The sequence below is a fragment of the Scleropages formosus genome, chromosome 9 (genome assembly GCF_900964775.1).
Source record: "Scleropages formosus chromosome 9, fSclFor1.1, whole genome shotgun sequence".
NCBI lineage: Eukaryota > Metazoa > Chordata > Actinopteri > Osteoglossiformes > Osteoglossidae > Scleropages > Scleropages formosus.
In genome coordinates, this window is record NC_041814.1 from 18,825,251 (window position 1) to 19,113,608 (window position 288,358).

General features: G+C 40.5%; 2 protein-coding genes and 1 pseudogene across 3 annotated transcripts; 1 reads left to right on the forward strand and 2 right to left on the reverse strand.

The window, feature by feature from the left end:
• Positions 1 to 39,813: 39,813 nt before the first annotated feature.
• On the forward strand, positions 39,814 to 163,890 carry dpyda (dihydropyrimidine dehydrogenase a). 2 transcript variants are annotated; one of them, XM_018754086.2, is made up of 23 exons: positions 39,814 to 40,464; positions 51,973 to 52,083; positions 58,643 to 58,725; positions 74,077 to 74,164; positions 76,922 to 77,083; positions 81,879 to 82,075; positions 84,545 to 84,626; positions 85,212 to 85,299; positions 89,075 to 89,182; positions 90,061 to 90,230; positions 92,153 to 92,363; positions 99,503 to 99,687; positions 101,878 to 102,093; positions 116,518 to 116,682; positions 120,940 to 121,008; positions 125,124 to 125,207; positions 131,213 to 131,333; positions 132,338 to 132,457; positions 142,731 to 142,873; positions 147,107 to 147,286; positions 161,082 to 161,231; positions 161,875 to 162,015; positions 163,047 to 163,890. In XM_018754086.2, the coding sequence occupies exons 1-23, from the start codon at positions 40,426 to 40,428 to the stop codon at positions 163,215 to 163,217; spliced, it is 3,084 nt and encodes a 1,027-aa protein (XP_018609602.2). In that variant the 5' UTR covers positions 39,814 to 40,425; the 3' UTR covers positions 163,218 to 163,890. The 2 variants fall into 2 exon arrangements, 1 of the variants encoding a protein (XP_018609602.2); XR_001966205.2 differs by lacking the exons at positions 132,338 to 132,457; positions 142,731 to 142,873; positions 147,107 to 147,286; ... (1 more) ...; positions 161,875 to 162,015; positions 163,047 to 163,890 and having other exon boundaries at positions 125,124 to 126,087; positions 131,213 to 131,265.
• On the reverse strand, positions 125,258 to 127,243 carry LOC108935472 (histone H4-like; annotated as a pseudogene).
• A 32,565-nt stretch (positions 163,891 to 196,455) lies between the features above and the next one.
• On the reverse strand, positions 196,456 to 209,485 carry ptbp2a (polypyrimidine tract binding protein 2a). Its single transcript, XM_018754236.2, has 15 exons — positions 209,413 to 209,485; positions 207,629 to 207,659; positions 205,011 to 205,083; positions 203,862 to 204,034; positions 203,558 to 203,701; positions 203,230 to 203,394; positions 202,890 to 203,000; positions 202,578 to 202,776; positions 202,067 to 202,144; positions 201,302 to 201,417; positions 199,794 to 199,827; positions 199,267 to 199,359; positions 198,332 to 198,548; positions 198,168 to 198,245; positions 196,456 to 197,944 (listed from the first exon to the last, which is right to left on the reverse strand). Exons 1-15 carry the CDS (start codon positions 209,469 to 209,471, stop codon positions 197,815 to 197,817), a joined length of 1,701 nt encoding a protein of 566 aa, XP_018609752.1. The 5' UTR covers positions 209,472 to 209,485; the 3' UTR covers positions 196,456 to 197,814.
• Positions 209,486 to 288,358: the final 78,873 nt, after the last annotated feature.

A 288,358-nucleotide genomic window follows, 5' to 3' on the forward strand; every position in this document is an offset into this window, starting at 1 on the left:
ATTCTACCCTATTCCCCTTATGCCTTCATTTTAAAATAAATAAAGTAATGAGAGTTTGTGATAATAAATGTGTATTTCTGCAAATAACATCAATAAGAGCTTTTTCTGATCAGTTATTGAGATACAGTTTTAAACATTCTGACACATTGAGACACATATGTCATGAAATCAGATTAAGTGTGTTTGCCATAAATAACACCATGGGAGGCAAAGGAATTGCCTACTTATCTGGTGGCATCTTAAGGTGATGAGTACTTTATTTGAATGTTTTTCTCATTTTGACATGACTGCAAAAGTGACTTCGGTCGTGTAGATCCATTCATCCAACACACAAAATGTGTAAAGCTGCAATAGCGCTAAAACAAAACTATTGTATAAACGTTCAACCCCGGAACAAATCGCAAGCAAGCGCTGAAACGGAGCTGTAAGATTATACACCTGTTTTGGGTGAATCACGGAACAGCAGTGGGAAAATATTCACAAAAAAGCTTTCAAACACTGTAGCAGGAACAAATGAAGCAGGGCTGTAAGATTATATATTGTGGAGAACGGTAGCAGGAGGAACGGTGGGAGAGTCGGCACAGTCTTTCTGTGGAGGAAGGACGTCAGCGGAGCTCCAGTAAGCGATGATCAGAGCCCCGTCCCCGGGGTGCCATGTTTCTGTCACCCCCCCATTCGAATGAGTCACGGCCAAGTTCCAGTAAAAGGCCACAGCATCATTGTCACCGCAATGCTTCAGAGCGTCAATTAGGAGCTTCCGACACAGCCAACGACCAGACATGAATGAGGATTTAGGGAGATGGGTCCATTAATGCTGAAATGCATTCATTAAAAAAAACTATACAATCTCTCTTCCAGTTAAAATTTTCATTTGATTCAGCAGCTTTCCTGAAATTTTAAGAGATGGTTTATAATGATAAAAGACAATTCTTACTGGAATATTAACTTCAATTACTTAGTTATTTTAAAGGCATCAGAGGTGTAACAGACAAGTTTATAAAGTCACATACAAGCGCAGCTCTGCAGTCCCTTCATTGACTTTTAAAGCAGTAAGTCCATTTTCGGCCAATGCACTTATAAATTCAGAAGACTGGTCAAATGTAACACACACACACACACACACACACACACACACACATTGACTGAAGCTGCTTGTCCTGAGCAGGGTTGCAGCGAGCCAGAGCCTAACCTGGCAACACAGGGTGCAACGCTGGAGGAGAAGGGGACACACCCAGGATGGGACGCCAGTCCATCACAGGGCACCTCAAGTGGGACTCGAACCCCAGACCCACCAGAGAGCGGGACCCAGCCAAACCCGCTGCACCATTGCACCCCCTCATGTAACATGCAGAATTTCAATTTTTTCAGATGCACAACAAATAATACAAGGGTTTAAAATATGTTCCATTAATTACTGCAGTAGCAGAGAGGGATTTTTCAAACACAGATGAGTCTTGAGCTAGAGCAGATCAACAGGCTGATAGAAGCTCCGAGTCGATAACCTCTTTTCATGTCCAAAATAGCTTTTTACTTTTTGGTATTTTTTGACATTCCCTACTTTGATTCCACTAACCCAAGTTCACATCCATCCAGCATTGACTGGACGGCCAATCTCATCGATGACACCAGAAAACAGAAGGATTATATCAGGTTTCCCAGGTCTGCCTTTCTGCATCTGAACCTGATTTCTGTGCCAAGGAAACATATCTGTAACCCAGCCAAACACATTAAGTGGAGGTGTTCGCTGATTCAGTCCCTGCACAATGTGGCTTTATGTAGGAACACCTCTCATCTGTACAGAGAATTAGTAAGTAGTCAGTACTCGTGTACTCTCCATAGAAAGAAATGATTTCATCCCACTGATACATACTGTGTTTGTCACTGGAGTGTGATATGTCACGTATTGAAAGTATTTGTCCCAGAAGAATGATGTTTGTCCAAATTGCATGCACCATTAGCAGTGAAAGGAAAGACAACAAAAATTACATCTTAATTTGAGATTAAGGATTATGTTGCCTATTTTCCCATCAGAATGCGCCTACATCATGACACATACAGAATTCAACAGCCCGGCCCGATGAAAGGGAAACAATAGCACACAAAGGGAATTTGAGTGCTGCTAACATGACGCACCGATGGGATGTATACAGGATGTTACCAGACATATTTTCCAGCAATTTTCACTTTTGAAAGCATCCCGAGCGGTGTACAATGCTTCAGCAGAATGTTTCTTCGGTGCATTTCTTAAAGCAATAGTATGCATGGGGATGACCATTTCTGTTCATTTCACCCATACCTCACCCCAAAAAGGAAAAGCACATTGTGTTTTAATGTAGCCCATGCAGTCACAGTCCAGTGATAATGGCACTAATGACATACATCAGTGAAACCACCAGAATATAAAAAAAAAAGTAGCATATAATTGGTTATGCATCCTTTCACTCTTGTGAATAAGATACAGATGTGCTTATACGAGGGCAAATCTTTATCGGTGTATCGGAAAACAGCAGTATAATTTGGCCAGAAATTACCCTATAAGTTTTAATGTGAGGAAAGGTTAAATGCGTACAGTGTCGGAAATGTAATCAATAAATGTGTCTCGCATTTCCTTGATTTCACAGATTCCTACATTTATTATTTGACATTAAAGTTGTCATTTCCCACACTGCAGAGTGACACCCATCACCCTGCTGTTTATGTCATGATTCAAAGTGTACAGTAGCACATTTACAGAAGACAGTTTAACATTTAACATCTGGTTGCACAACCCTAAATGTCACTCTTGTTTCCTTGCAGAAAGAACATGATGAGTGACATCTGAAAATTATGTAAGCTCACGGTCTGCAAAAAAGTAATAAACATCAGTAAACATAAATGCAAATTTATGCAAAGGCAATGTTATCACTAAAACTACACTAGATGATATTTATCTGTTCTTATATTAAAAAAGGCTGCTTTCTTAACTATAATGAAAATAGAATGAAGACAATATTTTCGTTTACAGGCGTCGTAACCCGTGCAGCAATGTCTAAATTGGTACTGAAGAAGTTATGCGTTATCGCGACGTTCTGGTATGTAATAGTGTATATAAAGCTTGCTACTGCTTAAATAATTAATGACAGCAGTTTTGAGGGAAGATGTTTTATGTATGGCAGATTAGTGCATAGACAGCAGAGAAGACAGAAAGAAAAGGTAATTTAAGGGCGAGGTAGAAACAAGTCGGGAAAGAAAGGTACAAAAGTAGATATTGACGTGGTTGAGAAACAAGTTAAACTTCAAGCAGACACTAAGCAATTACTAAAATCAGAGGGCCTTTGAAAAATCCCCAAAGTCAGAGTAATCTAACAAGCAAAATTCATGACAGGGACCCAAGGGGGAAAATAATAGAACAACATCTTCAAACCCAAATGTGTGATTCAACCTGGAAATGTGTGGAAAGGAATGAAAACGCAGTTGCCTTTCTGCTTTTTAAGTTTGTCAGTTAACTGATAATTCATTCTCCTTGCTATTATCAGCTAAATCCCTCATTAAATCACAGGTCCCAGATTCTTGGTAAAAGGAGCATTTTTATACACGCATTTAAAATGATAATGCTTTCTTAAGGCATTGTGGTAATCAGTTGCACAGAAAACACAATAAATTCTAAATAAAAACTGAATCGGAAACTCCACTTTAAGGTGCTAGTTTAATAGTAAGGTAAGTAAGTCAAGTAAGAGAGCAAAGTATTCTGTACAGATGCTCCTGCTGTGTGTACATGTTTTCCCAGGTTTAGGAATGTATTATTTACTTTAAGGGTATTAAAGATGTATGTCGCTTCGGAGAAAAGCGTCCGCCAAATGAAAAAATGTAAACGTAAATGTTTTTGCCTTATTTACGGGTGCTTTGCATCAGGAATTAAGGCAGTGTGCAGGGTTCAGCCATGAGGTCAGTTTAGGGACATGGATACTAAGGGTCACGTTGCATACGTTTGATGACATGCCGTGTTTTCGCTTTGTCGGTAAAGAGAGACCGGTGGAAACTGGAAAACAGCCTGATGCCTCGCAGCCGCTCGCAGTGACGATAGGTGAAAGTGCAGAAGGAAGGAGCGGAAGCTTCTGGAAAACTGCTTCGTTACTAGACTTACCCGCAGTTCACATTTAATTAACTGTGTGTTTCCATCAGAAGTTGACACGTCTTGCTCTCGGTTAAGGAGCGGTTATTTTTTCCTCCTCGCACGCATTAATGGCACCGGCAATTGTGTCTTGCCATAGGTCACCCAAAGGCACCGCGCTCCGAGCTCAGAAATGGACGCTTTTTATCTCTCCGTCTGATCTTGGTAGCAAGGCTGAAGGATATTTTTGTTTTATCAGTTTGAGCTTTTAATGTGTTTACCCATTAAAGCTACTCATGTCCAAAGCAACTGATATATAATTGGAAAGGCAGAACCTTTCGTTCAGTCTCAACACAAATTACAAGCATTTTAATAACTTGCAAATAATTTGCATGAGAGAACAACCAATTTACACTGCTAAGCTGCAAAATTGAAAAAAGGGGGAAGCGATTTCCATTCCCCGTGGTTTTCTCTTATCTGGCAATATTTGCTGGGGCAGCGTTGTACCTCAACCACTTGTTCTACATGGCCGTTTATCCTGCCGGAAGCCATAAAGTCCAGGCAGATACAGGATCCTTTAGGTGCAGCAGTCTAGGAATATAGGCTGCTGTATATTCTTCAAATGCATGCATCGCTGATACATTTTTCAGCCATATCCAAAAAAAAAAAAAAAAATCATCAGTCTCAACATGAAACGAGTTTATCGTATATGTTCAAGATTAAAATGAACTTCTTTTAACTGGGGAAAAATGACAGGTTCTTATATAAGAGTCTATTATAATTTATACATTTATAAATGTATCTCTCGCAGATTCTTTTATTTTTTTAATTTATTTAACTTAGCTTCCCAAAACATAAACTCAAACCCGCCCCCTTTTTTGGTGTAAATTTTTTTTGTTCCGTTCATAAACAAGTATTCGCAGCGGGCCCAATCTGGTATGAAGGAACACGGGATTGTCACAGGAGAACAATCTCTGTTTTCGGGGAAAAAATCTGCAAGTGCTGAGAATCCTGAACAATATGAATCTTCATTAACATGCTGATAGAAGAAAAAAATACAATGTTAGTGTGTAAATTCCTTTATTGTCCTGTAGCAGCCTGGGTCTGGTCACTTGATGGTTAAATAAGTAAAAGTCATTAACAATTGCGAAACAACTTCAGTGACATTTCTCTACTGGTGTTGTTCAACGCGAGGATGAGAGGCAGTGGATGAGTCACATAAACAACGTGCCGTCCCTTTCGTACGAATATTGACACCGGAGCCTTGGATGAAAGGCACGGTTCCTCCGTAACGTCAGCCTGTCTCAAAAGAATTGTTGTTCGGCCGGTAATCGTACTAATGACACTAATTGTGGTGCACATGCTTCTTCTTGAGGAAGTGCGGTACGAGAGGAGCCGTCTGTTGATGTGCAGGTCAGAAGTCCCTGCTGGACAATTTGATCGCCGGGCCCGCTGTCAGTCTACCCTCGGCCTCATAAATAACACTTGCACAGATAGGGACACACACACACGCGCACACACACACACACACACACACACACAGGCACAAACACACTGACGAACTCGGGGGCGCGCGCCATAGTGAATCGTGCCTTACTCATTTTATCCATGCCCATTTCAGTCACCTTTCTTTAATTCTGTTGTCAGTTATACCACTAACCATCCGCATACATCTTGCAGGTTGTACATCCTTTCTATTATTTTGAAAAATGGTCGCAAGGAACAAAACAACTGTAAATCAGTCTGAGTTTTGTTTTGTAATTTCTAGCAATTTGCTTTCTCCTGTAATGAAAGATTTTAAATGCTCTTAAACGAGCCTGTGCATATTGCATCGTTGTACAGCAAAAAGTGCGAGTGACTAAAATGCTCATATTTGCTTTATACAGGTAGGTATGTGTTGGGGAAGTTGTAAGCAATTCGTGACACATAAATAACATTTTTTAAGTCTATACATTTGATTTGCTGAAAAAAGGAAAAGAAAGTGAAAACCAAAAACAAAAAAAAAGTCAACAAGTCCCTGTTTTTAATAAACCAGTCTGTTATGTTGCTTATATGTAATAAAATATAAATATGAAAAGCAATCCTAAGTATCTTTCTAAATGTGGACATTGCATGCAAAGTTTTTTTTTGTTTCGTGTTAAGACCACGTTTTTCTCTATGTTCGTGTATGTGTTTGTAATTGAAATTGTGGGGCTACTGCTATATTACATGTATGTCTTGCGTACAGCAGCGCACTGATATACACATCCACGTACAGTAACAATCACAGGCTATCGTATACATGAACATAAAAACATGTTTGCACATAAACATAGAAATATGTTTACAGTTCTCCTACAATCTGCAAAACCATGTGGCGAATATACGGAGCATCAAATTTTAATAAACGAGTTTTCCTCATGTTCCAATGTCAGGAAACTATTTTAGCAGAAGGGAAGGTGCGAAGGAAATAGATGACTTGGCTTAAAAAAAACTGGCACGTTAACATCACAAACGAATAAATAAATACAGTTCACACACGGACCTGCTAATATTGTGTGTTTTTTTTTTTTTTAAAAAAAAGAAATACTGGAAGTTGTGCTGTGATCCTTACTAATAGAATTTATTAGTAATTTACATACCTCCGACAAGTGCAGTGTAACAACTGGTATTTACGTGAAATTTACTTGTCCCCCTCAACACTTTCATCCTTTCTTATTTTCTCAAGTATCTATCAAAAATTTTTGCATGGGTCCACAAACTGAAGCGATTCTGAACAGCTATTCAGCATTTACCACATACTTGATTTTTTTTTTTTTTGTAACCGATTAATCAAAAAGTACAAGACAACCGTATAGGCCGCCCACATGGCAAATGCTCTATTATATTACTTATTTTTTTTTTCCCTTGGACCATCATCACCCATAAAGACCAATTAATACTTCACAGCTACTGGCCTTCTGACAGTCAATTCCAATTACTTCACCAAGAACAAACAAAGAGTGTCAACAAAGGAATGTGATTTAACCTTATGCAATCCTGGAGCCACTGAGAGCACACTTGTATTAATTGGCACTTTGTGTCAAAAAAAAAAAAAAAAAAAAAAAAGTGGTGTATAGATTTTCTGGGATACAGCCTTATTGTGTGAAGAAAAATGTGTCCTTGCCGTATTGAAAAACCGAATGTACGAGGCTTTTGTGAAAATAGTTCGCTCCACCTTGAAACATCTGAAACATCCATGTACATCCCTGCTTCAGCCTAAACCGCTGATTTTTTTTTTTTTTTTTTTTTGGAAATTATTTTTTCCTAGGTCCTGGTTGCACGTTTCTCTTCGGCTGCGGAGGCAGGGCTGCCGAACCTTATTGGTCTGCTTTGTCGTCACAATTGTTTGTTTGTCGCTTCAACGGCCACATGGAATAAATCAGTTTGTATTAGTAATGCAAATGTCATTATTCCAAAATGCCGTCAAAATGAGGCCTATGTTTTTAGAACAATAAAGCCGTCGGTTTCGCGCTTAAGGACAGAGAACAGGCAGTGTCAACAGGGGGCAGTATATCGCTATATATTGGGAGAGCGACGACGCGCACACACACACACACACACACACACACACACACTCACACACACACACACACTCACACACTCACACACACTCTCCCTTTGTCTGCTCTCCACTACAGGGCCATGGGGAGGAACAGCTCAATCTATCATCTTCGGCGTTCAGATAGTACCATAAAAAAGGACCCGGCTTAAATGTTTAAACGCGTTTCTTTGACTGAGCATATATTTTTGCTGAAGCCTTTATGCAAATTTAAAATCAAATTGTTGTTATTTTTAGAATGTTACTTTAGAAAGACATTCGTGTTTTATTAATCCGCAAGGCATCATAAACACAAAACATAGCTAAATAGCCTCTTAAGGTTCTTTAAATACAGATAAACACGTGAAACCTCGACTCCTTAAATTTAACGTTGCACGGTACGGTTTTCATTAAAAATGGCTAAACGTTCCACGGTAAAGGTCTCGATAGAATTAAAGGATTATGAAATCTCGAGGTCTGTCAGTAATATATGATAACCATATTTTTTGTAAGGCTGCTCAGCCAACGACGTGACGTGTTACATTTTTGACCTCTCCATTGACATCGAGACTTGGACTTTAAGAAGAGTTCATAATATGCCTTTAATTGCAAACACGGCTGTATGACAATTTATTTCAAATATTGCATTTATGTTTTTGTGTTTTTTCTTGAAAAGGGTCTCCCTGTGATTGCAGGCCATTATTCGAGTAAAGAACAACTCTTTTCTTAAATAATTTTAGGCCTTTGTAATTGAAAATGTCATCCCTAAAAGCCATTCCTGTGGGAGAACATTAAAATGGATGCTGGCATAAAAACAACCTTGCATTAGCCAGAGAAAAATTAAGAGCGTTGGGGGTTATTCGGGAAATTCTCCTTTCACGGAGGAATTTTCACCACAGCTCTGTCTAATGCAAATCACGTTGATTCCCAAATTGTGTTAAACTGCACAGCCCAGTTTCTGAACGCACCTTGGGCCAATTTTTTTTTTTTTTTTTTTCCATAATGAAGGTAACGAGGGTTTTTAGGATTCCTGGAGAAAACTGGATTTAAAAAAAAAAAAAAAAAAAAAAAAAGGAAAAAAAAAAGAACTATCCAGTGCTGGCTGATGATCTGGGATGTTCTAAACACGTTGTGGGAAGACAGCCACCGACAGACCATGTTTGAATGGTGGTCTCACAGGTCGTTGGCCTTCCCTGCTGCGGGGGGTGGTAAATGGAGGCACACGAGGTGCCTCGAACCCACAGCTCAGTGCCTCTGGAAACACTATTCTTCTCAAATCAAGTACCTCTGTCTCTCTCGCTTTCTCTCTCACTCTTTGTCTCTGTCTTTCTGTGTCTCTCCTTCTGTCTCTTCCTCTATCTATCCTGCCTGTCTCACTCTCTCCCCATCTCTCACTCTTTCCCTCGGTTGTTCTCTCGCTCTTTTAGTCCGTCTCTTTGTCTCTGCCTCTCTCCTTCGTTCTCGATTCAGCGTTCGGTTCAGTTTGGTCTGTTTGTCTCATTGTGTCTCTCTTACGCTGTCTCTCTCCCCCTGTGTATCAGCCTCTCTCCGTTTCCCCCCCATCTCTCTCGTGTGCTCTGTCTTTCTGCCTTTCCATGTTTTGCTGTCTCTATCTCATTGCGTCTCTACATTTTTCTGCCTCTTTCTGCCCGTCTTTCTCCCTTTGCTGTCTCTCTGTCTCATTCCGTGTCTCTCCCTTACACTCTTCTCGCCCCCCTCTGTATCTGTCTTTCTCTCTCTCTCTCTCTCTCTGTCTCTGTTTTGCCATCTCTGTCTCATTCTGTCTCTCTTTTGCTGTCTCTATCTCTTTCTGTCTCTCTCTTATGTTCCTTTGCTCCCTCTCTCTCCCTTTCTCTCTCTCTCTCTGTCTCCCTCCCTCCCTCACCCACTCCCACTCCCACTCTCTCTCTCTCTCTCTCTCTCTCTCTCTCTCCTCCAAGTTTCATTTGATGTGGCGAGAGCAACAACTGCTTCAGAGAGCGGACTGTTTTCCATCCGTGTCGGGCGCCTCTGCCTCCACCTGTCCGGCCGGGAGGCTCCGCAGAACGACCGCTTTTGGGGCCGACGCCGCCCACTGCCCGCCGCTGCCCACCGCCCGCGCGCACCTGCACCCTTATCCGCGCGCGCACGCGGCGGGGAGCGGAGCGCCGGAGGGGGTTTTGGGGGGTGGGGGGGGGGGACGCGCTGGGAGGAGTCGGCGGCTCCTGCGCTCCGGTGGACGTGCAGCGAGCGGGTAAGCAGCGCCTCTCCGGTCGGGTGTCCTCCCCTACCGGCCCCTCCGTGCGCTGTGCGCCGAGGGAAGAGGAGGAAGCGGCAACAAAAGCGCAGTTGCTGTGCGTTCGTGTGCGTTTTGTGTGCGTCGGTCGGGGCGGCAGCGCAGCGCGGCGGAGTTTCCTTCTTCTGTCCTTGTCGTGTGTGTTGTGTGGGGGCTTCTCTTTTTTTTTTTTTTTTTTTTGTTCTTTTCCACACCATTGCCTTTTTTTTTTTTTTTTTTTTTTTTTTTTGTCCTCTCCGGATCTGTATGCGTTCTTGTCATACTAGTCATCGGACTGCTTCTGTTCAGCCGCGGCGGCCGGTGCTGCAAGTCGGGCGCGGGGATGAGCGGGGGATGAGCGGGGGATGCGGAGGGATGAGCGGGGAGCAGCTGAGCTGCGCGAGCCACAGAATACAGATTCAGCCAGAAAGGAAAAAGAAGAAACGACAGGAGCAGGAGAGAAAAGAAAAGAAAAGAAAGAGGGGAAAAAAAAAAAAGAAAAGATTTTGCACTTCTCCTACCTTTCTTAAATCTTCAGTTTATTCATTCATTCGTTTATTTATTGTGTGTTTTATGAACTGGCGCACACATGATTTAAAATGGTAAAATTAAAAAAAAAAAAAAAAAAAAAGAGACCGAGGAATGGAAACTGAGCATGAGCGCATCCTTGAGGAACTTTGTCTCCCTCGAGCCCCAGTCAAGACGCATGCAGACACAGTGATTCAATGCACTCCAGCAGGAGGAAGGTAAAAACTACACTTTTCCCTGAGATGCAGGATTGAATTGATCTCCCCTAGTCATCTCTGGTGGAGGATGCTGGTGGGGGGTGGAGGTGGGGGCTGGGGGATGGGGGGGGTGGGGTGGGGGGAGAGGCAGTGGTCTCATAGGAAATGGTGTTATAGAGAGGGGCTCCGTGTGGCCCGGCACTGATCCTCCAGAGCTTTTGTTGTACAGCTGCTGGATGGGGCAGGAGCGGAGCAGGAGCCTCTGAGGGTCGGACCCACACCCTGTGTGGACGGGGGGCCGAGCGAGCCCTGACTTTGGGTGATCCTCTCACCCCGCCCCCCCCCTCCCCACGCTTAATGACCTGATGCTTTTTCTGCAAAATCATGCAAACAGTTTGGAATTGTTTGCTCGCCGCAGACGTGCTCATTTTGCCACACGTTGCTTTTCGTGAGAGAGAAGAAGGGATTTTGCGGAATTCCGCCTGCTGCTGATGGTAAGCTGTGTGTCCACAGCAGCACCGCTTCTGCATCCCTTTGACTTGTGTCACTTCTTCTTTTGGCTGTTCTGGGTTGCCGGAGTGTGTTGTGCGAGTGTGAGTGTGCGAGTGTGCGTTGTACGCACAGCGCACACAGATGATTGAACCTGTGTTGTTTCCCTCTCATTGTCATGTGTGAGTTCAGGCTATTTGTTCAAACTGCGATGCGTTTTGCCCGATTGTCATCCAGTGTTCGTCTGTTCGAGACATTCTCTCTGTTTCGCATTGTTGCCTCAGCAGTATTTCCTAGACATTAACTGTTGAGCCTGCTAAGACATGTGGTCTTTACCCTGCGGAGATTTCGATTCAAAATTTCACACATTTTGAACAGAAACACGTGGGGAAAAGCTTATATAGTGATGATGAAAATGGGGAGAAGGCAGATAGTTTTGGATGTGTATATTTATAGATTTATTTAGAGTTGAATGTTGCATAGTTCAGGAAATAATAAATAATTTCCTGGACTAATGTGTATAAATGAAATAGGATGATTAATTTGCTTGCCCGGTATTTTAACATTCTGCTATGTTTTGGCCATTAAATATTGTAAGTGTTTAAAGTAGCTCCCATAGCCTATTTTGTAATTTATTTATTTTTGATTATTGTGTGGCAATTGATATTTGTAATGTTCAATGAATCCCTGTTTGACCGTACGGTGCTTAGATCACGTTGCTAACATGAATGTAACATGTTATTTACCTTGAAACAGTTTTTATTAATGTAGCTTTTTTCTGTGCAGTTAGGATGCTTGGGTGTGTAACTCAATGTTATCATACAGGTACAGACATTAAGAGGTAGCTATGAAGCTGAAATCCACGTTTCATTTCTAGATTCGTTTTGATAAAATTGATGCACCTATGAGAAAGAGAACTGAATGAAAAAAAAACGGACGGGCACAAATTGCTCCTCTGTTCTGACAGGCATCATTCCAATTATTTTTCATATTATCTATAATTTTCCTCCTGCAGCTGCAGGATTCTACATATGACATTTGTCAGGGCCGGTTGGCTATTAGTGGGGTAAACAATAGTAATGTTAGGACAGGCTTGAAAGGCCGTGATTTTCGCAGTGAACCCTAACCATTGGCCACTTTTCCAGGAACACTCATTATTCTTGGATATGTGCCAGTGAAACAGGAGACACTCTGCCACCGAGGACTGGAGTGATGGAAATCATAAGGATAGAGATCTGGGGACCATAGCAAGAAGTGGGCAGTTTGCTGATGGTTTCAGGTAAGTGTTTTATATGGGGGTGGGCTAGTGATGGGGTGGGAGGGGGCATTGCCACTCCACGTTTCCCCTTTTCATTTTGCCTGATTTAATAATAGAGAGTGAATCAGAGAGAGGGAGGGATCGGCAGAGGAAATGCAGTGATATTAGGAAGCATATTACCGCATTTTAGCCTCACTTCAAAATGCACTGTCTTAACTTCTGTTTGCAGAAAAGCCATTGATGGGGCCTTGCCTTGCGCTACAAGGCATCTTCAATCAATCATTTCAAAGCCTTTGCTGTTGCCAAATGGTTGAGGATCATGCAATATCTTTTCGATTCAAATTGCTTTCTTCTCTAAAGACTCTCTTCGGTGACGGGTATTCTTGGGTGGATAATACGGATCACGTTGTTATTGCTTAAGAATACGCGTAGTCGAGGAGAGTCATTTCTTCAGCGACTTCAAGGAACTTAAGTCACATGATCCTAAGGTGCCTGGCTGCCTCGTTCCTTTACATAGAGGGCTGTTATGTGCAAAAAAAGAGATAAACAATCATCTAACTGTGGTGCCAGCTCATCATTTCCTCCTTATGCTTGTGATGACTGCTGCTTAATCTTACAGTATCATACTGGCTGGAGCAGCACTGACCATTACAGCTTTATTTTCACTGTTATTTTGTTTATGCACATAACATTTTTTGCTATGTTTTTGTAATTTTAATATAATTTGGTTTAATAATTTGGCTGTGTCAGTTCTGATATTTCATTTTGCCACATTTTTGTATATATTCACAGCCTGGATGGGACCATTTCATCAACTGTGAATAGTATTATTATGTATTCCAAGGAATTATGAGAAAGGAGGACTGTAATGTACACAGAGATGGCTGTAGCTCTTGAGAGAAATGCTTATGCAATTATTTATATGTGTAATCCATGAATCCATACTGTCTGTGTATGACACGGGCACTCAGCCCTTTCATGCAAAGTGATTTCCAAATAAATATCCTCAAGAATTTCCCCAAGAAAAGCTGCAGCACCACTTGCAAAAAATAACCTTCACCTACCACTGACAGCTATTTTGTAGCATAAGTGTATATGAAGGAATTACACACACTAGGCAGATCCAAAGCCCGAGTGCAATTTTCTCAAATTGTGCGATATAGTGATCTAATAATTTGACTTAAAGCGCAGTTTAAAATGCGTTTTTTTTACTTTGCTGCTTTCAGACTCGATTGGAGGAAATATCAGTACTGCAGTTAGGTTTAAATAATACGTGTGCATCACAGCAATTTCTATGTACAGCTAGTTTTCTGTGAAAATGAATAAACTATTTACATTTATAGTGCAACAATTCACAGACTCCAAGTGTTTTTGTATATTCTTACTATATCAAGGTTTTTCTGAGAGTTATTTAAAATGTAACAATTGATAAAATATAAATTGTTATTGAATAACAAGTCCCTATACTTATAAGGAGGCATGAATGAATTTTAATCAGGATTCTGAGTTTATGTCTTCATTAAAATAAAACATGGAATCAAAATTTATAGAAGTACCTTTTTGTTGCATGTGCTTTTTAATGAAGGGAGAGAGGGATAAGCAGGGAATATGAATATGAATTGTGTTTCACCACTAGGGGACCCATGAATTCCATCAACATGTCAGATAACATGCTTGCCTAACCTCAGCATCATTTCTAGAAGAAACGCTTAAGATGAACTATACATATGCTACAGTCACACACAACATAGGCCAAATAGAGCACACGCAGAGGCATTGCAATCAAACGACAAAAAAAAATAAATGTAAACCATAGTTATTTTATTATTTTATATCAAATCTGTATCAAAAAACCTTTTTACTGAATGCTGTCCATGACTTAGAAATTTGAACCCATTTCTTTGCTTAACTTCAAAAATTAGTCATAAATTGCTTGTGTGAAAAGATATTAATAAATAGGAAATGTGATGATTTGGATCCATAATTGACAGAGTCTGTGAGAATGCAAAAGAGATAAATGCTGTTCTAACGTAAACTTCATGGTGATCGTGACTATTGCAAAAAAAAAAAAAAAAAACAAACATCAATGTGCAGCCAAAGGCATTACACTCTCCATTCACAAGTTAATAGCACAGTTTCTAGTAGGCTTTGTAATAATTGATAATAACTACTTTATTTAGCCATTCTGCTTCATACTCTTAAAGTTACAAATGAAAGAATATAGATGGTTTAATGACTATTTTTTGGCAACTTGCTAAAACGAAAAAGAGTAATATAATGATCTGCTGAATAAATAAATAATGTCAGCAAAGTTTTTTTATTAGATTATTTTTGGTCATGATGAAATATGATGGAAACACAGATGTAAGTCGTTGAACTGAGTAATTTGTCTTCTGTTTGTTTGAATTCTTTCGGAGTCATAATCTTCCGCAATGTGTCCATACACCCTAGAATTTGGACACGGGGAAAAACCATTTTGGTGTCTTCCTCAAATGACCAGAATGTGGACCGAAATCTTAGCTTCTGTCCTGTTTCTCACTTTTCACTTATTGACCGGTGGCAACATGAGGGCCTCAGGTCTGAAAATCCGCAGTGAAAACCACAGTCCTGAAATGATTACCCACAAGGAATATGACTACTCGTTTTGTATTGTCATTCGTTTATAATTGTATGTCGTTTGCTGCCACGGCGACACTGCACTGGACAAGCAGTCATTGCTTATGGTTGGGTGGATGGGTGTGCTCTAAGATTTCATACATATTCCAAGCATATTTCCCTTAAATGTTTAAATATGTGCATGACGTGGTCAAAGGCATGGGAGTGTGTTCACTCTTTAAGCAAGAAATATCACACTAAGTGATCTGATAGCACTGAATGTTTGGAAAAAAGCGTTTTCTTCTCGTGCTTCGTGATGTTTGAGAAAAGAGTTTTACAGGCCTTTCCAATGATATGCAACAAAAGATGTGGCTTCCAGATGGGCATTGCTCTCAGTTACAGAGTTACTCTTATTCTGCTGACAGCCAGAGCGCGTATTTGTGGCTCTATTCTTCTCATTTTTACAGCTCATTCCCCACTACCCTTCTACTGCATCATTTTAATGTGTATTTTTCTTATTTTATTTTCTAATAATTCCTCACTTTACGTTTCAGTATTTCTGTTCTACATACAGCACAGAGTAAAATTACATGTTTCACATAGCGCATAGTTTCCCCTAATTTTTCTAATGTAAAATCATATACAGATTAAGATACTAGTCAAGAAAATACCTAGTACTAGTGAAGAGAATTGATTCCTCTGAGTTTCTCATAAACGGGCCACACTCAGAGTTAAACAGCTAGGTAACGGCACCTCCAGAAGGTATATAACTAGTATGTTTATTGACGTTTTGAGTTTTATACTTACCTTTAATTTAGTGTTTGTTGTTGCTTATAATTGGGCTACACTATCTGGTGAGTAACGGTTGACGCTGATGAGGATCTTTCATATTGCTTTTCAAAAATGAGTGTTTTTAGGGCATGATATGGGGTATGGGTGGGCTAGGCTTCCCATACCATAGGTACTACACAGAAGGATAAGCTCATTAAAGCTGTGACATGCAAAAATGGAAATTATTCAGCTTTCAATTTCCAGTTAATATGATGTGTCATACACAAACGATACATTTACTGTAATTTTAAACACATATTGCATGCTCTGTCAAGAAATGTAAAATTTAACAAAGAATTATTCCAAATAAATGGAGTTATGTGATCTCTTTCATGACACTTTCAGCGCTGATATTTATATAAGAGAGAAACTTAGGGCACTCATTATTTATTTATGGCACTATTAGGATAATGGAACCCAATATGAGGAATGCAATGGATCAATTAGAACAATATGGCTATCCCTTATTAAATATTTACACATATTTACTGTAAATCTATGTTTTGAAGCTTAATGATATACAGTCTGAATCCTTCATTGAATAAAATTATATCTAAAATGTCTAACTAAAATAGCATTTTTTAATCCTGGAACACCAGTCAGGATAGTATACATTTTACACATTTCTGATATTCTCCTGATCACATGGTGAACGTTGATTTAAATTAATTTGAATATAAGTCTTGCCAGCTTTGCCATTCTGCTCCCTAAATAATGGTCACAAATGGCAGCTGCTGGTCTCTGCAAACACAAATTTTCCAAAATACACAAACAATGTACTGTCCAATATAGTAATCTCTCTCAAACTCTGAGTCTCATGGCCAGTTCTGTATCTGAAAATCCAGCGAATCCTATACGTTACAACCAGATTACATTGAGGTATGAGCTGTATAGAGATATATGTGGTCTGGAAAGAATTACATAACTGTTTTGATTTATGTTCAGATAATGTAAAATTAAATAGATTAAAGTACAATTGTAGTAAGACCTCAAGAAAGCTTGAATTTTTCTTTTTATTCATTTAAATGGTACAACCTCTTAAAATTTAAGTTTGAGTTGAGAACAAATCAAATTACAGCCACCTTCGTCACACTAATAGTAATGAGGCAGAGGCATTGTCAACAAATTAATGTTTCATAAACCTGCGGATGCACTGGTGGAAATTATGCACAATATTAAGTATTTTAAATGCTTTTGTAATGCTTTGTTTTAATAACCGTCCTCAGGCTACCCTCGGCTTCTTCTCAGAGCATAATGTGGTTTCTGCAAATAAGAGTTTAAGCATTAATCAACAGGAAATTTGCTGGTTTTGCAGGGAGTGTCTCAGCTTGCCGTTGACTCTGAAAGGCTTAGGGAGACATTAGGCCTGCGTCTTTGGGTGTATTGAGCCTCCAAAAAGGAGGAGAAGCGTAATGAAAGCTGGTGCAATTGTTTCTATGTACAATTATTGGTTTATTTCCTTTCCCTTCCAGAATGCATCTGTGTGTACAAAGTGTTTGCTTTTACTGTACATCTATTTTTTGAGTTTTATGTACTAGCCAGGGTAGCATCAAGAATGTTACAGGTGTATTTATTAACACAAATCAAATAGATTGCAGGTCTTCCAAATGCCCCTCTGTGGAAGGTATCTACGTCTGGCAGTGTGAGGCCAAGCCATCTATCAAAAAGACAATTTATTTTCGGCATACCACAGTTCGCAGAGTGAACTGGAAAGTCACATATTTCATTATTTCAAATTTTAAATGGAATCCCCTAATCCCATTCAGACAGAATTATATATTCTTCCCTTCCCAAAAGTGGCCAACTTCACAGATTATTCTAAATTACATTTCTTATGTATTTCTGATTACACTTTTGCAGTCCATGCATTTAAAATATACTGTAATTATCATGAGTCATCTACTGTAAATATACTGTTTTATGCATATAGCGTACACATGTCTTTGTCTGTTTTATTCATGCAGGGGCATAACAACTTTGCAGTTAGAGGGAGAACTAAAAATATTAGAAATACTATTCAACAGAGTTGTACACAAATACTAGTGTGGCACATTAGACTTGTATATTGAGGGGACAAGTTCCCCCCTCCTTGTTAGGCCTATAAATAGTATATAATAAAGGGTTGTACCTAACCTCTGGTGCAAGTTCTAAGTTCTGCTGACGTTCACGCTTTCATAATATAATCATTCATTTTTCTTAATTGATTTGAGAATATCATTTGTTCTTTTTGCACTTTGCTGGAAAGCACGAACAATGGGGAAAATAAAATAGGGAGATCAATGAATCTGTGAACGTTCGCCAGCTATGGTAGATGTCCTTCCTCTCTTCATCTTGTGCCACCTAACTGTTGATTTGTCTGCTTGGCTCCGGGCAGAGGGTGGATGGTGGTGAAGGTGGATGAGATCACATCCCTTCGATTTCATCTCTTGCTGAGTTGTCAGAGCGGAGGAGTATGATCCCTCAGAAGCATTGTCTCTTCCTCACGCAAGGAGGAGGACAGGCAGCAGGTGATTAATCTAACTCCTAAATGGTCCCTGTCCTTGATGGAAACCCCCATGTGAGGAGATCCAAGCTCCTCTTCTGACTAACGGATGATAGTCCATCTTGATAAAAAAGCAGCTCTGTCAAAAGCACAAGTGCCAGGGAACAACAGAGGACCCTCGGTAAACAGGCCCCGTACGCTTCGCAAACAAAAAGGCGACTGATGCCCCTCGTCTCCTCGCTGCGTGAAAACAGACTTTTTTTGTCGTCTGCGCTCATGCGTTACACTGTAAATGAGTAACAGATCTGGATTTAATAATGTGACCCCAAAAATGTGCCTTTCCGAAATACATTATTGGTTTTTCAGCTATTTGAATGGGCACGTGGCCTGTCAATGGGAGTCGATGATTCACCGGTGTCATTCAAGAGCTCACATGTGGAACGAGCAATTTATCTGTCGTGCTGATTGTACCTGCTGTGCTGAAAAAGTAGTTTAGTCTCTTGCTGTTCTGATAGATAACTGCATGTATTGCTAGCCTTAAATACCTACATTGAATTTACAAATCTTTTTTAACGTGAAATGAACGTCGTTCTGTGAATCCTCTTCCGTTCACTGTTAGTTTATTTTTGTATGTAATTTAGCTACATTTTGTTTTATGGAGTGTAAAAAACTTTTTTTAACCCTAAAAGGAGAAGTAATGGGGAAAATACTGAGTCATTAATTCCTACTTTTGAGCCAGAGGCTACAATGAGACATGGCTTTGTGTTCTTAACATTGCTAACATTTAGTTGCGGATATCATAATGGTGAGGTTGGTATTTTATGCTTTATAGTTTTGCTTGTAAAAAAATTACATATTTGATATCTAGCCAGCTATACCTGTCCTTGCTGCTTCAGAGAGAATGGTCTATGTACAAGAAATAGCACTAATAGGTAACTACCTATAGTGTAATAGGTACAACTACATGGCTATTTTTTTATTTTGTCATTATTTCATTTACATCTGACAGTGTTACACTATTATTAGACTGTTAATAATTATGCTGTAACAAATACCATTGTTAGATAAATTCTTTTTAATTTCATAAATAGTTTATTCTGTATGAAACTGATGTGCTGTGTATTAATTCTCATGCTTTCGCAACTACGTACAGAGATACTCGAATGTATTTTGCTTTAAATTTCTTTTAGTATTATGCTTTTTAATCAATCGTGCTTAACCTAAAAGTACTTTTAAAGCTTGATTTAATCTTTTCCCTACCTTAATTTAACAAAAGGATTGAATTTTTGCCCTAACTTCCTAGCAATTTATTGTAATTTCATTCAACACTATCTGGAGGGAGTTAACAGTGCCTTCATTTTGCAATTTGTTTAAGTTCAATTATTTAAATTTTATTCACACAGCTTGCAGGGCCAATGAGCAAATTATGTTCTAGCTTATCTGCCATTACCTAATTTTAGTCATTTTAATTTCCATTTTTTATGTAAAAAGTTCTTTCTTAGAACAGAAAACACTGTGACATAAATTAGGCAGATCTGGCATTAAGGTTCAATATTTGAATGGAAAATGCATTTTATTGTACTACTGTAGCTTATTTAAGGACTAAATTTTTGTTTAAATACTCAAAACAAAAATACTAATTTTTAATATTATTTTTGCGTTGAACACCTTATATTTTTGCAAAGGTAATAATATAATATAATATAGTGTAATATAACAAAAGTTATCAGTACTATAGTTAGTACTATATGGTATAGTTTATACTCATAATTTATAGTTATTGTCTATAAAAGTATTTAAGATTAAGTATAATCAGTTAAACTGAATTCTTTATAGGTTACTTTCCATGAATAAATTTACGTATAGTTTCAGAAAGTAATTTATATTACATATTTAACTTTTACATGGTTAAATAATTTTTGTTTTATTTAACATACTGAATTGCTGCTACAGCTGTACACAAAATGTATAAAACTGTATAAAACTAACATTATAAATGCAAGATGAATTGATATGCTAAATCTAAGTGGCATTGCTTTTATTGCAGGTTGTAAATGACTATTTAGTTCTCCAGAAACAAAACAGAAACACAAGCTAGCAAAAAGTGTTCTCAAAGGGTAAAAAATTATAAAAAATATGCTTCATGTAATAAACTGCTGCCTGGCAGATAGTGATTGGAAACTGAAACATTCTAAAGTGAATGACTTTAAGTTGTTGTAGTCCTGCCAACAACTTGTGTTCCCTCCATGAGCAGTGTCTGATGTCTTAGAGAAGCTGAAAGCACAGAACAGCAATACAAGACAGATAGCAAGACAGATAGACAGGACATGCTGGCATGGAAGACGCTTTACAGGCTATATCATTCATGATATATGTTCATCATAATTGACAAACTACTAGACGCAAGAGTTTGAGTTGTGCCTGTACCAGTCTACCAGTAGTGGGGGCCAAGACTCCACTGAAAGTTCTCGTGCTTGGCTGATGCAGACATCAACTGTACCTCTTATTTAAATTTTAAAGAATCGTCTTTAAAAAAATTCTAAATTTTAAAAGAAGCTTATATGTCTTTTAAATTAATTTAGAATATACAAGGATTGTGTATTTTTTACATCATGTATTTTAATTTCTGCTTATGGCATCACATTAAAGGCGTTCCACAAGGTTCAGACTTAGGAACTATTTGTTTTATAAAAATATCTGCAGTATAAATCCCACTTAGACTTTTGCTTCCATGCAACATGTTATTTTAAAAGAAATCTGTTTTAATGAATACATAGCATCACATTCATATTTATAAAATGAGATAGTAAAACTCACAATGAGACAGATATCCTTGAAGGGTAAAACCATTTACTTGGTTAAATGACCTCTAAATGCCTCCATTTACACTCTTAGGTACACATCATTCTTCTTCTTTAAACAGGCACATGGCATTTTCTCAGGTCCCTTCTAAATCTTGTTATGAATTTCAAATTCTTCTAGACACAGGATATAATGGAGAGGTAAAAGTGTTACAAATTCAAAACGGCCTTTTCATTATGTGATATATCAGAATGTGAACCTTTTTGGCAGGATTTCTCTACAAAGACATTTAAAGTAAGTCTACTGCTGTACCCCTGACTTTGCACGTTGGTAGGAATTAACTTCAATAACTAATTTAGTTCTTTTGTAAGATTTTAAGACTTGGAATAAAATTGTCAAAAGAGCTTTTGATCATTGGGCTCAATAGGCAATGAACACTTTTCAAAGCAACTACAATTCAGTGTTAGCAGCATTCTGTGTATGTTTCATATTTTTTTTTAAATAAATATTACAACACAGCTAGTTTATTCATATTTTATGTCAGAGGTAACAGAGTTTGATTAAACTCATGAATAAAAGTCGCTATACTTGAAAATTTGTTTGTTGGTCTCTTGAAAAGTACTCATCGTTGCTTCTACTTAGCAGCAGACATTGCTCTTGTCGTGAGATGCAAGATTTTGGCACATTATATACTTATTAGGCTTTATTTCACAGTAAGCTTTGTCCAAGGTAATTTACAATACTAGATAAGCAGTATTGCAATGATTTGCCTATTTATTCAACAGGGTATATTCTTACCTGAGTGACTGAGGGTAAGTACCTTGCTCCAGGTCACTACAGCATAAGTGGGACTGAAATTGGAGACCTTCTGATTACAAGGTGACAGCTCTGAATGCTTTGGCACCTGCTGCTTTATGCAGAAGAATCAAATATTATCCACAGTACAGAAAGAAAAAAGTATTTTTTTTTCTCTAGAGACTGAAAGATGACAGATACCTCATGATAGAATCATGGTAGAGAGGGTCATGAAAAATCAGTAACTTCATATTTCATCCAAATGACCCTGGGACAACATGCATCTGTTGTGGATTTGGGATTTGTAATTTTCTCATAAGGAATGAAATCGTATAACATACATCACAGATGATCACTCAGGGTGGTAAGAATTTGTCTTGCTTTTGCACTGCCTTGCAACGGAGGTTCATGTTTGTGTTGCATCTGTTTTTAGGTGTTATGGGTGATGTGCTGTAATACTCATGGTATCCAACATGTGTTGTTTCATTTGGTCTTTTACGTTGATTCAAAATCACAGCAGTATCAAACTCTATACATTACTCTGAAGTCCTTTGGCTTTAGGAACAAGAATACCCATTTAATGTTGCTGTTAACATCTTATGTTTATTCATGCAGCTGCCACTTATAACGCAAAGCAACTTACACTGTTAAGATACCTACAATCACTTACACAGCTTAACAATTTTTCTGGAGCAATTCAGGGTAAATACCTTGCTTAGGGGTACTACTTTAGGTTCAAAGACAACACTGCTAGCCACTATGCCACCAGCTGCATTATGAGTCAGACTGACATCACCTAGCCTGGCAATCACTTGTGGCAGCTGAATGTGCACAATATCTGTTATGATTTGCCTTTCAAAACCATACGAATTATTACAACCAGCTCAAAGTCACTCAGAAAACCAGAATCTGTTTAGTTATATATACTCCTTCACTGAGGGGGGTGCGGTGGCGCAGTGGGTTGGACCACAGTCCTGCTCTCCAGTGGGTCTGGGGTTCGAGTCCCGCTTGGGGTGCCTTGCGGCGGACTGGCGTCCCGTCCTGGGTATGTCCCCTTCCCCCTCCGGCCTTACGCCCTGTGTTGCCGGGTAGGCTCCGGTTCCCCGTGACCCCGTATGGGACAAGCGGTTCTGAAAATGTGTGTGTGTGTGTGTACTCCTTCACTGTTACAACATACTTTGCATACATGCTGTTCAGGACATTATATATATATCAAGGTGGTCATAAATGAGCTGATGAGTCATAATTTTCCCAACCTTTCCCTTTCACCTTCCTCCATGACTCAGTACAAGTATGAGTGATTATAGTCCTGACTACTCATGGGTTTTCTTTAAATAGTCCGATTGCTGGTTTGTTGAACATGAAAGTGATCCATCCTTCCATCTTGTGCATAAGGACAGTACAGTCATCATGTCTTAATCAGTGGATTATTTCTCAGTGATGCACCTGTCCACCATATGCTTTAGGTTTGTAAAAGAGCATGTTTAAAAATGTCTGAAGAAAAAACAGGATAACATTTTTCCATTATTCACTGCAAGTTTGTTGTTATTATAGTTAGTTATTAGCTGCAAAATCCTTAATGTTGCTGACACTATATTTTCTCATGTTACAGACCTTTTCCTACAACCCAAACAATGGAACTGCTTTATCCATGAAACCTTTGAAAGCCCACTAATGCAACAATACAAATATAAATGGTATATAGACAGCAATTGTCAGGCAGCCTTTAGAATGCAACTAATTTTAATGTTCTCCACAAGCAGTTGAATATTTGTCATGACAGCCTACTGGCATGAGTACAAAAAGTTTTATTTCACTTGTTCCACGCAAAAGTTATAATTATGCCAAACTTTTTTTCATAATGAGACCATGACAAACAACCGATCGCTGTTCATGTAGGTTAAACACAAACAGATGGAGGGTGTTACAAACTATGCTTTAGAACTGAATTAATTAGCAGGTCTGGCAGCTGACACATCAGTTTCTCACTGACCCGCAATTATGAATAACACTTAATTTTGTAGCGTTTGCATGGGGTGCTCTTCTTCTTGGCGGCAGTGAAAGTGTTGGAATTATAATTAATGTTTTAGTCTGAGTAAAATTAAGGAACACAATAGGAAGTTCAGTAAAGAAGGTGTAGCAATACAATCCAATAAAATTAATTGTTCTCAGATCGTTGTTAAAGTGTTTATAGATTCTCAAAAGTTGACAGACAAATAAAATTTTTAAATGGAATATTTTTGAATAAGGCTCCGGTTCCCCGTGACCCCGTAAGGGACAAGCGGTTCTGAAAATGTGTGTGTGTGTGTGTGTATTTTTGAATATTTTCAATGTGCCACTAGTGGTATAACTTGAAAGAAACATAACACTAAACTGCTGCATTAAACTAGTGACATACAGTAACAGTCAAAAGTCCGTGAAAGCAGATTTTTTTTTTTTTCCACAAAGCATTTGATGAAGAACTTTCGTCATGAAATGAGCTGGTGTGTTTTCCCAGCACCTCTGCAGCAGTTCCCAGAGATATAGGACACTTGCATGTTGTTTTGCTTTCACTCTTCTGTCCAGGGCCTCTGAGAGTTCAGATGAGGCCTGGGCCATTTCACATTCTGAGTCCCGTAATTGTTTGGGAAGAATTGTAAAAAAATATTTTAATCCAAATAATGACATATCTAAAAAATGTAAAACGCGTGACAATATCATTTTGTTTAGGTTTACTTTTTAGACATAACCTAGATAGAGTGTGCAGACTGTGCTCAAATAAATCGAAATATCCCCAAAAATATTGTTTATGGAGGGCTTAAAAACAAAAAGACCCTTCTTAAGAATTATGCTTATATCACTGATGTTTATGTTTTTATCGTACTGTGATGAAGCAAAAATAATAAAAAAAAAAAAAAAATCAGATGCTTGTACATTATTCTAAAGTTGGAAAATGCAGGTTCCTCCATGCCATGCGAAACCTATACAACGTACCATTTAGACCTTACCTAAAACACTAAATTCTGAATACCACACTTGCTTCATTTCAGTGAATTCAATAACAAGCAAAAAAGGATAGCACTGAACCTGTATGTTAAAAGCACAAAATCTATTTAGCACCACTAAAGGGTACGTGATCCAGACATCATTAAGGCATCAATAAATAATAAATGATACGGGTAACACCTGAGGGAAAATAAAATGTCCTGAGTGGCACAGACGAACGGAACCCTGAAAAGTATAAATTAGTCTTAATAGTGTTGGAAGATGAAACATTCACATTTGTTTCTTTCACTGAAATTCAACTATGTAAAGTGATATGTTATAATGTTGCATGAGTGACACCTGCAAAATGAGGGGGATGACAAAAAGAAAGACAATGAGCAAGAGTGTTCAAGTGTCCTTGCCTTCCATGTTTACCTGGTGGCATTAGCAAAACTTAACAATCACTCCGAAATTTTCCAAAGACATAAACGACGAATCGTTACTAAATTGAAAGTAGATGTATTTTTGTAAGAATGGTCCTATAACAGTCAGTGACCTGAAACATCAATCAAATTTCTTTAATTTTCCACACTTTTATAAACTGTTATGGATTTTTAAAGGTTGCTGTCCCTTTGGAATTAAAAAAGGTCAAATTTGCCAGTGTGGTAAGAGATGGAATATTCCATGATCAGTAAATGGTTTGAATTGTTAGGAGGACTGGCACCGTCCCACCCCAATGTGACCTGTGTCTGCAACAGGAAATGACAAAAAGGTGACAGCAGAACAATTTTCATGCTATGTCAAATATTTTTTAACCTAGCTTTGCAGCTTAATTGTCCGACAAGTTTGGTCCCCGTTGAGTAAATGAGAGAGAAAAAAAGCAATTTTTTTCTATTTTTGGAATTTCAAAGAGCCAGCACCCTGTGAACAAAACTATGGAGAGTAGATGAGTAATGGAGAGTGAAGAAGGTAGGCAGGTCATGCTGGGCATTTTTATGTCCTGAGCACTTGACAGGTAGCCAGTGCAATACATTCACATTTCTTCGTTTTGGTAAGAATCCTTGCAGACACATTTGAACTAGCTGAAATGAATTGAGCAAGGCTTTAATGCTGCCTTACAGTACCGCATTAAAGTAATCAAACCTTGATTGAATTCCCCTGCATCCGTGAATGATGGAAAATGCCTTGGATATATTTCTTAGGTGTCTGAATAGAGTGTTTGAGATATTTTTCATGTTGCATTCAAAGGAAAGATCAAGATCAATGATAACTCAAAGGTTTTCTACAATCTGGTTAGCCCAAACTGTAATAATGTGTCTCTTGCCTTTCTGGGCCTAGAAATATTTAGTCTGTTTTGGGTTTGGGAGAAAAATGTTAGCATTATTACAGTATGTATAGTATTTATTTACATCTTTGAGACAAGATTTCAGTCTAGACATTATGGAAAGTTTTTCTGGCTTCATGGAAACGGAATTGGGTTTCAGTTGCATAGCAATGTAAGCTCATCATATCTTATGGAATAAAATTTCCAAAAATGTTCATGAACTAAGAGAAAAGTAAAGGACCTAAGATACAACCTTGAAGGACTCCATAATTAACTCTGGCCAGGGTGAGGTCAGTGTAACCACGGAAAAAGCATCTCAGTATATGCTAAACCACATCCTGAGCTTTGGCCGAGCAGAGCAAGTATGGAAAGATCATTATGATCTAACAGTCTATGATTTACCACCTTATCAAGTGCTGCTGCATTTCTGTGATAGTTACCTTAACAACTGATGTTTTCCAATTATTTTGTTTGTGTTCAGAAAAGATGCAAACTGATAGCTAATGTTCACTATAGTCTTTGAGAGAAAAATGAGTTTCATATAGGCCTGAAATCTCTGAGGTTATCAAATATAAATTCGTACATACATGTAGTTTCTATCTTAAAAGCACAGGTTTATAATTTTTGGACTGTGCTGTCATAGCACAGGAAGGAGATCCATTTTGTTGGTTTGGGAAATAGGCAAACTGGCATATTAGAAGAAAAATTCACCTATTTACTTGAGTCATCTAGTACTAAAGTCTCTGGTGTGCACACAGCTTCAGGAAAGAAAACACTCAAAATACTGTTAAAGAAATTTACAAGCATGAAGTTCAATTTCTGTTCTTTTTTTCAAATTCTATTAATCCATTCCCTGATGCAGGAAGTTTTAAATAAACATTTTGTACTGCCAAACCTATGAACAAATGTTGTGGCCAGTTATTTTCTTCTCATCTTTTACAGGTTGTCACATGGATAGATGTCATATTTGTAGCTCAGAAAGTTGTAGCACTCCACCGGACTGAACTCAGGGGTGAGAGAGTGAGCCTCGATAGTTTCATTGCACCAATTTCATTTGAGGGCTGTATAGAAAGCAACAGCCGACGGCATTTGTCAACACATCGGGTCTCAGAAGAGATTCCACTGGTCGAGTTGGAATTTGCAGTTTACGAGTGCAAGAAATCAAAACGTAGAATTCAGCCATAGCTTACAGTTTTGCGGTCAAATTTAAGAGACGTTTGAACAATTTTTTCTAAACTTAACGTTTTTAAGCTTATTGGTTACTTAATTTTAATTAAGTTTAATTGAATCTACAGCTAATGATGTGTAAATTTTAAAAAGAATTTCCTTCATCTTCAAACTGCACGTCACATTTTAGAAAAGTCAACACATGCTTATAGCTTTTACTGAACTTGTTCAATAATACCTTAATTATCAGTTGCAGATGAACTGTCTCCTTGGTCACACTAAGTTAGTCACTCTGACTGGCACATAACTATTTCACTAAATTATATCAAGTTATGCCCGCTTTTCTAAGACTTGAATTCATATGCAATATTTTGATTTAATGTAATATTTCACACATAAAAATGAGACGGGCAAGTAACTTCATGTTGTTAAAACAAATTATCATCAAGGGTACATTAATGGACAGTAAATACTGATATTATGTCATATTATGACATACTGACATATGTATATAGTGTAATTTATAGTTTGTATATTAATGCATATCATAATTTTAATGTATAAGTGTCTTTTTTCAAAACTGACCCCTTTCTTGTTTATTGTGTATTAAGTACAGACTCTTTTTCATAGTGCAGCAGTAGTGACACATTTGTACTGTATTTTCTTTGGCAAATTTAAGATTATTGGCTTTCTAATTAATATAATCATAAAAATGTATAATTCACACGTAACTGCCCACATCTAGAATTTTTATTACATGTACTTTCTTCTAATCTTATCTGGTTGATATTTACAAAGCCACCAACTGAACAACCCAAAACTGTGATAAGAACATTTTAATATGTAATTAAAACATTTAAAGACTCATCTTTTGTTGTTTGCCATGTAAAAAAGAGTATTTAGGAATATATTTAGCCAAGATGTTACTGTGTTTCAAAATATATTTCAGTGAAAATATATATTTTTATGTTAAAAAAATTATTCAATATTTTTATTAAGAGTACTTTACATCTATAGTGCTATAGTGCTACATCTAGAACCAAAAGCTGCCATGGAGACATGCAGTCTGCCTTTAATATAGTTTTGGATAAATACTTTTTCTTTCTAAAGGCAGCAAACTGATTTTTTTTTTTCTGTAAAAGTAATAATTTGGAGATTATCTTACTGTTACATCATATTACAATTCTAAAAGGTTTTTTGTGTCTGATTATCTTAAGTATTCTCAAATACATTTACATTTATTAATTTAGCTGACACTTTTCTCCAAAGCAACTTACAATGTTAAGGTTACATTTATTACATGCTTACAATCATTCACCCATTTATACATCTGGGTAATTTTAGGGTAAGTACCTTGCTCAAGGGTACTACAGCCAGAGGTGGGGATCAAACCTGCGACCTGTGGGCCCAAAAGCAATAGCTCTAATTGCTCCGCTACAGCTGTCCCAACAGAGTTGGCAGACAAAATCTAATGCAAAAGAAAAAAAAGTTAAACAACCTCAACACCAATATATTTTTTGGCTTTGCACACTACCACTATGGAAAAGTACAAATGAAAGGAGTCCATTAGTGAGAAACAGGCAAAAGTCCACAGCATTAGTCAAACGCCACATAATATACCGATTGTAAGTAGGATGTATCTGTTTATTGAAACTGGTCTGGAAAACAATCATCAGCTGTTTTAATTTTGTTTGTGGAATACACAAACATCTGTGGCACAACTAATTCATTGCTATATGAAATCTTGAAACTTTCCCTACTACATTAAATTGCTACATTTTATTGCATTAAATGTTGAATTTAATGATTGAGTTCATCTAACCAAGCTATAGTGAAATTAACAACATGCCAGGATAAAAGGAAAACAAATTTGATTATATGACATCATACAGTTGCATGTATTTAGTGTTTCCATGGGACTCATTTATTCGCCTATTATCAGTAATAGCTTGCCCTAATGCAGGGTCACTGTGAGAGCTTGTCCCAGAAGCATGGTGCCTGAGGCAAGGTACACCCTGGACAGGATATTAGCCTACCATAGGGCAATCTCTCTCTCTCTCTCACACACACACACACACACACACACACACATTGGCTAAAGCTGCTTGTCCCAAGTGGGGTCACGGTGAACTGGAGCCTAACCCGGCAGCACAGGGAACAAGGCTGGAGGGGGAGGGGACACACCAAGGACGGGATGCCAGTCCATCACAAGGCACCCCAAGCATGACTCAAACCCCAGACCCACCAGAGAGCAGAACCTGGCCAAACCAACTGTGCCACCACACCACCTCGCCCCTCCCTTCCATTATGATACAGTTTCACTAAATAAAAACATACAAGTAAATCAAATATGTTAAAGTGGGCCAAAAATGCTGCTTTACCATTTACTTGGCTAAAAATGTCTTTTTCCAACAACTTTTACTGCTCACAAGGCTCTTATAGTGATGCAGTCTTTAGGTCTTGGAGTTTTTAATGGGCTAAAGATAAAATAAATTGATTTCTCTAATTCAGATCACCGAAGAATGATTCCACACCAGTACCACTATAAGAACACGAAAACCTGAGAACATGATGCCTATTTTCTTTTGGAATGTATCTTGAACTATTTTTAGATCACCCCCTGTCCTCTTTGTTTACGTTGGGATGAAGAAACCAACACTATGTTTGTGATTAGAGTGAGAACTGTGGTACAGTGAGAAAGATGCAAGCAATCCTAAGGCTTATGTGTATCAGTTGATTGATTATGGTCATTTCTGAATATGTGGATTCCTGATGCCTAGCAACCATGTAGCCTATGGCCTGCCAATGAAGGTGCGTATTGATCCAGCCCCAAATAGCTTGTGTGCTGACAAAAGTAATCAGGACCACACAAATCACAACAGTTGCAATTGATCTGAGCAGCTTGGATGGCTGATTAAACCTTAGAAACACAACATCTGGTACACATCAGCGAAGAATTTAGTAAAGATTTACAAGATCACTTTGTTTATGAGTCAGTTGCTTGAGAAAACAGGCTGTATTTAACTGGATTATAATAGCTCATGTACTAGTAAACAACAGAACTTTGATCCATAGTCTCTGCAGCACAGTTGTACAATAGGATAAACTCAGTGAAATATCACAAATTAAAACTTAGATTTGCAAAATTTTTAAAGAAAAAGTGTTATAACAGGAATTTCAGACACAATATTGATGAGTATATTTCATCCAACAGAGAGAAAAACAAAAACAATAATGGACAAATTAGTATACAGAAATACTGAACATATTCCACGGTCTCCTCCCAGTGGGATGTGCCTAGTGTAGGGTTGACCGAGGGCATTCTTCAACATACCTGAACCACCCTTACTGACTCCTCTTGAACAGAGGAGCAGCAACTCTACTCCAAGGCTCTCCCAGATTGCCTGCTCCTCAACCTGTCAATGAGCCTAAACAATGAGCCCAACCACTCTGTGGAGAAACTTAATTGCACTGCTTGTATCCACAGTTTAATTTTTACTGTAATTACCCAAATTTCATGACCATACATGTGGATGGGGACATAGACTGAGGAGTAAACTGAAAACTTTGTCCAAAGCCTTAGCTGCTACTTCACCTCCGTAAATCATTACAGTGTCCGCAAAACTGCAGATGCAGCATCAGTTCACCTTTCAGTGTTCTTTCTGCCTTTTCAGTCACTCATATATGAAACCCTGACATACCAGAACTCTGCTAGGGTCAGTTGCTCCACCCTCACCTGGAGAGAGCGACCCACTCTTTCTAAGGACAGGAACATGACTTTAGAGTTGGAGATTCTGATTTTCAGACCAGCTGCTTCATACTTAATAGCAAATCATTTGAATCTGTGGTGAAGGCTACAGTATGATTAGGCCAAAATGTCAGTATCATTTGCAAACAGCAGAGGTGCCACCCTGAGCATATGTGCCTTTCATGCAAAACTAAAGAGGCACTCAAGCCACCCTTCCCCGACACTGCCCAGTGCTTTATATATCTCCAGCTGATTCTCATCCACTACTCTATGGGTTTTAATCCACCAAGACCCAAATGGTCTCCAGCCTCCCCCATGACCAAGCTGACACTTCAGCAGCTCCCTTTGCTACCACAATCCCAGTCTGCCAGTATTGCTGAGCCAGTTCAATACCATCCCCCAAAAGAACTTCTGGGAAGAGCTTCTGCTTGACAATTTTGCTCAGCTCTTCTGTCCACCAACTGGTATTAATTTTGACACCGTTGGAGGCACCTTCAAATCACAGTTTTTAACAGCTGTGATACTGACTCAGTGTCCCTGGCTCCACTGAGATAAAGGGAGTTCTCTTGGATGTGGGAGTTAAATTGATATCACAGAGAAACTTTGGTTCTCCAAAGTCTATCCAGGCAGCACCCCATATGGTGAATCCAAATCACCACCAAATGGTGATCAGTTGACAGCCCTGCCCCTCGCTTCACCCAAGTGTCCAGAACACATGTTCTCAAGTCTGATGATACAACCACAAAGCTGATGATTAATTTATGGCATAAGGTGCTCTGATACCAGGTGTACTTACAAACATCTATTTTGGAATATGGTGCTTGTTATGGACCCTCTGTGATTGACATAAAAGTCTAGTAACAATTCACCACTCATGCGGCCTTCTCGCCACACCCTTCCAAGCATCTCAGTCATTCCCAGCATAAGCTGTGAAGCCCCTTAACAGGACTACAAGGTCAGTGAGCTGCACATGCTCTACTATATTGTGATTCTTCTCTAAGAAGGCTGAATACTTTGAACAGCTATTTCATATATATGTATTTTATACATTTGCAGCCACATTGAGCTATAGCCCACTTTAACTCCAACTGCATAGCCCTCATTTAGAGGCTTGTAAATATTTGCACAATTGCATGTGGATTTTCATGAGGAGGACCTCCAAACCACCTAATACACCACTCCTGATCAAGAAGTTTGGTTCTACAGCCCACACTTTGCAAAGAAGTGAGACCGGTCACACCTAGCTGGTACTTTTGCACCTCTTGTACCGACTCAAGCTCTTTCCCCTGCCACTTGGCTGGCATTCAACCCCAGTTCCACCATTCACTTTGCAGATGGGGAGTCCGCATGATGGCTTAACAAAACCATTTTGGGCTTGGTTACGTTGGCCACCTGGCAAACAGGTGGTGGCAGGCATACAGCACATGAGGACTGGCTCCAGGAGTGGGCCCCAGTAACTCTTTTGTGGGCAGGGTACACTTAGGTATTTTATGCACATTCATAGGGGTCTTCATGAACCATCCTTTGTATAGTTTCCCCCCTCAGATGTGTTTCTTGGAGACTCTATGAGAAGCACGAGGCTCTACATAACATAGTGCTGAGGTTCATAAAGGTGCACAAGCCGCAGTCTCATATCAAAATGATGGTCGCTTGGAGGACTGATCAAATTACTATTTGGCTGTTTTTTTCAAAATGCTGAAGAACTTCATAATCCAAAGGGCTATTTTCACTTCTTAATTTACTGATTTCTTTTGTATTATCTCACAAGAATCATCTAATCTCAATCACACTCTCTTTGACACACAGCACACAGACTTTTATGAAAATAACATTTGCTTATCCTGTTTAAAATGTAGGGTTGCTAACATGTAACAAACTCTAAAAAGAAGGGCTATGACAAAGCTTGTTTAACTTAAGGATAATTCAGCAAACTAAATAAGCTTCATTAGCATGCCAAATAAAAAGCAACAAATTGCTTCTTCATATGAATGCAAGAGCTCCATTTTGGCCTGCTTCGAGTTAATTTAACTAAATATATCAATCAGCCTGACCTTACTTCCTAATGGACGGAAAAGTATTTTCCATATATATTGCGCCTATACTCTATTCTGCTGCTTGACACTGTAATGAGCTCTGGCAGTTTGGATCACTAAAGAAAGCATAGCACCATCAACATAGATGAAAAGGGTAAATTCATTTCTAATCTAATGGTTATGCTGCTTCTGACACCAATACAAATACAGATCATCAGAGAATCCTTAAAGAAAAAAGTACATTAGAAGAAATACCTTTTAGGTCTTTGATACTTGAAACCATTCAGTCAAGTTTATATTTAATTAAATTTGTTTTTTTTTTTTTTCCATTATTTCAAACACATATCGTCTATCTACACACTTGCCATAAGAAATGTTAAATCTATTTTAAATGCAGAAATCTATTTAGTGCACTAATTAAATCCCAATTACGCTTTTCTTTCCATTAGAAACCTGTTATTTTACAGTACCATAACTTTAATCAAAAAATGATGTTTCAAAAGAGAATAATAATCCTTACCAAAGCATTTCTTATTTAATTCATGAGTCATTTTTCAATAAGAGAGAAGATGTACATTCGTCGTGCCAGCTGTAATGTGGAACCAAAGCATTATATAAATATTCCACAGTATCTGGATTAATGACTCAATTAGTCTGGTGAAATCATGAAATATGCAAGTAATGTAATTTATATGGTCTTATTAGAAATGTATCAATTGAAAGATTAAGGGGGATTATGAAATATGCAGGCAATTTGCAGTTCTCAACTAAATGGAATCTCAAAACAGAATTATCAAAATAAATTGAAGAATAATATTTCTTTTTTGCTCAGACATTGAGTATTTCAGTTTGGTTTCACATTCCTAGCACACGGCTGAACATAAATGAATACGTTAAAAATTAGATTTGACATATGATTTTATCCCCCTAAGGTATAACAGAGCGATGAAAGATACTGTTTTTGCACTCGATTTCTGTACTGTGTGTGAATACTTAATCTGCACATCAGCAGTCTGTTAGTCTTTTCTATTTGTATCTATAGCGCTTTCTTGGAATTTTCACTGCACTTTCCCTGTTCTTGTTGACCTTTTGCAAACCTTTTTACTGATACAGTTAATTTTTTGTTTGTATTGTTGTAATACATTAACTCTTGGTTCATCTTTAGACCATATGCTCTTTTCAAGTTTCATGTAACATCTCTTGATTCTCCCCCAACCCCCAATTTACGCTGTATATGTATCTATGCCAAAAAAAGTTAGGTTTTTAATAATCATACTTTCATTATCAGTACAATAACAAACAGGAATAATACAGAGTATGTTTAGAATTAATTTTTATATTAAGTGCTTGAACAACAGAACAACTGAGTCACGATGCTCTCGTACTTAAAGCTATTTGCTTCTACAAGCCAGGATGTACTTGCTATAAGAGCCAAATGTGCACAGATATTCAGCCTTTTTCATTTCCTGCCTGCCTAAACTCTTCTCCTCTGTGACCTTTCTGCAACCTGCACATGGGAGAGACCCCATCATGAAGGAATTTATGCTGTGTTCACAAAGCAGGAGCTTCTGTCAGGTAAGTGGGAGCGAGAGTGTGTTTAACTGTGCATTAATCAATGTCTGACCTGTTCTTTAACCTTGAGCTGGGAAAACAGGCTGCTGCTGTGGAATGCCAAGTCACTGTATTCATGCACACTGCTGTGAGGGACCCCTTCCAACTGGTGCGAACTTTACAGCATCAGCTCCTGTGCACTTTGCCCGTACTCAAAATGAGGAGCTTGAAGTGCAGTTTTGTTATACAGGTACACTGGATAAACCACATCATGCAAACATTGTAGGACAGTGTAGTACAGTGTAACAGCGAACATGACAGCTATAACAATGAACAAGTAAAGGTTAATCAGAAGTATGAAAAATCAGAACCTTGCCATTAATCCTAACATAGTACATAACATACTTAACATTTCTAATTTTTTTGCTTTTTTCCTTATACTTATTTCAGAAGTCAAAAGGCTATAATGAAAGGGTTTATGTTGACAACACTGAACAACTAAAATAAAATTAATTTTTGCTTAATTAGGTAAGAAGAAAAAATATGTCATTTATATTCCGATATTTTAGCTCTATAGCAAAATTCTGGGCAGTATAATGAACTCTGGAAGCCAACAGGCAATAACATATCCCAAAGACAACAAAGAGACAGTCTAAAAGCACACTGACCGCCCTCAAGAAATTCTAAAACAAAATGCTATTAAATACGTTCGCAATAATGTGGTGCTAGTGTGAAAGTAAATGTAAATCAATGGGTCCTTAACTTACAAAAACGGCTGGAATCAGAAGTCTGTTTGTGACTCAATTTATTTGTAACTCCAAAATCACTTTTGCCACTAAGTTGCAATTAATAAAAGAAGATTTGTACACACATACTTTCAATCATTTCAACAGTTAGGTTCAAGAAAAGCTTAAGGTAAAGCTGCAGTAAACAAAAAATACTCTGTAATATTTCCATCCATCCATCATCAATAATTGCTTGTCCACTGCAGGATTACAGTGGTCTGCTCTATCCTGGGAACAAGCTGCAATTCAGAGTTCATTCTGCCACTCCAATGTGGCGTATCATTTTGATTATTTGATTATTTGATTATTTATTATTAACAACTATTAAATTAAAATTGGCTTAAAATTGACAAAAGAAGTATATGTCATTTCCACAATCTCCCATTAAGTGCTGAAAACTGATTCACAACATAAGCGTATCCAGTGTTCATCAGCTTCAGGCCACTTCCAATACCTGTACTGTACATAAAACCAGTTTAAATACATTTATCTGATGTGTTTCTCCAAAGCAACTTACAATGTTAAGGTCACATTTATTACATATTTACAGTCATTTACGCAGCTGGGTAATTTTTTAGTGGAGCAATTCAGGGTGAGCACCTTGCTCAAGGGTACTACAGCCAGAGGTGGGGAGCGAACCTGTGATCTTTGGGTCTAAAGGCAGTAGCTCTAATCCTTGCAGTACCAGCTGTCCCATGCAAATACACAAAACCAATTAAAAATGACTGATAATTAAAAAAAAAAAAAAAAAACTCCACAAACAGTGGAGCTCTTGATTGATTCATCCTATAAATATTTGTAGAATTTTTCATCTTGTTACTGACCACTGAAACTCAGATACACCAGACACAAGCTGTAAATACTGTACAAGCAAGCCAGATCTAGACATTCCACACTCCTACTGTACTCATACTGCTCAGTATACTATAGATGTGGATGCAATTAGTAGCATGTAGGTGGTAAGCAACAGTTTGTGTTGCTCGGATTTAATGATCCTTCAGACGAATGAATTCGCTTGCGTGTCCGACTTGGTTCTGTTATTAAATAATCAATAAGCCATATATTTGGACTGCTTGCCTATACAGACACTGACATGTTTACCTAACGCCTGTTTTAAACATCTGTGAGTCAAGAAATAAATCAATATTTTACATATTTTCCCTTTATTGTCTACAGTAAAATATTTTGATGCAGTATGACACTGGGAAACATGCAGTCAGTGGGAAGTGACTGAATCATTTTCTATGCATTTTACTTGGGTTTGCCTTAGTATTAAACTACTATTGAAATTTTGTTTTACTGGGTTTCTATACACAATTTGGCCAGCCTTGACTGGAATTTGACATAAGTGCAATCATCCTTTATTGCTTTGTAGATTCATTTTACAATGTTCAATAGTACAGAAGCTGTACTTTTGGGTGTTCTCAAAAAATGTGTCCTGGTAGTGTAGCAGTTAGAGCTGCTGGCTGTACACCCAAAGGTCACAGGTTTGAATCTAAGCTGTAGTACTCTTGAGCAAGGTACTTACCCTAAATTACTCCAGTAAAATTTCCCAGTTGTATAAATGGGTAAATAATAGTAAGTTGCTTTGGAGAAGAGTGTCAGCTAAATGTAAAATCACTGTATATTCTATTCTGCTGCATGTTCTTTCCACTGCAGTCTCCAACCCCTAATAATTTTTAATTGTTCCTCTTTGAAAGAGTTGCCATCTGCACCCATCTTCTGCATCACATGCAGAGGGAAGACATCAACCCTCCATCACCAACATCTCTTCTTAAATTGACTATGAAATTTCTCACCCTCTCTTACAACACCATATTATACCATCTTCTACCATATTAAATCCATGACTGTGTGACCAGTTCTTACCACATTTACTTCACCCTTTCAAGCTCAGCATGCTGTGTTGCTTTGGCGATTACCGTGCGATCATCACACAATCAACAAGAACACCTGTCCTCAAGAGTCACAACATCTCATGAAGTTATCATAGTTTATTTTCGAAACCTTTGAAATAGTATGCATGTGTTGTTTATCTGGGGGGCGTGGTGGCGCAGTGGGTTGAACCGGGTCCTGCTCTCCGGTGGGTCTGGGGCTTGAGTCCTGCTTGGGATGCCTTGTGGCGGACTGGCGTCCCGTCCTGGGTGTGTCCCCTCCCCCTCCGGCCTTACGTTCTGTGTTGCCAGGTTAGGCTCTGGCTCCCTGCGGCCCCATATGGGACAAGCAGTTCAGACTGTGTGTGTGTTGTTTATCTTTCAGCTTTCAGCCACTACATGTCATGAGAATCACAGGCACTGTTTACATAGGAATGTGTTCTTCCATGCTAAACAACTGTGGTTTCCTGTTGAGACTCATCCTCTGCTAAGTCCCATGGCTCTGCAACTTTGATCACAGTTCCTTTTGTCATTGCTACACTGACAACACTGCGCTTGCTCTGCTTTTCCTTCTCCTTTGCTTCTCACAGGTTTTCTCTCATATCACTGCTGTCCATTTTAACTATGTAACTCCTTGCTCCAATTGTGAATTACTCTGATGTACTGCTATATAGAGGGGATACGGTGGTGCAGTGGGTTGGACTGGGTCCTGCTATCTGGCAGGTCTGGGGTTTGAGTCCTGCTTGGGGTACCTTGTGATGGACTGGTGTCCCATCCGGGGTGTGCCCCCTGCCCCTCTGGCCTTATGCCATGTTGCCGGGTTAGGCTCCAGCTTGCCATGACCCCGCTTGGGACAAGCGGCTTCAGCCAGCCAGTGTGTGCGTATCCTGATATACTGTATGTAACATTTAAGACATTATTCTTCCACCATGTAGTGTCACAGAGTACGTTGTCTACATTCCCTCAAGCTATTTCAACAATTTCCATGCCTTTTCTCAAAACACATAACAAAAAAAATACCAACCAGTCTTTCGCTCGTTGAGATTATTGCTGCTCTTTGCTCGTATGCCCCCACCCAGCAATGAATCTACTGCAAAGATGTAGTCCACATCTCGTCTTCAGCCTTCTCACATATGGCCACATAAACCTTCTCATTTGTGCCTGCAATGGACTGTATGTCTGGAACTTCTACGCAGGACTACACTTTTTCAGACTACTTCTCTGCTCAGCAGAATAATCTACTACTATCTGACATTGTAATAGTCTTAATGCTCATTTAAAATGATATCTAAGTATACACACACACTGTGCCCCTACGGTGTAAGTGACTGTGTAAGGCTACCCTGTGCTTGAGTGACGTACACTGCCTAGCCTAGTGTTCTGTTTCCAGAATAGGCTCCAGACTGTGGTGACCCTCTAGTGGGACAAGTGGTTTACAGAATGAGTGAAGGATTAATTTCTCATGCTTAATTAGCCTTTTCTTGCAGTGCCTTCCTCAAGTTCACATGATGTTCAAGCCTGAGATAATCAGTTCAGTAGCGAAGACCGAAAAATCTAACCTTTTCATTGTGAATATTAATGACAGGAACACTTTTTCGCAAACGGATTCAAAACACATCACATCATTATTGGAACAGCAACTTAATGCCAAATAAATATTCAGCCCGGTAGCGACACAATATTTTAGAGCACCGCCTTTCTGATCATTTTCTGAATGTTCCCAGTCCCGTTAAACTCCCACGTGCATTTAATTAAAATAATAATAATAATAAATTGTGATGAATTTCTAATGAATTCTATGTGCAACACCTTAATTCACCACATTTACATTATTTAAAGCCACTGAAAAAAGTCACTTGTATATCCTGTGCAAAACTGACAAATTCTGTAAACATGAAAATGATTTTAATGCAGTTCATTTTAAATGAAAGAAGGAAAACATGAGAGCTGACACTCCTTCTGGCACAGATCCAGTTGGGGACAATGAACATTTTTTGCTCTCGAGTAGTTTGAGTGAATGTCAGAGATCGAAAAAAATGAGATTTACAACTTAATGAATCATCACCTCTCCATATATTATATAATACCCGTGTAACCAGGAGTGTTTTGTTCATTCCACAGAGGAAAACTCAGACAGTAAATATTGCCGTAAACCGGGTTTTTCTTATAGGAGAGAAGAGCGCGCCGTTATCTTAAAGCGATACCTACTTTTTTAAAAAACATTCTAAAAAAAAAAAAAGAAAAAAATCCATGAAAACACAGTTTTTAGAGGTATCAAGGATTATTTTATGTGGTTGCTGTGGCATCTCACACGGTGATTTTGAATTTGATCGAACTACTACACATCAAAGTTTTTTAGGAGACTGAAGCGAAACCACAACAAATCTCCTCCCAGGCTGTAAAAAAGCTGTCGCTCCTTAAGGTGGAATTGTAGTTCCTCCCGCCCCTCCTCCTCCTCCTCCCAACATCTTTTCCACATCTTGCAGCCTGGGTGGGAACACACACTGAATGGTTTGTTTTATTTGTTATTTTCGGCTGGACGCTCGTCTCCCTCAGCCGGGAAAACTAAGCGCGCGGTGGAAGTGAGTCCACGCGCTGCGGACGCGTCACCCCCAGCGGAGCAGAAAGTACCGCGCAGTCCCGCCGCTCAAAACTTTTTTTTTCACTGCCTGGCAGCAGCGTCCGCTTCTCGCTGGAATGTACCACTGCAGCCAGATAACCGTCCACACGCCAGCGGCCACTGAAAGGCGGATTCCTGCTGAAAAGCGCCGGACTGTCAGCGTTTCCCTCGCGGCGGGACGCCGGCCGCGGAAGCCGCACTGTGTGTGACACCTCGGCGAGCGCGCGCAGCTCAGTTCGCACCCAGCGCGGCCCCGCGAGCGCGCAGCACCCGGGCTCCGAATGGACGAGTCCCGTTTTTTTTTTTTTTTCTCCCCCCTCCTCTCTCTCTCTCTCTTGCGCTCTACTCTTGTCCTTATTCTAAGTGCTCTTACACATTTCACAACACCAAAGCAAAGCCAGCAGCAGTCCTTTTTCAGTGCTCTTCCGGGTCTCTTTCACTTCTAACGTAAACGAGTCATCATCATCTTCATCTTCATCATGATGGCCACGCTGAGCAAGGACCTTCCGGACATCGAGGTACAAACATAATCATCATCTTCTCTTCGTCCTGTCTTTTTCCGTATGATCTCCGCGTAACTCCTCGGGCACGGTGACAGCACAGTTACGTACGCTATTTTCCCACGCTGCGGGGGGACCCACTGGGCAAAGCGGCTTCTAGACTAAGCTGGAGGGACGCGCCGCTACTCACGGCGCTGCGCAACATTTCCTACGTTCCACAGGAAACAGGTGTTACACTTTTACCTGCGTCCCCTGTGCCGTGCATTTCAATCTATATGTACTCTGCTGCACGTGAGTGTTGCCGGCACTTGTTGTTGAACTTCGAAGTTCAACAAGTGGCGGCGGCGGCAACACTCACTCACTCACCCACTCACCTGCCGCAACTACATGATTCGATCGCCGATCGCGACTTAGCAGTTTCAATATGTAAAGTGACGTCATCATGCTAGTTAGATCCCGACGATGTACAGTATGCGGTTCAAGTGATGACCGAGAAAGACGCGTGCTCATGTACTGTATTGAAAACTGAGTGCATGCTTATGACTGCTATATTATACAACAACATGATAATGATTTCATGGGAGCACAACAAGCTGTTGCATTTATTTTGTGAAGAAGTGTTCCTATCATTCGTAGGAAATATATTTTTCCAATACGTGAACTAACTGCACATGCGATTCTCGCAGCGGAAAGATGAGCGAGGCAGCAGGTTTCTGGGTTTGGGAGGAACGGACGGTTACGTTTGCTTTGCGTGCCGCCATTCTGAACTTGAGTCACTTTCAAGAACGCGATATCAAGGTGTCACGTGCCGCCGCCGCCCCCCCCCAACCCCAGTTCAAAGTTCTGTGCCGTTTAGAGCACTTCTTGTCCGACATATTTCAACATAGCGTCAACCATAGGAGTACCTGGTTTTCTTCAACTCTCTGGAGTCCTACAGATATAAAACATCAGTAAAAACTGGATTTGAAAAATGACTTCATGAACATAAAGTTTGTAAGATTAATATTCCATGATTGAATGTCTGTGCAGTAAGGGTTTTTTTTATATTAAAGTTTCAGTTCTGCAAGTAATAAAAGTCACTAAAAGGATCAAGTATTGGAATCTCACTCAACAATGAAACCCCCTTGACTTAAAAAAAAAAAAAAAAAAAAAAAAAAAAAGAGAGGACAATATGATAAAGAGCAGTTTTTAATGGAGAAGTTGCAACTCTCAGGGCTTCCTGCAGTAGGACTGCTGAGCAGGGTAACTACACTAAATAGTTGTGGTAAAATATCTCCCTGTAAGTTGCCTTGAATGAGATCATCAGCTCCTCAAAAAAAGAAGTCATGCAGTGGGACGCACAATATTGCACGTTTACTGAATGTCCGTTACGACACACTAGTGAACTTACCAGCTGTAAACTTTCAAATTTACTTGGATGCACTTCACACAGGAATGTATTTTCTGCTTTACTTTAAGGTGTGTGGTTAGGAAGCTTGAGTGGGGCAACTGATGGGTAATCTGGGGTTTTAGATGTTGTCAGTATAGGGCGTCAGCGCCCTCCAAATGACATCAATATCATTTACAATATGATTGTCACACTTATTAGACATAACATATTTAGCTGACACTGGAAATGTTTTTTTTTTTTCCCAATTTATACTTTAGCAGACTTTTTTTTCAAATGTTAATCTTGCGCTGCAAGACTAACAAGGTTTCCCCAAATGTTTAACACTTAGTTGTAACTCATTCCTTAGATGAGTTATATGCGTTTAACTATTTTCCAAAAAAATTCAGAAAAACACTGACATTTACGCAGGCTAATGTATAATGAGCTTTGGATCGTGGGGGTGTGGTGGCGCAGCGGGTTTGGCTGGAGCCTTCTCTCTGGGGTCTGGGGTTCGAGTCTCACTTGGGATGCTTGCGATGGACTGGCATCCCGTCCTGGTTGTCCCCCCTCCCCTTCCAGCCTTGCATCCTGTGTTGCTGGGCTATGCTTCGGCTCGCCACGACCCTGCTTGGGACAAGCGGTGTGTGTGTGTGTGAGAGAGAGAGACCTTTGTATCTTATATTGCAAGTACTGAACATGGTTAGTCTACAGTTATTAATTAGCTAGCTTGTTTACTTTACTGTACCAGAAATGGGTGTTACAGGACAAATTTCTTCATCCAGGTATAAAGATTAATGCATAAGGACACAGTTTAGCAACATGTGCACTGTTTTTGGCTGAATATGATGTAAAAATCATATTTACCCTTTCCATACTGTATAGAATTGTAACAATCACATTTTTATGTCTTTTTTTTCCTGCCATAGGAATAAGGTGTACATTTTACTCTAATGCATTTGGCTATTGAATTAAAAAAATCCACATTTTGCTTGAGTGGCACAAAATAACTTGAGCTGGAAAACCTAGTGGGCTGTATGTAGAATTATGCGAATAGTTAATAATTACACAACATATAATTGATTTCCTATGTAGCTATCCCAGGAAACATCGTTCATAATATGTAAGTTATTCAGGAAAGTGGCGGGCGAGGGGATGTTTTTCGATAAATACGTTGCTATGATTTCAGTATTTAAATACTATATATTTTTTAAGCCAAACATTTATATTCATGCGTTTCTTTAATAATGGTTTTTCAGTGGAAAGTATAGCGTCTCCTTATAAAATATGTGTGGTTTAAAAAATACTCAGTTGAATTTATTGCTATTAAAATAAACAATTGTATCGTGCATCATTAATTTTCAAGGGTTTATTTTTAAGATGACAGAAATACAATCTTTTACGTTTTATGGGCACCTTTAATATAAATGCTGGCTGCAGTCCTGTCCCAAGAACTGTTAAGCTGTCAAGAACTCTGTTGTAATTTACTCTGGTTAATACAGACCTTTGGTTTGGTGCCTTTCTCGAGGAAAGTGAGAGCAAGAAGCAGCTCAGTAGGTTCTTTATTAACCAAGAAGTGACAACAATGACATGACCTTGGTGTTCCTAGTGCTCTTAAAATGTGGTCTAAGTGACTCCTTGGTGCCATTGAAATGCCTTTCTAAATGTCATAATAATTGCCATCTCTGGAGCAATTAAATCCTCAATTTTTCTACAGTCCTGTCAGATTTCTTATTTGAGTATCCTTGCTTGGGGAAGTACTAGATGTGAGCCTTTTGTGTAAGTGTGTGTGAAGAGTCATTAAAATTGCCCCAAATTGCCATTAGAGTTAATTAGGAGCTAGAGCAAGCCCAAATTCCAACAAAAAAGTATGACTTTTATGACAATCCTTTAGATGGCTTCTTGTTCCCATGCAACAGCAGAACATAACAAATTACACATTTTAGCAAAATAGTTTCTGTAGAGGCCTCCATCGTAGTGTGAATAATGGTATTTTGTAACTGCCTCATGTTTGGGAATGCGCATGGAAAGAAAAGCATGGATCTCAGAAAATGTGCTTGAGTTGGTTTTAGAATATTTTTTTTCTGGTCACTCAACCCAGATGGCCTAAAAATTGTGTAATGTTCATTATTTGCATTGCCTATTCATTAAGAGATGAAGAGAGGGTGGTGAGTTCTTTGTGAGACTGGACTTGTGACTTTAAGGTTGCTGGTCCAAATCCTTTGTGTTTTTGTATGAAAGGGTGAAAAAAATAGCATTTTTTGTGATTACTTATGTTGAAGTAGATCCTATATATTGTAAGTGCACATTGTCTTTTTGTATACACACAAGAGATGCACAATATTTTGGATACATCAAAAAACATCTCAAACTTTCTGAACATCTTTGTTGCTCTTAGAAATACTGTTATGAACATCTTGAACTGGGTGACATGCAACAGTAAACCATTCTGCTCTTTGGAGTCTTCCATAATGGTTTGGTAATCTTTAGATCTGGAGACAGGAGAGGTTGTACTTTGTGCTGTACTTTGTCACAATATTTATAGAACCACACCTGAATCTCTTACCAACAGCAAGTCAGCATTAGAAAGACCAAAGTCATGGTAGTGGACCCCAGGAGATTTTGATGACCATTGATGGAGAGGAAGTACCAGGTGACTTATGCAGGTAATGTTAGCAAACTGAATAAACCAATGAGGAAGGCTTGCTCGGTCCTGGAAGTTAGGCTAGACCATCTAGAGGAAGTACTACAGTGAAAGACTCTAAATAAACCCTTAGCCAACATGGACAATGACTGTAACCATCAGCAGTTCCAAGGAGAGACATTCAGGTTGTTATAATGGTTCTGATCTGACAATCACACCTTTTACTTCTTTTCATCTGTCTATCCATCTCTGTTGGTCTGTATGGAATAGTTTTGTCTTGAACAATGGTAAAATCATGCAGAAAATGTGTCTACGTTGTAGGTTGCACCTCAGATTCTAAAATCCTTCATATACTGTACATCGGCTTTTAAGATCAGTGAGTAGAGCAGTGACTGGATCCCCTACCTTTACATGCTTCCTGCGGGTGTGCTGTCCAGTTTAGCACTCGACAGAACAACATGGTTTGGCTTTCTCTATCTGGGTGTACGACACGGAATGGAAGACTACTCATCAGGCTGTGTCACATTTCTAGTTTTGGTCTCATAACTCCAGGCTATATGTTTTGGTGCAGTGGCCTTGTATACAAGCAGTTTCCAAACAGCAATTTGACCGTAATCACCCACCCACTGAAACTTATAATGTCATTTTTGTTGAGGCTGGGCCATGGATGTGTTGATTGCAATTGTGTAATCGTATTCAAAGTTGATCTTCTGTGATTTTTAGTAGCTGTATTACTCCCCGTGAGCTTTGAATTGCCAACACCGTTCCTCTATTTCAACTTTACCTTGTTTTGGCAAATTTTGTTACGATCATTACTGTTCCCCTTACCACATTAAATAATCTAACAGTTTTTGTAGCCGAAGGATCAGAAAGTTGCCCTTTGTAGTTATGTTATCTAGTCAGTCTTATTTTTTTTGTGTCATCTTCAATTCACGCATATTAGACCTCTTTTAAAACTAGTATTTTGTGTTTAATATGACTCATATGTAGCTGCCTTTTTAATTATGACTTGGTTACTTTAAAGTCGAGCACTTTCTTTGACAATGTTTCCTTTATTTTCACTTTTGCAAGGGTAAGTAAAAAGCAGCTGAAATAGCTTTTCTAAAGATATACTTTTTGACTTACCATACACGGTAGTAATTTTGTCCTGCTGCAAAGCAGGATTCCACTCTTAATAATGCCAGCGACCCACCAAGTGTCGATGTCACACCGCTTCTCACGTTGCTTCCTGAATGCTTTGATCCAATACAACTCATTTCATTTATACTGATGAATATTTTATCATTACTATTACTTTGCTTTTATTGGGGAGGTAGGATTCAATCCTGGGTCCTTTGAGCTCAAGGCAGTAGCTCTTACCCATTCTCAGGGGTGCTGCAGCAGGACCACTCCTAGGTGCTACAGCAACAACAATCAGGTTACAAGGACCACTTCTTATGGTGAATTTGGGTATCATCTCATAGGCAGAACGGTGGCACAGCAAGTACCGCTGCTGTCTCACAGCATCTGGGTGATGTGAAAGGACGAGGGTTCGATCCCTGCTCAGTCTGTGTGGAATTTACATGTTCTTCCCAAGTTTGCGTGGGTTTCCTCCGGGTGCTCCGGTTTCCTCCCACAGTCCAGAGACATGCTGTTCAGGTTCCCCCATAGTGTGTGAGTGACAGAGAGAGAGAGTGTGTTCCACTGATGTATAGATGAGTGACCCAGTGTAAGTAGTGTATCCAGCAGTGTAATTTGCCTTGGTAAATGAGGTGTGTGGGCTGGTAACACTACATAGAGTTTGTTGGAAGTTGCTTTGGAGAAAAGTGTCCGCTGAATAAATAAATATATATGTCATTTCACAAGGGACCTGTGCCACTGGCCAGTTTAAATTACTTAATTGGAATAGTTTGAGATACTATTTCTTTTACACAGACATTAATTTTGTTGTTTAGTCATGGTACAGCACAAGCATACTATTTCAAAGTTAATAAAACACTATTTATAAAGCAGATTTTTATACAATCAGGATGGAGCCCAAGATGTGTTACAATGACTTGATAAGATGAAATATAAGTGGTGAAGAAATAAAAGTTTAAAGAAAGAATTTAAATCATAAATGCACATATGTTAAAAGAACAAAGAAATTAACTTTGACAATTAAATAAATGCATTAATACTGTATAAGCAGCAATTATTTTGTTACTTCACTTATTACTACTTTTAATATGTTCGTATGATTTTCTTCTTTTAAGTTGCATCAGTTTGCTGACAAATAAAACAAACATTTTCTACAACCTTAAATTAAAATTTAACACTTGGCCGTAGAAGTGCTCACTCACTCACTCGCCAAGTTATGCTTAGGGTTAGGGTTGTCCAGAGCTTGTTCTGGAAGAATAGGTTGCAAAACCAAGTGGGGTGCATCCTGGACAGGATGCCAGCCCATGGCAGAGTAGCCATATGTTCTCAGTCTCTTACGCATGCACAATTTAGAATCAACAATTAACCTGATAGGCGTCTCTATGGGAGGAAACCAGAGCAACTGAGCGAACACGCACAGTCAGACTGAGTTAAATTTGAACCTATGCCCGATCAGCCCAGGCATTGTGAGGTGGCAGCGATGCCCGTTGTACCACGGAGATGCCCCATCACACAAGTCCTGTTTTGTCGAATTATGCCGAAGGCTGAATAATATTTTGATACTACAGTGTATTGAATACTGCTGACTGAAGGGCTGTTGCTTTTTTCACTAACATCAGATCAATATGTGGAAATTCTTCTATTGATTTCAGCAGAAGACTAAGCGCATGCCAAAGAATTGCCTGCTATTTACCACCTCAAAGAAGTAAATAATATTGTATTTAAGAACTGCTGTCTGAATGGTGTCCTCTTTGTGCATTTTTGCGTGCAGTACCTGTATTTTAAGTGCTCGGAAAATTCACTGTACCGCAACTATTTATGACACAAAGCAGTCCCTGCTGATGACGCTATGAATGTTTTTACAGCTCTATTTCTGAAATGAATTAAAAAAAACATACCAAAATATGACACACTGATTTCAATATGTATATTCACATTCATTGTCAGCACTGTTATCTACAGCATAGAGGAAAAATTGACATAAGTAGCATTCTTTAGATTATAGAGAAAAAAAAAAACCTTGATCCTTCGTGCATTCCTTTTATTTTGCTTGTTCATAAGACAAAAAGAGTATTTTGGCAGTGGCAGAGAAGATATTGATCTCCCATCTGTTTGGAGCTGTGTGATCAGTGGAGAATGATAAACATGTTCCCTGTGGAATGGTACAATGCTGCACAGATGCACCCCGTTTAAAATGCTGTCTGCAGATCTCTTCCGGAAATATTTTTTGTCTCCGAATAAAAATACAAGGAAAATTAAGGAAGATGCATGTAATGGGGGATCGCACTAAACTGCTTAATGCCACATGGGTGAAGAACATCTCCAGCGGCACTAGTACTGTGTAATTAATTTGACTGATAACACTGTGATCTCTGCAATCAGTTAAGATATGTCTGACAAACACTAGTGCTCTTTTTTCGGTGTAATCTTTTCCATTTTTTTGTACGATGGGGTATTAGTCCTTTACGCGGCTACGTCTCGTAATTTAGTAAACCATACTTTCCTTAAACGTTAAGAACACGTCAGCGGTGGGCTGTTCAAAATTATCAGAAGGCTGAGCCACATAGGAATTATCGATTCAGACCATATGGGTGCTCACCATCTCTTCTGCACACCGCTGATCATACTGATCAAAATGCATAATGTTTGGCGTCACTGACGGAATACTGCATTCCCACTACTGCAGTTAATTCTGGTTACAATAGCTGTTTTAGCTATGTATGTGTGTCTGGATATATTTTTTAATTTTAACCATGTTGTATTCGTCATGATATTCCGTTAAAAAAAGATTTCAGTAAAAATGTTTAAAAAAAAAGAAAAATCAGTTTAATATTGCATATTGAAACGTAATGCAGTGTCTAAAAGTCCATGGGTTTTGCCTTTGTGCTTGGGTGCTAATATAACTATTCATGCCATGTATTATTTCCAGTTGCACTATGCCCTCAACTACACCATAGCCTATGTCTGTTCCTACTACATATTAACAACAGTATGAATAATAGATCATAATCCATAATGCATAAAGAAATTGCAGCTTTTTAAATAGTTTATATGTCTTCTTGTCAGCAGGTAGAAATTTGTCTTCTGAAGATCTAAATATGTTGTAATAAACGTAGACATTTTCTGCCTATAGTAGATTGTAAACTTTGTTTTTCTTTAGATTAAGTCTGACATGGATTTATTTATTATGTACATTTTCCACTTGAGAAAAGAAAGTCGATACAGGTCCGCAAGTCAATACAGTCCTCTTTGTTGAAGATTTAAAAAAAAAAAAAAGTGATAGAAATATAAAATTTTTTGCTGGTACTTAAATTTCAAGCCACTCATTACTTACACCTTGTTCAGCTGTGTTAAAACAATTTAACACCTGGTTAATTTTGAATCGCCATTTAAAAAGAGAATTGTAAAAACATTTGTTTTGAAATGGGTACAGAAGTGGAAGTGCAGCGTACCCATTTAGCTCCTGCTCAACAGTGAGAGGTGGGAAGTCTGGGGGGGGGGGGGCGTTAGCGTACGGGTATGAAGTAACACGTTTCGCTCAGGAAACAAATCCCCGTGAGAGAAGGACAGGCCTTTCGACGCATCATCTCGAAACGTAGCGACGCAAACCAAAGTCAAAATAGCAGGAAACCCTCGCATCATCATTGCGACGTCATAACTGTGATCTCCATTATTATTGTCGTTGATATCATATTCGCCATATTCATCCTCCTCCTCCCAATTGTCCTGCTTGCTGCAGTGAAACTAGTTATACCCATTTGCTAAGGATTTGTACAAACGAGAGGCGGCTGGATATCTGGATGTGAGAATGCACAGGGCTGGAAGTGCAGTGAGGACCCAGTTAATCACATTAGGGCCAGACCGCCCTTGTGGCCTGTATATGGGTTCCTTTCCTTGCCTTTATTGGTGTAATATTTTCGATACCGGTACATCAAGCTGACTACTTGATAAGTTAGCCGGTATTTACGTTTGCATTTATTCGTTTAGCAGACGCTTTTGTCCAAAGCGACGTACATCTCGGCAAAAGTACAATTTATGCATCACGTTGAGAGAAGGACACATGATTATAGCTGCAGACATGAAAGTCTCAAGCGAACCTAGTTTGTTCCCTACAGCTTGCTGCACCGAGGTTCATAGTTACTCATTGCTTACTATTTTAGGTTGTAAATTCCCACCTGGAAATCGTGCACCTTAAGGCAAAAGTTTTAAAGGTGCCTGCTGTAACCGGACATGGAAATAAATCGGCTGAAAACGATGCCACGTTGTTAAAAGTCTGATCGGAATTCGGTTAATGGCAACATCGAGAAATCGGCAGAAATTGAAATGAGAGCAGATTGTAAACGACAGCGCTTTACCTCAGCTGACAAGTTTTCACCCGAGAAGTTCACGTTACCGCGGCACGACCCGACATCTGACGCGGCCTCGGGGAATCCGTCTGCGGCCGCATCGTCTCCGCAGGAAGCTCGGAGGACTAAATGAACGCAGGCATCTGCTCCACGTAGTCGCTCTGAACCAGTAGTTATTTACAAAATGATGATTGACGGATAGCTTGAGCGAAAGGGAAGCGGTTCATCTTTTAAACGTTCGTGCTGATCAGGAAACGCGCGAAAACATTTTGCCACTGTTAAGGGATTTGGCAGTGTGCTCAAATTGAAAATACTAACAACTGGTGGTTAAGGAGCTGCCTAGGAAGTGCTGACAACAGTTTGATTCCTTACCTTTTGGCTGGGTCTCACAATAGCAGGGTTAAAAGGTACGACTCGCTAAATAGCTACTAAAGCACCAGGTGCGAACGGTGACGGCTCAACAATTGTTACTCCACGGACCGTTAATTTCCCAGTAAATCTCTTGTGAAACGACCTTAAGTCATTGGTCACTGAATGTTTTCTGCAAATCCTTTCTCGTTCTTTTTTCTTTTTTTGTCTGTAATTTGTAGAATGATTTTTTTTCTTTTTTTTTTTTTTTTTTTTTTATTCCATTGGGTTTTGTTTTAATCTGGGCATCTGCTAATAAGGTCTCAGAATGTGAATTTTCTTAAACTGAATTCCATGTTGTTTTTCTGAAAACAGTCCCGATTAATTTTACATGTTAGCTTGTTAACGAAGTCCAGGAATATAACTGATTTCAAGCGAGCTCTTTCAGTTGGATACTGCAGTCCATGATGCGAAAGTGTGTTGAACAGAATGTTTGGAACATCTTCCCTTTTATTCTTCTATCTTTCCCTGTTATCCTTAAAAAAGAAAAAAAGAAAAAAAAGAAGTATTCTCCAATTTGTGAAAAAGGGATGTGAATAGTTTCTCGTTTTGTGAATGATAGTAAAATAAAAGCAGAAACGGAAACACACAGACACACACATTGGCTGAAGCCGCTTATCCCAAGCAGAGTCGCGGCGAAACGGAGCCTAACCCGGCAACACAGGGCGCAAGGCTGGAGGGGGAGGGGGGACGCCCTGGATGGGACGCCAGTCTGTCACAAGGCACCCCAAGCTGGACTTGAAGCCCAGAGCCACCAGAGAGCAGGACCTGGCCAAACCCACTGCGCCACTGTGCCCCCCTAAGCTGAAAAATGCATACATTTTCAGAACCACTTGTCCCAGATGGGGTCACGGGGAACCGGAGCCTACCCGGCAACACAGGGCGTAAGGCCGGAGGGGGAAGGGGGCACACCCAGGACGGGACGCCATTCCGTCGCAAGGCACCCCAAGCCGGACTTGAACCCCAGACCCACCGGAGAGCAGGACTGTGGTCCAACCCACTGTGCCACCGCGCCCCCCCTAAGCCAAAACAATATAATAATAATAAGATTAATATTATTACTTTTAAACAGAATTTCAGAAATTATCCTGTCCCTCTTGGCAGTTTACATCAATCTTATATCTACAGTATATCTTATACATGTAATTGTAAGTCTGAAAACCTGCCAATAAATGAAATTTATTTACATGAATAAAGGCTCAGCTGTTAAGATGCCACTCACATAGCTTATATTTTAAAATGCTCAGTCATTTATACTTATGGATGTTTAACTGAAGTATTTAAATGAAGTGCCACTCAGGAGTACAGGCACAAGGCCTTTCTGAGTTGTGAACCTGCAACCTTTTGGCGTGCTGTTCCTTAGCCTCTTTTACCTGCTTACCCACAAAGCAATTTCTCATTATCTTTCAGTGACATTTGAGTGGAGGTTTTCAGAGGCAGTCCAGGCTGTTTTGAAAAAATATGGGAAATATTGATTGAGTTTAGAAGGTTGCTTTAAAATCTTGTGAGCACGCATCTGCATTCTCACTAGGGAAACACTTGACATTCCTAAATGTAGTTCAGCAAACTTCTGAACGTTTCAACCCTCAGCTTTGCTTTACGCTATGTTTTAGTTACTAATGATGTTTATACTTCTTTATCAGAATATCCTGGCTTTGAATCCCAGAGTAAAGAACCATGCCTTGATGTCCTCCACGGCCAGTAAAAAACTGGAGAAGAAGCACTGGAAGCGAAATCCCGAGAAAAACTGCGAGGTGAGTGCCCTCGGTACGCTCCCATTTGTTCGACCCACTCGGAGCTTCGTGTCGCACCCCTTAAACATGCACAGTCTTAAATGATCTGAAAAAGTAATAACACATTTTCCATTTATCAAACTGCCTGGTAATTTTAGGTTGTATTGATTATGTTTCATTTCTGCTTTTATACCTTCTTTGAATAGTTTACAAATTTTAGGCTCCTTTGTTTATGACCTAGAGGCTATTAGCATTAACAGGAAGTATCACACACACACACACACACACACGCACGCACGCACGCGCACGCACACACTGGCTGAAGCTGCTTGTCCCGAGCGGGGTCGAGGCGAGCCGGAGCCTAACTCCGCAACACAGGGCGTAAGGCTGTAGGGGGAGGGGACACACCCAGGAGGACGGGACGCCAGTCCGTTGCAGGACAACCCAAAAGGGACTCGAACCCCTAACCCAACCCACTGTGCCACCGCACCCCCCTCAGGAAGTATCTCTTTAGTTAATCCAGTTCATACATTGTTTGTTACATTTCTTTGTATCACTTCTGTCATTTATTTATTTATTTAGTCAGTCAATATTGAAGGAGAGCAGCTCAGGAGACGGTGATTCTCCAGGCATGATTTCAGATTCATCCTCCTGTGGGCAGTTTGCATGTTCTTTCCGTGATTTTTGAGTTTTCCCTCCACTTTTCTTCCAATTTTGTCACATCAAACAAATATGTCAGCTGGTAGGTAACTCATATTGGGCTTTTATGAATGAAGACATTGTATCCGTACCTAGATATGGCTTGCGGTCCCATCGAGGGCATGCCCGGTGTCATTGTGTAGGCTTTTCAAAAGCTGTTTGACCTGAAATATACAGTATAAGTAGTCACTGACAATTCAGTGTTTTCAGCATATTTTTACGATGACTTTTTTAACTGTTTATCGCACAGCTCAGCTACAGACTGAGACTACAGTCCATATCTAGACACTCATATAGTACCTTCAGTCATAAGGTACAAATTCAGCTACTACTGGAGATGCCTATATGCCTCAGTGAGAGGTTGAGGTAGACTGAATATAGTCACAGCCCATCGTTGTTATTATGCACCAACAGCTGTAGAGCACTAAGATGAAAATATATTTTTGTAACCATGGTTAAAAGATGTTTGTATGCCATTCCAATGGAGCAATATTGTGCCATGGATGAGACCCCTTTCTTGAGTGTGCCAGGCATACTGTCACCGCTGAAAAGATATTGATCAAGTAGAATGAGGAACAAATGATCCATTCAGTCAATTTGATATTAAAGTAAATGATTCATTAGGGGCTCTAGCATTGGGAAGACAGATTGCTCATTAAAGGTTTTACATGTTGAGAAAGAGCAGTGTCTTCTGTGTTTAAAATGTTGTGAGATAAAAAATAAAGTGATCTAAATGGGTTCATCAGAGTGTGCAAATAGGGCAAGTTTTTATCTTCCCACATTGCATCAAGCACTTTAATAGTTTTGTAGGAACCACAAGAAACCGTTTAATGAATGTACCTGATTGGATTGTAGGCTGTGTATTGATGTCATTATCTGGAAGGCACCAGCTACATTTCTAGGTTGGAAGTGATGAAGGCTTATGTATGGATCATAGCAATGGATCTGGTTATACTTCTTAGGCTAGCATAATTACAAAAATTGGACAGATGAAGGCTGGGAAATAATCAAACTGCACAGATAAATTGGCTAATCTGGCCGGATGGAAACGAGGAGATCAGATGGTGGCACCCCAGTCTGAGGAGGAGGAGGGTACCAAATAATATCAGTCACCCTGTGATCTGGTAACAAATACAAACCCACATTTTAATATGTCACGGTTGGTGAGAATAGGTACAGACAGCTCGCAGTTTTTTGGGCGGCTTTCGGTCCATTGTCATGAGGAAACAATTTTTAAAATGTTGTACACGTTGGAATGAGTAGTGGACCAGTTAAAGATAAATCTTCTAAGCTACCTGCCCATGTGTTGGTTTGAATCCAGCTCAGGATGTGTGGACTTTGCATGTTCGCCCTATGTTTGCTACCCAAAGACATGCGTGGAAGAAGGCAGCGGTGAAGTGTTTACAAACCCTTCCTCCCCAAAAGACCCATGCCAGTTGTCATTATGAGTCAAATTCAGTCTAAGGTCGCTTATTCTTCCACATTAATATAGAATTAAATAAACTTTGCCTGCTCACAGTGGACCTCTTTATTTGACATTCCAATAATTATTGTGATATACAGGGAACATGGCGGTATATCAAGTAAAGATGGTGCCTCACAGTTCCTCAGCTGCTTGGTGGATATAGGTTTGAGTCCAGCTTGGTGTATGAAGGTTTGCATGTTTCTTCCCATGTTTGCACCTCCCACAGACATGCAGAGAAGAAGGCACTGGAAAACCACTTTTGTTCCTCCCTTGCATCAGAAACATTTACATTTATTCATTTAGCTGACACTTTTCTCCAAAAAGAGACTTACAATGTTAAGGGTGTAATTCTTTACCCATTAATACAGCTGGGTAATTTAAGGTAAGTACTTTGCTCAAGGGTCCTACACGTGGGGATTGAACCAGCAACCTTTGGATCCAAAGGCAGCAGCTCTCCTGTGAAACCTTACCAGTTGCCACAAGAGTTACATTTGACTGGCTGGCACTTCTACAGCCAAAATAGTTCAATTAAATAATGTGTAAGCTGACAGAGGGGGGCATGGTGGCACAGTGGTGCAGTGGTGCAGCAGGCTTGGCAGGGTCCCGCTCTCTGTTGGGTCTGGCGTTCAAGTCCTGCTTGGGGTGCCTTGTGACGCACTGGCGTCCCGTCCTAGGTGTGTCCCCCCCCAGCCCTGCAGCCTGTGTTGCCGGGTTAGGTTCCGGCTCGCCTCGACCCCACTTGGGACGAGCGGTTTCAGCCATCATGTGTGTGAACTGACAGTGTTCTGTGTTATACGCTTTCCTATCTGTGTGTCTGCCTGTAAGAAATGTATTTCAGTCATACATTCATTCATGCCCTCATGCACTTCTGCTTGGCTTGGATCTATTAATGGATAAATTATTATATGTTGTATGTGGTACAGAACTAACACTGAAAGTCACCTTGGACAACGGTACCTATTAAATAAATGAAAAATTGTGTAAATTTGTACATAGTGTAAAGTGTTGAAGTGCATTGAGAGTGAGGAGAGAGACAAAGCTGCTATGATGATGATACCTGTGGTAATCTACCACAAACGCGCTGCAGCACACACACGCGTCGGCAATAACTGTTTATCCCTAGCGAGCGTTGCGGCGAACCGAAGCCTAACCCGGCAACACAGGCTGCATGGTTGAGGGAGGAGGGGACGCACTTACATTTACATTTATTCATGTAGAAGACTCTTTTCTCCAAAGTGACGTACATCTGAGCAAAAATACAATTTGTGCATTACATTAAGAGAAAGAGACATAGTTGCAGACATGCGATTCTTAAGTAAACCTAGTTTGTTACTTTCCACTTGATACACCCATGTTCATCGCTCAAGTAGGTGCATAAAACGCAGGATAGATAAATCCTGATAACCTTCCTGCAAAATATTTAAAAAAAAAAAAAGATTTATATAAAGGTACACAAAAATTTACATACAATGCAGGAGTAGCGGCTGTGTAAATGATTATCTGGGCATGATCATAAAGTTACGGTGCATGAACATTTACACCATACGTGAGCTGGAGAGATGTGAGTCAGGAAAAGGTGAGTTTTCAGAATGTAGACAGGGTTTCAGCAGTTCTGAGTGAGAGGGGGAGGTCATTCCACCGCAACGGAGCCAGAACCGAGAACCTCCGCGCTTTACTTTTTGTGCGCGGGACCACCAAGCGAGCAGAAGCAGACGACCATGAATGTCCATAACCCACCACTTGAGTCACATCAAGCTGCACCTTGTGAAACTTAATAATGAGGCAATTTTGTTGCTAAGTAAGACCATGTTTTGGAAGCCTATAAGAAGTTATTAATGGTTTTGTACATTTTAAGTCACTTTTTTCTGACTGGGAATGAATTAAAGTTTTTTTCCCCCTTAAGAAATAATGGGAGTAGCTTCTTTGGCATCAGGACTCCCATTCTTGTAGATATTCTGGAAAGTGGAAAAGGTGGTGGTTGGCTGGGAGAAGGGGGTGATTGTAATTAATGGAATTAATTTATTGCAAATAATTCAATTTAGATATCTGGAGTTTTTATTGGAGTGTCTCTGTGTTTGTGCATTCCCTTGGGATGAACTTTCCGCGACACCTTTTTGATGGGAGTATTTTCAGAGAACGCAGAGGGTGCGAAATGCCATAAAAAGATTGCATTGTTTCATGCAGTTGTTCCTGCTCTTAACGTGTGTTTTTACTAGCCCTGTTTAATATTCTGACATGATTACTTAGGTACTTAGAGGCCTGCGAGTCAGACTTGCATAAACTCATTCTGTGATCTCTCGACTAACATGAGATCATGGCTTGCCTATTAAAAATGGTATCCGTGTTCTCAGTCATTATCTACAAAAATATCAAGGTAGTGAAAAACACTCAGCTACACTGGCTGATCATTAAAAACTAGAGGTAGAAATGAATACAAATTTACCTTTGAAAATATAAATAATTTATTTTGCAGAGTGCTCAGAAACCATAAATAGTGTACACTTCCCCTCATGGCATCAGGCTGGTGGAAGCAGTGTTTACTATAATATTGGGTCCAGGGTATGCAGATTAAGAAATATAGATATGCATCACAACTCAGGCTACTGTCCAGCCAAATAGCTGTGCCTTCCAACGTAAAGGTGTGTATATATGTGCGACGTGTGTAACATCGGTGCGTTTATATCCTGAATGTCTGGGTAAATCTGTCTTACGCGGACATTAATTCTGTCCGTCATTTCAGCGAGCAGATCATTGCAAAGTGTGTCTAGTGCTAAATTGTATTAGTTGGCGAAGGTGGGAGAAATACTTTAAACCCTTCTCCTAAGAAGGTATTGCTATGACACTGTTCAAAATGGTTTATGTTAAACCCACTTCTTTAAACGAAAATTCTTAAATCTCATAAGAAGTGTTAATCGTGAGGTTTTACTGTCATTTATCTCTCGGGATTTAAATGAATATGATAAAAATTGCTGTGTGCAGCAGAATTTCTTTTTTTTTTTTTTTTTTTTTTTTGTCCTGCTGGTTGGGAATATGTCAGAAGGTGTCTGTAGCAGCTTTGTTTTCAAGAAGTCAGAGCAACTTTAGTGAAACCATCATGGAGAGAAGTATACATCTCCAAACCATCTTTTCTGCTCTAAAATAATAATGAAAACAAAGGATGGGACATGTGGATCACATAGCACAACAATTACACATGCACATTGTGGTGTTTTTATTCATACCGGCAAATGCTTATGCGAGGAACATCATCATAGTTAAAGTAGCAATATCTTCATTTGTTGACCTTATCTTTTGGCATTTCTTTCTTTAGATATTTCTTCTGTTTGCCAAAATCTATGGATATAACTGAACTGTTTATCAAAATTACAATGCATTTATAATCAATTAGGGGAAAAAAAGATGATTTTATGGAGATAATATTGAGATAATTTCCCCTTGTTTTTAATTAGTTTGGAATAATGTTGGGCTTAAAGCTTTTAGACTTGTTATGATGTAATTCTACTGTAATTTTCATGACATCATGTCGTGGAAAGGAGTAATGAGCAACATGGTGGTGCAGTGGGTTTGATGCCTGTTCAGATTTCCTCTGGGTGCTCTAGTTTCCTAGCACAGTCTAAAGACACAGGGTCTAGATGAACTCGTGACTCTGCCTGTAGTGTGTGCGTGGCTACATCTACTGTACTTTTCCATTTATGTGTTTCTCCCAAGCAACTTATGAGTTACCCATTTGAACAGCTGGGAAATTTCTTCTGGAGCAATTTTTTATTTTTAATTTTTTTTTTTTTTTTTTAAGGGTAAGTACCTTGCTCTGTGATCACTGTGGGTGGGTATTGCAGGTAGGTGGGATTCAAACCTGTGACCTTTGAATCTAGACGTAGCACCTGTAACCACTATGCCACTTGCCGCCTGCTTGTGTGGAAGATTCAGAATATAGTCTGGATCATTTTCTTGTAACCGTGTGCTTTTAAGTGACAAGAAAGGGACTGTAAGTTCTTCCCATGTTACAGGAAGCTGTTAACCTGAGATGACTTCTTGGTGCATATAGATATTTCAGGCCTGCGAGTACAGAGTCTGCATCTGTTGAGTGGAGGGTAGAGAGACCTTGCACACTAATTATGAGCGTGTCAGTAACTACCGACATCTGTCCAATTGGTCACTTACCATGGAGTTGGGGGATTGATAACAGCATTACCATGACAACAGCATCCCAGACAAAGGAAGAACTTCTTTTTAATCACAAGCTGTGTGGGGGTGTTTAATTTGCATGAAGATAAAATATCCACTGTTTTCTACATGAAAGACGTAGGCTAATAAAGACCTATGGAACCTGATTGGTGAAGTGCTTAAGTGTGAAAAAAGGGAGGGGGAGTCCTTTCCGCTTGATCAGCTTTTACTGTTCTTTTTTTTTAATGTCAGAGCTGCATGAAACTGGAGAACAATTTTGACGACATCAAACACACGACTTTGAGCGAACGTGGAGCACTTCGAGAAGCAATGAGGTATGGCTGGGTCACCATGGAAACAGTCACACATAGGGCAAAGGAAAAAGTAATTCTTCATTTTTGGGGGAACAAATGAGTTTATTGCCATCATTCAGCTTCCCCTCTTGGTGGCATTAATTTGTCAGTGGCAAAGTGTCCCCTGAGACCTCGCTTCCGAGGCTTTGGATACTGCGCGGTAAAACATGTCGACGCTCACTCCACTGGTTCGTATTTCACATCAATTTAATACCAAATTCAAACAAACAAACAAACACAGAAATCATATAATGTTTAATATTTTGTGTGCACGGTTTTATTTCACAAGAGATTTTCGAAAATTTTCATCTTTGGGGATGTGCACTTAACATGCATGCAAAGGGATACAATATTTGAGCCATCCAAGTGGTGGCGTTTGAAAAATAATGTTATAAAGAACTAATACTATGTATTTCATCTATGTGTACTTTTTATATACGCTGTTAGAGCAGACATTTCTGATTACGTTTTTGACTGGCATTTTTTGCCTGAGATTGATTTAATAAGTTTTAACATATCAGTGTAGTAGATGAAGATAGGATAGGTTAACATTTTATTAAACCCTTCAGGGAAATTCGAAATTGTCTCAAAAAAAATGCTAAAAACAGAAACTATATAAAGTATTTTATGTTTTTTTTTTTTTATAAACATAATTGCTTCAGTAAAAACATGCAGTAACAAAATACACTCTGAATTTATTACAAATAATAATTGAAGAAATTTTAGAAGTGACTGATTTTAATAATTCATTGTTGAATGTGGTAAGGGTTGACTGTTTTAGGGTCAATATGTGAAACAGAATTGGTTCATAAATAATTCACCCTTTACCATTTGCAACATTAACGTTATGCATTGCATAAAAATGTCAAAATGGGAAGTCACACTGGGATGTTTTGTGGCTTCTAGTGATTCAACAAAAACAGGAAAAAAAACAAAAACTCAAATACTTGGTAAATGTGCTTGAAGAATGAGTTTTTGAACCATTAAAATTTAAACCAATTTCATGTGAGCACATTACATGGCCAAAGCCTTCCTCTACAAGAAGGTTATTAATTCAGATTAGTTGATATAGTTTGTATGATCATACACATGATATCAAAGTTATTTCTTGCAACTTGTGATCACTTAATGGACATTACATAACCTAAAGTGCATAACATGATCACTTACGCTAAGGTCTAACAGCAGGAGATACAAAGTTGATTGGCTCTTAGAGGAATTTGGCTGATGGGGGGATGATTTGGGGATTCTTGAGCAATTTTTCTAACTATGTTTATAAAATATTTCATAGAGTTTTGGTTGACAGTAAAAATTGTGACACATTTTGGGCTAGCTCTGTCAATTACATTTTTAAAATGTGATAACTTTATAAATCCACACATATTTGTTTTATCTCAACATCAGAGAGAAGGATGCACTGTGTTTTGCAAAGCGTAATACAAATGTAATTAAAAAATTAAGGCATTCTCTTCTTCAGATACAATTATATGACATAAACTCTCTAAAACATTCCATTTAAGAGCTGTATTTATGTTACATGTGGATTTATCTTTGGCATCTGCATTACAAAGTACCACTTGTAGTTCCAGTTATAGTGCAACAGACTGTTCACACAACCTCTTTGTTTTCTATTGTCACCTGTGCTGCCGTATATCATTGACTAATGTCAAAAGTCACGTTGAGTGCCATAAAGAACTAGCTATTGTTAATATTTCAATATATTTATATAAATCCAGCCCTCATATTACAGGATATGTACAATGAAACGCTTCCATAATGGCTTATGAAAATACACAGTGAGACCTCAATTTAAAAAAATGCAACTGGGACCGGAAATGTAGTTGTTCCTCTGTTTGTGTGTTCAACCACTACATCACAATCAATAAAAATTTAATAATACAATAGCCCCTTAGTGTAGCCACAGATTAGGTTCTATAAAAGACCTCAGATGAAGATTTTATTTATTTAATGTATACAGTTTATACGAGTTCAGGGTCACTGTGTTCTACAGTCTATCTTGGGGACATAAGACATGAGGCTGGCTTATCTGTCCCACATTCTTTCTTAGTTTGGGCATGCTTTGTTGCTAACTAATTAATTTATCAATTATATTTAAGTTTGTAACCTTTTTCTCTGGAAACCAGTTACGTTTTCCGCAAGTAGTAACAGTAGTTTTTCCCATGGTGAATGGAAGTTTACAGAAAAGAAAAACCTAAATGCATTTACTTTTTGGTATCAAGCTGTTAAAATCAAGCTTTTTGAGTTGCATAATGCAATTCTGCTTCATCTCAGCTGCGCTGTTACGCCACATGTATTTATATTTTCAATAAGGGAAATTGATGGTGGGACCTTCACTTGGCTTCAAGCATACAGTGAAGAACAGTCTTAGTATGAGTGCTTGCAGTCAGATTGCAGTTTTGATTTAAAACTTGATTAATCTACATTTGATCTAATTTCTCTCACAGTTGGCAAGTCATGTTTCATGTATATTTCTTCTTGTGTAAGCAGATTTACAGTGGGTGAAGTCGGATTGGATGTTGAAGCGCTGCACGTTGGAAGACACGACAACAAACGTACAATGCCTTCTACTAGGGTAGCTGGCTTGGAGAAACATCTTGAAAAAGTTGTTTGTGCTGAAAGGCATGAAGCCATCAAGTGCCTGATGACTGCATTTTCATTTTTTTAAAATGTCACTAATTTTTATTGTCTCGTGTGCAGCAGCACTCAGAAAAGTCAGAAAAAAGTTGAAATTATGGCTAATTTAGTCATGACTTATTTGCGACTTTCCTTCAGTTTTGTATTGAAAACTTTTTGTTAGGCAAAAACAAAAAAAGTGACACACTTTTGGCACAATGCTGTTTAATCTTAATTTTTTTTAGTAGAAAAGGATTACGGCAATGGCATGCTAATGAGCATAATCTTTAACTGAAATCTAGACAGCTTAAAGATAAATACGTCACAAGGGAGAGACAAACATAACCATAATAGTAATTAGCTGAATAACCATTATAAATAATTGTGTGCTGTTGGCCAGAATTGGATAGACTTGTGAGAATACACACATTCTAACAGTTGTTAATTTTTTTTTTTTTTTTTTTTTTTTTGCCTAAATGAGAGTGCCAACCAATTTCCTCCCAAACAGAACACACAAACATCCAGCATCAGAAAATACGCACAGCAAAAGCAGAGAACCGAAAATCCATTAACATTCAACGGCGTTAATTCCCTTGTAGACGACCTCCCGCTGAGATGTGCAACAAATTTGATGAAAGGATCAGGTTTTCAAAAAACTAATAATGTAAGACATCAAAGTGGAAACGTCGAGCCTTTATCTGCAAATGCTCATAAGAAAGCCAAAGCTTATGCGGTCTAGTGCTCGGGAACTAAAGAAATGGTGGGGCTCTGACACTCACATTCGTTATTCGGAATGGAGGTATCAGTACTAATTTATGAGCAAATAATTATGTAATACACCTGGTGGCACATTGGTGGCACATCAGACGGAAATACTCATATTTCAGTTTTTCCCTGACCACGCAAAATCTTCTACAATGAAACATTTCTGCTTATATGAAATACGGCTTTTTGGTAGATATGGAGTCGGGTAAATAAAAGTTCCACTCAGAGGAAATATATTGCAACCGCAACACATAAATATCATCAGAGGTTTTTGGCAAACGTCGGGTTTATGAAACCTGAGGGACACGCTTCGCTTATTCATCGAGTACTTTTTGAGAACAAGAGAGCAAACTCAGCTGCCTTTTAACATCTTGGGGAGGTCCTGTCCGTTACAATACGAGAGTAACAAGGCAAAGAAGGGGTATTTCCACCTTTTTTTTTTTTTTTTTTTTTTTTTTTTTTTTTTTTTCCTCTCCCCCTCAGTTATATTTTCCGATTGAATTCTGTTCTGATTCCAGGCTTAAGCACAGTAAGCTATTTTTCACATCTTTTGTGCAGAACAATAATCTGGACCGTGAACACCTATAGATCTTGCTTGACGTACAACTGTTGATGCATGAATCAAAGAGATAATGTTTCTCTGTGGCAGAATTGTAAGTAATGTCCTTGAGCACGAGGTGGTAAATCAGCTGTGTTTGAGTTCCCTTGAGTAATCTCTGATGTATATAGAAGGGGTATATAATCGAAATTCGCCTACACAGGTTTTAAAAATTAATTAATGCACTTTTTCTTCTGAATTGTCTGGGCATGGAAAGCTTTTTTGGTGATGAACTGGTGATGTGGTTCTCGGAGCTCAAAGCACTTTATTATCAGTATGTAAGGAATTGGTTGCTGTTGGGCGCCAACCATGAAAACACTGCACAATGACAATATACAATACAGCCACCGTGTGCAAGCAATGAATTGCAAGACTTTCTCATAAGATGTCCACTTAGATGCTAGCGACAAATTGTTTTTAATAAATAAGCAGTATAATTTGGAGATCCAGCGAAGTGCGTTTTCCATATTTCTTAAGATTTAGCCTTGTGTGTTCTGTACACATTACAAAAATTCTTCATTATGAACCATGCGGCTTGCTCATCATATCTCAAGTCAAGTAGTAATGCGGTATGGGGCGTGTGAGATGCAGTGGACCGTATGATTAAAACCGCCGAGAAGGACCAGTCCTGCGTTAGTGTACAAGGTAGCATTCACAGCAAGTTTTTTACTCTCTGTCATCAGGAGACGGCGACCCACCTGTTGACATTACGAGGCTGCAGCCTTTTCGTACCGTTCATCGCTGGCTAATGCTGTATAAAAACGGACGGCGAAGAAATGAATGTTTAATCATTGGCTAGCGAGAAACGCTGACCCAGACTTGACAGGGGCGGCTCGTGGCGGTGTCGGTTGCGGTGGGGGCGGGGGGGGGGTGGTTGGCGTCTGTGCGGCGAGACGGTGCGGAGAGCCTTTCGGAGGAAAGGTCGTCAATCTGGGAGTGCTAATGAATGCTGCCGCATGCCCGCGTGACACGGAGAGACGTTGCGCGTTCGCATCTCTGCTCCAATCAGCCAGGCCAACTGTCAACACGAGCGCAGGGTGAGGACGGCCCGTCGGCCCCGTAGAGATGGACGCAGCTCATTCCTGAAAGGGAACGCGTGCGGTTCTTGAATGCGGGTACATTACGTTCCCGTCGTGATCTGCCGTCACAGTACCAAGTCTTGAATTTTTCCCCACGTCCCTAAATGTATTGAGTCTTGTTACGGAGCATCGCATTTAGTACATGGAGTGATAAAATAAACCAATAAAATGAAATGTTATATTTTGATGCATGGGTGAGTAACCCATTGTAGGTAGTGTATCTAGCGGTGTAAGTCACCTTGGTGATTAAGGTGTTTGGGCTGATAACACTACGTAGTGTTCATCGGAAGTCGCTTTGGAGAAAAGTGTCTGCTAAATAAATAAATATAAATATTGATGAAGACAGTTGATGAAAATAGTCAGATTTGGAGCATTACATTTATACCTCAACTGGTACAAGTGGGACTGGAAGTCTGGTTGTGAGCTCAAATTGTTTTTAAGTCCGTGTGCTGCATCACAAGTGACAATCAGTAACATCTGAATAATAAAGCTTAATCCCTCAAAAATAGAACTTTGAGGACAATCTAATTAAAATAAGTGAATAAACATGCTCGTTGAAATCTTTTAAAATTCACGACTCGGGCGTTTGTAACACAGGGTACTAGTGTATTGTTTAATGTTACCAGTTGTGGGTTTTATTTATTTTTAAACAATTTTCCATTTCCCAGTAACTTCAGGTTTTGCCCTTTCCTATCCTTTACGGGTAACTACAGTATACAGTACAATCATTAGTAATTACGTACTTATCTAATACGTGTGTGTATATTATATATACACATCTGAGTATTATATACATGAGTATACATATGAGTTTATGTACACATGAAAGAACGAGTATTTTCTGACAAACAGAAATGTGTACGTAATTTCTTCATGCACATGGCTCTATATATTTTTGCTTTTCGTAATGACAGGTCCTTGGCTTTCTTAAGTCAGAGTATTCAGCAGTACCAATGTTACGTTGAAGAAGCTATATTTTCGCCAAGTCTTTCCGGAAACCATTCTGTGATGTTAGCATGTTTAATTGGTCGTGACCAAGTCACTTTGTGCAATTAAGATGACAGTTGAACCTATAAAAGACCTTCATTAGGAGAGCTACCTGTCTTTTCTTTCTCTCTGGTGCCTGGAGTCATCAGGAGAGCGCTTTCCATCTGCTTCACTTCACAACCAATCTCCAAGCTGAATGGTATAAATGCTGGCTTGCCACATTTTCTAAATGTAGATTTTTCAATATGCAGGCTCAACAGGGCAAAATTAAAGCTGTTGATCTTTCTTATCTCGTATATCTCCCTGGGTGTAATAACATATACGCTTAGCCACATTTTAATCGTAAACGTTGAAATGGGTCTGCTGAGTCAGATATGAAAAGTGAATTTAAGGCAAGCATGGGCAGTTTCGAGACACTGTTATCCATCAGTGCCACTTGAACTCTAACTTCCTTTCAAACTGGGAATTTTAGAAATGTACTTCTAGCCCCACTACTTATTGTGGAGCTTTTCTTAAGCTTTATAATGGAGTTTATCAGTGCTGCTGTTTTTTGTATTTCATCTTATTTATTTAGCAGACGCTTTTCTCCAAAGCGACTTCCGATGAACTCTACGGAGTGTTACGAGCCCACACACCTTATTCGCCGCGGTGACTTACACTGCTAGATACACTACTTACACTGGCTCACTCATCCATACATCAGTGAAACACACTCTCTCTCACTCACACACTATGGGTGAAACTTAACAGCATGTCTTTTGGACTGTGGGAGGAAACCAGAGCACCCGGAGGAAACCGACGCAGAGAACGTGCAAACTCCGCACAGACTGAGCGGGAATCGAACCCATACCCTCCCAGGCGCTGTGAGACAGCAGCGCTACTCGCTGTGCCAGCATGCCGCCTTATTTATTCAAGAAGCCAATGTTTGTCTCCAACATGGCTTACAGAGTTATCTTTGAGTACTGAGCTGCGCTACTTACAGTAATTTGCCCACTTATACAGGTGGGTAATTTCTGCTGTATCAATTCAGGGTAAGTACCTAGTTCAGCGTTTCTGCAGTCTTTTGATTACAAGGTGATGCCTATAACTGCTGCTGTACCTGCGTGGTGTTTCTTGGTCTTTTTGGGCTTGAATGTGATCCTGGCTGAGTGCAAGTTTAATGAAATCTGTGTGACATAACAGTGTCAGTTTGCCGCTGGCGACGAAAATTTTGGTGGGTCTTAAGAAGAAGTGTGTTGCAGGAGCATGTTCTGTCTATGGCTTGGCTGGCTCTTCTACAGGAGTGACATCCATGTTTATGGTGTGAGCTGCAGCCAATTATGCACGTGTTTGGTTCAACAAAATAAAAGTAAAGAGGTGTTTTTATTGGTATAGTGACAGTTCAATTTTGAATTCATATGGATGCTTTGTCACTTTTTATTTATTTATCTATTTACTGTAATTAATTAATTTATAGGCCCTTTTCTGAACGATTAGTTACTTGTATGGTTTGTGAGGGTGGCTGTGGTGTGGCTCCTCTCCGACCTTTGCTTCTGCCCCCGGTGACCTGGTTCTTCCATGTTCGTGTGCAGCTCTTTGATGGCCTTACTGGAGCCTCCACAGGCCTCCACAGTTCTCTGCACAAATTTGACAGCTCCCGTGGTTCCCGTGGAAACCCTTGAATATGCCGTAATCTCTTTTCACCTTGCTTTTATTCCCTGCTGGATCTCTCCCGCCTCTCTGCTGGCATTATTAAATAATATGTGGCGGACGGCTGCGGAGAGCATTGTGTCCCTGTCAGGCCATTGCTGTTGATTCGTGTAGTTGTGCTTCATATGTGTAATATATGGCCAAGCAGCGCGTGTACTGTTTTGTACAGTTTTGTGAATTAAGTTTGTTTTTTCGTAAGTCTGGCACATATATGGCAATTAGAACCGAGCGTCAAACTTGCAGTGCTCCGGAAACTCTCCTGGAACCATAGGGTGAGAGGCACGGTACACCCTTGGATGGGAGATCAGTCTTTCACAGGGTGGGTAATCACATAGTTATCCTCTCATACATGCAGACTCTAATGGCAATTTAGAGTCAACCAGTTCACCCAAAACATTCCTCTTTGGACTGTGAGGAAACCAGAGCTGGGGAACCACATGAGCATGTTGAAAACATGCAGATCTATGTGGACGGACCCACTTTCGAGCTCAGAGCCTAGTCTGAACCTACAGCCCAGGAGTTGTTGGGCATCAGCATTACCTGCTGTGTTACAGTGTCTTTATAATTTTCATGTCATTGCTGAGCTTTGCCTTGATGTGAACCTGACATTGAACCTATGGGCAACTAAATGATTTGGTGTGATTTTTTTCTTCAGGAACGTGCCGCTGACACTTTTTCTCACGCTAGGCGTGTGTGAAACGAGGGTACGATGGCCAATAGGCCAGAAAAGTAATGCACAGAAGGACACGTATTCTTGCCTTGGCAGTAATAAAATTCATAAGTAGTGCGAGGAAAGAAAAAAAAAAGTGGCAGTGGAGTAGATCTGAAATCACTTTGACCTGATGGCAGCAAGTGTGGGGGGGGAAAAAAGCAGAATTTGCTGATAATGAACAACTAGCCTGCAGCTTTTAACAACTACTCTTAAAATACTTCTTACGTGACTTGTTTTTTTCAGTCGAGTTGTGCCGATCATCATCCGATTTCCCCGAAAGGTAGAGCTGAATTTGATTTGCATAGCGGTGGGAAAGGTCCCAGAGTGACAGCAGCAAAAAAGTAGAAGCCCTGCAACTGAACCCTTTATAAGACAGACTTTGTCTTTATTTATTTGCACAAAGTCTTGTCTGTTATTTCTTTTCCTTTCTTTCTTTTCTCTATTCTGTTACGCTTTTTAGATTAGTATGACCTGATCCTGGAGGCAGCGGCACCTTCGGGTTGCTTTGAAAGGACCTGCTGAACTGTGGCATGAAAGACAGCATTCAGGTCAAAGAGAACTTGTAGAGAGAGAAAACTGTCAGGAGGTAGCGAGATGTCACTAACAACCTTAACAAGTGCTGTTTCTGTGCCATAACTGGGTCGTAAAACCTGACTGATATGTCTGTATCCTGAGGCCAGGAGCTTTTGAGCAACATTTTTTTTTTTTTTATTGTTGGAATATTTCCGGTTGGCAGTAACGTTTGAATAACGGTTTTATTAAATAATGGCTCTGAGATGCAAATTTGGAAATTAATTGACGTGGGGAAACGAGAGCGGAGGTTCCCCACTTCGAGTAAAGATATGTAGCTATGGTGACAAAACAACATAGCAACACCTCCAGTGAAGCCTACAGCTCCTGTTGAGGCTGCAGAATCTTCTTGCTGCTCTTAATTTCGAAGGGTTACATGTATACGTTCTGTTCGGCGATATGAAAAGTACGATAAGAACGTTAAGTAGCGCGAAAAATGTCGCTCGTTCTTTTGCACGGTGTCACGGAGAATTGAGGCTTTTGAAATGCACACAGAAACACTGAGTAGGCGCACTTCCCTTTGGGGGAAACTTGTCTTATTTCCCACCGATGCTACATGATGGATGCGGCAATGCTCTTGCGCGTCATATGAAAAAGGGGAGGTCAGATTTATGCAGGTCGTTGAGTTTTTTTTTTTTTTTTTGTCGTTATATGCTAAAATAGAGTTTGTCCTGCAAAATGTATTTCTAGAAGCAGAATTTTTGTTTTAGGTAAGTTAATTTAGTTAATTTAATGCGTTAATTTTCCAAGTTAATTTATTTTGTCTATTTTCCCTTTGGGAGACCGTTTGAAAATGTGCAGTTTGTTACTTCTCAATATATTGTAATGTTTGATTATCAAAACTTGTGTCCATAGTTATACCTAGTTTCTGTTGCATCGCATAATTTCTTGAAAGCCTTTGGGTGTGAAAGTCATAGTTGAAAGGTTGTGGGTGTTCAGTTTGATAGAAAGAATAAAGCTTCTTAAGTTTTTCACGTGGGTCTTCTTTCATTGTTAAATCTGGCTGTATGTATTAATTCCTTTAATTTTATGTAATCAGTTGATAGTCTTCGTGCTTTTTTTTTCGGTGAGAAGTTCACATGTGACATTATAAATCTAATTTACCAGTATGTGTTAATTGTTGATTTAAATTGTAATTCCCTTCCCCCTCATGCTGGCAATGACAATGAAAATTATATATTAGCAATTCTGATTAAGGAATGACCTTTACGGCTAATTTGTTGTTCTCATCAAAAGTCAATGGTTTCTTTTAAATTACATTGCCTTTGCATGTTAGGACGCGTATTACAAATACAACAGTGTTTCACCAGTTCATCGCAGGAGAGACAGCGACTGCAGCAAATTGTGGTTCCAGAATGAACTGTGCGTTAAGGAAAGCAGCACCGGCAACTTGGGTGATTTAATATCTATAGTTTTCTATGGTTTCCTTTGGCACAGTGTCAGTGTCAGACTGTGAAGGATGTACCTAATATCCCTCATATGAGTGGATGTCGAAGGAGACTAAGTTTTTGCTTATATTTATGAAAAATATTTGCTCCGTGGCCTATGGTGCTTTTTTTTCACCCTTCGGGTTAGTCAGGGTGAGATTTTGAGGATGATAGGGTGTGAATCGAACATGCTGCTCAACAGCAGTATGTGTTTGTGTGTGAGAGAGAGAGTGCATTTCTATTTTAAGGGATAAAATATATATATATAAACATCGCTGCTTGAAAGTATGTGAACCCCTTAGGGATGTTCGTTATTCTAAAATATTAAAACAAACTTATAAAATCTAAATCTTAAAATGAATTAACGATTATGATTTTACTCACCTAATTCTACTTACTTACTTGGCTTAACCAGTGGTTCACTTATTTTTGCATCTACACCACTTGCGTTTTTCTACTGCATGCATGATTTCCTCTAAATCAACATATGGAATTGGTAATTACATCTGTTATGTCAGAAGAGAAAGACTGCTTCGGATTAAATAACGAGTTCGCATATTTTTAAGCAGCGCTGTATATGCGCTGAACTGGCGTGTGGTCATTTTAATAAAATAATACTGTATACATTCAGTGTGCTGTCTCTGGAATGTGCAAGTTAATAGATAAATCAGTGCAGTACTGTTGATGTGTGTTCATAATTGGTATTAAAAAAAAGAAAAAAAAACACGATTACAATGTAATGACTAAGAGAAATGTGTGATGTAGGTAGTGGGGGATCCCTAGAACAGAACAATGGGGTCATGTTCACTTCTGCGGAACACATATCATTGAATTATTATTATTGCATGTTTAGAGAAGTGGGAGACTGAAAACCTGCCACGGTGCTAGAGGAGCCATTAGGCCTGATTAGCCTTGGACGCAGTTATTCTCTCTCTCACGACACCCAACTCCATACGGGGACAGAGGCACAGGTCACCACTGATGACTTGATCCATAGTTAACTGATTCGTATCCCTGTATCTGAGAATTATCATTACGTTAATTAGACTCCATGAATAAAAATGCGGTTGGGGCTTAGAGGTACCGTATACCATTCATCCTTTTTCAGTAACCGCTTGCATGATGCAGGGTGGCGGTGGTCCAGAGTCTAACCTGAAAACACAGGATGCAAGGCAGGCACATCTTGGGCAGGATGTCATTTACAGGGCAATTGGAGGCAGCATGATTAAAAATTTATTTACACTGACATTTCTGTAGTAGCACACACTTTTCTGGAAGATTACGTAGTCAGAATAGACTGTGGGTTACAAAGTTACTGTTTGGGGAAAAAAAAAACAAAAATTAAGACCTTTAAATTAAATTACTGTTGGAATTACTGTTACTAATTACTAAATTACTTTTTTTTTTTTTTTTTTTTTTTAAATCTATAGGCTCAAGTTTAAGAGCCGAAAAAATGTGCTGCAGCTTCATGCATGTATGCGTACATATGCAAAAAAACTGTATGGGTGTTTGTTTATGAATGACGTGATTTAGTATAAAACCAACATAAATAAATGGGGGAAAACAACATATCTGTTAGAGTAAGTTGCCAGTCTTCATGAAGATTCTGTATTATTGAATTCTTTGTGGCTTTTGCTGCTGCATGACTAATTGAAAGAATGAATTACACAATTTGTTAGGCACACACACACACAAAAGATTCATATTGCCTTGGAACGTGCTCATCAAACAAAGAATTCAAAGGTCTCATTCGGGTGCAGAGGAGAGGGGGGAAAAAAAAAAACGCCCCTGCTGTATGTGAACACTCAGCTGTTCCTTCAATTTTGACAATGTTTCGCTGATGTGTTTGGATGGGAAATACGCCGTACAGCAACTTGATTTTATTATATCCCGGAAACCACAGTCGCTGCACCTTGTGTGTGCGGCTCGGAAACATTCCTTTGTGAGCGGTGCTCCGTGCGCCTGCCTGAATTGCTGTGACCTAGAGCAATTCTCGAACAAATAAGACTGCCTTTGTGTCTGCATTATTTTCTGTTGACATTTGCCATGCACTTGGGCGCCTGGCCGGGGAGATGAATGAGGGCCTAAAATGTAGCTGTATCATCCTTGTGTCTTTAATGTTACCTTGGGAGGAAAAAGAGAAAGATTTGTTCCCATAGAAATGCACCGTTGGTCTGACAGCACATTGAAAAGGTTCATTTATTTCTTTATTTATTCCTCCCCCCTTTGATTATTTTGTGATTCGCCCACTCAAATAAAGGGATTACCTATTATTTCCTTTCCAGTGTAATTAAAAGTCATTGTTATGTTATGGCATTGTATATGTGACAGATCTTACCTTTATACAGTACACCACTGAGGTTGCATGCATCTTATGTTATTAAAGTTGTAAGCCCGTTATTACTGATTATTAATCCATCGAGTTTTTTAATTTGCTTTCTGTTTGACATCTCAAATATGTCTTCCTTAATTAACTCTTTTAATTAAATTCCAACTTAAATTACCAAATTACCTCCTGTATTTTACATTGCATTTCCTGTTTCATCTGTGGAGCTAATTATTAATTTTAATTGGCTTAGTCCGATATAAGCCACTTAGTCATGTACTGTACTATGCACTTCAGAAATATACATGTTAGCAAAAACATCTATTGCACTGTAAACTATGATATTATGCACTTATCCCAAGAACAGTAGCGAAGATCAAAAATCAAATCATGAAAGTACGTTCAACCAAGTGTTTGTCTTATTGCAGCAGGGGTGCCATAATGTGTGTCCTTATGGCGAGGGGTGGGTTGTTTTGTTTACCGAGGTCTGTTAGCGTTTACACAGTGACACGTTGCGCTGATTAATGAGAAGGTACAATTAACTTGCCATCCCCGTGTCTTCTTTCGTACGGTATGTACATTGTCCCTGGCACAGCAGAACTCGCCTCGGTGCTTGCATGTGTTCTTCAGCATATAAAACATATTTTTTTTCTTTTATGCATCACTTTGAATTGTGCAAGTTTAATGGCAAGTCCAGATGACCTCGATTAAACGTTCTTCTTCCCTGTTACGGTTATTCTTTTTTTTTTTTCCTGAATGCAACATACCATCTGAGCAATAATTCACAGGCAGAAAACTCATGTCAGGCCAACCATTACGTTTATTTTGCTTGACAAATGGCCCTAAATGTGGAGTGCAGTGATTTTGCAGTCCCATTATGACGGCGTAATTCACCCAGAACAATACTATGCTGCACACTAAAAATATAGCTGCAGGTGACCTGAGAGTTAAGATATCAGATTGTAACTCAGAGGTTGCAGGTTGTTGGTTATAGGAATGGTCCAATGTAGTAGTTTTGTGCATGAAACTTTACCGTAACGGCTGCAGCATCCACAGAATGTTGCCAAGCCATCTTACCGTTTGTCTTTAAATTGAATGTTTGATGTTCTTTCTTGGGATATATGGTACGTGCGTGCAGATAAACCACGTTTAACAAGTCCCGTTTCATACATGTCAGATCTCCTGTTGATCTCCTGTAAATGAGATAGGAAATTAGTGTCTAGCACAGAAGCCAGGGTGGTACTCCAGTGGAGGAGGACAGCGTGTTTGTGCTGCCTACAATTTTTTTTTTTATTTATTAGGTGCACTGGGAGTTGAAGGGTTATGCTTCTGAAGCTGTCTGATTTAAATTTTTTTAATCATGCCACAATATTAATCATACTGAGACATGGAAGAGGAAGGATCATAGTTAATATCTCAGGAGCATTTAGCTTAACTTGTGCATTGTATTCCCCCAGCATTGCGACGCAGCAGCACCTTTTCTCTAGGTACGACTCTGGCGCAATATCCATTATGCTTCGGGCAAAGGATAATTTATTGTCAAATAAAAAATGGGTCAACGCTAATGTCACTTGATGATCAACCACCCAGATTTAATAAAACATCTTGCCGCTGCGTATTCCGGTGCGGCGCCTGGTGTTTCAGCCGTACCAGCTCACTGCCGCACTCCTGTAATTACCCCGCTGTCAGGGTGATAAGTAGTATTAATGGGAGCCTTGTGCACTTTAGTCTGCCGTGAGCTTAGAGAATTGCAAGATGGGATTATTATAGGAGACTGGCTATAGTGGGCCCCTCTCTTTCTCCTCCTCTTTTCCTTTTTCTCTCCATGCTATAAAAAAAAAAAAAAAAAGACTGAGATACAGTCTGTTTTACCCTTTTTCATCAGCGTCCACCGTTTCAAAAACAGCAATTTATTTGCGCGTGTGTTCGGTGAGAGAAGTGAGCTGGCTGCCTGATGACCACCCCTCCCTCTCCCTCAGGGGGCCTCCCACATGTCCATCACATGGACTAACAAATCAGGTCACGTCCATTGTGGTTCTGCATGAATGTTTAATTGACCCCTGCTTAATTATTCCATTTATTATTTACAATGTGTATGTCATTGCCTGCCAATACGATGTTTTCTAACTGTTATGTTGTCACTGGAATTTATAACGATGTTACTCTTCGCAAACATGACAAAGGTACACTTTTCCTCCCACCTCTGGTAGTTCCAGCTATTTCATTTTATTTTTTCATTTTATTTTTATTACTTAGCTAGCTCTCTTATCCTGAGTGACTTACAAATTTTACCCATAGAGCAGGGTTTGTCCTTTCAGGAAACGTACCCTGATCAAAGGTATTACACCTGTGACATTCAGATTTGCAGCCATGCAGTAATATTACATTCACAGGAGACAGCTGTTTACTTTTATTAATTTTCTCTCTCAAGTGTTTGTGCGCTAACGCAATCTTGCTGAATTTGCCGACACGCAGAAGTCAAACAGTTTATTTGTGGTCAGTGTTGCTGTTTGTATATTAAAGTAACATATTTTTTTTCTCAATAGGTGCCTAAAATGTGCAGATGCCCCATGCCAGAAAAGTTGCCCAACCAATTTGGATGTTAAATCCTTCATCACCAGCATTGCAAACAAGGTAATGCCTTTATATGGTTTTTGATATAGTCCACAGTTATTTCTGTTTACTTTTGTGCATGTACACACACACACACACACAATCTTTCCCGCTGCAATGAACCCGACTTTCCTATTCAATAACACCATGTTTACTTTACTAGCTACTGTAGTGCAGAATACAGTGTTTTGCCTTGTAGAGCCTTGCATGAGAGCCACAGGCAGTTCAAAGCACAGCATCTAAGAGAGCCCACTGGCACCAACTTAAAGAGAGCTGGGCCCTTTTGTTAACAGCGACCTACCATCATCTCTGTAACAATGTTAATCTCAAGCCAGAGTGATCATTTACAAGTCGTGCAATGTGTAAGCAAGGGGTATGTCTGAGGAAGATCCTAAATAATCTTGCAGAGATCATTCCCTGCAATAGTATTTACTGGTCAGCACAGTCCCACACTTTTCAAAAGAAGGTGTCAGAAACTCCTTGGAGAGCTTCTCCTTGGAGGGAATAAAACCCGAGGAGGTAGTTCTAATGAGAAATTTATATTTCTGATGGCTTGAATCAGTTTACATTTGTAAAATACATTTTCTCAAATTCTTTTCATGTAGTGTGTTTTAAATAAAATGTTGACACTCTCTTGCGGAAATGCCATTTGATTACTAACGTTTCTTTAAAAAACGAGCTGACTTCAAGGATTTAAAAATGAATATTAAACTGTCCTTTTGAAGTGCTGGGACTGAATACAGGGCTGATCATTTCTCAAAGCGCCAAAAAAAAAAAAAAAAAAAATCGCAATAATATAAAACCCAGCAAGAATCTTTCATTCTTTTTTCAAACTGTAAACGGATTACCATGTAGATTTGAATTAAAAATTCAATTATGTTTATTTTAAGATGAAAAAAGTCAGTTTCTTCTAAACAGTGGAAAATAAAAGAGAAGGAAGACTACAGTAATGTTGTCTAATCTTTCTGTCTCCACTGAAGTCCATTTTCATGTTGCTTTGTTTTGACAGGATAATCAGAGTAGACGTTGCAACAGTTATATAGACTTTCTAATTAAATGGCAAGAAGGGCTTAATGGTTTTACTTTAATGAAGTACGACACAACTAATGGGGAGCTGAAACTCTGAAACGAGTCTGATCTGTTTAAATAGTCAATGCAACCTTTTCTATTTAAAGGTCATGTCAATTAAAGCACACTTTATATTTTAGGCAAAACTCTGAACTTACACCTTGCACGTCAAGCGCCCAGTCTGAGCAAGTAAATCTCCAAGTTTATGTATTTTTAAAGATGGCTTTAGTATTTCAAACCAGCCTTAGTAGCTTCCCTACCCGCTAGTACATTTATTGACGCATCTTTGGGTTCTTAATGTTAACTCTGGTGACGAACTTAAAACGTAAATGTCTCTGTGGTGTTCTGGAAAGAAAGGCAACTCGCACTTTTTCGATGAGTTCACACACGACTGTCAGCGTGACCCTGATGGTGCTCTTTGCCGCACGCTCTACCCGTGGTTAGGGGCTAAATTGAAAACTCAACCACCAGTCTGCTCTGGATTCAGCCAGCTTCTTTCATGCACTTCTCTGTGAAAGACAGTCTATAGTAATGCAGCAAGAAAATACGTAGGGGTTGAAATCTTTCTAAATTGTAGGTGGGTGCCATTCCTTGGTCCTTTAATAAGTGCAAGATTGCCCTTTTCAGGCAGATTCCAGAGATCAGGAAACAAACGCTGCCTTTTGGCTCAACATTTGTTCTCTTATGGAACACGTTTCCTTGTGCCCCTTCTGACCACCGGTAGGACACTCTCTCGTGCTTGTAATGTGGATAACATCATTCTGCGTGAGATTTTTTCAGAGAAGATGAAACCGAAGGTGTTGTCAAGGGAACACAGTAACTGGAAACACTTACCTTCCCAACTTATGGCAAAACCATCTGCAGAATTCTGAAAATATTTACAGCTTTTTTTTTGTTACGTTGGAAGAAATGCTGGCAGCTTCGGTAAAGGGATGTGAAGCAGGGTGTCGATATATGAACGCTTGCCTTGGGAGTTATCCAGTACAGGTCGACAGGAATTAGCAAAGCATTTTTATTTCATGTATTGTGATTGCCAAAATCATTCTGAAGAAGTTCAGCTTTTTTGGTGTTAACAACGGGTGTATAACTACCAGTTCCCAGCACTTTGCCTTCAGCATCTCGGGGCTTCAGCAGCGCCTTGCCCAGACAGCATTGTCAGTTAGAGTGCCAGTGTTATTGGACAGATGGTGTTGAATCGAGAGAAATAGCTGCCAAATGTCAAAAGCCACCATTCCATCAGAAATAGTTCGCAATTCCACTCAATGCCACCTCTTAGGGAAGAAGTGGAATTAGATTAACTCGTCAGAGTAAGATATACTTAGGCACTGCTTGCAGCTGCCACTTTGTAACTTGGATGGCAAAGTGCATGACTATGCCCGAAAAAGCCTTCCTCTATCTCTGTTCCTCTGTGCTCGGATTGGGGCCGGGTAGAAATTGAATGAAGCAGATTTAGGCGAACTTTCATTGCCCTGCAAATACAAGAATTGTGGAAAAATACATATTAATTAAATGGCTGCCTTTGTTACACAGCGACCTGTTTTATCTTCTCAGAGAGATTACTTTATCAACACGTTCTCTTACGTGTAGACTTGGCACCCCATTTGTGTCATCAATTACAGTTCCACAACTTTAGGAATTCCTGTTGAACCCTTGCGTGTCCGTGTGTTTGAGCTCCTTTCTTATACAGTGGACTTCTGCACCTTGGTTTAGAATTACTATGGAGCGGCGAAGGCCATCCTGTCGGACAACCCGCTGGGACTCACGTGCGGTATGGTGTGTCCCACGTCTGACCTCTGCGTGGGAGGCTGCAATCTCTACGCCTCGGAGGAAGGACCCATTAACATCGGGGGACTGCAGCACTTTGCTACCGAGGTAGGAGCTACAAGGCCACCCGGGCTCTTTTTCCTCCGACAGAATTGGTTGTTTGTCCCCATCTGTTCATTTAATACCGCAGCATACTGCAACAGATTTTAATGTTCTTAACTTTCTTTTGGATACAGTTGATGTATTGCAATGGAGCTGTTCTGCCATGGAGAGCTACAGAATCCGCAGGTTTTCGTTGTGTCACAGCTTCCGTTGATTAATTGAAGTTATCGTTTTAAACGTAGTAAAAGTCATTTCGCAGCAGCGAATCGGGTTCAGATTTGGGCCAGCTTTATCGTTCGTTTTCTCTTTCTTTGTCGTGTGTGAATGAGCAGAGCGGATAGCGTAAGAATTGTTGAACTGAATTTGTAACGTTGTAAGTCACCTTGGAGACAGGTGTCGGCTAAATGGATACTAAAAATAATGATAATGAATGCCCAGCAGTCAACATTGCAATATTAGGAAGCTTTTGACAAGTAATTTTAGAGGAAAGGCTTGGGTAAGCAACTAAAATAATAGGAATTTCCAGCTGAAGTTTAATCACAGAGGAGTAAACATCTGATGCGAAACGTATGAAAAAAACTGGAAAATGAATAACGTTATTTCATTAGAAGTATTACGTGTCAATGTTTAATTGTTCGGTTAGTTTTTCTGTTTCTCGGCTATGGGAGGACCTCCTCGTGTCAGCGTGTAGCTTCTGATCTTACTGCAGACTCAAGGTGTTTGATTGTCTGTTTAACCTTTGCGTTTGAATGTCTTGTCGCACTGCGCACCCGTATTTCTGCTTGGTTTGGCAGCGATAACTTCTCTCATCTCTGTTAAGTTAGCGTAAGTCGTGATGGAGTGCCACTCCTTCGTATCAGAATCGTATTAATGGTGTCTCCAAACTCTTTGTTACGGCAGCTCCCCCCATCCTCCTTGCAGACGCATGGCATCTGTCACACTGTACCATTAAAGTCATAATTCTCCCTTATTTTATCGCACAGCCCGTCTCCCGCCATGATAAATGTCAGATTTACCATTAGAAATACAAGCTTACACAAAATGAGGGAAAAGAGAGAGAGAGAAATGCCAGATGTCAAAGTCGCCACACATCAGAGAAGTAAATGTGAGTGTTTGTAAACCAAACAAAAAAGTCTTTTATGTCAAAAACACAAGATTTAATGTCAAATGAAATTCCCTTTCTGTTAGTAAAGGAAAGCAAAGGAAAGAGGAAATGCAACACGGCGTCGAAAAATCCTTGTAGGATGATCCTCGAAGTCATAGCCTTTAGTGGGTTCGTAGATTACGAGAGCGGTGTCGACCCTTTCTTTGCGTCCCGTGACTTTTATCGGAAACGAACGAGATTTTAAGTGAGAGAAGATTTCTCCTGAGTTGTGTACCGTGAATTGTTTGAACCATTTCTTTATTTACCACGTGTAGTTTATGTGGTGAATAGTGGCTTAGAGTACAGGTGTTTATAGTGTTCGAGTGAATGCGGGCATCTGTCACTGTCACTGTCATCGCTCTCTTTGGTTCTGCGCTAACTGCTAATTAAACGGAAATGTCAAACGTTGCGCGCCGGTTCGCGTTGTCACCTTTGGCCCCGTCCTTTTGTGGCTGCTGTTCAGGTTGCGTTTTTTTTTCCTGGCCTGACGAACTCACAGGGCCTTTTGTCCTTTTAAAGTGCACGTAGAGAATATGGTGGACATAATCAGCGGGCGCTGTGCGAACAGATGTTTTACATTCTTGCGTCAACAAATGCGAATGAGCGGCTGGCGCGGTCGAGCATGCGGTCAAAAGTCCTCACAGATGAGAACAGATGTGATTAAGCTCTGTTTCCGCGGTGTGTAATTCCCAATCCACTAGCACCAAGTCCACAGAGGAAAAAATAAATTAACTTAAACAATTGTTTTACCCAATTTTTACATTAATTCTTACAGTGCCAAGCACCAAGACAGTGTCGCAGAGTTAATGGAGATCATACGCTGCTCTGGATATTGAGCATGCTAAGTATCCAATTTTAGTGTGTGCGTCTCCAATTTTAGTAGGTACATGCAATGTGCAATTTTAGCTCTTGAAGTATTGCAATTTGTGTTTAATTATTAGCTACCAAAATAAGGCTTTATCTTTTACAACTTGGGCGAGAGGGAAATGTATATTCCTGCAGCTGCCGCCGGCTTCAACGTCCCACCATTTTACCAACCCGTCTGAGACGTTTTACCACATGAGCAATTACGAGCGGTGAGGGCTGTCTTATGAAAGTCGTTACACGTCCGTTAGTGGTAGCTCGAGCTCCGCTTGGCGTCTTTTAGAACACGTGCAAGCTTCCCTTCGTTGTGTTGTCTTTTTTTTTTTTTCTGTCAGTTCATTTCCACACATTTCTGACACAACTGCATGAGGCCAACATATAAATATTTAGGAAACACTATAATCCATGTATTCACCCAAAAAGTAGTCGAACTGTGCCAATATGTGAAGTATACCCATATACGGACCATACCACATTGTATTAAGATCTTGACATTTTTGTGATATTTCTTTTTTATTTTTATTTATTTTTACAACCAAACTGTGCATCAAATGTTCCAGCTTTAGAATGTAAACTAATAAGGAGTACTAAAGTTTAGTGCTGAAAAAGTGTGTCCGAAGGCATTTTGAAAGCATGAATTAGTCAGATGTGTGTTTATATCAAATACGAACCATTTTTTAATTTGAAGAGTGATCATTAATCAGTATTTGAAAAAAGCTTCATTTCTACTTAAATTGTTCTGTAGGCCTTTAAAAGTCAGTTGATGTATAAGCTGCATAATATATTTTTTTAGTAAAACAGTTGTTATGATAGCAGTTGACAATGATGATGTAAAGTACCACTAACACTGCATTTCAATACCTCTGATTTATATATTACCATACACTGCATGGAACTTCATTTCCTAATGCTACCATTATCCCGTCGTATTTTTTTTTTCTTTCTCTAATATAACGTTCCGCAGACAGAAGGCTCAGTGTAAAGTTTCATTACCTGTTACAGGATAAAAAGGAGCAATTATGAAGTGGCCATCCTCTCCAACCACCTACCACCACTGTGACTTATTATATGTCTCTGTCTTGGTGGCAGCTCCTCCTTTCTTAAATGTGAAAGGTCACAGTGGTTATCTGGCCGATAATTAGATAACCTCGGGAGGAGACTATCACAGTCCGGCTCTGTTCCCTTGTGCTCCTGTGGTCTGATAAAGTCACTGCCCCTCTTGAGGTAAGTGAGAAGTATGGTATTTCTGGCAGAATCATATATGAAGGCTGATGGACGCTGCAGGTAAATTGTGTGGCAGGGCTGCCCCAGTGGGGTGGCCACTTAGGCTTTTGTGGTATAGGACCCACTGCGCTCTTCATATGCTGTTTCACCCTAAATACAGTGCATTTATGTGCAGCAGATTGTGTAGTTCTTAGTGACGTTTGTAATGACTCGGGTTCGAGTCCCTAAGCCTCCAACTGTGTCAGCTTAATACAGGCGTTCAGGTCTTTACATATATACATAAATATCGGTTTTTAATTGCTTTAAAATAGTTTAATCTGTGAAGCTAGACTTACTCGAGTTACCAATGCTACAATTTAGATAAAGCTAAATACTTTATATTATGGGCCTTAAAATGCTCAGATGCATTTTCCCTCCAATTTTTTTTTTTAACGATGGTGGAATTTCTCGCCTCCCCCTTTTTTTTTAACTGTTAAATCTGTTTTTCATTCTCAGATCTGCCGTTAACATAAATTCAAGTCGGTTCTCTTACCAGTTTCCCACGCGCCTTTTGCGGATCATCGTTTGTGCTGCGTTTGCCGCTTCATTGTGCAGGCCCGTTGAGAAACTGGCCGTTGCCCTCCGATTCAGGACTTGCTCGAGGGCGAGAAAGGAAGTCTGCTTGATTAAGGTTTTGGAAGCAAGCGGCGGCTGTCCTCCCAGCGATGGGAGATTATTTCTATGGGCCCGGTTCACTGAGAGAGTTTGTGCGAACAGATTACGCTTTTAGACAACCCTCTGCCGCAAAGTCAGCTCGGCGTTCGATGCAGCCGTTTCGTTTGATCCAAAGTGGATCGGTGTCACAGGCCCTTCACGTCAGGTGAAGTCCTTTCCTTTGTGTGGGGGAAAAAGTTCCCTCGTCTCTGTGAAATTTTCTGGAGGCCAGTGCTGGTCATTAGCTTGTTTTATGATCATTTTATGACAAATACTCTACATACTTTGGCGTAGTTAATGAATAATTGAACACGGAACATGCAAGTAACTGCTAAATTGAATTCAGTTGAATTTATTTTTTATAGCGCCCTTCTCAGCATGTTGGCTTACAACACTCAACATAGCACAAGTGCCAAAATAACAAATGACATCTAACAAGTATCACAAGTAATAACACTGGTAGAGAGATTTAAAAAAAAAAAAAAAATGCAGGAAAGGCAGAAAAGAGGAAACTGAACTTCTAAGGTTGGTACAAGACATTAAAACTCTTAAAACCTCCGGAGACTGAGGTCAGACAAACCCTCTTGAGATCTCTTATATTACACAGTTAATGGCAGCAAAAATACTTGTGTTGATCTCCATCATTTATTTAATTTTTATTATTATTTCATTATTTCAGTGATTTGTAACATGAAGGTTGGCTTAAGTCCCCAGAAAATCATGTACGAGCAGGTGAACATGGAAGCTGCTTTGCATAAAGGGATGACTAACCTTGTGGCTTTGGATAAAAGTGTTGGCTAACTTACAAAGCGCTTGGTGAATTTACTGAAAATGAAAGTTGATCATGGTAAAGCTGTTTGCTGCTTTTATCTCAAGGTTTTCAGCAAAATGGGGATTCCTCAGGTTCGAAACCCTGACCTGCCACCTCCGGATCAGATGCCTGAAAGCTTCCACTCTAAGATCGCCCTGATTGGCTGCGGCCCCGCCAGCATCAGCTGTGCCTCGTTTTTGGCTCGCCTGGGTTACGACAACATCGCAATTTTCGAGAAAGAGAAGTACATTGGAGGACTGAGGTAAAGGGCTTTGGTTTTTGTTGTTCAGAACACATTTATTCAAGGATCTGTGTTACTTCCTAATTAGGTACATCGCTTTTATTGTAGGGATTTGTGAGGTCAGCATGGAAAAGGCAGTGCAAACTTATATGTGAGCAGCTTTAACAGTCATACACCAAGGCTTTAACTAGCCAGACAAAAATGAACATGAAAATATGTGTTTGCAGAAACAATACAGTAGCATTTAAGCAGGGATCAGGAGCAATAGTCTTTGTGGGCATGCTCAATATAACATCATGCCTCATAATTAGCTTTGATTTATTCAGAACTGTCACTTGATTTTGATAGAATGCATGATTTAAATCTCATTAAACTGAATGCTTTCAGAACTTGCTATCTTGATTTTGATAGAATGTTATTTTTGATCGAATGCACAATTTAAATTACATTAAAATGAATCCTTTGAGAACTTACTATAATTTTTCAATCATGTTAAAACCAAATTAGACTAAGGAGTAACTGTGGCCTTATGGAGAAATATAAATAAAGATATTTTTATTTTTATCCCTGAATGTTATTCTGTTTTTTTTTTTTTTTTTTTGTCAATTGGTGATCTCTTAATTGTTCTTGCCTCAGGAAGAATTAAATGCTAAAGGACCGAGAAACTGAAAGTGCAACAACATGCTTTTTGTTATGTTCTGTTGCCATTGAACAATTGAAACTGAAATGCAATTATAGCGGTGTTCTAAAATTTCCTGTGGTTTAAGACAATTACTTGACATTTGTTCATTTAGCGAGTGCTTTTTTCCAAAGCAATGTACCGTGTAATTTGGTGACACCTTTATCCTAAATGACTTACACTTTTAGACAAACTACACCAACCTTCATATAATCATTCACACATTTAGACAGCAGGACAATATAACTCACTCTCTCACTCACACGTTCACACAAACACCACCAGTATTTAGCGTGACCGATTCACTTGAAACACACGTCACTGGAAATCTACATGCCTGCGGGGAAAACATGCCAACTCTACGCGGTTTCTGAACCGGGACTGAGCCGAACCCAGTGCGGTCGGGTGAGACCCCAACGCTATCTGCTGTGGCGCCGTACAGCCCGGTTCAGAAACAGCTGTAAATGCTCTGAGTAAATGTTATACTTAAATCGACTTAAATCTTGCACTGTATTAAATTAAAGTCTCAATCAAGACTGAGTAATCAAGAGCTCAGCTGGAGTAAAAGCCTGAATAAGCTGCAGCCTGGAAGGACCAGGGTTGGCTCTACCTGACCTAAGCTTTTTAATCTTCTCTGCATCATACAGTTCTTCAAATTAATGTTAATAGGCATCTTCACATTCAAATTTACAGTTATTTAATTAGTAGTGGCGTTGCTCTGATTGCACTGATTCCAGATATTTTGGAATCGAAGTAATTCACTCGAGAGAAGGTGGCACCCTGGACTGTTGGGTAGACAGCATACTGTAGAATAAGATCCTTCACATCCATCACGTTTCTTCAGACATGATGCCGCTCATCTTGATGTGAAAATGCGTGCGATACGGCCTGTTCGTGTTGCGCATGTATGGCTGCGCAGTATCCTGGAATAAAATTTATTTACATTTTCATGAGTGAAAGAAATGACTGGTGACCTGTCCTGAAGAGCCATCGTCCCTAGGCAGTGAAGAGAAGCCATAGAAAAGCACTTTAAAGAATACAGTAGCACAATGCAGCAGACACTGTAGTAAACATTGCACCAGATTACAAAATGATCGTTTTTCATGTAGTTTTACTGGATTTTGGAAACAGTAAATTAAGTTTTTATCTGCAGCCCTGTTAAAATACCAGAGACACCAGCATTATCGCATGAACTGGTTTCAGTTTTGTTGAATTATCATCTTAGCCCCGCTATTTATTTAAGATTTTTCAGAAAATCAGAATATTGTTTATTGGGCATGTATCTTTAAATCCTGTGAAATTTCAATGTCCAGGTTGTTGTGATAGAGAGATATTTTACAATAAGTAGAATTACATAAGCATTTCAGTCAATTTCTGTCAGCAATATGATGCATATATTTAGTGTTGATCTATAAATATTTGAATTCTTGTGACATGCTGTAAATTCAAGCTCTATTTATAACAGGTCCTCTGAAGGACGGTGGGGATATTGATGCTAGAGATCAATGTAAAATGTTGTAGAAGGTCAACAGTACTAATGAAAATAATTATTCATCGTCATTATTTAAGGCAATAGCCCTGTAAATGTTCTCACGTATGAAACTGCGTGTTTGCGGTCCACCGTTGTGTTGACCTTGACTCGTGGAATGAAAACAAGAATATTGTATTTGTTTAAAAAAATGAATGATGAAATGGTTTGAAAGAGAAGAATGAGTGCAGGACTAACAGATAAGATTTTTTAAGTACTTGTGTTGTTTGACTTTGTATAACTTTGAGGTTCTTCTCTCCATCCCCCGCTGTCCTCTGAGCAGCTCTTCAGAGATCCCCCAGTTCCGGCTGCCCTATGAGGTGGTGCAGTGGGAGATAGACCTGATGAGGGACCTGGGTGTGCAGGTAATGACCGACTATGCACCCCCCCAGCCCCCCCGTGCGGCCGATGCATCGGGGGCTTGGGAAGAATCGGCCGCCAAATGTCAGCTGCATTAATAAAGAATAATTAAAAGCTGCGTCGGGGAAGCGAGTGACAGGGAGACGCTTCCTCCAGCTTTGAGCGTCCGCTTGCCTGTTGTCTGAATGCCACTGCAGTGAGAAAGGGCAATCGATAGTCTCCATCTAGCACACCTGCTCGTGATTAATTTTTGTAGAAGAAGAAACAAATTCCCCCGGTTGCCCGGGGTAGATGAGCGGTAATAAATTCACATTTTTTGTGATGCATTCTTGAATTTTCTGCTCCCCTCGCCATTTGTCCTTTTTAATAGCTCCCCTGCATTAGTGGCTGCATTTATCCTGCAAAATAAATGACGTGTTGTTATGTTGTGAAATTACTCTGGTTGTTTTAATTGGTAGATAGAGAAGGGAAATGAAGATGCATGGAGGTGAGGTGTACCAGGTGAACAAAAGGGCAGTACAGTGGCTTTGCGGTCTTTCTTAAAAGGGGATTCTCCGCTCCCACTCATACAAGGTTATGCTTTCTTGCAGATCGTATGTGAGAAAGCACTCGGCCAGGATGGGATGACTCTGAGCAGTTTGAAAGAAGACGGGTACAAAGCAGTTTTCATTGGAATCGGTTGGTTTCATTTATAAGTGTGCTTTCTTACTGTACATGTTTTACAATTACTGCTTGCTGCCTACAGAAGTCTTACGTGTCATCTAATACAGGAATGAGGTGCCTAGGAAAGAAAAAAGTGTAGTTCAAAGGCACAAAGCTCACATGGTCATGTGGATCGTATCGTTTAATGGATCCTTTGAAAATATTTTCTGAAATCTCTTTATCCCCACTCATGGCAAAATACCATTAGTCACATTTTTTTCCAAGCTTATTCTAAACTTTTACATTTGCTCCCAGGGAGCTCTTATGTTACATGTCATTTCACAGTATACTTTGAAAAATATTTCCAGTCACTTATATACTGACTTACGCCAAAGTGATTAACTCTGTATGAGTTTCATACGGTAATGATCATTGTACTAGACCTGTTGCTAAGTAGTGGTACTGTAACGTCATTCCTTATTGCATTTCAAGTGCGATTTTCTTCTTTGAAACCCCACTGTTTTCAGATAAGTTCTGAACATTAAAGAATTGTGTGCAGCAGTGAGTACTACGCCAATATGTTTGAAACACTGATTTTTGAAAGACTTTTATACTTCCTGGATTTCCTTCAGATCTAACTTTTTAAGCTAACAAAAAAGTGTAATTATTACTATTGTTAGTATAAAAATGTAGTAGCACATAGCTACGGTTAGATAGATACACTTAGTTCTGAACATGTGATTCCTTAAATAATGTTGACATGCTCTTCTCACTGTTATATTTTGGTATTTACTGGTATATCCTGGAGTTTGAAGGCAAGGTAGAAAAATTCTTATTTCTTCTGGTCTAGAAATGTAGGAATCAGCCTCATGTTCAAATGCTTTGGGAAGTGGATGTTTAGCTCTGCAGTCTCATTTCATAAAACACCGTAATTCCTGTTTTTTTTTTAATACTTCCCCGTTCACAGATGTCAAATTTCTGTCTGCACCATAATCCATAACTGAACGTCAAATAACATTTTTTCCAATGCAAGCACATTGACAAAAGATTAGATCTATTTATGTATGTATGTCCGTCCGTCCATCCATCCATCCATCCATCCATCCATCCATCCAGTATATAACAAATACATTTGTTTAGAGCAGATGACTCTACAAGGCACAGCTGTTGCTACAGCACAGTACTATTTAGGGATGTATTAGTGTTTAATCAGGTTCCTTTTATTTATTTATACTGTCGTGTCAGCAAATGTGTCTGTATGCTTGGAAATGAATGTTCTTACACGTGTTTATCTACAGTCCTATAACCCTACGTCGTGCATAATAAGGCTGAAAACATTTGTAGAGCGTCTCCATAATGGAGAACACACGCAGTCAACATGATGGGGAAAAAGGACAGTGTTTTGTAATATTCCACTTCAGGTTCTGGATTTAGGACAAGGTTAATGAATACCTTGTGAAAAGGGCATTTATTGCTTCTCAGGTCTTTATTTATGTTAAATCTTAATGTACTTAGTGTGCTTCTGCATAATTTATCACCGTGACCTTGGTGCTTGTTCATCTTTGTGCAATTCATAGGGTTCAAAGGGGTCAGGGGCTGTGCATCGAGTGAAAGTCAGAACTCCAAATGGAGTGCTTTTCGCTCTCAGCACCGGGCGCCAGTAGCTCCTGATAATGTGTGATTAACGAGTGCTGACCCAGCAGAGAATGAAAGCATTTGCAAAATATGATTTATTATTGTCAAAGTTATTGCCGGCCCACTGTATCATTCTGCAGCTTAAGCGTGTGAATTAGGACAAAGTAAAAGACATGCAATATGTGAAAAATGATGGCACATTACTTATAAAGGAGGTGTCAGAAATGCTGTGTTATTCTTAAATGTAAATGTCTATGCATAGTGGTGGGACCAGCAGTGTGAACTTACTGCATCTATTGGAAGAGAACAGGAAGAGAGCAGACTTTGCACATAGAAACCCTAGCCTCAGACCTCCATCCATACAGCAAATGAATCATATATACATAAATAAAGATTTATTTTTTTTCAGTCACTGAATTTTCAGCAAGAAGTCTGGATTTGCACGAGGTATTTAGGTATTTACTCTTTTAGCTGATGCTTTTCTCCCACGCAACTTAAAAAGTTAAGCTATTACATTTATTCAAATGTTATACTGCATTACACAGTATAAGCGGGCAAATTTTTTGTGAAGCAACTCAAAATAAATGCTTTTGCTGCTGTAACCATTACATATTTTTAAATAAATAGTGTCTCCATTATGCCACAATTAAATGGGGCTGTATAGCACAGGATGGGTGAGCCAGTTTAAGGGATTTCGCAGCTCACATGACACTATTTATTAAGGTCTGATAACATTTTCTTGTTTGATGTGTAGCACATGTGAATTATATGCGACTTATGGATATTTCATTGAATACTGAGCATGGCAGTTCGCCAGAATATGTTTAGCCTAAACCCAGATGACAGTTTCCTAATGAGATTGTGATTGATAAGCATTTCTCTCTCTCAACAGTGGCTTAGAGAATGTTTATATGTGGGCGGTTTGTGATGGCTGTTTGTGTTGCTAAATGTTTTTTATTTTTATTATTATTGATTAAGATCAGAGGTTGGTTTGTCAACCAGTTTGATACTGTTTTAAGCAACTGTTCCTGTACAACCTAACACATCTAAGGATGGTTCTCACATAAATCAGTACAATAGTAAGTTAAATGAAATACAGGCAAATTACATTAAAAATTACACTCAGACCTTTGACATTTCCAGCTGTTTCTAAGGTCATAAAGGCCAATTAAACTGAACAGATTTGCAGGGGGTAAGAAAATTGGGTGGTGGTGTTGTAGGAGATTCTGGTATAGAATAATTAATGTCTTTGCAAAGGTTTCTGTTCTCAAAATAAGTATCTGGGGACTTAATTTGAGAAAATTAAGGAAAAATTCATGCCAAAAATACTTTCTTGCTAAATGCTTGAAATGTTTTATCGTTGTATTAATTCAGAAACACTATATATATTATGGTTTACAGGAAACCCTTTAATGTTCTAATGTCTTAAATATAGTAGTGATGTTTGCATTATATTCAGCTGTGGTAACATGAAATGTGACTGATGAAAAAGGTGACAGGTTGATTTTATAGACTGCTCATATTAATAATGGAGTTTGGGTGACTTATACTACGTGCATTTAAAATTAATGAAAAATCTTTATTGGCAACATCCCGGGAGCTTTGAATCTGCCAATAATTGACGTAAAGTGTATACCGAAGAACTGGTGTTCCATATCTTGTTAGGGGATGGGAACCGATCAGTAGGAGACATTGGTAAAAGGGTCTGTGGGTATCAGAGATCCTGTGGTTAACAAGCATGGAGCACTCAGTGAGCTTCCCTCTCAACTGAACACATGCAAGTCACACTAGTTATAGAGTGCATGGGGCTCAGCGGCCTTATTTGACACTTCCTGAGTGGGTTCCCATTAGAGATGGGCAGGCTGTCACAGGTCTGTATAACCATGGGCAACAGACCTGCATAACCAGGAGCAGAAATGACCGAGCGGAAATTGCACCAGTATCCAGTGGCTTCATAGGCTACTGGCTGCTTGCACGCTCAGTCAATCAACCTTTCTTGTAATTGCATGCAGAGCTGCTTAACTGTGATGGTCGTGAACATCTGATGATGTCCTTTTCCCATGTAGCGAAAAGGTGACATGCAATTGTGTGAAATTATAGTTTCGTGCTCAGAATGGTGTGAACACAACATAAATGCACGGATCCTTCACGATTTGCTCTCGTTCCATTAAAACAGGTCTACCGCAAGCAAACAAGCACAAGATCTTTGAAGGTCTTTCTGTGGAGATGGGTTTTTATACATCAAAGGACTTTCTGCCTTTGGTTGCCAAGGCCAGTAAACCAGGTAAACATTCAAGTGAATGAAGGGGACTGTGCATGTCAAAAAAAGGATAATGCTGCCTTTTTTGATTTGCAGCAGACAACATTTTTGATGTTTTTCCTCACATTCCTCTCCAAAATACAGTTTATGAATCCAAGGGAACAATCACAAATTTTCAGTATTTCCAGTTTAATGTATTGCGGAGAAAAAAAAAGAAAAACACATCAAATCCTCATTACCACTACAGAAGCCACAACAAATTCTGGTTGAATGATGATAACTCATACTTTTCCCATCCATTTTCTCCTCTATCAAATAGAAATGGATATTGGGGGGGGGGAACTGTTTCGGGGAAGAAAAATAATGTTGCCTTTAGTTGATTGCACCACATGTAAATATGTTTGGGTTAGAAAAATTATATACAAAAATGGATAGTAACATTTTATGAAACAAATTATAGTAGAAATTAACACAGAAAATATTACGCATGCTTGAATGTGTGCTTTAATTGTATTAGTAATAGTACAATGGCAATTACTACTGTCCTTTCAAATGTTATGTATGTTCACACTTGTTAACAAACCATAACCATTAATAATAAAGTATTAAAAGTTGTGGTGTTGATGCTCACATGAATATTAAATTGAAACATGAATTTTTTTTCCACGGTGAAAACATGGGCTGTTACAGATTTTTTTTGGTGAATTAGATTGTGCTTACAACTTATTGGCTATTTGTAGTAACTTCTTATTTCGTCTGTTTCGCTCTGTTCCGGGGCCTAACCCAAGAACCGAAGGACGTAAAGGGCAGCGTATATGGGGCCAGACCTCTAGACCTCTAGACCACTAGAAACCCAGTTCCTTAGAAAGCCTTTCTGATCCCTCTTTCCTTGTGTCACACAGGCATGTGTCTTTGCAGCTCCCGTCTGCCTCAACTGCACGGCACGGTGATCGTTCTCGGTGCGGGTGACACCGCCTTCGACTGCGCCACCTCCGCCTTGCGCTGCGGTGCCAAACGTGTCTTCGTTGTCTTCCGCAAAGGCTTCACAAACATGCGGGCTGTTCCCGAAGAGGTGCAGTGTAAACATCATCTCTTTGTGCACACACTGCGTAGTGTCAATCAGTTAAAAAAAAAAAAAAAAAAAAAGCTTCAAGCATTCGGACTGAGGCCAGAATTAAGCTGCTTCAACTGATGCCCCTGATGTATTTTAAAAGCTTAAAATTAATAATTAAATACAGATTTCAACTGTGTGATCAGCCGGACATGCCAGTGGTTTCTGTTTTCCCTTTCCGATTAAATGCGTCTACAAAGAGGAGATAGTCAAAGTTAAATTCTCCACACGAATAATTAGGCAACCAACATGGCTGCGCGCGTGCCAAGCTGTCGGTCCGTTAGATCACTTTGTGCAGCCGGAGGAAAGCTGGAAATGTATAGAAGTTTTGCTGCTTTTTAGCTATTATCATTCTGATTTTGCACTCTTACTTTTATCATTCTGAATGATAGACAAATTTTCACCTGCAGGTTTAGTTTAGACTGTGTTAGTACTGACTGACCTCTTATACCAAACACACAGTAAGTAATTCAAAGGAATTTAAAGTCACTTTGTTAGACGAACTTACGAACACACACATTGTCTGAGCCGCTTGTCCCGTATGGGGTCGTGGGGAGCCGGAGCCTAACCCGGCAATACCGGGCGTGAGGCTGAGGGGACACACCTAGGATGCGACGCCAGTCCGTCGCAAGGCACCCCAAGTGGGACTTGAACCTCAGACCTACCAGAGAGCAGGACCCGGTCCAACCCACTGCGCCACTGCACCCCCCTTGTAAGAAGATCTAGCTGAACTACCTACCAGCCAACCACCCAACCAATGTCAACAACTGCTTATCCCGAGCTGGGTTGCAGCGAACCGGAGCTTATCCTGAAAACACAGGGCGCAAGGCTGAAGGGGGGGGGGGATACACCCTGGACAGGACGCCAGTTCATTGCAAGGGACCCTCAGCAGGATTTGAACCCCAAACCTGCCACACAGCGGTCATCCAGATGAACAAGAGATGGGTTGAATGTTTCAGCAATTAGAGTTTAAATATTCCCCCTATTTAGTGTGGTAATATGCGGTACATCTGGACTATATTCTGGTAAAAAAGTATTACAAGTTGTCTTGGAGAATTTCCTGCTTTCTATCTAAAAGAATAATACTTTGTAAAAATCATGCTCTCCGATGTTTGTCAAGTAATGTTTCTCAAAATAATACATCAAACAAGATCAAACATACATCATTTTATTTACCACTTGGTAAGTGTTAAGCAGCGTATTACAAGGCATATCTGAGTGCATGAAATGGACAGTATAAGCAGTTGTATAACAATGTAATCTTGTCCACAGGTGAAGAACTTAATAGTGCTACAGCTCACTTAATGAAATTCTCTTCCTTTCCCTAGCATACTAAAAATGATATATATTGTGCTTCCTTCCAAAGTATGTTTTCACCATGGTACCATGGCAACAGCTAGTGCCATGGAAACAACTAATATTACCAAGAGAAATTAGAAAATAAGGTAGCTATTCATATCTCTTTACTTAAGGAAGCATAAACTTAGGCCTCCGCTGCCTTGTACCAATTAAGTTTATTTATACACTATATTACATTTTAGATTCCCGTAGGCAAGAGTAACCTTCACAAAAGAGAAAATGTAACTTTATATTGCATGTCACAGCAAGTTAGAGTTGCAACAATCTGGAAAAAACTTGCCGATGGTTTATTTTTAAGCTCCAGAACTGGATGTTTTTATTCCAATGTAGCATAGTACAAAACTTCATAATTTACTTATTGATATAACTTTCATATTTCTTTAAATAAATGATCCTTGAGTTCCATAATTCTGTTCTGTTTTTCTTTAATGTTATTCATTTGAGGCAAAATAATCTTAATAAAAGTGTAATGTTATTGCGCCATTGTCCTGACTTCTTAAAGATGTCTCGTTCAATATATACAGTTTGAACTTGCCAAGGAGGAGAAGTGCGAGTTTCTGCCCTTCCTGTCCCCGCGTGCGGTAATCGCGAAGGCGGGCCGTGTCTCTGCCGTCGAGTTTTGCCGGACTGAATTGACGGATGCCGGAGAATGGGTCGAGGACCAGGACCAGACGGTGCGCCTGAAAGCGGACTACATCATCAGCGCTTTTGGCTCTTTGCTCAATGACCCTAAAGGTAAGCGTTTCGTCTCGGACGGCGATGCTTCTCTGCCTGATGTTGACCGTGCTGAAAATGTCTTCCACCTGGCCAGGCAAATATGAGAAAAGGCATTCTTTTCATATTCTATTGTGTTTGCTTTCTTTTTACATTTACCTTTAATCCCAAGAGTGTTTTTTTTACCGCCCACTTTATTTAAATGAAACACAATCCAATCACACCATTGAAAATGATCAAAGACAGATGTTTCAGGTTAATTGGTGACCCTAAATTGCCTTTAGTGGGTGTGTGTTTACGATTGACCTGCAAAGGATCGGTGTCCTGTCTGGGGTCCTCGGGATAGGTTTACAGTACACGCACACACACTGTCGGGGGGGGGCAGTGGGTTGGGCTGGGTCCTGCTCTCCAGTGGGTCTGGGGTTCAAGTCCCTCTTGGGGTACTTTGTGATGGACTGGCGTCCCGTCCTGGGCGTGTTCCCTCTTCCTCCAGCCCCTCGTCCTGTGTTGCTGGGTTAGGCTCCGGCTCCCCGCGACCCCGTATGGGACAAGTGGCTTCAGATGATGTGTGTGACACACTGTCTGAAACCGCTTGTCCTGAGTGAGGTTGTTGTGAACCAGAACCTAACCTGGCAACACAGGGCATAAGGCTGGGGGGGGGAAGGGGGGGACACACACCCAGGACAGGACGCCAGTTCATCACGAGGCACCCCAAGCAGGACTCAAATTATTGTATTGTATTGTATTGCAAAACCACTGTGTTATCTGAGTTCTTTCCTCTCAATTACTTCCAACCTTTGCCCCCTTTGTGTCCTTGATTGAACATCTTGCTGGCATTTTGAGAGTTTTTCTCACCGATTTCAGAAAATAATCACTGGCAGCTGTATGTTATAATGGTGAAGAATCCTAAATTGTATTGGTCTTGAATCAAATAAGGCTGTAGCCTCTGAATTCAAATGTTTTGTTTTTGATGATAATAATTGATATCATGCAATGCAATTATTGTGCTAAAAAAACTTTTTTGGCATACTTTGGCACTGTAATACAACATTTACCTAACTCTTTTCTGAAAAGCAACTTAAAGCATTTGACTCCCCACCAATTTCCATAGTGCAGTCATTTTTACTAGAACAATTCAGGGTAAGTACCTTGCTCAAGGGTTTTACAGCTGGAGGTGAGATTCAAACCTGTGACCTTTGGGTCCAAAGGCAGCAGCTCTAACCACTACCCTACCAGCTGCTCTTTACTCTTGTAATCAACTACAATCCTTGGTAAAAGAATCCAAGTGATTCTGAACAATTGAACCAACTGTTCTGTTATGTTAATAAATTCTGATAATTCTCAGTTGTATTGAACTGAATATTTTATTTCACGGAGTGCATTTTAAAACAAAGTTGCCGAGAATGATTTTTGGGGAATTTTCCATTGGGAATCTAAAAACAGAAACAAAACCTTTTCTGAAACGCAGAAAAAAAAAATCTGAAAGTATTCCCGGACACCTTGCTGGAAGGCAGTTGAGCAAAACTCTGGGACCTGGTGAATCTCGGGTTCGTCCGGATGCTGACACTGGAGCTCAATACTTCGAGGGGGATGCCCCGCAGCAAAGGAACTAGAAAAAGAGAAGCAGCGAGCAAGAAAGAGAGAGGGAGAAGCAGGATAGAGTACTGACATTAACAAAAATGGATAAAGACTCGCAGCAGAAAAAATATTTTCCTGCTTCTACCATCGGCAGAGATAAAAATATGGGAGTATAACAGTCAGATGTGATGTTGACAGTCATCTAGTTGCATAGCGCCGTGAGGTTTTGCTGAGACAGGTCTCGATATACTGGGATGTGTGTGTGTCTGGCTTTAGAGCTGCTGGCAGTGATGCGAGAACAGGGACACTCGTAATAATCTACCCTCACAGTCAGAGCCTGGACCCTAGGTCTTTTGAGGAAGTGCATTCAAAATTCTTGTTGTCTTCAATGACATTATGTAGGGTTATGTAGGAGGAGTTACAGTGGGTCACAAGGCATAAAAAGCTTTCTTAAATTAGCACCAACACACATGTTTGATACCAAAAGCACTTCTGTTCATTCATTATCAATGATCGCTTGTCCAGTGCAAGCTCTTGGTGTTCTGGCGCCTACCTCAGAGGCATAGGTGAGAGTCCATCACAGGACACTCATGCACGTACTCATTTATTGCATATACACACCTTGAGGGAATTTAGAGACACCAGTTCCTTTTAAATACATGTCTTTGAACTGTGGGAAGAAACCAGAGCAGACTGAGGATGCTTCAGAAACACAGTGACACAAAATCAGGCAGGCAAACATAGCGTACATCAGCAAACGTGAGAATGTGGCACGCTGGCACAGCGAGTAGCGCTGCTGTCTCACAGCGCTGCCTGGGTGGTGCGAGAGGGTGTGGGTTCGATCCCCGCTCGGTCTGTGTGGAGTTTGCATGTTCTCTGTGTGAGTTTCTTCCAGGTGCTCTGGTTTCCTCCCCCACTCTAAAGACATGCTGCTCAGGTTCCCCCATAGTGTGTGAGTGACAGAAAGAGTGTGTTCCATTGATGTATAGATGAATGACCCAGTGTAAGTAGTGTATCTAGCAGTGTAAGTCACCATGGTGAATAAGGTGTGTGGGCTGATAACATTGCATAGAGTTCACTGGAAGCATCTGCTAAATAAATAAATGTAATTTTCAAGCTCCTCACTGACTATATTCAAACATAAATCTGGGAGTAAGTTATTTTTAAAATCAACCCAGCGTTTCTTTAGGTAACTGGTAATGTGTCACTAGCATGAGAATAATACGAAAATGTTTGCATCTTTTTCATGAACATCACTAAGTAGAGGGGTATTTAATGAAGCCCCACAGCAGCCAAAATACAATTATTTCATAAAAAGAACATCTCTTGGCTCATTTTTCTGGGCTCATAGGGACAGACACTCATAATTTTTGTAATTTTTCTGAGGTGACTTCACATTAGTATTTTGAAGGTTGTTTTTAAAGTGCAATGAAAGAGATCGAGATTAGCTGGAACTTCAAGGATTTTACAGAAGATTTTGAGTACAAAGCGCACAGTTAAGCAGCAGGAGATTAGACAGCTTCCCAGTTTTTTGGTATCTGAGGCTGTTCTTCAGGCTTTGTGTGTATGAAATGAACACCTTGTTCCTGTCTATGTGTTTTGCCCTTGGTTAGATCGTGTTACCTAGGTAATCTCGGGAATCATTTTAAAGGTGAGTTCAGTGCTCTTACGCGGTGTTGTGTTGAAGGCAACGCTTACGTCTAAGTTTACTACTGTAAAGGTCTGATCGCTATCAGGAAAAGAGGAATTCACTGAGAATTTGTAGCACGATATGAGCTACAAGAGGATGCCTCGAGAAGGAGGTGCCTGGGAAAGCAACGCTAAATGGACAGATGTGCACCTCTCCGTTATCAAGCGTGTTTCTTATGGTAGCTGCTATAGATTTAGGGAAAGTTGGCAGTCATTGCTCTCTGCAGTTTCTGGCCAAAACATACTGGTATATTCTTACATATTGCACTACATATTGAATAATATCATTTTATTACTTTACATTTATGTCAGTTACCTGGCTGTCTTTATTAGCCTACAAGGTAATTTTAGATAAGGCAAGACTTTGTAGGTGATCAGCGTATGTTGAGATCCTTCCTTCACCGGTTTGGTTAAAATTGTTATGCAGTTCCTTTAGCTGAACACCCTGCTTTCTGCGAATATCCTGGTGGGAATATGTGTGCATAGGAGGGCGAGAGCGAGAGTCGAAGGCAAGATGGCATGTATATGGACTGCTTCCAGAGCATCTCACCTCAGAGGTGAGCGTGGCACCTTACAGCCTGAGCACTGCCTACATGCCTACAGTCAGTTGTCCATTTAGAACACAGGCAGATGGCCGCTGATAAATAGCCGTGGTTTGTGGCAGCATGTGTGGTCTGACTAAAAGGTTTTTAAAAGATTATCAGATGCTTTAAAAAAACTCAAAGTGCTGCTTCATCCATATTTTTGCCAGTAAATTTATCTTTTACATTCTTGGGCAATTTTTTGGTTGCTCAAATCTGAATTAATTTTGATTATCCCAAAATATAAAAAAAGATCTTTCTAAAAGTTGGTCCCTGCTTCATCTGTGATGAGGAGGTAAACGCACGGAGGTCATGTTGATTTTTGAACAACCCATATTACATACTTGTATACGGTTCAGAGTTTCAAACCAGCTCCACTGTTGGAATGTCAGATTATCATGTGGATGATATGTCCTTTTATTATCTTATTTGTGACCGGTGTGTTTAAGGCAAATTATCAAGGCAGAACAGTCAAGATTTGTATGAGAAACTGCTTTTGGTGAGATCCAGAAGTGTAAAGAGGATTGCGCAGCGTTTCATTTAATACCTCTACCAGATGATCGACAGAGGTAGAACCGCTCCCATCATCATAATGAAGCAGGGATTTGGGGAGCTCATCAATAAAGTCCTGAGCTGTAATAAAATTAAGAGAACGGCTATAGTGGCAGGAAGGCTCCGGCTTGATGGAAGAAAAGATTTAGATTTCAAAAGTAATAGGAAAATTCTCTAATAGAACTGGGGTGTGGGGCGGGACAATTGCATAACATACATCCCGTAGGACATTCCATAGGACATTGGTTTAAGGTTTGATTGCAACAGTGAGAAGGTTTATTGTGGTAATCTGTGCTCAAAGTAAGTCATCAGTGGTCATACAGGCAGTCCAGTCAATATCAATATCATTTTGCTTATTGAAAGAAGTTCAATCAGCGCAATCCAAACTTGCTAGCACTGTGTGAAAAAAATGTGTTGGAAGTCCTTGTATGGTCTTGTGAGGCAGTATAAGCCTTATGCAGTTTGATAGATATGTTCTTTATTCTACATATAGGTATATACAGGAACTATTATGATGGGCGACGATTCATTACAGATTTTGAATCTGAAGAAACTGATCTTGAAACTTGATCTTGAGCTGAGAAATGGCCTCTCTAATTTTTGAGTATTGGAGACATGGCCTGGATTAAAAACAGTGATGTAAAGAGTCTGTGAAGTAATCAATTCATTTATAAGGAAAGCAGTTCTTACTGATTATTTTTGCTAATACAAATTGGGTCCTGTCAGACTGATCCTACAATAAAAAAAGTTAACCAGTTTCATTTTATTACTCCCTGACTGCTTCATCCAAAGTTACTTAAAGTGTACAACAAGCAACTTTCCAATTTTTTGTCCATTTATGCAGCAGGTTATTCATCATGGCACATTTAGAATAAGTAACCTGCTCAAGGGTAGAACAAGAGGAAGGGGATTTGATTCTGCTCAAATATTGTACTTACTGTATTTAGTTTATTTCTTAAACAGAAACTACAAATAATAATACACACACATTTTCTGAACCGCTTGTCCCATACGGGGTCGCGGGGAACCGGAGCGTACCCGGCAACACAGGGCGTAAGGTCGGAGGGGGAGGGGACACACCCAGGACGGGACGCCAGTCCGTCACAAGGCACCCCAAGCAGGACTAGAACCCCAGACCCACCGGAGAGCAGGACCCGGTCCAACCCACTGCGCCACCGCATCCCCCTTTTTTGTAAGTTCAATATTAAAATGTTTAATATTGCCCTATAAAAAGTGATTAACTGTTATAGTCTGTATGAGGTGCGTTGTGAACTGGGTCCAACAGAGTATTTTGACCTGAAGTGAGTTTTCTCAAAGGCCCGTGTGGCATTTAATTAATTTAGGAAGCTAGCAATTAACAAGCAAATGAAAATAGTATTATTCCCATAAGCAACGTTAGGATTTTTTTGCCTCTTTTCCTACGTTAAAACATTAAAAGCGGCACCAACATTTCAACATAAAAAAAATCAAATAAAATAAATAACTAAACACTTTAAATAAAATAAACATATACGTTAGTAGAATAAAAAGTATTTCAGTTGTAAATGCATATCACAGCAAGGTTTGCGCCTGCTTCCGTTACTCCTTACAAAGCGCATAACTCCGGTTTATACCTCGCTGCGCGGTCCAACAGCATGGATTCCTCTGCTTAATGGAGCTTGGCAATCAACATCTTCCAGCAAAGTTCCCTCCGGAGTGTGTTAGTGGGCTGCCTGCGAGCCCCTTTTCTATTCAAAAATAATCTCTCTCCGAGTCCCGGAGCATGCTGTCACACTCGGTAGCCGCTCCGCAGCAGATGAGGGGAAGAAGAAGAAGCGCGCTGCTGCACGGAGAGGTTTTCTTGAAAGCGATGATGCCGACCATCTCGCTGTCTTCGTCTCTAGATTGTGGGGGGGGTGTAGCTGTGGTGGCTGGAGAGACCCACCCCCCCCCACTGCCTTCTCCCCGCAGTGTGACACAGGTAATCAGCTTAACATCACCAGTCTTCGGGACGTAGCCACTGGGGGCCGGCCAGATCGTTCATTTCGCTTTCTCGTTCAATTGTGTCTCTTTGATGTCCATTAAGCTACTCAGATGTGGGTCTACACTCAGTCTAATTAGGCCAAGTTGGATAGCAAATACCCTGTTCAGGTTAATGTTCGAACCCTCCAGAGCCAAAGGTTTCTAAAGCATAAATACAAGAGTGACTTTTAATATTTATGTAATGGAGCTTTCGGCTCCGATCACTATAATACGTTTTTCCTCTAAGTGCAGCCATTCATCAAAAGAAAGTGTGTGTGTGTGTGTGTGTGTGTATTTATAGACAGTATAGCGTTGTTAGTGTGTTCATATGTCTGATATTTTTCTCTTTCTCACATGTTACCACGTGGCTCGTCTCTCTTCTAAGTTTTCGTCTACCTTGGAAAGGGATGGCAAATATTATATGTTGCTTCACATCCTGCATGTTCTTAGATTGTAAAGCTATTTAAGGTTTTTTTTATTACAATATTTTGCAGTTCAGCCAATAATTTATAATATATCTTTCGTACATTGCGCATGTATGCGTATGCGTCTTTGCTGCTAATTACAGGCTTTATTTAATGTATAAAAAAAAAAAAAAAAAAACAGATTTGCCCCACCGATGAATTGTGTAAAACGTAAGATAATGTTTTTCGCCATTTTATGGCGTCGCACAGGCTAACGGAGCGTGTCCGTACGTTTCGCTGCAGATGCGTGTCGCCCGCACTGTCATTCACCGCACCGTCATTGTCATCCCTCCAGTGAAGGAAGCCATGGCTCCCATCAGGTTCAACAGATGGGGTCTCCCCGACGTGCACCCCGAGACCATGCGGACGAGCGAGCCCTGGGTGTTTGCCGGCGGTGACGTGGTGGGCCTGGCCAACACCACCGTGGAGTCGGTCAATGATGGCAAGCAGGCCTCCTGGCACATGCACAAGTACATCCAGGTGCCCTGTGCCTGTCCGCCGTGCGACGCTCCTCCTGCGTGCCAGCTTGCTGGCGCGTCTCTGCTCATTCTGACTGACTCCAGCAGATGTTGAGAATTAAGCCCCGTGTTAAGACTAGAAAACACTGTAACAAGGGAGGCTTTGAAAAACTGATTAATTATGGAAACGGTTTTGCATACATATTAGGCACCAATCTTTTTTTTTTTTTTTTCTTTTTTTTTCTTTTGCATGCCGTGCTCAGTTAAATAGGTAGCGCAAAGCTTTAAGTTAGTAATGTGCTAGTCCACTGGTACATACCGTGTAGAAGCTGAATTGCAAAGAGAAATATGACTTTTGTTGCAGTTTCATTTCTGTAGAACATTCAGGTGAAATTTTCTATTGAGTAATATGATATGAACATCTCTGCTGGGATCATTTTTAAAAAAAAGAAAAAAAAATTCCACAATTTGCAGGATACTGTTATTACACTACTGAGCTTCAATGAGTGACAGAGAATATTTTGAGAAGGTGTTCTGTTTGCTGGCTGGCCACTATATTTACATTTACACCAAAAACATTTCACATAAAATAATGGTTCAGGCTAAGATCACACATCTTTTATTATAGGTTTTCTTAGCATAATTTATATTTATATTCAACATTTAGTCATTTAGCGGGCGCTTTCCTCCGAGCTCACGTACATTTCAGAAAAATGACGCAGAAGTGCATTACACCAACGGATGGAATTTGTAATAGTTTATATAATACTGTTGCACCACTCAACCATTTTAATCCACTCTGTTGATAATAAAAAAAAACTTGCCCAGTTTATTTATTTATTTGTGTAATTGAAATGTGCATATATACCAACCAATGGCTTGTCCTTACTCCATAATCTCCCGCTGTCTTATATCTTTGCTTTCTGTGCCCTCACCAAAGTCTTGTTCATTATGCTTTAGTGACATCACCACAGAAGCAATTATAGCTTCTTGATAAACGCTCTGCTAATTAAAGTGAGTACTGGTGTATGACTGTTTTTGCGTTTTTATCCCAAGAGCTGTAGCAAGTGGGCGAGTGATTACAAAACAAATTTTAAAGCGCTTTACACACAGTTCATAGCGCTGCGTATCGCTCCGACAGCCACACGAGCATAGAAAAAGTTATTGATTCAATTTTCATTTGTAGATTAGCCGTAAAATATGTACATATGGTTCTTTTTAAATCACTGAAAGTTTTTGCCGTTGAAACGTTAATGGCATTGATGAATTTGCAGAAAGTGGTATTGCTATGTGCTAATTTTATTGTTTGTGCAATTAAATGTTTTCAGAAACTTGCCTGAGTCTTTATGCAGACGTACGCGTTGCCGTTAGTCGAAAAGTTTTCGCAATATTCAAAAATGCGGTCAAAAGCCAATTATCGCAGATACCTTTTGACTTTCCTTGTGTGTGTGTTTGTGTGTGTAAGATTAGTTTTATTTTGTTCTACAAATTGTTGTCATTCCAGCGATTAATATGCTACACCTTAATTAACCTTTGTCAAAGCAGCATCTGCTCCCCACATTGGATTTATATATGTAACCTTTTATTCGAAAGCTCACTTTAATGCCTGCATTATAAACACAGTATCAGTCTACCACCTTTACAGTTTATATGAAATAAAATGTGACTATTCCTTGCTTCGTTAATCACTGATTATTTTAATAGTCAGTCCTTTGCAGTCCTTTACAGAGCCACTCCTGCAATGTAACTTAAATGTTTATATGTACAGTATCTCCAAAAAAAAAGCAAAAACTAGGAAGGTGGTTAGGAATCGGCGATATTCTGGTAAAGTTTTATGTAGCTACTCGGGAGCTGAATGTCGGTGCATGTGGTGAAAGAAACAAACTAACTGTACTTAAGAGTCACACATCTGCAGCTATGTCTTTCTCCTAAGGTAATCCGCAAATTGTATTTTCTACGAGATGTACGTCGCTTTGGAGAAAAGCATCTGCTTTGTGGATAAAAAAATTAATGAATGTGAATGTATAAATGTACGTATATTTTTGTTAATTTTTTTCTCTTAAAAATTTTGTTCTAGTATAATGCATATAAGAAAATCTCTTAAGGTTCAAGAAAATATACATTATATTTTCTTTAGCTGTGTTTGCCCTTGCAAGTGTAAAGTATTATGAACTAGTACTGATGTAGATTTTGCGTATGCCTTTCCTTTCAGGCGTGTTACGGCCAGGCCGTGGATAGCCAGCCCCGTCTTCCCCTCTTCTACACAGCCATTGACGCGGTTGACATCAGTGTGGAGGTAGCCGGAATCCGGTTCCCCAACCCCTTTGGACTGGCCAGCGCCCCTCCCACAACGAGTGCCGCCATGATCCGCAGGGGCTTCCAGCAAGGCTGGGCCTTCGCGCTCACCAAGACCTTCGCCTTGGACAAGGTAAAACAGCAGAAAGCCTACCTGTTTGGTGCTATAAGAAGAGCTTACACTTACTGCATGTTCCGTATGTGTAATGGTCTCCCCATGTTATTTTTGGAAGAAGGCTCCATAGTCCTAAGATTGACTTGGAAATAACAGGTTGCTCTATATTGTACAAGGGTTGGGTATCCTAATATTGTTATGTCTGAAAATGTGCTTTAACTCACTACTTTTTTTGGTCGGTGTTGCAAACAACGGTCACGGGCGTGATATAGAGTTTTTGCAGTGGATTTCTACATTATAAGAGTCTAAAATGGAATTCGCCCCAAGACGTGTTTAGCTATGGTGCTGTGCGTCATTTGTGTGATATGTGACCCGCTGTAATCCTCAGAACCTCCCAAAGACTCAAGGCTTAATTCAGCCTCGGAGTTATCCCTGCTTTTCACTAGTACCCGTTCTTTACATTTGTGTTTAATTAACTGCCTCCCTGTAGTTCGACATACGCTGCTGCTGTTTGTCTCATTGTGAGCCAGTGATCTGGTTAATGTTTAACCAAGCAAATTTGTGTTGGCATTCAGTAGCAGCGGAACTTATTCAAACATACATGATATACATTTAATTAGCAGTGCTAATTTAAAGCGAAATATAGTTTTCTTGTTTTCATTACAGTAGTACTCGGAAGAAACAGGCTAAAATTAAACATGATTATTGGCTTTCAGAATTTATGTTTCACATTAGAATGTGTCTAAAGATGCAAGCAAAAAAACTGAAGGGAGAAAGAATGGTAGCCTGCGGGATATTAACATTTCAGAGTGTAGTTTTGATTAAGCGCAAGTTACCTTTTCTGCCTTACCTGAAGAGTGCAATGAGAATTAATAACATGTGTGAACAACCGCTTTAAATTGTATTATCCCATCTGAGTGGCATCGTTGCTCCCAGGTGGAGCACCAAGATTGACAGCTAAATATTGTACTGATTTCGTCTCAAATATGTTTATGTGAACTTTGTTTCTTTTTATGAATATTGCATCTAGCATGCTGCCCACTCCCCGCCCCCACCTACCTTCCCTTTACTCTTGACATTTGTAGATGCCAGATTGAGGTCTAATATACTGTTGCATCTATTGGCTGTCAGCATGCAGCGAAATACCAGCTGATATCTCAGTAAACAGAAGTTGCATTATTCTTTATTGTGTGCTCTGTGTGAAAGATTGCATTGTGCTTTCTTTGGGGAGAGAGATAAAGAAGTTCTTAATGTCAATATGAATGAATAGGCGGCACTGTGAATCATTAAACTTAAACATGAGGGACTTCTTTTTTAATATCCTGCTCCTTGGTATTGCTCTCCTATCGTTGCATTACCATAGTGTGGCATTGATAGTATTCAAGATGTACCAAGAGGCGGCAGAGGGGAGTGTGCACAGAATGCCTCATTAGCTTTTAGCTGGGACAGACATCTCAAAGCTTGAACATGCTAGAAATATCATTATTAATTAGAATGAATGGACGGTGTCGCATATGTAAATATGATCCCCCCCCCCATTCCCTTCTGTCCAGCCCAGGAAAAAAGTGTGTTGCATTTCCACTCACATCACACCAAAATATTGGAAAGCTGCATCTCTGATTGATACATTTAGACCATCCCCGGTTAATTATAAGCCCTAAAGATCTATTTTACTGTGGCATGTGGAGGCTGGAGAGGCAGCCCGTATTTGATGGATAGACCACAGGGGCCCAATTAGCCCTTTAACTGATCAGAGTGAGATAAATCACTGGACCATGCCGCTACCTACAGAGATGCTGTAGCTCACAATAAGGGAGTCCAGGTTTCGGAGATTACACCTGTAATTCTTAATATCCAATTTAAGGCAATGAGAATTTAGCCCAGAAGTGCTCAGTAGTTATCCTTCTTAGATACCTGTCTCGGTAGAACCGGCCCTTGACAGGTCAACCGATATAAAAACAGTACATAAGATATCGAAACGTTGGCCAGATTGTTTTCCTCCATCATTCATCTTTTGCTGACTTGCGGCAAAGTGTTCAGAGGTACCTTTAAGGTGTCATCTTACCGAGGACGTGTTTACTACATTACTGCCTAATCTAGCTACTTGTAACATGTACAGTACTGCATCTCTGCGTGCTTTTAATGCTTCTGGTAGTGTGGGTTTCATCTCTACTATTTCATGTGCTGAAAATGTTGGCAGAAATACCCCCACACGTCCCCAACGAGATTCTCTGAAATTCTGTGAACTTTTCCGCAGGAAACGTTGCCTCGTGTAACTTTTCTCACAGCATGCACTTTCCAAGGAAGTATTGAGAGGGCAAGACAGTGCAAGACTGCGAATGCTACTGTGATTAATGGTATCACAGCTTCATGGAGTGAGGAGCTAAAGATGACAATGGTAACAGGCCATCTACTTCTGACACCGTTCGTATTGTTCAATGAGGTAATCTCCAGTAAATTACAGTGTGCTGTGGTTGATGTTGCTCACGAAAATTATAGTGCATATATAAAGCTGCATACTTTAAAGCCATTCTCTCCACAGTAATGTATTATAATAAGCTTTGCATTACCAGTGTGATGTGAGGTTTAAATGGTACAGGATCACAGTTTTTCTGTAGGTGGCGGAAGCAATCGGAGCAGGCGTCGAATAACAGACACCAATAGCACTAACGGGGATTTGATGCCAAATATTTTTATACTGCCCCCTCTGAACTTCTCCTTCGGTAAAACACCGGCTGTGCCTTGTTCTCGAGAACACGTCTCTGGTTTATTTTTTTGCAATTTGAAACTTGTCTTTGAAGATAAACTGGCGAAATTAACGAGGACATCGGTTTCAACAATTGCCTGCATCTCCTGGGTCCCGTGGGAGGAAGGGTTGAGTACCCTGCTGTACAGCTTCATTGGTTGCCAGCTTCAGATATCACAAACTGCAACATCATCTCTCAAGGATGGAGTTTCAGAAAAGGTGACGTTAAACTTGCTTAACTGAGAACTTTGCATGTTCAAATGTGATTCGCTAAGGCATTGGGAACCGATCATTACTTATAACAGCACGGCAGCAGTTCCTCGTGGAATGGTTTTTGCATCGTAAAGCCTCACCTTTAAGGAACCTTCGCCGTTCTCCAGGCGTGCTGCATGTTTAATAATTATTCGCTGTGTTTAACAGCTGCTTTTACACTTTGAAATTTAACAAATATCATTACAGGTGATATTTTTCAACTCCCAAATCCATGAAGAAAACAGGGCTGTCAAAGCAGTCAGTGGGATCTGAGAGGTGTTGACTAATTGCCTCCTAATTAAACAGTAAATTGTCTAATTAAGCCGATGGTTAATTAGGGTAAGCTTGCACAGCGGTCCTGTGGAATTTTCGCTGGGTGCCGGCAAAGCAGCTTGTGTAATTGGCAAGCCGGCACTGACTGGCAGAGAACATGACACGAGGAAGTCGCCAGACAGAGTGTGACAGTTTCGGGATGTGTCGCAAACAAAGAACGTGTCATGTGTGTACAGGAGGCTCCCTCGGACACCAGTCATAAACGAGCAAAATGACCGGCTTCATCATTTTTTTCCCTGTTTGTACAGCGGATTTGCAGTTTGCAGTGCCGTTGTTTCAACTCGTCTTTGATAGTTATGTCCGAAATGAATTACAGCTTTCCTTTTTCAGAAACCACTTGCAGTGCAAGTGCAAGGCTTCCAGCGCAGGGTCACGGTGGTCCAGAACCTCTTCTAAGCGTACGGAGTGAGGCAAGGTACACTGCAGACAGGATGCTGCTACAGTCCTATTGACACGCTAAGTGCAATTTATAGTCACCGATTCACCTGAAACACACGTCCTAGGACTGCGAGGTGAAACTTGAGTACCCGGAGGAAAGCCACACGAACACGAACGGAACTTGCAAGCACCGCATGTAGTGAGCTGCCTTCGCACCCACATCTGAACCATAGCCCAGGACAATTGACGCATTACTGCTAGCTGCTGCACCTGTGTTGGACAAATTAAATTTCACTTCTATCCTGCATATTTTCCTGGACAAATTTATCCTAAGGGTCCAGTCCTGTTGTACTAAATCAAGGCTGGGGGTGGTGCTTGGCCAGTGCATGCTGTGTGGCAGGTCTTTGGTTCGAGCCCTGCTTGGGGTGCCTTGCGGCGGACTGGCGTCCCATCCTGGGTGTGTCCTCTCCCTTGCACCTTGTGTTGCCGGGTAAGGCTCCGGTTTGCCGCGACCCTGTTTGGTACAGGCGGTCGTTGACAACGGTTAGTTGGTTGGTTGGTTGGTTGGGAAAATAATGGCTCCAGGTCAAACTTAAACCAGCCACCTACAAGTCTGAGTCTCTAACTCCAAAACTGCTTGAAACCCCATGAGGTTATCAGGTTGCTTTATTCCAATTTCTTAACTTATTGTGCAACTAGCAGAGCCCTCGATGTGTCTGGACGGTGTCTGTTGCAGCCTCTATGCCCTCACTTATGCTGAAATGACTTCACTTTAGAATGGAGCCACACCGCTATTGGTGATGGGCATCATTTATGGTTAGCATCGACTGTTTATAGCTTGAGAGTGTAGCGTACAGTGGTTGGAGAGCCAGTTCATGGACTGTCACATATGGTGCTCCTTGACATTATTAGTGCAGTTAATTCAAGAGAAATTTCATTCGTGAAATATTTTCGTTATAGTCACCCAGGATAGCTGTACAAGTCTACCTTAGTTTTAGAAAATAATATTTCTCAAAAAATTCTTTTTCATTCAGAACTAAAATATTTTCTGTCATCTTAAATTCACCCTACCTATACCCCTTCTACAGAAGGCATTACTTATCTATTCCTATTTGATCCCACTGGATGCATTATAGATTCAAAGCTTTTTTATAAACTTTTGCACAATAATAATAAAATTCTGAAATTCCATATATAGCTTCACTCTCCACAAGGAAGAAAATATGAGTTTAATTCTAGGATACATATAGCTACTCAGTCTGAAATCTTTGAGTTAATGAAACATGATAGGAGAAATTTTACAAGTTGCTCTGCTGAGTAATATTAAAAAGAAATATTATTTTCTCTTTGAAAGCATCAGCACATCTATTAATATGTGAAATATGTATTGAAAAGTTTATTGATAAATTATGTATATGTTCATTATGCATATATACTTCAGTATATTCAGGACTGAGATAAAGCTGGAAATATACCCTGAGACCACATTACTCTCTTAATACTTGGTACTTCATCTGAGCTCCAGGAGGTCACTGAAATCACTGAACGGTGGGGATCACGCTGACATTGATCATATGGCACAGAGACTCAGATTCATTCTGCCATTTGCCAAATCCAGCAAGCTGATGTCAGAGAGAGTTTGATATTCTGAGTTTCTAAATGGAGGTGGTCTACTAAGTAGAGGGATATGAACATGTAGTAGAAAAAGAACAAAGTCAATTGGTGCTTTGGCCACCCATGTACAATGAATACTTTGTACATTAAGAAGCACAATGCCACATAAGAAGCCCTCAATATCAATGCAGTAATATCAGTGAAAAATGATGGCCTGACAATATGGAGGCATGACCCATGAAAGGGAGATCTGTTAGCTATAGCCTGTCAAGCAATCAATAGAGAAAGTAAGTGCATAGAAGAGAGACAATCACTGTTTGAACTGTGGTCCACCATCCAGAAAGAATGAAAGAGGAGAAGGACAAGAAATTACATTAAATCAGTCAGATATAAAAAGGCTGGAGATGAAAAGATTATTTGGCCAATGACAGTATAGCACTGGTTGAAAAAGATGGGACTGGATGTGTCCCTTGTATGAGTTACTACAACAGAGGGTGCAGATGCTTGGAGAGCTGTGCAGCCAAGTTTGGATGAGATCAGTGGTCTGCTGTACATATGCAACATTACATACTGTGTGTATTGCCAGCTTGTTTCTAAGTCTCGGAGCATTTTTACCTGACTGAGATCGGAGAATTTCATGAAACCCAGTAGCCCTACTGTCATCTGTAATAAACTAATAACAGGCTTTAAAACATTATTTAATTGTATAAGCTGGAATGCTGGGCCTATCATTTTACTTTTTTTTTTTTTTTTTTTTTCTTTCTGTGCTAAAGAAAATTCTGTATTTATTTTCCAGATGACCTGTACGCTGTGATCTATGAAAAGTCTTAACTGATTTAGCATGTTAAGTACCTGCCATGGTCCACTGGTTTTGTTTATTTAACAAGCAAATTAGTCAAAATAAAGTGTGCCATCAGATGAAAGTTCGCTATTGTAACTTAATTTGCTTCTGTTACATGTTTACAGGAAATTAACATATTTGTGATATCAAAGAAGGACCAAGAAATTACGGTGTAAAATCATTTTATTGTTTTTGCTTTGCTTTGGTCAAAAGTCGTTTCTTAATTCTGTAACCTGCAGGTAACAAATGGAAGAATAAACAAAACTGACAACTTAAAAATAGTTCCAGAAAACAATGCAAGTCCTGTAAAAAAAATTCTGCTTTTGAATTTTTCAAAAACCAAAAGGACTGGAATGCGTTCTGTTCAAAAACACAAAGGAGCTTAAATCTAGCAGCTTGGCAAAAACATAGAATTGCAAAGTTCTTTAAAGCGGTTGATGAAAATATTTAGTAATATTTTAATATTAGTACATTTATATTTGTCATGTTTAATGGTTTTGTCTGAAGAGCAGAAGTCCCAAGTCTCTTAGCTGTATTGTATACAGTATATTACTGTATGGTTACTGTGAGTATCATTATTTCAGTATTTACAGAATATATGAAATTTGCACAGTATCAATCATGTGACAGATCAAATAGCAATTTCTCAACTGTACTAGGATAGGAGCAATTTCAGTAGGTGTTTTGCTTTTTTTTCCTAAAACTAAATTTCTGTGCTTCTGTTTATCAGTATCAATTTTAAGATTTAGCTGTGGTTAAAAAAAAAAAAAAAAAAAAAAAAAAAAAAAAAAATCTCTTACAGGACAGCTGGTAGCGCAATGGTTAGAGCTACTGCCTTTGGACCTAAAGATCGCAGGTTTGAGCCTCACCTGTGGCTGTAGTACCCTTGAGCAATGTACTTACCCTAAATGGCTCCAGTAAAATTGCTCAGCTGTATAAATGGTTAAATAATGGCAACCCCAACACTCTAAGTTGCTTTGGCGAAAAGCATCAGGTAAATGTGTTATTCTTGGAAACAAGGCTAAAATATCTTGAGAAAAGAGATGTGAATCTAAAGACAACAAACTTTTCTTGATCCACTGAAATCAAAGATGAAGATATGCAGTGTTTGGGAAGGATTTGATAGTGTTAAAGGGAGTTGTCAACTGATTTATCAAGCCAGCTTCTTGGGTGCAGATTTGATCATTCGATATGGTTTGTGGATTAAAGGTTGCAAGGTGTAACTGACAGCTACGGAGTAAGAATTAAGGGAGCTCAGGTTATCTTTTTCAGAAGTCTGCACTAGCATCAGTCAAGGTAAATCCACCGATATATCCTGGTACATACATTTTATGCAGAGCGCATTCAATTTCCAGTAGAGACAGATTTAAAGAGGTAAAAAAGAAAAAAGAATTGCTTAGAAATATGAGCCTATAGTTGTTCATTTATTTACTTGTGTGTTTTATAGAAATGGGAATTTTAAATATTTATAATTTTATAGCTCTGTCAAACTTAAATGCGGTGTGATGTTATCAGTTTTAATTTGTGCCTCATTCAGCCTTTAGACTTTTAAACATTTTGTACACCTTGTTTTGTATGAGAAAACTACCGTAATTTTATAATTACGGTTATCTAGCTTTCTTGTACTATCAGTTCCATGTTTACCAAACAGAACAAAATAATCTTACATTTCAAAAGAAAGGATGTGAAATGATGAAGACAATTAAAAAACCCTGGAAATAATTTTCGGATTCAACAAGTTTGAAAGTTGTGATCAGGTGTCAAATCATAACTGTCAGTTTGTATCAAGGTATTCAGGTGTGACTAAAGTAAAAGTAGGTGTGTGTAGCAGAAAGAAGAAGGGGATGGAGGGTTCAGGCTTTAGGGAGCAGTTGAATAAAACAGTAGGTTGCGGTTTCATCATTAAGTCATGTAGTCCCATTAAATCAATTTCCAGACGAGGTCAAAGGCCTTCCTGTGTTTGCAACGGCAGAAAGCCCTGCATGCTGACAAAACCTTTCCCCCGCATTTATCAACAGCCGTGTCAGTGTGACGTCGCTGTCCGTGCAGCTGATCATAGCCTCAACCCCATCAAAAATGTGACCTGTGATTTAAGCAATAAATGGCGAGTAGCAGTTGCCAAGTGTTGGAGCTGCACTTTAAGGACAAAGATGAATGATCTTCGGGAGGCCTGAGCTGCAACAGCACCTTTTTAAGACGTTTCAGAAGCATTGCTCTGGACGTCCCCGGCCGCATAGGAGAACTAACACAGCCGTTCTTTGATTTTCCTGTCATGGCTATTTGTAATGATTAATGCCTCGTCTTGGGCTACTCAGTGCAATTATGGTACCTCAAGATTTCCTCCTAACCGGACTAGTTGCCAGGCACCAGAGGGCTGAGAGTTTCATTTATACTTGCAGATGTGCTTTATTGCCAGTGCAACACTGCATGAGCCTTCTCATTGACACTCCCATCAGCTTCTTCCATTTATATCTTTGTATTGTTTTCACTTGTAGTACTTGGCTGCGCATGATATTCCTTATAGAAAGCATGCATTAGAAGATCTGACAACTCTGAATAATGTCGGTATGTTGTGCTCACAATATAGGTGGCTCTCTGTTATAAAAAAAAAAAAAAAGAAAAAAACGTATCCCAGCTAATGCATAAGAAGCACATGGCCTCGCCGTTAGCGCTTGTGCAATATTATACTCAATAAACAATATTACAGGATACTAATATGGGGTCAAGGTATGCAGTAATGAGTACTTGTGCTTTTTTACCTTTCGAGAAGATGGAGGAAAACAGAGATGACACATTTAGTGCACTTAGTTCTCAGTTTGAAATGGTTCATAGCTTAGAGACATGTGGAGAAATGATAGTTACAAGCAACACTGCCCACTGCCTTTAAACATATCTGTGAGTATACAAGAATATTTGTGTTAGCATAAGAGTACTTTGAAATGTAATGCAGGAGAAGCAATCTACCTGATATGTGCAGGTTGTAAAGCTGGCGGTAGAAGGCGAATAGCTTCAGTAATGACTGAGACATGCCCATCTACCTCCAGAGTGTTATTTTTTGATTGAACGGAAAAATGGAAAGAGCTCAGCCTGCAGCAACTATTTAAAAGCGATGCAAGATTGTGAGCATGCATGATTTGCTTCTTAATGCACACAGTAACTCACATGAAAGCGTTTATAAAAAATGAAATACTGCAATTAACTTCAGTGTCCTGAATCTTTTACCATAATAAAAATATGTGCAATTGGTTTCAGTGCACCTCGTGAAATATTCCCTTATAAACGTATTATCTTTAATGGCAAAACAGAAATGGAATAAAATGAAATAAAATAAAATAAAAAGAATGCCTAATTTTCCACATGCATTCCTCCCTGTGAGTGAATTAAGTGAAGGGTTTCAGTCAGGGCCTGATGAGGGTAGCGCTGTGCATCTGCCTTAGACTAGCACAATTTTTGATGCGGCACTATTGGTATCCCGGGTTTTACGTGTAGGATTATCTTGTCATCATCTGCATGTGCCATACTTGACCTTGCCACCAAGACAGACACGGGGGTAGCTGGGCCAGCTGCATAAGAAACAAGGGGATTTCCTGAGGGCAACAAAGCGTTTTTTAACAGTTTAATCTGCCCATGCTAGAGAGGAGGAGGAGGAGGAGGAGGAGGAGGAGAAGAAAAAAAAAAATCACTTTAAATTCATCGCCATTAACCTCAGCTCCCAAGATAATGACAGTTAAAGTCTCCGAGATAATTGTAGTTGAATGATTTTCTGTGTCAGACTAAAAATAGCAGCCTTTCAGTGGAATTCCAAGTATTGTCAAATTTGAATAAGGATTTGTCATGATAAGGTCAATGAAGCAAATGGCCTTGTAACTGCTATGAAACAATTACTTTCGTACAAACAAGACTTAAAATTCGACCAATCATAAATGGCTTCTCTAGGTGGCATTGTGCAGCGCACAACATTTGATTACTATTTATCTTCTCTTGCCGTTTTAAATGGCTGTTTGCTGGGTACGGGGATTAGGAGCCTGCGCTGACATGATAAACCCGGTTAGCTTAAAAACATACAACAAGTAGCGGCTAGCAAATCTTAGCACGCGTGAAAGGCGCGGAGCCAGATTACTCTTCAACAGGTTACAGAGGGATATTGTTGCGACCCGTCTACTTTTCGTTATATAGGCATTACGCCGAAAAGGATTGGGAGGGTTTGCAACATGGGACTTTGTAAGGGTTAAAAATGCTTTATCTGCGCTGCGAGCGTTTCGGTCAGTCTTCTGCTTTCCAAGAACATTTCTGTCCTTAAAAATGCTCAAAGATGCTGATGTGCGTAGATATGCGGCCTTCTATGAGGCGCATGTCTACAAAGATAAATTTTCCTGAATCCAATTTACTTGGGATGCATAGTACAAAAAGAGAGAGGGGGGGGGGGCGGGGGAATGTAAACCTTATCTCCTGCTACTGTATGCGCCACCTCTGTTTTTGTAATGTGCCATTTCTCTTCCTTCAGGCGCTTTCACACTTTCCAGTTGGTTAATATTAAATCTCTTGTTCCAGAATGTCCTGATAATAAATAACGCCAAAAGCTAAATGTTCCTGGGTCACAGCTTCATTAAATACAGTCTTGCAGCATTGCCCCCGAGCCCCTGGAATGCCTGTTTCAATTCTCCTCTGTGGTTTTACTGGAGGGCACTGCACTTCTATTAAAAACAAGCTATGTCTTCATTCACCGTTCCGGACTGCGTTCCGAATCGTCATTCAAGAAAAGTGGGGGCGGGGGAGTCTCGCAAGGTGTTCGTATAACTTATTTAAAGGGTTTCCTGTGAGAGGTGCTTGCTAATGACGTTGGTCCAGCTCTAAGAACCAGTAAGAAAAGTGTTTTCCCGCCATGGTGAACACCTGTTGTTTTCGTAGGAGCATTTGCAGTTAAATATTTACGCGTAGCATAATAGTATAAAAGATGTAAATAGCGTAGATGTGCCGAATGAATACGTATATTAATAAATAACGTTACGGGAGTTACTTTAATAAAAATGTGCCTGAAAGTACCGCGAGTGTGAGTGTGTGAGACTGTTTAAATGCAAACCCCCAGATGCGATGAAAGCAAATCTGGGTGGATTCAGAAATAAATTGTAGCATCTGCACAGTATTTGCCAGAATCTGACTGGGGGGAGTGGTTGGGGGGGTTGACCCAGTTGTGGTAATCTAATTTTTATTCATTTTGTGTTCTACAAAATTGCTTGTTACATGGTATAAAAACAGGCATGTAGGAAAAAAAACGGCCGTATGCCAATTAGTCTAGTAGCAGGTTTGGGAAAAGTAAAGCGAGAATTTTAAATTCACTTATTAATTAGCTGGTGTTCTGGTGTTTTACTTTTAATTATGGACAAGTTTATCAGATGGTGACTCCTGATCTCTGTGAGCGAGTGAGAGAGGGAGAGAGAGAGAGAGAGAGAGAGAGAGAGAGAGCGAGAGCAAGAGTGGTAATTAGTTTTTCAGTGTTTTTTTTCCGTGTATGTCATCATTAGCCATGCACGCGTCTAATCAGATAGCCCACTCATTCTATAAGACTCCAGGTTCGGAATCACATGATCTTCCGAGATGATGTGGCAAAGTTTTTAAAAAAAAAAAAAAAAAAAAAAACGAGAAAATTGAAGCCTTAATGACAAGTGTCCTACACATAAGTTCAGGGCAGGAGTCAACGTTACAGAGAGGACCTGGCAGGATGACTTGCTTGTTCATTACGGCCAACAAGTCGAGGAGCGTTCGGCTGCGCAGCAGTTTAACTGCCTGTGGTTTACTGGTACTTAATAGAAGACACTGGAAAATAACATTAAAGAGCTGTGTTTGAATGTTTTTTTCGGGTTTTTATGTAACAATTTATTTGCTCTGTAAAAAGTTGCATTGGAACAAATTATTAACTTAGAGTAGAACAGAATAGAATAGAATATTCTTTATTGTCCCATTTCTGGGAAATTTGTCTTGGACAACCATGACACAGCCAGTGCGCAACATTGGACTCACATAAAACAACACATACCATAACATACAATAAATAAGAAATAAAGCAACAATCGAAATAGTATATTTAAAAACCTACTGTATACCAGTCTAAAATCTCAGTTTTGGAATTCTCTATTCAATAATGACTTCATGAGAATTATTCAATGTTGCTTAGTAGACGTAGTTTCACAAGCCTTTTCTTAACTGTATCCTTAACCAAGGTACTTACCCTGAATTGATACAGTAAGAACAACTTGCTGTGTAAATGGGTGGACCATTGTAAAGTTGCGTGTGTAGAATTGTAAGCTACTTTAGCCAACGGTGTCAGCTAAATATAAATTAATTATGATTTTTAACAGTTCTTTAATGAAGTATAAGGGGAGGAAGGTGTTTTTCCTCTCTGTTATCTTTTATCTGGTGGGTACATTATTATTACTGAAACAAAACCTTGTAAGGTAGTTCATCTAATAACAGTATTAACAAACTATATTTTGTATGGTGGCTTTAAAAGCAGTTTCTTGAAGTGGTTTTAGGGGTACAGCAGGAGAAATCCCTTTCTCCCATAAAATGTAGGTAAGCTTGGGGGACACGTAAAAGGCCAGACGGCAGATAGATACAGAGGTGCCATAGCATAACTGCCCACCCTACCCCACACTCAGAGGGAAAATGCTGTCAAGACTCAACCCTTGTATGATGTTTTGCCACGTGGCCATAATTGCTTGAAGCCTTATTAGTTGTATCTACTGTTCATTGTGTTTTTACAACACTGCAAAATCACGGTTCATTCTGTTGTGAGTTTAAAGTCAAAGTATTAGTTGTGACAATGGTCTCTAATGCCACACTGAATATTCTTTGTGTGAACCTCTATTTTTTTTTTTTTTAACAACATTTGGCAGATAAAAACATACATACAGTAGGCTTGTATTGTCACTATGGTCTGATTTATGAAACATGCAAATAAGGTGTAATTATTGCTAATTAAGTTTTTTTTGTGTGTGTCTAAAGAATGTCCAAATGTTATGAAATAAAGTTAGTGTGCCATTATCTTAATTGTTTTGTGCGCCATAGTTTCTGATTAAAATATGTAGATTTTCTGTAATTGCTATATACTAATGGACCACGGTTTTATGTTATCGGTATATCTTTACTTATGATCTTGTTGAAAGTGTAAAGACTGCTTTGTTAGTTTTAACTGCAAGTTTTTTTTTTTTTATCCTCATTAATTTTTTTTTTTGTATTGTACTACTGGGAAAAAGGACGTTTACTTTTATCACATCAATATCCTGCAAAGCATTAGATCTACACTGTAGAATTAAGTAAAAATGCTGTAGTTATGTGCTGCTCAATTACAACTTTTTTTTTCTTCTTTTTAAATAAATATACGTAAATAGGTGTCCAGATTTTTATTTTTATTTTTTTTTTGAACAAATGACCCTATTTTTTTCTCTTTGTGGCTGTGCGCTGTGCCAATGGCATTAGCGGGTTGTTCGGTGTGCTATCCCAGGCTCTCTGGCAGCTGCCTGTACTGTTTATGTTGTGTGTGCACAGTAGACTGATCACAGCTGCAGTGAGAGGCTTCAAAACTGTTACACTTCACAAGAATCTAATTGGCGTCGGACGCCGCAGCCGTTTGGCGGCATTTCCATTGAGAAAACGTTCGCCAGCCACTGATGTGTGATGTATGTTTTCGGTACCAGGGGAGCGATCCATCACAGAATGAAACATCGGTGGGTGCGAGAAACCCCTGTTTTCTCAGGTGAAGAGATTCTCATTCAGCGACTAAAAGCCTTATGCTACGGAAGGAGCAGAAGAATATTTCATTGACTATAAAATTTGAATACCATTTTCATCATCATTTCCTTTTGAGCAGTTTGTCTTTTTTTTTTTTTCCTCTTTCTTCTCTGTGATTATATTTCAAATGACTCGCAACTGTATGTGATTAAGCATGAACTCGGTTCAGCTCCAGTGCGTTATTGAGTTTATGCCATGTATTGGAGTGAAATATAACCATTATAGTCTTTTTACATTGTTTTTCAGATAAATAATGAACTAAGAACATATGCCCGGTTAGAGGCTTCCATTACCTCTGCTGAGATCTTCGTTTAATAACCACGGCAGCAGAGCCATTTGTGCGGTCTGCTTTTAGACACACTAGGTGCGCATAATTAGATACGTTCAGTACAATGACTTGGAGATTTGTGTTAAAAAGAATGGGTTCAACACTTGGTTAACGCCGCTGAACGGACGAGTCCCAATTCGAACCAAGGTTCGTATTTTGCAGGATTTGGTCATCAACGTATCTCCGAGGATCATCCGCGGGACCACTTCGGGTGAAGTGTTTGGGCCGGGCCAAGGTTCCTTCCTCAACATCGAGCTCATCAGCGAGAAGACGGCTGCGTACTGGTGCCAGAGTGTGGCAGAGCTCAAAGCTGACTTCCCTAATAATGTAAGTCATTCTGTTGCACCAGCCGTGTCTCGATTGGGAGACTTCAGCAGCCTGTTAACCCGCTGCCTCTCGGTTCGCATTTTTGCTGAGCGAAAAAAAAACCCAAATTTTGTGTGATGAAATCTGGTAACATCATGTTTTTTTTTCGACTGAAAAATCTGTGCCAGAAGTAAGGTGTTGACATTGAGGGTGCCGACGGACAACCGCAAAACAAAAAGCACAAAGCCTTTCAAAAGAAGCAGCCCTTTTCTTCTAAAGAACAAGTGTATGACTTGCAAAGCTAGATGCATTACATGAATTTACCTTCAGTGATTCACCTGTGGGGGGTGCAGTGGCACAGTGGGTTGGACCGGGTCCTGCTCTCCGGTGGGTCTGGGGTTCGAGTCCCGCTTGGGGTGCCTTGCGACAGAGTGGCGTCCCGTCCTGTGTGTGTCCCCTCCCCCTCCGGCCTTACGCCCTGTGTTGCCGGGTTAGGCTCCGGCTCCCCGCGACCCCAAATGGGACAAGCGGTTCAGAAAATGTGTGTGTGTGTGTGTGTGTGTGTGTGTGTGTGTGTGTGTGTAATTATTTTAATACAATAATCCCAAAATTCAGTTTCCTCAATCCATATCAATTTACGATTTGTGTATAAGCCAAAACAAACAGTTTTTTCTTTTTTTTATAAAAGTGCTATTCTAGCTTCAGTAAAAAAAAAAAAGTTCTCTGTGTTTCTCATTCCTCTCATTTATGCACCTAACCCTATGATAGGGCCTGGCACCAGTCACCGAAAGCATTAATAACAATGATTTCCAGTATTTGCGCAGAAACAAAGGGGGGAAAAAAAACAACCAACAGTGATTGTCATAGCTGGAATGCAGCAGAACGGTGCACTGAGACACAGATTGAACTTTAATAGCACATACAGTTCTCGAATCGGTGTGTGAGCGAGCCGTTCTTCGGCCTATTTCCTTTGAGCTCAAAAATAGCGTGACGCTGGGCCAGGCGGTCCTCGCTTCGTTTTGTTGCCGCGTGGCACGAGCAGGGTCAGCGTGCCCCGTGTCGTTCGAAGCCCCCCTCGCGGCGCCCCCCCCCCCCCCCCCCCCCCCTCCGCGGCACCTACCGGGACACAAAGACAAGATCATTTCAAACGCGACTACACATGAAACCTGCGAGGCCAGAGGCCGCTTTTGCTTTTGCCCACAGAAATACAGCAATTATTATGTCTTAGACGCATATTGCAAGTGTCATTTCAGCTTGCTGTTTAGCCTTGCGTTTTATTGATTTCTTTACTTACCTGCAGATAGCGTATGCGATGTTGAATTTTTAATACTGATCTATCTGTGATGATTGACGCTTATCAGCTGGTTGACGTCTTACAAACATGACGTTTCGCAGCTGGAGGGGAATGGATCCCCAAACGTCAGCTCTCTTACCGAATCAGCGCTTTTATACCGAAGTGGTTGACTTGGTCTCACGTTCTTGAGTTTATTCACCCATGAATGACGTGAGAGGTTGCCCCAAATCAAGAGTTTAGATTCCGTGTTATTTAAATGTACCGACTAATTTGATCCTCTGCAACCATAAAGGAAACAGTAGAGGCAGTGTTAGTGTTAAGTAATTAAATAATCAAAAATAATGTTGACAAGGTAAGGTAGAACAGCGCCGAAAGATTAGATCAGCCAAATAGGCCCAGCTGCTGACTGGCTTTGTAAAACTAGCTTTTGGGCAATTCAGACAGTGAAAGAAAACGTGCTTGATGTGTTACCATATCCAACCATCTGGGAGTGTGGATTTTAATTTTTTTTTTTTTTTTTTTTTTTAAATTCTCTTTTGCTCATTTTGACGTGCTAATTGTCATTTCCATTGTCATCGTCATGATTGTCATCCTCTTAATTGCTGTTTTTAGTCCATGGTCACAGGAATGCCACGTCACACAGTGTACATCTGAACTTGGGTAAACCTAGAAGCACACAGATGGACGCTCTGCGTGCGGTGACAGATGGCACTCTCTGGTAGCACCATTTGGGCTATTCGGAATCTGTGCAACTTAACAGTGGTAGAATATATGTAAACGCCGACAGAATACTGATATATTGCAGTTACTTTCAGTCTTTTGGTTTTCAATTCCATGTAAATGACCCTTTTAAATTTTAAGGGGACAGAGCTGGCAGTGATTTTCCCTGTTCTGCCATTTTTCTGTTTTGAATCATTGTCATCTTTGCTATTCAGGTGTTGTAAAATACAGGGTTCTTTAAAGTTACAAGAACCGTGTTTATTTTGCTTTACTGATACTGTAATTGCACACAGAGGGGGTGTGGTGGTGCAGTGGGTTGGACCGCAGTCCTGCTCTTCGGTGGGTCTGGGGTTCGAGTCCTGCTTGGGGTGCCTTGCGACGGACTGGCGTCCCGTCCTGGGTGTGTCCCCTCCCCCCTCTGGCCTTACGCCCTGTGTTGCCGGGTAGGCTCCGGTTCCCCGTGACCCCGTATGGGACAAGTGGTTCTGAAAATGTGTGTGTGTGTAATTGCACACATGTGCAGCATGCTCAGCATATGCACAATAGCACCTTACTGATTTAGTGTGCTGCGATTAATTCTATGGTAGATCTAAACCTACATGAAGAAAAATACTGAAATTCATACCTAGCACATTGATGACATGGTTCAGCATCTCCACTTTGCACTGCTATGTCTGTTTAGTTTTAATTAATTTGTATACATTATTCAGTGTTTTTATTGGCTTGATTTATTTTTACTGTTGCATCACCAGATGATTTTCAGTGGGTTTGTTCTAGAAAACTTAAAACAGGAAAGATGAATGCCACTTCTGATTAAAAATCCTTGTTAAAGGCAAAACCTCCAGTTTTATTATCTACCCTTTAATCGGTTTCCTTTTTATGGGCAGGGATTGGAAGCTCAGTCGTGCTCAGTGTCTGATGATGACAATATATACACTTTCTCTTTGGTGTGTTCTGGTTCTGTTGTTGCTGGAAGGAAACATCAAGGACATTATCATTTCAATGCTAAAGATGTATTGGCAGCTAGGGCCCTTCAACATGTGTCTTGCAGCCATTAAGGTTCTGAATGAAATGATCCTACTATTGTTGTCTCAACTTGAAAAGTTCCCTTAAATCCAGAAATATTTCTTTACGCTTGCAAATAACCGCTTTTATTCTCACTAAGAATTTGTGAAGTGAAGGCCTAATTAACTATGAAGTTAGTCCATCAATTCTAACTCAAAGTCTTTTAAAGTACTCAAGAACTCAGTAAGCACCTTCGACAGGAGGAATTTGACTTCCAGCTTGGAGTGCGGCATCACGAGATGGTGTTATATTGTAGGACACATATTTTTATATAGTCAGACACACATAGAGTCAGTTATATGTCCGGTTAGGGGGGCGCGGTGGTGCAGTGGGTTGGACCTGGTCTTGCTCTCCGGTGGGTCTGGGGTTCGAGTCCCGCTTGGGGTGCTTTGCGATGGACTGGCATCCCGTCCTGGGTGTGTCCCCTCCCCCTCCAGCCTTGTGCCCTGAGTTGCCAGGTTAGGCTCCGGCTCCCCGCGACCCTGTATGGGACAAGCGGTTCAGACAATGTGTGTGTGTGTGTGGGTGTGTGTGTGTCCGGTTACATGTGTGTACGTGTAGCTGAAATGAACAAGGAAAAGCCTCTTATTGAATGCTCTTGCTCTATTGGTATTGGCATAAACTGATATGGTTGCGAAAATATAGTAGCGGCCTGGAAAGATCCCAGCTGGTACACCTTTCCGTCTAACGTAAGACAAACACTCAATTACATTTTATGATAAATATCTTTGCCTGTATATTGCATCCTATTTATTTTAGTGATTACCTCAATCCAGAAGGCAATAATACAAGGCATGTTCTCTATTTCCCTTTTTTATGGTGAGATTACTGTGCGTCTCCAAAAGAAAAAGGAAAATATTGTGGCCTAATCCTGTGATACCGCAAGGGCACTTAACTAATACCATCACTGTATTGTGTTTATTGTTTTAATAATGCTTGCACACAGGCGGATTTGTCTTGAGCCTGTAAATTATAAATATTGATTTTGTGACTTTGAGGGAAGAAGGATGAGGCTGACGCTTTTAAAGACAAGATAATAGCTTTCAAATCCATTTTATGTGTGTTGAAACAAGGCTTTGAATGTTTTAAAAAAAAAAAAAAAAAAAAAAAATCTCTTCGCTGAAATGGGCCGCTGTTTTACTCTGTGTGGTGGATGCTGTTGCTGTTATTTACAGTCTCTGTGCTTTTTCTTTCCACAGATTCTCATCTCAAGCATCATGTGCAGCTACAACAAGGCTGACTGGACACAGCTGGCCAAGATGGCTGAAGTAGGTTCATCCGTATCCCCTAAATATCAGTGTTAGTTCTTTGTCACTGTCACTTTGATCTAAAGCAGATCACAGTGGTGGTTCAATTATACAGCAGGGTATTTTACTTTACCAGTTCAGGATATAGTGATCAAGTGTACTACTGCAACAGTGGCTTTTTGGAATCATCAGGTTGCAAGACTCTGTCTTTAACTGCACTTATACCTATATACAATTTAATTTTTTTTCCCCCCCAATTTGCATTTACTGTACATTTACAGAGGGGGTGCGGTGGCACAGTGGGTTGGACCGCAGTCCTGCTCTCCGGTGGGTCTGGGGTTCGAGTCCCGCTTGGGGTGCCTTGCGACGGACTGGCGTCCCGTCCTGGGTGTGTCCCCTGCCCCTCCGGCCTTACGCCCTGTGTTACCGGGTAGGCTCCGGTTCCCCCGTGACCCTGTATGGGATGAGCGGTTCTGAAAATGTGTGTGTGTGTGTGTACATTTACATTCATGCATATAGTAGATGTTTTTCTCCAAAGCGATGTGCATCTCAGAAAGCAATGCAAGGAGTAAATTGAATCAACAGAAGGAGATACTCGGATGCAGGCACGTTATTTTTAAGTACAGCCGCTTTGTTACGAACAACCATATGAACCAGTGTACGTCACACAAATAGTTCCATAAAATACTTTCCATTCAATGAATTGTTGCTAAAAAGTATTAAACGCGTACACGTTTATCGTACAGAGGGGAGTCCGAAAGAGACCCTTCTTCAATGTAGGGGGAGATTCAGCAGTTCTGAGTGAGAGGGGGAGGTCATTCCTCTACATCGGAGCCAGAACCGAAAACCGTTGTGCCTTTGATTTTGTGCGTGGGACCACCAAGTGGGCAGAGATAGAGCGGCGTAGCAGTCTCTTTTGGCTGTAATGCGTCATCAGGTCTTGTTCCAAACTTTCTGTTTTTGCTTACTTTTTTGCACCTTATACAAAAAATATTAGAAATTATTTTAGTAAATTGACTATTAAACAGCCTTCACCGTTATAAAGTTGCTCTTACTATTTTTAATCACTTTACAGCATTTTTTTTTTCATTTGCATACTTTCTAATGAAATACCTGGGGTGTCTCGGCGTATCCGTATTATAGAGACTTACCAGTTTCAATTGTGTCGATTTGTCGGCAGTTGCTCACATTATTAGAGGTTATCCAGACGATGTGACCTTTGCCTCCTCTTGTGACCTCCCTGCTCAGTTTCCCTAAGTAATTGGTGACATTTCTCTCTGGGCTCATTGATTTTTTTTTTTTCCCCTTTTCCCTGTTCTTCTCAAGCAGTTTCTTCTCTGAGTTTTGTGCCAGTTTAGCACTTTGTGCATTTGCATTGGCTCGCATTAGTAATATTTCATTTACCGATAAAACCCCCACTGAGGCGCATTAGGCCCTCTGCAAAAACAGACTAAATGGTTCGAGAGAGGCTGGTTAGCAGCCAGCGTGCCGCAGTGCAGCCCTTGTTTAGGAGAAGGAACTCTCTCACGATGCCAGCCTCTAACGTTCTCCACCCTTCCCCGCATCCTCAGCCTGCTCTTTAACTACCTGCCCAAGAGATAGAGAATATTTATCCTCGTTTCCATGGAAACTCCATTTTCAAGTAAAGCGAAATGTTTGTTCATTCTTTGAAATCTTTAAGGGAACACTTAACACCATTCCTCGCCTAAGGTTATTACTTAAAAAGTTGTTTATTTATTATTTATTTTTTCTTTTTTGTCAGCCTGTTCTACGGGATCAGTCTCCGGTAAAACATTTCATGCCCTGAGCAGTCACTCCAGGCCACGTTTCTTTGTTCCTCTGGAATAATCCGCCATGCCTTTGAGAGAGGCACCGCATCAAACAGGAGCGCTAAAAGGTTATGCATTTTCAATCCCGTTTTCTTTACCATCGGCCATTCGTGGATGATTTGATTGCAAGTGAGATACAAGAAAAGGAACAAGACACTGCGACTACATACCCGACCGAAAAGTGCGCGTGGCTCGATGCGGCAGTCGGCGCCGTGGCCGAGGACACGCTGTGGTGTCGCTTATTTGGAACGCAGACACGCAGATTTATTTGGCTAACTGTTCCTGTGAGCTGGCGTACGTCCTCCGTCTATGTCCCGCACTTCCCAATGAGAATAGGGGCCGTCGTGCTACTGAGATTCTCAGTCCCAATTAGTTTTTTTTATACATTCCTTGAAAACCCTTGAAGGCGACACTATAATTGTTTGAAACCATCGGTGATGGTATAAAGTACATGCACAGTTTTTTATGAAGATGGGGCTTATTGTCCACATGAACTGAAATGCCATGCTTGAGAAATCCCCCTGGTATGTTCTTAAACCATGTTCATTCATAGTATCTGTCTTTCACATCACAAGTTCTTCTACTTATTCTTGAGTTTTTCCCTCTTGAAAAATAACTCTTTAAAAGTCAATGCAAAGTTTGCTGCATTTTTATGTTTATCATAAGTAGCACAGCGAGTAGCTCTGCTGTCCCACAGCGCCTGAGTGGTGTGAGAGAACATGGGTTCGATCCCTGCTCAGTCTGTGTGGAGTTTGCATGTTTTCTGCATGGGTTTCCTCCGGGTGCTCTGGTTTCCTCCCACAGTCCAAAGACATACTGGTCAGGTTCCCCCATAGTGCGTGAGTGACAGAGAGTGTGTTCCACTGATGTATGGATGAGTGACCCACTGTTAGTAGTGTATCTAGCAGTGTAAGTCACCACGGTGAATAAGGTGTGTGGGCTGATAACACTACGTGGTATCCACTGGAAGTTGCTTTGGAGAAACGTGTCTGTTATATAAATAAATGTCAATGAATTTCAAAAAGTTAACGTATCGTTTTGGGCTACAAGCTCAACGTAATGCATTTGCTTAACAAATTCATTTAACATTCAAGATTGAGCTGTTCATGGGCTGGAACCTGGTCTTCCTTGCCATTCACTGTTTTGTCATTACACAAGACCTTTTATTTATTTGCCCCCTGAAATATGTTAACAATAACAATGTGCAAAATGGTCTTTTTTACCCAGAGAAGTCTTGCAGAACTCTGTTATTGTGGGTGCTTTAATTTCACGTCTGCGTGCTTCCTTTGGACTGGAAAGGAAAGCCCTCTCTCTATTAAGGGTTTATTGAATCAGGGTGAAATTAACATTATTTAGAATTGGCTTTGGGATCGCCCTGCATTGTGTCCGTTTTATACCTGCATTGGCCTAATTGACCGTGAAATCTGGCTCTTAATCCGTGCCTGACATGAGCTTCTCCACTCTTGTAGCTGACTATGATAAATGGCTCTATCCTGCCACTCGCTCCTCTGCACTTTGTAAGGGTAAAATGCGTATTATTCTTTTCCTCTCTAATGGCTGTCAGTTTGAGGAAAATCGTAAATCTGTGGCTGGACTCACGCTAGCAGGGTTGCAGAGCCTTAGTAATTGTATAAATCCCTCTCCTGATGCAGACCCCCAAAGGAATGCCCCTGCCTGTCAAATGCTCAACTCCCTCCACCGTCGGTCTATACACTCTCCATTCTGTAATTCCATACTACACTTATCTAATCTCATATATAACGTTCTTATTGCCTGTGTATTTCCAAAGCGGTTGGTTGTTGTGCTGGTGGAACTGAATGAGCTCAGTGTTTTCACATTTTGCCATGTAAGGTAAGAAGTGCAGTATAATGTAATAATTCTATCATAATTTAAATGTCTTTTTGATTAATTGTTTGAGTTGCTAAAGATATGTGATATTTACTCCTCTGACTTGGTGTGTGCAATGTCACTGAAATGAATATGAATCTAAAATATGTTGCAATCAACCATTTCAAGTAACTCAAGTCAGGCATTTCGGAACTTCAGAAGGATATTCGCCGTATTATTGTTTCTTTTATTTATTACACAACCTGTAACATTTTAAAATTGAGAGTATAATAAAGAAGATGTTTGCATGTGACACGGAGAACAATTTCAAGGGGAGACTGAGAATAAAGAGGCACAAACACAGAACAGCCTCAAGGTAGAAGCTGCCTGTTTAATAATAAAAAAAAAAAAAACTACATTTATACATATGTGAAGAAAGCAGGTATTAATTACATTAATAATAGATTTATGTTTCCATAGGCATCTGGAGCGGACGCCCTTGAGCTGAACTTGTCTTGCCCTCATGGAATGGGGGAGCGTGGTATGGGTTTGGCCTGTGGAGAGGTGAGACATGCTCCATCCCTTATGGACGCACCTTGGTCAAGCTGTCCCACAATGCATTGTTCTGAGGTGCTCAATGAAACGTAGCAAAGGGAAAGAAGGTGAATATACTGTAAATGGAACAAAAAATCAAGTTAGTGATGCATTTCTTTGTTATTGTTTCAGCGATACACCTTCTTTAACGTGAATGGAATTTTAAATGCAATTTTTGTTTTTCAGGTTTGACGTGGCTATTCTTAGATTTAAATGTAGCATTTTTGTGACAGAAGTGATGCTGTATAGCAGGGAGGAGCAATAAATTACATAATACGGTTTGAATGTTTACAGAATTACTTGTGCAAAATGCAGTATCTGTCAAGAAAAAATTACAAACTACCACTGAATGCCACTTCAAGTGCCAGACCGCGGAAATATTTGTTGTAAAACAGTATTCCGCGGCGAAAGGCCGTTTGAAATGCTGTCGGCGTAACCTTGTTAGTCCAAATAGCTCACCTTCCAAATAAGAGTGCACATATGCTGAAATCCATAATATCTCTGAAAGCAAAAGATAAACATCCAGAGTTTACCTACTTAAAAACAGAGTGCACGATGCTCGCGCTCATTACGTGCCGTGCACATGTTTGCGATGCAGCGCCCTGCGTGGCACGGCACACCATGTAGCGACTCGTGCTTGCGGTGCGCAGGACAGAGATGAATGGACCAGGCGGGGAAGAGCAGGCCTGATATAGTACCGATCAAGCAACTCCGTAACGTCCGCCGTGGCATCGGGCCATAAATAAACCAAACGGCAAGCGAACAGCCAGCGGCTGTTAAAGGAAAAAGGCGCGCCGCAGTGAAATAACAAGCCTTAAAGGGTTTATCTTGCTTGGAGTGGCAAGCATAGGTGAGATTTTTCTGCCGTGCCTTTCTGGCTATCTGTTAGCGGTCCGAGGACTGAAAATGTTTCCTTTCCAAACAGTTGGCGCAGCTATTTTCATCCAGAGGTGTTTGCGTATTAACAGAGTTATGCCCCTCGCTGTAGACTTTCTGCTGTAAGACACACAACTAATCAAAGGAGCTGTGCCTGGAAGGCAGGTAACCTCTATTTGAACTAAAGAGAGGCAGTGCCATTTAGTCACACCGTCTGGCTCGGCCTCCGAACAGCTGCGCGAAGCAACGCTCGCGCTTGTGTCGGAAGAGGGAAATTGCTTAATGGCGTATTAATACGCACTTGAACTCGCACGCTGTGGTTCAAAGCCATACTTATATTTTGAACAAAGTTGGGAAAAGTTACCCGAAAAGAAAGCGCGGGTCATTTTTGCAGTAACGAACTTAGCGCTGGAATAACTGTTTTACGTATGCCGTGGCGCGCTGCACTCTGAGTTCGGGTGGGGCGAAGAAGGACGCACGGACAGCGTTCGTTGCCGACGTTTATTGTTGGAACACCGGCGCGCAAGGAAATGACGCCCTCGGTCCGAGGACCTCGTTTCCTCACGGACCCGCACCTCGAGCCGGCCTTTTTTTTTTTTTTTTTTTTTTTCCCCCCAATAAAGAGCTTTTTTGGGAGGCAGTTCTTCCCCGGCAACTATACAAGTTTAGCCACCGAAGCCGTGCGGAGTGCGACCCCGGCGCTTCAGAGCGTAAGCGACATCCGTAGCGGTGACCGTCTTTCTCTCGTGGTGTGTTCGGTGTACGTGACGGCATCACGAATCACATTTTCTAAGAACGCTTCCAACACCCCGCGAGTCTCTTCGTAGATCAGCCCAGAATACGCTTGACGCCACTGCGACGAGCCAGACGAAGGATAGCGGGTTTTGTAATACCTTAAATGTTGTCGCAAAGAACTTTCCTGTGGCGTTTAGTGCCTCTCTTCCCAAGGCTTTTGCCGCCCTTGCCCCTTCCAGACATTGCTTCACCTGTCTTCCCCATAGCACAACGTAAACCGAACCTGAAGCCAGCCTTCTTAGCACCCTTCAGGCTTTCTCCTTTTCCCGCTGCCAAACACAGTCACCCCCTTATATTCCCCGTAATTCCTCCCGGTGGTTGAACACTTAATTCCATTTTACCCACAATACAACTATTTACAATAAACCCATTTCCTGCCCAAACTCCCAGTGACGCGGGTCGTTACAATACTTTGCAGATTCGTTGACAGTATAGCTATTTTGCCTCATTTCCCTTATTTTTGATTGGTTGGCATTTTTATTTCTCCATAAGGACCCTCTCCTCTGCCAAGCAGAAACTCTGTGTTGTGTGTCACTTGTAAACATACAGGAAAACTATGGTATTTGGTTGGGGAACATACCTGTAATTACTGTGTATGTACGTAGTTAAGGGAGTAGGTGGGGGTAAGAGTCATCAAGCGAAAGCCGACACGTTTCGACAGTATGACGGTACCATTTACCATTGCCTTTCAGCCACGCGGGCAGAAACCCATGTTAACATGAGGTGAATATGCAACAGAACATTCCAACTTACATACAAGCTGAAAGCCCAGGAGCTGAAGCACCGGCGCTACCTGCTGCACCACCGTGCCTCTACATTTAGTTACAGCGGTTTAAATACTTCCCACTCTTCTCTGGTTCTATTTAGTTATTCCTCTTAATTTGACATCATTATTTGTACAGCCTCCGTTGGGATCCCTTTTTTATTTCGTGCAATAAACCTTTAAATTGCACAGTAAGAGAAAAGTTCCCAGTCTCTCACCTCTATTATTAGCACACAAAGCCAGCTACAGTGACAGGGCTTTCTGTCATCCATCCTGAGAGGATCTCCCTCTAACAAGAGAACTGATCCCTGTGACCCCTGTGCTGTAAAATGAAAATATCAGGTGTAGCATACACCATCCCAGCCGTGTCACCCTGCCCCAACCCCTACACACCCCAGCGCAGCTTGTTTGCTGCGGTACAAGCTGCAGCAGCTGAAACTAATGCTAATTCTCTAGCAAGCACCTTTGCAGAAGATGTAGGAGGGCTAGAGGCACTTGCCTCTCACCCAATCCCCTGCCCTTCTTCTGCGCCACGGCCCCTTTTTCCAGCCTCCGTGTTCCCGGTATGCCGTGAACGCTTGGCCAATACCTCGAAATTCAAGAGGTCTGCTGTCACCCCTGAAAAATGGATCTGTGCAGGTCCACCTCCTGCTGAGATGCCAGTTTGCATATTTCCCACACTCAGCATGTAAGTGAAGCCCCTTGATTTTCTTCCAGGCCTGGTCCTCCTTGCACATCCTCACTTCTCAGGAACAGTGTGTCCAGAATGCATGCAGGAGGTACAGCAGGTACCAACCTCCACTTCAAAGTTGGCCTCCGGCTTTTAATAAAGTGCCATTACTGGCACATGCCTCTGAGCACACAGAGTTCACACAAGAAGCATCTGTTTCATGGCTGATATGTTTAAAGGCCATGGCCCTGCATAGAGTGGCCTAATACAATTTTCCATGACGCTACTGGAGGAAGAGAGGCCCCCGTAAACAGTGCCCAGGTAACCTTTGTCACTTGTCACAGTCTCACACCGCCAGTATTTTTTTTGTCAGGAACGTGGAGACTGTACTTTAGCTCAGAAATGCTGCCAGATCATGTTGAACAACTTTGCCCTGAGCACGTTGTGGGTTTGCTTCTTGTTCTTTTTGCATTTCCCTAGGATATGCTCCATGGAAACGGTGCATCTCTGTATCTGCAGTGTGTCAGCATGTACCGAAGTGCTATGTTTTTGTTTTAAGCACGCGAATATCATGAGCCGCAAATCACCGTGAATAGAAGTGCCCACTAAACGAACGCGTGTGAATTTAATCCGGCATTGTTAGCGTGCACTTCGAATGCTTCCTTGGAATCTTGACGCAAACAGCATCTTCCTCCAAATGGTAAAAGTTTTCCTTCTCTCCCCATATGTTAATAATTATTGTTTACTTCAATAAAAGGTGTTAATTTTATTCAACAGTAGTCACATGCATTCCCAAAGATAGAGGAGGACATTCCAGTCTCGCTCACTGATGAATTACTGAGATTTGAAGAGCTGCCGAGTTGCACGTCAGGACCTGAGCTATCAAAGGAAATATTCAGGGAGGGAAGTGTTTTCTCTCACACAGGACCTACAAATCAATTTTGGGTTATCTTCCTAGAATTCTTCACCGCTAACCTTTACCTTGCATTCCTCTGGAGATGACCCCATAGCTGTGTTTTGTTTAGAGACCTTGTTAATCTCTCCTCTTTATACAGGAGAGCAAAAAAACTGTGGCACTTGGGGGATATGTGCCAACAGTTATTGGACGTGTTACAGAGAGCAGGCGTTGGAACGGGAGAGAGTGGAAGCCAAAGTTGCTGAAGTGCAGAAGCAATGGCCTAGTTTAGAAGCTGCGACAACAGACCTGTGTTTAGACTTCTGGCTTCATTAAAGGACTTTGCAAAATAAAGCTTTCAAGAATAACAACTCAACAGGCTGCTGGTCACTCCGCCAGGTGGTGTTCCTCACTAATAACCTCAAGGTTGCAGGTTTGATTCTTGGCCGAGTGCTTACGGTTAACCTTGAGCTCGGCACTTAACTTGTGATTGATTTGGTGTGCGTCCGAGTGTTGGAATAGATAATATTGTTGGGAAGAAACAGATAATAAGGTAGCTCCCAGCCAGTAAACGTTCATAAAAGTTTTGTCAATAATAGTAATAATAATAATAGTATCAGCAATAATAATAATAATAATACAGTTGGTTTATGTAAAGAATTAAGCTCTGTAGGCTGAGCACTCATAAAATTATCCATCTGTTATCACCTTGTACATTCCTACAACAGCAAAGCCCCTAGGTGTTTACTGTACTCATACCGAGGCTCCATACTTAAAAATTTAAATGAAAACAACTACTCTAAAAATGAGCGAAACAATCAAATTATATTAGACAATAATCTGATGATTTTTGTAAACATCGAGCAGACCAGGCAGCCTGGCTGTCCACAGCAGGCCTGCGATGCTTTACGTAAATTCTATGCAGATACGCATCTTCGTTCACATTTGGAAAAGTAGAATTATGTTTGATTGGAAAGACACTTTTCAGACATTGTTTCCTCTGAGGAGGACTTTGATAACTAGCAATTCGATGCAACTCCCTGCAAAATTGCTTCTTGTTTTCAGAAGATTTAGCTCAAGTATCTCTAGTATCTCCTTGCCAGAAGGTGCTGAAAATTGCCATAGTGGCCAAAATTGAACATTGTCACATCTGAGAAATCAAGCAATTTGGTTTCATATAAGGATTCATTCCGTCTGCTTGTGTGATAAATTATTACAATAGACTGTCGGTTAATATTATTGATACGTGCTTAGAATTATATGTGGGCCGATTTAGAACAGTTACAAGGCAATGCTGTTCGAGTAGCTTTTTTGCTGTTACGAGAAATTAATCAACACACTTTCAGCCAGTCAGAGTGGAGTATTTATCAGCGTCGAGGTTTAAGTGAGAATAACATGAGAGCATTTGGATTAAAACATAATTCGGTAACAAATAAAGGGTAATGAGACCAATATTAGGCCGTTTTGTTCAGGGCACTCTACTCCAGTAGTATGCGTACAGAATGAGAGAAGCAGGTTGGAAGCACACCGTCTGCAATTTCCTAATTACACGGGCATCCTCTGCTCACATCTTCTTCGTTAACAAAGGGAAGAAATAAAGGAAATCAAAGTTGTCAGAAGTTAAACCGCACAGTTCACACAGAGGTAATCGCTAGCAATTTCTTAGTGGCATTCCTTTCCAGGTAATATCCCCTCAGCGTACATGAAGATAAGGGCAACGGGCATGTTCAGGAACCTCGCTAGATGGGTGCAATGCACTTGAAGCGCACCGATAAAGTTCTCCTTGCATGATGGTTCGCTTTTTTTTACTCTTTGTGTTAAGCTGCATTGAATGCCTCTCGTTCCCTTTGCCTGGGCTGACAGATTGGCGGAATTACGTCTGCTGCTTTTCTCCATGTGCAGATTTAACGAGATTAGCTTAGCTCTGTGTTTTTCCAGTCTCTCTTTCTTTTTTTCTAACTGACCCTTTTGTACAGGATCCAGAGCTGGTGCGGAACATCTGTCGTTGGGTGCGACAAGCTGTCAAGATCCCGTTCTTCGCTAAGCTGACCCCAAATGTCACCAATATCGAAGACATCGCCATCGCTGCGCACGAAGGTATCAGGCTCGTTATGTAATTATGGGTAATGGGACACTCCGGGGAAGTGGTGGGGGGGAGGGCACATCGTAACTGGGAGTCCTGAACAGCTTTCGCACCTGCCGTCTGAACATGTGGCAGTCAAATTGAACTCGAGGAGCATTAAAGGTTCGAGTTCGCCATGCATCACACCAGCCTGGGAGAATAACAGGTGCATTATATTCATGTTATTGCATGTGTCACAATTGTACGAAGCCACATGAGAAACAGAGTACATAGTACACAGGACACGGTACACAGCATTTAATAGTCTTCTCCTATAAAAACGCATCATAAAGGAAATTGAATAAGAGAATTTCATACATAAATCTCAAGCTCCCAATAGAGCGCTGGAATGATTATGATACTTGTAACGGAAGGGTTTTGGAATCGATGGGAGATCGGAATCTCGGTCCTGTAATTCCACTTTGCGGCAGTGCTTGTTCTCCTGTAAGCCTTCTGAATGCATTGTTTGATGTTTTGAGTGAAAGCGACACAGGCTGAAAACGATCCGCGTAATCGTGGTGTGACAGTACCTCTAATAGACTACCTTCGCGAGCTATTCTGTTTTCAGGGCAGATGCTTCGAAAGATGCACCGAACAAAATGCACATCCCAACTCGTAACGGAGAGCATAAAAGTATTTTGGTTATATTTGGCGTATCTCTCTGTATTTCCGTCGGCGGACGTTCTCGTAAGTGTGGCGTCGCTGTTCATCTCACCCGTCTCCGCGGACGGGCAGAGTTTGCCAAAAAGCATTTATCGTAATTTCCGTAACACGATCTGGGACTGTCCAGTTCGCTCAAGGGAGTGCGGCAGAGGCCTAATCTCTAGATAGCCTTATTGGCGATGACGGAGCGTTTTGGTTTTGAATTACCGCGAAACAGGGGGAACGGCATACAAAGAGTTCCAAATGCAAGGAGGCGCTTTAAACAGTTTTTATTTTGAGTGCATTCTTTGCTTATCCTGTTGTTATGTCCGCACAGGTGGTGCAGATGGCGTTACGGCAACTAACACCGTCTCTGGCCTGATGGGACTGAAGGCAGACGGCACACCCTGGCCCAGCGTCGGCCGAGACAAGCGCACCACATATGGCGGCGTGTCTGGTAGGTGGCAGCCCTCCTCTGCGCAGCACTCCCCAGGGCCCTCGCGGTGCCCAACCTCCTGAGAGGGGTCCTGCACGAGCCAGACGTTGTTCCGGCACCGGTTCAGACCTTGCGGCGCTACGCCGCGCGGCGCCACCCACAGACCTGTCAGATACAGCAGGCTGAGTGGGAAGGGGCCTGCAACTTTGGTGTTCTGTAGCGCAGCGGAAGTAAATGAGTCTGCAGCAATTGACTCTGGTGGGGGAAAAAAACCATCATCACTGCAGATGTACTGCACACATTAGTTTTACTTACATTTAGTCATTCAGCTGATGATTTTCTCCAAAATGTCTTAGAGTGCTCTAACAATTTATACGGCTTGGCCATTTTCACTGGAGAAATTTAGGGTATTACAGCTGGAGGAGGAATTCAAACCTGCAACCACTAACCACTATGCTGTCTGCTGCCCCACCATTTTGTTCAGTTTAAGTGGGGTCACTTGCAAAAAATCTCAGCGTATTTTTGGAACCAAAACCGAGGCAAAGAAATGACTTATCCTAAGGAGTAATGCATCGTCGGTATAAAGAAGTAAATTCCTTTATGTTAAAAATCCCTAACAAACTGCATCATTTTGCTTGCTCACATCATTTGAAGCTCTCCCTTCCTACTTTTCGGGTTGGACGCCGTAGTAGTTTTGATGCTTAAGAGTTAAACAAGAGTACAAAGAAACTGAACTTGGTGTACTTTTGTTAAGACATTGTGTGAAAAACACTGATTTCTAATCTGTGTCATTATGGTTGCAAGATGCGATACATTTGGGAGTATTATAGTGGGTGGTAATATTTGGATCCAGCAAAGCCATGAGAACAATAGTGTGTAAGTGTAAAGGTTTGCTGGACAATGTAGGTGTGGAGTGTGTGTTATGTACGTTCTGCTGTCAGAGTGAAAATTGCAGAGGAATTGCCGCATTGTTCTGAAGTCCACGGGAAACTCGGTCTTAACTGTGGCAGCGGAGGAAATGTTGTGCTCAGCTTAGACATGAAATGGAATATCAAAGTCATAATGATGTTGGAATGGGCATAACTAAACTCTTTATAATGCCACTTTCGTGATGATTGTTGTAGATGTTTAAAATTGAAATGCTTGGGGCATCCTTGCAGCAATCACTTGCTATCTAAAGCTATCATAATATAGGCTTTTTAAACTATGCATTATAGAAAAATAGTCTTCAGAGACCATACATTTGCATATCATCCACACAGAATGTGTCTGAGAGTTGCAGGGCTTAATTGATTTGACTGTTGTTTTCGCCCATGTTTGTGCAGGCGGGCTGCGCTGCATTTGCAAAGACGTTGCACAGTTACTTCCCTATATAATATAAATCCGTCTTACTGTGCTCGGGACCATTGTGGCGTGGCCTCTGCGCGCATGAATGCGCCGCGTTTGCGGCGCGTGTGGTCACCCGGCCACGCTGCCCCTTGCTCTGCCTTTCAGGTCTTTTAATTTCCTCCCTCAACCACCGTATTGATGGCAGCAGAGAGAGAACAGGGTCAAGGAACCCCACACACATTAAAAATTAATGCAAAAACTATTGCGGCTGTATTTTACGTAAGCGAAACTGCTCCGTGTCATATTTTTTCCGCCCCATTTAAGTGGCGGCGGCCTGGTTCCCCGTGTCCCCCAGGAGCGGTGCCAGCTTACAAGGCCCCGCCACTGGCCTGGAGCTGCGCTCTAAGGAAGGCTGGCCTCTGGACCCTGTTGAGCACGGCAAGCTCCTTCACAGATAGGGCTGAAAAACACCCGGCGTTTGAAAATGTAAAAAATTGATATTTTAGTACAATGTGCTTTTAAACACAGAAGTGGCAAGATTAGTTATTTTCCGCGGTCATCTGGGTACGTTGGAAAGTATTTTAAAGAACGGATTTCGTATATTTTCGAGCTTTTTCGTGCGCTCTTTCTAGACACCGATTGGTGTGGTTGAGGCTTAGTTGGCTCCAGTGCTGAGGTTTTAAGACTGCTTCTTTCAGCAGCGAGCGTCCTCGGTTGCTCTCGTTCTCCTGCAGAACTCGAACGCGGTTTCAGCCGTAAAGCCTCGGCCTTCGGCCGAGGTACATAATGAGCCGAAAGGGCGAGGTTTGTTTCAGGGACGTTTTGGAGATACGGCTATGCGTTTTCTGCTTTTCGGACCCCGGTTTCGCCTTTTTTTGGAGTGTCCGGAATATTCGTGTTTGTTACGCCAAACGGAAATATGCAAAAAACGCTGCGTGGCAGCGCTGAAAGCGCGTGGACGCCGAGGCCACGGCGACCGTTGAAGGGCCCGTAGCACTTCGTAGAATTGTGGAACGCGTAGATTTCGTGAGGTTAGGAATGTTTTCCTGAAACTGCATTTAGCTCAAGCTAGTAATGCAAGCTGTGGCTCTGCCTGCCTGCCTGCCTGCCTGCCCATCCCCCCCCCCCCCCCCCCCCAGCCTTTTGTAGAGCCCCCCGCTGAGCTTGGCAGCGGGCGATGTGTTCACCGCTGATCACTGCCGCGTGCTGCTGAGATCAGAGCCCGGACACAGCTGTCTGACAGGGATCCCAGCTTTCTTCGGTTCCCGCTGCGCACCGGTGCCCGAGTCGCGCCGAGCGAAGCGCCCCGTTCGCGTAGCCGTGGCCTGCCCGAAAATCCAGGTGTCACCTTACGAGACTTTTTGTGCCTCGTGGCATTTTCGGCTGTAAATGTGCGCGCCGTGTTTACTTCAGTTCCACTTCTAGCTCCGTGTTCATAGCGAGGTGTCACTTTCATGTCTGTGCGTCGACTTTCACCCACACAAGAATAACAACTCATAGTCCAGATTTCGTGATGAAATGTGAACCCGTTTTATCATACAGGCCAAGTACTGAAGAAACATACCACAGGTTGCTTGCTACTATGGTGCATCCATCCATCCATCCATCCATCCATCCATCCATTCATTTCCATTTCCATTAACCGCTTTTCCTGGTCATGGTCGCAGAGGCCTGGAGCTGATCCCAGAATCGCTGGGTGCAAGGCTGAAGGGGGGTACACTCTGGACAGGATGCCAGTCTATAGTACATAATTGCAATTATATGCAGTGAAGCATTTTAAATGAATACATTAACTTGCTGATTTTTTTTTAAAATTGTTATTATTATCTTTTATCGTTAATGTCCTGAAATTCCACAGAGAGCATGTTCGACCCTGAAATGTATTTCTTTGTTTTAACTTAATATGGTACACCTCATTGGTTCAGAAATGCCTTGGAAACAGTGCGGCGTGATCGACACGGCAGGGTGCGAACGCTCTCCTCAAAGTCCTTCAGAGCATGTCACTAATCCCACATTTCACAAAGGCTCAACGTGGTTTCTGTACGCCAACATGGTCCACCGGTCAGGAGCCTTACGCTTTTCACTTCGTGGAAATGTAGAAGAGCTTCGTGAGCATGAGAGACCATCAACCTGTCTGTCCAGCTTCTTGATCTTCATTTTTTGAAGTTTTAATTTTTTTTTTTTATTGCATGTAGTATAAGTGCACTTCTCAGTTTTTTCAGGAATGTTATCCTTGGCCGTAGAAGGTACTAGGCCGCGTGCTAAAAGGTGACTGCATTAACGAAGGTTTCTTTGCTAGAAAGCTTCAGCCAGTCGTCCCTTGTTGTTTCCTCATAATAGACCCTTGCAAAGCATTTGCATAACAACAGAGGTGATTGGCATTGTAATATTTTCGGGAGGGTTCGCGTCCTGGAAGGTATTGTGCGTGCAAGTCTATAACGGCGGGACCTGGCTTGTTCCGTTTAGTGAAATTCTTTCCCGCGACGCATCGGCCCCTGTTATCTTTGCCTACGTAAACTAAGAAATTAGTTTGTTATTCACCATTCTCGGGATGGAACTGAGGTACAGCCCGGGCCCTCGAATACTGTGAACAAACGCCACTCTGTCGCCGATGTTTACCATCTTTTTGCCGCTCGTAAGAAATCTGGAACGTTTCGCGAAGCCTCCGAATGCGGAATGGTTTTCAGATTTGCATTTTTATTCAGTAAACTGACACCTTTCCCCCGTTTCCTGTTTCCTCCCTGTAATAAAATACTGCAGCGCGAAGATAAATTTCTTCAGTTTTAGATGCAAGCTTGTGGCTGTTTAATTTATTGCTACACGTTTCAGTGATCCGCGCCATGTTAGATGAACATGGTACAGTAAGTCTGATTAATTAAAAATGCCTCACGGAGGGCTGAGTTCTCAGTGCTGTCAAGATTTCAATTTTATGTTAAATATTTTCCAAAGGCCAGACCCTTAAATCTCAGGGGCTGTACCAAGCAGTGAGCTGTGAATTTAACCATAGGCTAACTGCTAATGATAAGGACACCATCCAAGATGAGGCGCCTGTAATACAGTCATTGGATTAGGCTATCAATCACTCCCGTCTCTGGGGAGTGGGAGAGGAGACGAAACAGTGAAAAGAGAAATTAGGAAGGGAGCATGACTGGAATTTTTTTTTTTTTTTTTCTTGTTTTATCTGCCGGTCGGGGCTAAATTCCCTTGGTTCCCTGCCCTTGAAATTTACAGGGAAGCTGCCACAGCCTTCAGGTTGTGGAAACAGGATGGATCCAGTCACTGTAATTTGATTGTGTGCTGTGTCCACCGCTGCCCCTGGCTTTAAAGAAGAGGGATTGTTATAATATACATCTCTATGACCCATATACTATAGGAGATTCGAGATGCATGCTGTATTATCGGAAATGTATATAATTTGGTGATTTTTTTTTTTTCTCTTATGCACGTAGTAAATATGCGGTTCCCCAGAACGGATTCCCGTGGACGCGCGTTTATTTCTCTCTTGGCGGAGGTGCGATATAAAGTCTCCAAGTGGTTTATGCTTTGCATTCACCTAAACTGGCTTTGAGTTCATGTGATCATAAATTTGACCCTCTACATTTTGCAGTAGTAAATGGAATTATATATAGGTGTGTGTGTGTGTGTGTGCGCGCTGTGTATTTTTTGTGGCAGAATCTTATCGCATGTAGTAGATTTTGTTCCCGCAGATACGGAATTATGGGATGCATACAGTTTTATAAACCGGAACATTTTACTGTTTCTTTTGATTCGCAGTCAGTGAAGCTACAGAAATAGACACTATAGATATTAAAACGGTACAAAGTTAAGTTATGCCTTTCTTCCAACTGAAAGACATTGTGGGGAGGGCATTATTGTTTTTAATTATTTCTAACCGCTAATAAGGAAACCTCTGCCCATTGTCTCACATGTATGACTCTGATAAGAGGCATTTAAGGCTGCGGTATATAGTAGGCTTTACCCCAGTGGATGGGGTTCAGATTTTATCATAGGTAGTGGCTTTCAGGTGGCGGTTAGCAGTTATAGTATGCTGTATTTTTACAGACTTGTAACCTTGCTACAGTACCTTTTCGTCAAAAGTGTGCTTTGAAGAGCGGTTTAATCGCAATTCACGAGGGGAATCGGAAGAATGAAGCAGCCCTTGCAGGTAAAACCAAATTATACGAGCTGCAAAACTCTTTATAACGTACAAAGAGCGAGTCCTTACCATTTTGACTGGAGTATTTTACATTGTGTTTTTACAAGCTTGGCCTTCCTTCGAGGAGCTCTGTTTATTTGTGTCGCGCAGCGGAGTCATGTCCGCGGTAGCCGTATCGCCTGAGCGCTGGTGCACAGTGCCCTTTATAAAGCTGCCCTTTAGAAACCGCGCAGCGAGTCGAAGTTACTGTCAGTGTAAATACAGTATACAAATGCTCTCTGCTTGCACTGCCATCCATTATGTATTCTCAGTTGATCGGGTGAATTATTATTCCTTTTGAAACAAAGCCAGCGCTTGTGAAAACCTCTTTTTTGCCAACGCATCCCCTACGTTGAAGGCTGTTTTATTTTCCAGTCCTATCTACATGTCTAGCCAGACCTTTGTATCGATCAGGGAATTTGAATTGTTAATATTTCATTTAGTAAGAGGTTGTTTTCATGATATGCAAAAAAAAAAAAAAAAGATAATGAAGTCACCTTTCTGTCGGTGCGTTCTTGCGTGCACTACGAGGGCCAAATTGCCCGAGGCAGAAGTGGTCCGCCTTTATTTGCTTACGTCTTTCCCTCTGACTCGAGATCCTCGGAGAACGTGGCTTGTTGCGTTCGCGATTCCCCTCGCTCGTCCTGTCTGGGTTTGTGTCTTTTCAAATGTGCGGCATCCTCTGAGTTTACGGCGAGGTCTTCGGGAGTCCGAGCTCGACTCTAGGGCCTTCTGTGGTGTCTGGGGCCATCGGGAGATCAAGTTGTGCAGCTCCTATCATCTAGCAGAGCACATTTGTTATTTTATTGTGTCGTGAGGTTTTAATTCTACCCGTGATTCTGCATTTACCGCCCCGGATGAACGACGTGTCTTCGTTTCTTTTTACTTTTCATTGGAGTAAAATGTCCAGCTCTCTGTCCAAATTTGATACGTTTACCCTTGAGCAGGACCACGTTATGTGTGATTTATCTTAGCTTTTGGTCATATTCAAGCAGTGCAATTAAAGCAGTTCTAGAGAATCAAAAAGGAATATGATGTATCAAGAGACCCAGTGTGGATAAACAGCAGTCACATCCTTGTAATCCCCCCCCACCCCGCTCACCCCACCCACTCCAAATAAATTCACGCAGAGTAAAACGAGTGTCTGCCGGCAGTGTTCGGTGTTCCTTCCAGTCCTATCTGTGCATTGTGAGCACTGAAAGCCAGTGGCCTTTTCAGACCCTGAATACCAAATACACATATCAAATGCTGCATTATGCATCTTCAGCCGAAGATAATAATCATATGATATCACTGCAGAGCGGCTTTGTCCCGTGAAACAGAAAGGCCACACGCTGAAGAGGTTTCTATTATTCTCTTGAAATTGAAAGTTTGTCCCACATTCAGCAGGTTCTTTTTAATCAATGAATTAATACTGACTTTCCCCAGCTATCTTATTAAAAAAAAAGGCAGAACGAACTTTGGCTTATCCGTGTATTGTTAACCCACTTTGAATCGTGCATACTTTTTTCCTTCCAGGAGGAGCAGTGGGTTTTACATAAGTAAACAATGTCCACTGAAAAAGGAGGTGGTATAAAAATATACACGGTATATGTGTGTGTGTGTGTGTGTGTGTGTGTGTGTATATATATATATATATATATATATATATATATATATATATATATATATATATATACACACACACACACACATCTTTTTCATCCATTAAACTTACTGAGTTGTTCTATTAAAATGCTTTTCTATCTGGTAATTGTTTAACTATAATGCCATTGCGCCTTCAAAAGAAAAGGTGAACTGATGACATTTTGAAAATGTCAGAAATATCTTAACACTTTTATTGCACCATATTAAAATGGCGGGAAAAATACATTCAAGGCATTTCATCGCAACTATTTTAATTGAAATTGGTTATTTGAATACATTTCTCAGTATCTCGGTGTGCCAGTGTTGAAACGCAGCTAATAAGTGTCAGGTTGAACGTGGCTTATTGTGGCCACCTATGGGTTACCAGGATGAAAGGCATAAAATAACAAGCACGTCTGGATGGAAAAGGCTTAAAGAAGCAGAATTCGGAGGCTAATCAGCTTGTCAGATTTAAAAGCTCTGCAGCACTTAAGGGTTTGTTCCGTGCGCATTTCGAATGTTATGTGCACCATACGATAAGGTTCAGCATATATGTTTGATACGTCACTGCCGGAAGCCTCTTCCTTTCAGTCCATAGCGTTTTAGTGATCCCCCCCCCCCACTCTCGTTTTATTATTATCTTCCACTTGTTCCACATTCGTGCTACGCGTCATTTTTACTTTTGCATTTACGGTTTTGATAAATTCGATTAATTTGACACTTACTTTTATCGGATAAAGCATGTGTCTAATTACTTGCCAAGTACGCGAACACGACATGTGAAGTTAAATGAGGAATTATCGCGTATCTGGTGCACATCGGTTAAATGTTTCTCAGCTCTGAAGCAGCATGCCGAAGCAATTATCACATACCGGGTCTGCAGGTGTCCTTCCATCCCTCCATTGAGTGGACACTGACCCTTAGTGTGTGGGCTACACGGGTCCTATCGTCAACTATAATAATAATAATAATAATAATAATATCTTTTATATGATTTATTATTCATTTAGCTGTTGCTTTTCTCCAAAGTGACTTGCAGTGTTAAGCTACTGCAGTGATTTATTCATTCATACAGCTGTGTAATTTTTACTGCTGCAATTCAAGGTAGGTTCCTTCAAAAGGGCACTGTGTGCTGTAGCCGGGGGTACCTTGGATTAGGTACCATACCTGGTTCATTAGAGTTATTTCAGAGCTAGATGAGTGCTGCATGTTTGGATTGTGGGATGAAGAAGACAGAGCAGGCGGTAGGAAATCCAGACTAATGTGGAGAGAACTTGGGAGCTGTTTGGCAGCATAGCTACTCGCTGAACCAGCATGCTGCTTAGGCCTTAACTTTGTTCACTTTTTTTATACTCCCTGTTAAACAAATAATCGGAACGGGGCTCCAAGTTTTCCGTGCCCTGTTTGATTCAGCCACACAGACACACACGCGGCACTGAGAATATCAGTGTTTACGTGCGCAGACTGAGTAAGCAGTTCTCACTCGCTGGCCGCAGAGCAGCACCGAGCTCTTGTTCACACTACTGCACAGGAACCGATATTCCCTCCGCCGCAGGAGGTGCCGCGTGTGCCTGCCAACAGCACCGTGAGCGTGCCGTGAATGAAAGATGGTTCCGAACAGGTTGCCAAATGTTCAAATAAGAACAATCCAGTGATCTGCACTCAGATAACAACAGCTATCAGTGGGACTGATCCGAGCCCACGAGTGTAGGAAATGACCGGCAATACAGCCTGGGCTTTTAAGCAAATCACAGCGCTGTCACTCCTCTTGGTGCGAGGCAGGGCGCCGAGACCATTATGTGTAAACTGAAAAGTGCTGGGAGACATACGGGTACAGTAGCTTGAATGATTGAGTATCGCCCGTAATGGTTTACAAATCCGGCCGCTGTGGTGCGATTGCGTCCGTGCCTGTGTGTGGCCCCGATACGTGCCGTTCAGAGGCGCTTATCTGAAGATAGGTGTGTGTAATTCTGTGGATGCCTGGCTACTGCAGGCCGAGCGTGCATGTTTGTACAATTCCTCTTAGCTTTTTTTTTTTTTAAAACAAAATGTGTTTTAAATACGGATAACACAACGTAAAATGAACACTGCACTCCCGGTGTCCAGTAGAGCTAGCAGATTCCATTCCAGTACGCCATCAGCATAACTGGAAATGCTCGTAACACCTGTTGGATGCTTAGCTGGTACTTAAGACTAAACACATAAATCAGTATAGTAGCAGCAGGGCACCATCCCTAGAGTAATCCCTGTTTATGTTGCATACTGGGACTCTGTCACACATTTCTTCATAAACGTATAAACATAATCATAAGAATGGTCAGGTGGGAGGAAAGAGGATGCTTTACAGTGGCGGGGAGTTGCGTAAGACAGAGAATAAGGGTTAGGCTCTGCATTTTACTCTCCCGAACCTTAGACGACAGACGGGCTTCATTTCGGCGTGCAAGAAGAAGCTCTTTCTGCAGTCCTGCATCGAGACTTGCGGACCGCGGAAGCAAAATGAGTTGAGACAATGCGTAGATGGGATCAATGAAAGGAAAGCTACCGGCTAAACGAGGTTAAATCTAATGTGATAAATGGCTCCATCTGTCACCACCGGTGGAGAGGAGATTTTAATTCGTTAGGGACACTGCGGCCTGGATAAATAAATAAATGTAGCGTAAGGAGGACCAATGATCTTCAGGGATTTAACTTAAAAAGGACAGGCCTCAAAGTACATTCTCTCCTTTTTTTCTAACTATTGTTTTTTTTTTTTTTTTCCCCTCTCTTTTTTTCTCAAATTAGTCTCTGTGCTTTGTTACCGTGGCAATTACTGCTGGACCCTGCAGGGGTTCCAAAACCTCCCTTTCACTGCTCACAATTAAGCCTCCCAAATGCCTCAGTTGTAACAGTGCACCATTAAAAGAAGGAAATGAACTCATGGCATTACCTTAGCATTAGTAATATTAAAACAAAAATAAATCCTTGTCGTACGCTGTGGGCTGTTCAATAATTTTGGGCGCATTTCGAACATTTCGCGTTTTGCTCTCCACCTGTCCGAGACGATCTGCTGAAGCAACGCGCAACATTTGTTACTGTATAAACCTGTATTTTTGGATGATGTAACTTGGTGTAAAATGCCTTTGCTGCGATGCGCTCCGCTTACAGGAAACGCCATCCGGCCCATTGCCCTGCGCGCCGTGTCCGCCGTCGCCAAGGCCCTGCCCGGGTTCCCCATCCTGGCCACCGGGGGGATCGACTCTGCCGAGGCGGGCTTGCAGTTCCTGCACGCTGGCGCCTCCGTCCTGCAGGTAACCGTCAGGGTCTCGTCCGGTCTCGTCCGGTCTCGTCTGTGTGCCGTGCCTTGCGCGTCACTGCAGCTGTTGCCAAGTGGCCCTTCCTGATCTTGACTTCCGAATGAACTATTTGGATTTTTGAGAATAAATTGATTCTGCGGTTTGGACAAAATGAGTCTCATGAGAAGGGTCTGAATACTTTTTAAGTCATTGCAAGCAGTATACCTTTATATTTCATTCAGTGTGTGCATTTTATATGCAACAAATGTTATAGGTGTTCACTGTCCTGGATGTTTAAAGAGTAGTGTGACTGCGATTTTCCTCCATGTCCGCTTCATCTGTGTGCCCATTCGAGTACATTATCTAAAGTAAACAGACAAGGATTTGAAAACAAAAGGTTGTAATCCTCGCTGCGTCAGTGTATTTAAAGAGAAGTTGGATGGTAAATGGGGAATATAATTGTACTCTACTGTGCACTCGACTGTGAGAAAGAGTATATAGTGTTGACTCAAGGCTATTTTGCAGCGGCAACAGCAAAGTATTCCTCTTAAAAACAAAATGATTGTCTAAGCTCACCGATGGCTTTCATTAATTTCTGATTACAGCAGCTGGCTGTCCCATACTTTTACCGGTTACACATAGCAAAATTTAACTGGGCATTCTGAATATCTGTTAATTAGGGCACGGTTTAGAACGTCTCTCTCTCTCTCTCTCTCTCTCTCTCTCTCTCTCTCTCTCTCTCTCTCAGATTTACCGGACCAAGCAATGTCTGAAACATTTTTACTTTACTGAAAAAGAAAGAGCAATATATAGTTGTCAGGTGGAGTGTGTATTGTATCAGGGGGTTCGGTTTTTTTTCCTTTTTTTTTTTTTCTTTTTTTAATTCCCTTCATTCTGAAAGTTGGGATAACAGGTAAAGTAAAGGGAAGGTAACATAGTGGTTTGAGCTGCCACCTTGTGCTTAAAGAACCCATGTTTGAATCCCAACTCCGCCTGTAATACCATTGATTAGGGTACTTACCCTAAAAATTACCCAACTGTATTAATGGGTAAATAATTGTAAGAGGCTTAGTATACCAATCTAGCACTGTAAGTTACTCTGGACAAGTTCCAGCCAAATGAACAGTAATTAATAGACTTGTAAATGTGTTTAGAGAAGTAAATGGAAATGGGTTGTTTCAGAAATGCCCAAGTGAACCCTAGACACTTCTTATATCCTGGAGGGCAATTTATGTCACTCTAGGTGCATCCAAACAGTTATGAAGTTCAATATAAGAGCAATTCTCATATTCAATGTATTGATATTTACCCTCTAGTAAGCGGGAGGAATCATAATTGTCATTATGCTGCTTCCCTAAGACGTATATCCAGTGCAAATTGGAATTTGAGCGGTTTTACCCGTCAATACAGCTGGCGGTTTTACCAGAGCGCTTTAGGTTATGTGCAAACCTAAAGAATAGTACAGCAACTCTTTAGGTTACAAATACATGCCCTTAACCATTACACTACCTGTAGCTGACTGTTTATTATTTGTGGCTTTCTCCAACTTACAGATGATACCGGTGGCAAAGGTGTTGCGGTAGCACACGCTGCTATTTAGAGAATCCACATGAACGATGATATGTAATAAATTTTGGAAAATGTTTTCCGGTATATTCTGCAGGGGAGCTTGAACCCCCCCGCGTTCTTGTTATTTCAACCTTTTTTTGAACACAGTATCTCATGTGGTCCTTAAGGCACAACATCACAGGAGTGTGTCCTGCTGCACGTCGTCACCCGGTTCAAACTCGGGGACGGGAGTTATTAAACAGCCGCGGCAGCATTCTTGAGGCCCAGCTGATTCAATCTTTTTCTCTTTTGGAGAAGATGGCGTTCTGCTAAAAACCAACATTTTATCACTGGAAATAAAAGAGCTGACAGAAAGAGGGAGAAGGGAATCTAAAAGCATTTGAGACCTCAGAAGGAGCCGAAATCAATGCTGTTCCGCGGCTGCGGAGCAGACAAAAAGAGCCTGCTGTCTCAATTGCCTGGAAACTACTTAGAAATTCTCCCTTCGATTTATTTTTGCAGTCGGTTACATTAGCGCTAAATGCAATGTACGAGGACATCAAATCTTTGATGTTCTGGGGTAAAATGAAAAGCACTAATGGAGGTTCTCCGTCTGACACCGGGCTGTGGTGTTCGGGTTGTACGGTGCAGTCCATTTCTGCAGCACTTTAGGTTCGCTAGCTGTTTTTCTTTGTATAATTTGCTTATCGAATTATGACAGAACATCGTACACTACGCGCGGTGCTCCACGATATAAATGTGCGGTACCGAACTAATAAGAGCTTCGTTGTCGGTGAGGGTGGAGCTGGGAGACAGACATCATGGGAGGCCCCTTATTATCACAACTGAGCCATTTTTAGGTCATTGCCAAGCTCCCCAAAAGCTTTAGATACTCCATACTAAGAAAGAAAGCAGAACTTTATGGGAAGACGCTTTAAAAGAACCGTTTCCATTTTGCACGCCTTTCGGTTATAGTATCTCCTATGTAATATTTCTTCTCCCTTATATCCTAGCGGAGAACAACATATTGACGGCGTATGATATCCACGCCAGTGCCTTTATTACGGGTCCCTGCGAATAACCTGATGCCTGGAAACTGAGATCGTGCTCGAGATGTGAGACTGATGTCGATGTTCATTCGGAGGCCGGTGATTTTGTCATTATTCTTATCGCTCGTCTTGAGGTGGGGCACACTTACGAGTCTCTCAGCCTGGCGTTCTCTTGTAAACCGGTCAGTCACCGCAAGGATACGGGCCGCTGAGAAGAATGTAATTCCTGTTTACACATAAATAAACCTAAGAAAAAAACCCTCAAATGTGTCCAGTAATTGCTGTAAAACCATTCTGTCTGTGGGAGGCATAAACCCTCTAATTAATGTTTACTGTATTCCTCGGGAGAGCCGGCGAGTTTGTCTGCCGTAAATGAGTTGGTGCCGGCGTGCCTGTGAACCCATTTTATCAGTCTTCTCTCCCGCGTTTCTCAAATGAACTGCAGGTTTCCAGTGATTTATGTTTGGAATTTAATCATTCCCAGGACCGGTGTTTAGTTACCTCACGAGATGAGGTGTGTGTTTTCTCGCTCGGACCTATCATTCCCGTTAGTCCGCGCATTTACAAGCCAATCATTCCGTTTCCGCTCCAGCTTGCTGCACGGGCCTCTCTGTAATGACTCTTCACCTGGATTCTATTCTTATTTTGTTTGTTTTTGAACAGAATAAGTACGTGCAGGCTGCCATCTTAACGGATCACAATAAGGGCCTATATGCAAATCACGGGCCTAATACAAACACAACCTCAAACAAGAACTGAGTGTAATAAATAAATGTATTCCTCTCTGTTGGGGTTTTTGAATATATAAATGTGAATGTGCTGGGGGAAAAAAAAAATGGCAATTTTGTGAATATCGTTCGGTAACTAAAGCCAAGAGGAAATTACCTTGGGACAACAAGGCCCGCATAATCCATGTTTTAGTGATCTTAATATTTTTTTTTTCCCATTTTTAACGATGTTTAATTTTTCTGACGTGTGGAACACGGTGTCGGCGCAGCGCGGTTCAAGACGGCGAGAGGCCCGAATGACAACACGTTGTAATAAACTTGAGCGGCAGCCTTATCTGTCGTCAAGTTGCGCGCGAACAGCGTGACACGTACTGCCACGTGTCCCAAAGAGAGGGCTAGATTACTAGAAGTAATGAAATATCTCGATCTGTGCTTTGGTCCCGCAAGCATCTGCATCTTACAGCACGTTCGCTTGTACTTAGGGACCGCCATAGATTTTGCGGATGATTCCGCACGCTGATAGTGATCGATGGCACCCGACGTCCCGCGTTGAGGACGACCTTTGTAAGACGCATCCCGTCACCGTGCGGCCAGGTTGCGGATACCGTCGGTCTCCTGCGCCGCACATATTGGAGATGCGTGCATTATTTTGCTCATGCATATTTGCAAGCTGTATTTATAATGAGGAGCATGTTGTCTCCATTGATAAACGATAAGGAACAGAGCAATTTGCGCCAGACAGAGAAACTTTGTGCTCATGCGAGTTTCTGTCCTTCCTGCTCCGATGTTACTTGACAAGGGGCTGTTGGTACCTCATAGGCGTGATAAACATTTATCCTGTTTTCCCCAGGGGAGCCTTGACATTCTTCATTATCTTCCTAGACCCTAAGTCTGCGTGTGTTTCCGTGTGGGCGCATTAACAGGTGTGCAGTGCAATCCAGAACCAGGATTTCACCCTGATCGAAGACTATTGCCTGGGCCTCAAGACTCTGCTGTACCTGAAGAGTATCGAGGAGCTGCGTGACTGGAACGGTCAGTCCCCACCTACCCCGCGTCACCAGAAGGGCAAGCCGGTACCCATGGTGAGCGAGATCCTAGCGAAGGTGAGTTCCATCCTTTAACTCTGCCAACGTCCACTGACGTCATCACAGACCCCTACGATTTCCCGTACCTCTCATTAGCACGTGTAATTTAAAGGATACATTCGAACGGTAACGTTGTTCATATGGACTCTGTCCTTTAACTTCTCGATTCGGGTACAGGCACCAAAATTACACTGTAATGTAATTTTTTTTTTTTTTTTTTACATTGTCAAAAAATTAAATGTAAAAAAAAAAATTATCTAAGTAAAACGCAAAGTACATCATATTGAAGAAACATGTTAAAGAAAGAATACAGGGTGGATATTTGGACTCCTTCCGGCTGTGCACAGTGAGCTGACAGTGTTAGATTTGCTTGGAAGGGAAATTCTTTCAGTGTAATGATACCAATAACAAAACAACCAAAAGCAAATACTTGTGTTCTGATTTTGTCACAACAATGGAAGCCTTGAAAGGTCAGGCATGTCAAGCCTGAATTATATCCAGCATAATACTGCAACAACTGTCAGAGCAGCCTCTGGCATTAGACCCCTGTCTGAGGAAATGTAGGAAGGGTCGTTTGTTGCTTTCCTTTGTTTGTATTCACATATCAAATATCAAACTGCATCAAAAATCAAAAATTGCTCTTTGTATTTTCCAGAGGTAACAACATAGCATTTACTATATGAGGGAAAACTTAGTAGAGAAAGTTGAGAACGAAAAAAATAAGAATGTTTACATACTGATAATATTCAAAAATATTATTCTTTTTGTTTGAATTATTTTCTTTGCAAAACTGCTAATTTCATATTGCTACCCATATGAAACACTTGCTTTGTCGTAATGAAAACGGCACACCTAATCAAATTGAATGTAAAGCTATATGAGATCACAGTTACGCTCAATCTTTTTTTAAGGTTTTACGCTTCTTATTATATGCATTTTTCCATAATTCATTGTCTATCCTGGCAGAAAGGTGTAGCAAGGAAAGGTTAAAGGGAAGCATCAGAGAGGCTGAATCAGATAGTCCTGCACATCTTATTGCTGACTAATATACAGATGAGTAAATTACAGTACCAGTCAAAAGTCTGAATGCAATTGGTGGAAACAATTTTTTTTTTCCTCTCACAAAGCACCTGGTCAACTTGCTTTCACTCTTCTGTCCAGTTTGAGCCCTACAAATAGTGCTCAGGTTGCCCAGCGCACCCGGATTTTCACTGGTGCTGTATATGACTGGTTAGGGGCCACGCTCGCATTTCCTTGGCTTTGCATCTGCTGCCGCATGCGGATGTGAATCACTCTTCACGTTTTTTTCCGGCTGTGTGTAAGGCCGTAATTGTTGAACAGCTAATTAACTTACTTAGCAATTTAGAATGAAATATGAGTTGTTGTCTTAACGAGACATGTTTTAAGGTCGCAGCCCCAAGGACAGGAAGGGCAGCCACAAAGCGGCCAGTTACATATTGGTTTTCAAAGGAACAATCAGAGCACATTGTGACTTTGTGCACAAAGCGATTAAATTCCTGTGATTTTACATGAAATGAGAATGAGCGTCACAATCTGCTCAAACTGAGACAACCTGTTGAATTATCAGTGATTTTTGACAATTACATGCTTAACAGAATTATGCTATGAAAGTTTTGATTGTTTAAAATAATGACTATTTGCAAGGGACCTCAGGCAAAATTAAAAGGGGTTAAATGGGTTTGATTTTTCCCAACTTTTGCAGTGTGGTCAGTTTGCCAGTCATAATGGGGTTGTGGGAATGTGCTAAAATCGTTAGATTTACAAACTTCCAGTCCTCTTTTTTCGAACAAAACATTTCTCTTTAGCAAATTAGTTCTTCAACTTTTTAAGTATTTAAAAGAAGGAAATTGTTTTGTTTTTTTTTTTCCCCTCCTCAACATACTTGATATATCTTGATTGTGTTCCTCTCTTATAAATCAGAATATACTTTTTTCCATTTGCATGCTGTTAATTAATGATATACTCCGTTGAGAAGTATGAATATGTGTGTATCACTTCACTACTGATAAGTGTGTATATACAGCGTGTGTGTGTGTGTGTGTGTATTGGTCAGTTCTGCCTTACTATCAAATAACAACCAGTTAAACATTATTTACAAAGTTAAATATTTAAGTTATGTACTTTATATAAGTTAAATATTCACCACAGTTGACAAATATCTCTCCTTGCAAGTAATATTTACAAAACGGAATATCTTCTCTAAAAAACTGAAGTTCTTATGTTCTCGGTTGTTATTATGTAACCCAGATAAATTCCCTATTGTCTTGTTAAGTAATAACAACCTTTCAGGAGGAGGTGTTAATGATTTATAATGTGTTTTCTTCTTTTATGACCAATTCTGTGATTGAATAGGGCCGTGATTGCCTGCTGCCTAAAATCTCCATATGAGGGCCAGGGGAAAAAATAAAATGTATATTAATACCTGCAAAACGCAATTAAACAGTACCTTAGACAGTTTCACAAGTTCATTTATTTATTTATTTATTTATATTTAAATTTGACATTTTTTGGTTCACTGTTTCGATTGTTTCCTTCTTATGTTTTTAAGTTGACAAAATTTCCGCCTATGAAGAAGACTGACAGTTGAAGCATATCCTTCAGCAGTGCATAACATTTTTTCTTTTTTTTTCCAAATCAAATCATGGAAGGCAGAATGCCAAATGCATTTTTAATTCCAGCATGGAGAGGCTGACACGGGGGCTTCGCGTGGGGGGAGCAGCAGCATAGCTGTCCACCGGGGTGCCAGCTCACCCGCCGAGATGCCCAAGGAGGGTGACGCAGAGCGACAGGTTTCCGGGGGACGAGCGGTGCCTCGGCGGGCGGATGGGCGGGCGATTGAGGCCACGGGCCCCGCGTGGCACGGGTCAGCCTGGCAGGACTCGCTGCGTGTGGTGCCGGGGCGGGTGGGGGGGCGCTCGGTGCTCCGCAGCTCGGCTGAAAGAGACATCACCGGCTTTGTCTTAGTAAGTAGCCCATGCTTTCTGGTTTTTCTCTAAGTTTCCACCTCTGTGAAGAGTTACAGTAGCATCACAATAAAGAGGCCCGAGAGATGTCGTTTTTTAATGGATGATTGGGTGTGCACGGTGCCTGTCAGTGAGCCGCACTCCCCGCTGTGCTTTGCCAGTGAAGTGCGCTGAGGAGAGCGGCATGCCAACGTTCACCGTACAGTTGAATTCGCCCGGTAAGAACTACAAATCCCGGGAGATGCGGATACACGTCTCGATCTTGCGGCGCGCTGCCTTTGGTACGGAACTGGCGAGGTAAAACGTTGTTTGTTACACAGCGTTCCACCTGCTCGGATTGATTGTTCTACAAAGGAAGCAGGTTCACTCGACAGCCACCTAGAAATGACGTGTTTTTATTTGGAGAAACTCCCGGCTCGGTCCGGAGAGATCTCGTTCTCCTGGCGGCGTCTTCGAAAAACATTTAAATTACTGAACTGTAGAATAAGGCATGTTTAGTTTGTGCTGCTTCACACAGAAATGTGCAAACCAATTTGAAGAGCAACATCTGAGAATAGCACCAGATGCATAATAATTAAAATGCTTAAAGGTGATCGGTAATGCTTTTGCTGGGTTTAACAAACCATCTTATTCGTGGAAGAAAGCAAGTGTCGCGGCTGCACCTCTCGCTCCGTGTGCGTTAAAAGCAGACGGAAGAGTACAGTTGTATCGCAGCACCCTCGCGTTGGGTGGCGGGAGAATACTACAGTAGAGGCTCTAGGAAGGAGAGTCTTTATGCGGATATTGTTTTATTTTGCCGAAAGGAAGGCTCAGACAGCATTTCCAGCAGACGTTTCATGACGGCCGAGGAAGGGACACGGCCCGTGGATTCCGCCGCCATCCATAACCCAGCGTCTCGGCCGCAGAGTTCCAACTGCGAGCCGTGCCAAACAAGAGGCGGGAGTGCGCCCGCCGCAGGAGGCAGGCAGTGAGTGAGCGGCGCCTCTCCGGCTTCAGCCGTAGCGCCTTTGTGGCGCGGCACGACCTGGCAGGCTTGCTGAGGTAATGAGGCCTTCGGCCGGACCGGCCCGCATCTCCCCGCAGGGGGCCGCCGCTAATTCACCCTGCCAGCTACCGAGACGGGGACGGGCGCTATAGAAGGACTCCTTTTTAAAACCTTTTCTGGATGTCCGCAGTCAACTCTTCTGTCATGTTGCAAAGCTTTTCTCCCGAAGGTTTTTCTTAATTTGTATCAGTCAGTCAATCAAATCCGTATTTAATGCGGTGTATTTTTAAAACCGGCTGTCACGGTGCACTCGACGGGTGATTTTGCAGACGTAATAAAAACGGGGTCGGTCTGCGAAAAGGAGAACTGTTTCCTGTGCCCCTTATAATTATTATGATTGCAGTCCATTTATGTAAATGGAACGTTTGCCTGTAAATATGGATATGTAATGAACTGTGTGTTAAGAAGCGGATGAGGAAGGCTGATTGTTGCTGGAAATGTCCCTTTGGACTACATGAGATTTAATGGTTGCCGGTGTCATTTTGGCAGCGCTGGCCTCCTCAGACATGGTTTGCCAGAGGTAGCCCCGGGACCCCTTGGAGACATGCAGAGGCAGACAAAAGCAAAGTGGGCTACCAAAGACATTTAACTGAGCAAGGATGGCAATGCAGGAGTATGGCGAAGTCTGTCCTCGGCAGACAAGTAAGCCGGAGCAGCAGATATGAGCTGTGTCGTACTGGAAGTCCTGCGGATTAGAATGAATACACGGAGTATATTGAGGGCTTCGCTGTAGTACACCGCTGTAGATACGGTACAGTAGGAGCTCATGCAGCTTGTTGCATTCTGATGGTGACATTGCTCGTGTTTTATTTTTCTTTATTTTTTTGTTCCGGAAGGGGTGAAGATGAGGCCTGCGTGAACCTAGGAAACATTAATGCAGCATTTACTGTTGCGATTCGGAGGAAGAAGGGCTCGGTCAAGGACAGGGTGAAGAACGGGCTGGAGGTCCAGGCATCCGTTACATTTTTAAATGCCACATCCCTTAAGATGTATCCTTATTTTTTATATTGCGATTTTTATTCTGGCGGTAGCTATCTTCTTTAATGCCGAAATAAGCGAAGGCTCTCCTCTTTGCTGCAAGCCAACAAACAAGATGAATGTCCTTTGCCTAAGGACTGAGCACAACGTAATTATTATATGGAAAGACGGACGCAAACAAGTGTTCTCATTGCTGGCTCATCTGTACAGCGATATTGCTTTTGAAAAATCATTCATCGTTTGAACTAAATGATAGCAACAATAAATGTCTGACAAGCTATTTTTGGGTAGCTACCAGGAAAATAGCATGATGGTAAAAGCAACCCTACAAATAGTTATTGGAGTCTGGGCTGTGTCATTTGCTGATTGCAATGAGGAACTACGCTGTGATAATTGGGCACGGCCGGAGTCGGGCGACGCTTCCTGGCCGACCACTTCGTTGGCGTCTCGCTGACCAGCCGGGAGTCTGCGGTTTGCCAGTTACCGGCAGCGCGTAGCTCTCCGCTGCTCAAGTCAGCACCGGTTTGCCTGCATAGCAACGTGTGATCTCGTGTGTGTCACGGGCTTGGCGGAGGGGTTTACTGGAGCAGAGAGCACACATGCGCGTGCACACACACACACACACACACACACACTCCTTTTGAGGAATCCTGACAGATGCGGGGGGTATTGTGGACAGCGGACTGCAGCCAGTGCAACCCAGAATAGCAGTGAACGGTGGAGAGAAGCGGGAGGGGTTCTTGAATATTAACACCTCCTTCTCTGCACGCATTCATCCTTATTAACACAGTTACCAGCATATGACTAACAGTCTTGCAGAATGGTTTCGACCAGGCACAATGGACATTAGCACAACCCTTGTTAAAACTCAATTACTGCTCCGCCTCTTTATGTGAAGCAGCTATTTACCTCTTCTACTTAATATCTATAATCATATTAGAAAAAGACTGATGACGATGCGCTATCACTCTGTATAATAATGATTTTCGATAAATGTTTTGTGACCAAGCTCGTTTTTATTTCACATTGCTTGCCACCCTAGCGTCTAGAGCATCGGCACTAGTCACTGACATCAGTTACTCTGTACTGTGTCACCGTTGAACCCTGCCCCCCCCTCTACCTCTCCCTCTCCCTCTCTTAAGTAGCCAGCTGGGTGCACTTTTGAAGCACTCATCACATGCAGTGCGCAAACGTGTAGTTATCAGCTGGTGGCACGTGGCTGCAAACAAGAGCACGCCGCTTGCCATCGCTCGTGAACCTTGCCGTTTTGTACGTTGTTCCAGCTCGGTCTCCGGCCAGCCCAAGGGGGCTTCCTCCCTGAGCGGTGCTTCTGAGTGACAGCGACACATCGCTTTCGAATGGCTTGCACCTCGGGTCTCTGGCACGCCCCATTACCTTCACGGAGCGCGACCTCTTTGAAAAAGGTCAGCCGCATCTCGCGCGGCCGCTCGGAGCGGCGGTATTATTCAAAGTCAGTACGGAGCCCTCGCGCCTTTAGAGAGAATTACCCGTGACGCGTGGCCGGCCGCCGGCGTCGAGCGCGAAACGGTAACGTTAAATCGAATGCATTTCGGTAACCGGATTTTCTCGGGTTTGCGGGAATCGCGCTGCTTTGGCACACGCTCGCTTCCGTAGGATCTTTGCTGGGGACCGCCTGAGGCAGGAATCGAACGCTGATCTCCCACACCAAAGGCAGAAACCCCCACCGCATCGCCAATAGGCCGAGGCCGTTTTGCTGGACTTCTAGGATCGCTGTGTTGCCCCCTTCCCCTCCCTGTGGGGCTCCCACACACCGCCCCCCCCCATCGGTCTTACATCAGATTAACATCAACTGCCATGGCAAAGGGCAAATACTGCAGATTTGCCCTTTGGTCCTGCTGCCCACCAGTTGGGCTGCCAGGCATGGGTTTGTTTCGCACATCAGACGTCAGCGTGGCAACTCTGCCAGGGACAGATGATGCCTCATCTCTTACATCCAAGTCAGCAACCCGGTCCACATCGCCAATAGGTCAAGATGTCTTGAAGAGGCCCTCAGATCCCTACATTTTTTAAAACTACATTTCGTAATCCTTTTATGCATGTGTATAAATACGCTTTATGGAAGATGTAGCTCTGCGAAAGTCGGAAGGATAAAGTTTCATTTTCATAGTCTTGTTTTATTCACTTTTTTGTCTTTGTGAGGCTCAACCTTTGGCAGTCTCCTGTTTGGTGCCCTGGGATGCCATATTAGGGGACTGATTGACAGCACTTTGAAAAGTAAATAGACTTTAATATTTCTCTTACTTGTATTATTAGGTTACATTACAGCAGGTTATTGAGTTATGTATTCTGTCAAACCTTTCAAAGGAATTATGTCAGTGTCACAAAAGGTTGAAATTGAACCAGGCAACTCTTGTAATGTAACGCCTGTATTGATCTTGCGCGTTGGTTTTACAAGATAGCGTGTCACCAGCTCCAGTCTCAGGGGATGTGACCGTTGAACCCCTGTATCCACAAGAATGGATCACTGCCGCTGCCAAGTCCTCTCCGCCCGTTCTCAAACCCTCCGTACCACCTTAGACAGATGGCACCATGGGAGGTGACATCAGGGGGCGAGGAGGGAGTGGCCACTTTATCTGGATAGGGGAGAGCGAGGCTGGCTCTGTTTTTAACTCGTGTTTATTTTTAATTGGATAAATTCCAGACCCAGTACTGACACTACTGTCAATGGGACACTGCAATACAGGGATTACATCATGTGTCCATACAGTCTGGCCTGCAGTTTAAGAAAATTAATCTTTTTTTTTTTTTTTTCTTAAGAAATGTAGAGCAGCCTATTGAGTTGGTATAATATCAGAAACTGTGTGCGTCTGTGTTTTTTAATTCCTCGCTTTGTCTCATTTTTTTTTTCACAATCCCAAGCCAGTCAACAGCTACTTTTCACACTCTGAGCCACTCAGTCCTGTGCAACAGAGCCAGCAGCGAGGGCCATGGCACCTCTTGGTGCCAGTGGCTGGCGATGGCCAAGGACGTGCTACAGCCTACGTGGTACACGAGCCAGCAGTCGCTGGGCTACCGGACCCCGTCTGTGCTGCGGACCAGCACTTTTACTGGCCGAGCCACTTGGGACTCCTCTTATTTATTTGTTTTGATGTTCGTCTATTTATTTCAAGACATATTTATTTATTTATTGTTCACAGGGTTTGTTCTCCGTAATTAACTGGATTGTGTTTGCTGGAGATTACCACAGCAACAATTTAGGTGACAGCTACAGCTACAAATGTTTGTCCAACTCCCATCTGGCATCTCAATAGACTTGGGCCCATCTGTCTGTGTTGTTTCCATGTATAGATCTGCTTTGTTACTCTTTAAATACAATTAACATGCAGTACGCTGCTGTTTTATTTCGATTCTTTCATTGTGAAATTTATTTTAAAAATTGCCCTGGGTGTAACCGCACATTTCATGTGATGCGGAATGCATGAAAACAGATTTGTAAAACCCATCAATGGTGATAGGTCTGAAAACCTAGAGATAGGCCGCGTTTTTGAATAACGCTCGAGAAGACGTGAGAACACCCCGAACTGCAAAAAGAGCACCTAAGAAGCAAGTCATTGCTGGCATGGTCGATTTGCAGACGTACGCTTCTTCAACATAACTGAAAAGAAAAAAATTAAGAAATAATGACTTACGGTGTAGTCAGTATTCATCCGCGCAACGGAAACACCCACGTGACATTTCTTCCTGGCTCTCTGAACCTCCGACACACTTACCCACTTGGTCAGGCTCGTGGGAATTAGGATCCTGTTTATCCGGCATGACGTATGGAATCACTTGGAACCAATTTGAAGCAGTAAGGTTGGTGTAGAGAATACAGGATTGCTTTTGCATGCATAAGGAACTGGGGGAGCGAAATGCATTCACCCACAGGCACATACGCCGCTAAGACATATAGTTATTGTTTAGGTTCTCTACGGGGTCTTCGGTTAGTCGCCCCCTCATTTCGCCCTTGGGACGGAAGGCGATAGCATCCCATTTTTATCCGTGCTTTTGCTTATTATTGGAAGTGCAGTGTTTAGAAAGTATTAAGTTAAAATTATGATATGGATAGAGTGCTACTTTTGGCACGGGCACACATGCACGTTTGAGCTTGGTGCAGCATGCAAATTGGCGCTGGAGCAGCGTACCACATTTCCGTGTCTTTTACTTTATGTAATCTGTAATTTTGCAGGTAGCGGTGTGGCTTCTGGAGCGCTGAGTCCGACACATGTCCATTCCAGCTGGACAGTGAGCTGCCTCACTCTACTTACTCTTGTGACTAGACCCATTGAACCCTCTTTCTGAGCTCTTAGTGGTGTGAAGACCTGAATGCTATGTTGAATAGCCCTGCCATACAGAAACATGGAAATTTTCCTCCTATATATTTCCAGTCAAACTGATATTTGATGCATAGTATTGCGTAATAATTTTCATTGCAGTTCGACTTACCCTTTTGATTAAAAAAAAAAAATTGTACAAAACATATAGAGAGTTACAGATTAGTTATTTGACATTCCAGATGTGTTATATGTTTTACCATTCTATTTTACAATGGAAAAAAGCCACAGATTGAGAAATCCATCCAATTTCAATAACCCGTCGTCTTGAGCAAGGTTGCAGTGGTCCAGAGCCTATGCTGGAAGCATTGGGCGCAAGGCTGGGAGTGGTGGGGGTATACCTTGAGCGGGATTCCAGTCTATCACAGGGAGCAAAAGGAAAAATTGAAAGTAGAAAGTGCAGACTAAACTCTGTTTCTTCGTGATTACCCCATTCTAGAGGAATACTTTCTTTCACATTACATTTTTTTCCGTTTAGCAGACGCTTCTCTCCAAAGCGATGTTGAGCTACAATGTTAAGGTACCTACAATTATTTACCATTTGTACTGCTGGGTAACTGCTTTGTTCAAGGGTACTACAGCTTGAGGTAGGAATTGAACTTGCAACCTTTGGGTCCAAAACCAACAACGCTAACCATTTTGTTACCAGCTGTTACCTAGTAAAAATAAGTATAAAATAATTGGCAAAATTAGCATTCGCTATATTTAGGATTTATGTAATATGTAACATTGACCGAGTATTATTATTGTTACTGTTATTCATTAACTACTGATAATTGCTTGTCCAGTGTTGGTTATCAGTGGACCTGTTCGTAACAGCATAGGGCACAAGGCAGGGGACACCCTAGATGGGACTGAGTCCATCACATGCAGTCACACACACAGAGTAAAAGCAATCGATAGGGACAGGTTCACCTGAAACACATGGCTTTGGACTGTAGGAGGAAACTGTAGCACCAGAAGGAAACGCAAACTCCACACAGACTGCTGGATTCAAGCCGTGTTGAATTCAAGCCAAGTTCATGTTGTCAGTTATTATTATTGTTATTATCAGTAGATGTACTATTGTTTTAAATATAAAAGTCATGGGAGGAGAACAGCAAAGGTAAACTGTGTGGTTTCGCTTTGAGTGCAGCTGATTTGAGTTTTTAGAAAAGCTAAAGAGGGACATTGTAATGTGTGGCCATTGCGCCGATGCGTCATTTCTATTGTGGACATTTTCCGTCGTCTTCGGGGGGATTGCAGGCAGGTCTCACTGTCTCGCTGAAGACTTCAGGATGGAGTGGATCCAGAATGGGCGTTGCTTGTGCTAAGCGTGTCTTTTGAAGGTACCATTCCTCCTAGTGCATAATTTAAGAAGGCATTTTGTTTATTCTTTGTTTCTTCAATAGCAGCTGCCTGATCTACCATTCCAAGAAGAAGAAGGTGGTTAAAAAAAAAAAAACAATCAAATCGTTGACAAGTCATGTGTTTGGGAAAACATTGCATCCAATTAGGAGTGCTTCTCTGACTGCTCAAGACATCGATTTGGCGCTTTGCGCGCACCAACCCCTTTCCTCTCATTAAAGTAGCCACAGTTCACCAGCTCCGGCAGCGTAGAATGGACTCGCGGCTAATTATTACACAACAAATAGGCTGTTTTCATGCAGAACACAAGACAAGCAGGAGGCAGCTTGGTCTTAATGGGGCTAAGTGAGTGCCTTCTTTCGCACTGGCTGGGACAGGTAAACACAGGGCAGACCTGGTACCTTTGGTTCATCCTCTGAATTGGCAAAGAGAATAAAGTGTGTGCTGCTCACATGTGCACTGCTTGTTGACTTAATGAACACTGTGAGCGATTCTGAAACAGAGATGAACCTTGCTTTCATATTTAAAGCTGGATGGTACTGTTATAATTTACTGAGCTGTAATTGTAAAGCTTTTCTATTTTACTTTTGACTATACCTTTTCTTACATTTTGATTCTAAGCCTCTTCTTTTTGTCATAAGCCTGCCATAGGTACCAATGATTGCAGACTGGCTTTGAGTTAGAGCAAAATCAGCTATTATTTCTCATTTTCCTTAAAAATGGTCTTACACGATAGCATTCTTATACTGGATACACATAATTAATTAGACATTTTAATTATTTGTCTTTCTTGCCAAAAAATATCGTATAGTAAACCTTTAGCACCAACATGTTACAATATGGCAAAAGACCTATCATTTGTACCTATTAACTTAGAAGAAATTCTATCTTCTGAAAAGCAGCTGTGAGTTGCTTGTAGTGTAGTGGTTAGAGGTGCTGCCTTTGGATCCAAAGGTCGCAGATTTGAATCCCGGCTGTAATAGTGAGCAAGGTACTTATCCAGCTGTATAAATGGGTAAATAATTGTAAGTATCTTAACGCCTTGGAGAAAAGTGCCAACCAAATTAGTACTGCTACTGTTATAGTAGTTGCATAGGGTGCCAGATGTTGTCTTGAGGGACTTCTGCAGGCCTTTTGTTGAGTCTGGACCATCACATGTCCATTCGCTGGTCCATGGAGAATGGGTTATTTGTATCAGGAGCTCATACCGTTGACTTGGGGAAAGAAAGTTAGGCATGCCGTAGCTCTCACCAACGTGTCCTGTAGGAGAACCACCATTTCGGTCATGGCCATGGTCATTTTGTTCGTGGACGTTGTCACAGGCACCGTATATTAACATTGTTGGCTCTTTTATATGTGTTTTTATGGAAACTCTCATAATCCTGGTGGACTCTGTTAGTAGTAGCCCACCGTTTACATACTATGAGGAGTCCTGTTTCCCTCATCTGGCATAGCAAAGACAAACTGCCTGCCAGTTTGGTTGAACCCCTCTCCTATGTTCAGAGTAACTGCACGCAGAGTTCTTCTGCTCTCCATTCTCATGAATATGGTAATCCGGCAAAAATTTCTACGAGCAGGTACTGTACTATACCTCTCGTCCTCATTGCGGCGCAGAGGAAATGAAAACGTCCCTGTTCCTGCATTGCTCCCCATGCTGCAGGACTGTCAGCCATTACCCATCCCCACCCCTACCCCCCCTCGGAGCGGAGCCCCGGCTGCACGCAACGATAATTGGTGCCACGCGGGTCTTTATCAAAAAGACCCTATCAAAACGGTTTGCGGTGAACGGTGAGGAAGGGAGAGGAGAGAATTTGGGTCTTTCCACAGGCTTTGAAATAGTACATTTTACAGACAGCATTACATTACCCATGCAGCCCTGTTGGACGTGCGGCGAGAGTACTTAGGCTTTGCATGCTGCATAATCCCATTGTAAAGCACTGCAGAGCTCTGTACACACAAATCTGTATTCATCTTATCCATTGTGTCTACTTGAATCTCTCCGCTTGTATTCCCCCGTGAAGGGGTTTGTATTATCAAAGAAACGTCTATTTCTCAAATTGCCAGATAAGGAAGTACATGTCAGCATCAGAAGGCTGGTATGTACAGCGCTGTATAGCTGTCACTGAGCTTGCTTGATCTGATATCTGCGAGTCAAATAAACTAACCATACGTTCAGCCGCTGGAATTCTGCTTCTCCGAGGCTAGAACTGACGTCGAAGAGTTGGTTTGCATTATTGACAATGTTTATTCACACTGGATGCATTTTTCAGCTGAGAAACACCTTTGGGCACAAGGCTGGGGAATTAGATTTTTAATGCTTACAGGCTGTAACTAGAGCATTATACACTGACCCTGCTGAAAAGGGCTGGAAGGTTAAATGTGTACAACCAAGGCAAGAATGGATTTGGTTAGAATTGTATAACAGTTCTCGGTGCTGTCGGTATTGTCCAAAACTCATCAAGTGAGATCCTCGTGTTTTAGACAGAAATGAAGAGCATTACTGTGTTGACTCGTCCAAATTAAAGCCTTCACCTCGACTAATCTTTTGCAAATGTTATTTGAGAGTATGTATTTTCCGTTTTCATCTACGTCCAAACATATTCAGGGAAATCATATTTAAGTACACATGCTAAACCAATGGCGGTGGCAGTCTTTTTGTTAGCCCTCTGTCTCTGAGATGATTTTTTTTTTTTTTTTTTGCGCTCGTTTTACTTTTGCCACGGTGTTTAAAAATAAATGTTTCAATCGGATCGTTTAATATTTTAACTGAATATTTTACTTATTCATAATCACTCAATTATCTTTGAGCTGACAAAGTGGCAAATTTTTATGCGTTAGTTTTTCTTTTTTCTTCATTACGTGAAACTGTGGTCTCGAGGCCTATCATGTGTAAGGGTGTATAAGTCCGTTCCTAGGTTGCTTGCCACTATTGTAATGTAATGTGCGCTCGTGGCAGATTCCATATTTTTAATGCAAACAAATACATCTGTCACCGGTTAAGCAGTAAGACAGCAAAAATTTAACACCTGTAACTAGCTATCATGCGCATTGACTTAAGAGTTATAGAATTCTGCTTTTTTTTTTCCTTCAAACTCACATTGCAGAATTTGCCCAACTTTGGTCCTTATCTTATGGAGAAAAATGAGATCTTGGCAGATTATAAACAGAAGCAGAAAGCTATTAAAGGCAACATTACGACAGAATCCAAAGGACCAAGAATATATACCCCAGCAAAACCCATCCCAGCTGTTCAGGTAAGAAAACGATTTTCATATTTTTGTTTGACTGCCATAACTTTAACTTTCACTGTGTAACACGGGACACGAAATACAGACTTTTACGATAGCTCATTTTATGTTGCGTTTTTTCTTTTAAGTAGTGCATTTTCCCATGTGTGGGAATAAGTTATATATGAGCAAAATCATCAGCGGACTCGTCTAATTAAAGTGAGGTTTGTTAAATCTTCCGAAGTTTTGGATATTTTTCAATTTTTCAAAAGTAAGACCAAAAAGGGTTTGAATTTAGCTTTTTTTTGGTACTACTATTATTAAAAGCTTTGGCATTCCATGTACATTTTTCACTGCATGCAGACTATTTTCATTTAAGTACGCCAAGTCCTTTATCAGATGATACTCGCAGTGCCAGCGACTTTTTCCTGATTGCCAGGCACTAATCTTTTCACAGGTTCAAGGCTTTCAGTTTTATCACAAGGGATGGACTGCTCTGTTTTATTTATTCATTCATTCAAAATGTACAGTAATTTGGTATTTGGAAACTAATTTACATTTCTAAAGTGCAGATTTTTTTTTTTTTTTTTTTTTATCTATCTTCTGGGACTCAGGTGCTGTAATCATTTGGGTTTCTCCCTTTGTCAAATCCCGGGTGCTTTTTTCACAGGATGTCATCGCAGCAGCTCTGAAGTACATCGGGACGTACGGCGAACTCAGCAACCAGGAGCAGGTGCAGGCCCTGGTGGACCCAGAGATGTGCATCAACTGCGGAAAGTGCTACATGACCTGCAACGACTCTGGATACCAGGTACGCACGGCTATAGACTCGGGTGCCAAATCTGTGCACCCTCCCAGCCGACCCCCCCCCTTGCAGCACTGAGGTCACAGTTCTCTATTACCCCGCTTACAACAACAAATCCTCACTTACTGCCTCACAACACAGAGATTTAAAGCACCAGGAAGAACTGAACATGCAAAAAAAAAAAAAAAAAAAACACAGACATAAATCGTTTGAATGTATTCAATTAAATTAGATTAAATTAAATTAAATTAAATCAAATTATTAAATTCATTCAATTAAAATAACTCATTGAATTAATTTATTTCAGTGCAGTTTCAAAGAAATGTGCACGTTTTGTTGAAATGAACAATACCACACTCCAGAGGCATTCTACATACCGAGATACTCTCATTTTCTTTGAGGATGCAACAGCTGTGGTCGCAGGCATTTCCTCCTAAGTATTTACGTCTTGTTCTTTACATAAATAAATGTCACTCACAAATGATCATACATGTATTAATAACATTTTGGGCCTGTTCCATCAAAGCTCTATTATTGTGATGCCGAGTCCTGTGAGCTGCTTTATGTGCAGGTAATAAAGTTTCCAATGAAAAAATGGATTCATCATTACATTCTCGGTGTAACGTACTATATTTGTATATTCGTTATCACAGCTGTTATAAACCTTTCAGCATCCATAGCACACGTTGCTCATTAATCCATATTTATTATGCACCTTTTTCCTCACTAATTCTTACGGATGTTAACGAATGTTAACAACGTGGCTTCCGAACAGTTCTCTCCATTTGAGACGTTCGGCGGCGCGCCGCGGTCGCCGATACGGAGAGCACGGTTTGCGGACAACACGCGAAACGTATTCATACGATCGCAGGCGCTGCTTGTTAAGTGCAGACGCTGTTAGACGGGCCTTGCGTGATCGAGCGCGGAGGCACAGTGACTGTTGTTCCGTTCTCGGTGAAAAAAGACACCCTTGCAGCAAACCCTCCCGCAGAGGGCCTAATAATTCTAATCTAATAGCCTTCGCTTCCTTTTTTTAGGCTATTACGTTTGACCCTGAGACTCATCTTCCCGTGGTTGCTGACAGCTGCACCGGCTGCACTCTGTGCCTGAGCGTGTGCCCCATCATCGACTGCATCAAAATGGTTGCCAGGGCAACCGCGTACGTCCCGAACAGAGGCCTGCCTCAAGCGCTGGGGCCCGTTTGCTAAGGGAGCCGGGCTGCGATCACCGGAGAGCGGATCCGGAATCTAGGCGGCCTCTCTTCTCGTTTCATTCGGAAGCAGCGTAGCGTAGACGCAAAAAAGAAAAAATAATAATGGCGTGTTACCAAAACAAAGACAGTTAGCTTGTAGAAATAATTTTCTAGTCAATTATTCAGGCATAATTGTGTGGATATTGTTGCATTATTTCTAAACAATAGCCAGTGATGTTGCTTTCTTTTGACAAGGCTGTGATAATGAAACTGAAGGCGAGGCTGAAAATAATGGATGTTAATGCACTGTAGAGCCCATGGAAGCGGCTGCGCTCGTATCAAGCGGTCGGATTACTAGCCGTCCACAATTTTAAAGCAATAGAAGGAGGTATTTTGTCATGGAGAAATAATCACAGAGACAAGAAGTCGTAATGAACAAAGATGAATACGTGCTCACGTACCTTTGAAATAGTCTGCCTTTGATTATCGGTGCGGTTGCTGCTCTCCAAGTACGAGAACCATTGTTTTATACCTTCATGTTTTATCTCCTCTGCCTTTAGCAAATAACAGCACATATACAGCATGTTACACATCATATAGTACACATTAGTACATTCTGTTTATCGCCTTGACATGTAAAGCAAAAAAAAAAAAAAAAAAACTGGTAAACACACAGAAAGTGACTGATAGAGAATATTGCACAATTAATTGCATTAATGCATAGACTTTGAATGTTTAGTCCTTTAAATTTTAGTTAGTTCTATGTGTCAATCCCAGATCCCAAAAAGTCTTGGAATTTATGAAAAGTCAGTAAAATGAAGCCGAGTTTCTGACAATCACAATAATTCATTCAGCCAAACGGATATATTTAATGTTAATATGACAGTCATTTGAACCTGTAACAGTGTAGCAAGTAAATGTAATCTTTAACTAATGATAAGTTATTTCTAGCTGATGCAGGTTACTTTTCATTAAAAACCTGACGCAAACTCGGAATATTTAAAGAGAGAGCCATTTCGTAAAGGGGTAAACAACATTGTTTTAAATTGCAGATGTGCATTAGCCTCCTTACATATTATTTGGTTTTGTTTTTAAAATCATGACTCTGAGACAGTATCATTATCAGAATTAAAGTTTCTTCTTTAAGGATTAAAGTTCAAAGTTTTCTTTAAAATGGATGGTCATTAATTTTTTTAATAAATGTTAACCTTTTAAATTTATGGACTGTTTATACTGAAATTATCTGTGTTGATATTTAAAAATAAGTAAATTAGTACGTAAAATCTATATATATATATTTTTATAGCATTCTGTTCATTACAATGTACCACTGTATGTTTCTCATTTGTAGTAATATCTAAAAGAAAACTGAACAGCAATAAATTCTCATGAGTTAAAATATCTGAAAATATTTTTTACTGCCAATTGATTTTAAATTTTTTTTTTTTTAAATTTTTAAATCTGCATTTTTTTTCATTCAGTTGTTCTGTCACACAGTTATCAAGAGGTTTCAGTTACTGTTCATAGTATATTTTATCTAAGTAAATCTAGCATTACAAAAAATCAAGTCTGACAATTATTGCAATAAAGAAGAAGTTGACAAACTTCGTTGTTTTCATTTTATTTTGCCCACTTCTGTTTTAATATTATTTTCTCGCCATGCTCTTGCAGTGGTTATGGGTTATATTTGTCGTTCTTATTTGAGATATATTTAATGTAAAAAAAAAAAAAAAAGATAGATAGATAGAAACCTGCATAATTTTGTTTATACATGCTCTGTTTTTACATACGCTGTGTTTTAGCCTGAAGCCACCCTGAATGTGTACAGTTTTAAAAGATAATTTGTTCACCACACTAGAGACTTTGTACCCTTCTATAACTTCTAAAATCAACACAAGGTCATGACCATGATTCAGCAACAAAAGTGACAAATCACAAGTCACATTGCAAACCTTAATCACATACAGAAATGGCTTTAACCATAGTCGAGTACATTGTTTTACTATGTCTGTTATGTACAGTATAACAGTATTTTGTTTGTGTATTCTCTTAAATTTTAAAAAATGTCCGAAGCATATAATTTAAATGACATGTATCATTAAGACTGAATTAATGGCACTAAAATCAATGGGAAAAATTAATTATATTTGGGTTACTTAATCTAAAATGAAGTTAGGCTTAATATGTGGCAAGTACTACTACTACTTGTATTATTATTATTATTATTATTATTATTATTATACAATTTCCATCCAATATCAACTACAACTTGTCCAGTGCAGGGTCATGATGGTAAAGAGCCTGTCCCAGAAACATAGGGGTAGAGGCAGGATATTGGAAGGCAGGCCAGTAAAGTAATAATTGAAAATTTAAAAAATGAAAGTTACACAACCAAATCTTGTTACTAGGATGAAAAGTGTGCAATGAATAAAATTTAAAGAATAGTTTTATTTTAATTTTGTGGGCAAAATGTAGTCAGAACGTATGGACAGAATGAATTCGCTGCGTTTTTCTATGTTTATGCAAATGAAACAGCTGAAATTAAAATGGCCATTTCAGAAAATGATCATAATAAAAACAACAATGCCAATGTTATAACATAAGAAGTCAAGTGGTTTGTGAAAGTAATCATAATGGCATCGTAATTGTTTTACAGCAGGAAAAGGCCTTATGTGGCATAAGCTGATCTCTACATGCATAGCAATCCAATTTCATGCAACAAAAGGCTATTGTGTGTGCTGTTCCTTCCCCAGAAGTTGAACCTGCAACCTTCTGGCAACAAACCCAGCTCTCTAACCACTGTAACACCTACTTGTAACATTTAAACTTGTGTCTGTTTTTTTTTTTTTTTTTTTTCGCCTGATTATAATTATAGGATTGTGATTTTTACAGAGGGATAATAACAGATAATTCACGTTTAAGAGGCATTAATGAAGACGCTGAAAGACAGGTTTGAAGCAACAAACACCACATTAAAGTGACATGTTCCATTTTTGGTTGTAAAAAAAATTGAATTTAATTTAATTTTGAAAGCTGACAGTGTGTCTTGTGACAATGTGTGTAATTTCGAAAGCATGACAATCCAATTTCATGCAACAAAAAAGCTATTGTGTGAAGAAAAGGGATCGTCTCTCGCCAGGGATTTGGAAGCACATGTGAATTACATGGAACCATGGAAATGCAGCAGGACCTGGTGAGCAACACCAAAACTTTTGCTACTCGCCTCTAGACTCTATACTGCAATTTTTTAAACCAGAAAATTATTTTTAAAAAATTCATTCCGAGATTTGAGATCCTGGAGCTTTCCATGTGATACTTCGTTCCCGAGAAGTAAGCCAAGGAGAAGGTCTGAAAGCCTCCACACTGGACCCGACACCCAACCTGGGCGCAGGGTGTCGGACGTTGAAGTGCTTTCCCAGGATGCTGCGTTGCATACCGAGTCCGGTGACCGACTTCCACCTTGAGCTGCGTTACATCACGCGGAGGATGAGAAGGTTTCCCTCCGCGTTCAGATCAGCTCCCAGACAGGTCGCGCTCCTCAGAGCCGCGTCCGTTCCCACCGTCTCCCACCCTTTTTGCCGTGCTGCAGAGCACCTGACGGCCACAAACAGTTTGAAATGCAGATATCGGCGGTGGACGCAGAGGCCGGGGTCAGCCAGGTTCGCATGCGTGCTCCGCAAGGTGATGCGGGAAGCTACAAAGAAATGTCACTCTTACAATCTCAATGCTTTCCAGCGGCGTGTGCACCTCAGTTCACTGACACCGCATGCCTGCAAGGACAGATACTGCAACGTCCGTGCACAATAAGACTGAAGCAAACTGTAAGTACAGTAAGTGTTAAAAAAAGTCACACCTGCTCATATTTCATAAGAAACACGTACTGTATGCATGAGATGCTCAGAATATGATGTGCACAAGAAAATGTAGTGATAACAGTATTATAATAAGAGGATATACAAGACACATACAAGGATATACATGATAGATAGATGAGTCCCCATCCCATCGCTGTAAACTCTCTCTGATTCCCTAGGTCTTTGTTAATCCAGGCCTTTCTTCTGCTTTACCCTTGTTGATCCTGGCTTAACAGCAGGTGCTGTGGGGGATAAATCGGATTATTTATAATAAAAATCTTAATACCCGAGCTGATAAATCTACTGCATTCATTTCGGTTAATAATACCAAATGGGAGATTGATTAATGAATGAATTAATCACTGAATTTGGTTTGTCGCGTCTTCGTCGTTTTTAATAGAACATTAAAAATTGCCGCACATCTTTAAGAGGTAAACAGGAACTCTGTCATTGTGATTAATAGTCTGTGATGTTAACATTATACCATATATTTGATAATTAAAGCATGTTTGTCATTTTTCAGCAGCAAAACAGCATAAATATATTCAGATGATCACAAACGTGACACCGATGTATCTCCTTATCCCCATTTTAATTACGGTTTTCTTGCCAATCCTATCCTTTCTTTGATTTTCTGTTGTTAAAATATCTTCCACCTCTTGTACTTATAAAGCAAAAATGGATTGCTTGGACTTCAATAAAATCAACTGTATGAGCACTGTATACACTTAAAAATGTCCTTCCAGATACATTACTTGTTTTAATGTTTTATTGGCACTGAAAAACGTCAGGGTTTATAATGGTGAAAGATCAAAAAATATTTCAGGCGGCACCTATTTATGTGAGATTAACGATTCGAAAAGCAAAGACAGACGTTGAAAATGCAGATCCTTTCTATTATACGAGAGAAAACCCCTGCTTTCAAAATTACTCAGGGCTTTTATTGAATGCTATATCGCAGACCTTCAGCTTTTATCACCACTGTTGGTTAGTCACCATAGCAACAAACCTCTGCCATTGTTATTCAGTCATTGGTTCAGAACATATGAAATAACTTTTGGTTGTTGTAATAGCTAACGTGACAAAATCCTTGGTGCGCTCCAAGCGTTAGGCGTTGAAACTTCTAGAGCCAGTACCATCTATCAGAGAACGGTAATGAACAAAAGTATTAGCTCAACTTCTTTTTCTTTTCCCCACTGCAGTTCAATAAAATATCTCCTTGTCTCTGCGTCCATCCTGCACCGGATGAGGTTGCTGAGAAATCATTACGTGTGACAATCGCAACTTCCAGGTGAGAGTGATAGATGGCGGGAAGGATGCTTAGCACCAGAGACCTTAAACGACACGAGTTTTTCACAACGGGCTGTCTTCTCGTCGCTCCAGGATGAGAAAAGAAAGAACGCCGTTTTGGCCGGTTCTCCGTTCCGCTCTTCGCGACTTTCTGCAAGGAAGCGGACGGGTGTATCGGTCACGGTGTCTGCTCGCTATTGCTGCATTATGAGGAATCTGGAATGCTGCAGCAAGGATTAAAAACACAACTAGAATGTGCGATCATCTTACACCGGTTTTAGGTCTGTGCGTTGGCCCAGTTGCCGTCATTATTTCCTTGCAGTGCTCTGTAGGATTTCACTTATTTATTAGAAACCATTAATATGTGCAAGCCAGAACACACCGTTTGATCACTCTGAATTCCAAGAAGAAATAAAGCAGCTGCTGGCTGTGAAGCTTTCAGCTCTTGGCGCCCTAAACAGTGGGAAGCCCATGTTAGGGAAGGCCCTTCACTTAACGCGTAGTCCGAAGGCCCTCCGCTTCTCATGTTCGTACCGCTGTCCGTGCTGTGATCTGGCCGGCCGTCTGTCTACGCTGCTCTCTAACTGTCGTTATTTAAAAAATACATACATCCTTTCTTCCCCCTTCAGTTCCCAAGGACGTGAGCAGACCCGCGGAGAACATGGAAGTCATTCTGGTTCACAAAGCCCGACGCCCTAATAATGCAGAGACAAGAGTGTTGGCTTCCATGTGGCTGCCTGACCGTTTCAGAAGTTGCTTACGGAACACAAATGATCTTTTCTTTTCTATCAACATGTCCAGGAGGGGCATTTAGCCAGCTGGCCTTGGAGCTCAGGTTTTCTTGCCTCGTACCTTTTCGTTTCCTTTCCTGCGTTACCTCCTCACACCTACATTCATTGATTTAGCACAAACTTTTCTCCAAAGCAACTGACAAAGAGTACTATATAGTACGCAGCTGACACCTTTTCCACCGTCCAAGGTGACTTGCAGTGCTGAGTACACTATAGTACACTGCCTATAATCACACTCACATATACACTCTCTCTCTCTCTCTCTCTCCCCCCCTCTCTCATACACACACATATGCACGCACGACACGCTATGGGCAATTTAGAGTCACCGGTTCGCCTGAAACGTCTTCGGACTGTGGGAGGAAACTGGATCACTCATGAAGACCCATGCAAACAGCGCGCAGACCGAACAGGGACCAAAACCACATTTTCTCTCGCTGTCGAGGCGCTGCGAGACAGCAGCGCTATTCACAGAACCGCCATGCCACCCATTACTTTTAAATTGTGTGTAGTTGTTATTACTTGTGCTGCATGTTGTGCGTCCTGTGTTTTTTGCTGCTGTTTTTTTAAGAACTACGAGGGAAACTGTTGGGAAAATAAACTGAACTGAATTGATTGTGGCACTTGGAACTCTCACTTCTGCACACTTTAAAGAATATTTAAGGAAAAGTAAAGAAAAAATAGCTGTGCACTAAAGTGTGAGCAATAAATGCTCCCCATAAAAATGAATGCTTTTCTAATTATAAAAAGCATCAACAGAAGAATATATATATATATATATTTAAAGTTAAATCTAGACAGGCAGTATGCTTTTACAGACTGAAATCTGGAATCAGATATATCAATAATAATCAATAATAGCATTTTCTTTTCCATCTCAGTCAAATTAACACTTACATTGACTTTAAATGTATGATCTATAAGCACCAACATGATATGATGTCCAATATCACATAACTATCACATAGGCTCCTGTTATTTTTACCTTAAAATAAAGTCAGTGACGTAACGGAATTGAAATAGCTACAGTAACGATGTTGTTAATGTATTTTACTTGCAGCAGTTCTTTTCCACTTCAGTAGAGGTTGGCATGGAAACCATACAATTTTTTCATGAAAAGTCTTTATTACACTTAATGAGCTATAGTCTGATTAATTGTCCCTCAATATGTTTTTGCAAATGGACCTAAGCACATGGGCCAACAATATAGTCCGCTGTCATAGCCAGCTGTGGATGTGATAGCTTTGACAGTTTTAACGGGATTTTACTCTAAAACAACATGCATCACAGACAATTTTGTTTCACATCAAATTAAAATGTTATCGGAATCCAATTTAGTGTATATTATCAGATTCAAAATTAAAATACTCCTCCAAACTTGATATGTATCTGCAATTAAAATTATGACACTTCAATGAAAATTCGACATAATGGATGAGATACAAATATGCAAATACAGTAGCACAACTTTAAACCAATAAGCCAAGAAGCACAACTTAAAGCCAAAAAGTTTGGTGGCTACAGTGAACACATTTAACGTATCTCTCTTAAGATTCAAACATTGTCACCGCAATTGCATGTAGTACGTCTTTATTTTGACTGAGTTCAAGAACCATTAGTATTTGACATAACTCTGAACAATGACTTCAGTACTACTAATACATGTCATGCATAAATGCTTCAAGAGGGGCGCGGTGGTGCAGCGGGTTTGCCCGGGTCCTGCTCTCCGGTGGGTCTGGGGTTTGAGGCATGCTTGGGGTACCTTGCAATGGACTGGTGTCCCATCCTGGGTGTGTCCTTCCCCCCTCTGGCCCTGTGCTGGGATAGGCTCCAGTTCACCATGACCCCACTTGGGATCAGTGGTTTCAGACTGTGTGTGTGTGTATGTAAATGCTCCAAACAGCTGTGTGACACTGTCACACACAAAAAAGAAAGTTAAAATAAGATTGAGATTTCAGACTCACACACATTTTCAGAACTGCTTGTCCCATACAGGGTCACGGGGAACCAGAGCCTACCTGGCAACACAGGGCGTAAGGACACACCCAGGACGAGACACCAGTCCATCACAAGGCACCCCAAGTGGGACTCAAACCCCAGACCCACCAGAGAGCAGGACTGTGGTCCAACCCACTGCGCCACCACACCCCCAGAGATTTCAGACTCTTTTTTTTAAAAAAAAATTCAATACAAGCAGTCTCAGAATACGGACTATGGATACACACTGTGTGTGAGTGAATAAGCGTGTGTGCAACTGCCCTGTGATCGACTGGCATCCTGTCCAGTTGGTATTCCTCCTTGCACTCTTTGCTTTGGGGATAAGTGACCCTGCACTGGACAAGCAGTTTACAGAGAATGCATGAATAGGTCCCTACTGAAGTGTGCCACATATACTGTATGTACCTTTAAAGACACTCGGTATTTGACAGAAACATGATATTGTAATCGAATGGACGGATGAGTGTTGGCTGCATTCTTCGAGGAACACACCCTTTAAAACTGCTTGTTTTTTTTTTTTTTTTTAACTAATTTGCATAGAGCACACTTGACACCGTTTCACGACTATCACTTTTACATTTACTCATTTAGCTGACACTTTCGTTCAGAGCGACTCACAGCGTTAAGCTACTCACAATTAGTTACCCATTTATACAGCTGGGTAATTTTACTGGAGCAATTTAGGGTAAGTACCCTGCTCAAGGGTACTACAGCTGGAGTTGGGATTCTAGCCTGTAACCATTGTGTCCAAAGGCAGGAGCTCTAACTATTACACTACTTGCTGCTTCCTACTTGTCTTTGCACTGCTTTTTGTCTACTGTAAAGGTGAAGAATTCCAGCTGTCGTATGGGCCTCAGCGCAAACTTCAGTGCAACAACATTTGCAACATGGTGTGCCTTGCGGTCGGTCAAAAACTATTTTTTCCTACTGGTAGTACAGGGGATGGGAGACTGACGTTTTTCTGGCATAGCCTCTGTCCACTTCTTCCACCATAAGCCAGAAAGAGTATGTAAAGTGCTGGAAATATTGTCCAGAGTGATTATTTTTAGGATAGCCATCATGTGGCGATTGCAACAGCTCTCTCAGTCAGAGGAGCTCAGTTCCTCAGAATGCTGAGAAGAAGAGAAAAGGGTCAAAAAAGTGTCCCACGCAGCAGTATGAGAGCAACGATTTCCATGAACAAGGGCAATAACCCATCGCTGATCTCATACATGTAGAAATCCCATCTCCCACTCATCCACTCCCAGGAGCACAAACAACAAAGAACCCTTTGGACACATTACCTGTTTCAAGAATCAAAGAGCGACATAGCGTTAACTCATTAGCGTTGTTTATTTTATTTGCTAATGACTATGGAAAAATTTCCAGGCTTTTCCAAACGGTTGACTCCCCGACAGTTATTTTTCCAAGAACAAAGTTAAATAACTTCCGGAGCAGCCCTCTCTGCAACAGAACATCATGATGTAACAGAAAAATTGTGCAGAAGGGAAGATGATTTCCCCTCCCTGAGAGTGAAGACCCGCTGATGAACCTCAAATAGGCTACCTGGTGCTCCGCAATTGATTTAGCTAGTGGGTAATGGTAGGTGGAAATCAATGCCAATGACCGAAGAAGTTCTCTTTTATCTGTATTTATCTGTTCCTGTGGCTGCCATTCAGATTGTGTGATGTACCCATGTTCAATACTTGATGCAACAGTATTCTGAGAAGCAGACAACCTATTACACACTCATATATCCCGATGACGTTGTACTCTCTGCAGAAGATGCTCCAGAAACTTTTGCGGTGTGATTTGAAATTCTTGCCTTAAAACATTTCATAAAATAATTTTCTTATTAGCATTATTTGAAATCTCTCATACATATGGATACCACACACACACATTTTCTGAACCGCTTGTCCCATACGGGGTCGCGGGGAACCGGAGCCTACCCAGCAACTCAGGGGTAAGGGGACACACCCAGGACGGGACGCCAGTCCGTCGCAAGGCACCCCAAGTGGGACTCGAACCCCAGACCCACTGGAGAGCAGGACCTGGTCCAACCCACTGCACCACCGCACCCCCCCCATATGGATACTACACACACACACACATTTTCAGAACCACTTGTCCCATACGGGGTCACGGGGAACCGGAGCCTACCCAGTAACACAGGGCGTAAGGCCAGAGGGGAGGGGACACACCCAGGACAGGACGTCAGTCCGTCGCAAGGCACCCCAAGCGGGACTCGAACCCCAGACCCACCGGACAGCAGGACCGTGGTCCAACCCACTGCGCCACCGCACCCCCTCATATGGATACTATTTATCTAAAAAAAAAAAAAATTCCACTATTTAAACCCAATTTTAGTTGTACGGTACATGCGTGCAATAAAAAGAGCAGTGCTTGGGAATTTAGTACTCTTGCATGAAGGCACTCTTTAAAACATACAAAATCATTTAAAATATACAGACAAACAAAAAAATGCCATATATATAAAACATAATTAGATATTATACATGGCAATACCCTTCCTGACAAAATAAATTGGCTTCATATCTTCAAAGAATAGAGTGGTGAGCCAAAAAAATTCTGTAGATTCATTAACGATAAGTTTAATGATTCATGAATTTAATAAACATCATTAAACAAAATACATTTAATGTGTGTCTAAAATCATGAAGTCTGTAATAAAATAAATAGGCCTACATGTAGAGTAAATATATGTAATTTTTGAAGTCATTCTGTGATCTATTCTCCTTTGGCGTTCCACCGTTAGAACCATTTGTTTTCTTAAAGCGGTTTCCTCAGACGCTGCAGTACTGAAAATGCTCTCCTTAAGCAAAAGGGGCTGTATGGGATGGGATGTTGCTGTTGCTGTTGCTCTTAATGGTTTTGTGGCTATGGAATGCAAATATAGATGCAGGATGGGTCTCGGGCCTTGGAAGGAACAATATTTTTTATTTTTTGAATTAGTTTGTCTTTTGTTATTTGGAATGACATTTAATGGACGGTTCCGTCTGTTATTTAAATGCCAGCCATACTTTCGGACCAAAAGTTTATTTTCTATTACACACAGCCATACTTTTTAATTTGGAAACGAATTTTTGTCTTTTTCAGTTACTTTTGAACTCGTTCGGTATTTGTGGGTGCTAAACCAAAAGGCCATTTTCGTGGAAGCCTAGGTGATGCTTGGTTCTGAACCGTAGCCCAACTTTGCTGAACGTTAACGTCATCGCTCTTGCTGTTTGCTGGTAGTCGGCAAACACGGAGCTCTGTAGTGATGTACACTTTGACCTTTTACCAATATTAAAATCAGAAACCCTCTGGAACAGAAGAGTCCAGAAGGCACGCTGGATCGATAGCTCTTCTTTTCCTTTCAGTCATTATGCCTAAGTAGGTCCAGTTCATCATTTTCTCCGCAAGCTTCAAATAATGCACAGATTACATAAAATGGATTATGTGAGTCTGTCTCCAGACGTATCTGAAGCAATTCGCAAACCTCTACATCTTCTGTATTATATCGGACAACTTCCTTTTCCTCACTGATTGCAATTAGTAAATTATGTAGTTGGACGAACGCCAACCGTGCGGTATTAGATTATGTGTAAATGTTAATAGATCACGTCCCTTTCCTCTGCACATCTCCAACAAAACATTATTGACTTTTCCACTGGGCTATGGTATCAGGAACTTGATGCTATTAAAACAAATAATGATGAATATATGTCACCCAGCTGCTTTGCTGCACCGCTGTCATGCCTTCCTATTCCTTTAGGATGCTGAGCCCTAGGGAGCTGGAACTCAAAATAGTTTTGCGTTTACCTCTAACCATTTTCCGGACTTTGACAGTACAATAAAGAAATGTATAAGTACATGCCCTATTCTCCATCTCCTTTTCTTTCTGTCCCCCACCTGAGATAAATGAGTGGGAGAGGTCCGGTATTTACCATTTTAATGAAATGCTGTGTATATTTAGAATATGTTCTGTACTGCAACGGAAGCTGAATGACTTTCATTATGAAAGAGTGCACACTGATTTATTGAATCTCAAGTTGTAAAAAAAATGAAGCAATAATAATTTAACTCACTAAAAATACCCATCTGTGTATGTGTGTGTGTGTATCTATAAAGTGAAAAGGTTCAAGAAAGTTATGAAAGCAGAGTTTGAATTCCCACCAGAAAGGCAGCTGTAGGAGGGGACATGGACCTGGCGGTGTCTGGAGCCACAATGCAGTGGCTACAATTTCTCCACAGGACACTTGCACCTCCACTGCTGCACCAAGGACCCGGGTCAGGGGTCACTGCTGTAATGAGTTCTTCACAGATAACTTCTGTGCTGGAGATGTACATCCTTGGACACAGAGGGACGGTTACCAGGATTTGTACTGAGCCTTACGCCATTACGCTGCAAAAATCCGGGGCAGCTCGATGCCGCTCGCTAGAGGAAAGAGCGAAATCGAATAGCAGAATAACTAATCATTCAATGACGGGACGGGGCACTGAGAATCTGTTCAAAATTCTAATAATAACGACTGTAATCTAATGCTGGAGTTTCACAACAAATAATCAGACAAATGGTGCAACTTATATCTGCGCTGATGGCCTGAACTTCATGCTTCAAAAAGAAAAGGAAATTTTTCTATTAAAACAAAGTCTTATATTGAGTTCTCCATTAGAGGGCGCTGTTCCATTAAGACCCATCTCAAAGTAAAGACACTGATGGAGAGTGACAGCAGAGCCCCCTAATTGCAAATGATTAATTACACAGATATTCTAATTGTTGCAATTACAAGTAATTTAACATATGATGTAAATGGTTATTTTTCTTTCTGGAGATACACTCTTTCTAACCCATCGCAGGAAGGCTGAAAACTGTTAAAAGAGCCGGTGAACACTAATTGCTGGTTAAAATAAATATTCAAGTCTTCCACTGTTTTAGCTGAACATTTTTTAACATTCAGTTCATTTTAGTGTATCATTATATATATTACCGAAAGAGGTACAATTTGAAATTCTTAAAAACATAGAAATTGCATGGTTTGATAGACCTCTATGCACCAGATAAGCATTATAATTATTATTAGCAGCAGCATGCTGTCAACTTTCCATTGCGCACATTCGTGTTTAAAAAAATTCTGCCTATTGTTCAAGGCTATTAAAGTTGGCTTCTATGTAAGTGTCGCTGAACCTGGAACCTTTTGAGTGAAAGCGTTATGCTTTAATCACTATGCAGCTTACAGCACACCTGTTACTTGCTCCAAAGCGCTATATCAGGTGCCCATCGGCGCGAATGAAATAGTTGCCGGAGGCTGAACCGGCCGAGACCGTTGCGGGGATCCTCCTGCATCTAGAGCCCGTCTGAGCCGCTCTCGCTGTTGACTGGAACCATTAAATCCAGTTCTTTCCAGGCAAAAATAATTACCTCCCATCAGTGATCTCGACCACTGGAGCCAAGGATAGCTCAGCAGTGACCACGCAGCACGGTCCATTTAGGAAATGATTAGGTTTTGCTCAGCTTAGCCACACTGAATGGGCCTTTAAAAGGAAAAAAAAAAAAAAAAAAGACAACTTATTATGATATTTTTATTCCGCATCATCGTTATTTTCTCCTTTCAGCTTCCCAGATGTTCTTGTCCGGAAAGATTTACTACCCCAACATATATTCTCACCCATGATGGCAGTGAAACTATTTAGCACAATTTGCTCTGTAGAGGAAAATAACTTTAATTATAGAACACACACTTTCTCTTCCTCTCTTTTCACTCCTTCTCTGTTCATGATTTACCTGTGGAGAGACTCACGAGGTGGTGTACAGCTGAGCGCTCCCTTGAAGTGCTCTGAGCAGCAAGCGAAGAAAATGTACAGCAGCAGAGATTAAATATTTGTAAGCAGGAACAGTAAACACCGGCAAAAGCTTAACTCCCATTCACCAGAAATCAATGCTGACCTTTCAGCATATTGCTTCTATCCCTGTCATTGTCTGCGACAGGCCTGCCCAGCGTGCAGCTCTGTTAAAAATAACCCGTATTGCTCAGCCCTTTGTGTGTCTGCCTCTGAGCAAGGAGCTGACAATGAACATGAAAGCAAATTAAGATATCGACGCAATGGAGAATGGTCGCCAGGGCTGAACAGCAGATAGACTGCTGACCTCTGATCCCTGGTAATTGGTACTACCAGAAAAGCTTGCTTGGAAAGCTTTTCATTTTCCTGTTTCGTGAAGTATAAACAAATGTAAAACAGCATGACTTTTCTACCATGACCGGAAAAGACAAAGGACCTCTTCGATGGCTGAGCTGTATGTCCTGCAAGTGATTGATGGTTAAGAAGAAACGCATCAGGCGCAACTGTAAGGTTCTTGGGACTTATTCTTCAGAATTATTGTGCACATTTTCTGTTTTATATCCATCCATCCATTCATCCATTCATAACCACAGGTCCAACATCGTGGTCCTATCCCAGAAGCATCGTTAGGCTACACTCCAGATAGGAAACCAGTATTGCTATACCTTTCATACTAAAGAGCAAGACAACATTTTCACTTGAATGTGAAACGGAAAATGCCGCTTTGTAATTCGGGAAAGACCAAAAAGTTTTCTGCATGTCATCTCATTGTGACTGACCTTATCCTTGAGAAAGCAGACCCAGTCTAAAAATCCCCACCTTCACCTTTATTCCAGGACTCCTGAGAGTGGACTCTAGGGGGAATTTACTCGATCAGTTTAATTGTCTGCAGCCATGGAAGTTATTTTCAATTGGGGGGGATTTACCCTTTTGTTCGATCACAAAGGCTAAATACTTCCTCTAAGCAATTCCCCAGAAGAGCAGGGCCTGGTGAAGATTATCTTCCCTATTCTGGACGGGGAAGCTTTGATCACACCGTGTCCTCCCAGACATCTCTTTTTGGGCTGTTTAAAGTCTTTTGCACGTGTCTTCCAGAGCACTTTTACAGTTGTCTTGTCGAGGGCTTGTAATTGCTTTTCTCCCACTCCCCCTGCCTGTTGTTAACTTTGTCACTGCATTAATCTTGCTGACAAAGTCGATTATGGATAGTGACGGAAAGCCCTTTGCCTGCGCATCACACCCCGTTTCTCTGCGCCTTAGCGGCTGTCGTTCGTTTCCGTGCGTGACTGCCACTCACCTCAACAAACATCTCAGCTATTTTGACCACAACTGAGAGTTTATGTCTTCTTTGTGTCCTCATTGTGTCACGGCATTTAAAGAGCTTCTTTAACAATTTTTTTTTTTTTTTTTTTTTGTAAATTTTTCCAGTTTGTCAAAAAAGACAGCCCATTTGGCTCCCAGTTCCTTGTGTGTAAGGATGCTTCCGAAGCAGGGATGCCTGCTGCTCCGTTCTAGTTAAAAGAAACCACGGTCCTGGAGAGTGTGAAGCACTCCAAACCAAGATTCTTTCTTTCTTTGCTTTCATTCATTTAGCTGACACTTTTCTCCAAGGCAACTTAGAGCGCTAAGCTACCTACTATTACTTACCCATCTAAACAGCTGGGTCAACTGGAACAATTCAGAGCAAGTACCCCGTTCAAGGCTACTACAGCAGAAGGTGGGGTTCGACCCTACAACTTCCAAAGGTGGCAGCTGTAACTGCTACACTCCCTACTGGCCCTTTCTTTGCATGCTGCAGCTCTGCTGTTTCATTCAGAAGGATCAGCACATTTCTTATTGGTGGGAGGGATGAAGAACAGCATTTCCCATGGTGCGCATGTGTGTGTTACATTACTGGGGGGTATAGCTGCATGAATGAATGGTGGTGTAGTGGTTACAGTTGCTTCCTTTTGACTCAAAGGTTGCAGGTTTGATTCCCCCCTTCATCCATAGTACCCTTGAGCAAGGCACTTACCCTAAAATTGCTCCAGTAAAAATTACTCGGCTGTATAAATGGATAAATTGTAAGTTGCTTTTGAAAAAAAATAAATTTATTTTTACAGAGCACTGAACAAAAGTATAAGACAAAGAAACAAATAAGACAGTTGACTACATACTGCAGTAATACATTATCCATGCGGTTATTAAAACTATAAGTAAGCCTGCTGGCCATGGAGGAAAGGAAGAAGAACAACAAAAAAACTCCCAACTGAAAGTCAAGGGAGAAAAGAAAATCTCTGGGGATCCAAGTGCCAGTGGCTGCCCACCCCTCCTGGGCATTGTAACTTAAAAAAAGACTTCTAAGTCAATTTACAACTAATAATAACGTTGTAGCTGAGTGTTAACTTGATGTCCCAGTTCACCAAGGTACAGCTTGTCAATCATGACAGGTGGTCATCGGCTTCAGTCGGCATGGAGAGCTTGCCCGCCTCAGGTCTTATCATAGGGAAGCAACGCTCAACAAGAAAGAAATCATTAGTATTGAAAGAAATTGTTAGCATCTGCCAAATGAATAAATGTAAGTCGCAGTGAACAATGGTGTCAGCTAAATACTATATAATCTTCATTTGCAACGTGCTTTGAAGAAAAGCAAACGCTAAATGAAAAAACATCAATACATTTTTTACATTGTAAAATGAAAATGCATCTGACAATGAATTAATTTTGGTATTGCTAATATTCCAGCTTCTTCAAACAAATAATGTATTTTCGCCTTTACCCATGAAATAAACACTGACTTTGGAAAAAAAAAAAGCACATATAGCACAACAATTTGTTCCTCAAAACAAATGATTTCCTTCCATTCACAGAGAGACAGCATGAAATCTCATTTGTTCTGTTAATGGAATCAGCCCATGGGAACAAGGACGTCTGTGGCATTATGTCCACCGTAATTTAATTGGGCCAGCTCTCCAACGGGCCTGGCTCCGCATTCTGCAGGATGCCACCAGGCTTCAGCCGACCCCGAGGACACGGGCGCTGCCATCAGGGTAGCGCGGCCAGCCTCCGGAAAGGCCGTTGGGGTTTCCATTGCCTCGGCTGGGACCTCTCTCGGAGGGGACAAACGCTTTTCGCACCCCGTCCCCCCTCCCCCACATCCGCAGAATATATCCACTTTGGTGTTTTTCAAAACTGCAGAGCTCGGATGCAACCCCCTTTTAGCCACTTACATGGCAGCGCGTCCAAAAGCCATCAATTAACACTAATGCTCCAGCTGGCCCTCCTGCACTCCAGTGTGGCCGCAGGAGCCGCCAGGGAATACAGCACATTTTCCCTTTTAGTGCACAGGATGAAGCAGACGCCCTAAAAGTAGTCCCTCGACAAACGCCCTGATAAATGGTAATGGAGGTGATTAGCCAACTCTGAGGCCAGGGAGTGGCAGGACTGGCTGGAGCCGACGGATGGAGCAGTAGATGGGGATTGGGGGCTGGCGGGGGGAGGGCAGCTGAATTACAAACCTTACCGTTCACCTGAGATGCCCTCAACTCGGCCCATCCTGCAGCCCGGGTTCACGCCAATCGCCTCGATGGACAAGCAGCCTGGCACACAGTGAGGGACAAGAACGGTCCTTTGGCTCATAAACCCTCTGTTTGACATCTTCTGTGTTTTTTCACTTAGACAGCACGGGAGGAATGTATCTTTCAATACAAGGTACAAATGGAGCAGAGACACTGAGAAATTTTAGTCAAATGTTACAGTTGAGAACGGGATTATTTCTAGTAGAATGGAGAGAATCGTTGCAGTAAAGCTGGAACTGCTGTATGAAATCTCTTAAAGTGACTGAAGCTGATTTTTCCATATTCTCAGACCATATGCACTCCGATGGAGTTGATTTGGCACTGCAGATGGGTTTGTTTAAAACTGTAAAAAAATTCTCTCTTTTAGTCTAAATGTAAATGTATTGGGATATTAATACCACGTCCGGACGTGAGACCAACACGGACGCATATTGCTGTGCAAACTTGGACGTAAAGTATAATAACCCCCCACGTGCATAGCGCATTGATAAGTACACGGTGCAAACTGGAAAGTACAGTGTGGAGGTGAAACGATGAACACGGGACAAAGAGACACACGGTGTGTTTTCACGAAGGTGTAGAGCGAACCACGAATTTGTGAGTGGGACTCGAACGCAGAGATGTGACGAAGTACCGGACTGGAACACTGGACCTGGACGGGAGCACCAAAGGCACGTGGGACTGGAACAGAAACACCTATGGAACAAGACTTGAGAAACAGGTAACAAAAGATTGCCAGGAAATCGCAAATGGAAGGCTGATTAAGAATCCGATAACCAGCCTCAGCTGTTTCTTCCTTTTATGCTTCACTAATGGCCAGATTGCGAACAGGTGTACGGGTCTGGGCTAGTGGCTCTGAGTGGCGCCTCCTCTGGCCACGAGGGGTATTGCCCCTGTGGGTCATGTCAATATTAATGCACAATTTACAGAAATGTACAGCCCTGTTCAGAAAACCCAAAAGCCATGGTAAGAAAAAGAATCAAAAGCATACATTTTTTTTCCACATCTTACCATATTTACATGTTGTGTCTGTAAACAATGAGTTGTGACACTTCAGGCAGCACCAGTGTCAGGGTTGCGACATATTTTTAACAGAGCACATGAGAGCAAGGAGCAGAGGGCCTTTATGTATGGAGCTTGTGCACAGCGTGGGAATCAGAGCAATGTTCTATGGAATTATATACAACCAGATGGAGGGGATGTGCTGTGCAGTCAATGACCCAGAGAGAGGGAACCGCAAGGAAGAGGGAGAGCCGTCGACCTGGGGAGAGCGGCAGGGAGAGAGAGCAACTCTGTTCTCCCACGCTGAGCACTCCAGTCTCCAAGTCGGATGATGAAGAGTACCCGTGGGATTATTGCCGCCGATCCTCCAAGCCTTGACACCTGAGGCTTTCTCAGATCAAAGGGTGTTTGCACCCCCCATAGAGAGGCCCCTGCAGCAATACAAAATTTGTCTTACTGTACTTTATGAATGTCATACAGTCTGACAGTAATCAGCACAATCCGAGTAAGAAGAATTTCGTCATCCTAAAACAATATACTAATGAAAAGTAAAAAAAAAAAAAAAAACTAATTGAACCTTATTTAATTACGTTCAAAATATAAATAAGCTTTTCAGAATGAATTTAGATTCGTCATCACCAAAATATTTCTTTAAAGGCATGGAGGTGCAGAACTCCGGAGCGGTTAACTTCAGCATAGAATCCAGTTAAGTATGTGGAGTTTGCATGTTCTCCTAGGGGTCGCAACCCAAAGGCATGTGTGGTAGAAGCCAATAGTGAACCAATGCCACACTGTTGCTTAACCTGGATACCAGACGACATACCATGTTCTCATAAGTCCAATTCAACTCAATGGAACTTACCTGTACCCTTAATTAACAACATATGTCTGATGTACTGATATTCCATTTACTGTTTTTAATGTACTTATCTATGTATGGTAACTATTAGACTGAAGCATCACACAAAACCAACCTGATTTCTATCAGTTGAACAGGTCTGTACATATTTGCTGATGTGCCCACGGTTCAGGTAAAATCAAATTAGTATTTTGTTTTAACTCGGTTTCTGTAACATGAGTAGCTGGTCAAATTTTTATTTAACAGACATGCTATGAATGTTTCATATTGCCAACACTGGGATTATATAGTGGAATTATGTAGAATTTGCAGTTCATTTTAAGATCATTTAGATAAACCCAGCCGTTAATAGCTTAGAACTCAACTTTTCAACTTCAGAGCTCCCATTTGCAAATTATGTTTAATCATGTAAAATTGGTATCTTATGAAGATGATCAAAAGCATGAGAGGTTTAGATTTGCCTTTTTCCAACTGTACTCAAGTCTGATGCTTATGTAAAAGATATTTCATACAATCAGGGTGTACAACTTCATCTAAACTTGATATATGTACAGTACATGCATAAATGTATACATGCATACGTACATACATACATACGTGAGTGTGAGTGTGTGTGTGTGTGTGTGTGTGTGTGCGTGAGATTGCTCTGTAATTTACTGGTGCCTTGTCCAGGGTTTACCTTACCTAGTCTAGCACCCTGTGCCTCTGGCATAGACTCCAGATCACCATGACCCTCCACTAGAGAACCAGTCATTGATTAATAGATGGATGAATGCATATTAGAAATGCAATAAAAGAAAATCAGTAGTAAAAGCAGGGACATTCACAGTTTTACAAACAAAAAAAATCAAATATGCAAAGATTTACAGACAGTTGCAAGCAATGCACAAAACATTTTACAACAGCCAAGTGTTGCAGTCATCATAGCGAAACTTGGGGCCTGTGAGCATGGGCTACTTAGCAGCTAATTTATTTACAGTGTTATTTTGCAGATTTGGTGAACAGCTTCTGTTTTGCACTAACATGTGGATGTTATGTCAAATTTGCCCAAAAACTATTTTTTTTTTTTTTTGTTTCTGCAGTGAACTTTCTATGTCGCGGTTTACTGCGGAAACATTAGTCATACTTTGAGACCACTGCGTGTCTCTTAATGCTTTGCACATCAGTGGAATTTTACAAGTGCAAGTAATATTGCAATAATCAACTTCAACTTTTACAGCAACAGCTGTGCCCCGCACTTAATGTTTCAGGAGCAGAAAGTATTACTTCACATACTGGGCTACTTGTCATCAGTACACTTTTACAGTATTATGCCTGCAAATTTCTTCCACCCTCAAGCCAAGGTTGTTAGCTCAGGGTTACATTCATTAGGGTACTGAGGTGCTTGATCTGGGCAAATCAGTGACAGTCATCACATCATCAGTGTCTGTTTCCGTATCATATTTATTGATGAGGCTTCGTATATGGCATGAATTCCAGTCCTTTGTGCTTTATTTCCCATTAATTTACAAGTATATCTTCAAAATTCATGCATGGGGCTGAGTGTTTTTAATTGGTCAGTTCTGTTGCGCTATACAGTGTGCAACTGTCATACACCAGTGTTTAAATTGCTGATGACAATCGTGCCTTTATTCCATATTACCTTTTTATGTTGGGGAATCGAAGCGATGGCGAGAGTGTAGCTATGCGGTTTATTGTGTTTCACTGTTTAAATGGATGATGAGGTCTCTGGCGAATGACAGAGGGCTATATTGGGTGTTGATAACACTGATTTGCTGCTCTCTTGTGTATCTCTCGCATGCCTCATTCATCAGCTCTGACATCAATCACTTAGTGTGAATTCATACAGTAATGTGGTGAGATGGAGCAGCTGGTTCAGAGTCGGTCCATTTGGGAGGTGGCATCCAGGGCCCCAGAATTTTGTTGCCACTGGGCAAATATGCAAGTTGGGATCGCGTGTGACAGGTGAGGTTGCCTACGGACCAGTTCAGTGCAGCAAAGCACATTGTGTTTGCACGCCGCTTTCAATGAACTTTTCTGAGAAAATCTTCTTTGTCAAGAAAAATTAATAAACATATTCTCATTATCCCATATAATATAAATTAAAGATGTGTATTTTCATGATGAAAGAAACATGCTTTTCTGAGCAGAACACCTGATCCCTTACTTATGGGTGGACATGTGGAATGCCGATGTCCATCTGCTTTGTTAACAGTTCTGCCATATGCCCTGAAACAAAGAATCTGGAAACAAACCAGTGCTATGTACGCACTAGAACCGGAAAAGAATCTTATGAATACGTAATAAAACATTATTACAGCTACACATATGCATGAATAAAAGATGTTAAGAGCTCTCCTTTACTCATACCTCAGATTTCAACTGCAAATTCAAGGTGTATGATGCATAATATTGCTTCAGTATGATGTGAACTATCTTTGTAAATGCCTTAGAACATCCTGTATAATAATACGTGTAGCATTAATATTACATTGGAACCTGTGCAGAACTCAAGAGATGCTGTATTGGTTCCAGAATAGAACCAGTTTTATAAGCATTATTCTTATGAGGGTATCATATTTAAAATCCATTTCCTTTTTACCTCAATGTGTTGCCAGTGATACCCAAGAAATTAAGTAATTAGGCCACGACACCTACAAAACCAAGAAAAACAAAGCAAAAGAAATCTATTAATTTATTTCCATTTTTGAATATGTTAACAGATGAGAAGTCAGTCATTTAGAATTTACTCCATAATGATGCCTTGAAGAAGATATATCTCTCACACCTGGATTTCATAAACTCAAGTCAACCAGCCTTTCACTATTTATTGTCACTCACTAAACTCAGACTTTGGCTGATGGACTTTGAATATTAGTACATTTAGAATTTAAAAAACACATGCAAACCACAGTGACATTTTGGATGTTGAAGGTTGTTTCTGGTCTCCAGTGGTTTTATATAATCATAATTACAAAACAGCAAGAAGTCCTTCATGGTAGAAAACTTTCCTATTAAATACACGATAGAAACTCAGTAAAATTATTCATTACTCTACAGTATATACTGATAATAATCTTTAGAATGAACTACTGGCCATCACATACCTGTAGTGCAATATTCCAAAAAAACGTATCAAGTAATAGAATTTATTTATCGTATGATCAAAGATGGATCTTCAGCAACATAGGGCAAACTTTAAGCCGCAAAACTGGCCTCATGTAGCCAAAGTTTAATATCTGTATCATCGATGTTCGTGGGGCAGTAATCCAGCCGATGTTTTGCCGTTTGTTGCTGCTCTCTGCATGGGCATCCAGGGCTGTCAAGCAATAGAAAAAACAAACATTGATTCTCCATGAGTTTACACTTGATGCTACATGATGACATGGACGGTAGGATAACTTTGGTTTCCACACTATATTATTTGGCTAATTCTTTGTGTGGTTAGTTTCATGGAAATCTTTGTAAGACTGGACTTCTTACAAGTGGCTCTTATTAGTAGGCATTCAAAGATTGTCATGGCCACATATGGTATGAAGACGCTATTGCCCAACATACTGAAAGATAAATAGCTCAATGCTCTAAGAGTGCCTTCAGTTTCTACAAGACACCTTAGCAGTCGGTACGAAAGGTCTCTTCCGAGACCTTTCGTACCGACTGCTAAGGTGTCTTGTAAAATTTACTATGATTTGATCCTAACAATTGACTACTGTCATTCTCTATGATCTCTAAGGCCTCATAGGAGACCTTTTTTAGAGAATTATAGCAAATTTTTGCTGCTGTTTATTTTCCATTCAAAATTCCCAAGGGCACAGCAAGTCAAGGAGCATGGAGATATTCTCTGAACATGCCGTCCGACATAGCCTTCACAGCTCATAATTTACGTTAAGGCGCGACGTGAGCCTGGCTGATCAGACAAGCTGCAGCTTCACACTGGGTGCCTCTTTGACTCTGTCCAAGTCTTTCCAGTCATTAGAGAAAATTGAGTGGCAAACTCAGCTTGCGTGGGAGAAAGGAGCAATTAGGCATGCCATTTCCACTGGTGCCCGATAAAAAGCCCCATGTGCGAAGAAACAATACGATGAGGAAATCGAGGAGGAGAGTTTGTGTATGATACAAACAAAAGCAAGCATCATTAGTCGTATTATGAGTCCATCAAAAGCCCCGAGCCAAGGGGTCCCGCAGTGGGATGTATCTGAATGAAGGCCTATGGTGCTCTACAGGACACTGGACTGTCCACACACAGCAGGTCCAAAAACTTGATTCGTTTGAAAAAGATGTAGTGCCGCCTGATGACACACAATATCGTCATCATGGCTGGTGACATTAAATCTCAGGCCAAGTCATATTGCACATTCCTGGACAAAGCCCATTGTTCATGAAAACTTCTTCATACAGACAAGTAGGTTGAGGTTGTCTGGATACCAGCAGTTTTAGGACTTTCTTACAAAGAGAAAGTGATTTTTGTTATTTTTAACGTCCTTTCTTTGATTTTGTGATATTTATCTATTCCAAGATGGTTCCAAGATGGCTTCTTAACATTATAAAGAGTGTATAAAACATATCTTGGACATACAAGCAGTAACAGAAGAGTGGTATTAGAGTTGAAGGAAACATGAGAAATATAGATAGCACACCTGTGAAGTCAGTAAGACAATACTCAAAGGAAAAAGAAGGAACACGAGCTCTCTTTTTTCTTTGGGAAAAAAATGCTGCTATTGAAATAAGTAAACTCCAGGGGGAAATTAACAGTTAATTGTTTCCCTTACTGTAAAAAAAAAGGCCATCCTATATTTGCTGGAACAAAAGATGCTCATATTATCAAACTTTCAAAAAAAGCGTAAGATGGAGCATGTTTGCATACACATAAAAGTCAGCTTAATATTGTAAATTACTGTTTCATAGAGCACCCATAAAAGATCGCTTTAATCTTCAAATAAATATCTTCCCAACATCCTGGAGTGTAAGCAGGGGGAAATGAAGATGCCGTGGGGAAGGGTGTCACACTCATCCTGCTTCTTCTAAGTAATTGATCAATTATTTACCCGTGCACGCTCCTGCCTCCCCCGCTCGCGGAGCTCCAATTTGCTGTAACTGCCGCCCGGCAACACATTTCACCCCGATCTCACCTCCCAGGCCAGTGGCCTGTCAAGCGAATTGGAGGGTGGGACTCCACTATCCGGTCTCCCATGGGCCATCGGCGTGCCCCTCCCCCCTGCAGGAAGTGAAGGTGGCCAATATCTTAGGCAGGTAAAAGATGTATTACAATCATGATTTGAATATGAAATGTTCAGGTCTGCCAAACTATGAAGTAATTTTGCCATTTTTGCTCACTGGAATTTGCGGAAGAAGAGCACTGTTACAATGTGTTTTCCATGCAGGTTAGAAAGTGCAGTTTTAAAGTCTTCTCACAAAGGATTCAAGCGATCTTAATAAATCTACCATTAGAAGCTGGTTGGCAAGAAACGGAGAAGAATACGAATGACCGTAAAATTAAATTGTGCATGTCTAAGGACAACAGTTTAAAAAATGTACACTGCACACAGTCATTTCCTTAAAATAAATGTTTCCCTGTTTGAAAGAGGAAGTTTCTTCGAAAGAACATGCTTCGTTTGAAGCCTTTTGGACACAAATTTAAATATGCATGATGCTCCAGTACTGTATATTATACCATCTGCCTGATTTTAATTTGTAATGATAAATTATGTAAAGCAGTAAGTGAGGAAACAGGGTATTCAGACATGAAGTTGTGCCTCTGTGTATAATATATGAATGGATTTAACTTCTATGCATTGTTATGCACCTATTCCATGGATATAGTTTATGATTATAAGATATGGCTAGAAAAGCCAAAACAGCAGAAAAGTTGGTGTACTGTTGCTTTCAAACTACTTCTTTAATGGGTTTAAAAATTATGACTTCTAAAGCAGTTAACTAAATTACTAAAAGAGACATTAATAAAAATGGGCAAAAATAAGATTTCCATCTATCTATTGTTTTATATAACATTTACATATAACAGTCACCCACCCATCAGACTCTCCGAAACAGTCACACATTAAATATTGGCTTTGAAATAGCAGACATCTGTTGACAGAAATGCCCATCTGAACCATTGTATAATTATGCACAGTTAACAGTAGTGCATTTAAAAAAAATGTTTTGTCATTTATCAATACAACTTTACAAGCTACTGGTACCAATTGGGGAAATACACAGATAAAAAATTTACCCAAAGTGTGCATATTTTTATGTAGTAGAATGTCTCCAAATGTTTAACAAAAGAACTGTTACACAGTTCTTTAACAGCAGAAGAATAATACATTCTAAATGTCTAACTCCCTGCTTTTGCGGGATTTTCTTTTCTTTTCTTTTCTTTTCTTTTCTCAAGGCAGCAGGATGACTGGACAACGAAACAAGCACAAAATTTTCCACAACCGCTGAGCTTGGTGACAATGGTCTCCATGGTAACGCACAACACACAGTTACTAAGGAGGAAAATTCGGAACAGAGCGGACTCGGGATAAAAAGACACAAGCCTCTGACCAAAAATAACAATCCAAATCAATACTGTTATCATCCAGTGGACCGAGTTGAATTAGATGTCACGGTACCCAGGGCAGAGGTCTGACATGTATGAAGATTATGAGAGCCAATGATGGATAGGGACATCCTGTCACTTTAAAAATGGCCTGACTTTCCTGACAGCAGCCGGTATGGATTAACAGTTAGACTCTCTGTTACACACTGATGACCAAACAGTAAAGTAAATAGGGTACACTATCAAACAGTGCAAGGAGGACCATATTTCTATAAACGGTTGTATGATGAATTTGGTGCTAAGACATTTGCTGACAAGTGAGACGAGTGGTGTGCACATCTTTTAGGAGAATCCACCAGAATCAATGTGTTTCAGAACAAATGTGCAGCCTGGCAGCAAGGTTCAGGTACCAAGCAGAAGGTGTTTCAATCTAAATCTTGTGATTTGTGTTCTTCTGCGGTGCAGCGGGTTTGGACAGGGCCTGCTATGTGATGGTTTGGGGTTTGAGTCCTGCTTGGGGTGCCTTGTGGTGGACTGGTGTCCCGTCCTGGGTGTGTCCCCTCCAGCCTTGTGCCCTGTGTTGCTGGGTGAGGCTCTGGTTTGCCGTGACCCTGCTGGGGACAAGTGGCTGTAGCCATTGTGTGTGTGCTCTTCTGTGCCATATTCATAATAAAACACACAAAGAAAAGATTAATGTACTATTTCAGAAATGAGTCACAAGAAAGGGATGAGTGTGGCTCCTGTGTGCGTTGTGCTCTTCAGTGGGTGTAGTGTGTGCTGTGGTGGCTGGGCTGTTGCAAGCACTTTCCGTGTGATCCTACAGTTCTCTCATAGATCAGATGTAGGGTTAAAAAATGAACTTGTTCATTGAAGTAAATTCTCATAAATCTGGGCCTATAATTTATTCCTACAAAATTTCCATTTTAATGTTGAAAAAGAGGTTAAGAGATTATGAACTGTTGGAAGAATTACTCTTCATTTGGCCAGCAACTCTACACCCAGCCCTCACATAACAAGGTCCTACACGATAAAAAACTCTACAGCTGCTTTTAAAAAATATATACACCCTTGTCCGCATTAGGTTTATTATTCAGTACAATGTTTTTTTTTTTTGCCCATTATGTGGTTATTTTACTTCCACTTCCACAATGGGTATTTGATGCTGTATGATGACTTGTATCAGGTGTTAGTATCAAACATTTTGGAGCACAGATACACAGTTAGAGAATTAAACCTATAAGGTTTTTGCCCCTTTATGGTGTCACGCTGACTATTCTTCTGCAGTTTACCAACATGGGCACACTTCTTCCATAACAAATCCTCCAATTCAGTATTATTATTACCTTTCAACTATTTAGCTGTTTTTTTTCTCCAAAGCAACTTGCAGTGTTAAACTATCGACAATGACTTAACCCACTGGTATGGCTTGATAATTTTTACTGGAGTAATTTGGGGTAAGTTCCATAATCGAGGGTACGATATACTTCTTTACAGTTCATCGAATTAAACTATAAACTTGTACGTATGAACTCAGTCATTTAAATCTGAAAAGCTTTTATAACATTCCCTAAGACTTGCAAAAAAAGTGTTGACCATGCAATAAAATAAGAATCATCTAATGTCATACATTTGTTAGTGACACCACACAGTGCCTCTAATGCCGGTGTCTGCGTACTTTGCACAGTGAGAGAGACAGCCCATAACCTCATGAACTTTGTTTATTCATGTCATAAAAATCTGCGAGATAAATTTTCGAAATGTCTCCATCTCGGGTGCACCTTATTCCATGACCTATGATACCTGGATAGATTACTGAAGTCTGTGAATCTGCATTGAACACGTTCTTATTGATAAATAACAAAAATATGACATTTACATTTATTAATTTAGCTAATGCAATTTTCTAAAGCAACTTGTAGTGTCTACCTTCTTACGATAACTTATCAATTTAAATAGCTGAGTCATATACATATAAATATATATATGTATACACAGTGTGTGTGTATATATATATATATATTATATGCTGTGTATACATAAATATATACATGTATATATATATATATATATATATCACTATATAATTATAAATTATCATACTTTATATATAAATGTTCCTGGAAGAGCTACTCCTTGCACTCAAAGGACCCACATTCAAATCCCTCCTCCTGCTATCATTTGTTTGAGAATGTTGAAGTCAAAATGACTCAGCTATTATTATCAATAAGAACGTGTTCAATGCAGATTCACAGACTTCAGTAATCCATCCAGGTATCATAGGTCATGGGATAGGGTGCACCCGAGATGGAGACATTTCAAAATTTTATCTCGCAGATTTTTATGACATGAATAAACAAAGTATATATATATATATATATATATATATATATATATATATATATATATATACTGGGTATACATATAAATATGTATATACAGTGTATATATAGATAAACACACACATACATATATATCTATATGTATACACAGTATATGGACCATTATTATACCCCCTGGCAGCAGAAATTTGTCTAACAGTCACAGAACAAATTAACCCTGGTGTGTGAGGAAGGGGTTTATTTGCTCCTTAAACCACTTTGTATGTGATTATTGCTTTATGATATATTTTATTGGGGCCTAAGTTAGGTCATACTTCTTTTTCATAATTACTACATTACTTTGTAGTTTTTTTTTTATTTGTTTTACCTTGGCAGTCTCTAAATGTCCTCATCACATGCATTGACACAGCTCAGATTGTTTTGAACTAACAAGGTAAAAACTTGTTCTATGAAACATCACACATGACCAAGTAATTCAGATACATTATTTCCATGAATTAAGCTATTAATCGTACTTAAACTTGCCATGAAAGGAAACAGGTCTTCAAATCCTCCTTAACAAGCTGTACAGCTACTTCTAACTTCTATTGGGTATGCATACTTTATAGCAGTAAAATGATGGTGAAAAAGTTGGTTGTTATCTTCAAATAAATATTATGAGAAGAAACTGAGATACCTCCTTATACACAATAAAGCTTCACTATTCATTGTGCGGCAGCATCATTTTATAGCAACATCCTATGCTAAAAAGTGGATTAAAAATCAAATGCATAGAAATGACTTTTTCATAATCTGAAATATTTTGAGTGTAAAAAAAAAAGACTATTCAGAATTAAAATATTAAAATATTAAAGAAAAAGGCTTTTCTAAACTCATTATATGTGCAGTTCCTTGGTGTAGATTAAGGTTATGCTGTAGTATAGTGAAAACCTTCACTTGTTAAAATCCTACAGTCCATCAAAAATTATATATATATATATATATATATATATATATTCACACTTCTAAACGATCAAAAAACCCATCCTATTAATCTGCTGTATGATGTGGACACAATTCTCAGTCTCATTTTATCACCCTTGATCAATAATGAAGGATTGGGTGTGGCTGACTTTTGATCCATGTGATCATTCTCTATTATTTCATAAAATGGGTACATGATTATAAAATGTAATGGATAACAGAGATACTAAATAATTCAATCATTGTACCATTTCTACTGCCTGCAGCAATTTGATAAGGTAAAGAGTGTAAAAGTAGTAACATTGTGCCAGATTAATATTTAATTTTCTCTGGAAAATTACCTCTAAAATATTATGAAATAATTGTATGCAAAATTCTGATTTGCTACTAATCGGAAGAGAAAAACCAAAGTATTGTGTCGGTGAATAAGTCAAAGGATAAATTAAATCGCATACAGTATGAACACATTCTTGTGAGCCAAGTGATCTTATGAATATAATTTTATTAATATGACATATTCAAGTTTAAAATCTGTAATTCCACACAAACCTAAAACTATAATTAACTATTGACTGCCATATTGGCTTTCTACAAAAGCAAAATAAATTGTGAATGCATCATATAATAGTGGAAAATATAATAATATTTTAATAAGCTATTTAGTGTTTGTCAAGTAAAATGTGCCTAATGAAAAAGACTGATTTTTCATTTGATTTTGCATCTTGTTTTTATGAAACTAGACTGACAACTTTTAATGTCTAAGATATTTAGAGCACTTATGATAGTAAATCCGTTGCAGTAGATCATATTAATTGTGCATTAGCATAATACTTCACTAATGTATAACTTGGAGGCCAGTTCCATTAGAAACAATTTGTCAGCTGCTTCCGCACAGGATTTACTGTGTGGATATTTTCAATTCAGCTGGTTTAAAAAAAGAAAAAAAAAAGCATTGCCCATGTCAAAATTTGTAATCCTGCATTAAGGTGCATTTTATTCTGGACAACTGCCACAATTATTCTCTGTATTAAAAACAAAACACCTGCTGAAATGAAAATCTATATTCACTCATCCTGAATATCTGACATTAGCATATACCCTTCTACATGTATTTCTGTACATAGTTACTGTGAAAGGTTTTATCTGCATTTTTTCCCAAGGAAATATAATGCCAATGTGTAAATCAGATATATTTTTATGTATACAGGTGGGGGTGTGCTGGATTCATTTATTTTTTTATTCCCTACAATTCAAAGTGGCGTGAAAAATAATAAAATAAATCATATTCACTTAAAATGTGGCAGACTTGCTTGTAGAGCTATCTATATAAAACATTTACAGGGACCTTAAATGTCAGACTGGTCAAGGACTACAAAACCTTGCTTGAGGTTTAAGTGATGAATCGAAATAGGTGATATATTTTCTGTCTTGTCCAGAAAACATAAGATTATACTACATATATGTGCAATGTTCAATTTATGTATGCGAAATGCCTCTTTAGCTCACGTTCCAGTATGACGGTGAACTATTTGATCACTAAAATGAGATGATTCAGACAGTATGTCTTCATTTACATGTAGATCTTATGTTCACATTTGGGAAGCCCGTGTAAAAGCCTATTAACATTTGCTGGCCACATCAGCGTAACAAAAAGTAAATCTTGCGCTAAGCCCATCATGCTGATTCTTCCTACTTGAAAATCTACAACCACTAACTTTATAAGCTTGCAGTCGCCATGGAACACACACTCCGTTTTAGTATTAGCCAAATGACTTACATGGCATTTGAGAGTTTTGTCTCAGAATAAGCTTATGTTGCAAAGAATCACTTGAAATGACTATTGCATTACAAAGCTTTTTGATTTCATCATAGCTGTTCAAAGACATTTTTAAGATGTGATTGTGTAATACATTCATTTAGCAAATACTTAATATCTGGCACTTCATCCACTCATACAGTACTTTCAGATTTCAGAGTGTATTTAAGAAATTCTTCTAAAATAAGTTCTACAAAGAATAAATTCTGCACTTCCTGCCTTGTTTCACTTAGCATCCTATTTTCAGATGTACAATGCCTTAGGTGATGCAGAGTGGAGTAGAAATTAATGACCAGTAGGTAGCAAATTGAAAGAGGGCAACTACTGCTTTTCACCTTAGAATGTGCTTAACCTGAACTGCCTCCAAATATGCAGCTGCCTAAATGGGAAAATGTGAGTTCTTTAAACTGACAATGGAAAAGACGTCAGCTAACCAATTAAATAATGCAACACAATAAAAAGATGACTTGCTGAATCTACCACAATAATGTTGCAAGCACAAGTCACTGAGACATTCCAGATAGATTTTACTGGGTATTAATTTCAACATTGGTTAACAAAATGGTTGTACGGCAGCATTGCTCCATTTGTGTTTAGTTTTTAATTTCTTTTTTTTTCCCCCATATGTCGTTAGTCTCCTTCTTAGTACCAGTATTCCCCACAGTATACCACTCTTGAGAATGTGTAGATACAGGACTGTGGCTACAAGTAACAAGGGCACAGACAAGTCCCCCTGTTATCTGTGTATAACTCCAGCAAGAATGGTACTACTTTTTTTTTCAAATACCTGGCAGGGTGTCTCCTAGGACAAAGTATTCTGCAATCTAAATGATTCCATATTCCATCCAGTAAAACCATATGACCCCTTTATGATCAGATTCACTCTAAATGTAAAAACACTCAAACCATGTGAAATATATTCAATATGGGAAACTGTGACAACCACTTAGGTCCCTTAAAAATCATTTTTAAAAAATCTAGGTAGTGTTGAGGAAAATATCAATTGATTTAAGTCTAAAGCCACTTTTCCAATTATTCCCCACTGTTTCTGCAATAAATAATGGAACAGACAAAAAAAAAAAAAAAAAAAAAAAAAACACTTTTAGTTTGTGATGGGGCATACAGATGTCTGGAATATGATTCATGGTTAAGACAAGGTATTGATTTCGTCTAGGTCCATATCCTGATTTATGGTGCCATTTTTGTTTATAAAGGTAGATTAAGAACACAAACATTTCAACATAAATGTCCAAAATAAAAGCAATGCACAGCAGCGTGGTGTATCCTACAGTGATGGATCACACCGTCCAACAGCAAAATTTACAAGATGCTAGGGAATTGTCTTCATCAGGCATACAGGCGCAGGGCGTCCATCAAAGAACCTGGACTGGGGACGGATGCCGACCTACTAATGGTGAATTTTGTCAACGTAATGCAAAATTATGAAGCTACCAAAACACAACACAACCAAGCAACCTGCAAATAAATCTCAATGAACATTACCCTCATTTTCCTGTTTCTGACTCAAAAAAAGGTTTAAAGCTATTACAGCAAATGTTAAAAAATAATAATAATAAACTGAAGTTCTCATGATGTAACAAAAATAAAATTAAAAAGAAATTTGTTTTACAGAAAAAGTACCTTACTTTTTATCCTTACAATCAAGTAAATTCCATTGCCATATTATTTTACTAGGAACAACCTGCATCTACTGTATATAGAAAATTGTTACAGCAATAAAACCTACAGAACTTCACTGAAAACTAAGCATCCAGTCCTTATGATTCCCCTTGCACAATTTTCCTCATTAGTTGTGTAATTTACTATGTAGACACCAAATGCCCTTAAAGCATAATTCTGTCCTACTTTATGTATACCATGGGATCACAAAGGGTTAAAACTTTGCCGAAATACAAATATCAGTTGAAAGAAAATGTCCAAGAAATAGGTCTTGAAGACTATATAATAAATTCAGAATAAATTGGAAACAAATGGTTTAACAGTTTAGGTCAGAAGAAGACAAAAGCTTCATTCAAGAGTCAGTTTTCTCTGGTCGTGTGTTGTATGAGCATTGGCTGAGACAGAGGATTTAGTAAAAAGGGGTCTGTAAGCAGAGAGAAGGTGAAAGATGGATTTGCAGAAGAAAAGAGTGAGGCTCAGAGCAGACTGATTAGTAGCTACAGCTAGGTACAAAACAGGGTTAAAAACCAGAAGAAGCCAGAGTAATACAGGGTGGGAAAGTGCTTTGCAGTCAAGTCTGTTCATTTTGGTTCAATTTTCCGGAACCATTTCCATAAAGTGGTGTAGCTTTCCCACCCTGTGAAAGAATATGACATCAGAAAGTGAGGTGGAGCACAGCAGAAGAGAGGCAGCGCAGACAGAAGAGGTGAACAGAGCTACAGAAGTGTTTATTGAGCATGCTACAGAAGTAAAACAGAGTACACAGACAGAGAAATCAAAGGACTGTCAAAGTTCTCAACTTGTTAGAAAATCAACTTTTAATCGTGCCAATTTCAAACTACTAAATTTTACATTTGTAAAGATGTAAAAACCCAACTAATACAGAAAATATACATGACTTTTGACACAGGATCTTTTTTCCCCCCATATTTTAGGTACATCCATCAGCAAGAGTGAGGAGTGAGGGTGGTCTAAGTTTGACCACTGTTCCAAGAATGTAACCATTCTTGAAACCCGGGATGTACAGGTGAGGTCATGGTACAACAGCCTTATGTAATTCTGTATTGATCAAGTCATTTTTGCTATAAATGTTGTCTTTATGAAATACAAAATATTTCAAAAAGTTCAATACAACTGATTTTTTGCAATGCAATGTAAATTAAGACTAAAGGCACATAAACTTTGGTCCCACCGGGTTGCTGTCTTCAGAAATCCGGCATGTGATGGCGCTCCTGTAGACTCACTTCGGTCAGCTTTTTACAGTGCATGCAACACCAGTTTGACCCAGGGCTAACTAGACCAGTCAGTACATGCTCGGAAAAACCACATCCATTTTAAATAACCAAATACAAAGTAAATGGCAGTATAAATGCACAAGAGGAAGGTTCAAGAATACTTAAAGTATATTCAGTCACAAGCAACACGTGTACAAATACACTAACAGCAGGTGATGTGTAAAAGAAGGAAAAAAATTATTAAAACGTTCATAAATTAAACAATCATTAAAGCTTTATCGTTGGTTGTCAGGATGACTAATCATCATAAAAATTAAAGTTTCCATGTTTGGAGAACTCAAAACTCATCTCAGATCTTCTGCCAATACTCATTCCATAACAACCAAGATAAATAGATCAAAAAATATAGCCTCACTCATATTAAATTGTTTTTTAAGGAATAAACTTGAGGCAGAATTTCAGAGATACACAAGGGAGTAAGAGGGAAGGAAAAAAATTACAATTTCACTTAACCACCAAAAAGAAACATGCCTTATCTGCCAACTTCAGTCATTTATGTAAATAAACAGATGCAAAACTGTTGATAACATTTTGTCAAGTAAGGCACATAACTTGTCAATTATAATAAGAAAGGAAGAGGAAGCAGTGGAAAAAAGTTAAAAGAAAAGAGAAGGGAAAGAATTATGGTAAAGGGGTAATAGCATAATCTTTTCACACAAGATCAGTTTTACTTCACTATCCATGTTCTCTTAAGGAATGACTGATAAAACCAAAAATCTCAAAACTGTGGTCCCATATTTGGAAAGAGCCAACAGGCATGGCCTCCTGAGACCACAAAGAAACGAATCCTTCCCCGTCAGTGTGTTCAGATGGTTGACTTGGAGAAGGAGACCCGCAGGTGATGGTTGTCACCCATATTGTAATTGTGCAGGTCAATCAAGGCCTGAATCGCCTCTTCAACAGTGGACATCTGCAGCAGTGCCATTTTGCGATCCCTGTGCAAAGAAACAAGATGCATTGTTTATGCTAGGTAAATAAGCGTATAATACTGAGAAGTCAAATGTGGTCATATGTTCATATTTGACCTGTGCCAAGGACTGCCAATTAACCCTGTCTGACTTCATCTGACATTGTACATGTAATTTTCTCTCTCTCTTCTGGATTCTCTCTCTTTACCCTAATGCAACCACCAAACTGGTTTCCTAAGGAAGCTCTTACTGAAAAAACTTGAAGGCTTTCACAGTGCCACCGGAGTTGGAGAAGAGGGCCCGAAGGTCATCTTCAGTTATGTCTTGTCTGCAAAATAATAAATTAGACCAATGTTACTATTTTGGTAGCATACATAAAAGGGTGAATACAACACAAGTAATCCCTTTGCTCACGGGATGTTTGACAGGTGAAGAGTTGCAGACGGTGGAAATATGTTCTGGAAATTCTTGGAGCCAGGTTTCTTGAAACGATGCAAGGGAGAGTTAGTAAAGTCCTTTGTAAGGCCTTGGTCATCAAGGCCTTCTCTTGGCAGCTGAACTGTTTGATGTTTCGACAACGTGACCCGGATGATCTTTCCATACATCTTTTGGCCATTAAGGTGACTCATTGCTGAAAATGTAAAATAAATAAAATAATTTTTAAAGCACAAAGGTCAAGCAGAAATTGGCAATCCATTGACAAGACTTCACACATCATACCCTTTAACTACAGTGGACATGTTAAAATGTTAATGAAGACATGATTTTTTTTTTTTTTTTTTAAACATGAAGTTCATTAAAATTAACAGCAAAGTTTTTAAAGCCAAAAATAATTATTAAAAAAAAAAAAAAAACACTAGCAAGTTAATTGCAAGATTACAACATGATTTTAAATGGGGTCTGTTCTTTCCCTTAGATCTACCAAACTGCAACCAGTAAATTCTTTTAATGTGGTACTTGGGGCTGTTCTCATACTCAAACTATAAACAGATGGGACTGGAAGTCTGTTCATAACACAATTTATTTGTAAGTCTAAAAGTCAGTTTTACCCCCAGTGACAGACAACAAAAGCCACAAAGAGATGTCCCTCTACTTACACAGGGGTTACGTTCTGTAAACACCTCAGGTAAAGTTTTGAAAAAATTACAAAGTTATTCTATCACCATTAGCAACAACTGCTTGACCAATGCAGGGTAATGGTGGTCTGGAACCTATTACAAAAGCACAGGACACAAGGCAAGGAACACTCCTGATGGAATGCTAGTTCCTTCCAGTGGAATGCTTTTAATTTTTTTTTTTTTATTGAGGTCAAAGTATTTTAAGATATTTTAAAAATATCTGCAACTCACCCAGTTGGGCTTGATTTCCATCAGCCATTTGTATGAGTGCACTGTCTTTCTTATTATATAGTATCTTCACACGTTGAGCATCTCCATAAACGCCTGTTTTGAAGGTAAAAGTTTCCAGAGCAAAAATTAAATGATGGAATTCAATTTAGCAGACCAATTAACAACAAAATAAAAATAATAGAGAGAACATTCATCAAAAGGAATAAACAGATTTGAAGAGAACACAGTTCTGGTACACCCTTTAAAACAAGCTTTGTGAATGGTAAAAACACACATGCAAAATAATTTAACCATGCACTGAAATAAATTACCTAGGAGAAATTTTGAAAACGTGTGTTTGTGAGCAAGAGAGAGTGAAAGATAGAGATAGAGGTAAAACAAAAAAAAGGAGAAAACAATGAAAATAGCAAAATACTATTGAACTACAAGCCAAAACACTACCAATAAAGCAAAAAGTGAAAACATTAATAATAAATAAACATAAGATAGATAAATAAATAAAAAGTAGAGTGCTAACGATAACATACCGAAGAGGGTAAACAGACTTTGGGGCGTAACCATCTTTAGAAGGAGAGAAGAGCAAGCAGCGTAAGACAGGAAGAAAGAAGAGTCGAGGAAGAGCGGAGATGAACAGATCATCCATAACGAAGGGTGGTTTCCCGCAGAATGGTGAGGTGGTCATGGATCATGGTTCAAGGTAGTTAATTGGGGCAAGTTGGTCCAAGATATATTTTGTTCAAGCATAAAGCATGAACAGTGGGGTGGGGGCAGATAGTAAAGAAGAGGAAAAGAAGGGATAGAGGGGATAATGGGGCAAGAGGCAGAAAAAAGGAGAGAGGAATGAAAAGGAGTATAGGGGAGGGCAGCAATGCGAAATAAAAGTTGGGGAACAAAATAAAATACAGGTCAGTACACTGGAAATGCAGGAATTTGGTCAGAAAATGGCTGGTTTATGTTTGTTTTTATATACAAGAAAATATGTGTTCCAAATGTAGTCACCCAAGACAAACATGGGCAAAGTACATTTATATTAAAGAATACATACAATATAATGTAGTAATAATGAGGGGGGGGGAGGGTATGCAGCAGAATCTTAAGTTTTAGGATCTAGCAAGTGAAGCGAAGAAAGGTATGAAATGCAGGCAAACTTGAAAGGCCATGTCTCAAGTTTGGCCGGTTTTGGCTTGCAGACGCAGACTTGAAAATCTGCCTAGTAAACATTGTATAAACAAAATCTCATCGAATTTTGATACCCAAGGCTTTTGAGGGAATAATAAGAAATTTCAATCCGGTTTGCTGCTTTCTAAAGTGATGTGGCCTCCACATTTCATACCAGCGTTGATATCACAGAGAAGAGTCAGGACGTTAAAAGCCAGCGAGAGCTCAAAGGCAGACGATTCAGAGCATAACAAGCAGCAGTACACACAAGGCAGAGCAGGGGAAAAGTGGGAGAGAGGAAGGAAAGAGTGTGTGAGAGTGTGTTTAGGAAAAAGTGACCAATATGCTAAGAAAGGAAAAAAGGAAAAAAAAAAGAAAAAAACCATGGCTAAAAGACTAGAATGAGCTGCCCATCCATTCTTTTGACGAAAACCTTGAAGAAAAACGGATTTCAGTAGAATACATTTTAAAGCAAGAAAAGGACAGAAGCGATAATGTGCCAGCATATAAACAAAGCAAGCCAAAAAAAAAACAAGCCACTGAACATTATTAACTTATCTATAAGTTATTTCACATTAAGATATCAGAATGGATTGTTAGAGAAAATAGAAAACTCCAGAGATACAAGCCAAGCCCTTCAGAACAGGAAAATCTGTTGGTTTATGTTTAAAATAACTTAGCAAAGTTACTTTAACTGAAGCGTGAATACTAAAACATGCAAAACTAAGTTGTGATGAAACAGGCACTAATTTGTAGCTGACAATGTATAAACATTTTGCCTATATATACAGACAGACAATGGCGTGAAGGGAGAAACAACAGGAGCACAGTATGCAGCGGTACGCATCACGCTGTGGGGCTGGCAGTGAGTACTGACCTCTTCGTTGAGGTTGCTGACCAGGAGTACTCCACTGGTGCCTGAATGCCCTGACAGTGCCACCCTCCCAGCTGCAGCTGCTGCTGCTGCCGCTGCACTCAATGGGCTGAGAGCCCCTGCAACAGAAAGAGGGCGGTCAAGAGGAGTGGGAAGCTACCTACGTAGGAGGGTACCGGGCAAATATGGAGCGAGCAGCGACCCTACGGCCCACCCTGCCACACCAAGAAAAGAGCACTCCCACGGCACCTGTGGCCAAAAACCAGACTCTCTAGTTCTCAGAACACAACTGTTACACAGCAGTGACAACAGCTGCAGAAAAGAAGCAGGGTTAGATGGGAAGTTAATAAGGCTCTTGCATGTGGTTAATCTGACCTTTCATGCAAAATAAATGGCAACTTCCCGAGGCAAATTTGGCAAAACTCAAGTCTACTGATGGGATTTCATCCAGTAACATCTGGATATTTCTAAACTGAATAATCATTTAACATGAATATTTTGGATTAGTGCAACTTAAAAGGTTTAATGCCAAAGTTGCCTGAGTCTAAACAAACTGCTACATTTTCATATACAACTGAAACACAACCATTTTTTCACACCTGAGCAAGATGCAAAGCTGATACAAGTTTTTTTTTTTTTTTTTCTTTTCCCAGATACCTTTCAATTATATGTACTTTGCATATAGAAGGCTACTCTTTATATTCTTCCCAAATGAAAGGAATGGTGTTAGCAACAGAAACAAAAAATCATAAATGGAAGTATAGGTACCTCCACCCTGTGCAAAGCCAAGAGAAGATGGAAACCCTCCACCACTAGAATAGGGAGCTACCATTCCAGATGGAGTACCTGAGGAAAATGTGTACATTAAATTCTTTTCACAGAGGATCTTATACACGCCTACGACATTACAGAAAGAGGAAAAAATAAAATCACAAGTTTAATGTAATTCAACAAGCACTACAATAGATTCCCTCTAAGCAGCTTCTGCTGTTTGCAAGAAATAGGAGAAATGAGCCTAAATCCGGTTTCATGCTTCTCACCTATTGATTCTTCAAACAATTATGTTTTTGTCAGTCATCTTAAGCAAACTACTTAGACATTTTTAGAACATTCCATGTGTAGACTTTTTCTGAAAGTCATAGCAGTGAAAGGCCTTCTCACAGTGGAGAAATAAGAGCTCCTGCACCCCATTCAGAACCGCAAACAGAGGAGAGCGTGCATCTGCCTGATAGGCCAGAGGGCCTATGGAGCAGCAACACCTCTCCACCTCAGTTCTTACCAAGTAAAGATGATGAATCCTTGTTGAAAGCTACTGCCACTGAGGGGTCCATGGCAGGCTGCCCATCTCCAGCAGGGAGCTCTGGTCTTGTGTAGTCCCGACTCTTGTCATTGTTGTACTTGACATTGAGGTTTACCAGCTTGGAGAAGTCGATGCGCAATGTGCAGCAGGCATTATAGATGTTCTGACCATCTAGAGCCTGGAAAGAAAACATTAATGAACACGTGAACGTCATACAGTCTGGGGATTCAAAAGAAATATATACATTATCAGCAAGTAGTAGAATTAAGCATTGTACGCAAGGCGACTCACCAGTTTGGCTTGCTGGGCATTCACGGGATCATTGAACTGCAGTAAAGCTTGGAACTGGTTGTTCTTTGTAAATGTGATGATTTTCATGACAGTTCCAAATTTGGAGAAGATCTGCCAATGAAAGCAGCAGGTGCATAACAAACACTGCTGTCTGTAACGCACGTAGAAATAATGTTATTTCGAAAAAATTCTTTGAATATTTTGAAAGTAAGTCTTGTTGACCTAGCACAGCTTGCTATTAAAATAAAAATCAAGCAAAAGACATCTGTTAGATTTTTTTTGTGAAAAAGTTGTGCAGGATAAAGGTAGGGAAGGGAAACAGAAATAATTGCAGCCTGACCTGTTGAAGGACATCCAGAGTGACGGGATAGAACATGTTGTCAATGATTATTCTGAGCACTGGGCTGGGTGCGGGGGTCAAGGCGCTCTCACTGGCAGTCGTCCCCGTAGAGGGCGTGCCACCTGCCTGAACCGCTGAGACCGCCTGGAGGACAGCCTGTGCACGCTTCCACAGAACAAAAAACAGCAAGGTGGAATCAGCTTAAACCTCTGACCATTTTCACTAGAGCACCTCTGGATTGGGTACACACTGGTATTGGGATATTTGATAACTGCCGCTCTTAACTAATGACAAATGTGTGGATGTGCTTTTTAGTGTAAAACCTTACCTGGTTTCCTGCATTGTCAGTCTTCAGCTCTTTGTGATTTGAATACTGAATAAAAACAGGAACGTTACGAACATGAGGTGTCACAGCTGTGTAGTAGTTGACCATTGTCATGGCTGCTTCCTCTGTCCCAAGCTCCAAGAAGGCCTGAAGACAAAATTAATTTTTCACTTCATGTTAAGGTGACAGTTCCCAATTCAAAAGTCTATAGGGAGGACTCAAGACTGATTTGATTACTTTACCTTATCTTAACTAACAATTCAGAAATGCATTGTACAGAAAGCTGCTTCACAGACAAGCCAAGCACCTGATTTTTTCCTTTTAGCGTCAGGATATTTGTAACTTTCCCAAAAGGCAAGCCCAGTGCAATGACTTCCGTCTCGGAGACTTCATTGGGCAATTTACGGATGTGGATGACACGGGAGGGAGGGCAGTCCATCCTTTCTTCCACTCTTAATTTTTTACTGTCATTTCCATTAGCTGTAACGTGAAGAAATGCAAAATGCTTAATTGTGCAAAAAATGAATTAGTGTGCTTCTTCCAGAGAATACACTACACACTATGAAGGGTTACAGCTACGAAGCAATGCAAGCATACTTTGATGTCAGCTGAGAGCTTTGCAACTGTGCAATATATGGACATAATATATGGTAACGTATGATATATTGCAAGGCTGTGAGCTGGTACGTGTACTGTATCCACCAGTTAAAATCTACATTAACTTGCTTTAATTGTCTTACCTTTTTGCTGTCAGTGGTTAGCTACATATCCACCTTCATTACCAAAATTAATAAAAAAATTATATAGCAATTAAAGTGATCAAAGTGTTAAGGGTTTAAAATAATATTCTTCTTTAGCTTGGTCAAATTCTTTTTTTTTTTTTTTTTTATTTCAGCACCCCTTCATATGGTCAAATTATACAAGGGAGTTCTTTTTTTTTTTTTTTTTTTTAATGTGTAGCTTCTGTTTTAAAAGTACTGGACTTTCTAGGCTCAGATTCAGCTCAGAAGTTTAAGTCCAATGGCACTCTGCTTAAGAACTTCAAGTAGTTCCTACCGACTTTCAGCATTTAACGTCGCAGTTTGCTGATCAACACAATTAAAATGATCTTTGTCTCACAGTGAGAAAGAACAACAAAAGAAACCAGGAAAGCTTTCACACTGTTTCCATGCAAGTCCACTCTAGAGAAAATCATTGAAAAACAAGAAAGGCTTATCCTCTGATACACATTATTGAAATGCCTGGCACACAGAATTACACTTTCAGGCGCATACTTTCATGTGTGGGTGCACACCTACAAAAGATCAAGGGGTTATTTGCACAGTAACTGCAAATATCTTCCTTGCAGATGAATACATATGCTGATCACAACAGAGTTATTCTGCACTTTTAACATACAGATAGAACAGTAATCACGATCAAATTAGTTTTGTGGGGGCATGGGGGAGGGACATACCAGAGACGTTACTGCTTATACCAGAGTTTGGACTATTATAAAGACTTCCAGACAGCAGCTCGTCTGATCCTCTCTGGAAAAGAAATAAATAATTTAAAGACACGCACTCATCTAAAAGACACCTTCCATTGTCCTGGCAAGAAAATGAAATACAGCTCTCTCAAGACAGTTTGAGGAAACGAGGACATAAAACACCGGCTTCATCGCAGCCTTTTGTGTTGTTTTAATCTCGCAAGTCTCGAAATGTCAGATGGCGTAATTTCATCCAGAGCCTCTGTTCTCCCCAAAGGCCCCAAGCTGTCTGCAACGCAGTCAGCAGTGCGCTCAGAGCACCGCTAAAAGTGACTGATGCGCAGATGGGCAAACGCCGGGCCATTACAGGACTAACTTTTTAATAGGACATCTTGGTTGTGTCTGTGAGCGAATTCCCCTAAATTGTTCTTTATCGCTTACATTTTTATGGTTACAATAAATTAAATGTGAGACCCTTAAGGCCACAACCCACAAATAAATTGAGCGTAATAAAGTTACTCCAGACAAGAACCTTTGACGACTTACACCAGTAGATCCTGTGAGAGGAGGGGGAAAGGGAAAAAAAAAAAAAAAGAAAACTATTTTGCTTTCCAAAAAGTGAAAAGTTTAAAAAAAGAAAAACTTACTATAAAAGTGTGCATCAAACATTAACAAAACAATCTCACTGTGGTGGAAATGTGAAGAAAAGGACAGTTGTACTACACTGGGAGCTGAAAATTTCTTGGAAAGGGTAATATTGTCTTATGGTGCCAAAATTTTGTTACTGGATATCAACAGAAATACATTTTGCAAGTTGTTTGACATTAAGAGGTCCTTAATTACTCACATTCATCATCAAGAGTTTATGCAGAATAAACTCCAAAATAAGACCTTTACCTACTCCTTAAAAAATATGTAAATTAGTAAAAACCATTGAACTATATAACTACTATACAACACTGTAAAACCATTTCTGAGGCTGGAACAAGCAACATTTTGGTATTTACTGCAGCTTACTTTTAACAAGACTCTGCATTACACACAGGAGCTTTGTACAGTAACGAGGAATGCAAAGCATTTTTTCTGTTTACTACAATTTGGACTGGACCAGAGTTAGCATCCCAAATAAGCAGACTTGTGAGACTCAAATCTCTCTATAACAAAATAATTCACCCTATTTTAGAATGATCCTTAAAGCCCTGTTATTTTTTCCACCCAACAATCGTTATTTATAGATGATGCCATTTCTTGTGTAATTTAGCATTAGGTCCTGTTTCCATTGAGCAAAATTGTCACAATTTTAAGCTAAGAACCCTGCCAGCAGGTTGATTCTCAATCATTAGTGAACTATGTTGTCCCAATCTGGAAAGCAAAGATGTGTCACTCAAACCCTTCCATCTTTAATAGGAAGATGCTGGTTTATTAACAGACATTTTCCTTACTTTGCTGCAGTACTCTACATTATCACAGCTAATATTTCATTTGAAATAAATGCTTCAGTGCTAAACTGAAAAAAATATATACTTTAAAGAATTATTTATCCGCTAATGGTGGGGAAAAAAAAAAGTTTTTCCTCTAAAAAAATGAGTTACAAAGAGACACAATAACAAGATACTGCCCATTAACTAAATAAGTAACATATTTATTTTGAAACAGCTGTCATCTGATTACAGAAATATGTTGTGAAAATTTTGAAAACCTAAATGGCATTAAAGCCAGATTATACAAATAGGCAAATTAGAACATTTATTGAATCAGGAAAGTGAATATGACTTTTGAAAACAAGGACAAAAGAATGCAGCAATAACAGTAACCAAACAAGTACACTTACCCCAATCCAGGTAAAATTAAACAATTTTAATAAAGACATTTTAGAAGAGCAATTATATATCCAGGGACAAATGCTGAATATGTTACGGACATGGACACAAAAACTATTTTTTTTTTTTTTTTTTTTAAATCTAAAAACTGAGGGAACATCTTTACCCCGTTTGCTTCTTTCAGGAGGCAAGATGACCAAAAACAATACAATGGGTCCAATTAATATGTACTGTAATTTACACAGGCTATAGTATAAATTACAGTGCATCATTATTAGTGTCAGTGCATAACTACGCAGAGGTAAAGTTTCATTGAATGAGCATTTCTCTGCATGCTAGGCCTTATGCAAGCTTGCTAAACAACTGTCAAATATGTACGAAGCTCTTCTAACACCAACGCATGTGCTTTCCTGCTTTGTGCTAGGTTCTTGTACGGTTTATGAATAACTTCTTACATACTTTAGAAGAGAAATAACACAAATATCATACAAAAAACAAAATTATGTTCTATACACAACAAAAAATATCCGCTAAAAGCTCTCAAGGAATTCCTGTACCTCAGACCTACTGTGCATTCGCTTCATCACTGACTTCAACTATCACCACTTGTCCTGCCTTTTAATCAAGCAACTGCTCTGCCATTCACAAATAACCCCGTCCACAATTCTGTAATTTCACTCACTAAGAGTAACTAAATGATATCTGTCAATCCTTCATTACTGTTTATGTACTATTTATTTTCCATCTTTTTTTTTTTCTTTTTAACATAAACAGAAGTGAGCTTACCTTTACACCCACAGGAACATCAGTGACAATGCTGTTAAGGAAAAAAAAGTCATTGCTGAGGTCACCTGGACAGTGTAACATCCTGGATTAAAATATAATACTGCAATACACATTATAAACTGCTAGCAATTCATACAAAATGGGGAATGAAATCCAAAAAGTCACCAAAATGAGTGCTACATAATGTCCAGAATGCAGCGGTGAAGACTGTTGAAACTTTAGTATACACTGAAAAAGCTGTTGAAAACATAAAAAATATATTTCTGCTAACATACACTTTTTCAAGTTCCAGAATACGAAACATATCAAATTCACTGTAAATAGATACACGCAATTTTTTCGACAGAAAAATTTCACAATAATCGAATTAAGTACCTTTCAGATGAGCACCACAGCAGACTTCCATCAGATTTTAACCTTCTACCTTCATGTTATATGTTCACGCCGTGACCTAACACCCAACCTGCTATCTTTTACTTATTTAGATTACTCTTTTCTCTAAATAAAACTGGTGTTAAGCTATTTACACTTATTTATCCTTCATTCAGCTGAGTAATTTCAACTGCAGCAATTCAGGGTAAGTACTTTAGATTGACGATACTAGAGCAGGAGGTGGCATTCAAACGTGAGCCCTTTGACTACACAGTGGTAGTGCTACACAGTACACTACCTGCTACAGGTATTTAATTATCCATTTATTGATCTGTACAACAGTTTATAGTTCTTAGTTTGTTCTAATAATTTATTTTACAAAACCTGTGTTCATCCAGGGGGCGCGGTGGGTTTGATCGAGTCCTGCTCTCCAGGGGGTCTGGCGTTCGAGTCCCACTTGGGGTGCCTTGCGACGGACTGGCGTCCCGTCCTGGGTTTGTCCCCTCCCCCCTCACGCCCTGTGCTAGGCTCCGGCTCCCCGCGACCCCGTATGGGACAAGCGGTTTCAGATGGTGTGTGTGTGTGTGTGTGTGTTCATCCAAAAGCCCCCATCCTGAACTGCTGGGTCAGACCACCTTTGCTCCATGAGTCATGGCAAGAAGAGTCCTTTTCTCAGAACCACTGACTGCTTTAAATTTAAATTTAAAAAAAAAAAAAAACCTCATCTTCTTCAAACAAACTCTTACTCACATCTAAGTATGACAATACTAGACTAATGTGTAAAAAAAAAAAAAAAAAGACACCTGTGTCTAACCACATATTGGACTGGCAAAAATAGACACTGCCTAACTAGAGCAAAACAAAGAATGTGGGAAAGAAAATGGTCCTTCACTTTAATAATATGGGTGAAAGAGCATATATTCCCTGCTCAACAAGGTATCATTCACTGTCTCTCTTTAATTTTTTTTTTTTTTAAATAATAAAAAAGAAAGCTTAAGAAAAACTCAAGTGGGGCTCTGGCCACCTGCTCCATTCTGTTCCCCTCTTGCTCTCTTCCTACAAGTTTCAGTTAAAAAAAAAAAAAAAAAAAACAGCCATTATTTATTTATTTATCTGTTTATTTTGTGTGTGTAACACAGTTTTTTAAACCTGCCCAAACTCAGGTACTCGCGGCACCCCCCTCCCCGACACAGACAAAAATAAATAAACAAAACACACAGACAGAGCAGAGAGGCGTGATGCGCATCACACACGAACGGCGGCTCTACGCTGTGTGACACGCACTGTGTCACAGACAGGAGCTCCCTGTTTTCTCTCAGTATCACTTTCGCTTCCACAAAACGTTCTACTCATACTCAAGGAAGCATCCCACAATATGCACACGTTTAATTAATCCGGAGAGCAACACATACCCGTCCATTGCCGGAGGATATTTCCGTGCGACGTCGTCGTCTTCGTTTCGGTTCTTCATCCAACAACATCCAGGAGGACAAAATGGAGGCGGAAGCGAGTGCGGAATCTGCCGGAAATGGCCGAACGTGGCCGGAAATTTCCGCCGCGTCGTGGCGAAAACGGTGTTGCTCTTATGAGTGTGTTTGCTTAGCGGACTCCTTGCATGCAAAGCATATTGAGCATATTCAGAAATCGGTGCATTCCCACTAGAGTAATTTTGAGAAAGTACCTTGATCAAAGGTGCTACAGCAGCAGCAGGACTTGAACTAACAACCTTCAGGTTACAGGTTCATATGACTTTAGGTTATACATGATTGATGAACCTTTACATTACACGTTTATGACCTTAACTGTTACATCACCTGACAGCCCTTTATTCATGGAACACATAAAACACGTAACATCCTTTTCCTCACTCCAGAAGACATAATCCAGTGGAAAAGACTGCTCCTTCTAGGCCTTGACCTGTTGATCTGCCTACTTAATTAGTCTTGAACAAATGGCGGACTTCGCTGTAATATATGCTATTAGTGAATAAATCATAGTTTCACTGAAGCTGGAGTTTAATACATTCTTAGTGCATATGTAGTGCCAATGTTAAATCATAGTGGAGCAGCTTGAACTTAGTTGTCATCTGCTGTACTCCATTTTAGAGAAATCTTTGGGCTTCTACATGCTAAGTGACACAGTGGAAGACACGGCAGTTCAGACAAGGGGCAGCTGGCAGCATAGTGGTTAGTAGTGATGCCTGTGAGCCCAAAGGTTACAGGTTTAAATCTCACTTGTAGGTACAGTACATCTGAGCATGCTACTTACCCTTAAGTTGCTCCAGTTAAAAAAGAAAAAAAAAATGCCCAGCTGTATAAATGAGTGAATAAGTGTAAAAAGGCTAATATTGTAAGTTATTTTGAAGAAAAGCATCAGCTAAATTGATGAATGTACATGTCAGTAAATTTACTTGCATGCAATAACATTTTTTTATGTATACCTGTGCACTGCTGCTTCAGTGGTAAAATTCTTGCCTGCCCTGTAAGAGGCCCAGGTTTGATGCCTGGGCAATGCAGCATCACATTTACTGAATTTCCCTGTGGGGATCATTGTAGTAATTACATACATTTCTGAACCGCTTGTCCCATACGGGGTCGCGGGGAGCCGGAGCCTAACCCGGCAGCAGAGGGCACAAGGCTCGAGGGGGAGGGGACACACCCAGGACTGGACGCCAGTCCGTCGCAAGGCACCCCAAGTTGGACTCGAACCCCAGACCCACCGGAGAGCAGGACCCGGTCCAACCCACTGTGTCACCGCACCCCCTTGTACACACACCTCAAGGGCAAGTTGGAGTCACCACTTACTCATCTAAAATTCTTTACTGTAACTTACATTTATTTGTTTAGATGACCCTCTTCTCCAAAGCAACTTGCAGTGTTAATCTACCTACAATTATTTGCACAGCTGAGCACTTTTTAGGGATAAGTACCTCATTTAAACATACTATAGCTGTTGGGGGAGTTTGAACCTTGAACCTTTGTGTCCAAAGGCAATAGCTCTAATCAATACATTATCAACAGCCCCTAGATGGCTGACATTTCCTAAGTTAAAAAAAAATGTTAATAGTTATAATTGTTTCACTAGCATATTAAGGTAATGCATCTAATACTGATTTACCCATTTATACAGTAGAGTATTTTTACTGCGTTAGTTCATGGTAAATGCCTTAATCAAGGGTACTGCAGCAAGAGTGATATTCACACTGGCAACCTTCAGATTGTAAGGCTGCATTCCAACCATTGTAAAACGCTGAAAGTGTTCACCTTGTGAGAATCAAACCTTCAGTGCCAAAAGCATTCACTCAGATTTCAAAACTTCTCTACCAAAACAGACTTTTAAGGTTTCTAGTCAGTTTATTAAAGGGGATTCTGAATTTAAAATCTTGAGCTCTGTGGAAACTTGAACACATTGATTTCTTTGTCATCCTAAATACTAAGGTATAAGCCCACTTGGGGGTGGGGGGGCTATATTTGTCATGACCATTCAATCTTGACTTGACAGGCCCTACAATGTAAGCTTTCTGAAGCTTTAATTTCTGTTTTAAAATGTCCTTTTCTCCTCTGGCTATTTATGAAGACAAAATATAATTTTTGCCAGAGCTGTCAGATATCACAGAGAGTGTGTCACTTTATATCCCATACTCTTGAAAAAACTGTCATGCTTACAGCTAGACTGTTTTGTTCCCTGTAGCCATTGTAAACAGTCCAATATACCACAGGGGGTCTTGTCAAATCTCAGAGCAGTGAGAACATTGCCATTAAGAAATGTAAAACATGACTAGTATAGCATGTAAAATCTCTCTCATACACAAATTACAGTTATATGGTACAAATGCTAAGAATATTATTCATAAAAAATCTGTAATGACAAAAATAGCGTAATCAGCCCTACGTCAGCTCAAAGTGCTCAAAGAGATTGTTTTTTACATTATTTTTTATTATTGTTCTTAAGGTACGGCAATTTTTGAATAAATCTGCAGTAAGCTTATGACTGATTTCACTGATGGCCTTATTCCTGTTGAGAATTTATCATTCGGTGTGTGTAGCCATGTGCACAGTTTTCTATGAGCGGATCTCCATCATCGCCCCTTTAGCATTTGGGTGATCCCCACGTGGTCACTCCCTGTGGAGGGCAGGCCTTCGAGGCAGATCTCAGTGCTTCTTTGGATGACAGGTGGTGGTGCATTGTTATTCCTGTCTCTTGCCTTGTTGACTGACTGCTGACTTCAGGTGACAGGTGCTCTGCTTCTGGAACGAGCTGAATTAACTTCATCACAAGAGAAACAATGGGGAGATATAAAGTTAAATGTAAGATGAAAATATTACATACAGCCTTAGATTTGTGTGCATAGCAAAACTGGTGGTTTTCAAGATTATAACCATTTTATGAAGATGTCAGATGTCTAGCACCCAGATTGGCTCTGGACTACCACAACCATAGTTGTGGATAATACAATAATGAATAATTTAATTTTAATTTTTTTTGAATTGCAAAAATAATTCACTATTTCATGTTTTACAATTAATACACATTTGATGCACATACCAAAGAGTTCTTTCCGTCTATCTTTATGTAAGTCTGTAAAAACACAGAATAATACAGTTAAAATTAGTACTATTTTCTGGAAAGCAATTCTTTAGCTGTAATGGACATTTTTAGAATATAAGATTAATTACATTGGAAATTATCTTAATGAATTATAAATACAGGCATAGATAAAATTCATTGACAGATATAGTTGCAACTAGGCTGTCGATGGCTCCATTTCAGATCTTGAGTGCTTTTGTTGCACACTCATTAAAGAAAAGAAAAAAGCTTATGCACATCATTAGTCTTGACAGATAAACGTCATGCTACTTTGGCTCTTTGCAACTTCACGCCCTAAGTAAAGTTAATGCCTCCCGTCTTACAAGACCAGGGACTTAATTAAAAATGACATTTCCCCAAACACTTAGTTGTGCTTTCAGTGCTGGAGTGCTGAAATTAGTGACGGGAGCCCCAGAGTGAGAGGGAAAAAGCAAACTGTCAACTACTCAACAAATCACTACCAATTTGTTGTTGCCCAGAAAATAACAGCCAGCTAGCATCCTGAGGAATGAGAAGGGTGACAACAATGCAAAGTCGCATTAACCCAAGAAGACATTAAAAAATACGATCAGTACTGAAAGTTGAAACATGAAACATAATTGTGAAAGATCAAGCAAAATGGTCGGCAAAGAAACGTTATTTTTTTTGTACAAGTCAAACTGTACTTGTGAGTAAGACTGCTTTGTCATTTCTTTTCTGATTATAGCTCCTGTGCTACAGCGGAGTTGTGTTCTGTGTTGGGGTTGGCATATTAGGCAGTTTAAAGGAGAACAACCTAATTATGATAATGATAAAGAAGGACCAACATACTCATTATGATAATGTGGGACTACATTAGCCATAATGTAAGAAATGATTATGGCTTTTGCTTGCAATCTTATTCATCGGCTATGCGATCTTCTACAAAATTAAGGTAATATTTGTTCTGAAACATCAGAGCTCATATACTGAAAAATTAATAATGTCTGTAATGGGTTTGATAATGCAGAGACACAACTTTTAGAAAAAAAGAAGAAAAAAAATTAATGGCCACTAAAAACTTGCCAGCACCATGGCCCAATTTACAGTGAAACCTGGACTACATGTTTTTTGTATTTCCCTTTTCCCATTAATGAGAAAGATATATACCTAGAAGAAATTTTTAATTAGCAATCATACAAGCAACAAATCTGTCTAAATATTGAAATCTGAGAATTTTCGACCGAAGTTGAACATTGTTAGACCTAAACTGTTACTGCTAGGAAACATTTATCATGCATCTATCTTGTGGTTATGTTGTGCCTGTAGGTAACTTGTAAGATTCATGGGGATTGTTTTGCTTGAGATGAGGTCGCACTGCACAGAGACCGTATAGAGCTATTTTCTAAAAGCGCTGCCACCTGTGCTTTGGCAGCATCATGCAAATGCTTGTTAAACCTGGCTTCTGTCTCGGTGACTGAAAAGATGCCTTCCTTGCACATACTGTACAACGGTTATATAAGCAGTCACTGTGGGTCACTGTGAAAGGTTTGTAAATGACTGCTAATTTATTGTATGTAGGCCAGCTTATTCTCAACATTCTTTCTTTGGTTATGTCATTCTCTGTAACTTGCTTTTCCCAGCAGATTCCTAGTTCAGTGGAAATTGTTTGAAGCTTTGTACACTGTTATCACATAGTATCTGCCTTCATTCTGTGTAATTTATCCCATTGAACCATTTCTAGAACATCCAATTAAAGACAACAACCGTGTGTGTTTCAGACCTGAAGGAAGCATTTAACATTTCTGTTTTGACATGGTGCATTAGGGAAATTAGTCTGTCAGAAGAACCTGTGCCTGGCTTCGAATAAAAGCTTCTAATACGACTGATTTGTAAATGACTATTTGTTATCAGGTTTATTATAAATGCCCGTTTGCAACCGAATGCAAAACTGAAGGTTATAAACACTGAAAATTTTTCCACCCCAAGTTTACTATCTACATAGGTAAGAACAAAGTTAAAAAACCATTAGGTGTAAAAGTTTACCTTTCGCTGTGTTCTGCACGGAAAAATCTATACAAAATACTGTAACTAAATTTACATTAGCTGAGTTCATTAGACTTGTAGCATACACAACATTCTTCCATTTGACAGTTTTTTCCCCTCAAAACAGCATTCAGTAGATACCTCATTACTGGGTTTGTTTTGATTAATATTTGTGTCTTTGAAATCTTCTTGTTATATGGGTCATTTCATTGCAAACCACTACGATGCAAGAGGAGCCCCAAGAAAGTTTACATGCTGACTCAGCAGTCAATAACACAAAGAAAAGCATTATTTTAATCAGGTGAAAACAATCAAAAAAGGAAAAAAAAAAAAAGAATCCTCGTAATTCATCCTTTACTCTAATATTTAATTCAATTCGATTCAATCTATTTTTATAGAGCGCTCTTCTCACGCACTGACACAGAGCACTTTAACACAGACATAAGGCAAATATTTGTAATATTTAATTTGTAATAGTAATAGTTATATTAGTTATAGTTATAGTAAAGTGTAGTATTAGTGATAGTTATATAGTTATATAATAGTTATAATAGTTATATTTAATTTGTAATTAGTTTGTAATATTTGTATTTAAGTAAAAAAGCTAAGCATTAACCCTTAGATGTGACTGAAACACTTGAAATAGAGCAACCTACTGTATGTTGTTCTAATCTTTTCATCTTTAGAGATTGCTTAAGGCTACCCCACAGCAGCCAGACCAAGCCTCTGTGTCACACTCCCAATATCCCCAAAGTATGAGGAATTCAAAAGAAACTTAACCCTCACATGGTTATATGTCATCATTAAAACAAGCACACTTCTCAAACACTTACTGTATTTAGAGTTATAGAATAATTATAAATATTTCAGAAAATTTTTAGTTGTCCCTGTTTAATATATGTAAGTCAGTTTGGAATCAATAACTTCATTGCATCTGTCTGTAGAGCTGGGTGTTTAAATTATAATACAAAAATACCTTTTCTTAGTGACAGGAAACTTTTTCTTGTTATTAATGATTAATAATGACACCTGCAATCATCTGTTTACTGGACTTTAATATGTGCACTGTTAGCATATTTTGCAAAATCACATATTGCAAAATGTTGCCATTATAGTATTCCATAATAAAATCTAATGTTTAAATGTGCACATGAATTAAATTCAGTCCCTTTGGACACATTACAGGCCGTTGTTACATTCATTTTTATGGCAAAGTAATTATTCCGTTTTTATTGCTTGCCCTGCTCCGACTTTCTTTGTAATTCCATCAGCTGGGTATTATAAAAGAGAATGTGTGCTAAATGTCCATGGTGAACAAAGGTTAACAAATTTCCTCCCTCAAAAATATAAAATCAACGTCACAGGCTGCACCATTTAAGATGCTTGAGTCAGGTCATCAAGTTAAAGCAGAACACAAAGGCTGGTGTTGAGTTTGACAGGGTGAGCTGCCGCCATAAAAGTGACAGGCGCAATCAATATGCCTTGCCTTCTAATTCGTGGACAGCTCTTCTGAAATCCAACAAGCACACTCACAGTGCCATTCTGCTGACATTGCCTGTGGTTTTTGACAAGTACACTTATTAATGATATCATTAGGATGGCTCTTCTTCTGAGAAATTTACACCCCTTTAGAAGTTGAGGCTGGCGTTGTTTTGACCAGTCACTTTCCAACCTTTCTCCAATTTTGTACACCAGCAATTGAAGCAGTTACAAAATAGCTGTATGTGAAGCTTCATTCTTCACGTACCGAAATTTCATAAGTGATCTCCATACGTGTCCCAAACAGCCATCTTCTCCCTTTGCTGGAACACTGGAAATTTATTTATACATTCAAAGTGAATGACAGCAAAGTTTGTTCAATGTTCAACAGCCTAGTGTGTTCCTTGCATAACCGGCAGATTTGTGAAAACAAAAAAAAAAGTGTAAAAGTGAAAAAAATGGTTTGTTATAGTACAGGAGTTTTTGCAGTACAATCCCATATTTTATCATTGAAAAGACTTTAGATGTTAGCCCTACCTTACTGATGCAAACTATTAATATACTTTCCACACTATTTGCTATGTGAAACACTTTGCCTTTATTTATGGTTTGAGGGAAGGAAACTGTAAAAGTACATGGATACAGGTTTATTTAGGATATGATGTCCAACGTTGATGCAGTGCGGTGATGCAGTGGGTTGGACCGGGTCCTGCTCTCCGGTGGGTCTGAGGTGTGAGTCCCACTTGGGGTGCCTTGCGATGGACTGGCGTCCCATCCTAGGTGTGTCCCCTCCCCCTCCAGCCTTACGCCCTGTGTTGCCAGGTTAGGCTTCAGTTCGCCGCGACCCTGCTCATGGCAAACGGTTTCAGACAGTGTGCGTGTGTGTGTCTCCAACATCAAAACAGAGCAAAGGCAGTGCATTATTACCAAACTAATAGTAAAAAGCACAACAAAGCCAATACAAACCAGCAAAAATGTACAACAGTTATGGCGATAAATACAGCTTGGGTTTGCACAACTGAAAGAGATCAGATGTGTGCGTGTCTGTGCACAGTGGAGCTGGTGTGTGTTGAGTTTGTGCCTGAAATAGAGTGATTCTGCAGTTCTCATGTTAGCTGGTATCTCTTTCCAACACAGCAGGACTAGTGATGAGAGGAGACAGGATCTGGCAGAGATGCTGAGGAGAGGAGGGGGAGCAATGCAGACCTTGCTGAGCTCAGTTTTCTTGCAAGATTGTAAGGGGCGAGAAAAGAGGTACTGAGGGGATTTGGCCCCAGGACACTCTGTATGCCAGCACCTGTGTTTCAATTGTGTTTCCCAGTGTAATAGGTTTACAAGGAGGTTGAAAATTGAAGGTTGAATAACAGCAGTGGTCAGCAGTGTCTGTGTTGCGTGGCTGCAATTAAGGGTCTGAAGCCTTTGATTATTTTGGGGAAAAGGCCAGCAGGACTTGTTCACCCATGCTTTTTGAGAGGGTTTGGTCCTAGGTGGACATCTTCAGAGATTTGGTGGGCTGGCAAAGGGAACAGTGCGATTTACATGTTAATACAGTGCTCTCGGAAAGACAGCAAGGATTTATATGGTAAATAAATCAGTTGAATCTTAGGCGGAGTGAGCCGCAGGTGGCAGGAAGTCATCCAATCAGAGAGAGCAGTTATTCAAGCAGGGTTGGGGAGGACATCAGTGATAGGAGAGGAAGAGAAGGTGCTGTCAGTGCAGCAATGGCAGAAAAAAACCCTAGCAGGACATCAGAGAGATCATGAGCAGAACAGAGGGATGCCCAGATCGAAGCCTCAGGGCTCCCCTATAGAGAGGCTGATGAGGGCAGAGGAAGAACCTTGTCAATGTGGCCTGCTATTAGCTGTCTGAAAGGTAGGATGATGAACCAGACATGGGCAGGGTAAGCCATGCTGGGGCCAGGACCATCAACAGCAGTGAGAGTCAAGTGCAGGAAGTTAGTGTGGAAAAAGTGGTATATTTAGTAGAGCGCCAAGAGAAGCAGAAGGCAAGACAAAATGGTAGTAAGAAGGAAAGGAAGTAAGGTATGCCGGTTTAGCAGGAATGAGACTAGAAAGAAGGAATTTGTACAAGGTATAAAGTAGCAATAAGAGAGCTGTACAACAGACTTTAGAGGTTAAAGGTGGCCCAATCCTCAGCGAAGCTAAGGTCAAGCTGGTGTTCTTGTTCGATCATTACGAGCTGAGGAAACTGTGTAAGCAAAGTTCTTTTAGGCAAAAATTTCACCTTTGCGAAAAAAAAAAAAATTGTTCTTAGTGTTCAATGATAAATCCGATAAATCTCAGTGAGTACCTCAATGCTGTAAGTCACATTGCAGAAAAGGATCAGTTAAAAAAGTTTATACAAATGTAATAAAATCCTTGTAAAAATTCAGCTCTTTTGGGTTATATATTTCTCTGGCCCAAATGGCTGTTGATTTACCATTGAAATTCGCTGTCATTTCTTTCGCGCGCGCACACACACACACACACACACACACACACACACATCACCTGAAACCACTTGTCCCATATGGGGTCCCAGGGAGCCGGAGCCTAACCTGGCAACACAGGGCATAAGGTTGGACGGGGAGGGGACACACCCAGGACGGGACGCCAGTCCGCCAAAAGGCACCCCAAGCAGGACTCGAACCCCAGACCCACTGGAGAGTAGGACCTGATCCAACCCACTGGAGAGCAGGACCCCCTCATTTCTCTCGTTTGCACTTAAATATTCTATACTCGAGGGGGGTGCGGTAGCGCAGTGGGTTGGACCACAGTCCTGCTCTCCGGTGGGTCTGGGGTTCGAGTCCTGCTTGGGGTGCCTTGTGACGGACTGGCGTCCCATCCTGGGTGTGTCTCCTCCCCCTCCGGCCTTACGCCCTGTGTTGCTGGGTAGGCTCCGGTTCCCCGTGACCCCATATGGGGCAAGCGGTTCTGAAAATGTGTGTGTGTGTGTATTCTATACTCTAAATTTTCTACAGTGACAGTTATTAACATTAACAACCATTTTGGAAATAACTGTTTTCCCACATTAAAGGAGGAGCTTTTCCCACTGGAGGATTTTCGGGTGAAGTCATCCACTGACTATAAGCACAAGTGTCTCACCATTACCACCACTCTGGTGGTGTTTTAACTGTATGGTGTGGTCCTGGAGTACATTTCGAGTCTTAATAGCAGAAAGATGCCGAATACCTTACCCCAGGAGGGTATGGTACGGCGTGGAATCAGGTATGAAGAGGTATGAACAAACTATTCTCTTGAAATGTCCTTTTTATTATTGCCAGCAAGGGTCATTTTAGAACTGTTGTAGAAGAATATTGTCTCAAAACCCATATTCATTCTGCGGAACATTTCACTGGTTCTGCCCTGAGGGCTGCTTAGATTTTATTATGGCCTCTACTGTTTACCATAGTAACGACCAGTTCTAAAGGTTTAGCCTCAGTCCCAGTATAGTCTGGCTGTCCTACTTGCTAGTCACCGGGATATCCGCAATTCCCCCTTGGTGACCACATCTAGCTCACTGACTGCCTAACAGAAACATGAGTCCCAAAAGAATGTGAAATTGCCCATTACATGCGGCTGAGTACAGTGACTGGGCTTACAGTAAAATAAATGTTTGATATGAAGCAGTCACACTCTGAGCACTCTGCACCGTATATTGAGACCCATTCATTGACAGAGCTACGGCTGCAGTGAACAGGACAGCTTGCTGGAATGCGCTAAGAAAGACATTGCAATTAAACGAGATGGCAACGTGCGGCGGTGGTGGGGGAAGTCTTTCATTTTGGAAACTCATTTCATTCCCGCGTGTTGTTTAATTTATACATTTAAATGTCTGAAAATGTGTAATTTACAATGATGAGAAATGATCAATAATGTAAGATTTCAGCGCAGAGCATATGTTAAAAATATTACTGCAGTTACAACTAGAGTGTTGCAGTAATATCTAGGCAGTAAGTAAAAAATATATAATAAGACAGCCAGTGTATAAATAGTAAATAATAGCATAATAACTTAGGACATTAGAAGCAGGCTTGAAAAAGTCTATGCTGCATTTCACTCAGAGTTATATATTATTTGTGTACAGAAAGGCTGCAGTAACTGCCCTTTAATTAAAACATGATGACTGCTATTTCAAGTGCAGTGAGCAGCATTGGTTACCTGTAATGATGAGCCTCAGCTGGTTTCCCGTATTAAGTATAGATAAATCCGATTACTTAGGGTTGGTATTATGTGTGCAATAATTGTAGGGGCAAGAATAATTGTCAAAATATATAGGTAATGTAAAAGGGGAGCATGGTTGTGCAGTGGGTTTGGCCTGTGCCTGCTCTCCAGCAGGTCTGGGGTTCGAGTCCCACTTGGGGTGCCTTGTGACAGACTGGCATCCCATCCTTGGTGCGTCCCTTCTCCGTCCAGCCTTACGCCCTGTGTTGGCGGGTTAGGCTCCGGTTTGCCGCGTCCCCACTTGGGACAAGTGGTTTCAGATGATGTGTGTGTGTAACTAATGTGTTTTTTGGGAAATTATGAATCAGTTTTCTTTCACAAAGCCTCAAGTTCAAGCCAACGCTGCAGTTACTTTCTTGGGTTACACTCAATAGCAGTTATATATGTGTAATTTGTAACTATATCTGTAGTTTTGTAAATATTTTTTACAATATATAGCAAACAATATTCTGTCATCGTCCAGCTATATAAATGGAAAGATTTAACTGTTTAATTCCTTTGCTGAAGGGCTTTGGTTATCCTTCCCTTGGAGATTATGAGAATGTTGAGTAAATCTAGTCCTTGAAAGAGAGCATTAATTATTTCACCCTTTTTCAATAACTGGCTGTTCAGTGTAGGGTCATGTTGGTCCAGAGCCCATTTCAGAAGCATAAGGGGACAGAATGATACATTCATACTGCCAATCAAACAGAACTTTCATCATTGGGCACTATATCTAAATCTATGGGTATACATGCTCCAGATTACAAATATTTGTTCAGCTGAAACTAAATTTCCTTTTTGCTGTGATTCCATCATTTCCATTGGACCCACTGTGACTTTCAATACCTCGTGTTACATACTTGATGAGCAGAAGCCGGCAACTGTTAACCAAATAACAGAAAATACATTTATTTTGTGACAGACTTTCAAAGAAGGATGAATCCTATACAATGTCCCTTGGCACCATTTGATTACAGTTTGATTATAGCACTTGATAACTAATTTCATTCAAATGAAATTGCACTCAGAGACCCCCCTGGCTGCAATCTTTATGTCAGTTTCTTTGTGCGCGTGAATTGGAATCAGAACGCTTTGAATTGCGCTCTCCATGTCTCCCTTGTCACTCTGGCTGTCGCCCTCAAGGTTATAACCAGTTAAACGAAACAGATCTCCCACAGGCGACGGCCACTCTCGCTGTCCGGAAGCATAAAATCTACAGGGTCTCAGGCCATTTCCCTGTCACGGATTCCCTATGTCTGCATTTATCCCTGGACCACTGATTGCCCGTACAAGCAGTGTCCACATAAAACCAGAGTAGCACTACAATGCTTTCAACAGCTGCTCTCGGAGGCAGTCAAGATAAGAGCTGCTTTCATATTCCCCAAACTTCTTTTTCCCTAAAACCAATAACGACACTGCAGTTGCTTATATTGTCTGCTGAAGGGGCTTGTGAAATAAAAAGAAATGGTCAAAGAGACATACAGCCAAGAAGACAAGATGAGAAATAAAGAACTGTCAATACCGTTTTTAGGCTGGCCTCGATGTCACCAGCAGGAGCCTCTTATCAGATCATGGATCAGTTGAGGATATTACCATCCTCCGAAACGCCAAGAGTTCCTTATGACAAGCACATTTTCCGACACTGTATACCTATATCAAGGCCGAAGGGCAGATGGTCATTAGAAAATTAGTTTTTCCCAAAAAGAAAATCAATACTGCTTCTTGAATCACGTAATGTTGCATGTGATTGCACGTAGATTACTGATAATCATACATGGGTTAGGATGCCCGTAATACCTTAATGTCAGCAAATATCACACCAAATAGCATGCCAAAGTGCAGATACAGTTAAATGTAGGTACTATTTCACATGAATTATTTTTCAACAAAAAGTCCTTAAATTTAATTTAAGTTCATTAAAAGGTAAGACATTGTATTTCTGAAAGGTCAGGAGTGATTAAATATGCATGCATTGATTGTCCACTGGAGACCATATTTGTGTATTGAAAGGCATGCCCACAGACAGCATTTCACTTCAAGTGGAAAGGCAGTTGTCAAAGAGCTTCAGCACATCGATGTATTGATTAGTTTTACATGGAGGCATACAAATAAAAATCTTTTAACTCAGCCATTAAGAGAAAGATGTTTGAAGGAACTGAAAAATTATTTTATAGTGCAGTATATTTCTAATTAAAATTTTCATTTCAGGCCCTGTGTGGGTGGCGGTAAGTACCATTGAGTTCCTCGATGTGTGGTTTCCACAGTAGGGGAGGATACAAAAGTGGTTTCTTATTGCTTTCTTTCTTGTGTGTCTTTGGACTGTGGGGAAAAAAAGTCCCACATTAACATGGGGAGAAGATGCAAACACCACATAGATAGAGCTGGATTCAAACCCTAATATGCAATTACAGGCCCGGAGTTGTAAGGCACCAGCGCTACTTGCTGCACCATTGTGCCACTCGTACATGTGCCACGTCTGTTGTAAACAATAGGTAAATCCAGGACATGACAGCAGCACTAAAGTAAATGAAAATAGGATGGAAAGCTAGCCAGTAAAAGAAAAGAACAGATAACAGAAAAAAGGCCAAACAGGAGATCAACAGCCGAGGACTAAATTAAGGAGGCAATATTGTCAAATACAAATGCCAATACAAAATGTGAATGGCATCTACAGCACAATAGTTCACATGCTTTTTTCTGCAATGTAAGCATTATGATCATCTCAGATTCTAAATCTGATGAAACTTCAGGTGGTCAGGGAGAAGGTGATATCACCAGATATGACATTAATGGAAAGGTGTGGTTTTTTTTCATCTGTAATGGAGAATAGTAATATGTTATAATGTTTTAATCCCATGTTGCCATCAAATAGCATTCACAGATTGCTCAGCGATATCAATATCAATATGGTCCCTTTGAGGTTAGTCCATCACAGGTGGAAAATTGGATTGTCTCAGCAACAGTGGATAGAGACAGACTGCAGAAGAAGACAAAAACAAGACCAGTAGAAGCCCATGAGGCACCCATTACCACATGAAGGTGGGGATATTGTGACATTGACCTCTCCAGCGATACTTGAGACAGCAATCACAACTAATCTGAATATAAATTATGGATTTCTTGAGCGCAGAAAAACTGGAGCTACATGTGTTGTATATTAAAATCAGCAGCTTTGATTATTTTGAATGAAACATTAAGTCTGTAAGGCTCGAAAATCACAGAGGATTTTTTCATATTTATCTCACGCAAAATGAATGAAACTGTTCTCTTATTGCTGCTGTAAATAAATCTTCTTAGCACCGTGGCACAGTGCTTGAAGCTGGTGCCAGCCAGCACCTGGGCATGCATTTGGACACGTGGATAATATGTCTTGAGTTTGCATGTGCTCACGTGGATTTTCTCCAGGTGCTCTGGTTTCCTCTCACAGTCAAAACACATTCACCTTAGGTGAACTGATGATCTTAAATTTCCGATAGTGTGTGTATGTGTGAGTGAATGACTGGGTTACTTTGCTCTGCTATATACATGGATGAATGATTGCAGGAATTTTATTGGGTACTATACTAGATTACTGTAGTTTATCAGTGTATATAGTAGTACTGACATTAATTTAATGTATTTAGTATTGAAAGAAGCCTTGGATAAAGGTGTTACATAATTATAATTATATATTACATTATTAGCCCAGAAACTAAATGTGAATGTAATCATAGCACATTACTTTGCAGAAACATGAATGTCAAATTAATAAATGTAAATATATTTCATTGGTTTTAATCTTTTTTATTACTACACTTATGTTACAGAAAGTACTACAACAAAGTATATATTTCAAGATGTGAGGATTAAAATGATTTATTTACTTTCTTCATAAAACTTTGTCTTGGTGTAAATTACTTTTAATAATGATTCAAACTGATGTGTGGTATGGAACTGGAAGCTCTCACTTTTCTCCCTTGCCTTTATCCGTACATCTGGAGTACTTAAAGGATCTGCAAATGGATTCCATCAAAGAAATTTCAGTTTCTCCATAGTGGAAACTATGGATTTGGTTTGGAGTACATGTCAAATTGAGCAAAGGCAGCTTTCACTACCTGCAAAATGGGAACATTTATTGTGAAATGCAAATATAATAACTTTAAATGGATTTTGCTTAAACTTTTTATTGTTTAAATGGTTTAAACTGTATCCATCTATGGGTGCATCTTTATAAAAGTTTGCCTTGACACCAATGACACTCTTTTTGTTTAAATGAAAAGTACCTAGTATTTGTTAGGAACCATCTTTGAATCAAAGCGTTTGTTTGTAAACAAAGTGGGGATTTCGAGATTTTCAGATGAAGTGTGGATTTAGTGTCAAGTTTAAATGCTATCTAAGTATTAATGTTTTCCAGAGGGATGTGTTATTTTATAATCCATGTGTAGGAGTTGGTAATACATATTTTTTTTTTACTGTGGTTCTGACAGACACAAAAATTCATTATTGGCATTTAGGCATAAGGTAAGGTAACAGAGGATTAACCATCAAGAGTAACGTACAAGTCAGAAATGCTGACAAGCTGATCTGTCAATGAGTAGTGAAAGTATGTGATTTAAATCAGCGCCATGGCAGGATATAGGTATGATTAAAAATTTAATATAAATCTGCTTGAAAAGCACAAATAGTTAAGGGTACCAAGAGAACATGGTTGATCCTCTATGCAGATAACTGATACAAAAATTATATTCAGGAATGGTTGCACAGTAGTGGACATGGACAATTCAATTTTGTGGTAATGTATGTGACGCCCAGCAACCTCTGTATCATTACATACAATCATATTGTTAACAACGGGAAGACGGACTTCTCTCTGACCAGTCATTACAGATCCAGGTCTCATTCAGACTCCTCTACTCTAATGGTGGGTTTTATTTATTTCTTCTGAAGACTTTTGGGATATCTCTAGAATATTTTCTAACTGCAGCACTGCAAATACCTGAGCACATGTGACCACCTGCATGGCACGCTCAAGATTGCATTAATAATAATCAAGGCCATTTCCATGTCATGAATATGCAGGTGCACTCGGAAGCCGCTCGACGTGTTATCAATGCACCTGCTAATTATCGCAGGAGGAGGTTTAATTCCTTAATGTTCAACTGGTTTCCCAAACGCTTGAAGCATCCCAAACAAGGCCGCCCAGTTCCACCAGTGAAAATATGATTGATAGTAGTTGCAGTTCTCCAGAACTTTCTTCAGGGAGTTATTTAACTATTTACTTATTTGGTATTTGAAATGTATAAATATTTGATTAGTGTAGTGGTTGTTTAACCTTTACGAAGAGCCATTGTTATGCAGAATACAAAACAATTAAACTACCATTTTAACAAGGTGCATAAGCTCACTTTGCAAATATAACTTGGTGTATTTGTTACACAAATGTAACATCACAAACTTTATACTTTTTATAGTCGGTGTGTTATATGTGTTACATCAAGTGGACCAAGTTAAACCCTCTTTTTTGTCTAAATACTGTACGTACGTAAGTCTGCTAAGGGACTCTTAACGAAAGGCAGAGAAAAAAATCTATTAGTTAAATGAAAAATATTAAACAGTGTACTATCAGATATGAATCACGTAATGCTCATGGTAAGCACTAAATTGATAACGCACAGAAGAAAAAGAAAAGCACTTAAATTTTGATTTACAGAGTTATTTTGTTCATCTTCGTAAAAGCAGAGGTACATATATACATACATGTGAAGACTGCTAGAGTAAGTATAGCGAGCCTGGGGTTGCAATAATGATGCAATGTGGGCAAAAGTCCTTGGAACTCAGTAGATAATTCACACTAAGGCTATTACTTTCTCCAAAATAATCAAGTACCATGAAAATATCAATTTAGCATTTTCATTATTTTCCTGCTTAAAAAATAAAAAATAAAAATAAGACAGATTGCATCTGACAGTTGTTTCAAAAGGATTTTTTTTTCGAAGCCTACCTGCCCTTTTGCAAATTGTGGAATCTCTGCTGGGCTGGTCTCCTTGGGGACTCTTAGTACTAAGAAAATGGTATGCATTATTAAATAAAAATGATTTTTCTGATGAATTCTTCAAACAGATTCAGATGTGTTACAGATAGGCCATAGGTCTAGTACATATCACTATCTCTTCCATACATGTAGGAGGAGATATTTTTTCAACTAAAGCGTCAATTGTGAAACAGAACTTACAATAATCCAATTAATTAATTCTATACAATATAATATATTATAATAATAGTACAATTAATACTTACAATAATAATTTATGATCAGGTCCCACTGCCATTTTTACACACTGATCAAAAAAGAATTTCTAGCCACAAACTGAGTTCTTAGGCTCTGGTTGTTTACTTGCACAACAGGCAATATGCATGGTAACTTACACAGCTGGGTGTTCATCTTATGCTCAAGGATATAGCAGCTGTTAGCTGTGAGCTGGGGCACAAAAGACCTTCTCTGTACCGAACAAGTGCAGACTTTCCAGTGCTGCATAAACATGCAGATCTGTGTGGAGGCCCTCCTGCATCCCAGATGAGCAGATTCTCATTATATTCAATTGACAAGGATGGTAGTTGAGCTGTTATATTGGGTCAATTCTGTTTTTTTTTTTTTTTCCTCTGTAGTATATAGGTATTCACAATACCTGCATAATGTGTCTGTCATCCAATCTGAACAAAAGACTAGGACAACATATAAGATATATGTGAAACAAAATACCTATAATTATGCTGAGAAATACAGTTCAAGTATGGAAGTTTTATTGAGTTTCACCAATTATTCTGTCATTACCAGTATGTCCATCCATCCATCCATCCATCCATCCATCGTCAACAACCGCTTGGCCTGAGCCAACCTGGCAACACAGGGGGCAAGGCTGAAGGGGTAGGGGAGATACCCTGGACGGGATGCCAGTCCATCATTAGGTACCCCAAGCAGGGCTCGACCCCCCAGCCCAACACCCAGCGGGCACTGGATGAACCCACTGCACCACCAAGCCCTCCAATTCCAGTATGTGTTGTATTCATACCTTGCTGATGTTTCTTTTATTTTATTGTGACACTGTGTTGCCACTGCTGCTGGCAAGATCTTTAACAAATAAATCTTTAAGAAACAAACAAATGTTGTAAAAATAATGGATATAGTGAGTTTTCAGAGGTTCTGTCCCTGTCTCACACTCTAACCTTCCGGAACAGGTTCTCGAAGATGTTTACATAGCAATGGACAACAGTTACTGATGATGGATAAAAGCATATGTAATTATAACAACAGGAAAGTGTAAAAGGAAAGACCTGCTGTTCAAATAAACAGTTGTCTTTGTCACCTTTACAGTGAGGTTGTGTTAGAGAATGTAGGATATATATTTTACTGTGTCGGTGAAAGTACTTTACCACATTTACAGCATGAGTGAGCTGCAGTGGACTAATATTTATTCTGATGTGTGCTGCATCCTTTGTTATCCCTGCTGTTACTATTTTCATTATTGCTAGGAATTAATTAATTCATTTTACATTTTCCACAGTTATATTTTCTGTGATTTTGCTTTTTGAGTAATCCAGTCGAATTAATCAAATTCTTGTCATTAGCTGGAAACCATAGACAGTTTAATCATTACATGTACTTGTGTGTTTTGCTTTAATAACACACTGAGACATCACACTGAGACAAATTCTGCTTTGATTTATGTGTTTAAAGTCACAACAATGCTGGGAAGCCAACTGATTGCTGGGTGGTTCTGTTTTCCTCCAACTTTCCTCGATCTCAGTGCTGTTCTGCAGATCCGTTTTTCTACTGTCTAATGAAAATCAGTAAATAAAGAGATATACCCTATTTGCTTACTCAGGCCACATGCTCGCAAAACATTTTTTTAGACATGGAACCTGAGAAAAATATGAAGATGCTGTTTATTTTGTTGTTTAGATGCCAATTTTATTAAAACATCTATCGTTTTACAGGTTTCTCTGAGTAGCTGTTTTTATTGAGAATTTAGATTTTAAACACCCTTCTGAAGGCTACTACATTCAGGTTGCAGGGCCATGCTCTTGGCCGTTGCACTGCTGCATTTGTAACATAATAAAATATGACTAGATAACTGATTCATTAATTCAAGTCAATTTATTGATTTGTTGATGTTGAACGGATGCGTGGATGGCCATCCACAAAACTTTTTGAAGAAAATAAACAAGTATGATGTATCAAGGTCAATATGTGCACTTTACTCTAGCTTGGCCAACTAAATGGCCTTTATGACAGGTCTTTGTTTTCAAGGTCTCTCAGTTTAAATGTCATGATAAACTTAAATTTCTTCAGTGTTTACCTCAAACCTATCAATGGTAACCAAGTTACAAGCCTTATATTTTATTGGTCCATAACAGGCTAGCCTTTTAAATTTGAGCAATGTTCCAGAACCACTTTGTCATCTCCTACATTGACTTTTAAAAGCACGTGATAAATGGGTTTGTTCAACAGCTCCAAATTAAACTGAAAATGGAACCATTTAAGGTTTTCTATATTACACAAATAACTTTGAAAATGTATTGAGAGTTAAAATGTACTGCTGTCTTTCTCCAGACCTCAAGTTCATCCCAAGCCTGAAGTGGCATTGGTTGTATACAGTTAACTTAAATGTATTTACATAGTGCTGAACTTTTGTTGTACACAGCTGACTTTAATTGTTAATATGTCTTTAGATTTGTAAAAATTATTTACAAAACACAACATACACTAACTATCTGACCTAACTATATGACTGGAAAGATATAACTAATTCCTTTGCTGGATGAATTCAATTATTTTTCTTTGCAGATTATCATATAAGGCTTTTCTGTAAATGCAGTGCTTATAAGAGAACATTAATTATTTCATCCATCCATCATCCTTTATCAATAACATCTGTCCAGCACTGGGTCAAGATTGTCCAAAGCCCATTCTGAAAGCACAAGATATGAGAAATGGTATACCCTGGACAGAATGCAGTCCACACATACTCATTTACCCTCACCCCCCTACCTCCATCTGCACACACAGTAGTATAGATTCATTTATTCATCTGAAACTTGTGCATTTAGGCTGTTCAAAGAAACTACCAGAGAAAACTAGCATGAAGACAGGGAGAAGATGTAAACTCCGTATCGAATAACAGCTAGATTCAAACCTTGAAAAAACGTGTGAAGGTATGTACATAGATTACTATAGGTTGGCTTTTTAGTCACCATCCATATATGAATATGCATACTGATCAAAAAACATAGCAACATAGCTGTGCATGTATTGTAAGAGCTGCATAACATTCTCCTCTACTATCTATAGAACAGGCCAGTTAACGACTGACAACTGGATGGCACTTATCTTTGATCCCTGGGGAATTTATTTAACTACTAATGTTTTGCCTGGTGTTATTAGAAAGTTTTTCTAAAAAATCTCTAGAATTAAAATTTGAAATTAAATTAAGTTATAAATGAATGAACGAACGATTGATCGAACGAACAAACAAACAAACAAATGAACGAATGAATGAATGAAATTAAAAACTCTTCAGTTTGATCATATTTCTAAAGTACTTGTATCCTATTACTGTGTTGGGACAACAATAAATGTTCCTTTATAGCATCACATACATCTACAACTGAAGCAGCACAATCCCAAAGATGGGGTCTGCTTGCACTATTATTTGTTAATAATTAAATAGCCATAGATGCTTACATTTCTTATATATCTTTATTGAACATGTTTCTACATTTTATTCCTTTTAAGGTATAAATGATACATATATATATATAATACAGTAGCATATAATAATACACTGCCATATTGACTGGTTGAATAAGAAGCTCATATTTGTTTTGACCAGTGTGGTGGCAGGATTTCCATTATACTATGTGCTACTGTCATCCTACCCCAGTGTGTAACATATGACAGTCACGAATACTGGTGGTATTCTTATATTTATTAAGCCCTGGTTCCGTTAAATTTTACAAGTAGCTCCAATTTGAGAGGTTTTGCATGCATGTTCCGCTATTCTCCCCAACAACAGCCGGCCAGAACAATATCACAGGCCTTGGGCAGAATGTTTCTGACGAAACTCCTTCCCTTTTCCAAGCAATCTCCGCAAAGATCCCCAACAGAACGGCTGCTGCAATATTTAGTGACAGGATTTCTCTGGCTATTAGCCCTGCTGCTTCCAGGAGGCACGGGGCCTGGCGGGCCTCCCCCAGCGGCCCAGCTGTTATCGCCACACCAGGGGAGGCGCAGGAGAGCATATGACCTGCCGCTGGCGACGGTAAAATCACATGAAATGTTGTATGCCATTTTCAAAGCTGGAGGAATGGCTCGTGGGGCTGCCGTGGAGGGAGGACTCAAATCTGCCATGGCGGCTTTCTCTTGCTCTATTATGCTCTTGGGTGCTAAAGGAGGAAATGAAGTGGCTGAACTTATTGCGTCTTTGAGACAGAGAGGAAATACACTGGTGTTCACTCTGAGATTAAACTAGTCAAATCAGAGGCATGCGGTGCCAACCTAAAGCGGAGCTAAGAGGTACACATTTTCGATTCATATCCTGAAGTTATTCATGACGGTGACTGGAATGGAAAAAAAAAAAAAGGTGCGGAAGGGCAAGCTTGTGTGATAGAGTTTACCAGAGTGTTAGCGTGATGTAGGAACGAAAGAGTACAAGTCAACGTGTCACGGCAAAATTTACGCACATCAACAAGTTGGTTTGAAACTGTGCATCATTCTAAAAACTACTACTCCCACTTCCACTTTCAGTCAACTGCCAAATATGTCAAAGAGAAAGTTAACAGCACAGTGATCAATAGGCTTCGCACAACGGTGGGCTTAAAACACAAAAGGCACGCTCATGTTGAACCCTTGAAGAGGCACTTATCCTGAATTTTGTCAGTTAATTGCTAAGTGTAGAAACGGTAAGCCTGCACGCATAAGGGTACCCACTAAGCATATTAATAATGTAATAGTTCTTGGGTGCTTATCGATCTTTTACATGAAACATTCATGTGCATGTCTTTAATACGCTGGTAGCATAACGTAACCGGTTCATTAAGCGGGCTTCTTGGGTTCATGTACAATCCAGTGCACGTCTGCACGGCCACGATTCCCGAGGAATAACAGTTTGATGAGTTCTCCCAGGTTTTCAAGGATCCATTCAAAGCAACCCAGGAGAAGGAGATGTCAGTTACAAAGCCATTTAAATCATGAAAACAGTCATGTTTTTTTTTGTACAATATGGCAATATTGAATATAGATTTACTAACTTTGAAAAACCACCCTCTCCAATACCAGCTGCTATATGTATGAAAAGCTATTGCTATTAATTAAGCAGATGTATAAGCTAATGCTTATTAGCTAGCACACTAGGTAGTGCCCCTATTACAGGATTCTAACTATCATAGGTATATGTGATAATGCAGAACTGTTCTTTTGCCATAATAACTTAATGGCCAAAAATGTTGAAGAAATTCATAAAAAAGCTTTTTAACTCATTTTCAGACTCGGTTTTTTTTTTTTTTTTTTTTAATTAGCCACCCAAACCCAGTTGTAATAAAACGGAAGCTGTGTGTTTCCAGTGGGAGCCGAGCAGCGGTTTCCTCTCATGTGTGATTGTGCAGATCTATCATGTAAACAGCAGAGGAGAACACGCCATTCCCCACGGGTGCATAGACCGCTGATTTTCACAGATGACATCACAGTGTACATAAATAATGCCAGCTGCTCTGAAAATAATAATAATAACAATCAAAGGTTTTTCAAAGAGCATAATGAAGAATCAACAAGGTGTTTTGGAGCCTTTGTTGGTGTAATAATTGTAAATGATAACAAGAGTATATTGCTCTCCAAATATTTAATGATCTATAAACAGTGATATAAAGTCGCTGCTGCACCGCCGCTTTCAAGACTTATGACAAGTAATAGCTTGAGAAAGAAGAGCTAGGTTTCCTTCTCTCCACTTTACCAGACTCTGGAGACCCACAACTCTCCCTCCTTATGTGTTGTAGTCATATTAAGCAACAGCTTGTCTAGGAAAATAAGCTCCGGGGCTGTTTGTTTCTCTCTCTTCTTCCCTCTCTCTTCCTCTCTCTGTTCCTCTTTCTCTGGGTCACGCACAAAATATCGCCCTCTTTTTCGAAAAAACCTTTCCATTGGACTAAAATTGCCGTGACGCATAAAAAAAAAAATAAAAAAATAAGACCAGCAAGCCATTTCAAATGAGTGACATAATTTGAAATTTTTGCTGCAAGGCCAAATCGGTTAAATAAGAGTGAATATCGCTATAACTCAAACTTTTAAATCTGCAGCTTCAAAGTCTGAAATATTCTTTTCCGACAATGTTATGTAATTGCCATTTATCTAGATATATCTCTCTGTTCAGGTAAATTCTGTTGACGGATGGAATGGAATACAAATGAGTCAGCGAACCGGAGGAGGAAAGCCGCATTCTGAAGCAATATCTTCCGTATCCTTCCACATCCGTCTGAGTGACCGGTGTGAAAGCGCGATCAAAAAGACAGGCTGTTCTCTCCAGAAATAAGGCCATCATCAGCCAGTACCATTGCCAGAGGACTGGCAACCTTAAACATGGCAAAGATTTGACCCAGGATAGCCTCTGACATTGTTGCTGTGTTTGTTACTCTGCACGCAGTGGTTTTTACGTTTTTTTTTCTCGCCTGCTCTATTTAGAGGCATATAAGGTTCAGCAGGATCAGCTGGTCTTAATGTCAAAAAAGGATACAGTTTCTAAAGCTTTGGTTGCAACTTGAAGGGGATTTAATTTAACACAGGGTTAAGCACACCTACACAGTGAAGAGATATTGAATGGTAATAAATGGCATTACATTCTTAGGGATCACATATGCTGCCTGTGTATTTGTGCAGCAGTTCCCGAGAGTGCCGAGGTGTTCCTCTACCAGAACGTACAGTACAGTCCCCGGTGCCACAGTATTGATTTTAAAATTACTGGCCTGCATATTCACACCATCTGTTCTGCTAACTGCAAACGCGAAATAACATTTTTTTTATGATGAGGAGAATTCTCTTCCTTCCTTCCTTCCTTTCTTTTTTTTTTTGTGAAACTGCATGAATATATAAACGGTAACATTAAAATACAGTGGTACGCTTTCTAATTCTCAGCAGTGGGAGTGATGATACACCATACGTTACAGAGGAGTAAAATGTAGGAAAGGAAAAGGACAATTGAAACCTACAAGGCTACAAAAACAGAAATGCATCCATTTGTTACATCCTTCGCGAACCGTGCCTCGTTTTATCATCCCAAAAGAAATTGCTTTGTTCACTTTCAGTAACTTGTCTACTGAACATAAAGAACATTAAGGGCAGAAAATGGTAACATACATCCCACCAAAGCACTCACCCAGCAACCCCCCGAGCACCAACAAAAAAAATAATAAGATATTTTCTAGACTTTTCTCACAATGGACTGCATCCTGTATTAAATTAAATTTCTAGCATAATGAGTAGATAACAGCCATGAAATTAGAGGAGTGTAATCTGTATTCCTGGAAGCACCTCTTCAGTGTGGCTATATGTGACGGTGGCCAGCCGACATGGAGGGGCACAGGGGGTGGAGCGATTTCTCATATGAATCTGGCATGGGGGGACATTGGGGGGGGGTCATTGTTTAGTGCAACAGGGAGCACTGGGTTTCCTCCACCCTCCACATTTGATCGCCACACTGCCCTCATCAGGGCCACCGCAAAACAGCCTTGCCGCCACTTGCTCCACCTGACAGCAGAGTGCGGTAACTGTCACTGAGCCAAAGTCAACTCGTGGCGACCACTCGCATGGCTTTCACAGTAAGGAGGCTTTGGATGTGGTTTACCGTTGCCTTCGTCTGCGTTTGCCTTCGGATTGTGAGCGGAAGCTCACATGAACACAGGAAGAACATGTAAACTCCGCACATACAGACCCAGATTTGAACCCAGATCCAAATCCGCAGCACAGAAGCTGCGAGACTGAGAGACCGGTGTTGTTTGCCGCGCACCGTGCTGGTTGTTGTAGACTCGTTTTATATGCCGAAGGCGCAAGATATTTCACAATAGCGCATGCCAAGTGTGAATTCAAATAAATCAAGAAGCAAACAAACAATCAAATAAATAAACAAATATTTTTCAATTATCGCTGATTATTGGACCTGTGAGGTGTATGGAGATTAGGGCCATTGCCTTTCAATCTGAAGGTCCCTGGTCTCAATCCCTGCTTATGCTGTAGCACCCTTGGTTAAGGTATTTACCCTACACTGATATAGTAAGAATACCTTGCTGTACAAATGGCTAAACAGATGTAAGCGCTTTCCTGTACAAAACTGCCGCTGTAAGTCGCGTTGGACAAAGCCGTCATCTACTCTACATAAAAGCTAATAATAAAATGTTAATGGAGGATTTTCAAGATGTCATGAGTCAGGTTGTTTTTTTCATATAACATAATTTAGGTAAATGTGACGAGTGGCCTGCAGTGCTGCGACCCTATGTGTCCTACAGATATATATATGTAATATGTAATTGGAAATGCATGGGTTCCACATTCAAAAGGGATTTGTTTCTGTCTGTCTCTATCGCAGGTGCCATGGAGGGGGCAGTTGATTCTGAGGTCCACCAGTCCCCAGACTAAGCATCCAGCACACACACACACACACACACACACACACACACACACACCCACACAGACGCAGACACACACACATGCGCACTCACACTCCTCCAGCAGGAGTGGGGAGCATTCACCGCACATCGTCGATTCCACTCAGGAGTCAGGGAACCTGCATTATTTATAATCACAAGCTCGGGGAGGCGGAGCTTAACAAACAGGCTCAGAGCAGTTGAGAAGTTTGCGGTGCGCAGGTGACTCTCGGACAGTGTCGCTCTCAACACGCTCTTGTGCCGCAATAGAAAGACAATGTCAAAAATCCGCACAGCTTCTAATTCAGTCCAGCGCATATGTGCACGACAATATATTTTATGAAGTGAGGAGTAATCCGAATCTCGAATCCGTTAATATTTTGCTTGCAGTCAACAATTTGCAAAACAGCAGGAAACCTGAAAAGCACAGAGGACGTTTTGATCTCACTGGCATACACGAGTAAGTAGTATAGAGATTTTTTTTGTAATACATAAATCGTTCTCTCCCCCACAGCCTCTCGCATGTATTGCACTCACTGGCTGAAGATAACAAGGAATATAGGTACAGTAAGTCAAGGCTGAAAATGCAAATCTCCTGTAGAACGTAGGAGAAAATGTGGAAATAATCAATGGCATTTGGCACATGCCGCATTTTCCGTGCCAAGAGTCAGCCAGTGCCTTCACTAACATACTTAGTGCAACTGTACAGGACTGGAAATCTGGTTATGCCTATTATCGTCATGGAAACCGGGCAGACGGCAGCACAAAGCCACAGGCCCTCTTCCCTGTGAAAAAAGTAGCTGTTCATAGATTCTGCAGAAAGTACAGGCATTATTGTGTTGGAGTTATTCCAAGAGTCCCCCACCCTTCCGTACCTCAACACAAACACACAGTGGAGCGCACGCACACACACTCACACTTACACACGCACACGTACAGCTCTCACCAAGGCATCACTTGAACATAGACAGAGCTCTCTCTGCTGGTAATGGACAGTATGACATTATAGTGTGTCATTTTGCAGGACCTACTGTAGATACCCCCCCCGCCCCCCACCCAATGTGGGTATGTAAATCAACCTCCCGTGTGCCACACTGCCTACTGGTTTTCTCATCACATCTGGAAGCACAAAATGTTGATTAAAGATATAATGAAATGCACTGAAATGCAATGAAATCTGTACGTCGCATAGTGATTACAAGCGAACATTTTCCTACTTTTTATTGGAATGGTTTCAGTACTTACTGTTGGGTTATTGTTATATACAGGATCAATCTTTTTTTTCTTTTTTTAAAGGTAGCTGAAGTGCAAAAATAAGACACAATTTTGTGAGCGTAACTGATGAAAAAATCTACACAGCATGCGCATGGTCCACAGGGGTTTCGCTGTTCTTGGGAAGAACATGTTTTTTTGGCAAAAATGCATCACTTCTACTGAAACAGTCTGGGGAATTTCTCCAGTTATGTTCTCTTTGTTTGGTAATTCGCAGCAAGTGGCGGCAAAAGCTCCGAAAGGTAAGATCTGTGGACCACCAGATGAAATTTAACACACAATAAATACCCCTCAACAACTTAAACTTAAGAAAAAATTTTGTTTAATCCTTCACAACAGCTCGCGATGTGACACGCGGCTGGAAGTTGATAGTTTGTGCACTACTTAGTAATATTTTATATTTTTGCTATTTTCTGAGCAAAATGGATGGTACTGCTACAAGTTTGACTAACGGCAGGCGGCAGAAATTACACATTCATTACATTTTTAACCAAAGCTATTTTTAGCAAACATATTGTGAATGAATTTTTACATACCAATCCAGTTACAGTACAAATATTGCACATGTAGCAAATAATAAGAATAATACTCTTATTTTAGGTACAGTTGCCTTCAGCAGTTGGGTTAAAAACAGACTCCTGCTTAGGCACGCAGAGACACACGGAAAGAGGGAAGTGTTGGGACCAGCAAGTTCCCTCCGATTACACATTGTAATTTGGACTGATAGACGCAGAAGCTGCTGGACACTGGATTGCTCAAATAGCCCTGTATTTACTGTCCAGAGGATGGGGCCTGCCTCCTTTGTGATCTGTCAGACTGTTTAGGTTTAATTGGGCTTATGAATTATTGCTTGGCTTTACTTTGCAGCTCTGGTGGCACGCCGCAGCTTCCCCATTTGTGATACCACCCGTGCAGCGTGCCGCTTGGATCTGAAGACATGTCCTCTAAGCGCTGAAAGGCTGGATTAAAGAGCACAGATGAAAAGTCTGTGTAACAAAACAAACAGTGCCGGCGAAGGTACATTCAAAAAGATACAACTCACACATTTAACATCTCATTATTTACATAAACATTTAGGGTGCTCCCCTTTCCTCTCTCATCTGATGCTTCTCACCTATTAAAAAAAAATAATGGATCTGTCATTTCTACGAACAGCCTACGTGCATGGGCTTGAGGAGGAAAGTTACTCTTTTGTCTCCAGTGAGGTCTTGCAAGGGCAGAGGCGGTCTTGCTGTAGCTGGAACTGTTTCATCAGGCCCCTGTCACCTCTCTGCAACACATCTGATTTATTTAGTTCATTGGAAGTCACTTTGAAGAAAACACACACACACACACACTGAAGCCACTTGTCCCGAGCAGGGGTTGCGGTGAACCGGAGCCTAGCCCGGCAACACAGGGCGCAAGGCTGGAGGTGGAGGGGACACACCCAGGCCGGGATGCCAGTCCGTCACAAGGCACCCAAAGCAGGACTCGAACCCCAGACCCACCAGAGAGCAGGACCCAGTCAAACCCACTGTGCCACTGCTTTAGAGAAGAGCATCTGCTAAATAAATAAATGTAAATGTAAATGTAAATTGAGACTCATACTGAGGCCTTTTGTTGGGGGCTTCAAGTGTTAGGAGTTTCCTGGGTGCATGAAGCCATGGAAAATAAGTTCTGTGGCTAATTGTGATGCCAGTTTAATGAGCCTGTCTTTTCCTTATGTACCTCTGCCTGGGATTTTTAAGCAGAGCCGCAGTGACGGGTGGAACCAGCGATGGACTGATTGACTATCCAACAGACGTGTTATTGCACGTGAGAGCCCCACAGGAATCCTATTGGCTCTCAAAAGCCTTAATCGATAGATAGGAAGATACAAGGTTACAGCCATTTTTGAACATTTAAGAAGACTGAACAAACCATAGACTTTAATTGCCTTCTATGAACACATTTTGCTCTGTACTAAAGAGAATTGGAACCAGTGCCAGTATTGGAAGCAATAAATTAAGCTTGAACAAAAAGATTTATAAGAAAGGAGTTAACAGTTCATTCCCCATAGGACTGCGGGTCTTATTCCCAGAGCACCTGTTACTAATGCATCCTTTCTCCATAGATATAACCAAAAGCTGAAATGCATGACCACATTTTTGGCTTCAGTGGGCAGGTATGAGAATGTGTCTTGAAAGCCAAAAATCCGATATTCTCTTTTATGCCAAGTATTTTTCACTGAAAAAAGAATCCATGCATTTTGTGCGGGGTGTGGATCCGAGTGTCAGAAACCGTTCAATCTACATGGACAGTGTGTTACGTCTGTGTTGTGTTGTTTCCCAAACGTTAGTCATGAAGTGATCATGTGGTCAATGGGCTAATCTTTTTTGTATAGTACATGGATTCTTAACATTATTGCTTCCTTTAAAATACTGTCATTAGTCTTTTCATTAATTATTAGCTTGGCAGCTCTTGCCCCACAGAATGAAAGTGCGTTGAAATCCTGATACCAGTGACAACTGGTGCAATAGCCTGGGATGGCGTTTAGACATGCAACACTGAGAATTCACTTACTAGCATTAATCTCTTGTCCAAGTTAGGGTCACAGTGGTCAGCATCCTATCCCAGTAGCACAGGGTGCAATGTTAGTCAGGGTACAACTTGGATGGGACGCCAGTCAACGGCAGTACACACTCATTCACTATAGGAGATTTACGATCAGCGGTTCACCAGAAACGTGTACATGAAACACGCAAACCGAGAGAAAACCAAGTGAACACAGGGAGGACAGTCAAACTCTCAAACTCCCCATACAAAGAATACATAAAAATATGTGTAAAAAAAGGTGGTACCAATTAAACGTTTGAGAACACCTACTGAAATGTGTTAACCTAATACCCTGTATTTGTGAAGATGATATTAAACCAAATAGTGTAATTTGAGGAAGTTTTTGTGACCATTGTCAGTTTTTCTTCATTTTTCAGTGTTTAATGTTTAAGTGTAAAGTCTTGTCAATAAAGGCAAAAGTTTATAGCAAGTGTACAACGTTACAGTTTTTTTACTGCATAAGTTCAACCAGCGGGGGCATGGTGGCGCAGCGGGTTTGGCTGGGTCCTGTTGTCGAGTGGGTCTAGGGTTCGTGTCCCACTTGGGATGCCTTGCGATAGGCTCGTGTCCTATCCTGGGTGTGCCCCCTCTAGCCTTACACCCTGTGTTGCCAGGTTAGGCTCTGGTTCACTGTCACTCCACTCAGGACCAGTGATTTCAGCCAGTGTGTGTGTGTGTGTGTGTGTATAAGCAAGCTCAATGGGAATGTTTCGCTAGCTTATAATATATTTCTCCTGCGCTTATTTTCTTGTATGACGAAACTGAGCTCATGCTAACAACAACGCGCAGGCAGATCGGAGATCGGTGTATGAGTGCCAAAAGCTCGTTCAAAGTGGCCACCGTGCGACACCTGAAGCCCTACCTAATTAGAGGGCCCCTATTTCCCATTAGGACAAAGCCCCCCTGCAATCCTCCTTCAGAGGCCGTTTGGTCCCTTAATGTTCTGAGTCGATTAGGAAATGATTGGGGCCACTACGCTGATTAAGAGGGACCAGGTGTGTGAGGGTAAATAGCAGTGGTGCCAGTAGAAACAGGAGAGGTCAGTCATTACTCATCCAAATGCTTACAACTCATAAAAGCAGAGAGGCATGGGGACATTAAACGCATACGTTTTCTGACTGCTAAGTCAAAAGATGTCTTGACCGTGACGTCTTTCCAGACCTCAAAATAGCCTTGATATTTTAAAAGATGTTCTTCTGAAGCTTTATGCAGAGTAAATTTAATCTACATCCCGCATATGGTAAGCTTTCGTAGTTCATTTGTACATGCAAGGACTGAGCAATGCAAGCATTTCATGGTCACTTGAGGGTTAAATGACAGATGTAAACTAGAAACTGATACAGAATTAGCATGAGAATTTAAAAAGACAAATTCCGCTTCAGTATTTGTTTATAGTGTGTATATGTGAAAGTTTGACTGATTCAGATTTTGTGGAGCAAAATATATATATATATATATATATATATATATATATATATATATATATATATGATAAACACCAACAATTCTGCCCATATGCTGGGACTACTAAAATAAAAAGTAAAAGAAAAACATATAATAAATTAACTTGTTACTCAAACAGAAAAAAATCAAGTACCCGGAGCTTGTAACTCTGTCAATTATTTACAAAATGAAAACAATTAAATAACAAAAACATACTTTGTAAGATGTCAGTCTCTTTTCAAAGCTATCTCTTCTATTGTCAGAAGGGAGAAGTATTTGAAATTCCATTATAGTTAAACACTATACAACATAAATCAAACACTACAATGCACACTGGTGAGTGACAGCCAAGGACATAACTCTTTTTTCTTGTTCCAATGACATATGAACGCAATTATACAACAATAATCTTTTAGAGATTCTTTCAAAGGGAGACATACAGGCACATATTTATATGTATTTGCACTGCCTTTTAAAGCATTTTGTGTAAAGTGGTAATGTACGTGTTCTGTATGCCTACCACATTATTTATAGATCTTTCTTTAATATAATTGTATTCATCAAGTGAAACTACTGCAGAAATAATAAAAGAAAATTAAATTTAAATAGCTTATAATCAATAATAATAACTTCTCAGATTCAATTTTAGACCATAATTTATGATTATATTTATTTATTTTGTAAGGTTCTAGGTAATGGGCACATGTGCTTAGTAGATGTTTTAGTCCAAGGCAATTTACAGGTCGAAAGCACACACACACACACTTTCAGAACCGCTCGTCCCATACGGGGTCGCAGGGAACCGGAGCCTTACCCGGCAACACAGGGCGAAAAGTCGGAGGGGGAGGGGACACACCCAGGACGGGATGCCAGTCCGTCGCAAAGCACCCCAAGCGGGACTCGAACCCCAGACCCACCGGAGAACAGGACTGCGGTCCAACCCACTGCGCCACCGCACCCCCCACAAGTCAAAAGCATTACAGAAAAAGAAAGTGCACTCCGACAAAACTACAAACAGCTGTGATTGCATCAATCTGATCCACAGGGCACAGTACATCAGTGGTCGACCAGTGTAACCATAAAGTAAGTTAAAGAAAATGTGTCCAAAAAATGCATATTAGGCAGTAACAACCCATCAAAGTAAACAATAGAGAAATCGGTTTTGACAAGAACTGAATGACATCCAAGAGCTCAAATATTATACAGTAAGCATGTATGCTATCATGCTGGGCTGGACAGGGTTTCTGGGTACTCAGGGTGAAATTCTGCCTGAAGAAGAGGCTCTGGCAGTCCTGTCTGAGGTGGGGAGATCTTGCCAGCTCTGCGCTGACAACTGTTGTTAAATGTATTGAATGCACCATGCTTGAACAAAATAAATGAAAATATCTATGAGTTCCTTGACAGTTTTCCTTTTACACTGCAGTGTTTCCTTTGGTTTAGGAGAAAAACTACGTCATAGCGGGAAAAAAAATTCCAGGCGAAAAAAGCAGATCATCTGAAGCCATCTCAAGGTGACCAGAACTTTTAAAAAAGCAGAAAGAAATCAAAATAAATAGGAATTGTGTGCATGGATGACCAGCATTTGTAGTTAGAAGGAGTCAAGGTGGACACTTCTTTAGCATACTTCAGGTGTGAAAGATATCTCAGGTACCAAACTTGTATTTCCCAAGTTCCTCTATTCTCAGCATAACTTATACATTATTTATTTCAGAGCATTGTTTTTTGTTTTGATGAATTGCTTAATATTATTTCTGAAAAAAAAAAAAAGAAAAAAATGAATTTTAAAACCATCAATTGTGCATTATTCTGACCCAAAGACATGCAGTTTTATAGTCATGTCTGTGGGGGGAAACCCAATTTATTTTCATAAGACTGTCCAGCTGAGCCCAATCAATGGCATTAGAAACGATTCTGGGTTATAAATGGTGCAATTAAATGGATTGTAGGAGAGGTCTTGCAACGGTAATTGGTGGTCAATGGGATCACACGATGCATATCGGTGGGCATAGTAAATCTGGCCTTTAAAGCAGCAATGATTAAAAACGCATTGCTGGCAGAGACTTGTCATGTTGTCAGCGTGAATGGTCTCATACGGGCGATTATGCCAAAATAAGACACCATGATGAACCAGTAACAGAAAGGCATTCAGTAAATAGCACTCTGATACACTTTTTCATACCTTTCTTCTTGCCTAATGAACATATCTGGGTGTTTTCCCCAACAGTTCACAGATTTCTTCTGACAAAGCCATTTAAGCATTACTGGCGTCATTTCAGCATTGCTATTCATGGTGCCATTCGATCCCTGCCATCTATCTTTCTGCCCTCTGAATCATTCCCTCCCTAAAAGCAGCGGCTGAAGGGCTGCTTGCCGTGAACACGCTGTTTCCTTACACGGCGAACGCGTGAAATGAAATAGATTGCGAGGCGTGTTTTCCGGGGCACGCTCTGCAGTGACTGCGTGCTGGAAAACGCAATGTGATAGAAGGAAGGATAAAGGCCCCCAATGCAGAGGTAGGTTTGTGAAGGGGCCCCGTCTCCAGGGGTTCATTAAGGAGCGCAGTCTGATCACGATGCGATTAAGGACTCGTGCTTGTGAACAAGGATCGCAAAGCAGGAGGGCCAGGCTTAATGTGCTTCTGAAGGGGTGAAAAATGGCGGCCAGGGTCCACATCGCAATTTCTTATCGACTGTAATTCCAGGGTTCGAATAGAGTTAAAGCCATGAAAGAAAAAAATCACTGCTGGCTTCTGTTTCCAGGTCAGGTCGCTGGGTTCCAAAGAGCTGCAATGAGGTATAGGGGCATCGCAGGTGACCCTGAGTTACAAAGATCAGGCCTCTTAAGGCTTCACTGTGCAGTTACAGGTGCTCTAGCAGCTACTAATTCAATAGCATATTCAGAGACACAGATTATACAGTCACAATATCTAAAAACGACACAGTCACTTTGCAATGTGGGAACGAGTACCAGCATTGAAAATACTCAAGTTTTGTATGGCTCCTGTGGGGGTGCGGTGGCGCAGTGGGTTGGACCACGGTCCTGCTGTCCGGTGGGTCTGGGGTTCGAGTCCCGCTTGGGGTACCTTGCGACAGACTGGCGTCCCGTCCTGGGTGTGTCCCCTCCCCCTCCGGCCTTACGCCCTGTGTTGCCGGGTAGGCTCCGGTTCCCCCGTGACCCCGTATGGGACAAGCGGCTCTGAAAATATGTGTGTGTGTGTGTGTGTGTGTGGCTCCTCTTCTTTCATTAGAAAAAACATGATCAGAGTTGTGCATAGGTAAAATTATTATGTTCACTTAAAGAGTACAATAAAAGCTTTTTTGAGAAACTCCTTGCACTTTATTGAAACTGGATAGAGGCATGATTTCATATAAGCAAAAGGCATTTCACTCTAATAAACAACTTGATTTTGAGCAGGTTTATGAAATCAAATCAAGTTTTACTGGACACAAATGAATCTCCCATGCATTTTTTAAATTTACAAAAGCTATGAGATATTGAGAAAATTAAGAGGGTGTGTGTATGTGTGCTGATGCATGATATCCATATAATGTATGTGTCAGATGTAATTATCTTCCTAACAAACAACAGCTGCATTCACAACACATTTACCTCTGGGTAATATATGTGTTTTGTCAAACTGGAAAAGCTAAACCATTTCTGAAGCAAATAGCAGTGAAATAAGCCCTAGTGCACTTAATGGTGAATGCGATAACTGTTATTACAGTTTAAAAAAAAATTAAAAACTTATACGTTTTATATTTTTTCCTGAAATTTGATACAGACACCATTTGCATGGATGCAAGTGACATTTAGATGGAAATGCTATACTTGCCAGAATCTGACAGATTTTAACACTCAAATCACAGGTGATAACATACACCTCAGAGAAACTGTCACTCTGCGTGATTTTTTTTTTGTTAGTTTAACCTAAACATTAAAGAATACTGTTACTAAATTCTTTCATTCCTATTTGGAAAGTCCTAAATAACTGGTTAACATACTGGAGCTTGGATAGACCCGCATAACAGTAATAAAAAAAAAAAAAAAATCACAGCAGTGCTTTTCATCTAGTTAGTGGCAGATGGGACATTAAGTTGTCACTTCACTAAATGAAGATGGTCTACATGTGTGGGATGGGGAGAATGGCTAAGGCTACAGGAGGAACACAGGTGTTTAAGAGTTCTGAAATGCCATGAGGCTGCTGGGACTTGAATGATGGGTTTTGAGGCCTCTGTGGGTTTTTCATTTCCCATCACTGACCCTGTTTCATCATTCAATGCCATAATAAGTAAAAGAAAAGAGAAGAAGAACCTCTGAGAAGAATGTGGTAGTCCTCAGAGACAGGCAAACGAAATTTCAGAAAGACGGGGTCAGTCGTTTTTATCAAGGAGCCCAGAGCAGCTTCTTCTTAAAGTGTTTGTCTTGAGGTGACCCTCTGAGCCCCAGAAAGCTGTGGACTAAGCCCCGTTGGCCAACTGGAAGTCAAGACACTTAGGAGCGTGCAAACAGTTCCGGTGGAATGAATGTAGAGGAGCAAATCAAGAAGATAGAAACGCCCCTCCCCCGGAGTCTTAGAAGATTTCCATCCACTGAATTTGCACTTGTGCTTTTCGTATTTCTCATTTCACTTGTTAAGAGTAGTAAGGAGAGATCAATCAAATTAAGGCTCTTCTTTAGACTTGGCTCTGAAGATTGCAGTTTCTGTGATTGACACAAGCCCCCAGTGAAGAAACGTGGTGCCCCCATTGTTCAAGCTGGTGATGAAGTGGCTTTGCTGAAAGGCGTTACACAGTCATCTTCAAGGAAACCTTCACAAGAAGGGAAATTATTATTTGATGCTTTGATGCAGCAGGCTTCACTATGAATTTATAAAATATCCTTCTCTTTGTTTGATGGTTTTGTGTCTTCTCTTGGCTTTCCAATTGATCATGCCATCTCTCAGCCAAAGCAGGATGCAAAAATTAGTCTGCTGTGCCGAGACATGGGACGATTTAGAGCGACCCGCCTCTTGTAATAAGCTACACTCGCCAGATTGTTGTACGGCGTGTCGTAGACCTTTACACCACGCGTTGTTCACGCAACTTTTTCAAATGTGTACTTAAAGGAAGAAAGAAAGCTTGAAAGTCAGATGCCGATGTTATTTCAGTCACTCTTGAAGCAGAGTCAGGGCAGCGTAGCGTAACTTTTTTTTCCCACACCTAAAGTAAATTTAAGATGACACGCAGGTAACCTTCCGTCCAAGCGCGGCCCCCGCGGAAGGGTGAAATCCTTATTCTGACAGCCCGACGAGATGTGCGGCAGCTGCAGCACTCTCTGCCCGCCAGTGTGATTAATTGCCAGGTGTTTGCAGAGCCAGAGCCAGGCCAAGGAATGGGGACGACCCGGCGCGGAACACGACTAAGTGGACCGGAAAGAGGAGACTCACTCGGCAGTCTTGGCGACTTCGCTGCCGCAACGTGTGTCCAACGCGTCGGCCCCAAAAGCTCACTCATCCGCGCACAAGGCGGGGGGTTGGCAACAGGCACCCCACGCTCTCTCCCTCTCTCTCCGCTCGCGACGCGCACCCTCCCCGCCTGGTACGAGAAAACACGGCTGCGTTATCGCTGCTCCCTAATGTTGTTGCCCGACGCGCTCCTTCCAACTCATGCAGAACAGACGGAGCGCAAGCTCAGTTGCCAACAGTGAGGTGAAAAACAAGTTTTAAAAAAACAAGTTACATGATGCAGAACCCAATGACAGCTGTGCCGAAGAATAAATTATACTCCATGTTGAGTTGGGATAATGATTTTATCACCTTGCGCAGTACACTGGTGTGTGGAAGATTTGTTGTTTGTAAGAAGAAGTATTAGGATGCTGCACGTGTACACAAAAAGTGTACAGAATGGGCTTGCGATGTTGACGGAGAAAGTGCGGAAAAGGATTATGGTAATGAAATAAAGATTGATTTGTGTCATTCCGGATGAACCGCTGAATTACGCCCATGTCCGCACTTCAGGCCACATGATGACATCCACCGGAACTGTAGTACTCTAGTAATATAAATACTCTCTGCGGAACTGGCCTTTTACTCAATGCATACACCGATATGCGCACACGCATACACACAGTGGACGTCACCATGTGGAGTTTTTACTGCGAAAATCCAACGAAAGACTCAAAGAAAAATTGTTATATTTTTATCATTCATTTTTGCACAATATTCTTACTGTCGCAACCTTAGCTTAATGAACGTGTGCATATGCGTATGTGCGTTTGAGTGTGTGTGCACATGTGTTCTTTGCAGTCAACATGCCCTTAACCTACCAGAACAGTATGTAATGGTAATCCACTGTGAAATACTAGGCCAATTTGGTGAGCGTCTAACTGAATTTGAGCTTTCGACAGTTAGAATGGCAGTGGGCAGGCGGAACACACTTCATCTTTCACGTCATCCCATAAAGGCATCAGACACCGGTCATTGCACTATCGTAACTTTCTCCAGTACGGCTTCTGTGGCTGAGCCTTTGAAACTCGGAACGCCATCCCGAAAGATACAAGGTGGCATCACTCATTGGGTGCGTCATCAATGCACTTTAAATTTTCTCTGCCATCTAATAAAGAAGGGAGAGACATCTGCTCCTGCTCTTCAAAGCAGCATAAATGAAAATATTAGAGCCAAAATGACTGACATATACACAAAGAATGTACCTTTCTTTATAAATGAATAAATACAGCTCAGCTGTCAAATAAAGAGCTTAAAGGCAGGGACAGTGCAGTTCAAAAATTATGCATTGTTTTACCGTTGAGGTTATGGAGAACTGATTGATAAAATGCTTCAGAGAAAAAAAAAAAAAAATTACCAATGCATCAGTATTTTTGGCATATTTAAGCTGTAATCAAACAGTAATGGAAAAAATTTTTTTTAACTGACTGTTTCAAATTTGTTTCAGCCATGTGCAAATTTGTATTTTCAATTCAGGAATCACAAACTTGGAAGATTCCATTGTTTTTATGACGATGTTCAAGTACTTTGCTATGACACATGTCATTTCTTTATAAAATGATCCACTCTATAAGAGAAAAACTAAGGGTTGTAATTGCAAAGCTGAAGCATGTATGCCAAAATGCCATAACTGATGCATCAAAGCACATTGCTGGCGGAATATTACAGCACCGCGCTTCCATTTAGAGAATGTGGTTTTACAATGTGCTCTGAAACACCATTATTACCCATTATATGGGAATGTACTGTAAATGTCCATTTGGCAGTTGAAGTGCAAAAAGTGTTATGACGTCATCCTATCCCTCAGTTATTATGATATCATCCTTTTCTCCAATCAATAGCTTTTTCTTTTTATTAACCTGGAGATGGCAGGGGTGTGATTGGTGCACTCAGCCAGGCCATGAGTTAAACCAAAAATGACATTATAGCAGCATGACTGGTGATGCAACTTTTTTTTTCCTCTCGTACTGTCATCGTGACGTAAGTAAAATCTTTTCAGCTAAAACAGGCTTGTAGTTGGGATCCACCAATGTCTGATTTGCATAGGATTGTTCCAAATATTGCTTTGCAAAGATATGATTTTCGATGATGGAGTCTTTCACTGCTTAAGGAACCTTGTCAACACTCAGCACCTAGTTATTAAAATATTTTGTCCTATACCAAAATATTTACCGGCATTATTAAACTGCCACGCTGTTGATTAAGTGCGCATAATACAGATTGTGATATACAATTAATATTTTCAAATGTATCAAAGGTATTAATGGAAAAATAAAAATATTTCAACTTCATTACAACAGCGAGTAACAATACATTCGGGAAATATTTGGTTCAAGATATTCCAAGATGCATAAAAAGTTGAGTGCGATGCTCTGACAAAATTCACTTTTTTTTTTTTTTTTTTTTTAAAACAAAAAGGTGAAGCTAATCAGGCTGCCATGTGCTGGATTGGCTTGGAAATGCCTACCTGTGTAAACATCGCCCCTACATGATTCTCAGTTGCCTCCCTGTCAGCGATTATTCCTCTGTGCACATCTGAATGCTTTTAACGAGCTGCATCACTTGGAACTCTTCAGGCAGAATGACTGGATGGAACAAAAACAGCTCAGCAGCAATTATTACAGGCAATCTGAGATATAATTTCCCATATGATTTTGGTAACAGCACACACACACACACACACAGACACACAAAAAAATTCATAATTCTGAGCCATAGCAGGTATTTAAAGCTCGTCTCAGGTGGGATATGAAAATATTGTTTTAGTGAGGTTGCGAAAGTGACACATTCTCTACTAATAACCAGACATGTGGGCTTTTCCAACTGTGTAATTAGCAGCACCAAGCAGATAAAAAGTGGCAAACTACCCTATCCCTAGATACCCCGTCTCCCTACATAACCAGACAGACTGGCTCTGCTCAAAGACTTGAAATTTGCAGATACACTGCAGCACAAAACACTGCATTGTGACAAACCCTTGTGGGATTTATTTTAATATAGGGATTACCACATAGCAAAGATAATAACATATTAATAACAAGAATTATAAGACACGACTGAGAACTCGAGAGGTAATTTATTGCTTCTGCTATATATAAAAGGTCCCAGATATTCAGACATGTTTCACAAATATATTGGCTGCTGTGTTATTTTTTGCTGTACAGTATGACTTTTTATCCTGCATATAAGTCACTAGATCAACAAAGGGATGCAAAGTATCTTGCAGCAGAATGCATTTTAGCTCCAAATAAAAAAAATTTACATTACAGTACTGTATATCTTCCGCTGCAGTGAAAGAACACATTGTCTTAGCCCCCTGCTACTACCGCATTCAATTCACTGTGGCTGTGTAACATATGTATGGCATGCAAAACATAGTCCACTGTAACGATCATCTAAAATGTTTAAAAATAACTTTCGCATAGTGTTTAAATATTTATCGTAAATTATATTTAATATTTAATAATATTTAATATTTAAATAAATATCGATTGCTAATATTTCGCCCAGGACAAGTGAAAATTGACAATGCTTGGTCAACATTATGGACCGGGTCCTGCTCTCCGATGGGTCTGGGGTTCGGATCCCGCTTGGGGTGCCTTGTGACGGACTGGCGTCCCGTTCTGGGTGTGTCCCCTCCCCCTCCGGCCTTGCGCCCTGTGTTGCCGGGTTAGGCTCCGGCTCCCCGTGACCCCGTATGGGACAAGCGGTTCAGACAATGTGTGTGTGTGTGTGTGAGTGTGTGTGGTCAACATTAGTAAAGTTTAGAAAATTTCTTAAAGGAAAAATAACGCTGCTACTGGTCATTCTGCTATAAGATTCACTTATTTGGTCCAGATTTGCATTATATATCAGGACTACTTTGGGCAGAGAACAGAATGCACACAAAATATTATTCTTCATGCACAGTACATTATTATTATTGTTGTTGTTATTGGAGTGTTACAGAAGTCAGAGAAGACATTCAGAAGCATGAGAATTTAGCAATATTTTTTCTTCCTTATCATGCTTTATCCAAAGAGCTTGAAGTTTTTATTCAGTTATAGAGGTAGACATTTTACAGGAATAATTCAGGTTAAGTACCTTGCTCAAGGGCCCTTTCCTGCTACTTGAAGTGACAGCCTTCAACATGTCACTTGTTCCAGTTTTGTTCTCTAGCACTGACTGTTAATAATATCAAGTATAATTCTACGACGAGATACACTGTCTTTGCTTCTCTGTGAACTGACTGGGGATCCAATACGTTTCTGTATGAATCACTTGCGTATGAGCTGAGACTGGTGGGTCTGGAATTCTGGCTGAAAGACGGAGAGGCACCTGACTGCGAACGTGTGGTCAGGTTGTGGTCACTGAGGATGCTCCGAGTACTATCATGTCAGCAAATATTTCCTTGCTTTTGCAGGAAGTTGAAATGTTTGCGTTTTCAACATCATCCCAGCGATCCTAGGAAGTGCTCTAAGAGGGATGGAGAAAGTGTGATTTACACCACAGGCGTGCCTCACCGAAGCTGCTACAATACAGTATATTTTTTTAACGTGGTACTTTCATTACACGCTGCGGCGAAAATAAGGAGCTAGTTCACTTCTCATTGCTGTAGGTGATTTGAAAGAGGAGAAAAAACATCGCGTTAATACGGTTTATAGCTCTCTTGCTGCCGTGATATTGGTCTCGTGACTTAAAAACTTCGTGTAGCACAACACTGACCAGTACTCTGCATGGGGGCATCATTAAGACTACAAGAAAAGAAGAACGAGCAAAGTTTCATCGCACTCAGTCAACTGGAATATTTATTGGGAGGTTTTTTTTTTCTTTTTTTCTTTTTCTAAATTTGCACGGCCACAGGGCCACAGTCATTAGTGAAAGAAAAGTTTGAATTCTTGGCTGCAGCAGATGTTCTTGCCGCTGTAAGTCAATAGAGTGGGTTTGAATTGTGTTCCTGAACTTTGCAGAGTTAGTTCGACAACTCGAGCCACAGCCTCTAACTCCCCAGCAACCTTTTGATTAATATTTAAAACTTCAAAATAATGGTGTTAAAAGTAATTGCCCACATCGATTTTCTGATGCAGGAACATCCATTATAGAATTGGATGTCACCCACTGGATGCTGGTCTTAAAAGTGATGTGTAGCTGTTTGTTTTGCTGTGTTTAAAAGACGGTCTCCTCCAGCAGACCAGGGCTCAACTCCTTCCTTGATGGATCAGTGTGGTGATTCATCTGGCGCCACTCAATTCTCAGTTCAATCCAGAAATAAACTCAAAATACAAGCGACGCAGGTTTCATATCGTATCTACGGCAACTCCACGGGCATTTTGCATTTTTTGTGCATTGTATGCAGTAATGTGCCGTGCTATGTCTGTTTTTGAAGAACAGTACTACATGTACGCACATGCATTCGTATCTCATTTTTTATTTTCTGTTGGTTCTAATTCTTCTAAGAAAGAAAGTTGACAGACACTCCTTACCTCAGCAGCCCAAGTGTTTTTTTTTTTTCTTCTTCTTCTCCTTTTTTCTTTTTTATTATGTCACTGTCATGGCCAGTGGTTCGTCACGCACCCCGAGAAAATATTATTGTGGGGTGAATGTCAGCATGAATTTTTTTAGGCCTGACATGCAGTGTCTTGATGCTGAACCTTAACTGAGTGTTAATGTATTACCAGGAAAATAAATGTCACCTTTAGGAATAGGCAGGTCGCCAGCTGAAGTTTATCAAATGCATGAAATCATACCATAACTCAATTAAATTGAAGCTTACGACAGACTCAAGTGTCTAATGTCTAACGTGCCACCCTGACACCCTCCCCCCGCCAGTAATTTGTTTTACATGTCATAACCAAATGTGGGATTGTTAGTGACAAGCAGTAAAACTAGGCATTGCTAATGATATTGTAAGATCCACCATATTTGTGCTTTAAATAAATTAATCACTGCTCAGGTAATTAATTCTCTCTAATTAGCAGCAATGAACTTCAGTGTACCTTTGGAAATGCCTGCTTCATGCTCTTTTCTGCTTTTCCATATTTGTGACATGCTGATAAATCCTTTTTCTGGGTTTAGGCAGTCAAGACCTGAGGGACGCCGTCAGGTGTTGTAAATCGGGACAGCTGCTCCTTCGCCAGCGACACTGCTCCACGTCTCCGCTTCTTGTCTCCCGCGGAGTACCTTGTGGTCCATCCCTGCCACTTGTTCCTCTGCCCACTCAGGCTTCTGTCCTCTTGATCCTCAGAAATCCTCAGCCTTCCCACTGTTGTCAGAACAGGAGTGGGAGAACCACCCACCCTTTGGGTCTCCACCTTGCGCTCCTCCATGCTAGACTGTCTTGTGGCTTTCTTACATTTTATCACTTTATGGCTCATTTATTTTGCTGTTTTGTTTTTTTGTTACTTTGCTATTTAGTACAGGTCACACTGAGGGCAATTCTACACTTTGTGAGCTGCAACCAAAACTGCCTTTATGCATTAATGAGCATTACATTTTTTTACTTAGCAGACACTTTTCTCCAAAGCGACTTCCAATGAATTCTGTGTAGTGTTATCAGCCTACACACCTTATTCACCAAGGTGATTTATACTGCTAGATACACTTCTTACAATGGGTCACTCATCCATACATCAGTGGAACACACTCTCTGTCACTCACACACTATGGGGGAACCTGAACAGCATGTCTTTGGACTGTGGGAGGAAACCAGAGCACCCGGAGAAAACCCATGCGGACTGAGTAGGGATCAAACCCATGTCCTCTCGCACCCCCCAGGCGCTGAGAGACAGCAGCGCTACTCGCTGTACCACTCATATTAGGAATAAAATTTGTTAAGTATTAAAAAAAAATTACATAGAATGTAGATTAATGAATGATAATTTTCTCATGATAAAAATGGCAGTGTTTTTGTGATGCAATTGTTATTTGCACAGTTTTTCCAGGTGTGATGTTAAAAGTTTTAAACTGTTATTAGCTGCTACTGAATGGTCAAGTGTCACTCTGCAGGTTTTCCTCTACGTGAAGCTAATAAACTGATGTTTCACACTGACATCCTATGCTGAAAGAAGCACGAAATGTTTGTAATTTAAATTTAAAGGCTTTTCATATCAGTAAATTCAGCTCAATGCTGGAAAACAGAAAACATCAGGAAATGGCTGATCATACAAAGCCACGGGGATTAACTTGGCAACATAACAATTTATGACGTGCGCGCCTCTATTATCTGTAATATCTATTCCCTTTTTCAAATCAGTCCTCAAAACAAGAGTAGAGCAGAAATCCTTTCAAAGCTGTGGAGATAGACTGCTTTTGAGCCTGTCATTTTACACCTGTTCTTTGCTGAATAACTCGCAGAGTAAACAAATAAGACCAATCTTTCTCAAGCTGTAATGGTGACACATTCGGGAGAATTTAAATGAACCACCCGCCATTACATGTATCAAGAAATGTAGGCTCTCATTCTCTCATTTTTTTTTTTTTGAGTATTTCTCAAAGAGGTGGGATACCTGTAGCTTCGAGAATCAATTTCAGAATTCTGAATAATCCTTTAATAAGAAACAGGTCTGCAGCAGATTTTAAGAAGGTGGTATTTTGGGGGGGTACACTTTTCGTGTCTCCGTTCTGATGACCGTTTCCTGGAAAACAGACCCATTTTCTCCCAGTTAATTCAATGATATGCTCAGTTTTCTGAAATTCACTGTAGTAATCGTATGGTGGGAACAGAAGCCAACCTAGTGGAGAATGCAGCGAAAGGAGAAAGAGTCAGTGACTGTAACTCTAACCCTGTAGGTTATACGAGATTCATAAATCTTGAGAAGAAGCTTTCAATATATGATTTTCTTTTTAATTTTAACCCATTATAAATTGTTCCTTTGAGAATCTAACAATATTACTGAAAATGTAAATGTGCTGTATGATGGGAAGCGAGAGATAAAACATGTGCATTTTCATCCAAATGCGGTTTCGCTCAGCTGTTCAGTTTGTTTATCATAATTGAATCATATTGTAATAAACAAAAGGAAACCTGATATTTGCCTACGATTTGGGTCTCATAAACTTTAATTTATTTTTATTGCTAGTATCCGCAATATTTTGATATTAATTTATTGAAAAAAGTGCGGTGGTGCAGTGGGTTGGACCAGGTCCTGCTCTCCAGTGGGTCTGGGGTTCAAGTCCCGCTTGGGGTGCCTTGCGATGGACTGGCGTCCCGTCCTGGGTGTGTCCCCTCCCCCTCCGGCCTTACGCCCTGTGTTGCCGGGTAGGCTCCAGTTCCCTGCGACCCCGTATGGGACAAGCGGTTCCGAAAATGTGTGTGTGAAAAAAGCACAATACGCACCTGATAATTAGTACTTCCAGAAGGTTATGGAATAAAGATCATTTTTACAATTTTTTGTATGTAACTGAATGCAAAAGAACATTGTGAACAGCCTTTGTTGTTTTTTAGGAAAAAGGTACAAGTGATACATACACACAGGTCAGATACTGTATACAGTATAGCTTCCAAAATTTAATGAAGATCAGATAAATACTTTAAAGGGTGTTTACTCGTGATGCCTGATGAGGCATATCAAAGATATTGTTATCATTATTTATGATAATATTTACTTTCCATTTCCAAATTACTCTTACCAATGCAACTTCACTACAGAAACTAAGGCAAAGATACCCTATGAAGGTATAAATGTGTCACAGTGTATCTAACGTGATATCTCCATGTATCTGTAAATGTCATATATAATACAGCTGATAAAATGTTGCTAAAATAAAAACACACCTTGTATTGCTATGATTTTTTTTCTTTATGGAAAGTACAGAGGGCTCAGTTTATGACATATGGCTTGGATTTTTAATAGCAGAGTTCTATAATAGTGAAGCTAATACACTGAATTTAGCATTAACTCTATGTAGGTGCTTAAATTATCTTACAAATAAATTTGTTAAATAAGTCCATTAATGTACAGTATGAGAATTACAAAATGTCTTCATTCATTCAACACTATATCCCATGGAAAGGGATGGGAAATGTTAATTTATTGTGCTGAGAATCCTCAGGAAATTGCATTTAACTTTATTTTTAATCTCTCATTTCTTTATCTTGTTTTGCTTTTCAAGTTCTGTTATATTAAAGAAAGATAAACAGACCAGTGTTTGTCTTCGCTCATCTTTTCAAAAAGGTTTCGATCCCGAGAGGAATAATTCTATCTGGCTGTTTGTTCAAGGTGTATGACGGATAGTGGGCGAATGGGCCGGGCAGCAGGGGTTTGAAGTTCGCAGGTGACCTTTTAGCGGCCCTGTCACTCTACCTCTTTGTCACCCATAAGGGGTCCTGAGTGGAGGGCTTGCCAGGGACACCAAGGGGAACCCTGCTCTTCGCCTCCTCCTCCAAAAAAAAAAAATTGCTGAAAAGGTCACAACGGAAGCTCAGCTCCCTTATCCCAAACAAAGACTTTAATTTGACTTGATGTTTCAAACACAAGGGTGTGGGTTGCAGCAATTCATACAGTATTTTTAGCACAGTTGCATTAAACCTGTCAGCCATTGAAAACAAACTCCCAAAGCCAACATGATGCTCACCGCCACTCTTGTTCTCCCCCCTTTCTCTGCAATGTACCAGTTGCCACATATTCATAGTGGAACAGGAATTTCACTGGAAGCAGTCCACGCTCATGCACTAGACCGGGGACATGGGTTTCAGGGAAAAGTTGATGGGCTTTTATTTTCAAGCAAACACACACTCGCAATATCGGAATATCTATGTGAAAAACAATTAAGGATGAAACTAAAGAGGTCAAAGGCAAGACACTGGCACGCAGAATGGGAAAATGAATATAAACAAAAGGAACACGATTCTTGATCTATGACTCGATCGGATGTCTCTTAGCGATCCTTGTGCTCGGCGTGGCCTCCTTCCGTCTTGCGCTCGCTTTGGAAGGTTGAACAGACAGGAGAAACCAGAGCGTTTGCCAGTTGCTCATTAGTTTGGCAGCCGCTCAAGGTGTTGTGGTGGTGTGTCCCCTACTCCATGTGCTGCCACAAACCTACATTCATGTTAACCACTCGTTTTCATATGAACTTGCAAAGAAAACGTGGACCCCTGCTGAAGGTAAAGGACTTCAGAAGTATTTTGTCTCAATCATTATGTACGTCAACCTGATTCTATTGCCTTGTAACATTCAAAACTGTAATGAATTAATAATTTTTCCAAATTTCCACATTTAGTCTGAATTTGACAGCATGTTTTTCTCCCTCGTAGGATGGCGATTGTCATACGCTTGTCTGAAACATAGCTTCCTCTGCAGCTGTGAGCGAGCAGCCAGCCAAGGCTTAGCATGGGCCCCTGGGGCTCCGAGCAAAGGACTGACTCTCCTGTCGACCCGGTGGACTGCAGGGTGCCTTTGATAAGAGGGCTTAGGAAGTGGAGAACCGACCTTCTCGCGCCAAGCCCATGGCTCACACGGACTCAGCGCACAGCAGAGGTCACCGATCCAGGTCAAAGCACGGCCGCCAAACGCGTCAATCAACCACTACCGTGTTTGTGTATGTGAGAGAGAGCAAGAAAGAGCGAGAGAGAGCACTTTGGATAGGAGTGCTGTCAAAAGAATTATTGCAACACATCCATCGCATTAATGCATGGAAGATGACCATTATATGCAATTTTCTTTTATTACGTATGCATAATTCTGCAGTAAAATGCAGAAGTGCACTTCAACATTAAGAACAAATCTTTATAGTCAAAGGTTTTTAGAAAAGAATATAGGAATGTGGTTTCAATGACAGTCTTTCCCAGCATAGGTGCCCACTGAAGGAACTCAGCAATTTTTTCCCCTCAGCTTTTGTTATGTATATGAGGGCCATTATGTAGTTGTGCTAAAATAATAAAGGCAGGGCATGCGAGGACCTTTGAGGTATTGACATTCTGCAGGCATCAAATATATTTCCCTAGGGAGACCTTTTTAAGCCATGCTGTTATTACAGTGTCGCTCCATTATCTTCTGCTGTACTTGATATTAAGACAATAAATGGAGAGAGCAGGATTACGTGCAGATGATGGAAAATGTGAAAGAGATTCACAGGGAGGAGAAAAATGGAAGGAAGGAAAGGTCCGAGATCTGCACTAAGATTTTTTGGGAATTAGAGAAAACGTGAAACGAAATCTAACCACTCAAAGTTTTTTCGGAATAAAGGTTTCTACATAATCCCAATATCTTAACCCTGTCACCAATGAATTTGATATATGGCTCTGAATGCCAAGAGACGGAGTGAAAGGATCACGTTCTATGCAAGAATACACTATGCATTTGGACAATGCGCAAACTGATTGCAAGTCATGCCCCGCATTAAATTTATGGCTTACTCTAGAAAAGATGTGTTGGGTCTTTTGTTCTATCCGATAATGACAGACTAGTCCCCAAAATAGTCCCTAGAACTGTTTATTTTTTGAGGGGCACACTGCTTTTTATTATTTTGAAGAAAAACATACTTACTTTGACATCTAGCCTGTTGTAATTTATGTAGATGAGGCCTTACTAGATGTCAAACAGTATATCTTTGACATCTAGTAAGGCCTCATCTACATAAATTACTGTTGCTGTTGTGCTGATATTTACTGCTACTACTACTAATAATGAAGACAACAACTGCAGTCATAATATAGACTGTGTTTTATCAAATAAACTAAAAGAACAGAAGAAAAAGTGACTAAAATTCAAGCAAGAATAAAAGAGATCAGAGAAGCTACAAAAGAGCCCTTAGTCTGAATGTTTGTAATATACATACTTCATTCTGAGCTGCTCCATAAAATGATGCTATGTAGCTTATTTTTCCTCATCCATGAATTGTAACAGACAGAAATACGTACTAGAGCAGTTAGTAAACCTTTTTCCTATATTTAAGAATAAATATCACTTTTCAAACTCGGATAAAAATGTATTCAAGACTGCAGCTGTCTCTGTCTTTTAGACTTTTTGGTCTGAGAAAATGAAGTGCCAGATGTCAGCCTCAAATTAGAAATAGAGATTCATGATCCTGACTTGCAACTTTTAACGTCACCGATTACACCTGACTTCACAGATCCACATCATTTCATGGCAAATTGATTTTCCCATAACCTTTTTCATTAGACGTCGCCAATTTGAATGCACACCGAACAGGGATGACTGTTAACCCGGTGTTTGTCGCAGAGCCCCAGACCTCAGAACTATGTCTCTTACATTTCTCAAGTGAAACTCAACCCTGTGCTTTCTGTGTCACCGATGCTGCTCAGTGGCAAATGACAGCTGAACCACTCAAAAGCATTTAAACCCACTGAGAGTCCCTGCTTCACGGCGCAGAAATGTTCTTCACTTTCTTTGGCCTAATGCCTAAGTACTTTTAGAAAAAGTGACAGAAAAGACTAATTCTTCTCAGGCTGAGCAGTTCACAATTGCAATAGCCATTTTGTTTGTTAACTCTCTAAGTACACAGGGCGATAGATCCATCTCCACTTTCTCTTTAACAACAAGAACAACAATAAAAATCATCTTCGATATTGGATGGTTGCAGCTACAGCGACATGTTGATGGTTATCTGTGGAGAAACTGCTATGTCTGCCGCTTCTATTGTTACTCGCGGTAGCAGAACAGCCACGGATAATGGAGCATCGATAACATTTTTCATAACTTTTCCCTGTCTTGTGTGGGAATGATTGGGGTACAATATCTGCAATCAGGTGTGGGATCAGACACAACGAAATGATGGATGTTAAAGAGATAGCAGCTGCGATCTCGACACCCCTTTTTCAGCAAAGATGGGGGGATAGACAATGGCGGTCCTTTCCTCACACAGTGGGTATGAAACAGGAGTGAAACGAGGTGATTGGCAATAAAGGGCTGGTATATTCAGCTGCTTAAGCGATACAGAGCACATCCCAGGTGAGCTGAAACAACACGCTATGGCTGTGTCACACACTACACCTTCTATTGTCACTGCGCTCCCATTCACCAAAATTAATGAACCAAGAATATCAAACATCTGGTGCGGGGGGCCTAGCACATTCTTCCTCCCAAGACACTGCTATCGATTGGGTGAAATTGATTGTAACAATTGTAACAATTGACTCTGTGTGTGTGTGTGTGTGTGTGTGTGTGTGTGTGTGTGTGTGTGTTTTCAGAGAATAATTGTAGAAACACCCTCAAAACATGCATGAAAATAGTGTGTATGAGCCAATTAACTCCTCTTTAAACTTGTGTAAAGTGAATGTTACTGAAGACAATTTAAAACAAAAAGACAATAAATCTAAAACTTCACATGGCTAAAGTTGTAATAAACTAGAGGAAATTTTATATTCATTTCCCATTGAACATAACCACCTTCATGCATTCGTTAGGTGTCAATGGAAAGGAGTTTTCTAGAACCTTCAACAGATTTGGCTTTTGGCAGTTTTCATTCTTTCACATGATGTGTATTGTGGGCTCCCTTGTGAACATTTACAGTTTATATCACAAGATGTATTTGTGTGTTTTGAATTCAGAAACAGCAAACTGGACACTGTGATTCAGAACAAGAATCCTGAGATGAGTTATGTTTCCTTATGAGGATGTAGGAATCGTGCCGTAGGGTATAATCGACATTGTGTTTGTGCTCAAAAAGCACCAACTCTGTAAGGGACATGGTGGCACAATGGATTATAGGTGGCGCCTGGCAGCTAAGGAGCTAGTTGATGGCATAGGGATTGAGTCCAGCTAAGGGTGATCAGATTCTACATAAAGGAAGTAGAAAAAATAAAAGAAATTACATGAAGTGTTGCAAGAGGACTTTGGACCAACACAAGCTTCCAGAAGAGCTTTAGTTCATCTTGCCATAGATTCCACAAGTGTCTGAAGCTATACTGGTGGCATGTGACACCATTGTTCTATGAGACATTCCATAATTTGGCATTGTGGTGGTTGAGTTGATGAGTTGTTAAAGAGTTAAACCCACACAAATATACTTAGGGCAGATGTTTGTTAACGATTACGCAATTTATCTAAGGGATCTCAGAGGCACTATTTACGGCCAGTTAAATTCATACCCTCTTTTCTGTACACATTATGTACCCCTAAAAACTGAGAATCGGAGGAAGTACACACATTCTCCCTCATTCACTCTCTCTCTTACACCACCTTTATTTAGATTACTAGGTTCCTGTCATCCAAAAGCACACCTTGATGCAGAAAGAGGGTCCTCTACAGTGAAGAAATTGCTTTGGAAATGTGAATTGTTTCTCCAGCTCTTTGACTTGCAGAGGCAAGATTACTGAGGAAATAAGATTAAGAGAAATTCGTAAAGACAGAGGGAGCTGGCATGTACTTCCTCACCACACTCACAGCGAATACATTTGTGCTCTACAGAAAGCAAATGCTTCATGCAACTCAAATGTCTGAAGTCACAAAGGAGGGTACAGATGCAAGGCAAGTTTAAAGTCTTATTAACTACTCTGGTTACATTAAAGATCCATCAACAATGTCTCCTTTTATTAGAAACTTTGGTGTTTAGCACTAACCTATTTTTACCAAAAGTGAAACATGAATTGAAATTCTACACTGTTTCCTCTTGGCACAAGTGGACGTTTTACTCAAGCAATTTTGGTGATTCAAGTTTTTGTTTGAAGATGTAATAGCAGGGAGAACCTGCCGCATTAATCCCAAGTGCAGATCGGGCACGCAGCGTGCAAGGCAGCACAGGGAGCATAAAACATACCCTTTATTTTTGATTTAATTTTAAAATTGTTTATGATCATGTTTTTCATTTTGTTCTTTATTTTTCTCTCTTCCGCAGAGCTGTGTGTTGTAATGGTCCGTATCACTGATCCAACCAAACTACAACTTTCCCTTAAACCTCAACTCACTGCCGGTAGCGGCATCATGCTACCACTTTTACTTTGGTATAGAGCTGAAGCAATTGTAATAATATGTAACTATGCAGTCGTATATCCGAATGCACGTAGTACTATTTTTAATGTCAGAACCAATGTTCGCCGTTCACTCTTGTTGTGCAATAATGCAGTAACATGCAGTGAATGATGCTCATTAGAATGAGTCATTAAAAGCATGACACCTTACAGATGCAGCACGTCTCTTTCCATGCCATTCTGGATCCAAAACTGAGATGTGCCCGCGAAAATCCCATCTGCATTTGAAACACTCAGCCTTGTAAGCAGGTTATTAATTGTTATGGGCGGCCGATAAAGTTGTCGCCTTCTTTTCTGCGCTGTCAGGATTCATCTGCCTCACGCTCACGCTCCTCAAAGCACAGTGTTCTCCTTTCAGGCAGCCTCCCCCCCCACCACCCCCCTCCCCAGTCACCTCTGTCGGAGGAGGGGGGCGCTGCCGTCGGTACCGTCCTTATCTGCTTATTCCAGACACCTCGGCTCCTCACAAATTTAACCTTAAATAGACGCACGTCCACGAGAACCTGCTCTCAATTGCCCAGAAAATAGGAGATGACAGGCCGAGTCTGTCCTGAATACTGAAATAGATCGCTTCCCAATCACTTCTAATGTCATTATTACCTCAAACGCACCGAGCAGAAGACCTTGTTCTACCCTGGAACCTGAGAGGATTTGACGGGTTTGGAGTCGCCACGCAGCTCAGAGTGGCTTCACCTCCTCTGGATGACATGACGTGGCCTCCACAAGCCACCCGAGCGTTCCATCTCCCAGAGAGCGAGCCCTGTTCCCAAACTGCTGGTGAGGGCTTTCTGACCTCGGCCCATTTCACCTACAGCCTGCAGGAAAGGTGAAAAATGGCATGACAGACATGGTTTTCACAGCTGAAGCCTTTGTGTGTTTGGGCCGGAGGGGGAGGGGGACACACCCAGGACGGGACGCCAGTCCGCCGCAAGGCACCCCAAGCGGGACTCGAACCACAGACCCACCGGAGAGCAGGACTGCGGCCCAACAGCCGGCGCAACTTGTTAATAAAATGTTGAATCGAATAGCGCGGCTCAATCAGCTCGTCCTGAAATTTCCACGCCGTGGGATTGTGTGCAGACTGGTAGTGAAGAACATGCAGGTGTTTCCTTCTCTTTAGTCCATATAATACAGTACCTTTCAAATGGGCAAATGAAGATTTTTTTCAGACAAATTAATTGCACGTAAATTTATTCCAGGCACCAAATGGTCACGGACATTTTTTCGTGAGTTGCAGAACTGACAGGATGAAGTAACTGTGACACAGTAAATATCACATGACCCTCGATCAACATGACCAGCGGTGGGAGCACAACAGGTCACCTTTAACCTCCCTGCCATTTCAATTTCCTCTCCTGCACCAGTGGCAGTGGTTACATTTACAGGTTTGACACCAAGGTGTCAGTCTGGCCTGTGCAACAGCTAAGAAATGTAGAAAAAAGAAAAAATCTACTCACATCTACCCATAATTTGATACAGAGCAGCATTCTGCAGTCCAAGAGAAAATCCAAATATTGCCACGCTTCTTCACACACACATTTATCCAAAGCTTCTTTCCAACTTCTCCTAATTACAGAGCAGCATACCTTCCTTGAGAAATTCTGCAATTTTCAGGGTATCACAGCATGGTTTTTCTTGGGATATGAACCAACAACCTACAGATCATTGAGCCTTTAAGAGCTATACCACATGCTGCTTGCAGAACAGCTAATGAGGAAAGGTGCCTACGAACTGATTCCCTTCTATGGCAGAGGAGTGCTGCTCTCGTATGCAGGATCAGACACAACAATTTGTATTTTGCTTCGTGCCCCCTGTGCAATAAGTCATTGCATCAGCTCTACACTTTTATTGGGAGACACAGAGCCGTTTCACTTTTGCTTTATAAATAGGATTATTGTGGGATGCACAAAAGAGTAAGAGCATTGTTATAACAAGGTTCTCTAGTCTATAAAATCAATAACTGCAGGAAATTCTTGTTATTTTTTTCTATTTGTGGTTAAAGCAAAATGCCTGCTGCCCTGAAGGATGAGCTGTGAGTCTCCTGCTCTCTACTGGGTGCTGACTGCACAGTGACCAGCCCCCTTGAACCTTTCCCGGAAGACGTCTCGCAGAGGCAGTGAAAGAAGGAACAGAGGAGTGCAGCGTATCTAGCACTGCAAGCGACCTGCTAAATGAATAAATGTAACCGTAATGCACCGAAAAAATGAGGAAAAAAGCTTTGATGCCGTACCTAGATTTGACAAAAGACACATAAGAGCCCACATTATTCGAGGATGCCGTGAACCTTTTTGTCTTTTAAATGCACGCAGTTAGGTAGTTATCACACCGGTCTCCGTATTGCACGTTTCCCTCTGCACCCAGGGTATGATGGCTGCATCGGTGATCACAGACAGGAGTCTCAGGATAGCTGATCCCACGGCTTCAATGACAGCTGCACTTCAGGAAAAGCTCAGTAGGCTGCTATTTTCAAAAAAGTAATAGTACAGCAATGTCAGAAGAAAGCTTTTTCATTTGGTGCATTTTGCTCCAGGATTTTTTCACATTAAATGAGGTAAGAGAGACTGAAATGTTCGTTTGATTGCATAAGGGACTTTCTGCATCGACAGGATTGCCAGCACATCTTTTAATAAGAACATTTTAAAAATGAATGCAGCACAGTAAATACGGGCCTGTTTAAATAACATCGGAGTGAGGAAACACATTGGCTTGCATAAATTTCGTTCGGCTGAAACATTGCAGCACACCTTACTGATACAACTGACAGTGTGAATACAGAGACAATAAGGAGGAAAAATGCAGAAAAAACAATGTCACTGCAGAAAGCAGAATGTAAGAAAAAGTACTTAAAAATTTATGTTTTATCTGATTTCTTGTTTTCGGCACTGTAGAGACAAGAAAATTTGCAACTAATGTCCAACATGAACATCACACACAATGGGCTTGTGACGAATGAATAGCTCGAAGAGAGTTTTGCCACTATACACTATTTCCAGCCCATCGGAAGCAATCGTTTTCATATTATTAAGTGCTATAAGCAGCTACAGCTGCAGTATTGGCTCAGTTTTGCATGCAACAATGCTATTGGTGATAGCTTTCAGTTATGCATTACTGTTTATGTTAATCATTCTGAAGTGCGCAGTGGCTTATGTCACAAAAAATGATGCACAAATTGACAATATTTATCATACCATACCATATGTGATTAATCTGTGATGGAGTGACATCTCATCCAGGATGTACCTTGACTATCCTGGAGCCCTGTGATTCCGGGATAGGCTCTGGATCACTGCAACCATCACTTGGACAAGCCTTTAAGAGCAGTGAGTGTGTAAGTCATGTGATTTACATTTACATTTGTTCATTTAGCAGACGCTTTTCTCCAAAGCGACGTACATCTCAGAGAAAATACAGTTTGTGCATTACATTAGGAGAGACATTTATTTTATATATCCAAATTGTTTTGTAAATGCATACATATAGATATTATTGAAAGGTGATCATTTGGGCGAGGGGGCTGCGGTGGCGCAGTGGGTTGAACCACAGTCCTGCTTTCCGGTGGGTCTGGGGTTCGAGTCCCGCTTGGGGTGCCTTGCGACAGACTGGTGTCCTGTCCTGGGTGTGTCCCCTCCCACTCTGGCCTTATGCCCTGTGTTACCGGGTAGGCTCCGGTTCCCTGCGACCCTGTATGGAACAAGCGGTTCTGAAAATGTCTCTGTCTCTCATTCTGGCAATTTAGTCCTTTAAAAAGCTTTATTTATCCAGCAGAATTTGACATCTCAGTATTATCCACCCATGACATCAACTCTTCGTAGAATTATAAACAACAACAATTCTGTGAGCTGTGAGCTGCAAGGATTGGCACATGTCTGATTCCTAACACGTGCTAACTGTCACCACAGCTCTGCGCACAGATCTGTGTTCAGTGACTTTCCGTGACATATCCCCGTGACCCCGCATCTTGGCTAGTAATAACTCATCAATAGTTACTGAAGCCTGCGATTAACATAATTCAAGAGATCAATATTTGCAAATGACATGAAGTCTGTAAAACTCCATTGCTTTATTGCAGAATTCAATGTCACCTTGCCCACGTCTTGCTCTTAGGACAAATAAAAAAGCTATTTATTTCATGTATAAATGTTCATGATGATGCTCGGATCAATCCTTTGCAGAGCCACTCCTGCAATGTAATGTAAATGTTTATATGTATCTCCAAAAAAAACTACCGGGAAGGTGATTAGGAATTTTGGATATTCTGGTAAAGTTTTATGTAGCTACTTGTGTGATGAACATCGGTGCATATGGTGAAGGAAACTAATTGTGCTTAAGAGTCACACATCTGCAGCTATGTCTCTTTCTCCTAGTGTAATGCACAAACTGTATTTTCTATGAGATGTACGTCGCTTCGGAGAAAAGCATCTGCTAAATGAACAAATGTAATGTAAATGTAAATTTCCTTTAACACTTTATGCAAATTTCAGTTGCTATTGTGTTAACGTTTGAAATGGCTATTCTGATGTTTTATTGCACACTTGTATTTTCATCTGTCCATTCATAAGTGATAACGACTTATCCAGTACACGGTTGCTGTGGTCTCGAGCCTATCCCGTAAGGCGCAAGGCAGGGTACGGGCTGGATAGAGCACCAGTCCGCTGCAGGGTAATCACATGTACACTCATTCACTCAAACATATACACTATGAGAAGTTTTAAAGTCACAAACTCACCTGAAGCACATGTATTTCAGCTGCGGGAGCGAAAGCACCTGAACAGAGGGCAAATATGCAAATTCCACACAAACTCAGATGGATCTGAACTTCTTTCCAAATACACAGCCCAGGTGCTCTGGGGCACCAGTGCCACCCATTGCATCACCATGCTGCCCTGCTGTCTTATTTCCAAATATGTTTAATCCAGGTGTATTTTATATGCAATAAACATAGAAATATCAAAAGCCATTGGTATGGTGTTTGAGTGAGGTCTAGAATGTACTCAGAATTTACTAGTAGGGAAATGTCGTTAAGAGTGTCTGTGGGTGAAATCATTATATAATTTGCAGACATGCTTTGTAAAAGTGCTTTGCTTTACTTGCTCGAGTCTATGTATCTTATTGAAAGATTAACAAATAAAACAATTATTTCATAATAGTCGAAGCATGATAACACTGAATCCAGCTAATTCTGCCAAAAATAAACTGCGATATTATTCCTGACTGGTAAGCACTACACTTTGGTATTTTAAGGCATACTCCAGAGTCTCCTTTCCTGGTAATCTTAGCATACTCTGAGGATTTCTTCCTCTTTTTCTGACACTAACAATTCCTGTTGGAGATCCTCTGAACGATAGACCAGCCTGACCTATTTGCTCCCATCTTAAGCAGATACTCTTCTCTCTCTGAAGGCTCAGGTGATGGTTAATACCCCCCTGACACCCTGGGCAAAGTGAATATATTTCTGTATGATTAATACACTTGACACTTTTCCTCCCGAGGCTTGGTGGGTGAATTTTTGCTGTGCAAGCGCTCAGCTCCACGATACACAGCGCGCTCGACCTATCCAGAAGAAAGCCGGATGGTAGCAAGTGACTTTGCCTGGAGCTCTACTGCGTCATGCTGGCTTTGCTCCTGGGTAAAGTCGTGGATGTGGAAAAAGTAAAATAACATGCTATATTTCATATGTACAAGTTTAGGGTTAATATGCTTGAATCTGTAAGCAGTGACAGTGATCACAATTTCCTTGAAACTGAAGGTGAGCCTCTAGTTTTTGATGAGCTTGGTTAACATCATTCATTTATTCACATAATATAAAACAAAATAAATATTTATTGGCAAGAGGAGGAAAAATCTTTATTTTCACCATTTCCAGAAATGCTCAGAAACCATATGGCTCTGAAGGCCATGTACAACTTCATCATATACAGCAATATGCAATATATGCAATATATGTCTGAGAAATACAATTCAGTCCATATGTTACAAATCACATTTTTTGAATGATGTTAGTCTAGCAGTTGGATAAATGGCTTGTGTTTAAATAACAGAAGTTCATCGAGTGCGGCCATGCTATGTGGATAATGTGTAATTAATGTATTACTTATGTACTGCACAAAGTACACTGAATTACTGACCGTAACTCTGTAATACCTCACCAAGGAAATGTGAAATCTCATGCTGAAGGTGTGCGAATCCTACGCACCTTATGTGACAAACCTTTCAACTTAGAGCAAGCGCTGCCGTGCACTCAGCACTGCCATGGCACTTAGAGTAATGGGAACGGGAGATCAGAGACGTTTTTAATAAACTTGTGAGAACCCAAAGCACTCTGGCAAATTGGGACCGGGGATGAAACGGTTCAAAGACGGTGGCAGCCCGTGACACAAATGCTGAGGGCTGAAAAATTTACCGTTAAAAGTCTAATTAGCCGCCATTACATTTCTCCTTATTAGACATGCAGTAATTATTTCAGTCGCAACTGGAATCCTGCATTTTATAGGGATTTAACTTAAACAAAGAAACAAGGGTAAATCTGCTCCCCAGACCACAGTGAGCAAAATAAACCAAGGGCTGTGATTAGAGCCATTGATAAGATTGTTGTGTGATTAGTAATCAGGTCAACTCGACTGAGACTCTGTGAGGTGCAGCTGATTGCGTCCCACTCCTGACATGAACTTCATTTTGCAGGCAACCTCGGGAGTCTCTCAATCAATGAGGGAAACAAGTACATACTGCGTCATTACGATATTGGTCGTGAACCGCTATTAACTTGGGGAGGTATTAATGTTAAGGTACCCCTTGCATAGTACATTTTTGTCCTCTTGACTTTAATGTCCAGGTATTACCCATATGTGTTACTCAATAAGATCGGGTTGCAGATTTCACAGTTCCCCCGCGTTATAAATGTAGCGTCTCATTGACACAAATATGATTTGTAAAGTATGGCTGCATTTAAAAGCTGTCATTCGCTGTAATAACCATGTGCTGTTCCGCATTTTCAGCAGATGTTTATCCTTCTCTCCATGCTAGTGCAAGCATTGGGGATCAAATTATTTGCCCTACTTGATTTTTGTGAGCCTTTAGCATAGAACACGGTGCAAACTCCAGCAAAACTAGTGGCCTTTCTCCCCAACGGCTCCCGGTAATGCGAATCGTACATGATAAATTTTGGAGTCTATTTTTTCATTTCACTGTCCAGGGTAACAGCAACAGTGATAGATCCCCATGACTGATGCTGCTGTTATACAAAGGACTGCACACGCTCACACACAACCACACACACACACACACACACACACACACACACACGGGAGAATCCTAATGCAAGCTCAGCCTGTTGCCTACAGCCATTATCACTGCAAGGGAAGTTCATATATACTGATGATCCCCTTTTTTCCAGTGCTTTACTGGAGAATTGTGTTGGAAGCACAAAGTCTGAATAGAAGGGGAGAGTTGCCGTGAGCCATGATGATCCCATCCACCTACAGTACAGACTCTGACTGCATACCTTTTACCGACTGCTGATGAGCAGAAGAGCTGTGTTTATGCCAGCATTGGCCTGCCAACAAATAAGTGTGTTTGAGTTTTGGAGATGGCCCCTCAAGTTGTCACTTTACATTTGCCTGTCCAGATGATTAGTGTGGAGGTTACGATTTAGTTATTTATTTATTTCTGAGTAAAAACCCATTTGCTGGATACAGAGGGAGGGGGCATGATGGAGAGCACTCTATCGGAGGACGTTGGATCCACTGCCAGCTGGCTGTCTGTGCGCTCAGGACCAGATGGCACAGAGGAGCAGTCAGCAAAGAGTGAGAAGTCATGTTCCACACAGGAAAAAGTCATGTTCCACCCTGGAAAAGTCATTTTAAACACTGCAAAATCATTTTTAAGCTGCTCCTTCAAAAGCCTCCAACTTCCGGCTACCAGATATTTCTTGAATTGTGAAAAAAATAAAACAAAGACTGCACAGCTTCTGGATAAAATTGTCCCTCTCTGGTTTTCCTAGTCTTGTTTGGTCTTGGATTGAATCACCAGCCTTAAAATGAAAGGTGCAATGCTGTGAACACTGTCAATGCCAGTTGCTACCGTTTTTCCCACCTTGCTTCTTGCGGGTTGTTACATAAACTCAGCACTGGGCTGGGCTGCATTTGTCATTAAAATCTGTGTATTTTCTGTTAAACAGCAGACACCGTTAGAAAATTATTAATATATTGTGCAGTCAGCACCTCCATACGTCTACAAATCTTTAGCCCTGATAAAAAGTCAGAGTTGCTAAGCCAGTCCTTTACTTAAAGAAAGCGTAAGTAGGAAATTAGTTTCATATTAGTTTCATATTAGGTGCATCAGTATATGTTTGTGAGAAATAAAAGAGAATCCTATAGACTACACCAGATCCAAGTCAGTGCACTAAAAGTACCTAACATGTCCAGAGACCTTATCAACCTGCTTCACTGGTTGGTGTCGATTGCTTTGCTGGAAGTGTGAAAAGGGTGACAGAGATGACTTCCTCCACAATAAGCCTGACTGATCTTGTTAAGAAATGCCTTGGAGAGTCAAGGAGGCCCTGTAGTTAATCCTTGACAAGGCCATTGATCTTATACAAATAGTTCAGAGCCAAGGATTTCCTATCCTGAACCCCTGGCAAGTTCCTGGCAAGACCTCTGAAACAGAGGTCTTGAACTTTTTTAATGATGTTCTTTCAAAGCACAAAGGGTTTATTAGGTTGCACCTTGTGAGTGTGACACTCACTCAGACATTAGCTTCACACTCTAATGTCATCATATTTCTCTATAGTTATGAGTTCTGAAGATTAGCCATCGAGTTTTCAGTACGTCACAAAAATCTCCATCTGAGAGTAGAGCCAAGGCCAACTCGTGGTCTACTGTCTAGATGAAAAGGCTCTTATAAATCAGATTTATCCCTCTAAATAATTTCAGCCAAGGGTTTTCATGCCCTTTCCTGACAACTCCCATGGTTTGCTGATTTTTGTTACAACTGAATTTTTTACTAATTTTACTGTGATTTAGCCTTTAATTATTCACTCATGGGTAACCATGGTCTAACTGTTACAAATATATGTGACCCAGAAGAAATATGTTGTGTTTACTTGACCTCTGCAGGAATTTAAGAAACTTAAGGAAAACTGAGCAAATTAGAATTGAGTCACATTTGAATGAATCAGTAATAGTAGCAAACCTTATTTGCATGGATTTATTTGCCTCAGTTACTTAATTCTTGAAAGGTAAAGAACAATTTACTTTGCAACTGTTCATCTGAAATAATGACCACAGTATTAATTTTAAGGCAAATTTCTTCATTCATCTTTCCACTCTTCTAAGAATTCCATAATTGAAACTAACATCAGTTCTGAGGTAGAGGTATCAGTTTAACTTCATTTGAATAATGTTAGATGGGGGTGCTGTGGCACAGTGGGTTGGACTGCAGTCCTGCTCTCCGGTGGGTCTGGGGTTCAAGTCCCGCTTGGGGTGCCTTGTGGCGGACTGGCGTCCCGTCCTGGGTGTGTCCCCTTCCCCCTCCGGCCTTATGCCCTGTGTTGCCGGGTAGGCTCCGGTTCCCTGTGACCCCGTAAGGGACCAGCGGTTCTGGAAATGTGTGTGTGTGTGTGTGAATAATGTTATGCATTCAGTTGACAGCTCAGTCAAGAACTCAGCTGGGCAAAATCCAAATTACACTGAGGTGACCAGGTTTTAAAATTCTTCATTTTATCCAAGAAGGGCTGAGGTTAAAATTCCACACAATTCTTTTAGAAAAAAATCCCACACTTCCAGTTATTATAGGGAAAAATATACAGAATCCAGTGTGTATTCTAGATTTTTCAGATGTGTTCTGTATAACACTGGCTATCCCATTTCATCCTTATGACTTATGCACACAGTTAACAGGAGAAAAAAGGAAAAAAGGAGGAAATCTAAGAGCATTAGGTAGTGATGAATTTCAGAAATATGAATTCATCCCTTTATGACTCGTAATGTCAGGTTGTGGTCTTGCAGATATTGGCTAGCTCATGACTGGAAGAAGCTACATATTTTGAGCCAGACATACAATGTTACAGTTCATTGGGAAACTTGTCATAATTACACATCAGACCTGGATGTCAATGCAAATAGCTGGATCAGAGGCAGAAAAATAAATTGGTCTCCTGTGTAAATAAATTTTTACTGGCTGTGAGGAAATGCATCGTCTGCGAGTAAGAAGATAATGATCCAAGAGATGCCTAATGATGTAATGTGGATGCTGAGGATATGTGTAAAATTTATATGGCTTTATTTTTGATTATGTGACTCTTTTTTATTACCACAATGTATCAGCTTTATATGTATGCAAAATCCGCACTGCCTAAATATTTTAAGAACTTATGCATGGAATATTATAGCCGTTGTGTAGGTATAATAATTCAAAGCAAGAGAATCTGTTTTTTTTTCTGGTAGCAGAGCTGAGCTTTTTGATATTCTCTTGTGAGCCCAGTCTATGTGTACACAGCACTGCAAACTTGATTCAATCTTTAATAAATGCTTCTGCAAGGTACCCAAAGTACATTATTCAACAAAAGGAAAATAATAACTTGTCACACAAGTTTTATGATGCTATATAGTGAAGAGTAACACGTAACAAATGTCCTAGGGCCTTGAATTAACAGGAACGGTGTAGTATTTGTGATTTATTTTAAGAACACATCATATTTTTCTCTCTTTCTGTGATATTCAACAGTAGTATGATGTTATAATCTCAACTATCAGGATAAAAAATTATTGACAAATGGCGCCTTTGACAGGCCAGTTGCAGTGCTTTCTGGACAAAGCAACAGCTCTTCTCTGCACTAAAATTTATGCAAAACTGCTAACACCTCCAAGAGCCTGTACCTGTATAAAATTAATTTTAAAAACAAATTTGTTTAAAACATCAAAATTCAAGCCTGAATATTCATTAAAATTTTCTCCCTGAGCTTCCTAAGCAGAAAAAAAAACTGCATGAAAAATCTTCTCAGAAGTTTGGATGGTGCTGTCATACTCAAAATATTACAATAATAGATGTTTAGTGAATTAAGGGGGTTGGAACGCGCAACATGTTCTATTTCAACACTATCCTAGCTAGGGTAGGACTAAAAAATACATACGAAAAATGCATATAAAATAATTATGTTTCCTGTGTAATGGATGCAGGCAAGTTTCGTGCATATTTCATTCAAAACAGACTGACACTGTGACTTCCTCCTCCTTTATTTTCTGAAGGTGTGGGCCAAAGCAGCTGTGAAACAGTGAGCAGGTGCTGATGGCGTTTTCTCTCAGAACTGCAGATGGTCTCCATCACAAGAAGGCTGGAATTTTGGTAGCGATGAGGGACAAGGCCGATGAAATCAGAATTCCAACCCACAGCCGGGGGCCGCTATAGATTCCCCTCCACATGGCACACTGGTGATAAGAGAGAAGAACCAGTCCACTCTCAGATGCCCATCATACTCTGGTCATATCCTTTCTCCCCACAAACTCCCTACAGCTTGTAATCCTCTGCAAACAATCACTCGATCCATCTCACCGCTGACATTGATTCATGGACTTTTCACATATCTGTGGAGATCTCAGGAAGTTTGAGAAATTGCTTAGCAATATTGGGCTGTACCTCAGGACAGAAAAATAAATGCGTGTACAGTGACGTCATTTTTTTATTTGATTTAATAGTAAAGGGATTCACATCATAGGCCATATATGCCTTCGGTGTGCCCTTGCAATGAAGATTTATTAATCTGTCTTTTTTTTTTTTTTTTTTAAAGCCCATCTATTATTGCTTTTGTATCTGGCATTTTGACCACATAAGACAGATATTGTAAATGGTTCCTTAACTGCAGCCATCATGTTCAAAGCTGTTATTCTAATCATAGGAGTATTATAACAAGGCTTTTCACTTATAATATATATTATCAGTTATGGGGGGTGCGGTGGCGCAGTGGGTTGGACCACAATCCTGCTCTCCGGTGGGTCTGGGGTTCGAGTCCCGCTTGGGGTGCCTTGCGACGGACTGGCATCCCGTCCTGGGTGTGTCCCCTCCCCCTCTGGCCTTGCGCCCTGTGTTACCGGGTAGGCTCCGGTTCCCCGTGACCCCGTATGGGATGAGCGGTTCTGAAAATGTGTGTGTGTGTGTATTATCAGTTATTGTTTATTAGCATTTTGCTCATGATGAGGGTCATGACAATTTGCCTTTACAATGTAAAGCATGTGCAAAGTAAAGATGCAAAATGCCCAGCAGTTTGGTTCACTTAGAAAATGTACAGTGTATATGTTTGTTCAACAGGAATGTGACAAGTGCAAAGTATTTACTTAAAGTTATGTCATAAGTACTTTGTTATATAATTTACTGATGATAATTTTGATCACGATGAAGAGCAACATTTGGATTTCATTATTTGCATATACATGGGGGCACGGTGACGCAGTGGGTTTGGCCGGGTCCTGCTCTCTGGTAGGTCTGGGGTTTGAGTCCCGCTTGGGGTGCCTTGCGATGGATGTTAGCTGAATGGGAACGCGACAACTACGAATTAAATATTAAAATACATGTCATTACACAAGGTATGTTGCTTTTAAAATCTTCAACCCATTTTTTTGAAGGTTGTGGGTCGATCTGGCACCTCGCTGTGATCAGGCTGTGTGTCTGGGTTGGGGTTTCAATCCAGGTCAGTATGTCTGGAGTTTCCATGTTTCCGTGGGTTTCTCCCCAGAGACACGTGTTTCAGGTGAACTGATGACTCTAAATTGCTCGTAGTGTCAATGAGTATGATTGGTCTTGTGTCATCCAGGGTGTACTCTGACATCTCAGCTTATTCCTCCGGGATAGCCTCTGGACCACCATGACTAGAAAATGCAGCAAAAAACATGCAAAACAGCTTCACCGCAGTGTAAATGTGGAGATGCAGATAAGAAACCTGAACACTGCTATCTTAAGTTCGCTGGTGTCACAGTTCATCTGCGCCCCACCACTGCTGGATGATTTCAAGCTGCCTTCTCATCTTTTACAAGCTCATTGCTCAGCCCTATGCCTGCTCGCTACACAGCCCTGTGTTACCTCCATGTACATCCCCATGCAAGCTCCCCGATCATCCCTGTTCTAACTATTCTGTCCATCCGTGCGCAAGCGCTCTACTCGTCTTCATTCCCGATCCGATGCGTGTTCATCTCCATGAAGCTCACTGATCATGTATGTGCAAGTTCCCTACTCACCCCTGTACAAACATCCCACAAAGTACTGCAGTTCTACTCTGTCTATCTATGTCCTTTAATGCAATATGTACCTGGTTAAAAGCTGACACATTTAATTTATTTATAATTTAAAAAGCCAATAGTGCCATTAGAGAGTGTTTTGCTGCAATATTATTTCCATTCAGGTTAATTATTTTAAAATAATTTTGACATGGCAGAATGTCAATTATCTTCAAAGTTATACTACTGAACGTCACCTGGTCTGTTAATATTATGGTAGTAATGACTAATGACAATTATTTCTTTTTTAAGTCATTACAAACACATATCTATAGCAATGACAGAATCAATGGCAAACTTTTTCTGATGCAAAAAATTTTATTCTGAACAACCACTTACTTGATCTGAAACGTCAGGACACAATAATTATGGAACCCTGAAACCATTACTCTTAGAAAGTAGTCAAAAAAGTGAACTTTAATTAGCATCCTTCATGAAAATGTCATTTCATTTAAAACTGGGGACATAATTAACCTAAAAAGGTGCTTTTGCCCAAGTCATATTAACTTTTCCCCACCTACTTCACACAGCAGTGAGAAGGGTTAGTCTGCCTTCATCAGGAACCTGGTCACATCTGACGATGTCATTATCCGCGCGTTCCAGTTTGATCGCTCTCCGAGAGGCTTTTCAAAAGCTCCTGAGCTGCAGTGGTGGGGAGCATTTAATGAACAATGTTTCAAATGGGGATAGAGGAAGGCTGGCAGAGTGAAGAAAGGACACCGTTGGGAAAGCATGATTGTAATTGCTACTCTAAGGCCGTCTTTCTGACTGGGCCACAAATAAAGATGGTAGCCAGAGGCTGGAGCTTTACTACTCTGTTCCACAATACTCCCTCAAATCGGCGTATGTGTTTGTGGACAATCACTTGTTCTAGTACCGTGCCCTCAATTCTTACAGTAACCACTATCTAAAGAACCCCAAGGGTTATGGTGCAAGCTTCTTCGAATGCAAATTTGAAGTCGCTATTAGGCAAAGGACAAAGAAACAGTAGTTTTCCTATAGTTTTTCTACAGGGTAGTGTTGAAATAGAACATTTTGTGCTTTCCAACCTCACAAATTGACTAAACTATTATTATTATATTTGGAGTACAAAACCACCCTCCAGATGAAAATGAATCAGCCAAATTTTAGCCAGTTTCTTAGACAATGTCACTGAAATCTGCCCTCAACGCTGCTTTAGGAATAAATACATTTCCCTTTATACCTGCGCACTGATTGAAAACATTTTTCAGATGAAACGGTGTGGCGTTCAGAAACATGTCACAAAAACCCCATTTGTTCAAATTAATCTATGAAGAAAATTGTATAATCTATCCCCAGTTATTTTACTGAATGAAGCCAACCACACTTTCCTCCTTTTCAGATATTTTTTCATTCACGAGAGTCAAAAGAATTTAGCAGATGACCAGTAAACAATGAACAGTAACACAGACCGGAAAAGCGAGCGAATGAAAGGCACTATCCAACTCAATCTCTGCTGCCTCATTTAAAAACCGTATTATTATTGCATCTTTTTTCACGAGAAACATTTTATTTATAGAAAAATTCGGGAAGGTTTTCATCAACACGCTGTAACCAGTATGTAACAAGCATAGATGCATGCTCTGTAACTTCAGTTTACATGCATATAGAGCTGGGTGGGGTAAAACAGTTTTTACAAAAAGAAATATTGCACAGTGGATAATGCTATAGCCAATATGACAAGAGTATAGTCTGTCACAGTTGTGCTTTTACATACTTCACTGTACTTTCACTAAAATTAACACATATTAACTGTAAATCTTAAATGCACTAAATGTCTTAAAAAAATATTATCCTACCAAAAGTCAGCAGCTATCCCTCTGACGGCAGGAAAAGCTGTCAAAGTATTCAGCTATTCTTGTATTAGGGACTGATATTATGATATATGTTGTTATGAACTCCTCTGTGATAATGAAACAATTTGTCTATCACACTTATGCAGTCTGAAGTTATTGTTTACCTCACAGATGCCTTTGCTGATTTTAAGAATTTTAATGAGGTAATAATTCAATAAATTATGTTTTCGTATTTAAAAAATGAATTGTCTCTGCTTTAGAAAATGTGATTTTCATGCAAGAAATTACTGAATGTATAATTCATGTGCAATTATGTAAATCTTATTAAATTTTCACCGAATTCTCAAAGAATTAAGTATGTATTATTGATTAGTAATTTTAATTATTTAGAGATGAGAAGATGTGCAGTGCTTTCTGTGAATGTAATGCAAAACAACTTTATAAAGATCAAATTTTTCTCAGTTTCTGCTATATCACTCAGGTGTTTATAAAAAAGTGCGATGGAACTTGTTGGTCATCCCTTAACAAGTAATGTGGGTTTAAATATACTTTTGTCACTTAGATGGAAATATTCTTGGTATAACTAAACCTGTTTCTGGAATGGAGGTACACTCTGAAAATAGGGTGTAGCATATATGGACACAGTTTCAAAAGCTGTTGTACATAAGGATGGCTCAGTGGTGCAGTGGGTAACAGGATACCATACAGTATTTTTAGGTTAGGTTAGATTTTTTAGGTCATAGATGTGAATCAATCTGTGTGGAGTTCATGTTTTTCCTGTGTTTGTGTGGGTTTTCTATGGCTGCCCCTGTTTCCTCCCACACTCCAGCAACATTTCAGGTGTTTCAGGTAAACTGACAACATTAAATTGCCCATATCATATCATTCTGTGAGTGACGGAGTGTGTGTGTGTGTGTGTGTGTGTGTGTGTGTGTGTGTGTGTGTGTGTGTGTGTGTATCATGCAATAGACTGGGTCCAGGGAATACTTAAGTAGCCTTGTTTCCTGTGTTTCTGGGATTGGATTCTTCTTCCTCAACCCAGACTAGGACAAGCAGTTAAGGCAAGTGAGTGAGTGCGAGTGTCTGTGTATTGAGTTGAAACGTTTTTAAAGTAATATATTCACGTCAGGACTTACTCTGTTTCATTGTATGAAATTCATTCAAAACACACACTGAAACTGCTTGTCCCGAGTGGGGTCGTGGCAAACTGGAGCCTAGCCCGGCAACACAAGGCGTAAGGCTGGAGGGGAAGGGGACACACCCAGGATGGGGTGCCAGGCCATCACAAGGCACCCCAAGCGGGACTCGATCCCCAGACCCACCAGGAAGCAGAACCCGGCCAAACCCGCTGCACCACTGCACCCCCCAATCGCTCCAAAAAGACTGAGTGAATTCTAATTTTATTATGTCAATCCTAACTTAATTTTATTTTTATATAGATGGCATAATTTGTTTCATGTCTCTGCTAAACATAGAAAACTTCATAGTTTATTCCTAAACTTAATGATTATTCTTAGGTCATTATAATTAATGTACTGTTTGCATAGACCCATTTCCATACATAACCTCAATCAGTGTCCTAGGGACTCACACTTCTTTCAGTCAAGCCCTCCTGACACCATTGTCTTTGTCTTGTTCCATAAAATGATACCATAACGATATAATTCATAAAACTGATCGAAAAAAGCAATAATTTTTCAAACATGCTTTAATAGGCCTTTTATAATGTTGCAGGGGCCTGCTGTTGTCATGCCATCGGACAGGAGAGAGTGCCCTAAGGAACGGGCAAGAGAGTAGTCAGTGGGCAGGCGAAGGACAAACGTTATCAAATAGAGTAGTCAGGATCGTAGTCGGGGAATCCAGGCGAAGGACCAGGAAACCGGAAAGACAAAAACACCGGAAGCACAGAGGCACGAAGTAGCGCAGAGGCTGGCGGTTGCTCTGTGAAGAAGTGCCGCACTTAAGGGATTCTGGGGTGCCCTTTTTATCCTGTGATCCCCTGATGAGCTGCAAGTGGCGCTGATGGACTGGGGGGAGTGACAGCTGCGTGGCGGGTCTGGGGTTCGAGTTCGCCGCGACCCCGCTCGGGACAGGTGGTTGTAGATATTGTGCATGTATACTTGTTGGAGAGGGTTTGCCACATGCAGTAATACGCACCCTCCTACAGCGAAACCGAAAGGTTTTCTGGCATGCAAGATATTTTACACCTCTACTCCCTCCAGTCGCACTTCATTAGATAAGTACTGAAGATTCTTTCATTGAGTAAATCCATTAAGTAATTGCTAGCTGGGGCCACACAGCACAAGTTATGGCACTTCTGAAGTTCATTTGTCATTTTGCATGGTGATCCCATGATAATGCTGTTTACGTAAATTACTTTACATCTGTCAAGAGATATATATATAGATATATATATATATATATATATATATATATATATATCTCAAGAGATTAACTACTAAAATTTTTACAAACTTTTAATATGTAACTTTGCCAGTAGCAATATAACTCTTTAGGTTTTTCACACACACTGTCTGAAGCTGCTCGTCCTAAGCAGGGTCATGGCAAACCGCAGCCTAACCCGGCAACAGAGGGCGCAAGGCCAGAGAGGGAGGGGACACACACAGGGCGGGATGCCAGGCAGGACTCGAACCCCAGACCCACCAGAGAGCAGGACCCAGCGAAATCCACTGCATCACTGCACCCCCATAGCTTTTTCAGGAAAAGTTAAAATAGTTTACCATAAACAGATATTTTTAATTATGCTACGAAAAAAGTAAGACCAGCAGATGCTCTAGTGGGTGAAACTGTAATACAGAGGTCTTCCTGTAGTACTCTAGTATTAATGGATAAATTACCGTAAATATGACTAGCACTCTAAGTCACCTTAGGCAAAAATGTCATCTAAATAAATGTTTGTTAATTGTAGTGCTGGTCTCATTTATTGACATCAATAAATTACAATTCACTTATTTCAGTACAGTAAATCTGAGCAACAGGATCCCCAAATATGGATGAAAGAAGGTAGGGAGACTTTTCAATCAAGCGTTTTCATGCACTACCATATACTGCCAGAAAAAGCATGATCCGGCGGCATTGTAATCTCAGTAATCTAAACACTAAAAATACAAAAATTTTTACAGCACTCTCACACATGGCCTCAAAGGTATCAAAAGTCCCAAATACTATGTTACCTTTCAAACATTGGTTTAAACTTTTTGTTTTTGTAGTTAAACTGGATCTATTTTGCACTGTTTGTGCCCTACAGTTTTGAAACGTTTCCATCAACCAGTGTTTAAAATATAACTCAGGTATGCGGTAAGCATAAACACTTCCAGACTCTGTATCTCTCCGCCTTTTTATGAAAACGTGAAAAAGCAGGAACAGGTTATTTTAAACAGTGCTAAAATCCCGAAAGAAGAAATAACTAAATGGCACAGTGAGTTGCATCGCATCCGGTGCAGAATTTTAACAAGTCTCTTCCGCTTTCAGGAAGGTGCAACGACCCAAGGTGGTTAATGGAGAAAGGCTGCATTACTATATTTTCCTCATTTGTTAGGTTTCCCTGCTTATTGGATGTCCAAGAAATTCTGTAATGTGACGTATAATGTAGTTGTCTACAAGAGACGGAAGATGGAAGAGTGTTTAAGACAAATTCCTTGGTAATGAATCCAAAAGGAAGAGCCAATTTTGTTCCGTTCAGGCAAATATTTTGTTTTCCAACATATTACTTTTTACCATTATGTGCTACAGCAAAACAAATATACAGTATTCTGTTTGAAATGCCAATGGTATCAATAATATCAGGTGACAAGAGTGGCTTCGTGTGTGAATCCCATTTGTGATAATAATCATTTCTGGAAAATGCGCAGTAAGGGTCAAACAATTGCCAGCCAAAATCCAAAAGTATGAAAGGAACCCCTCTGAGAAAGCATCAATAATTTAGGGGCGAAAAGTATGCCAAAGCAACACCTTGCTGAGCTAATCATTCCTTGTTTTGTATCCCCAAAATTGAGAGCAATTTTCTCCTCGCAAAACTCCTGCGCAATATCATACAGTAAGAGCTGCAGTGACAGACACATAATTGGTACCCTGCACTCTTTAGCCAACAACTTCATGGAGATGGTAGATAAGCAAGAAAAAATAAGGAAGTATGTCGTGAAAATGTTATGCAATACATAACTAAGTGATTGTAAAAGACAACAGAGGGTTTAAAAGTAACCACCTTCAATCTGCTGAGGAAATTTGAAATAGGAAGTTTACAGTCAAAGAACAGATACGGCTAATGTTATCATGACATCGCATTCATTAATTCGACATACACCGGACGAGATGTTACACCTCATGAGTATATTACAACGGCTGTACGCAAGGACCCAGTCCAACCAATCTCACTATGAAGCCATAAAGAAAAAACATTCAGCATTGCCATCATACATCTCCATGACTCAAGACCAAGTGGCTTAACTTCCTCCCCCAAACACCACATCAGCCACAGGGTACCAACATGGGTATTTCATTGTGGCTGTCAAGTGGGACCCTCCCTTCGTTGGTGTTCTGTTGAATTAGGCCCACGACACCTCAGGAAGGCTCAACAGTGCGGTCTGGCGCCCCAGACCCACCCCGCTCCATACATATATTAGATGCCCTTCACCCTCAACAAACGCAACAATTCCAAAAAATTCAACCACCCCAATTAATCAATACCACATTTCCATACATCCCATCAAATGCTGCAAACGAAGTATCATGAAATTACAATGAAAACAAAAAAGTTTGAGGAAAATGTAAGAGATGTGAAAGTAACTTTCACATAGATCAATGAGTGGCTAGCAATCTTATTTTGTCTACAACTTGCTCATTCGTTCGATTCGCTTAATTTTTCGTATTATTGACTCTTTTAAAAAAATTCTTCTGAAACCGAAACAGTGCATGATAATTTCACCTGCTACATTTAAACAACCTTAGGCAGAACTGCACAAGCAGTTACCCCAAAGAGAACTATTTTCAATGAAACTACATCAAGTTGTCATGGCGCCTATATTTTATTATTTAAGAGTAAAAAAGAAAACCAGTCTTAAATTGCACTGCTCTAAGACACGCGATGTCAAGTAAGGATATAACCTACATGAAAAAATATGTGCGATAAAAGACGCTTATGAGGGCATTATACTGGAAGATTATGTGCCGACCGCTCCTCATTAAAAGCAGAAGGATGGTAGGTGCGACGATGGCTTGATGAGCAGAACAAACACGTCTATTAGAGGTAGGAGGTGTGCAGGGTGTGGAGGCTGGATGACTGCCAGCTCCCGCGAATCAGCACCAAATTGCTTTTTTGCTGGACACTCACAGCCGTGCAGGTTTCTCTGGAGAAGACCGAACATGATACTCGCCGGTTAAGAAGTGTCAAGTTTAACGGGCATTAATTGGTGCTGGAAAAAAGTACCATGAAATCCGTGCAATCTAGTTATTCTGTCTTTTCCGAACCTGGGAGGGCACAGATTGTCAGAAACAGTCACAAGTCACGATTTTTTTCAGGTGTGCGTTTCACCTCCTCTGTCTTTGCAGATCTTTCCATGGACAGAAAGAATGAAGAGATGTTCTTGATACACCCCTCCCCCCCACGCCTTTGTAAAACACACTCATTACTGCCTTTACCGGTGAAACTGAAGTCTAAGGAGACTACCTCAAGAGTATTTAACAGGCAGTCTTGATAAGGTGCGTCATCTATCAAGGAGGAGAGTTTCATGGAATTTACTTTCTATGAATAATTTTCATCTTCACGTTACCATTCCTTACATTTATATGGCTCTTGCCCTCAAAGAATATATACCAAAGGGCAGATAAATGTCGTGCCTCCTTTTCCTTCCTTTTACCGTTCTATAGGCAATTTAAAGCTATGGAAAATTTTATAGCAACAGTCTTTAATATGGGCAAGATGAATAATCTTGTGCTAAAATCTGTGATCGTGTTATTCTGCGATTATTTTCAGAGGTGTTTTAAAAGAAGAAAATTGCTTCTTCAGTATTATTAGTTTTTGATTTTGACTTCTTTAACTGTAAGCTCCTTGTCTGACAGGGCACATAAAAGCCAAGCTGATCTGCATTGCTGCTTTACACACTGGATGTTAGTCAGTGTTTTCTGGGATGATGAGCAGCAGGAGGTAACAGGAATACCAGAAAATCATCAGGCTTATTACAGGTCCATTGGAGGTTATTAGCTGCAGGTGCAAGACACCAGTCCACTTTAAACTTAGACCTATGAGTTATTATCCATAGCTTAAGCGTGTCGGCCTTAAGTTTGGCATTGAATTTAATTTAATACTAACAAACACGTGATGTAGCACGTAGTAATAATACTGAACGTTACTGTGACAGCGAGACATTAAATGAAAGTGAGAGGAAAGTACATGAAGGAAATCGTTTTGTTTGTGAATATTCTGTTGTGAACATGTAAAAGAAAATTACAGAGTTCAACCACTCTATTACAAATAAAACACAAAAACATTTATTATGCATGAGAAGATGGGGAAAAAATAATTATACAACACATTACCACCCTTAGATAAATGATGCATTTAGATAAATGGCACAAGATTAAGACAGAAAAATTGTTCCAGACGGTGTTTCTCATGCACTCATTACTCGCTGTGACATTCGGCGAGCCATCCAGAAAGCGTGCGTGATTAGCACAGTCCTCTAAGGATTTGCTCGGACTGTGATCTGCATCTTAGGCCCCTCAGAGCACCCTCGGGAAAAGCCACGTGCGACCGGATGCTGAGGATGAAAACGCGTGTCTTAAAAAAGCTGCCTCTGTCTCTAAATTTCAAAATGTCACTCGGCAATTTTTTTCGAGTTTCGGGGGTTGCGGAGGTCGCTTGGGTTGAAGGGAAAATCAGTAAGTTTGTCTTGTCTTTTCTGCTTCCATCTCTCTGTTGTCTTTACAGGGTCAAGAGTGGCTTTCTTCCCGATAGGTGCAGTGAAATTCCCGATGACAGGGGCAGCGGTGACACGCGGGCTCCCTCGACCCCGCACGCTGCCAGGAAGATGAAATTGCCAGAACAATTAACTTTTGATGCCAACAATACACCAAAGCAGAGTAACCTATATACCCTCCATCCCTCTTTGAATGGAATCAACAAAGACCCTTTGTCATCACAATTTTTTTTTCATTCCGCCGATGGAGCAACGGCACCTACTTCATCGGTCAGAATAGTTTTGTGTGAGATCATACTTAAAGTGAAAAAAAGCTTTGCGACTAGCAACTGGACACTGGCTCCTCTTAACTCCATCTGCAGATTAAATTCATTAGGAGATTTTTTTTTTTTACACCATAAAGCTATGTTTCATTTAAGTGCCCACAGAACCCAGCAAAAAGATTTATCGATGATTCCTTTATCAACTCTCCGTTTGAAAATGAGCAGTTTTTAGTGCTGTGTGTAAAAACCCATATTTCGTAAAATTTGAGAAATTCTTTGGAAAGAAGAAGATTTACAGCGTATTTTCGTTGCAGAACAAACATAAGCAAATAAAAGGTACCTTACAGTAGAAAACGTCAAGTCACCGCTGGTTGGTAATTAGCAGTAACTGAACTTTTATTTAGATCAGGGGGGCGTTTCAGTACATTAGCTGTAGAAGACGGTACCTGTCAAAAGTTAGGCTAGACCTTTAGGAAGGCAGTTTTTCCCTCTTCCACAAGGCATTTTGTCATCTCTGAGCAGGAAACCTGCCACCATGTCTTCCCAGCCCTTTTGCAGGACATTCGCAGAGATGTTGGACACTTCTGGGTTGCCCTGGTGTACTCAAACTTTTCACTATGTATTTATCCACTGTATATATATATATATATATATATATATATATATATATGCCTTGGCATACATTTTCCATGATCCATTGCAGTAATGTTGAATAATTAATATACATTTTTTTTTAAAAATATGAGCCAAAGTAACAATCTAGTGCACATAGAACCTTTCTATTGACATGGTAAAAAAGTGTTGTATTCTCCACTTTTAGCTTGAATACAAAACATGCTGGACATGTAAAAGATTCACAGACATCAACCATGGTGATTTTGGCACATCACCATAAACTCCACGCTGAAAGTGGGGACCCAAGTCTTTTGTCATTGGCTAAAACAAAGTTAGTCTTCAAGGGAAATGATTAGCTCACCATATAAGTCTAATGTACAGAAGTAATAACTAAACTGCACACTGATAACTCCCACACTTTTACCCCCTAAATCACACATTTCCACTGCTCTCAAAGATATTTAAAATAGACCTACTATGCAGTCTGGTGGTACATATTCCGCAGAGATGTGTCTTAAGGGAAATAGAGGAAGGGTGAAAAACATTGTCAGTGACGGGAAGCAATGTCAATGCGAACTCAAGGCTTTCCTCCATTGTTGCAGTTGCTTGATGTGTTTGCATGCTGTGTGCCATGACAGGCACGTGACATTACGTAGGAATGAGAGAAAACGAGGCAAAATTAAATTTTTCATGGTCGGCCACCTGTGCCGTGCTCACTGGCAGTATGTGCAGCAGTGTCTTGAGGTGGCAGTAAAGAAAGGTGGAGGAACATTAAGATGGGGCTCATGGACAAGTGTGATTCCATGGGAAGCTCCTGGGTGGCACGCAACACACCTGCCAGTCCTTGACACCCAAGTCTTGCTTTCTACACATGCCAGACCTTAGGATTGGCACCTGTTTGAATTTGCCTCCTAAGAAGAGGAGCAGGGATCAGAGCTGAATGAACCTCCACCACTGGGTGAAGAAACAGGTTCAAAATTTTAAAGCTTTTCAGAAGAAGCTGAGTGGAGGTTCTTGGTGGTAGACTCCAAAAAAAGTGGGACTGCACTCATAAATTGTGCTTGCAAATATCAGATCTTTATTTCGACCTCTCATGTTTGCAAAGTACGGAAAAAACACTTTTCAAAGTTTAGCTCATATATTTTTCAGAGCAACCCTACTTTTCAAAGCAATAGTGGCTGACATTCGGTTTACTTGAACTTGTCAAAGGCATTACAAAAGTATAAATGACACTGCAAAACTATGAACGATGTATGATAAAAATAGTGAACATATACACACACTACAGGGAATTTATAGCATGTCTTCGGGAGGAAACCAGAGCATCCAGAGGAAACCAACACAGACACATGGAGAACATTTCCCACAGACTGAGTTGGGTTCAAACCGGTGCCCTAACAGCCCAGGCACTGTGGGGCCCCTGCACTACCTGCTGTGCCACCTTGCCACCCTGTGATGTGACAATGAATATATAAATACAGTATATTTACATACACATGTGACACTCTTTAAACCAGGAAGGAAACAGAAAATATCAGAAATCTTAAATAATACAATCTTAATATATAATTAGCCAAATAATATTTTTTTTGCTGACTGTGATTACATGCACAGGATATCCATAAATATAAAAATTTAAATGTTTCAGCAAAAATGTGTTTCCATAATGCTCACTTTGACACGTACATAACTGATTCTTTGATTAACAAGAGGAAATCTAAGAAAACCAACATTTCCCAACATAACCTAGCAATCCAGCTGTTCCATAAGCATTTCTTTCTGTCTGCACATTTTGCTAAGTGGAATAACTTAGGTATTTCAAGGAAACAAATGGTGTGTAACTTTTATTTTCTTGCAAGGTTATTTTGCTTTATTATGTCTTATTAGGGGGGCACGGTGGCGCAGTAGGTCGGACCGGGTCCTGCTCTCCGGTGGGTCTCGGGTTCGAGTCCTGCTTGGAGTGCCTTGCGATGGACTGGTGTCCCGTCCTGGGTGTGTCCCCTCTAGCCTTACGCCCTGAGTTGCTGGGTTAGGCTCGGTGTATGTGTATGTGTTATTATTGGCTCTCTTGTTACACTAATTTGGAAACAAAAGCTGATGTCCACAGTCATGTCAGTACCATGTTCCACAAGTGACGTTAGTCATTACGTGAGGCATCCACAATGTCAGTGTATGTTTAAGGTGTTGAACTCACATTAGTAACGTGCAGGTGAATACAGCCACTGATTCACTATTGACAAATTCAATTTCAGTGATTTCTTCGAGAAGGCTTTTTGTTTGTGTGGGGACTAGGTACGTCAAGAGCGAGTGCCATCAATTAAAGTTAACCCATGGTGACCATTTGTGTGGTTTTCATGGTAGGGGAGGGTGAAGAAGTGGTTTACCACCGCCTTCTTCCGCTCTCGTCTTTGGACTGTGGATGAAAACCCGTGCAAATATGGAGAACATGCAAAAAACCCAGAAAGAGGGTACAAAGAGCACTGTACTCAGCAAGTTACATATATGAACCACTCATCTTGTAAAGCTACATTCAGGTGGCTGTTTTCCAAAATGATTGCTTAAATTGTAGTTAGACTCACAATTTTTTACTTTTGGCCCATCACGGATCTCAGTGACTACAACTGACAGAATTCAATGTGTCTCTTTTCAAGGATTATCAGATTTTTTCTTCAACACACTCAGAAAGGGAACAGAACTAAAAGAGAGCCCCCAGAGACCAGGACGGAGCACACAATCAAGGATGGTCATCAGGGACACATCCGAATCTTCTGATGAAGAAGAAAAGATTGGGGCTCTAGCCAATGCGTCCAGTTGCCAGTCGTACCAGCTCAACTGGAGGTATATTTGCTAGTTTGGATGAAAAAAATGACAAATGAGACGAGTGATAAGTAGCCAAATCTTCTATAGTCATAGAAAAGCTGGATGGCCTCAGACCTCAGTGAAATTAAAATAATTCTCCTCCACCGTTGCGGCTATGCAAATGAAATTCTCAAATTTTACCATGTAGGCTGTTTTCAAAAAACAGCGTCAAACACGGGATCTCTGGTTTGGAGATGATGGATGCATCGCACGCTGAATCGCAATCTTTGTGCTGTGTTTTCTGGAACTTTGTCCAGTGCTCCGTGTCATTCCAGTGGAGTGAAGAGCACCATATAAAAATAAATTGAAACTGAATCAATAGCCGCTCTGAAGCGAAAGGTTGAGTTGCACCAAATAAAAGCTAAATTCAAATAAAATAGCAGAGCAGTTAGCTTCAGGGTTAACACTGAATGGATGCTAAAGACAAAATGCTACAGCAATTAAGAGACTGGGGAAGAGGAGTGCTCAGAGTCTTTGCCCTCTGCTTACTGTCCACATGACGTGTCACTGTGGTCATTGGGCAAACCCCGTACATGATCGTGGGGGCATCGGAGAACTGTGGTCAACAGTACATCTCCTATTTTTAAAGTGTGAAGACAGCACTCTTCAGATTAAGCGATTGCGTAAAAATTTGCCACTTTAATGGCCTGGGTCACTGTCACCTGGCGAGGTGCTATAATCTTGCCATTATATCTGTACTGAAATAAAGAAGACAGCTGGGAAGATCTATTAGGAGGAGGACTGATTCATGGGCAATTTGTGTCAACATTCGGCAACTCCTACTTCTTAAAGCGACCTTGATTTTGTGGTCTTCCGGGAAGGGGAGGGCCTTTTCTTCAGCTCCTAACCTCAACAAGGGCGTCAGCCCTCTCTTTGCCATGAGTCACCAAATAAGAACCTCTCAAAGTTTTAATGCCCCAACAGGGAGCCGGAGAACCACTGGATTATTATTCACCTCGGCGAAGCGGGGTTTCTAAAATCCAGCTTTCAGGAGCAGCCTCTTTTGCATTTTTGGAAAACAGCCTCCGACGCATCAGGCAGGAAGTTCAGAAAGTGCCATAATTCCCCCCAGATCCCATCACATACCTATTGAAGAAAAGGATTATACTCGGAACTAATCCCCCCGGGCGTTGATGGCAGTCTCAAACTGTTCTCGGAACCTTGTGTCAGATGACCCGTTTGGTGCACAAATGGAAATGCGAGGCCTCCCATATCCAGGAGTTAAAAAGCAGCACAGAGCCACTGCTCCCACCACTACCGCCACCCTGTCTGCCACGCCGGACCACATTAATGATGACTGGAGCTAATTTGAGCTTTCACCCTGGGTGGGCTACCTCATGCAGCGCGTCAGCTGTAGCTCTCCAACCCGGGGCTGCATCTTAACGCTAATCCACGCAGATGTGTTCACTTAGTCCAGCTCTGCGTCGATGCAGGACGAGCACCTCGGCTGTCACTATCACCCCTGGCCTACCACGTTAAATGCTGACAAACGACGTTTGTTAGTGACTCCAACAGCTCATCCCGCCAAATGCATCACGCTTCATTCGTGCAGCACATCCTTCACACTAATGACGCCGGGAGCCGCACCAGGCATCCCGTGCACCGTCTCGCTGTCTCCTGCAAGATTCGCATCGCTAGTGATCCCGGCGTGTTCCCCACAGGTACGAGGTTCTAATTACTATGGAATTTAAGAGACTGAGCCATTGAAGGTGTTGTGACCAAGGCAGTGCACTAGGGCAAATGTGGGCAGAATACACACCACAAAGGAAGCAGAAGACCCTGCACCAACACACTTGTTTTTGAGGCACGGGGGGTGCGTGCGAAAAGTGATTCTGCAGCAGAATTGCCACAAGTTAAAGGATGTTCATGAGGGGATTCACCGGACACCGTTAAAGGAATGAAAGACGTGTGAAAGGTGTCAAATAAGAAATGGTGGTCAAAAACAGAATTCTGGATGGGTTAATGTCCCTAGGCAAAAAAAAAAAAAAAATACAA

Coding starts and splice junctions, on each gene's coding strand:
- dpyda (XM_018754086.2), top strand. CDS start 40,426: ATGATGGCCACGCTGAGCAAGGACCTTCCGGACATCGAG. Junction 85,300..89,074: donor AGCAGTTTTCATTGGAATCG/GTTGGTTTCATT, acceptor CCATTAAAACAG/GTCTACCGCAAGCAAACAAG. Junction 161,232..161,874: donor AACCCATCCCAGCTGTTCAG/GTAAGAAAACGA, acceptor CTTTTTTCACAG/GATGTCATCGCAGCAGCTCT.
- ptbp2a (XM_018754236.2), bottom strand. CDS start 209,471: ATGAAGAACCGAAACGAAGACGACGACGTCGCACGGAAATATCCTCCG. Junction 202,777..202,889: donor ATGCCCAGCAAGCCAAACTG/GTGAGTCGCCTT, acceptor TTTTCTTTCCAG/GCTCTAGATGGTCAGAACAT. Junction 202,145..202,577: donor GGATTCATCATCTTTACTTG/GTAAGAACTGAG, acceptor CATTTTCCTCAG/GTACTCCATCTGGAATGGTA.